This window comes from Galleria mellonella, unplaced genomic scaffold (assembly GCF_026898425.1).
Source record: "Galleria mellonella isolate WM207_F2 unplaced genomic scaffold, CSIRO_AGI_GalMel_v1 utg65, whole genome shotgun sequence".
NCBI classification, from domain to species: Eukaryota; Metazoa; Arthropoda; class Insecta; order Lepidoptera; family Pyralidae; genus Galleria; species Galleria mellonella.
The window spans coordinates 11,869,608-12,157,965 of record NW_026442138.1 but is presented as its reverse complement, the minus strand read 5'-3'; the positions used below and the strand labels follow the sequence as shown (position 1 = coordinate 12,157,965).

Below are 288,358 nucleotides of genomic sequence, written 5' to 3'. Positions count from 1 at the left end.
ATTTACTTATTTTAGGTCTCTTAATAAGAATCAATAGAGAATGAAATTTGGTACACCGGTAGACCAATCCTAATTGAGCACATAGGAGAATTTATTTATATCTAATATACGCAGGCAAAACTACGGTAAATAACTAGTACGTAAATATATCTATACCGATACGAAAAACCACATATTAATACTTTTTTTAAATTTCGAATTACTATGTTCTTATATAATTAAGTTCTTATTAACAGCACGTTGCTTAAATTGCTGATCACACGCCGGAATACAGCACGCAGCATCAGGTAATATAGTTCTGTTGTGATATACAAACAAGCGGAATATCCAACTTTTTAATTATATATTACTCCGAGCAGAAATATTTCCGAACAGATACGACATTGAAACTTTCAAGAAAAGAGCCTACTCCTTAAAAGTCCGGCAATACACCTGCAATTTCTCTGGGCTGGGCGGCGGTAACACTTATAACACGAGAGAAATTATTTATGCGTGGCCGGCTTTTTAAGAGTTGTAGATACAGTTTTTTAAAAGCCCTATATTATATCGTAAGGGAAAAAGTGAAGAAAGGAGCTCATTCCATGACCCAGATATATGAGGTAGGAATAAACGGGATGCCCGAACAGTGGCAATGTGCCATACATCCAAGAAATGCTCACCTACTTCAACTCTATGTCAATGGTATGGGATATTCGCATATAGGGTCAGCTAAGCCATTGCATGTCAACCCATCAGGATCTTTTGTGTTTTCCATGCCTTATACCATCATTTCATAGATCCTATGTGTTACCTTAACGATATCTCGCTGTTTAAGATATCTATAGTCCCCTGGCTTTGGATAAGCCGTTCCTAGTAGACTCATACGTATGCTTTCCAACGAATCGCAGTTGCACATCAAGTGTTCCATGGATTCCGATTTCTCGCCACTCAATCTGTACAGTATGTCCGGAGATAGACCCATCTTGTATAGTATATGCCTTACTGGCATATGTTCAATTAGGGCACCCATGAGGAGTCTTGCCTGTTAACTGCCACCGCTGTAGATGAGTTTATTCCATCCCTCAGCATTGTCGTTTAAGAACTACGACGAGTATGATAAGAAGAGGTATGATTGTAAAAGGATAATGAAGGCATATAATTCCTTCTGAAATTCCCCATTATACAGACAAAAAGTTAAAATCACATGTTCAAAAATGAACCATCAAAGAACAACTGACTTAGCGCACATCTTACGAAAGATATAATTAATATTTAATATTAATTGAATTATAAAACTACAAGCAAGTATGTCTTTTTTAAAAGCCGTGTGTCACGATACAAGAAGCTTGCGCATATTCCGAGCATGTGATCGTGCAGCGCTCGCTGGTTATTACATGGCTGCATTATTATACTGACAAATAAGCACTCTAGATAATTTTCAGAGTAGTTGATGATCGCGCCCGTGGAACATTATTACATATTCTGCACACGTAGCTTCTAGGCTTTATTACTAATAGCTGCCGGAGAACTAGCTGGTTTCATTACGGCGCGGATGTATTAGGTCATTAATTACTGTAAGTAGGCCGATATAATTAATATTTATTACAATCTTATAGTAATTTGAATTTAGAATAATTAGAAATCAGAATCTGTTATGATTTACGCTTGTTTATTGAATCCTTATTTATATTTTAAATTTGAAAGTGAATTTGTTTGATTGTTTTTTGTTATCTTTTCGTGTTTTGACGGTTTAACCACTAACAATGAAATTTGGTATACACTTATGTACGTACGTATGGGATAGAGGAGGATATGGGGTGCTTTTTATCACAGTCATGTTGTAAACATAATGTTTACGTAAACAGCTTTTAGTACTAAGAAATATCCACATTCTAACTCTTCTTTTCAATATCCCTTTTAATCCAACATATCCACATTACCTTCGGGAAAGGTTTAAATTTCGCGAGATTGATGTCCACCTGAGATGCAGTAATTACTTAATTATGGATTTGCCTTGTTTTAACACCCAAAGCTAGGCCAAGTCATTTATTGTACATGCTGCACGTCTCTGGAATTCACTTCCTAATAACCTGAAGATGTCACAATAATTAAAATCCTTTAAGGTATCATAAAATTTTATTCTGAAACTCATTTTTCATTGGCCAATTGTGAATATATGTATTTATTATTTATATATGTGTGTAGGTTTATTATTATTTATTTGTGTATTAATGTTATTTTATTATTTATCTATTATTATTATTTACATATGTAGGTGTATACAGTTATTTTTTATTGTATTACATGTTCAATTTTTACTGGGTATTATTTAGTTTATCTTTACCTGTACGGTTTTTACCCTTGTACATTCTATAGTTTTCTTTCCGCTTCACAAAGGTTGACGGTAAGAGATCCCTTTATGGGATAAGTCCGCCATTGTATAATAAATCTTTTAATGTGTCCCATATAAATTATGTACAATAAAGATTTAACAATACAATACATTACCCCTTTTCTAAAAAAAAAACTCCTATGTTTCGTTGCAAATTTATTAGTAAGATAAAATTAGCGAAGTCAATTAAAGAAGATTATATTTTTGAACAAAATTTAAGCTTTTGTGTTTTAAAATATAATTTTCATATTTTAACAATATTATTATTTTACTATTATTAATAATTGCATCATTCCTTTATCGCAAAGCTACAAGTTCAATGTGCACATATATTTCAGTACATTTAGACTTTAGAGAGAGCTTTGTCATATTTATATACTACCACTTCTTAGATTTACTACCCCTACATACGAGTATATGAATATATTGTACAAGTCGTAAGTTTAAATTCAGTTGACACCAAAAACGATGTAAAGTGCTAATAGGTAGCAAATTACATTAATCCCAAAGATAAACGTTCCCTTTTCAATTCTTTCTTTTGGCGAAAGTTGAGCATATTTCAGCTTCTACTTCTTTCACATTGGGTTGGAGATAGGGTTTGAAAGCTTTTTTCTTATCTTAAGATCCCAAACCCCACTGCAGGCATAATCGCATTTATCCAACGACGAGATATTAAAAAGAAGAAAGTTTTTATTTAAAACAAAATCTCCAAGGAGTCGAGTTGGAAAGACACTTCTCGAGTATTTTATTCAGGTATTTCGCTATTGAGGCGACAACTTCTAATTTAATAAGTGAACACAAATTAATGTCACAATAATTCTTTGAGGCACACTCGACTAGCTATTTTAGAGGAGCAAAAAGATTTCTCTAACATGTCACATTCCGAAACACTAAATTCAAATGAAACACATCCAAAGCTATGCCGACTCCTATTATCTGCATACCCTAAAGGCCTTCTTTTATTCACAAAGCCGTAACATCAGCGCTAAACATTTAAAATATCAAGCATAGGAATACAAAGATGTGAGTGGAGCCAAAGTTGCTCGCACCAAAGTCGTGGGTTTCGTGACAGCGCGTTCTGCCGCGAGCTACGTCGCCTATTTTATAAGCAACTTTGTATGACAACGGTGACAATTCGGGACGTTTTATATACAGGACGGTGTATTTATATGGAGCCTTATTTCTGTACGTATATTTGTACGAACTATATATACGAACGAATAAATATAGTGCGCAGAAATAGCAGTCACGTACTTTCCTATTTGAACGCATCAATGCCGCCACAATGTACCCTGTCTTCTCTTCAAACCCCATATAGATTGGAAGGGTTATCACAAATTTGTTCATATTTAACAAATAATTTTACTATCAGTTGCAACTCATGCGACGTACATGTGAATGAATGTGCTCTCATGATGTTGCATGCAAACCCTGATTTAGCTCTTAAAAAGAAAAGCATTTTTATAAACTCGTAACAAATATGAGAGACAATACAACAACAGACAATGGTTATAATAGTAGTAGTATAGTACAGTAGTAATTTTTGTAGAATAAGCAAAAGAATAGTACAGATTAGAAAAATATTTATTGTCACAAAAAATAAAAGCACTTACCTACGTTCCTTTCATTTCTTATACTAGGCAAAAAGAGTTTGACGTGCGACTGTTATATTACAATTTTTTTTTTATACAACTTAGAATAGCTAACAAGCTGATGGCCCACCTGATGGATAATGGTAACCGTCGCCTATAGACATGAGCAGTACCATGGACATAACAGTACACACACATACTGTTTCGCCCATGATACCCCCCATGCGTTGCCATTCCTGAGGACTCAAGTGTTATTCCTCTGTACCCTGTAAATTCACGCCATATCCCACCCTTCAAACCGAAACACAGCCATGCAAACAACTGCTTTACGGTAGAAACACGAATGGGACAGAGGTACCCAAGCAATCGACTTTTGTACAAAGTCTCCCTCTGGTGAAATACTACAAAACGAACTACTGGAGAAAGAAGGGATTGTTAGTAAAATTAACAACCCCATTTCTAGTAAAACACCCTGACGGATCGACTTTAACGCGGCTCCCACTGGAAAACATCATGACTGAGTTAATGTTGAATTCGTCACGATGGACCAACTGGCCTGGTTTATCCTCACCTATCATCACTCACTGTAGCCAACGTATACCAATAACGCAGGCGTGGCAATCACCACATCTTCACCCATTAAAAAAAATACTATGCAAGTAACTTTGTACAACTCCTATCCATCTATCCATATCAGCCATTACCTATCCATTATTGGGGGGAGGAAAATTGCCAATAACTGCCATGCTTGGCAGGCAGGTTGGCAACCGCAGTTAGGCTTTTTTGATATTTTTAAAGGGACTGTACTGCCAATCCCTTAACTATTAAGTTCCCTTAGTCGTCTCGCATAGGAGAGAAAGGGGTGGCCCAGTCTATGCCGATACCACACGGCAAAAATATCCTATAAATAAGCATAATTCATACACAACCTACACCGTTTAACGCAGTGGCAGAGCAAAATATCATTGGTATTAGACTTAGCATATCAATGCATAAGTTTCAACAATAGCAGTATTGGACAAACATAGTCTTGTTGTGGATAAACTTGGATACACAGCTGAACTAATAGTACAGCGCGATGCTTCACAGATTTATACACCGCCACCAGCAACTGAGGTGGTATTTAGGTGGAAAATCCTTACTAATGTTATAAATGTGAAAATTTGATTATTTTTACCTCTTAGCGTATTAACGGTTTAACCAATCGTTATGAAATGTGATTTACGCATATTATATGGTATAGAGAAAGACGTAAACTACTTTTTATTCCAGACAAAATTGCAAGAAAAAGGCAGATTATTTTAAACTATTACAAATTTTGAGTAAACTACAAACATACATGTGTATGTATTTAAATACCCTATCGGGACTTAGCACGACTAAGACACCGCTCACCTCTGTCCTATCGTGACCACGACATGATGCAATCCACGTCGAAACATCATCAATAAAGAAGCAGGTATGTAGATTTTTTTACACCACTGAGGTGGCAATCAAGCATACGGCCCACCTGATGGTAAGTGGTTACCGTAGCCTATGAACGCCTGCATTACCAGGGGTAAGACGCGCGCGTTGCCGACCTTGAAGAAATTTCTTTAACCTCCTTTTGAAAAACTCCATGCTGTAGTCTCTTGGGAAAACCTCGGCAGGGAGCTTATTCCATAACCTGAGTGTTCGTGGGAGAAAACATTTCTAAAAGATATTAATGGCAATAATCCCAATAGTGTATTTAAAATACGTGTAAACAACGCAAAAGTTTAAAGGTAATTATAGGTACGTACACCTAAATAAAGCATACATAAAAAGCTTTCGCGCATTACTTTCCCAGCAGTTTTGTGTCAGCAACAGTAGCAAACCAACGCAAAATAGAGAGCAATATTCTGAATCATATATTCAAAATACAAACTCTGAATATCGGAAATATTTCAATCCTAAGCAGATAGATCCTCGCTGCGAGCGGGGACTAGCACTCGAACGCTGAAATGTGTAAGGACGTATCGTAGTGTTACCTACTGGTGACATATTGTGGATAGTATTACTAAAAGTAGCTTTGCTACATCTATATTGTTGAAACTCTGTGGCATTCGTGTTTCAACCGTAAAGCAGTTGTGTTTGCATGGCTGTGTTTCAGTTTGAAAGGTGGGATATGGCGTGAATTTACAGGGTGCAGAGGAATAACATTTGAGCCCTCAGGAATGGTAACGCATGGGGGTATAATATATAAATATATTAAATACACCTGAGTCCTCAGGAATGAACGCATGGGCGTATCATGGACTAAACAGTATACTCTGTTATGTCCATGTTACTGCTCATGTCCATAGGCAATGGTTAGGTCATTCGTTCCATTCCATCAGGTAGGCCGTGAGCTTGCTTGCCATTCTAAGTTGTATGAAAAATCTAGATTTTTTGTACCACTTAGAACTTGCTGTGCTACATCTATATGGTTGAAGCTACATATTTTTATGCCACTTTGGTGTAGTTTTGCTATATCCATACTATAGAAGCTGGATTTTTTATACCACTTAGGTGTAGCTTTACTACATCTATATTGTAGGAGCTAGATTTTTTATATTCACTCAAGTGACAAGCCAGCATACGGTCCATCTGATGATAAGTGATTACCATAGCTTATGAACGCTTGTAATACCAGGAGCATTACGCGCTCGTTGTTAACCCTGAAGAAACTTGTTTACCCCCCCCCCCCTTTTGAAGAACCTCATGCTGTAGTCTATTGGAAAAACCTGGCCAGGGAGCTCATTCCATAACCTAAGCGTTCATGGGAGATTTCCTCCCTCTCTGAAATCACGCTATACGCGACATTGCTAAACGATTTCTTGTATAGCTATCTTGTGTATCTAACAAATAAATAAATATTTTATAAAACTACATAATAACTAATATTCATCAACATCATCATTTCAGCCATTAGCCGTCCACTGGTAGACCTAATTCTCCCCCATAGATTGCCATAAAGAACGATCTTGAGCCACCTGCATCCACTGACTCCCTGCAATGCATTTTAAATCGTCACTCCATCTAGTAGGGGGTCATCTTACACTGCGTTTGCCCATACAGGATCGCCTCTATAAAAACTAATATGATTAACTATTAATTGACCAAAGATTTAATTATTTCGATGGAACCATTCGATAATTACAACCTGTATTACTTAGTACTGTAGTAAGTTACAACCTCCAGACTTAAAAAAAGGCATTAAGCAATATAATCGGCTGATTTGTGATACTCATAGATTGGATGATAAGAGCTCGTCGGCGTCTATTCAATATATAATATTCAGATTGTTAAGGTTTGTTTGAATCGAAGCATTTGGCGTTCTATTGTTTCTGCCCACCCTAATGGAAGACAGGCGTGACAGATATGTATGTATGTATGTATTATTATATTAAATATATGTAATATATTAAATACATCACATTACCATCATCACATCAGCCGTTAACTGTCCACTGCTGAACATAGGCCTTTCCCATAAGGAAATGATTTGCCAATAGTTGACACGTTTGACAGGCGACTTCACAACTGCAGTTAGATTTTGGTGATATTTTAAGAGGAACGATTATTTTTTCAAATCTTTCAATTATAGCCTATGCTGTCCCACCACTGGAAAAAGACTTCATCCAGCTACTTCCTATACCTACAAAATTACACAGCATATAAATTAATAAATATCACTTTTAAAATGTACAAATGAATTTTTTTTAATATGCCGCCATACTTCGACTAGTAGATCCATTTTGAAATTTTGGGTATCAATTTTGGACGCCCGACGCAAAGAAAATAAACATATTTCTCAGTTATTTCCACTGCATTATGTGCGGGCTAATGATATGTAAAACTGTTCCAAATTGCAATTTGCATTAGTAGTTTCTGAGATATAACGCCGTGACAGACGGACGGACGGACGGACAAAGTTGCACCATAAGTGTCCCTTTGTACTTATTTGACACAAAACCCTAAAAAAACAAAACAAAAATTAATATTTTGCTAAAAAAAATGGTATACAAAAATTTAAGCATAACAAATTTGTTCCTTCGCCTAAGCTCCGATCCCTTGTCGAATATAAAAATATTAATAATCTATGGTTGGAGTCAGGTCGACACCGGCTTAACCGGAGCTTGCACAAATTGGACCGCACTCCAGTATCCAATTTGATGTTCAGCGATTTAGCGCTCTCAAGCTCTCAATATAACGAGCGGTGCGGCCGTGTGTTGGACCAACCAGCACTGAAGCGCTGCAGCGCCGGTTGCCAAACGAGGAGCTTAGGAATTTCAATGATCATTAGCGGCTATTCCGTTGCATCTCTCGGAGTGTTTGCATTTGAAATAAGTATATATCATTTTATTTTTATTTAATACTAGTTTTTACCTGCGACTCCGTCCACATGACTGAGATTAAAGTTCATCTAGTACAATAAAAATTTGTTATGTATTATATGTATATGATTGGTTAAGCCGTTAAGATCCTAAGAAATAACAAACAAACAAACCCACTTTTACAATTATAATATAAATAAGTATTTAGTTTGAAACTAAGATAAAGATATGTTTTGTGGGCAGTAAAAAATAGTTTTTTTTTTTTAATGGATGACAATGGAATGGTAAATCCGCCTGCGCTAACGGTATACGCTACTACACCAGTGAGAGATAATAAGTAAAAGTAAAGAGGAGAGGCTGATCAGTTAGCACATCGTGATGAATACACCTGGAATTCAACACGATGATTTTCCAGAGAGGATTACGTGGAGGTCAACCTGACCGGAATACTGCTAGGGGGTGGTAATCTGCATCACAACCCCCCCCCCCCCCTTCAGAGTAAAAATAGTTACTAATAGCTCAGATAGTATAATACTATACTAGTCTATAATAAATATAATAGTTTTTGATAGAATTATCAGGAGACATGCGCGTTGCACATATGTACTAACTCATACTCAAAAAATAGATTTTACAATTAATTTTAATTAAGTAAATATTTATATTTGATACAGAACCCTCGTGATATATATTCTACTCGTAACTGATCATTTTTATTTTTATTTTTTATAGTTTTATCGACGTGTTCTTAAAATTTTCTCGGCGGAATTGAAGCGGCAAAGAATAGAATAGAATAGAAAATCATTTATACAAATAAACTTACATTGAAGCACTTTTGAATAGTCATTACATTTTTTTTTAATCTACCGCTCGTTCGGAAAGCTGTCTCATCACAAGAAGAACGAGCAAGAAACTTGCGTGTTGCTCTTTTAAATAATTTTATTATTACTTTACTTTTTAATTTATTATACAAAATACTTTTCACAGTAACCAATCATAATAAAATATGAACTAATAAATAAATAAATAATAATTGAATAAATATTACAATAAAAACCAAATAAGCCACCTAACCACTTCTATCTGTTCTCCTTTAACCAAACGTTGTCTGTAAGAGATTGCCCTAGCGATAACACTGCCTTTTTTACTTTTATATATATATTTCAATCTATATTTATGTTACTGTATTTCACTTGAATTAATTTTTATTTATGGTGCAATAAAGAGTTAAATAAATAAATTAAAATAATGGGGGGCGAGCAAGATAGGAAAGGACATAAAAAACCTACCTATAGGGGCATATGTACCTTTTTTCCTATGAAATACAAGATGGGGTATATATTAAAGCCGACATAAGTCAAGAAGGTGAAAACCAAGTACTAAAATAAATAAGAAACTAAATTTAAAATAATTTTTATCTTCTACCCTTTTTAAGTTCGTATTGTTTCTGACGTACTGGCATCTTTTATAACCTTATATTTTTATATACATATTGTTTAAAATGTAAACATTTTATACTTTAGAAATAAATATCTCAGCGGAAACATTATTTTCTTTTTTTTATTATTTAATATTTAATAATAAAAATATTATTTATATTACAAAATTAACCATCGACAAACACGGACGAAAACTTATCGGCAAACTGAAACGGCACGCGAAACTTTCAATCCAAAGTTGGGAAACAAAGCAAACTAACCTCAAATAGCCCAGCCATTTTCCCAACATAAATCAGATGGGGACAAAAACGCGAACTATTGTCGGCTAAGTGTTCCAAGCATTAATATAATAATTTCTAACTCGAAAAGAGGAAAATTGTAGCATTAATTCTCTTAATTTCAGTAGAATGTTGCGGTCACAGGCTGACATATTGTACGCCGCCATTTTGTGGTCGAGACATTACTCCATAGGTAGCATACGCACGGCGACACACGGGCGACAATTAGTCGCCCATACATATCACAAACAAAAATATTTGATTCACCTGCAGATTAATATCATATAATAAATCTAACTCGAAAAAATTAAAACTCAATCGGTTATTGTAACATGCATACATACATATCTGTCATGCCTGTCTTCCATTAAGGTAAGCAGAGACAATGGTCTCTGCTTACCTTAATGCACGCCAAATGCTTCAATTCAAACAAGCCTCTTTCGCTTCCTCAGCCCTTCTTCAGCAGGTCGCTTATTTGCCATATATCGTTATGTTATTGTATCATACTATGTTAACTTATCAATATCTAATCTTCTAAACATCTCTACAAACTTCATTTCTTTATATATTATTACACCAGTTAAAGAACATTACAAAAATATATAATTAAATAATATTCTAAATATCAATTAATTAACTCTATAAAAAATATTGTACAAAACGCAATCTTGTCGCTCAAGCTATTTCTTCCAGACAACCTTTCGGAAAATAAAGAAAACGGTAGCTCGGTAACTCATAAAAGATAATAAAAAGGAATAAGGCATATTATATTAATAGTTTACTACTTTAACATTAACAACATTAATACTTTTTTTATGTAACTTAGAATGGCAAACAAACTGACGGCCCACCTGATAGAAAGTGGTAACCGTCGCCTATAAACATGAACAGTACCATGGACATAATAGAATATACTGTTTCGCCCATGATAACCCCCCTCCCTCAGTACCTTGTAAATTCCCTGCCATATCCCACCCTTCAAATCGAAACACAGCCATGTCAACACAACTGTTTCACGGTACAAACACGAATGGGACAGAAGTGCCCAAGCAAACGACTTTTGTACAAAATCTCCCTCTAGCAATTAATCGCTCGTCTAAAATGCTCTAATAGTTGACAAATTTTGGAAATATCAAAATTAGAGACAAGCTAACAACTACTTATAGAACACCGCAAGGATTTTGGGAGAGCGCACATAGAAAGTTACAGTACAGATAAGAAGCTAAATATATCTTAATATGTAGAAATAGCTAAATATAATTAAAGATTGTGTCTAACAAAAAAAACAATTTCAAATGTGGCAAAACCATTGTGGTCTAAATATTAAACTACTTGGCCGATTTTGATAAAATTTCTACAGAAGCAATTTATAAATATATCCTTTCAGGTAAAAAAAGAACTTTCCAAATCGGTTTGAAACTGATGCAGTTATGAAGTAACAAACATAAAAAAATATACTACCAAATTAAAAACCTTCTTTTTGCAATGGGTTGAAAGTAACTTTGCTTTGATATTCTCTGTTCATAGTAGTTCTTCAGCGCTACCAAATCCAAATTCTTACTGTCAATTTTCTCTCTCTTAAATGCCAGAAATTGCTGTTAGCTACAAAGAGAAAAGTACAATGTTGTAGTCCGTGAATGGACAAGGGAGTATGCCGTGTGGAGTCAGTTGTGATGTCAGCAAAACTTACGCTTCGCCACAGCTCGAACACTATCCCCTCTCCCCTTGTACCTGCTCACCCATCCTTTGATGTGATCTAAATTACTTAAATTTGTAAAAAAAGTTTCATTAGAACTTTTTTCTACGTAACTACACTACACAAAGAAACAAAGTGATGGACTATTCTGTACCTGGACTACACGCTATTTATTTCAATTATTCCAAATTAAATAAAACTCTGTATAGTTATGACGACATACGCAATATCTGCTTTAGAAACTTATTATTTCAGCTTTCTTCGAGTCGTAGACAACAAAATTATAACAAAGTAATTGAGACAGTTACACATTCACAACCACACCAAAGACAACAAAGTATAATTTTAAACAACTTGACAAATCAAAATGTCGTTCATTATACATATATCAGAATATACGGAACCATCCTGTGGGGTTCCTCAGTAAGTCGGCAAAACATTTCTCATCTGGCTGCCTGTCTCAAAGTATTCTCATTGCCCCTCTGACGACATAATATGTGCCTACATAACTAGGTTTATTTACATACCCGGAACAACATAGATAATTATTCTACAGAAAGGACTTTAAAGCGAAAGTGGTCCATTTGAATTGAAACATTTGGCTTTCCAATCTTTCTGCCTACCCTAATGAGAAACGGACGTGTATCTATATATAAACATAGATGTATATGTAGGAACTTTGTTAAAGAAAATGGGAAATGTGGAAGCCACTCACCGTCGATAGACGAAAGGCTTCTTGTGGGCACATAGCTTTCCCAGATGGTTGAGGGTGGTACAAAATGGTAGTCCTTGCTTTTTAATTCTATCAGCACCATTACTAGCAATATACCCTATCCGGTCGACCTCCACGTGGTCTCTGACAACTATCGTAGTTAATTTTTATGGAATTCGTCACAATGGGCCGACTGATCTGCTTTCACCCTCACCTATCATCTCTCACTGGTGCCCCGCCAGCATATACCGATAGCGCAGGCGGAGTTACTATTCCATTATCACCATTTAAAAAAATATATATAGATATCAAGATACATTATTTTTGCGTTAATTATTCTGTGCGTTAGTATATAGAACACTGATAAAAAAAAACGAGTTAGCCAATCTGACAATTAGCTGACCGAAAGTTGACCCGTTTTTATATATCTATACTTCAAATAATCACTTCCGTAACCACTCATTGGATCTCATTCCAGAAATCATATCCATCTAATTTATTTCTACAACAAAAGTTTTAACGAGCGAGGATGCCGTCTGATATTTCGGACTGAACACACGAAACGCGAAATTAGTTCTGCGACTCAATTTGTATGTCATACACACAAATTGAGCAGACCAAATTATATGCGCTACACTCATTATGAGAGCGCTCGTGCCCTATGCCTGGCGACGTTTGCTTTAACCGTCAATTCCAGGAAACAATTTTCAATGTTTCTGAATTATTTAGACGTCTATCTATCCTATTTAAGAGCTACTCTCTTGTCGGTGGAGCTCTTGCCACTCACTACGATTTTCAACGAGTCTCTTCACCCCTTGACACGACACGACACCAACTCCTTCCTTGATCTGCCTGATGGAACTGTCTCGGTCTCCCTCTTCCCCTCCTTCCTTCTATTATAATGTTCATAAGTTTGTCGTGTCATATCAAGTGTCTAAACATTTTTTTCCCTTCTGTACTCAATTTACTGTATTTAGACGTATCCAGAGAGAAATGTTTCAGTTTGCCTTTTTTTTTATACCACTGAGGTGGCAAACAAGCATACGGCCCACCTGATGGTAAGCGGTTACTGTAGCCTATGAACGCCTGCAATACCAGAGATATTACGCGCGCGTTGCCGACCTTGAAGAAACCTCTTTACCCCCCTTTTGAAGAACCTTAGCTGTAGTCTTTTGGGAGCCTTTATTGTTTTCAGTGTTTATATTAAGCAATTACATTACCAATCTTATTGGTATATAAAATTGTAAGTACACGACGTCTTTACATGGAAAATCATCATCATATCCGCCGTCATCTAACCACTTCTGAAGATAGGCCTCTCCCTTAGACTGTTATAAGGAACGGTCCCAAGCCACCTGCATCCATTGACTCCTTCTATGCATTGAAGGTCGTCACTCCATCTAGTGTGTGGTCGACCTACACTGCGTTTAGTCGTACGAGGCCGCGACTCAAAACATTTTCTTCCTCATCGGGTTCTCAAAGTTTGTGATAGTCATTTGATCTATTCATATCTTTTATTGTAAATTTAAATTTTATTAGGAAAAACAAGTTGTATTTCTTGTCCATTCTTCTCAGCTAAAATTGCATTCCGAACTGGACGGTGTATTTATAAAAAAAAAATTACTAATTATAAATATTTATTATTAAGTTTACTTGAATAAAAACTATTTATTATAAAATCAAGGCAAACATTGCCACAATTCAGTGAAGTCGACGTAACAAAAACATAAAGTTTTTGTAGTTTAGCTTATCAATATTGAGTTGATTGATTTATTAGATTGGTATGTGTATGTGTGTGTGTGTGTATGTGTATGTGTGTGCATAACACACATATATCCCTTTGAACTTTTACATCTGTGTTATTGTACGGTGACTTTCATTTGAACTCTACGCTATCGAGACGTGCAAATCGTTGATGTGTATAAATCGACGCACTGAATTAAGCAGTAACTAGGTGATTTATCAATTGTCTGAATCTATACTAATATTACAATGAAATAAGATTTGTTTTATTTATAATAGATAAACACAAAAACTACTTAATCAATTTTAAAAATTCTCTCACCTATAGGAAGCTACATTTTTAGCGAATAATATAGGCTATAATTCATTTCCGTAATTCTGTCTATCCGAGCGAAGCCGGGCTGAATCTCTAGTATTATTGTGTAATTATAGTATTTTATTATCTATAAAAAAAATTATCAATAATAAGCAAAATAAAATAATTAAAGATGATAACAAAACACGTCATTTAGATTTTAAAACTAAACTAATAAACCGTTTTTGATAAAATTTATATGGAACTTAATCCGTAAGAATATTCTTTCAGACAAAAAATTAATTTTTTAAAAAGGTTTACAATAATTTACTTGAATTTACTGGGTACAGAGGAATAACACCCGAGTCCTCAGGAATGGCAACGCATGGGGGGTATCATGGGCGAAACAGTATACTCTGTTATGTCCATGGTACTGCTCATGTATATAGGCGACGGTTACCACTTTCCATCAGGTGGGCCATCAGTTTGTTTGCCATTCTAAGTTGTTTAAAAAAAAAACAATAGACGGAATTATTATTGTTTATATTATTGTAGTATTAATTAGCTATTAAAAATAATACTATAATGATATTATTTTCGATTATAAATCCTAAAACTTATATTGACTAGAGTTTACAACATAGTAAGCTTTTGAAACTTAGCTAAAATGTGATATGATGAACACTTTTATAGCTCGGCCACGCTGGCCAGATTGTGGATTATGTACTTAATATAGATTTTGCCTAAGACTGTAAAACTTTATGAAGGGGGAAATAAAAGTGTCATATATAAAAGGGTTATTATATTGAGACAGGCTTTACTTAAATTTGACATCTGTGTCATATATGAATACATTTTTTTTAGAATGGCCAAGATAATGTTACTAATATATTAAATTGTAACTGAGGAATTATTTGCCATACCAGAAGGAGAGTACAAAAGTCGTTTGCTTGAGTTGTATTTGCATGGCTGTGTTTCGGATTTGAAGGGTGGGATATGGCAGTGAATTTACAGGGTACAAGAGGAATAACTGAGTCCTCAGGAATGGCAACGCAAAGGGAGTATCGTGAGCGAAACAGTATACTCTGTTATGTCCATGGTACTGCTCATGTCTATACTCAACGGTTACCACTTTCCATCGAATGGGCCTCAGATTGTTTGTCATGCTAAGTTGTTTAAAAAAAATAAGAAAAATAAAAATAAAGGATAATAAGAAAAACAAACGCCAAAAAAATAAAACATATAAATCTATCACGCCCGTCTCCAATCAGGGTAGGCAGAAACAATGGAACATTATATCAAAGGTTTATCACATATATATCAAGGTATATTATTGGCAATGGGACAATTCCTTCCCCCACTGTATATTTAGGGAGGGGAATTAATATGGCAATATACTAATATAGTAATATATAAAAGGTATAGTATGTATATATATATATATATATATATATATATATATATATATATATATATATATATATATTATATTCGTGTAAATTTTTTAAATAAATTATTCTACACAAAAATCATATCTTGGTCACACTTCGTCCGTGTCGTCGTGGATAAAAACTAATAAATATATAAATCTATAAAATAATCGTTAACAACCTTTTAAATAGAAATATTTCAAAATCTATGAAAAGGTCACATTATATATCTTTGCTGTACTATAATTGAGGAGCCACGCAATTTTAAACTTTACCCAATGACAGTAAGGAATTGCTTAGCTTCATTTCAATGAGATTCGACCTTTGAACATTTTCGGTCCAATACCTTTTTAATCGGATTTACGTGAAAGATGCTGTAGGTTTATATTTGAGCTGTTTTTTCTACTTCTACTATATTATCTGTGATAAGGCGTATCTATCATCAATCTTGAACTACCGGATGAAACAAAATCATTAGCCTTTAAAATAATTTCTCTATTTCATTTTAGTTAGTTTAATTTTTCTCTAAATGAAATAATTAAAAAAGTAGTAGTAAAGTCATCTTCATCATATGATGACTCTATATTTATAATATGAATAAGCACTAGATTCTTTATTTTTTGAAAAAAAATTCGTCAATTTTTTGTCGTTTGAATTGTTTCCTTATGAAAAATATAATTTAAGAAAAAAGTTTCATATGAAGAAATTTTCCTTATAAGGAAAATCAAATAATAAATAAAATAATCCTGTACGTAATAATTTTACTTTAATTAGCTTTGCAAAGAAAGTAAGTCCCTCATCGATGGCAAAAAGAATTCTAAAAATATAAGAGAAAATTGCGTAATATGTACACAAAAATACTTTTAAATTAAGAACTTCCTTCTTTTGAACACGCTAAAATAATAATGGCCGGCAACAAATAGTTTTTATTCCTAGAAAAAAAAAATACTAATGACTGATTATTTGAATTTGGAATAACAAAATAGATATCAAACTTAGCATGGATGGAGGATAATACGTCGTAAACTTGGGCACTATTAGGAAAAGTTACTTCAATAACTAATAAAAAAAATATTCCCAAACTTCAGTAGCGAACTGAAAGATAAAACGATTTATTTTTAGATAAGTTTATAACGTTGTTCTATGTTTATCACATTGACTTAGTATAACGTACCTAAGTTTCAATAGTGATATGTGTTCTTAGAATAATACAAGTATCCTTAATTGCCCCCAGACATTTCACATTACCTTTTTAGCTTTGTCATATTCCAAAAATCTGGCGAGCGTCTTAAATGAAAATTGCTTACATATTACAAAAATAAACTTTATTCTATTACACGAAAAGTCACCTTTTGTATGCATATACAAATTCATGGCATAAGTTTCTCGGTCACCTAAAGAAAAATCTACCAAAATATTTCACAAAAGCGACTTTGTTGTTACTCTAACAGGTTTCAGACATTTTTGCTTGGAACAAGGCGACTTTTATTCCGTTTGTCTTGGTAGGGAGCCGTGGGGAAATCTCATAGATAAATTATTCCAATTCTCGCGACTCAGATGCCGTGTCAAAAAGAATATAGAATGGCGTTGATAAAGAACTTGCAATGATATGACGTAATACACGACTAGACAGTTAATATTGCCCTTCATAATCTACGCTTTTTGAGTTGTTTGATAGTCTCTGTCATAGATTAAATATAGAATCCACATAAACTATATTTTTTTCTTTATCTATCCTTATATATTGCCACCAAATATAAGGCCAGTTAAGCTTATCTCCACCAACGTTTCTCCACTGTGGGGTAACAGTCCTACCAATCTCCACTGGTAGAGATGAATGAAAATTCACTTCCACTAATTAAAATAATAATTTTTATTATAAATGTAAAAGTAACTTTCCTTTATTACTACTTAGCGTCATAATTAGAAAAAAACTATAAAGTTATTAAAAATTTAAAAAAGTCCCGACACCGAGAAACCTATAAAGAGAGTTGCTATCTTTGAAACACCTAAACAATTCTTCATAAATTGTAGCTAAGAACCATGTCGATCACATCAGCTTTCAAACAAAAAAATCCGTCTGTCTGTTGCATAGTAAATCCTAAACGATCAGTGCATTCGTTTAGGATTTACTATGCAACAGACAAACACACGGACACGTCAAACTTGGAACACCCCTCTTTTGCGTGGGAGGTTAAAAACGAAAAGCCCGTAATATATATTACACAGTACTTGTATCAACAATGTCAAGTTGCCTACCCATCTAACTTCAGTACAGCAAAATATTGAAGGCATACAGGATAATTCAACCCCCTTCCAAGAAAGGGGCGGGAATATAAATGATATGATGTGACTGATAAATGACGTGATACCAACAGAAGTCTGCTTTATAAATATTTTAGTACTCCGCTTCATGTCCATATTATTTTTATACAAGTGGTCGCGTCTCTGTTATAAATGTAAACAATTGTAGTAAGGCATTTGTATTAGATCCTGTTGCGAACTTTTTTTACGCGACTGCGGATAAATAGAGGGTAATGCTTTTTAGTTGATGTGTTTTGTTTTTGATGGATGAAAATGGAATGGTAACCTCGCTTGTGCTAACGGGATACGCTGGCGGAGCACCAGTGAAGGGTGATCGATGAGAATGAAAACAGGTCAGTTAGCCTATTATGATGAATTCATCAGAAATTAACCATGATAGTTTCCAGAGGGAACCACGAGAAGATCGACCTAGTTGGGTATATTGCTAGCAATGGGATTCTCAGTCTCCATTACTAACAATCCCTTTCCCCCCGCTAGTGTAGTTTTAGGTGCATCTTAAATTGATACACCTAACACTACTAACACTGTTGATATGCCAATAAATAAATAAATAAAATAAAAACAAATTACAAATATTTTTTTATCAGTTGAGTTTTCGTGACTATTAAGTTTACTGAGTTTTCGTACATCTTTCTAATTATAAGTAGGCAATAAGGATGCATTAACTGGAATGATATATATCCAGTTACATTATTGGAAACGAATACCTAGTCCAGCCTGCGACAGCGTGACAGCGGCAAAGGAACTGACAACTGCCAAGAAAGCGTGCTCTGTATTGTGTCATAAAACGCCCGTTCTATACAAACCTTTTGTTTCGGTTTCTTTCACTCCAATATGGAATTGATTATCCACGCTCTAAGTACTCTCGAGTATCTTCTGTGCAAATACTTCCACAAAAACAATAACAAAACAAGCGCTGCCTCCGTCGTACGAGATTTCTGCCTCATGTATTAACTCTTCGACCTGGTTTCTTCTCTGACTTTTTCACCATCGCCTTAGTATAGTGCTTATGGCACTTAACCAATCACTATGAAATTTGGTATACACGTAATATCACGCGGATAAAGTCGCGGGTAAGAGCTAGTAAAGAATATATACCAATATACTTCTTACACTGCGGTATGTAGTTCAATATAAGCTGAATTTTTGTTTATATGCCATGTGGTCCCGGTAAAGAATAAGTCTTCCCTTCCTTTCCCCTAGATGTAGTGAAAGTCGACTAAAAAAATTTAATGTAATGGGCGAGGAATGTGTAGTAGCGTCCCTCTTGAAACATCACCAAAGCCTACTACGATTGCCAATCCGCCTGCCAAGCGTGACAACTACTGGCGAAACCCCCCAAAGGGGAGGCTTATGTTCAGCAGTGGACAGTTAGGGGCTAATATGATGATTATTATGCGGTAATCGAACCCATGACTGGTAAAAGAACGACAGTGCCTCACCACCCAAATCGTGAAATTTTAGATAGGTATAGCCTATCTAAAATCTATGAATATCATATTTGGGAACAATCTGTTCACTTTCGAAGAACGACATTTCATAATCGTCCCACAGTTCCTTCTAAAAGTCGGCGTATTGCTAAAGAACGAGCTCTTTTACCCTTACACGATCATCAGTACAAAAGAAAATCATCCAAGTATCAAAGGTAATAAATTTAGTCGGTTTACTTCCGTCCTATTGATCGAGAACGGCATTACTTACGGTCAACTGCGTCTTGGGACAAACGAGTGTAGACATAAATAGAATATTGTTTCTGCCCACAGACATAGTTAAAGATACATGACGCATATACCTCGAGTTATATCAACACTGAACGTGTCCCTTCATTTTTATGCAACACCTGATTTAGAATAGAATAGAATAGAATAGAAATCATTTATTCAAATAAACTTACATTGAAGCACTTTTGAAAAGTCATTACATTTTTTTTTAATTTACCGCTCGTTCGGAAAGCTGTCTCATCACAAGAAGAACGAGCAAGAAACTTGCGTGATGCTCTTTTAAATAATTTTATTATTATTTTACATTTTTAAGTTTAATTGTGTGAATACAAACCACCAATTAGCACTAATTCAATTAAATACTCAAAAAGAAAAAAAAAATTGAATACATAACCAACTGGTTAAACAATTAATAAGAGGAAATCAGTCATAGTGATTAGAGCAGACCAGTCCCTACAAGCAGCACCCGTTCACGAGTATGACGGATGAGCCAGCCATCACTGCGCTCGACCATATTTTAGGGAGCCCAATGACCCGGCCCACCACGCCGCCACAAGTCTGGACATTTTAGTGAGCATGACTACTCAAAACACTAGACCACGTCAAAGCTACTCACAATTGCCATCTGATAGTTATAGTATTCACATTTTACATAAGAATGCATGCGGCAATTAATACAAAAAACCGCTACGCTTTCATATTTCTAAAATTAATCAATTAAATCAAGAAAGCAATGAGAAAAAAAAATTATAACTTTGTATGCTAATAAACTAATTATTTACTTGATATGTTGTCATCTATGAATTCGTCTATCCTGTAATAGGCTTTCTTACATAAAAATTGTTTAATATAAGATTTGAATTGCCTCTCTGTCAGATTTAATGCAGATTCCGGCAGTTTATTATAAAATCTTATGCAATTACCATAGAATGAATTACTGATTTTGTGCAGACGGCATTTAGGTAAAATAAGCTTATTTATATTGCGTAAGTTTCTACTTGTACAGTCTTTGAGTTTTTTAAAACTCGCTAAGTTCTTCCGTGTATACATAATATTTTCATAAATGTATTGTGAAGTAACTGTGAGGATATTTGAGTCTTTAAAGCACTGACGTAATGACTCTCTTGAACCCATACCATAAATAGAACGTATGGCTCTCTTTTGTAAAACAAATATAGTATTTATATCGGCTGCTTTACCCCACAGCAGTATGCCATAAGACATTATGCTATGGAAATAACTAAAATATACAAGTTTAGCCGTCGCCACGTCTGTTAATTGCCTAATTCTTCTAATTGCATATGCAGCAGAACTGAGTCTACTGGCCAATTTTGAAATATGGGGCCCCCATTGTAATTTCGAGTCCACTGTTATACCTAAAAAAACTGTATCATTAACAAAATTTACTATTTCGTCATTAAGCAATAACTGTGTATTTATTAGTCTTACATTAGGAAGTGTAAATTTTATACACTTTGTTTTGCTGGAATTTAATAATAGGTTATTACATGTAAACCAATTTAATATTGCAGACATAGCACAATTTACATCGTCTAATTGATTACTTTGACGTCCAATTTTAAACACTAACGAAGTATCATCCGCAAACAGCACTATATCTGCAATTTTCTCTACCATAAAGGGAAGGTCATTTATGTAGATTAAAAAGAGAAAGGGGCCTAAGATTGACCCTTGTGGAACGCCCATCTTAATATTAGCTCCCTTAGATTTTACACCGTCAATATCTACAGTTTGAACCCTATCCTCTAAATAAGTTCTCATTAATTTTAGATCATTATCTCTTATACCATAATGTTCGAGCTTGTACAAAAGCGTTTTATGATCCACACAATCAAATGCCTTTGATAGGTCACAAAAAACTCCGAGTGCATCCTGTGACCTCTCCCAAGATTCGAAAATATGTGTCATTAGCGCAACACCTGCGTCAGTGGTAGACTTGCCGGCGGTGAAACCATATTGCTGACTGTGAAGCAGTCCGTTAACCCTGAAGTGATGTAACATTTGATTTAACATTATCTTTTCAAACACCTTACTTAGAACTGGCAAAATAGATATAGGTCTATAGTTCCCTGGCTCAAATTTATCTCCTGATTTAAATAGTGGGATTAATTTGCTAAATTTCATTAAATGTGGAAAAACGCCATTATCAATACATTTATTAAAAATAGTGGCTAGATATGGAGCAACAATATCTATGAAAGAACTAACTACTTTTACAGACATGCCCCAAAGGTCTTCCGTATTTTTTAAATTTAGCTGTTTGAATATTTTTATGATATGAAAGGGGCTAACATGTGAAAATTTAAATCTTAAAGAACAACAACCGATATTAGTCTCTAGTAATTTTTTTGCTCGAGATTGAGATGAGTCCAGAGAAGATGTAATATCAATCGGAATATTAGCAAAAAAATCTTCAAAAATATTAACTACATCTTTTGTTGTTGTTATTAATTTATTATCATAATTTAATGTAAATTGATTACAGGCTATTTTAGATCTTCCAGTTTCTTTATTTATAATGCTCCAGATGGTTTTAATTTTGTCAGAAGACTGCTTAATTTGTTTATTAAAATAATTAGACTTAGCCATAATACAAACTTTTTTAAAAATTTTAGAATAATTTTTTACATAAGTGGTGAATTTGTCATCAAATCGATATTTTTTTTGATCGTATAAATCAAACAAAATATTTCTACTTTTAAGTATTCCTACTGTTGCCCATTCCGTGAATTTAGATTTAACATGAACTTCTTTTTTCTTGAAAAATTGTTCATATTCTCCGGATAAAATATTAATTAGCTTGGTGTAAAGATAATCAGGATTATTACTAGATTGTAACAGCAAATCCAATTTATTTTTAATCGCGCTTTTGTATTTATTAATATTGTAAACGTTTATTTGTCTTTTTGATTTTTTATTATTGTTGACTTTATTGATTTGACTGCTAAACTTAACAACTTGACCACAGTGATCTGAAGGAAGTTTATTTATTATGAATTTTTCTGTATACTCGCAGTTACAAAAAACATTGTCAAGACAAGTAGCAGACGTGGCAGTTACACGAGTGGGTTCATGAAAGACATGACATAAATCAAATGACTGAAATAAACTAATAATTTTTGTACATGTGGGTGTGTTACAAAGAATATCAACGTTAAAATCTCCACATACAATAATTTTTTTAATACTATTAAATACTTTTTTTAAAATATCCTCCATCACCCCTTCAAAAACATTGTAATCACTATTAGGAGGCCTGTACACACATATAAGGATATAATTTTCTAGTTCTATACAAGATAATTCTATACAACACTCAATAGAAAGTCTAACAATGTCAGCACGTTCCTTTACTTTAATATTATTTCTTGCAATTATCATAGACCCGCCTCTGTTAACTGACTTTCTATTGAAGCAGCTGACAACGTTATAATTATTTAAATTGAACATCATATTGCTTTCTTTAAGCCAATGTTCTGTGAAACAGACAATATCAATATTATACTTTTCTAAAAATAATTGTATAATTAACTCGCTGCCGGGAAAACTTTGTATGTTCTGATGAACAATTATTAATTCTGATTGCTTTCCCTTTGTCTTTGTGAGCAGTTTAAATCTGCAGTCATAGTACTTATGTCACAAATATTAATAGAATTATCTGTTATGTCAGCATTTTTATGTTTAAGTTTACCATGTAAACTGTTCATGTAGTCAATATTATAAGCCACTAAAGTGGCTATTTTATTTTTAGATGATTTAGAAAGATACATAAAATCACTAATAAAACTATTAGTATCAAAAAATGTCAAAATGTCACTATGACGACATGTCAATGTATGTAATAAGTTATTCAGGTAATGTACCTTACTGTTAATTTTTTTATGAAGATGTCTATTTGTGTAAGGAAAAGCGCACAATACAATCTTATACACATTTAATTGTAATAAATATTCAATTCCTTTAATTACATCCTGTCTATTTAATTGAATACTATTACCAAAAAATAACACAATTGTGGTCATATTGTTCATTTTCGTAGACTTAATTTTATTTATTATTTGTGTAAATGATGCTTCTGGCATGCAGTAGTTTAATAAATCACCCTTAAGATGATACTTCAATATAGACCCAAAGTTACAGCCTATTCTATTTAAAATACCAAAGGGAGACTTTGTACAAATGTCGTTTGCTTAGGTACCTCTGTCGCATTCGTGTTTCTACCAAGAAGCAGTTGTGTTTGCATAGCTGTGTTTCAGTATGAAAGGTTGGATATGGCAGTGAATTTACAGGGTACAGAGGAATAACACCTGAGTTCTCAGGAATGGCAACGCATGGGGGGTATCATGGGCGAAACAGTGTACTCTGTTATGTCCTTGGTATTGCTCATGTCTATAGGCGACGGTTACCACTTTCAATCAAGTGGGCCGTCAGCTTGTTTGCCATTCTAAGTTGCATAAAAAAAGAATTAAGGTGGCAGCCCACCTGATGCAAAGTGATAACCATCCTATAGTATGAACAGCATTCATATTGATATAATAAAGTTGCATTAAAAGGGGTACGAAAAGGTCCTATCTTCTGATATACCCCTTAATATAACCCCTTTGAATGCAACCTTCCTGCGGGGTACAAAGGGGTTGCGGGTTGTATTAAGACGACGAAGTTGGTAAAAATGTATATTTCCAATAGCTTAGTTATAACTATATTAATAAATAAAAATGACCTTATATACTAAATACAAATACAGTAAATTAAGACAAAAATGGTCGAGCCACATATTAATCTAGTAAGTGCAGTGTTAAATTAACAATTACTAAATTTCTTTATAAACCAACAATTTCTTCATTACACTGCACGTATAAACATAGATATGACTCCATAGGGTACAATAAGGTTCCTTTCACAATAAGGGACCTTATTTAACCTGGTGAATTAAAATGTTACGCCTCCGTATCGATCAAATAATCATACAAATACAGGTAGTTCTTCTTTATTTTTACTTTCAGCATAAATAAGAACAAAGGAAGACAAGTAGACGACTTTTGTGCACCTGAACTAAACCCTTTCAAAAATAATGTAATGCTGTTTTTGACCTGTCTTCAATAGCAATTTCTTGTTTGAACTCAGAAACAAAATTTAACTGGAATCAGTTTTTTTTATGCAATAAAAAATAGCAAGCGAGCTGATTGGCCACTTTTCATCACCTATAGACATGAAGAGCACCACTCATTCATCACAGACTGTTGTTGTTGCTACCCCTATGGACTTATAGGGCCTCAGTATCCCGTAATTTTACTGTCTAATACCATCTATCATATCTTAATATTGTCATACAATTAATTATTGTATTATCTACACCTACAGCCGAACAAGCTTCCTGACCAGTTGACTGATCAACTTACTGACTGACTTACAACAGAGCGAGCTGGCAAACTAGTAATGCATTTAGGGCAACACAATATATACCTAATTGAGAGGCACAAATGAGATGCAAAGTGTATGAATATGCGACATCTATTTAATACATATCTGTGTTACTGTCCCTCCCTTTACAACAATTGGGTCGGAAATTTCGCCTTGTATTATATAATATAATATTTTTAACGTACCAAACTACAAGCAATAATCAATTTAGAATAAATAATTTATATTCTAAATGAATTATAACATCTAGAGTACTGCAGTTAAACGACCGAGATGTACCATTCATGTTTCTACCGTGAAGCAGTTGTGTTTGCATGGCTGTGTTTCGGTTTGAAGGGTGGGATATGGCGTGAATTTACAGGGTACAGAGGAATAACACGTGAGTCCTCAGGAATGGCAACGCATGGAGGGTATCATGGGAGAAACAGTATACTCTATTATGTCCATGGTACTGCTCATGTCTATAGGCGACGGTTACCACTTTCCATCAGGTGGGCCGTCATCTTGTTTATCATTCTAAGTTGTATAAAAAAAAATTTAATAATTATTATTCCACATAAAAAACGGACTTTAATTGTGGCTAAATCAGTTATTTTGATTTAAAAATTAAACTTCTAAATCGAGTTTGATAAATATTCTATGGGACCAATCTGTAAATGTATTCTTTCAAACAAAAAAAGAATCTTCGAAATTGGTTTGACAACTGACGGAGTTATGAGGTAAGAAACATAAAAAAAATACAACCGATACTTTAAATATTGAATAACAATACTGTGGGCGAAAGGACTGTATGCTGGTATGAAAACGCGGTGTTTTAGAAAGATAATATAATTATATAAAAAATATACAAAGCCAACCAACGGTGCAAAAAAGCGAACGTAACAAAACTAAACTGCAACAGACTTCGAATTATAAACAAAACATCTTTTTAATAAAATTAAAACAGAAACTAAAAAAGTGTGTCATGCATAAATACACTGATATTATTCTCAATAGTTCATTATAAGATGATTGATCACTAAACAAAATTGGACACGAAATACAAGATGGCGCTATCGAGACTTGTGGTTTTTATTGATTATATTGTAATTAAAAATAATGTGAGATTAAATTTCAATTTTTTTTTTATGCAACTTAGAATGGCCAACAAGCTGACGGTGCACCTGATGGGAAGTGATAACCATCGTTAACAGACATAAACAGTATCATAGACATCATCATATCAACCTTTAGCTGTCCACTGCTGAACATAAGCCTTGGGAGGTTTTACCAGTAGTTGCCACGCTTGGCTAGCGGATTGGCAACCGCAGTTAGGCTTTAGAATTGTTTTAAGAGGGACGCTACTGCCCACCTGCAAACTGTAAATTGGCGAGTAGAGGGAGTAGAGACTAATTTTATTTAATGATCGACTACCCTAATATCCAAGTTTTTTTTTATACAACTTAGAATACCAAACAAGCTGACGGCCAACCTTATGGAAAGTGGTAACCGTACCATGGACATAACAGTATACTGTTTCACCCATGATTCCCCCCATACGTTGCCATTCCTGAGGACTCAGGTGTTATTCCTCTGTACCCAGTAAATTCACGCCATATCCCACCCTTCAAATCGAAACACAGCCATGCAAACACAACTGCTTCACGGTTGAAACACGAATGAGACAGAGGTACCCAAGCAATCGACTTTTGTACAAAGTCTTCCTCTGGTAAAGTGTAAATGTTTTGCTAACCTCAGATTATAAAGTATACGCTATACTACATATATGTTACTGACCGTACCAGAAAGGATATCCCTACTAATTATTGTCAATTTCAGATGTCAGCAATTAGGTGGCGGTATTGTGTTGGACAAAGCGAACAAATTGGTGGCCGGGCACTTGAGTTATTGCTGTTTTTGCTGACCCTTCACGATTGATTTGAACTTGAGTGGAAGTAATTATCTAGAAATCTAGAAATTAGGTATTTTCTTTATACCACGAAGATCGCAAACAGACATACAGCCTATCAGATGATAAACTAACACTTTAGCTTGTGACCGTTAGCAAAATTAGAGGTATCGCGTGCGCATTCTCGACTTTGATGAAACCGGGTACTATTTTAGAAGGAGAGGAATTGTAAAGAGGATAAGCAGCTCCATTAATAACAGTACCCTATTAAGTTGACCTCCACGCTGACCAGCTGGAAACATTTTTCATTCGTGGTGAATTCGCCACGGTGGGCCAACTTCAATCGCACTTATCATCTCTCACTAATGACCACCACTTTCTTAAACCAACAGCGTAAATGGAGTGCTTTTTAGAGGAGATCGCGTGAAAGTGGACATGATAATAAAGAAAAATAAATAAATAATAACAGAGACGAATCGAAAACAAGATTCGAAGACCTTTTTATCTTATAATAAAACAAAATAAATATAAAATTTGTCTGTATTTTGTAAATACATATACAAATACCACTTTATAGTAGGTAAATAAATACTTATATTATTTTAACTGTATTTAACACAAAAACAACAAAGCATTCTGGCAATAATGTTAGGATAATTTTAATTATGAAAATGGCAACACCTTTTTTCGTGTGAAATGGCGAAAGGACACACTTCGAAGCTAAAATCCCAATATAATAAAAAATCCAACTAGTGTGTTCAAATGTAACGCACGTATCTTTTTGCTTTGTACTTTAAAATTAGTAAAATCTATATTTCACATAATTTAACTTTGTTTAATATTCAATATTTGCCATATAGTCCCAGTATATACAGTACAGAAAACCAGTTGTTGACAATCTATTATGCTTTGGTAGAATCGCGATTACGATATAGCATAAAATTTTGGGGAAATAGCTACAAATATAACACAAATAGAGCATTTATAGCACAAAAGAGAGCCATTAGAGCCATGGTTCATATTCCTCCCTGGGAATCGTGTGCAGGACATTTTAGAAGACTAAAAATACTAACTGTTCCAAGCCTATATATTCATGTTCTGCTAATAGATTTAATTAAAAATAGACATTTATATGAATCAGAGGATAGAATGAAACAACGATTAATTACAAGAAGGATGGATTTACAAAAGGTTATTATACCCACATTTAACATAGTACAACATTGTCCACGAAACCAAGCGGTGGTGTTATTTAATAAGCTGCCTAAAGAATTAAAGTCACTGAATGATTTAAATATCTTCAGGACAAAATTGAAGTCATTACTGCTAGAAAGGTGTCTGTACTCAATTGACGAATTCTAATTATAGTAAATTTGAATATATACCTATATTGTTTATGTTAAGAGATGACTAAGTGACTGTAATATTTGTTTTATGGTTAATTTAATTTATATTTTATATAGTGTATGAAATTATTGTATCTACTATAACATTCAAATACAAATTTTTGTTTATGAATAAATAAAATAAAAAAAATAAAAAATATACTCGTAATAGGCTAACCTTTTCTTTCCTGTGGATATCGCAAAAGGCAACTAAAGGTACATAATGGTCGAAGGCTAAGTAACAGTGCCTCTCTTAAAACACCAAAGTCTAACTGCGTGTGCCAATCCACCTGCCAAGCGTAGCAACTACTGGCAAAAGTCCCTTTATTGGAGTGTGAAAGGGATTGTTAGCAATGGAGTTTAACAGCCCCATTGTTAGCAATATGCCTTATTAGGTCGACTTCCACGTGGTTCCCTCTGGAAATTATCGAGAACAATTCTTGTTGAATTCGTCACGATGGGCTAACTGACCTACTTCATCCTCACCTATCATCCTTCACTGGTGCCCCGCCGGTGTATACCGATAGCGCGGCTGGGGTTACACCATTCCATTATCATCCATTAAAAAAACCTTTTATTTCCTGTTCAGCAGTGGACAGTTAGCGGCTGATATGACAAAAATTATGAATTTCCAACATTATTCGGACAATAAAGTAACAACAAAAAAAAAGAATTAAAATCAATTAAAACCGACTGCAGAGTTTAACTGCAACGACAGCATTTTCGCTGCCATTTCAAAATCAAGACTTTGAACTTTGGCCGAAGTTTAGTGAAATTGAAAAGCAGCGCACTAATTATATTGAGAGTTGGTCGAACGGCGTTTTCATTCAGCCGGCAAGCCGGCCGCTGCACCGGAATACTGAGCAGTTTTTGTGGATTTTTACAGCCTCATTTTGTATTTTATTGACTCTTTGGCCCTTACGTGGAAATACTTTGGTATTTACACTCATATAAAATATGCAATTTCAACTACTTAGCTAAAAAAAATAATAAATAAATTATTTAAAAGTACGAATAAAAAGAAAAGATAAAATAATAATTTAACTAAAATGGTTTTTCGAATTGTATTTAATCTAATATTTAAAAAATTTATTCTTCATTTAAGTTTATTTTAGTCTTTTAAACAAATTCAAAACAGATAAAAAATCAGCAGAGTGAAATGTCGTTGTTACTGGCTGATTTTTCTTACTGTGCACGAATTACTTTTAATACCATGGACTACAGGCTAAAGCATTTTCCTGTACCAGCATTTCCAGCTGTATATCACTGCGTTGGTTAACAATGGGCATGGACGATTTAATTCGACGAATGGACCTGCCTGAGCTTGCCCAGTTCAGATACATAACAGAATTATACGAGCAATAACACGCGATATAATAAAACTTAAATTGTTACACAATAAAACGTCATACTAAAATATTTTTTCCTCTTTCATGTATGTAATTATTGTATAGTAACTAACAGTTTCTTATTTAAACTCTTATACAAAAAAAATCCAGGGATTTTTTTGTAATTTTATTGCGTTATTTCATACATTAGCATCATATTTATTTCGTGTTTTCTTTATGCAATTTCTACTTCAGTTGTAAATGATATTGATACTTACTTAGTCTTACTTCCACATTTGACTCATAAATCAATAGTTTTTTTTTAATTAAAATAAAAATTTATACAATTTAAGTTTGATTTTATATTTTACTAAAACATCTAAAATACACTTAATTTATGGTCTTTACAATCAATATTGCATTTGTCATTGGAGAAATTTTGCCAACAGTTGCCACACTTGGCAGGCAGGTTGTCGAACGTGGTTAGTCTTTAATGGTTTTTTTAAGAGGAGCATTGCTGCCCATCTCTCGACTTTTAAATTGCCTTAGTTGCTTCAATCACAAGAAAGGAAGGATTGGCCCATTCTCTGCTGTAATCACACGACATAGCTACGAGAAAGAACCGACAATCGATAGGGAAGAAAGGTTCTTAGGTGGCGACCCAGTACTGGCAAACGCAGTGTAGGATGACCGCTCACTAGATAGAGTGACGACCACAAATGCACTGCAAGGAGTCAGTGGATGCAGGTGCCTCGGGACTATTCTCTGTAGTAGTAATTGGGGAAGTCTATATACAGCAGTGGATAGAAAACAGCAGATGGTATGAATGTATGCAAAATTAAATGTATGTTTCAATTTATTCATCATTAATTTCAAGAATTGAACTTCGGATAGGATCTACCAGAGGGAATCTTTATTCAAAAGTCATTTGCTTGGGTACCTCTCTCACATTCGTGTTTCAACCGTGAAGCAGTTGTGTTTGCATGGCTGTGTTTCGGTTTAAAGAGTGGGATACGGCACTGAATTTACAGGGTACAGAGAAATAACACCTGAGTCCTTAGGAATGGCAACGCATGGGGGGTATCATGGGCGAAACAGTATACCCTGTGTCAACGGTACTGCTCATGCATAAAGGCGACGGTTAACACTTTCCATCAGATGGGCCGTCAGGTTGTTTGCCATTCGCCAATGCCAAGTTGCATAAAAAATCTATAAAAACTGAATCATGATTAAGAAAATACAAACATCATATCTATTGTTAACAATTCATTGGCATTCTTCCCTGTGTATTTTTAACGTATTCATGGATGTTCCTAAAATTAAGTGTCACTGGTACAAATTCCAAATATTTATCATCTCGATTCATCGATGTAAAAAGCCTTACAAAGTGATTGTTAGAAGCGATTACAAAAAAAAATATATTTTTTACATTCCACGAATTATCGACCTTCTTCTGAGGCTTCTTATCCTCATTTCATGTCATCTTACATAAATTTACGAATACTTACTAATGCTAATCTGAAAATGAATTTGGTCGTTTGTTACCATGTGCCACCTATATAATATATATATATAGCAAGCAGAAACGCTGATTTTCAATTAGCACCTCATCACCTAGTCCATCAAGATCATAAATCATATTAACACAATACACAAACATGCGCAAAACAATACGTAAAAAACAAAAATATCAGTAATCAAAGAAAAACAAGAACAAAAAATAAGTATAATGAATATATGGTAGATATCTTATTGGTATAGGCGTTATCGTAATACGTAGTCACCAATATCCAGAAGATCTCAATATATAGATATTGAATATTACCGATCTCTAAGTAGAAGTTTTACAATCTTCTATATTATTCATCAATCTCCGACCGTTGTTCAGGAATAAGTTATTCAGTGTCGTAACACGTGTGAAATACTTTCCATATTAACGTGTTAACACGAGTGAATCGTAGTATATATATATATATATATATATATATATATATATATATATATATATATATATATATATATATATATATATATATATATATATATATATATATATATATATATGAAAACCATATCATAATCATTAAATTGTCGTAGTTACCGGTCGCTAAGAAGTGAACAAGAAACGAAACATATCACAGGAATTCACTTCCTTAGTCTCTCGGCGTGAAGTCATAAAAATATCATATTCCACGAGAGAGGGGTACTTCCTTTAATCCTCGGAGTGTACCGGCACTGGGTATTTTTACCACGTGGGGCATTATTGTGCGGAGACGTGGGGTGTCACGGTATAAGTTTTAGTGCCTACTCCTTGAAATATTGATCATACGATATTATATACGAGTACATATCGTCATGGTCGTAGAATACTGACGGATATATATATTTGTCAGATCCGTCAGTATACTACGACTATGACGATATGTATACTTAGCATAATTAAACAAAATTATCATATCTTTTATGAAATTTAATTATTTTCAACCGACTTCAAAAAGAAGGTGGTTCTCAATTCGGTTATATTTTTTTAATGTTACCTCATAACTCCATCAATTGTAAAATGATTTGGAAAATTCGCACAATAATTATAAAAAAAAATGTTTTTTTTTTATAATTTTGGAAAACAAACTGACGCCCACCTGATGGAAAGTGGTAACCGTCGCTTATAAACAAACACACAAACACAACCACACACACACACACACACACACACACACACACACACACACACACACACACACACACACACACACACACACACACACACACACACACACACACACACACACACACACACATTCACAAAATTTCATTAAATATATTATACACATAATTTGATATACTTATATATATTTATGTATGTATGTGTATATATATATATATATATATATATATATATATATATATATATATCTATATATATATTATATACGTATATTAAATGATTACCCTTTTGAATGATTTCATAATAAAATAAATCAAACAACATCCAGTAATTTGAGTTCCATCGCGCATTTAATTTCGGGTTTACTAATCTAAATTCATTTGCGGTAGCCGTGTTGTCTAAATATTTGAATAATTTGATTTCTCTTTGTGAAATAACTGTGAGTTGGGGTGGGCAAAAGGTCATAATTAGGGAGGGCACAACGACGACAAGGGTCTAGAGGCCTTTCAGCTGTGAAATAAACAATACAACTATTTTGAGTACGTTTTAATGTCTTTGCAAGTCGAAAACGCTTCACGTCGCAGACATAAAACGAACGTTTATTTTAATAGTAAAATTAACGTGTCATAACGGAAACTAGTTATATACTGCGAGTTAGTTGTGCTGTTTTTTTTAAGCAACTTAGAATGGCACAAAAACTAACAACCCACCTGATGGAAAGTGGTAACCGTCACCTATAGACATGAGCTACTGCTCATGTCTATAGGTGACGGACATAACAGAGTACACTGTTTCGCCCATGATACCCCCCATGCGTTGCCATTTCAGGTATTATTCCTCTATTTACAGGGTAAATTCACTGCCATATCCCATCCTTCAAATCGAAACACAGCTATGCAAACACAACTGCTTCACGGTAGAAACACGAATGGGACAGAGGTGCCCATGCAATTGACTTTTGTACAGTCTCCATCTAGTGTAGTTTAAATAATATATTAAAATATATAATTAAATTGTATTACACAAAAAAAACCGACTTCAATTATAATAAAACCAGTTATTATGATTTAAAAACTAAAATATTGGATCGAATTTGATAAAACTTCTATGAGACGAATCTGTGAGTATATCTTTTGAGGTAAAAAAAAATTTCCAAATCGTTTTACAACTAACGAAGTTATAAAGTAACGAATATAAAATAATACAACCGAATCGAGAACTTATTTATTTTTGAAGTTGGTTAAAAATATTTTTTAATACCGGGAAAATATACAATATATGTATTTTAAAACTGGACACTTTTAAAATATAATCTACATTTAAAAATATGGGATTAAAAAGGGTTGCACATAATTTCAAGGAATTCCAAACAGAGTTTTTATATCAATCCAACTTGTACCCTTCCGGAAGAGAAGGGATTATGGGTACCGTATCAGTTATCGATACCGAAATTTTCCGAAAGTCCTTTTTCCGTTTAAATATCCAGAAGTACCCAATATATAGATGTCGGAGTGGTACCGATATTACACATGCTTGTTTTTTTTTTAAGGATGACAATGGAGTGGTAACCTCGCATGCGCTAACGGTATACGCTGACGGGACACCAGTAAGGGATGATAGGTGAGATGAAAATTCAGGCCAGTTAGCCCATCATGATAAATATATCTGGAATTCAACACGATGGTTTCCAGGGGGAATCACGTGGAGGTCGTTTTGACAGGGTATATTGCTTGCAATGGAACTAGTGGTCCGCATTACTAACAATTCCTCCCTATTAACGTAGATATTTGACTAACGTCGGTGATACCGAAATAGGTAATGTTATTTTGCCGCTATAATATTCAGAACCCAATATATAGATATCGGGGGGAAAGGGATTGTTAGTGATGAGTATTAATGGCCCCATTGCTAGTGGAGGTCGACCTAACAGGGCTTGCCTGTCAGGTCGACCTCCACGCGGTTCCCCCTGGAAACCATTTTGACTAATACTTGATGTATTCGTCACGATGGGCTAACAGACCTGCTTTCATGCTCATCTATCATCCCTCATTGGTGCCCCGCCTTTGTACGAGTATACCGATAGCGCAGGCGGGGCATCATCCATTAAAAAAAATACATAAATATCGGGATGGTAATATTATATATATATATATATATATATATATATATATATATATATATATATATATATATATATATATATATATATATACCAATATACACAATACACTCCAATCACTTTTGTAGCTTCCAACATTCAATCAATTCGTTTGGGCATACACAAGTTTACTGTTGATTCATTCCAGACCCGGGTCAATGGCATTGCCCACTCTGCGGAATAGTTGATTTTGTTTATCCATAGTTTCTCTGTTAGATACGTAGGTAGCCTAAGTAAATACGAATTTAAATATTTGTATAAAACGTCAAGGACCGCAGCTCATTAGCCCCTCTCTGGACTTTTAAAAGGTGACTTTCAACCGACTGATAAATAGATGGGTAATGTTTGAGATTTACCACAATTTTTTATATAACAATACGGCTTGATTGTTATTGAAAAATGGATAATATCATTAGTAGGACATGTCACATAGCAACATCAAGTTTTTTTTATACTACCGAGGTGGCAAATCAGCATATGGCCCACCTGATGGTAAGCAGCTACCGTAGTCTATTGACGCCTGCAATACCAGGATTTTTTTTTTCAATGGATGATAATGGAATGGTAACCCCGTCTGCTAACGGTATATGCTCACGGGACATTAGTGAGGATGAAAGGGCAGGTCAGTTACCCCATCGTGATGAATACACTTGGAATTCAGCGCGATGGTTTCCAGGGCAGACCACGTGGAGGTCGATCTGATAACCCTATCAGGTTATAAATTACTAGCAATGGGATTGATAGTCCGCATTACTAACAATCCCTTCCCCTCCTACCAGGGGCATTACTAATACTACCAAACTAAGCGTGATTCATATTAATCGCGCAGTCTCAAAATCCATTTGACGTACAAATTGGTGAAGATAACTTTTTTATAATTTTCGACTTTTCTCACTTGAGAATTGAGACTTGAGAATTCTCAGTCCCATTCATCAAATTCAAAAAATAATATTGAACAACAGACGTTCACCGTACTCAAAAAAAAAAAAAATCCGATCAATTTGAACGATATCGAAATGGCTGATGACTGTTTTTCTTCCATTATTATCCAGAGAAACCCAATATATAGATATCGAACCAGTATCCATATTACCAATACCTAATATACATACAGTCTAGATAATATTAGGTAACAAAATAAACATCCTAAATATTCATTTACACGTTCAAGTACTTACTATTGAAACGAGTAGTAATATTCACACACTGCCCATTTCTATGCAAACTCCATTTTACTTAAAATTGTATATATTATGTGTGTATTAACCAAAATGGGTAGCTGTTTAAACGTCGCTCCCTAATATATAAATTTTAATGGGATATGAAACCTCGCTTTTGATATTATTAAAACATATGAATAATTCAATGTCGACGCGTTTTTTTTTTAACAAGCACATCTTGCTCTGTAATACTTCACTTATAACAGAATTAATGTGACATTAAAAATCAATTGTAAAAAGTATCATCAAAATGGGTTTAAAAATAGAGACAATATCGTATTTATGTATACTCTATTACTAACTATATAGCTACTGATAATTTATTATTTATTTATCGTATTATTTTTGCACCATATTTGTTTTGCTTTATATATAAACTCTATAGACACTTTCTCCTTTCGGATTTTATGGTTGACTGGAAGAAATCCCTTTAAGGGATAAGTCCAACGGCGTACATTTCTGCTATAACCTAATAACTATACTAGGGGGGAAAGGATTGTTAGTAATGGAGACTAAGAATCCCATTGCTAGCAATATATCCAACCAGGTCGACCTCCTCGCGGTTCCCCCTGGAAACTATCATGGTTAATTCCTGATGAATTCATCATGATGGGCTAACTGGCCAGTTTTCATTCTCATCTATCACCCTTCACTGGTGCTCCGCCAGCGTATCCCATTAGCGCAGGCGGGGTTACCATACCATTTTCATTTATAAAAAAAAATATCTATACTATAAGTGAATGTACAAAACATATAAATAAATAATAAACATATAAAAAAATAACCAAAGTGACTGGCATAGCCTTAAGGAAGGTGAAGTGACAACGGGCTGGTCACATATCTCGAAGAAGTGATAACCAATAGAGAAGAAAGATTCTTGAGGAAGCCTATGTTCAGCAGTGGACAAATAACAGCTAATATGATGATGATGATAAATTATGGGATACAAACAATATTTGTTTTTAATTATGTATCCTATAAGATTACTTATTAGAATAATTAAGCGTAGACACATTGATATAGTTTATCTCGCAGATATGTCACCGCTTCTTCTGTATTCTTACGCACTTTCGAGCTGCAAGCTGTAAGTTTTTCACAGGATTGTTCATTGTGACGACGTGCATTTGTCAAACTCAGATCCAGCTCGTAACCTAGGAAGACTGCTTCACGGGATAGTTTCCTCAAACTGGTATTAACTTCGTCTCTGAAATGGGAAATTTTATTTAGCTCGGGATGGCAAAGAATTTGGCCATACAATTCAGGGAAAGTAAAATTCACCTTCTGCAAATCTGACGCGCACCATACTTTTCACAAAATCTACTGTAATTGCCATGGGTCGTCATACTTGAGAACTAGTTGCTTTTTTAAAAGCAAAGGACCTTTTACATGAAGATCATATTGTTGTTATTATCTTGAGATATCTACCACCGTCAGACACTCACACTATTGGAACATGTACATACACATGTAAGCACAACTAAAATTCACAAGCAGTTCTCAACTGCTCTTCAAGAATAACTAAATAACTTACTTCTGCATCGCTCTGACTTGACTCTTCAGGAGTAATGACTTGCTTGTTTCATCCAAGATCAGTTGCATATGATTCCTAGTAATGCCTATCATCTCTTCTGCGTATTTGCCCATCTTGGCAATAGAGGCTCTTGCTTCTTCCGTGCACTTGTACATTTGAGCGACATGTTTACTAGCCAAATTTCGGACTAAACGACGTTCTTCTGCACACATTGCTGTTGAAATATTCATCTTTATTTGTTTGCTGTCCTTTTTTTTTAATTATCTGTTTGGTAACATATCTGTTAGCTAGTTTACCTATTAACTAGTTTATCTATGAGTTTGTTTATCCATTAGCTGGCTGAACAATTAGCTGACTCATCTATTAGCTAGCTTCATTATTGCCTAGCCTATTTATTCGTACACTTAACTACCAATTAACGTTCTACTGCTAGGAATGCGTAGAAATCGACACGAGAAGTATATAGAATATAGTTTTATTTCCAGTTTTCTTTCTCTTACTGGTATATTGTGCTTCGTTTCTTTAATCGCCTCTTGCGATCTCCTGATAAATTAATGAAAAGGAATAGTGACACATTATATTATTGCTCCATCACAACACGGTACAAACTTATTAAAGGTAGTTAATTCATAGTGAATTCGTTACAGTGGACCAACTGATCTGACTTCATGAGAATGATGAAATGAGAATCTCTTATACCTCTGCCAACGTAAAATAACCTAGATGGAATTATCATTTTCATCGATAAAGAAAATTATTAAAAAAACTATCTAAAACTGAATTGATTTAAAGATTAAGCAGAACAGGAACTTTTGGAAAGAATTGACGGTGATCATTTCCCAGCATTGGGATATTATGGATATAATCATGGATTTAAAATTGAATATGCACTAACTGACCTGGTACTTGTAATTTGTTGGCCAAATCCGTCAACTCCGAATATATCTTGGCCTTTTTCTGTACAGCCGCGTTTATTTCTTCCTTAATTCTCCTCAGGATCTTTGCTGTCATCTGTTGATAGGAGGTCTGGATGTTCTTGTGGTATGTATCTAAGAAGGGAGCCAGCACTGTGTCCGTGTAACGAGATAATTCGCTGCAAATAATATTTATTGTTGTGTGTTTTCAACATAGAATGGGACCCCTTTCCCATAGGTGTTGTAAGAGGCAACAAAAAAAATTTGACGGTCGGAGGATGGGTAGCAGCGTCCCTCTTAAAACGTCACCAAAGCCTAACTGCGATTGCCAACTCGCCTACCAAGCGTGGCAACTACTGGCGAAACTCCCCTTATGGGGGAGGTCTATGTTCGGTAGTGGACAGCTAATGTCTGATGCGAATGATGATGATGAAATACTCATTTATTACAATAACAATTGTTATTCTTCTAAAAGAATGTTATTTTGACAAAGATGACCACAATTTTGGTGTAATCGTCGCTCTATAATAGCGTGTCTACTTTAAGTTATAAGTGGCTTCATTTTTATTATGCGCACATATATGTATTCGTATATTATACTATAAAGATCTGTAAATTCCATGTCGCAATATTCGTTCACCCTAACCTCTAAAATCACTCAACCAATGTTGATGAAATCTTGTAAATGTGTATTGTTTGCCTATATTCAAAGCGCTGGTTAGAAGAAATCATATTCCAAATACAGAGAAATTACACAAAAGAAAACAGCTAAAATCAATGGCATATTTAAAATTAAGGTGTATTAATTATAATATATAAATTTTAGTATGTATGTATATCAATTATTTCTAACACTTCCCTAAGGTTGGCTAGGAGAGAATAGTTTCAGCATTAAGTCCGTCATGTGCACATACATGTACGAATCTAAAAATAAATAATTACTAAATGTAAAATGTCGATTATATTTGATACAAAGCATAAGTACGTATACGACATTTATTTGATGTTTCGTTAAGAAGAGCAAAGTTGGTCAAGCAAGCTCTCCTCTCTCTTGAATTAAAGCTACTCAATGATGTTTTGAGCAAATCTCCACAATTAGAGGTATTTGCCTACAACTTGCTGGAGATTCGTAGGATGACCACAGAGCTAAATGCTCTAGCTCTATTTAGATATTTAAATAATAAATATTACTTCTATTGTTGTTGTGTGATTGTATGGTATTTTAATCACATTAATATTATATCTTTTAATTATAATTGTAAATAATGTGTTATTGTACTGACGCTTTCCTGGGTAAGCGTATTGGGAGATTGTAAAGCTGTCACCCAGTTGATCAAATAAATAAATAAATTATTAACAAGAAAAAACTACCTATTGACAAGGGCCAATTGTAACCTCCTCATTGGCTGGTACAGAGTATTGTTTCCCCACCGCTCCTTCAGCGACAATAAGTGCTGTTCAAGCTCCACAGGTAGGTGCTGCCATGGCGGTATCTCGAAACAGAGACCGCCATCTTGTCGGAGGTGATTACTTCGCACCTGGATTATATTTGCCTGAATATGAGCATTGTTGAATGGTAGAAAGATTACAAGCCTTTGGCGTTCGCTTTGCATGGTTTATAGTACGTTTTATGAGAGAATAGAAAAAAAATACTTTTGCCTCAGGATTGGAGGCATGACATTACTATATTAGTTCTCGTAAGTTATCGTAACTATTGTTACACTGGCTGGTCGAAACGTCAAAACTGTTATAATTTACATAACAGTTTATGTAAATAGCTTTAATACCCATGTACGTCTCTTGTTATATATCATCATCATCTCGGCCAATATCTATCCACTGTTAAACATAAGCCTCACCCATAGACTACCATAAGAAACGGTCCTGAACCACCTGCGTCCACTGACTCCCCGCAATCACGGTTGGCCACACTATGGCAGCTCCCTAAGTGCTTTTTCATGCTACGTTTAAACGATTCGAGGTTATAGAAAAATTATAAATAATAAACATTATTAGGAATGACAACGCATGATTCAACAATACCATAGACAAAAGCATCACATCATATCTGCGATATCTATGGTACTGTACAAATCTGTAATCAGACATTACTTTCCATCAGGTAGATCATCAGCTTATTTGCCATTCCGATAAATAAATAATAACACCCAGTTTATATTATTCAAATAGTCGCTTCGTTTGCTTTAGTAATTGACTGAGAGTTCTAAGTAAACTCAATAATAGTACTAATCACTTGAAAGATATTGTTTACACGCTCCTAACATTTACACGTTCGCAGAATTTTAATATTCCAACATTTTAGTGAACAAAGTAAAATTGTATAAAAGATTTCTATCCTAATGAAAATGTTTTCTTAATTTCTCATGCTTTTTTTACATAATAGTGCATCGAACCCCATACCTTATCTACACAAAACAATATGTGTGCTACTTAGTCACATAAATATATAAACCAAAATATACAATAAATACCCTAGTTAATTAAATGTCACTTTTCGTATTGCCTTGGAGTACGTCTATTATATTTCATTAGACTCAAATTATAGTGTTAATAAAATATTAATCTGAATTTATAGTTAGTACTGGTAATAAAATATCACGAGCTTATAATAAAATAATATAAAAATTATTTATTGAAATGAAATATTATTGAAATAAAATTTCATTCATTGTAAATTTCGTCAAACCATCAAGTCACCATGTATCAAATAGTTGTATATTTCAACAATCTTTGCCTATATACAATAAAGTGTAAATAAAAAAAATATATATAAAGCGTGGCAAAAAAAAAAATAACTTAAAAAAGAAAACATTTACTCTACAGTGCACTGTGGGCTCTATGGCTTCAACGTAAAGGAGACAAAGACAAGAGATTAACACGTTACTCAACAACAGGCACATTTTGAAAACATAGCAATTAGAATTATCCTCTTAATACCTATTACTGTAAGGTATGGTCGACAAGTTAATTGTTTCAGCTCCCAATTACATACTTCAATGGGACGTGAAATGCGATTATTTTTATTTGTTTCTCTTTATGACAGTTTGTCTAAGTAAGTATGTATGTAAGTAGATATGTGTATTGTTCTTAAACAAAATTCATAGTACAAATAGCTAACTGAGGTTAAGGAATTTATTTTAATTTCAATAAATTAATATATGGTTACCCAGAAACTAAATAATACTTTTAATTAAAAAATAATCTAAAACATTAAAATGTATATGCCCAAGCCTCATATTGCTTCCTCTACACAGTAAAAAGTTGTAAGTTAATAACATAAAGACCAAGCCTGTGTCACTTCAATCAAAAAACATTTATATGGGATCTATGCGACCAGTTTATTAAATAAAAAAATTTTACGCTACAAAATATTTGGGTCTTTTATGATACTTATCGATATCACTATTTTAAACTAAGGCATATTATAGGTAATTGTACAACATGAATTGTTCGGATTGATACCTGCTGCAGATTTTCACCATCGTACAACCCGCCATAAACTAAAATTTCATCCCAACCATCTGGACGAGTGGCGGTCCTCCACCGTGCGTTTTTCAAGGCACTTTCTTCCACGCACAACCACTCTTTGGAATCAACTTCCAGCAGCAGTATTTCCGAACCGATACGACAACATAACCTTCAAGAAAAGAGCATATTCCTTTTTAAAAGGCCGGCAGCACACCTGCAATGCCGTAGGTGTTGTGGGTGACCATGGGCGGCGGTAGTCACTTACCATCAGGTGAGCCGCATGCTCGTTTGCCCCCTGTGTTGTAAAAAAAAAATGAATATTAATTTATTTCAAGTGTTATTTCTCCTAGATGGTTACATAAATTCGTTTTCCAGTTTCATCGATATAAAGACGGTGCCGACTCTTATATAGTAGTAATTATTTGTTTTATCGCATCAAGTTTGTAATATTCTAATAGAATATTTTTGTAATTAAATCTAAAATAGTTTATTTTATAGTTTTGCTGCAAATATACCCGTTTTTCGCAAAGAAGTGTATTTCTTAGAATAATATAGGAACATTTGCATACCAAAGAGCTTTAACCTATGTAATACATAATTTATACATATATTATTATAGCTATCTATAAGTCACAGCGATCATTCCCTTAGTCGAAACACGATGGCGCAAACGGCACTATTATAAATTGAAATTTATCTAACGAAAATATAAAACTGAAATGGATGTGTCCAATTAGGTATGTTATTATCTTTTTTTATTACGGGGCAAACGAACACACGGCTCACCTGAGTGACTATCGCCGCCCATGATCATCCGCAACACCAAAGGCATTGCAAGTGTACTGCCGGCCCTTTAAAAAGGAATATGCTCTTTTCTTGAAGGTTATGATATCGTATCGGTTCGGAAATACTGCTGCTGGAAGTTGATTCCAAAGAATAGTTGAAAGTTGCGTGGAAGAAAGTGCCTTGAAAAACGCATGGTGGAGGATCGCCACTCATTTTAAATCTATTTTTTTTAACCTATATGTTGTTTTCTACTGTAAATTATTGTTTTTATACCCTTACACTACAGTAAAAAACCTAAAAATTCAAATTTATCCTATATATTTTTATATCCTTTTATTGTTTAATTATTGATTGTAAGCTTTTTAATTAGTAATCCAATATATGGATTTATAAAATAAATTTATATATAATCAATATACTTTAAATTGTATCATAAAATGTATTTATTTATTTAAAATATTTAATTCTTTATTGTACACACCAGTTATTTATAAAATGTACTTATAATTGAAGAAAATTATTTGTCCTTACTAATAAATGTGATATCGGATTTGTTTATTACCCCTAATAACTAAACTAAGTGTTATAAAATTTGATATACACAAAGTACCTGAATCAAAGAAAGATATATATTTTCATCGCGGCCCATCAATATATCCGATCACGCGGACGATGCCATAGGTAAAATCTAGTAATGAATAAATAAAACAAATCAACTAACTATTCCAGCAATTTTATAAATGTATCTTACTATGAATTATTAACTGAAGGGACTGGGCTTAATCGCTCATACAGCTTCAAAACGGACGTGTCTGACAAGTCGACAATGGATCAAAGGATGTGTACGCTTTTGACATGCGTATCCACTGACCCCTAAATTGTATTTCGGGGTGGATTTACCTCAACAACCGTGCCCCGCCATTCTTAATTTGTCCGGAATGCACTATATCCCGATTTAAGATTTCTTAATTCCATAAATATATAAATAAATAATTACACAGCGCCATCTAATCACAATCTAAATTTTATTTAACATTAAAAAAAATATAGAAACACTTAGATACTTTTTTTCAATACGTACATATTTGATCGCCAAAATCCTCAAATGCTAATACCATACTATCCATACCATATTTAATTTATGAATAATGTGTTAAACTCTATTTTAAAATTTCATAAATTCCACTTAATAACTTCATCATATCAGCCTTTTACTCTCCACTGCTGAACATAAGCCTCTTCCTTGAGACGTTTTGCCAATAGTTGCAACGCTTGCTAGGCGTATTGGCAACCGCAGTTAGGTTTTGGAGATGTTTTAAGAGGTGCGCTGTTGCCCATCTCTCGCCTTCCCTTAGTCACCTCTTACGGCCCCCATGGAAAAAGAGGAGGTGTTCTGTTCTATGCCCGGACCACACGGCTATACTTAATAACTTATTTACTACAAAAATAACTAATGAAATAAATTGCAGTGGATCAGAATTTAATAATTTATAAACACTGTTTATGATACTTAGTCACTTAAACTAACCACACGCGTGATGTCTCTAGTTTGTGGTAACACAGTTAAATACTTAATAATTTAGTTATTAGTATTTTTTTAATTATTAAGTAATTTATAAGTTATTCATTATAATTAATAATAAGTACTTTATAAGTTTCTCATTGAATTTTGACCTACATCTTATCTATAATATGTTTCGCCCATGAAACCCCCCATGCGTTGCCATTCCTAAGGACTCAAGTGTAAATCTTTTGTACCCAGTAAATTCACTGTTATATCCCACGCTTCAAACCGAAACACAGCCATGCAAACACAACTGCTTCACGGTAGAAACACGAATGGGACAGAGATGCGCAAGTAAACGACTTTTGTACAAAATTTCCCTCTGGTATAATTTATTTACGTATTCTAATATTTAGTTTATGTTAACCATATTAGTAATACCACAGATAATATAATACTATACTAGTAGTAATACAAAGTATTACCAATATGCTTGGTAATACACTTGGTAATCCGAATGAAATCTTAAATTTTATATTGATATATATATATGACAAGATGGATTCAAGGTAATGAATAAAATTTAAATAATATAATGCGAACCCAGTGAGGATCTTAATGTTCCCAGAGTATAAAATGATAACTGACAGTGGGGTCGATTCTGAAGCGCCGTTTCTCTGAACGTATCTCCAAAATTAGAATTTCTATTTGATATCACAGTAATCTTTATTGTAAGGACCAATTTAAATAAATAAACTTCTAATAAATTTAATTAGGGAAGGAAAAGGATTGTTAGTAATGGAGACTAAGAATCCCATTGCTAGCAATATACCCAACTAGGTTGACCTCCACGCGGTCCCCTTTATAAACTATCATGATTAATTCCTAATGAATTCATCATGATGGGCCAACTGGCTTGTTTTCATTCTCATCTATCACCTTTCACTGGTGCCCCGCCGGCGTATACTGTTAGCGGGGGGTTGCCATTCAATTTTCACCATAAAAAAAAATTGTAATAATAATTAGATATATATTAGATTATGAAGGTTCATAATTAAAATATTAAATTAAGAAGAATATCTAGAAATAATGCCTCGAAATCGACTCCAATACCATAACTTTAATGTTATACCATATTTGAAAACTGTCAGTACTTCAGTACAGTTATTTTCGTGTTCAATCTGCTTTTATTTAAAAATACAAATATAGCTCTCGCCATATAGCTGGAGTCCACCCTCATTTCTTGGGCATAGTACTACTGTCCGTTAATTCCGTTCATTTCTACTTCGTACATCTAAGTTGTGGAATGAGCTCCCGTCTTCAGTTCACCCCTTACAATATGAGGCATTTAAAAAAGCTTGGCTACAAACATTTAAAAGGCCGGGAACGCATAAGCAACTCCCCTCATGTTGCAGATGTATATGGGCGACGGTAGCCGCTTTCCATCAGAGAGACCGTCTGCTCCTTTGCGTCCCTAACAATAAAAAAGAACTACCACTGTTAAAGAATTCAATCTCATTCATACTTTTTTTCCAAAAAATTATATTATTGGAACACAATATTGGTTTTGTTACAATGTACGTGTTAAAATAGCAGTATCTAATTCATTACTTGCACAACATAGTTTATTTTGTGTAATCTAATAATCTGAACATTTAAAATACTTGACACCAAATTAACAATGTCTATAATGGTAACGTCACATTAGAAGTATTACTATGCGGAATTTAACATCGACAAAACACACATACCACTCTGATTAACATAGCTAATTGTAAGATGGCATATTCATAGCAATCTCGAGGCGTAATCTACTACGTGTACGTACATATAAAGATGCCATAACGTATGAATAGGATACGAGGATCCACGCTTGACGTTCATAAACCGAGACGGAGAATTCTGAGTTAGTTCTGAATAAACGTAGAGATTTTAGGGGAATTAGGTTTGAATATATTCTGGTGACGAAACTGGGGTAATAGGTTATTTTATGCCGGCGATATATTTGGAAAAATTGTACTCGAATACATCTTCAAATATACATTTGAAGATGTATTTATGTGGATTGTATTTTTGACAGAGGGAGTATTTTCATTTAGATCTCAATTTGTTTTTTTTTTTGTTTAGTCTTTACCATAGTGTGGTCCCGGTATAGAATGGGCCACTCCTTCCTTTCTCGAGAGTATCGTAAGTAGTGACTAAGGGAACTTAATAATTCAGGATGTGTTATAAGCAACGGGCATCACGGAATCACGGAAAAACAAATATCATCATTATCATCATGATATCAGCCAATATCTTAACTGCTTAACATAGACCTCCCTCATAAAATGCCATAAAAGACGCCCTAAGCTACCTGTATCCACTAACTTCCTGCAATGCATTCTTCCACAACGGTTTTCGATTCTTCGAGCTATGTAACCAGCCCATTGCCAGACCAGCCATTCAGCTTGCTTATCCTTCGGGCTATATCGATTCCTTTAGTTCTTTTGCGGATATCCTCATTTCGGATTCTGTCACGCAAATAAATTCCGACCATAACCCTCTTCATAGCTCGCTGAGTAATTTGAAGCTTTTGCATAGGGGCAACCGTATAGAACTATGTTAAGTAAAGAATCTTGTGTTAAAAATAATTAAGGACTGCCTGTGCTAGCCAGAAGATGCATCCATAGACATTGATGAAATTCATACTAGAATCAAAATGTTTGGCGCGTACCTTTGTCGAACCATCAAATTATGGAATTCCCTTCCGGGATTTATGTTTCCTGCCAAATATAACTTAGATTCCTTTAAGAAAGGCAGGAAAAAGTATATATAAACCGGCATAGTGTGGGCCGCAGATTAGATGAGATCTTGCGTTGAGCTTTCAGCCCACACAGATAGGTTTCATAATCAATAATTTGATGGCTATAGAGTCAATGTATCTTCCCAGTAATAAATATAATAAAGAAGAAATTTACTTAAAATTATATTAATATTTATTTCAATCAATTTTATTAAAAATGTTTAATACAAAAATGTAACACGTGGTCTGCAAAACAGCCAAAGATGTTACGTCTCTAGACTGTTTTTGCTGGTTTCGATAAAAGCATAGATAGTTTGCGGAATCCACGACTTTCCCATCTTTGTATCAAAGTAAATACGTCGCATCTCAAAGGTACTGCTAAAGGGTTGCATATTATTTGAAGTCCTAACGAAGCTCTTTAAAATCTGCCAAGAATATTGCACAACTTCAGTTTACTAGGAGCGTGCTATCTTTACAGATATTTCAATGGAAAATCAGCTGATGTAGTGTCACAAAAATTTGACTTTAAAATAAGTTTTTGACAGTTTGTCGCTGTCATTTTTATTTCATATTGCTATCATTTTACCATACTATATTAACCGTTAACTGTAAAACATGGAATTATGCATTCTAGATCCAAATAATATTTTCTTTTGTGTGTACTAAATGTCTTGAGGTTCATAGATTTTTTTTATTTGGAACTTTCTTTTTTAAGGGAATACTTACAGATTGGTCTCATAGAAACTTTATCAAAATTGATACAGTACTCTTGTTTTTAGATCCAAATAACTAGATTTATCACAATTGAAGTCGGTTTTTTTTTTACAATTTTGGGCACAATTTTTGATTATTTATAAAGTCATTTGAAAGAGAACACTTGCCCGTACTGAACATAATTAAAACAAAACTATATAAAAGCCAAGACACGTAGTTACAGCACTGTGATGGTCTGAGACGGGAAAAAATTTAATTAAGCACATAATTAATTCAGGTAACGTCTCCGAGACTCTGATAGCGCAGCCACTTACAGCTTAAAAAATACATTATGGAACTTAAGTGTCACGGTTCCTGTTTGAAATTATTCACTTTGGTACCAACGACTGAATTATTCTTTTACGTTTATTTTAATTAGTACAAAAGTCTTTTATGATATCCTCACTCTAATATTATAAATGAGAAAGTGTGTTTGTTACCTATTGACGCTTGAATTAGTCATCATCATTAATATCGTGCGATGATGAAGATCATAGACTAAGACAAATTTAATTCAAAATATTCACGGTTGACTGGTACAGAATGCCGTCAAGGATTAACTATATATGTATTTTAACAAAAACAAATAAATAAATACTTATTCTATGATTGACAATCAGCATATGCCAGTCACACAGACAATGTTGCAGGTAAAAGCAATTTTTTTTATACAAACAAGCTATAGATAAATATTTTAGCATAAAACAGATTACTTCGGTTACGATCGTAAGTTGTCTCTAGTAGCTATATATACCGTTGGGGGGAGTGGATTGTTAGTAATAGGGAAGTTAGTTCCCATTGCTATTAATCATCAGGTCGACCTCTACGCGGTTCCCCCTGGAAACCGTCGTGACTAATTTATCGTTGACTTCCTCACGATGACTGACCTGCCCTTTTATCCTCACCATTCGGGGTTATTATTCTATTATTACTCATTAAAAAAAAATCCAAGTATAAAAAAAATCCATTTCTTGAATAAAATCGTAAAATATTAAATCAAAATAAATATATAGGTATACTCTTTTCCTAGAATATTATTAGGCTAATTTGATTTCTGTTCCAATCAAACATTTTCAATTCTTGTTATTCGACGAACAGAAAAGTAGAACGAGAAACGCGAAGTAGAAAACTTTTTCGCTTGGCTCGAATCGTTGCTCATAATCTAGAAAAGCCTATTTAGGGAAACTAGGCAATTAATGTAATTGTATTAGGTCTGCTGCTAACAAGGTAGAAATACTCGCTGTGCTTGTGTGTTTATCTAGACTACAAACCTAGTAAACTATCCACGGAAAAAACTTTAGAACTACTGACTCAGTTATACCCGCAATGATATCGATGTACTACTGTTTACTCGTGATTATTTATACTTGTCTACACTAGTTATATACCGTAGCTTTCCCTTTAATGAAAATAAAATGCATACTATATTTGTATATTATACTCATATTTCTACCCTGAAGCTGTTGTGTTTGCATGTCTGTGTTTCGGTTTGAAGGGTGGGATATAGCAGTGAATTTACAGGGTACGAGAGAATAACACCTAAGTCCTCAGGAATGACAACGCATGGGAGGTATCTTAAGTGAAACAGTATACTCTGTTATGTCCATGGTACTACACATGTCTATAGGCGACGGTTACCATTTTCCATCAGGTGGGCCGTCAGCTTGTTTGCCATTCTAGGTCGTAGGTAAAATAAAATGTTTTAATAAAATGAATAATCCAGAATAAAATGCATCTTAAAGCTTTTCTTTCAACTTCGTACAATTACATAAACATAATTGTATAACAAATATCCAAATATATTATACTAATAATATTATAAGTGTCATAATAAATACTTGGAAAACAGTCGACGCAAATGTTCAATATGCGCTTCGAAACTTTTTCAATCGCACAATATGATTTTCTCATTTCGGTAAAAAGTTTATACATACATTACATATATATGTAAAATGAGAATATACATAAAACTGCGCGCAAAGAACACTTATAGATAGATAGATAGATACTCTTTATTGTTTCCTCCAAAACACTAGAGTAGGAAACTTATAAAAACAAACAATTACAAGAAAGAAAACTATACCTAGTGAATTTCACACAAAAAAAAATAAATATTAAAACAACTAACAAGGGAAAATCATTTCTATAGCATCAATGAAACGCTTGGATCAGCAGCATACGTCAAGCAATCTCACATTTCCCTGGACGAGACCTTTTCAAACCGGTACCCATTGCCTCGTCAAGAAAACCGTGCCATTACAATGGTACAAAAAAAGAAATAGATGGTATTTTTGCAAAAATCCTTTGTTACATTACTTATTTCAAAGGAGTCCCCCACCAAAAGATTTCTAAGAGCAAACATATGAGACGTAGCACCAAACGCAATGAAAATATTTCTCTCTACCTTGAATTTGAAGTGAAATTTTCAACAAAGGTAACACGGCACTGGTGGATGTGAAATGAACCTTGTGATACTATCTCAAGGAGTATTTTGCCCTCTGTCCCATTCAACACTCGACATTGACTAAAGATAACGTTAAGGAGTGTAGCCACATAATATTTTAGTATGTAGTAATGATAATTAAGAGGAAATTTTAAATTTAATTTAATTAAATAGTAAAGTAAAGTAAAAACAAAATAAAAATTTTCATTTTAGACAGAAAAAATCACCTATAATAAGAAAAACATTAATAATAACTGTTTAAAAGTTAATATAAATGCAACTTATTTAATGTTTATGTATAAAATATGTTCATATTATTGTACTATTTTCCAATTCTATTAATATTATTAATATAACGCTTTATAAAAGTATCCAGTGTGAGTTCAACAGAGATTTACTATTGCTTGTGGTGAAAATTATCGAAGACAGCGCCCCTAGCGGATGATTTTGGAAACTCAGATTTCCATAAACACCTACTTCTGAATTCACTTTTTTTTACCATGTTTTTAAAAAATATTATAATAATTTTTGCATACTTTAATAATTGTAATGTTTTGCAACATAAACATTGAGTTTTTTGAGAAATAGTTTAAAATACCATACGCCTTCCAACGTCTACGCGTGAATTCTCGAGACACGCTACAATGCTATAGGAAATGATGCAAGAGACAGACCCGCCCGACGAAATGAGCCGACCGACGCACCTGCTGCACATACCTGCTATTTGGTGGAGCCATTATTATTCCGCTCGTTGGTGCTATGGATGAATAACAAGCCCTGATATGTTTTCATGCTATTTATTTATTTTTTTTTACATACATTTTTCTGACTTAGTGACTGGAACATATTTGTCTTTGATGGGCCACATTACCTACTTACCATCAATATACACCTTGATTAGCTTCTATTGGTAAGCAGGCATGACTGTGTGTACGTTAATCACCGATGCGCAATTTCCAATGGAATTGTACAGCGGTGATTATTTGTATATTATTTAATATATTGCGTGTATGCGTGCGTACGTGGTGCGAACGTGCGTGCGTGCGTGCGTGCGTGCATGCGTGCGTGCGTGCTTGCGTGCATGGGTGCGTGCGTGCGTGCGTGAGTGCGGGCATGCGTGCATGCGTGCGTGCGTGCGTGCGTGCGTGTATGTGTGTGTGTGTGTGTGTGTGTGTGTGTGTGTGTGTGTGTGTGCACGCGCGCGTGTGTGTGTGTATGTGTGTATATTAGTTTTAAGAATATTGTTACTAATAAACATTTATGGACCAAAAAAGTCCGAAATAAAAATTATTATTATTATAAAAACTACTATTACTACTACTAATAGGAGTCTATATTCTTCTGCATCCTACATAATATGTACATATACACCAAATTTTATAGTAACTGGTTCTGTCATTAAAATACCATACAAGAAACGTAACAAACAAATATTTTGGATCTGCCTTTTAACAAGTTTTAAAAGACTGTTATTAAAAATCACTTATTGAAAAAATCCTATTACATACTAAACGATTAATTGAATGACAAATGTGCATGGTGTTAGTCGATCATGCACGGGCTTTTAACGACTATGTAATTTTAAACATAATACATTTAAATAAATACACAAATGTTAACAGAGATTTAAAAGAGTAACTGTTTAGTTTCTTGTGGGCTCTTCTTAACAGATAACAATTTTCAGAACTCTGCAGTAGTTTAAAAACAATGACAATTTAAAAGTGCTTGTAAACCAATCTATTTGATTAAATCTTTATTTAAATTCAAATTCAAATCATCGGATTTGTATTTGAAATTTGAATTTATAATATTAATAAAAAAATAACTCTAAAATTACTACATGGTAAAATATATTCATTCTGACTTTAGTCAATAAATACACACGCATTATAGCAAAATATTTCATAGAAACATTAAATTAAAAATATTTTAATTTTGCAACGAACAGTTTTTGCTATAAAAATAATTAAAAATATTCTTTGCAATACCTCCTTTTTATAAGCATATTATAAAAAAAAGAACATAAATATTTTTTGAGATGTCCATGGTACTTTTTATGTCTATAGGCGACGGTTTCTAAAATTACATTCCATCAGGTGAGCCGTCAACTTTTCTTGCCATTCCAGATTACGTAAGTATAAAATACATAACTGTCAATGAGAGTCTATTTCTAATATTTTTTAAAGTAAACGTAATGAACATCTATCTTTATGAACATATATTGAACATATATTTATTGTAGGTATATATATGTGTGTGTGTGTATGTGTGTATATATACGATTTAATATGATATAATTAGTTATGTATCAACTTAAATTAGTCTAGTTGTTTTAGTTTGAAAATTGTCACATTATTGTACACCTCTCTACCCGCTAGCATTAATGCTTCTTTCCACTCCGGGTTTGCTGGAAGAGATCACTTTTGGTGTTAAGCTCGCCTTTGTACATTTGCTTACCTCTGTCATATTTTTTATGTATTACCTATCAGTGTACAATAAAGTATAAATAAATAATAAATAAACATAAAACTGTTTATAGCACTTTATTTTCAATCTGAGCTTGAATAAAATGAACGTCCAATATAATTTCAGTTCAGTTCATTCCAAAATCAAATGTCACGAAGAAGGCGAGATTACTCGTCATAAAGCGTCTCGTCGTAAAGGCATACTCGAGACAGATGCGTTCGGCGTGTTCCATTACTCACAGAATGTTGCACAACATAGCCTCGAGTGCATTCTACATTCGAATTGAACGCTTGAGCCGTGCTCCAAAATTTTATGATATATTTCTATATCTTAGACTAAGAAAAAGTATAGATATGACACTATCGATGTACAAAATTGTGTTTATGATGGTTATTGTTTTAAAATTCACCCAAATTGGACAGGCAAAGAGCATGGCCCATACAGCCTAGCCATATATTTCTATTTGTTCTTCACAAATGTTTATTTTTTTATTTGGCCAAATGCTCGTATACACAAGCTTTAGTAGCATTAGTTAGGAAGTTACATTTTTATTTTGATACACATACCAATAGAGTACTCAGTCGTAAGATGTAAATAAACGATTACAGAGTTATTTAATAATAGGTATTTAATTTTATATGAGTTAGAGTCAAATAACCACATTTACGTATATCATATTTTGTGCACAGTAACGGCAAATAATAAGTTTATTAAATTTACGTTTTCCAGTTATTACAAATATATGAAAAATTAGAATAAGATTTAAAAGTAAGAATTAATGTCGTTTAAGCAATTTTTTTATCTATGGTTTTTGCAACCTGACAATCGCAGCAGTGATTACTTGATCTGTGGCTCAGAGTATAATTTCAACTATCACGTAGACGGGGGGAAAGGGATTGTTAGTAATGGATTAACAGCCCTATTGCTAGAAATATACCCTATCAGATCGACCTCCACGTGGTTCTCCCTGGAAACCATCGTAGTTAATTCTTATTGAATTCCTCACAATGGGCCGGCTGACCTGCCTTCATCTTCAGCTGTCATATATCACTGGTGCCCCTGGTGATAACTGGTGGCTACCATTCCATTATCACCCATTAAAAAAAACTATCACGTGGTCAAATTTGCGGGCATAGCTAGATAGGTAGATATACAAATCAAATAAAGTCATACATATATCTAAAGACGGGAAAATAGTGTAATCTTATCTAGTCCTCGCGCAATCGCCCAAAAATCTAAAGAGACAGCCACCTTTCTGATTTTGATCGATCCCACAATATATTATAAGAGCTAACTTTAGTTGTGTAATAAATATTACTCAGTCTGAATCAGGCAATAAATTCAATAGAGGGAAGAAAGGCCAGAAAGCAATTTTCCCTGAACGTTATCACATAAATTGCTTTCTTCGTATGGAAAAATCTTGTTGAAGGAGTTTTCCAATAAAATAGGAATTATTATTATTTTTCCCTTGACGGTTTCTATTTTATAACTCGAATGCTTACAATATTTTCATGACGGATTTTTTGAGGCAGCAATAATGAAAATTTTGTTGGAATTTATTTCTATAATTATAACCTAACTCCTTATTGCGCAGTAAATAAGCATATAGAATATTTTTACAGAATATATAATTATATTTTACTACCTATCTACGAGTATCACTTACTTCAAATTAATTTTTATTTAATTTGGTACTTTCAAAGATACTTTTGAGATTTTATGTCATGAATTGTTCTATATATATATATATATATATATATATATATATATATATATATATATATATATATATATATATATATATATATATATTAAATGAATAAAGATGGATGCATGGACGGATTTTTTGATACCACAACATGGTGGTAAACAAGCATATAGTTAGGTTGATGGTAAACGGTCACTATAGTTTTTGAACGTTTGCAACAATAGGGATATCCATGCGCTTTGCCGAGTTTGTAAAAACCTTTTTTTTTATACAACTTAGAATGGCAAACGAGCTGACGGCCCACTTGATGGAAAGTGGTAACCGTCGCCTATAGACATGTGCAGTACCATCGACATAACAGAGTATACTGTTTCGCCCATGATACCCCCCAGGCGTTGCCATTCCTGAGGACTCAGGTGTTATTCCTTTTTTTTTTACAACACATTGGGCAAACGAGCATGCAGCTCACCTGATGGTAAGTCCTCTGTACCTTGTAAATTCACTGCCATATCCCACCGTTCAAACTAAAACACAACTGTGCAAACACAACTGCTGAAATTGAATTGAAATACGAATGGAACATAGGTACCCAAGCAAAAATCGTTTACTTTTGTACAAAGTCTCCTTCTGATACTCTTAATATACTCCTTTTGAAGGAGCCCATACTTTGGATTGATTAGACAAAATTACTTTTGTATGTATTGATTAAGTGGCATGTAAAATATAAAAGTAAATGAACCATTTATTTATTTATTTAATTCTTTATTGCACCATAAATAAAAATATACAATGACAAGTGAAATACAGTAACATAAATACAGATTGAAATATACACATAAAGGTACAAAAAGCGGTCTTATCGCTAGAGCAATCTCTTACAGACAACCTTTGGTTAAAGGAAAACAGATAGAAGTGGGTAGGTAGCGCAAGAGTGAATTAATAATTTTTCGTGTATATTTAATAAATAAATAAATAAATCTCAGTACTAGACCACTACAAACATAGTGATAAATAATTAACGTAAACCGATGGCGCGTAGCTTTCTATCACATATACAGTAAGTAACACTTAAAAAAGACTATTTCTATTTCACCCTGTATATACATTCGTTACAGGCATCCTTTGACGAAATGTAGACAGAAATAATATAAAGAAGGTAATTGAAGTGAAGCCAGCGTAATCTGAAAGCAATCTCGGTTGAACGAAGCCCGCTGAAGCCCCTCGGACACGTGTAATTATATTAGAAGCTTGCTGTTAAACTGGCTTGTTCGCTTTTCTGTCACTTGTATATTAGTGAACGTATTTTTAACCGGGGGGGAGGAGGGGAATGTTAGCAATGGAGTTTGACAGCCTCATTGCTAGCAATATTCCCTATTAGGCCAACCTCCACGTGGTTCCCCCTGGAAACCATTGTGAATAATTATTTTCTAGTTCGTCATGATGGGCTAACTGACCTGCTTCATCCTCACGTATCATCCTTCACTGTTGTCTCGCCGGCGTATACTGATAGCGCGGGTGGGGTTCCCATTCCGTTATCACCCATTAAAAAAAACACAAGTGCTTCACTGTTGAAACACAAATGGAACAGAGGTACCCAAGCAAATAACTTTTGTACAAAGCCTCCCTCTGATGAATTAAGCTATTATACAAATCAAGTCTCAAATGATATTCAAAAAGAACTGATAGAAAAGCGAGAAAATGTTAAGGGCTTCTCATACTAACTCGACAGATGGACGGCACGATTATGGGAGTCTCAAAATATTTGTCAATTTTAAACTAACGTTTCTTGTACACCCTGTATAAACCACATGTTACTCTAAAATAAATATGGCGGCTATAAACTGAAACTTTCAAAAAGTATTTGACTGTATAAAAACAGTCGGGTTGTTTGCGATTTTGTCCCGTTCACTTGTTTAGGAAATTGGATAACTTTTTACAGTGAAAAAATTTCAACTCCGATGCAGCTGTGAAAAATAATTTTTAAAAATTTCTCCACTCCTGTACACGTGATTTCTAAAACTGAGTAACATGTATGAAACTTTCTATTGAGAGGGAGACATTGTACAAAAGTCGATTGCTTGGGTACCTCTGTCCCATTCGTGTTTCTACCATGATGTAGTTATTTTTGCATGGCTGTGTTTCGGTTAGAAGGGTGGGATATGGCAGTGAAATTACAGAGTACAGAGGAGTACAATAACACCTGAGTCCACAGGAATAGCAACGCAACGCGAAACAGTATACTCTGTTATGTCCATGGTACTGCTCATGTCTATAGGAGACGGTTACCACTTTCCATCAGGTGAGCCGTCAGCTTTTTTGCCATTCTATGTCGTATAAAAGAAAGTTTAATTAGCCTCGAAAAAAATATAAATAAAACCAATTAAGACCCTTCTCCATTCAGAAGTCGCTCAAAAAGGTATTTAAAACTTGGAAAGCGACCTAAATTAGTGAAACTTCTTTATAACTTACTAGATATTGCCTCTGGTTTTGAATTCATATTATCGTTTACCCTATAAGTTGAAATTTTCAAAAATCATTTATTAACGAATGCTTACCTTATAACGTAAATTATGTCCAAATTTTAGCTTTTTAGACAATATTTTTGACTGTGCGTGATGTAATTAGTTATATCTATTTTATAACAATATAACATTGCAAATCACGAAATTAAATTAATCCTTATTGGAATATTTTATTCACATGTGTATTTCGGGATAACTAAAGTGGTACTCTTTTTTCTATGTTTTCGGTTAAAATAATGGGATGCGACAATAAAACAACAAACTACGAATGCAAAACATAGTCTTCAGGAAAGGCGAAGTATTGCCATGACCAATGATGATGCCTGTAGTATTATTTTTAGGTGACACTTACCAATTTCCATCAGGTGGGCCGTCAGCCTATTTGCCATTTCAAGTTTCATAAAAAAGGTTATTGTCCTCAATCAACGTAAACTCTCGTCAAAGTTCTCTCAAAATCTACTCAAACGAATGTCACTGTGCACATAAATCAATCCAGTATAGAGTGAGTGATGTGCTGAGTGGGCAATTATAAGATATTCGAGTTTTTACGTAATCATTAAAAAACTCGAATTATACTCCGTGTCGGATACTCGGATATGTACTCGAATATTAGTAGTAAGTAATCGAATCAGGTACTTGACTGAACTGGATTACTTTTTAAAGCATACTTTTGGCACCAAAACCTTAAAAAATGATTATTAAAATCCTTTAATAAAATTAAAGTAATAAACATTTCTTAGAATGTAACAGAAAAAATAACTTACGATTTAAGTACGTGTTACGTATACTGTAAATATTCGAATTGTGTATTCGAGTATTGTTTATCCGAATTCTGTATTTTGAATATTGCTTTCATGATTGCGTTTCGATTTGAAGGGTAAATTGTAAAGGAAATTACAAGGTATATAGGCATAACACTATGGTCCTCAGGGATGGCAATGCATGAAACATGTATATCTGTGATATCCCTAGTTGGTCTAATTGTTGGCAACCACAGTTAGGCTTTAATGATGTTTAAAGACGCTGATTCCCTTAGTCGCCTCTTATGACACCAACGGGTAAGTTAGGGATAACCTTTTCTATGCCGAAACCACGCAGCTATACATAAAAAAAACATATGAGTGTAAATTAGGTACTTATTCGAGTCAGTAATCGAGTCAACCTGACTTGGCACATCACTAGTTGAGTTGCTACTTCGTTAGCGTGACACTGCAATCGATCAACAACCGACAGCGTACATTCATGAACTGCCTCCAAAAAAAGTATCAATCAAAACAAAAAGTGTCAAACAAGCGCCTGGGCATGGCCTGTGAGTAGCAAAATATTGCTACCCAAAATTACGCCCTCAAATCTATCTTCATGGCAAGTCCCTTACAGCGTAATCAGATACAACTGTGTATTAAGCGGCTATTTCTACTCTTTATCTGTCACCATTACGTATATTACTAATTCTTATGTATAGGTAGTGATACCAAATATTAAAATGTTCGATTCCCTTTTTCATGCCTTAAAAAACCTTTCGATTCCAAAAAAAATAAAAGAATCGATTCAAATTATCACGTACCTTTTTGTAGTTTGTTTAATAAAAAAAAAGAATAAGTTATTCTTATTTCAAAACTAGATCAATCGCTTGGGAAATAGACAAAAAGAGGCACGATCTAGACTTTTAGCGTTGTTGCCTTTGAAAAAAGCAAGCGCCCGCGGCTGTCCCCAGCCATATTTCATCCGAGCTCAGCCACAGTAGGTACCCAGCCGCAAAACCGATAAATCCAGAGATTTCTATTACAGATAATGCCGCGATTCTTCCCGGATATTTAATTTTATGTCCACAGTAGTCGCCGGCTTACTTTCTGCATTTTTAAATTTCTCCGAATGTTATTGGCGAAGACAATCTCAAGCCAATAAATATAAGAACAAGAGGGTACGTACTTACGTTCTTTCGGTAAAATAATGCGTTGAATTTTATGCTACCTTTTACCGACTTTCAAATATTTGAGAAAATTAGATTTTTTTTTGTATATATATTACAATATAGACTTCGCCAAGTTATAAATTTATTTTAAACTAAATAGTTTACTCGTGTTGGTCAGATTATCAGATCAGAGCTCATCCAGCAATGTACTGCTGGATGAGCTCTGATCTGATTTGAGAGAGTTACAGATCTGAGAGAGCTACAGCTCTTGAATGACTTTATAAAGCTCTTCAAGCTCTAATGTCCAGGTCCAGTACAAGCCATTGAAACAATGGCTTGTGGATTCTTGTGCTGTGAGTAGTTCCCCAGTTAGGTCACTTGTATGATTTATAAGGTGCTGTTTAAATTTTTTGATGTTCATTCTTATCACTTCTTCAACATTAATGATTTGCAGATAGGTATGTATCTCTTCTCCTCATTGCATATCAGCCTTTAACTGTCCACTGCTAAATATAAGCCTCCCTTTGGGGAGTTTTGCCAGTAGTCGCCATGCTTGGCAGACGAATTGGCAACCGCAGTTAGGCTATTAGAGATGTTTTAAAAGGGACGCTGCTACCCATCCCTCGCCCTCTCTTAGTCGCCTCTTACGACACCTACTGGAAAGGAAGGGATGGCCTTTTCTATGCTAGAGAAAGCAGCGTAGAATAGGCTACTTTTATTCTTCTCCTCTCTTTATTACATAACGTACATAAAAATAAAATTAAGCACTCCTAGGTTTCATATGTAGGTATATGTATAACGTTATTCTAGTATTATTTCAAAATATTTTGATTAAAATTTTCACATCAACAATACATGTATTTTATACAAAATTTGATATATAAATGAGTTTATATAAAACGTTTCTCTCCATTATTTATAAGTTCATATTAATAACTCAGCTATTGTTCATTACTAGGAAAATGTTCTGGCAAAATGAAATTTCCAGGAAAATCGAAATTCCCGACTAAAATGCCGGTGCATTCCCCCGTGTTATACCTTGATACATTGTATCAATTTATTCTTGAAAAATGTCACCAAACCAACTTTCCGTGTTACCTTATAATCTCATACAATAGATATTGTTAAATAGAATGCTGGTACAATGAAAACGTAAACAAAATTATACTTTATATTGTCACTGAATACGACACATTGTTGTTTAAATATAGACTATACTAACATTTCACCATCAGGCGGGGCACATGCTTGTTTGTTACTTATTTTTGCAAACTCAGATATAGTAAACAGTAACACGACTATTGCGGTTATAGGGAAAATAACACTCGCACATACTATTTCGCAGACTTTAATCAACAGAGTACTGAAAAAAAAAAATAACTACCGGTTTAACTTAGTGTAATTTGGTCGAGAAAGCTTGACTAGTTCGAGACCATTCGGGACCCTTAATCGTCTGTGATACAAACACGAGCCTGACTACTCATCTCGGCAAACCGATTAAACCAAATCAAACTGGTAGTTAATTTAGTGAATTTACAGGGTACAGAGGAATAACATATGAGTCCTCAGGAATGGCAACGCATGGGGGTATCATGGGCGAAACAGTATACTCGTACTCTGTTATGTCCATGATATTGCTCATGTCTATAGGCGACGGTTACCACTTTCCATCAGGTGGACCGTCAGCTTGATTGCCATTCTAAGTTGTATAAAAAATAATTAGATAAAATATAATGTGTACTTACAAAACCTTTAACAATTAAATAAGTAATATGTTGTATTATCTAAAAATAAAATACTACATTAAGCAAGAAAAAAAGTCAATTTTTCGATCTTGCTCACGACTTCATATTTAGCTTATAATGGTATCTCGTTTACTTACATTGCATGTCATATCTATAAGAATCTTAGGAACTATTGTAAATCTATGTTTAAAATGCACCCATAGACAACGTGAGCACTTACGTTACGAATGGACGGAGATTTATTTTATGAGCACTAGGTTTAAAAAATAGTTCCAATGCATATTCGAATATTTACAATTAGATTCTATTCTGCAACAAGCAACAAGATGAAAGAACAGTAACCTCCGCCATGAGTAAATGAATATGGAACTATATTCATATGATGTTTACAGTGGTCAAATTCAGTTTAGAAGTGGCAAATATACAGATTTGTTTAAACAAAAGAATATTTAGTACACTAAAATTTCCATTTTTTAAAGTTTTATATGCATAAATGACTGAATAATTGAACGAATCTTTATAGATATAAACAATTGCTGTTAAATCGATCGATCACGTGACTACGGGCATATCATGAATCGTAGAGTCACTCGATTACCATAACAGGGTATACTCTGAGGAAATCTAACCTGAAATATAGCGAGCCTAACGTTAGATCAGCATAAATAAAGCCGCAAGCGATTGCTAGTTCTAGAATATTCCAAACAGTATACTGAAAATGGAATCAACTGCGATATATACGTAGAGGTATCTAGATACCTAACAATTTATATTCGTAATATATTTGATGTATTCAAGACGGCGTCTCTCCACAGAAACCCCTTGATGCAGGGGTCCTCAACCCGAATTCACCCATTTAGTAGTAGCGTTAGTGCCGCGACCGAGCGACCAAATGTTTACAGCACCTGCACCGAACCGCAGCTTGAGCGCACCTGAATATAATATTTTATAATGGCGGTAAAAGGTATTCAAAAGTTGCTCTATAAAATATTTTCACGTTTATATTTTGTACTTTAATTTAAAATCTTGGCAAGTCTAAGAATTTGCATATAAATATATAAGTTATATTGGAATTATATATCATATATAAGTATACAATTACATTTAACTCTGCCGAAAACAGCGGTCTCAATAGTACACAGAGAGGAAGAGAGCAAACAGAGAAAGTAAGAAAGAGAGAGATGAACGACAGAGATTCCTAGACACAATATATTTAAAATAAATAAATATATATTTCATCCTTAGATTATATAAATAAAGCGTCTCCATACAAATGCTTTGCAAAAAGTGGGTCAACATTTTCATAATCATGATAATTAGTTATGAGTGACTCCTTTATAACTTCCATATTTATTTTGTGTTATAATTTCTGCACCTTTTTAATGCGCAAAAAACACATTCTTTAATCATTTATTAAATTATTTAAATTAATTATTAAATATAGAAAAGTCAAGATACATTGTGTGTGTAATTATATATAACATTAATAAAAAAAAAACGAATCAGCTAATTTGACAATTGGCTGACAAAAACTTGACCCGTTTTTAAGGCTCGATGCTCTATCTATATAATTTAAGATTTCATCTGCTTTTTCATCTTATACGAAACAAAAAAGTAAACAAAACTATCTAGCAAATTCTATTATTATCATCCGAAGGATTGCTGCCATGTTATTGTTTCAAGTTAATTGTTAATTTTAAAAAATAATTCCATTTCGATAATGTATTATTTAAACGTACATGCCAGCCAATTATCACTAACAACGCTTTCATTACATTATCCAAACATTATTTCAATTAAAATGAATTTTTTATAAACGCTCATTTCATTTGATAAATTATAATTGAGATAAAATCTCATCAATGAAAGTTACATTGAAATCGGCTCAAAAAACCGTCTGAAACACAAAATGTTTTCATGCAATTAACCTCGGCAGAGCTTAAAACTAATAAAACGACCACCTGGACACCTGCACAATTTCTCTCACCAACAATTTTTAAAGAGATGCCGCGAAATTAATTGGGGACTGAATGACTCTTTAATAGGAGAGGTACGGAAATAATTAAAATGAGTAAATGTCGGCTTTCTCGGCGTGCCAATGTATGACCAAAGTTTAATACATAAATTAAATATAATAAGTTACTTAATTTAATATGTAATATTAAATATGTAAATGTAATTAATTATGAAAATCATCATCATATCAGCCCTGAACCGTCCACTGCTGATCATAAGCCTCCCCCTTGGTGGGTTTTACCAGTAGTTGCCACGCTTGGCAGGCAGATTGGCAATCGCAGTTAAGCTTTAGAGATGTTTTAAAAAGGAACACTGCTACCCATCCCTTGTCGTCCTTAGTCGTCTTTTACGACACCCACGGTAAAGGGCATAGAATGAACTTTTCCCATGGGTGCCGTAAGAGGGGACTAAGGTAATTTTATAGTCAAGAAATGAGTAACAGTGTCCCTCTTAAAACATCAAAGCCTAACTGCATTTGCCTACCCGCCTACCAGTGTGGCAACTACTTGCAACCCCCCCCCCCCTACTACGGGAAGGCCTATGTCCAATAGTAGACAGTTAAAAGCTGACATGATGAACGCAAATCTACGAAAATAATGTAAGGCTTGTGTTGCCACTGCAACCACAAGCCTAGTTACGATTGAAGGTCTATTTGGCATGAAGAAAATTGATTTCTTCTGTATAAGATTTGTTAAGAAATAAAGACAAAAATCTATTTCTATCTTTACGACAAGTCACTTGTGGAATAGAACTGACTGCTCACGACTTGTAACAAGCGTATGAGTATTTTTTTTATTTTAAGCTATCCTCGTAACGCGGAAATGATTTTTTCGTGACCGAGATTAAAAATAAATTATATCCTGATCCATTGATCCATATGCTGATGCTCAATCCATGATGGTAAATGCAATATCCGTTATAAATTTCATAAAACAAATAAAAACCACCAGACTTTGTACAAAAGTCGATTGCTTGGATACCTCTGTCCCATTCGTGTTTCAACCGTGAAACAGTTATATTTGCATGGCTGTGTTGCGCTTTGAAGGGTGCGATATGGCGTGAATTTACTGGGTACAGAGGAATAACACCTGAGTCCTCAGGTATGGCAACGCATGGGGGTATCATGGGCGAAACAGTATACTCTGTTGTGTCCATGGTACTGCTCATGTCTATAGGCGACGGTTATCACTTTCCATCAGGTTGGTCGTCAACTTGTTTGCCATTCTAAGTTGTATAAAAAAAAAATATTATCGTACTACTAAAATAAATGGGAAATTTTATGAGTATGGATGGATGTTTGTTACTCTTTCACGCAAAAACTACTGAAGAAATTTAAATGAAATTTTACACACATATATATTATTTTCTAAATTTGAAGATATTTTATATATTCAATTAAGCGGGCGAAGACGCGGAAATCAACTAACTTATAATTGAATAATAATAATATCTGTGGCACATTCATTAGTTGTACCATTAGGGGATATATATATATATATATATATATATATATATAGCCTAAAAATTCAAATTTTCCCCACACAACAAAAGATTCAGTCAACATAAGAAACTCTTTTTAAATATCGAAGAGAAAAAAGAAAAAGTCTAAAGGAAACGACGTAAACAGCTTTGTTGCCATACACGTATATTCTACCTGCGTTCTAATTCCTAAAAAGGCAGACCGAAAGCTTCATAGGGCAGACTAATAGCCAAAGGCGTCTCCGCGGCGGAATCCTTACATTTTGACGGCACAGTGTAACGAGTCATTAGCAGGCAACCTTTGCTTGATCGTGCCTAAACAAATATTGAGCCAATTACTATTCGGGCTCGTTAGAGTCGCTAGAAGACGGCTGCGTTGTTGTAAACCTCGTTTTAGCATTTATAATTGCAACCGGTTGACAGATGTAAATCGAGTTAAAATTTGGCAGCCGTAGTTTTTAATAAATAAATCTTATTAGTGATATTTTAAGCGTATATATTATAATAAAAGATTTTTGTTTATCTACTCACTAGATGTTTTCCGCGGCTCCGTCCGCTTGAATCTGTATATAAAACGTAAGAGAATACTATTTATGGGGAGGTTAGTCCCCATTACTGTGGGAGAAGGGATTGTTAGTAATGCGGATTATCAGTTCCATTGCTAATAATATACCCTAACAGGTTGACCTCCCCGTGGTCTTCCCTGGAAACTATCGTGCTGAATTCCAAATGTATTCATCACGACGGGCTAACTGACCTGCCTTTTCATCCTCACCTATCATCTATCACTGGTGCCCCGTCAGCGTATACCGTTAGCGCAGGCGGGGTTACCATTCCATTATCATCCATAAAAAAAAGTCCCCATTACTATCAATATACCCTATCAGGTCGATCTCCACGCGGTGACTAATTTATCGTTGAATTCGTCATGATGGGCCAACTGACCTACCTTTTCATCCTCACCATGCATCCTTGACTGGTGCCTCGCCAGTGTATACCGATAGCGCAGGCGGGGTTACCATTGCATTATCACCCGTTAAAAAAAAACACTACTGGTATATATCGGCAGGATACCAGTAACAGAATAGGCGAGAATAAAGTCAGATTAATTGGTCTATCGTAACAAATTCAACAAAAATTATGAACAACGGTTTTCTTGCGAGACTTCGTACAACTTCGTACGTTTCTTTTTACAATGTAAGTATATTGCAAACAATCGCAATGGCATTTGAGTATTCTGACACTTCCCTATGGTTGGCTGAGAGAGAATACTTTTAGCATTAAGTCCTCCATGTATTGTACAGATATATGTACTAATGAATAAATAAATACATATAACAAAATAGTAACTGGTCGCTGTCTATACATGGAAGATATATAAGAAAAACTATTATAGGAGGCGCATTATGAACGCAATTAAATCCAAAACAATGATTTTTAGAATTTTTGTCTGTTTCTCTGTACGTTTGTGCACGATAATCTCTGAAACGGATTAACCAATACGAATGCGGTTTCACTAATACGTTGCGATTTGCTTTCACTTAACAGTAACTTTAGTGTTTGTTTAATAGGTTCATAAACAAAAAAAATATATATTAATCTAAATAATCACATATAAAATGCAATAAAATAACCGATCAGTTGAATTGGCTGAAGCTTTTTTATTATTATATGTATATCATCGGCCTTTCACTGTCCACTGCTGAACATAAGCTTTCCTCTGGGAGGGTTTTGCCAGTAATTGCCACGCTTGGCAGGCGGATTGGCAACCGCAGTCAGGCTTTAGAGATGTTTAAGAGGGATACTGTTAGTCATCCATCGCCCTCCCTTAGTCGGCTTTTACTACACCCACGGGAAAAAAAGGAGTGGCCTTTTCTATGCCGGGACCACACGGACATAGTAAATAATTTATTTACTAAATAAATAAATTAAATAAATTGCCTGGCTACCCTCTATTACTAACACCCCTTAGAATCAGCTGGCATTAAGTAAGGATTTTCAAACAAATGAACATTTTATGTGCATTAATATAAGCATTCTATAATGTTAGCAGATAATGTATGAGCGTACCTCCTTTGTGCCTTCCTCGTTATTCACTTTGTATGGGAACGAACCGTCGTAAAACACGATTCTAAAGACAACGTGCTAATACAAATTTATATTCCATAGATAACTGACACGTGTACGCCTCGGTATACAAAAGACTGTAAGATTCAGAGGAAACAAAGACCCGTTAATTAAAATGTACATGAGATCGACCAGCGTCACAGCTATACAGCCGCTAGAAATGCTTTTTCACGACTTGGCGATGTATAAGTAGCTTTTATATATGTATATGTATATATATATATATATATATATATATATATATATATATATATATATATATATATACATATATATATATATATATATACATATACATATACATATATATATATATATATATATATATATATGCTTTAGCACACATCTCTACCAATTCTCTATCAATCAACTAGAACCAGTAGTTTCTGAGATTAGAATGTTCAATCCTACAAACAAACCCTTCAGCTTTATAACAGCAGAATAACAACGCTATGGCAGTAAATAAACTGCCATGGCATAATGCTGAATGCTGGCCACATTGACAACTATTTGTACCAAATTAATATTATTGTTTTTGTTTAATTTTGTTAAGGCAATTGGTTGTCAATAGAGCTTATTCTTTTTTTCTTCTCTTTCTTTATAATATTAGTTTTAAATGATGAATGAGCGTTTCATAATGATTTATATCCATTGACATGCAGCGGCAGCTAGCACGCAGACACGACTTTAAATTAACTGTCCCAAGACAATACAATTTATTTTCGGCGACATAAATGTAGATAGTATATTTTAGTGTTAGGTGATTCCAATCTGGCTGCATAATGTTTTTATACTTTCACGTTTATTGCATACCAGTAAATACCCGCGGCTTCGTCTGCGTGATCGAGTTTTTTTTTTTATACGACAAGAATGAAAGTAGCCTATTTTTCCTCCATCTCAGTGCATGAAGGATAGCATGGATATAAAGAAATTAAATGGTCTTTATTCAGATAGACTTTTATACAAGCACTTTTAAATTGTCATTTTTTTTTTTTTTAATTCAGGGTTCTGAACGTTGTTATCTGTTGAAAAGAATCTGCAAGAAATTACAGTTGCTCTTTTAAATCTCTGTTAACATTATGTGTATTTATTCAAATGTACTATGTCTAAAATTACATGCTTATTAAAAAGCCTATGTAAGATCGACTAACACCATACACATTTGTCATTCAAGTAACCGTTTTGTGTGTGTGGCTTTATACAATAAGTGTTTTAATAAATGTATTAATGTGTATTAATACAGAATGTGCATATGCATAAGACGGCCTTATCGCTAAAAGTAATCTCTTAAAATATAAAATATCTCTTTAATAGACGGAAATGACAAACACAAGATGCTCATAGAATTTCTATTATATACAGATATAGTCCGCCTGTGTACATTTTTGTTATCACCTAATATCTATACTAGATGTAAATGTACAAAAACATATATAAATAAATAGATATGGTTTGTTTCACTTAAAATATATACTTTATACAAGCATACAAAGTAGTTCTTTCATTAAATTATTCTTGGCGACTAAAAAACTTAAAAATTCTTACAAGTCTAGAATAGATATTAGCTTTTACACCAGTAGTGCCACGAGGACTTGTACAAAATGGAAATATACCATTTAATTAACGGTAGAGCAGAAATTATTCACCAGCGGTGCCATTCTTTGCCGGAGCGTACAACGAAACACAAATTAATTCCTGTAATGTATGTTTTCTCGAATCCCACTTATTTGTGAATCTTGTTCAGACTGCAATTTACTGAAATGTTGTTTTGTTTTTTTTTTTTTTAATTAAAGGCACGGTTGTCTCTAGTTTCGGTATTGTAACAAGCGGTAGGACAACGGTTCACTTTCATGCGGATCACCTGATGGTAAGTGTATTACAGGTGTGCTACGGGCCTTTTAAAAAGGAATATGTTTTTTTCTTGAAGGTTGCTTATTTTTTTTTTATGGGTGAAAATGGTATGGTATCCCCGTCTGCGCTAACGGGATACGCCGGCGGAGCACCAGTGAAGGGAGATAGATGAGTATGAAAACAGGCCAGTTAGCCCATCATGATGAATTCATCAGGAATTAACCATGATAGTTTCCAGGGAAAACCGCGAGGAGGTCGACCTGGTTGGATGTATTGCTAGCAATGGGATTCTAAGTCTCCATTACTAACAATCCCTTTCCCCCTTTTTTTTATTTATTGTCAAACACGTCATGCTGAGGGTACATAAATCATCGTCCAGTAAGCCATGTCGGAATCAACGAAGATGGTCTAGAAACTCTCGACAAAAGAAGAGGCTACTTTCATACAAATAGTAGTATGTACGAGTAATAATGCTAGATAAAGGTTTACCTGAGGGAGACTTTGTACAAAAGTCGATTGCTTGGGTACCTCTGTCCCATTCGTGTTTCTACCGTGAAGCGGTTGTGTTTGCATGTGTTTCGGTTTGAAGGGTGGGATATGGCCTGAATTTACAGTGTACAGAAGAATAACATCTGAGTCCTCAGGAATGGCAACGCATGGAGGGTATCATGGACGAAACAGTATGTGTGTGTACTGTTATGTCCATGGTACTGCTCATGCCTATAGGCGACGGTTACCGCTTTCCATCAGGTGGGCCGTCAGCTTGTTTGCCATTCTAAGTTGTATAAAAAAAAAACAGTATATATGATATTATTATCTACATGTCCGCTAAGCGGACGCGACACAGAAGCGCACAAAAAATGCGGATAAGTGTGCTTTTTTATCCTCTCAAACAGTTGAGAGGATAAAAAAGCGCACTAAAACCAATAAGAAATCCTGTCCGTGAAACAGACTCTTAAACCAAATCAAATCCTGCGATTAATAATAATAAAACCACATCGATATCACCGGCAGACACAGTTCAATTGGTGAGAACAAAATGGCGAACTCAGGAAGGGTGCCTATTTAACGGAAATGTCAAAGGAGCCCGCCATTATAAAAGTATCTGAGGCGTTGGTAATTCGAAATTTCTCACAAAAAGTAACACGGCTATTGTCCTCAGTATCACCTTTCCCTGTTCACAGTTCGGTGCGCCTTTTATCTGATGGTAATTTGCTTGTTAAAAATTTTCGTTATCAGTGCCATAATAAAACCTTTTTTTTATAGAATCACAGTGACAAGCATACGGTTCGCCCGAGGAAAGGTTGCGACGCTGAAGCTATGACTGTAATAATGGAATGTAGCTGTGAAGAGACAAAACAGTTCATTAGCTAAAATAGCTTTTTTGGTTTTTTTTGTTTAATGGGTGAAAATGGTATGGTAACCCCGCCTACGCTAACGGGATACGCTGGCGGAGCTGGTGCTCCGCCAGCGTATCCCGTTAGCGTAGGCGGGGTTACCATTCCATTGAAGGGTAATAGATGAGAATGAAAATAGGCCAGTTAGCCCATCACGATGAATTCATCAGGAATTAACCATGATAGTTTCCAGGGAGAACCGCGAAGAGGTCGACCTGGTTGGGTATATTGCTAGCAATGGGATTCTCAGTCTCCATTACTAACAATCCCTTTCCCCCCAGCTTTTTTGGTTGTTTTAATGGAAGATAATGGATTGGTAACATCGCCTACGCTATCGGTATACACCGACGAGGCACCAGTGAGAGATGATAGGTGAAAATGAATGCAGGTCAGTTGGCCCAACATAATGAATTCGACAAAATTAACCATGATGGTTTCCAGGGGGAACCGCGTGTACGTCGGCTTAAGAGAGTATATTGCTAGCAATTATACCTAATTACTAACAATCCCTTTCCCCCCGCACTAGTAGTATAAATATCAACTCAACTAACTTTACGTTTACCTCCTTATTTATAAAACATTAAACAAAATAAATCATGAAACAAGTTAAAATAGGTTTATGAGAGATAAACTTATTTTAGCTGTGGGGAAGGGATTCTTGGTAATGGGGAGGTTAGTCCCCGTTGCTTACAATATGCCCTATCAGATCGACCTCCACGCGGTTCCCCCTGGAAAACATTGCGACTAATTTATCATTGAATTCGTCATGATAGACTAATTGACCTACTTTTTATCCCCACCATTCATTCCTCACTGATGCCCTAGTGTACACCGATAGCGCAGGCGGGTTACCATTCCATTATCATAAATAAAAAAAAAAACTATTTTAGCAAATGAACTGTTTTGTGTCTTCACAACTACATATATATATGTATCAATTAAAATGGCCACCGTATAGTCCTGGAATAGAATATACCACTCCTTCCTTTCCCATGGATGTCGTAAGAGGCGAGGGATGGGTAGCAGCGTCCTTCTTAAAACATCTCTATAGCCTAACTGCAGTTGCCAATCCACCTGCAAATTGTGGCAACCACTGGCAAAATCCCCGAAGGTAGAGACTTATGTTCAGCAGTGGACAGTTAAAAGGTGATTTGATGATGATGATGAATTAAAATAGTGATCATTTTTAATGATTTAAAAACGACTGCGTATTTTAACACCCTTATTCATAAAAACGTCAAACGTCTCCAATCTATTTTAGCTATTGAACAGTTTTTTTTTTCTTTCTTTCATACTACATTCCCTTTAAAAGGAATTGAAAAACAGTTCAAGAGCTAAAATAGGTTTGTAGGTATTATAGTTTTTATGAATAAAATTATCGATTATATAAAAAAGTCTGTCTATACAAATGCTTCGCCGAAAACAACTATATTTTTTATCCATGTGTGCGTAAATCTTGTTACCAGTATATACAGTTAATACTAAATACGTGGGGGAAATTTATGTAATAAGCTTATATTGTATAGACAGAGTATATCAATTGGGAAAGGGATTGTTGTGTGTGATATTAGAATAATAAAGTCTCCATACATACATACATCATCATCATTTCAAGCACTATCCGTCCACTGCTGGACATAGGCCTCTCCCATAGACTGCCATAAGGAGTAGTCCTGAGCCACCTGCATCCACTGACTCCCCTCACTCCACACATACATATTCCTTTTAAAATACATTCAAAATTTTATCCTTATATCATAAACTGTAGAGCACTCTCATAAGGCACTTCCACACCGGGCTAACAATATCAGCACACATAAATCTTTTTTGGCGAGCGGGCAAAGGAATATAAAAGAATGATCATAAACTAGACTACACTGACAAAGTACGCCAAGTCTTGCTAGAGTAGAAAATTAATTCTACAGGTAAGTGTGGCTGGCTGGATGGAGTTTTAAAGAAATATCATATAACCCGTAGTGTATAAACTTCTTAAAAAAATAATATTTTTTTTTTATACAACTTAGAATGGCAAACAAGCTGACGGCCCACCTGATGGAAAGTGGTAACCGTCGCCTATAGACATGAGCAGTACCATGGACATAACAGAGTATACTGTTTCGCCCATGATACCCCCCATGCGTTGCCATTCCTGAGGACTCAGGTGTTATTCCTCTGTACCCAGTAAATTCACACCATATCCCACTCTTCAAACCGAAACACAGCCATGCAAACACAACTGATTCTGATGAAACACGAATGGGACAGAGGTACTCAAGCAATCGACTTTTGTACAAAGTCTCCCTCTGTAATAAAAAACAAATTATGCTCACAACTATAATATCTAATAGAAAAAAAAGTTATCAGACGATAACGGAATGATAACTCTGCCGGTATATGTTGACGGGGTACAAATGAGAGATGATAGGGAAAAAAGATGATGACGATCAAGACTATATTAACCACGATGGTTTCCAGGGAAAACCACAGGAAAGTCGAACTGAGTATATTGCGAACAATGGGGCTGATAGTTCCCATTAATAACAATTCCTCTTCTCCTCCTATTAAGTCGTAATAAAATACACTATTTTGTACAGAGCATACTCCAAAATTAAAAAAGTTCCATCCGTAAAACCTTAATACTCCTAGATTTACGCGGGAAATGTCTCTAGAAATTACTAATCTATATATAATTATTATATATATATATACGCAAATGTAACGCAAATAGAAGTCCATCGACCGCAATTAGGCCCTTATACTTACGAACTGCGTGCGAAAACTTTATTAACATACGTACAAGATTTCAAAATCTTTTAAACCTAATCGTAGTACGCCCAATGTTTGCTTGCAAACACGTACCTACTCTGTAGGAGTCAGTTAATGACTTGTAAATAAGGGAGAGTAGGCCCATCATTAATAACGGGGGGCGGCTTGTCTTTCCCAGGTCTTGGTACCATTACCTCCCCCCCCCCCCCGCTCCCTCCCCTGTACAACGTACGTTTAAGCTTATGCATACATTCCACGATCAGCTGGTGAGGGCTGTGTAAATTGTGACAGTGATATATCTTCATTTATTTGACTGCAATATATGTTTCTGAGATTATGTTCGTCAACAGTAAACAACCGCAACTTTGCTCGCTCAATACACAGTAATGGGCTTGAAAAATATTATATTATAAATGTAGCCAACAAGATATTTGTTTGTTTTATTTTTACTTTGAATAATTAGATATTTTATCATAGTAAAGCACTAGTTCATTTCACCGATGGGGAGGAAAGGTTCTTGAGTAGGGACCCCGTACGGGCAAACGCAGTGACGGACGACCCCCCCCCCCACTATATATAGCATTGCAGGGAGTCAGTGGATGCAAGTGTCTTAGGACCATTCCTTAGTAGATGAAATGATGGTGATGAAAGCACTAGTTCTTTCTAGAGTCTTTATCTAGACTCTTTTTTCTTAAAGTTTTTAAGAAATATATAACATATGTACAATGTAGTTCATATTTGTAATATATTTCTATCTTATTCTTTTAAGAAATCAGCTGAGCTCATAGGGAATGAGTAACCATTGCTTATATACAATATTATTATTTTAGCCAATCATATCCCACCACTGGATAGATTCCTAAAAGAAAAATTCTTACCTACTTACATACCAGGTCTACCATGTAATAAAATTCTGAATTTTATAACAAAATCCACCCAGGAAATGGAATCCAAAGAGACGATATTTTAACATTTTTAATATTTTTAAATAATAGTTATTATTATGTAATTTTAATATATTAAATTTTATATTAAAATTTTTGCTCTACCATGAAATGTTTTCTGAATTTTCCGAAATCATTTCATGGTAGAGTCTCTGAGTGGTAAACGAATCTATAACTACATTACTACGAGTACATTTTTCTTATCGAACGCATTTAAAAGAAAAATCACCGCCAGATGTCGATATCTGATTGTTTTAACCATAAGAGAACGAAAGATTCTATGGGTAGATTAATTGAATTGTAATCTTCTCTATGGAGTCAAAAATATCAGCCTTCATCAACTTTTGAATCAACTATGAATTGTATAGCAATATTCTTAAATTTTCCTTTTAATTCAAGAGAGGTTATCTAATTCAATTAATTCTAAACCGATTTTGATAATTCTTTTTCAATCAATACGGCTTACTTCCATGATTATCTCATAATTTAACTATCACGAAGTACCATTTTATTTACATCTATATCATTTTGGATAATTCTTTAACACTCTGTCTATTTGCAAAATATCAATCTTAAATGATATAAAGCAATCACGATTCCCAAACTAAAAGCGTTTCAGATATACCTACGGCTATTAAATTACATAAAATAAATCAATATTCAATTCAAGATACAGTCGATGGATAGATAGATTGCGTTCAATCTTATTTGAGGTGGGCCCAAATTAATCTTATAGCTAATTAATAGTAGAAATTAATTCGGACAAAGTTTGCGGACGCCGCAAATTTCTCGTGCCCACGAGCCGTTGAACTGGGCCGAGAACGATTTTGGAATTGTCTGTGTTTCAATTATTACTAAAATTGGATCTGTAAAATATTAAGCGATACAGACAAACAACAAATTTTGTACTATCAAGAAGTTTTTTAAGCATTTAAGTTTTTTAAGACTGGCGACTGAGGCGCCTCTCCACAAGTTTCAGATGTACAACGGTGATGTTTTTTTAATGGATGATAATGAAATGGTAACCCCGCCTGCGCTATCAATATATACTAGGGGGAACCAGTGAGGAATAATAGATGAGAATGAAGCAAGTCAATTAGCCCATCGTAACTAATTCAACAATAAATAAATCACAATGTTTTCCAGGGAAAACCGCGTGGAGGTCAACCTGATAGGGTATATTGCTAGCAAAAGGGTTGCTAATCCCCATTACTAGCAATCTCTTCTCTCTCCCAAGGGCGACGGTAGCTGCATCCCATTAAGAAGACTTTCAACTCTTGCTGCTCTCTAACTAAAACAACCTTTTTTTATAACACAGGCAACAAACGAGTATGCGGCTCACCTGATGGTATCTAAGTGACTATCGCCGCCCATGATCACAATACCAAAGACATTGCAGACGTGCTGCTGGTCTTTTAAAAAGGAATATATTCTTTTCTTGAAAATTGTATCGTCCCAAACGGCGCTTCAATCGATCGATTATTCGATTCCTAATCGATTGGAGGGCAGTTAGTAAACTCGCCCTTGCACTCTCGGCTTGAGATAACGTACCGTCCAGAATCAAGAGCATATAACCGAAAAGTGAACTAGGAGATCTTCTTCATATTAAAGATCAAATATTGTATATGTTTAAAGATATTTGTGTAGGCCTACCAATCAAGAATCTATAACAGCATCCAGTCAAAGGTAGAAAGCAGTGGGGCCATGAGATTCCTTCAAGTAAATGCACGTACCTTCTTAAATATTGTAATCGCTTCATCCTCATTATCAGAAGTAAGGACAAACGTATCTCCACCGCTTAACGGTGTCCGTACAAAGATTATGATGTCGTATCGGTTCGGAAATATCTATTTTCGAAAAAAGGAGGTTCTCTGTTCATTTGTATTTTTTGTTTCTTGTTTTGAATACATTTTAATTGAATTTATTATAACTCCATTTCCAATGAATAAAGTCGACTTTCTGTTGCCATATATTATATATTTCGTGGCAACTAAAAAGGCCAGTTCATTTTACAGGATAGAGTACTATTTGTTCCGCTTCTATTCGTTCATTAGTGTATTGTTTTTAATATGATAGACATTATGAGATATATTAACTATTGAGTAACCTGTAGAGCTGGTTTTGTATTGGTATTAGTTCCTCGCGTCAGTTGTATGGTCCCCTGTTAGAACCACTCTACTGTTGTAAATATAGATTTTTTTTCTAAATGACATAATACAAATAATTACTTATTCAATTTACCCTAACCGTTACAACGCCACAATCTTATCGGAAAAAATGAAATCAGAACATTAGTACTTGAGACGGCAACCCAAATAAAATCACTTTGCGTTCGCATTATTTATAGCGCAATCAGCGCTGCCGTCGCTGTAAGCAGCGACCGACAACTTTTAATTTTCGTGTTTACGCATAATTGCAGCGCATAATTTGCTTTAAAAGCTCGTAAATCTGTCCGATTTGTTATTTATTCGGTATCGTACGCGTAAAATGTGAGCGAGGATGAATGCGCGCGGATATTTAGTAAGCACGATAGTGTCTAGGTTAAATGACTTAGATTAAAAAATTACAAGAATTAAGAAAATTGAGCACCATTTTAACCGTATTTTTATAGCTATATCCCGTGGCTTTGCCCTTGTGAATCAGTTCATAAATTATTCTATATGCTAAGTTAGGATATAACCTGCCTGTGTACCAAATTTTATTAAAATCTATTTAGTTGTTTTATATGAAAGAGTAACAAACATTCATTCATCCATCCATACATCGTTAAAAATATTTATGGGATTAAAATTAAAAAATATTTTATTTCATTGTAGATGGCGCTATTATATTAATATTTTAAGTCACTTCTAATAAAACGAGGGAGACTTTGTACAAAAGTCGATTGCTTGGGTACCTCTGTCCCATTCGTGTTTCAACTGTGAAGCAGTTGTGTTTGCATGGCTGTGTTTCGGTTTAAAGGGTGGAATATGGCGTGAATTTACTGGGTACAGAGGAATAACACCTGACTCCTCAGGAATGGCAACGCATGGGGGGTATCATGGGCGAAACAGTATACTCTGTTTCCTCAGGAATGGCAACGCATGGGGGGTATCATGGGCGAAACAGTATACTCTGTTATGTCCATGGTACTGCTCATGTCTATAGGCGACGGTTACCACTTTTCATCAGGTGGGCCGTCAGCTTGTTTGCCATTATAAGTTGTATAAAAAAGTGTTATCTATTTTCTGTATTAATAGACCTTATTTATTTATTTATTTATATGCTTTTGTACATTCACTTATAGTATAGATATTTATATAACATTAATATAAGGTCATAACAAAAATGTACACAGGCGGACTCATCCCTTAAAGGAATTTCTTCGAGTCAACCTTGAAAACCCGAAAGGAGAAAGTGTCTATAAGGTTTGTATATAAAGCATAACATAACATGACAATATGGGGGGAAAGGATTGTTAGTAATGGAGTTTAAGAGTCCAATTGCTAGCAATATACCCTGTCAGGTCGACCTCCACGTTGTCCCTCTGGAAACCATCGTGTTGAATTCTAGGTATATTCATCATGATGGGCTAACTGACCTGTCTTTTTATCCTCACTTATCATCTCACACTGGTTGCCGCCGGTGTATATCGTTAGCACGGGCAAGGTCTACCATTTCATTGTCATCCATTAAAAAAAAAAACATGACAATGTAACCAAGTTTTGTTAAAATTATGACAGGAACTCTATCTAAATGAAATCAGTGCCTAACAAATTGAAACGTTCGATCAATTAAGCGTTTTTTTTACTAATATTCGACTGAATAAACTGCTTGATGGTCGAGCCAATTACTCATTTTTTTTTTATATGTTCATTATTTTCTATTGAAATAGACTATATTAGCCTTATCTCATAACCTAAGATTTCAAGAGAAATTTCCATTTTGGTTTTTTCCGAACAGAATAAAAAGAGAACAAAAACAGAAGCAAATTTTTTATTTCGTTTGTGAAACCTAAATCCATGTAAAATCTCTCAATGCAAAACATGAACTCTAGCGCTTGCAAAGCCTTAGGGCTCACTTACAATACTCAATAACTTCGCTGTCATGTTTCACCTTTATTAAGGGTCGAGTGATGGACAGCAAGGGCCCTCTTAAAACAGAACAAAAGCCTGCAGTTGCCAACCCGCCTGCCAAACGTGGCTACTACTGGCAAAACCCCTGGGGAAGACCTATATTCAACAGTGGACCGATAATGGCTGATATGATGATGACGCTCTCATCATTCAAACCAAAAGACAAAGGTACAAGCAAACTACTAGCACTACTACATGGAACAAAGAAATTTATGCACTCTTTCTCTGGTACAGGGTCGAATTTGCAATCACAACGGCGACGCCGGACCTAAGGTCGGATCGTACAATATAAACAATGTTTAACACGGCGTGAATAAATAGTAGTCGTTATGAAATTATTTCTGTTATACGTACGTGACGCATAATAATTATCGAGAGGTTCATATTTGGAAATCAACGTTAATGAACGGCCGACATTAATTTACTTCTGATAATAATCTGATTTTATAAAATTGCCACGAATATGTTGCTTTTATTCAGTGGTATCGTCCGCTAGACAGTTGATTATATAACTTGCGGTTTAAAAAAAGAAAAAAGTTTTTTTTTTAATAACATTTGGAAGAAAGGAAGTTGGTTAGTCTATGCGTATATTTTTTTTTTGCAGGAAAGAGAGAGAATTTAATGCAACACTGAAAATGTACCTACGCATACATTTTTGATACGCACCACATTTTCACAAATTAAATCAACGAATTTCCTTAAAACAAACAAGAGAGAAAGTATAATAATATATAATCCTAAAATTAATTGTTTAAATATTCACTATTACCACAGTAATTTTATAGCTGCCAATAAAGTTATTTAAAAAACTAAATTAAAGCAAACTGATTATGCGCATAAAATTTTTAATACGAACTCCGAATTAGTTTTCGATGATCCAATACGGAGAGGTTGTAAACGATTTTACAGGCGATCCAGCAAGAATACCACCGGTATATGATGGCCAGTGTCGGATTGCGCTTTAGGGCGCTTAAAAAATAAATCTTTTTTTTTTTATCTACGAGCATGGAGAATAAATACCATTGAGCTTATAATTTTTAATGAAATAATAATAAAATAAAATGTAATATTTTTTATACGAAAACTAGGTTTACAAAATATAGTATATTATGTTATTTATAATAACCTAAGATTCTAAACTAAGTTACTAATTTGTTCTTACAATATAATACAAATTTTCATCGTTTGTATAATGTTTTATTTCCTTTAACCAGGTGTAATGTGTTCCATTACACCTGGTTAAGTCATTATAATTTGTGTTTTGTATAAAAATCAATTTTAACGAAATTACTGCTAAAACATTTTATAAAAAAAAAAGTATTTTATAAGGGCCAAAAAAAAACTCCAAATTTTAACTATCACTCAAAAATAAAAAGGAAGAACAGTCTTGTTTCTCGAATATGATAAAAAATAGATTCCTTGATGCAATACATATTTGTACATTGATGGAATCATGTTTGATTTAATATTTAAAGTTAACTCGAAGATCCCCTGAGTAGTTTATTTGACTGCAGCCAATACAGCCCTGCATCGAGTTCAATCTGCCCGAATAGAGTGCAATCTAACTTTATTACCTGCTATATCAGTAGTTTAGTACTTCTCCATTGCATTATTACAATATTATTAACTTAACATAAAAAAAAAATATTTAAAAAGTTAAAGATTTGGCGCGTATTTTTAAAACGACAGCGACACTTAACAAAAAAGAGTTTGCATGTAATCTATGCATGGTTGCATAGAATAATTGAAATTATAAATTTAACACAGTTAAATACCTATCCCGTTTATAATACCTATCTATATTGATATTTTAAAGAAAGCATATTATAAATAGCCATACACTGCTATAAATATTCATTTATTTTACTGTATTAATACTCTTAGGTGTTGGCATAATTTCATTTTTTAGTTTTCGTTAATATAAAGGCAGTGTCGTCTCTCAAATAACGTAATAATATCTAAGCAAATTTTATACAAATTGTGATACATATACGAATATTTATGTATTCAAGTGAAATATTATTTTTACTTGTATAAATATTACGATAACAACTTACAAAATATATTTTTTGACAAGGCCAAATCAAAATACAAATACCTACACCCTTCGTAGACTTGAATCGTCGAGTCTTTATAATTTTGCTGCTGAAATTGAATATTGATATTCATATTATCTACCGAATCTTTAACGAAGTCGGCAATTTTTTTCTTTTCTAAATAAAACAAACAACTTCGTCCGCGTACCTAACATATGTTAACTGGTATAAAAAATAGCCTATATCTTTCTCCATCTCATATAGTACCTGTACAGCAAATATTATAATGATTTAATTAGCTGTAAAGGCGTTAAAAGAGGTAATAAACAAACTCCCTTTCATATTTTTTTTATTATTAATTAAGGTTATAATTAACATTATTCCAACTTGTTTAATGATAAAAACATGAACTCTTAAATAGTTAACTCGCAAAGATAATAAAATTCTCACTTATAAAGAGAATAATGCACCTTTTAATTTAAATCTATTAACTGAAAATATATTGCAGCGACATTTTCTTTAAGAAAGAACCTGTACAACGCTGGTGCAGTGTTTGTGAAACTAAATGAAACTTACGACTGTTGTTACAAAGTAAGTGGATGGAAATTGCTAAGGAAAAGGTATTTGGGCGTACGCGTAATTGGATTTCCAATTTGAACGGTACACTGTTCAACCTGCGACGGCCAATTCGCCAGAACCCAAAGTCTAAGAATAAAGGTCGATTGGATTTGGGTCGAAAAACATTCGAAACATGTTCTGGTATTAATCGGTTCTTTATCGAAACCAATTGTTGGCTATTATCCACTATTTTATGATAAAAAAAAATTAATTTCAAATTTGGATTTTTTTTTATCTAAATAAAATAAATAGGTCTTTAAACACTCTTCTGATATGTAATTTTTTTTTTTGTTTACTGTGCAATAAAATGTATAGGCATAACCATGTACTTTATTATTTAACACTTTTATCTCAGATGTTTTTCAGGTTCTCGGATTCTCAATGCGGTTGTATTTTTTACGTTTGTTACCTCATACCACCAGTATCTATAATCCGATTTGGATTTTTTTATCTGATTGGATTTTTATTTATTATTTTTATATTTTATTTGTTAACCTATTTTCGATTATTCATGAATGAAACAACTTTTTCAAAACAGTATTTTCACGTTTATATAAAAATATATAAAAATGTATAACTTTTATATAAATGTATTTGAATGTGTTATTCAATCATATCCAGTTTTTAATTAAATCCTTCACGTGACTACGTGATCTATGGTAATATTATAAATACACTGTCGATTTAAATTTAAACTACAATCAATTACTGATAAAGTTTTTTTATACCCTCAGATTGATACTTATGTATTATAACTTCAAACGAATATAAGCCGAATTATTAAACGACAAATCCACTGCGCACTCAATATATAAAAAAGTAAATTGTGACAAAAGAAAGAAACTTGATATCTTTGCTGTCCTCCGCTGACAAAATGGAAGTTAACAAAAAATGGCGGACACATTTCCCGCCAAAACTCAATAATGTATTAAGTGTTCTCAGTAGGTACCTACCCAAATATCGCTCGCAGATATCATTATGTATGACGAACGCTGTCAGTTGGAGGCTTTATGAAAAAATGTATTTGTATACAATATGTTGTTTTACGAAAATTTAACCGACATTTTTGTCCACACGTCGTACGGGGACGTACGCGCGTGACCAAAATACATCGGCTTTGTCCCTCTTCGCCCTCTCGAATATAATTTAACACGAATTCAAAACAAATTATGTTCAGGCTAATTTGCACAGAACGCTGCTATTTGCTTAATGTCGTTTGGATAACTGTGTTTTTAAACGTGGAACATTATAATGCTAAAATTAAATTCGATGGTTTTAAATGTTACATATTTGGGTAACACAGGTTACCAAATATAAGAGTTGTACAAAATATAAGTTAAGCTTATAAGTATATTTCTATGTCATATATTCTGGTGTCCCTATTCACTTACATATGAATAAAATGTTGGCCTGGTTTTTGCAAAGCAAATATATTGAGATATTCCATATAGTATTATAGCTTTTTCAGTCTAAAAAATATATATATTTAATACGTTATGTCCATGACACTGCTCATGTCTATAGGCGACGGTTACCACTTTCCATCAGATGGGCCGTCAGCTTGTTTGCCATTCTAAGTTGCATAAAAAAAAAATTATGTATGTAATCTGTGTGAGTCTTGAGTCTTTGAGTGAATAGTTTTCATTCATTTATCAAAGAGTTATATGTAATATTATCGAGTTAGTAATTATCGCTTGAGTGCTTTAAATTGATAGAAAATGACCTCTTGCTGCCGCTCTTCTAATGGTATTTATTATTTATTTATTAAGAATAAAATATTAAATAATAGTGAATGTAATGAAGACACACAATGTATTTTATCAAAATAACGAAATAAATAATTCGTGGCTGGCTTTTAGCCACAACAGAATATCAGTGTTTTGCTCTTTTTAGGACAAAGCAATAAACCGAGTTGTGATCATTTTGTGTTACTATGATACACGCATGAAGGGAAAAATTGTTACTTCTTTTATGCATTTTACTTTTTTTGTATATGTATTCTTTTATCTCTTTTTACTGTGCATGTCTATTTATATCTGTTGTTAATTGTGTGCTGTAAATAATGCAAATCAATTATCTATCTATTTATCTATATTTTTATTCATGTAAACTTAATTATAAGCATTAATGAATAGTCATTTTTAACACAGTAGAACTTAATGAAAAGGTACATCGAGTTTTATTCAAACTATTACAGAAACACTATCTTTAATTACTGCTTTATGGAAAGCATGTTTGTTTATATTTATTACTAACAAGAAATTAAGGTAGATAGATACTCTTTATTGCTTCCTGCAATAGATTACATTAGTAAACTTATTATAAATATAAACAATTATAAGAAATAGGCACAATGAGAAAACAATGGGCGACCTTATCGCTAAGAACGATTTCTTCCAGGCAACCTTTGGATGGAGAAGAGTAATTATAAACAGTTTGACTGGAGGCACGAAACTCGGTTCGTTTTTTAAATACATATAGAGATATGCATACGTACTATAATGTGAATATATAAATGTATATTTTAAATGACTATGACATTTATGTTTATTAAATCGACTGACAAAAAAAAAATCAATACTATCTTAGTAATTTAATATTTCATACATGAAAGATATTTAATAGAAATTAAAAAGAGGGATCGTAATAAGACCAATAAATGACAATATTTTTTAGATAATTTCTTCTGTCTGTCTGTTTGCTTGTTGGTCTATCTATCTATCTGTCCATCTGTCTATACATTTATTCCAGAATTACGCATAAACCGCTGCACCAAATTGAATACCGTTTTTACCTTTCCTGAAGGTCTAACTTAAAAACGGCTGTATGTTTCATTTTATCTTTTATTCGCGTATGGGGTCAGCTAAGCCATTGCACGTCGACCCATTGTGCTCTTTTGTGCTTCCCCCTGCCTTATACCATCACTTTATAGACCCTATGTTTCATCTTAATGCGCCATCTAGGAGTGAACCATTTTATTTTTTAAATTCCACGCGTATGAAACAGTGGGCAAAAACTAGTTGTACAATAAAAACAATAACATGTCATACTACAACGGAATACACATTTATTTTCAACCAATTGGTTCTCAAGATCTAATAAATATAATTCAAATATTTCCTCAACCTCAATTTCAAATCCAGATGAGGTAAAGTGACGTTCGTTCATGAAGTTCGCCAGGTTAGCTAGTAAGTAATAAAAGTAAATAAGTTACTATAGTATTAAGTAAGGCGTGACGACAAAGAGAACATAATGGTCGAGGGACGGATAACAGTCCTTCTTAAAACATCATTAAAGGCTAACTGCGATTGTCAACCCACCTACCAAGTATGGCAACTACTGACGAAACCCCCCAATAGAGGAGACCTATACTGTACAACGGACAATTAACCGGTGATAAGAAATTATAACAGAAAAATCCTAAGGGAAAATGAGATGGCGTATGCGTCTCGTTATTAATAAAGAATGAATACCTACTAATGTAATCCACTGCAGAATAAAATAAATAAATATGCTTACGACTGTAAATCCCAATAGGATAGTCAGAAGTATTTGTGGACTATACTGCTATGAACATAATACAATATTACGATTATCATTGCTAAAATTTGTAAAATAAAAGTGAGTTTTCTGTTATCTGCTCACGCCTTAACGGCTTTACTAATCATTATACCAGAGGGAGACTTTGTACAAAAGTCGATTGCTTGGGTGCCTCTGTCCCATTCGTGTTTCTAGCGTGAAGCAATTGTGTTTGCATGGCTGTGTTTCGGTTTGAAGGGTGGGATATGGCGTGAATTTACAGGGTACAGAGAAATAACATCTGAGTCCTCAGGAATGGCATCGCATGGGGGGTATCATGTGCGAAACAGTATACTCTGTTATGTCCATGGTATTGCTCATGTCTATAGGCGACAGTTACCACTTTTCCATCAGGTGAGCCGTCAGCTTGTTTTCCATTCTAAGTTGTATAAAAAAATAAAAAAAAAAATACGGAATTTGGTATCATCATCTTATAAGCCTTTAAATGCCTTGGTTTTACTAACGCGTTGCAATTTGTTCCACTTAACAATAACTTTAGTGTTTATTTCAATCGGTTTATAAATAAAAATGTTATATCAATCTAAATAATCACATACAAAATGCAATAATAATATAACAGATCAGTTGAATAAAATAACAGATCAGTTGAATTGGCTGAAACTTTTTTTATTATTATTTTTTATTTGTTTACTCTTTATTGCATAATAAAACTTTGCACAAGTGGCGAACTTAATGCCATATGACATTCTCTACCAGCTAACCATTAGGTAAAAACAGAGAACGTATATATATATATATATATATATATATATATATATATATATTATATGTATAGATTTTCAAAGATTCTGTCTACTCGTGTGAAGCCGGATTGGATCGCTAGTAAACAAATATCGTATCATCTGCCTTTAACTGTCCACTACTGAACATAAGCCTCCCCTTGGGGGGTTTTGCCAGTAGTTGCTACGCTTGGCAGGCGGATTGGCAACCACAATTAAGCTTTAGAGATGTTTTAATAGGGACGCTGTTTCCCATCCCTGGCCCTCCCTAAGTCGCCTCTTACGACACTAACGGGAAAGGAAGGAGTGGTCTATTCTATGTCGGGCCACATGGTGAACGACGGTGATGGGATTTGGTGTACATGTACTATATAGAATAGAGAAGGATATAGATCACTTTTTCCCCGACCAGTGAACATATTCTTCGCGTGGTAAAAGCTAGTACTATTATACGCGAAAATATATAAGAATCTGCGAATGGATGTTTGTTGCTCTTTCACACAAAAACTACTCAATGGATTTGAGTGAAATTTGTTACACGGATAGGCTATATCCTAACTTAATATACTGATTCACGCGGGCAAGTAGATTTGACTCTAATCTATCTATCTTAGCGATGCCTAAAGTGAGTTCCGCGGAACTTAAGGATTCCGTAAAGTTAAAAGTCACCAGGTTTCCGCGAAATTATTTATACAGTGAAATAATTTCATTCTTCACATTATAAATTAAAAGAAACTATATTTTTTTTTTAACATTTCTAATAAAATCTGTGTTTATTTGTAATCATTTGATATGGGGTACCATAAAATAAAAGGTATTTGGTGGGCGTTCCATTATCTTAAAAATTTGAGAACCCCAGGACTAGAATTCGATGGGAGAGGATGCGAAATCGTTAGGATTAGCTTGCTTTCTTGAAAAGTCAACTCCACTGGTTTACTCTAAAGATTACAAGATGGGATTCTTCAAAAAGGGTATATTAAGGTTTCTTCAGGGTCGGCAACGCGCACGTGACAACCCTAATATTGCAGGCGTACATAGGCTACAGTGATCTTTTACAATCGGACGGGCTATATGCTTATTTGCTAGCTTTGCGATTTAAAAAAATTCTTCTGAATTTCTACACGATGTACCGGGCAAAAAGCAAGTGAAAATAAAAACAAACATACCTATTGTTAGGTAAATGAAACCATCCGATACAGTACGTGCGCGACACGGCTGTGTCTCTCATATTACGGGCACGCTCTAATCAATCACGGCTCCCATCTGATTTATATTCACCCTGAAATCTACGGCGCGTGTTCTATATCACTCGATGTCGATTGTCGCATTGATTTTTTGCCAAGCTCACCCGTTCTGATTTATACGTTCACCATTTTTCCCGCCAATTCTGTACCGGGGACATATTTGCATGTTCTAATCCAGTAGCACTTATCAAACTCGATACACAAGGGAAAAGATTGTTGGTAATCGGGAGGTTAGTTCGCCCGGAAACTATCGTGACTAATTTATCGTTAAATTCGACATGATTGACTAACTAACCTGCTTTTTCATCCTCACCAATCACTGGTGCCCTGCCAGTGTATGCCAGTAGCATACACTGGCAGGGCACCAGTGCACCAGCGCAGGCAGGGTAACCATTCCATTGTCACCCATTAAAAAAAGAAAAATAAAACTTGATATATGTGACAGTGTACCAAATTTTTTTTACAATATAGGGGGCAAACGAGCATTCGGCTCACCTGATGGTAAGTGACTACCGCCGCTCATGATCACCCGCAACACCAAAGACATTGCAGGTGTGCTACCGGCATTTTAAAAAGGAATATGCTCTTTTCTTGAAGGTTATGATATCGTGTCCGTTCGGAAATACTGCTACTGGAAGTTGATTCCAAAGAGTGGTTGTGCGTGGAAGAAAGCGCCTTGAAAAATGCACGGTGGAAGACCGCACTCGTCAAATGGTTAGGGTGAAACTGGTGTACCTTATTAATAACTAGTTTTTCGTACTTCGTGCATGTATATTTCAAAAGATAAAAAATTATTGATCTAGACAACTTCTAGATATCGTATCCAAATAATACTATTTTACTTTTTTTTTTTTTTATTATTTTGTAACACCAATTTTTAAGTTAGACTTTCAAGAACATAGCAGCATTAGCTGAATCAGTTCCTTTTGCCTAATATGAGATACTTCTTATATATAACATTACTATACTTTTTTGATAATATAAATAACACTTGTTAAGTCCGAAATTTTTGTGCTCTTAATTTTTTAAATTTTTTAAATATATATACATATAAATTTCTTTATGTATTAGATTATATTTAATCTGCATTTGGTTGACTCCTGATAAACTCACTCACCAAGTTTTCATCACTTACTTTGCAATGGATACCACAGCTGAACAACTTAAAAAAAGCATGGATGAACTATCATCTGTGTTCAACAGCCGCATGGAAGAATTTGAGAAAGGCGTACAGCAGCAGGCCTCTACTTCGTCAGGTACCACAGTGAAGGGTCTATCTGCCGACTATGCTACATTTAAAACATTTATATGGAAGTGTCTTGGATTACTAAAATCACAGGTGGAGTTGCTTCAACTTGGGCAAGACCGTCTAGATACCCACTCCCGCAGAAAGACCTTGCTTTTTCATGGTGTAAAAGAGATTCCTGGTGAGGACATCTCTAAGAAGCTGTTGGAGGTGTTAACCGACAAAATGAAGTTGAAAGGTATGGGTCCTGATGTTATTGAATCTTGCCACAGACTCGGCTCTAAGAAGGATTCTGCCCGTCCTATTATTGTGCGGTTTGCATCACTGCGGTTTCGATCCATGGTATAGAGGGCTAAAACTATTTTAAAAGGCTCCAAAACATCTATTTCTGAGTTCCTTACAAAAGCACGGCAAGATGTATTTGTTGCGGCTCGTAATCACTTCGGCGTGAGGAAGTGCTGGTCTGCGGATGGCATTATAGTTATTCTTCTGCCTAATAAAGATCGCAAGAAGATAGTTTCAATGGCTGAATTGAAACTGCTAATCGCTGAGTACCCAATGAACGCGTTATAATTTAGACAGGTTGCAGTATTTTCTATTTTAATACTTTGCTATTTTGTCGGTTTATTACTGAGCACACTTAACTATTCTCTTATTATTCTTTTTTTTTTTTTTTTAGGGTACCTTAAAATATGTTGCTCAATTTCTAAAATTATATTAATTTACCTAACTTGATAGATAATTGTGATCAGTGTTTGATTGTCACTATAGTATTGATAAACAAATTAATCTGAACTCTCATGTCACTGTCAAAGTTACTTATAATAATTGTGGCTATGGTATATATTTAATATACTTTAACGTTTCGTTTCTGTATATCACTGATTTGTAATAGCTATTATTGTTTAAGTTTAGACTGGGTGCCCGCTATTCTTCAGCTATAGCTGTTTTATATTATATTGTTATAGCTGTTATTTTGTTCGTTATTGTTCATTGTAGAGTGGGTTTAGCCTATCAAGTCAACCTACGCAATTAAGGCAAAAGTAATTAATTTTTGTTATTTTTACAAATATTGTTTTTTTTTTATAATAAGTTTTTATTTATTTTTTATTTTTATTTAAATTTATTTTTATATATGTCCATAAATGATGATTATTTTTCTTGCTATTCCTCCGATGATTTTGATAGTGCTTCGAGTCATAATTCCTCTTTATCTGATTGCGATCCTATTGAAGATAAATTGCGGACTGTTTTCGACAATTATTCCAAACAACTTTCCCTTGTACATATAAATGCGCAAAGCATATTAGCTCATTATAATGAACTTCTTACCTCTTTCAGTGCTGGCTTAGTGGATTGTATCTTAGTTTCTGAGACCTGGCTTAAACCATCTCTTCCTTCCACTAGCTGCACAATACCTGGGTATAAACTCTTTCGAAACGATCGCATCACGTCTGGGGGTGGAGGTGTGGGGATTTATCTACGCAACCAAATCTCTGCCGAAGTAGTGTGTACATCGCAACCGCAGTTCTCTGGGTCTCTGGAATATTTGTTTCTCTCCCTATCTCTCCATCACAAAAGAATCCTACTTGGTGTCTTGTATAGCCCTAATGACAAGATTGATTACTTTAATATCTTGGAAAATACTCTAGATAACTTGGTTCCTCTTTTTGATCATGTTATACTTATGGGTGATCTAAATACATGTCTTTTGAAAAATGACCATAGGACTGGCAAACTTATTGCTTTAACATCAGCCCTTGATCTCCAGGTCTTGCCTATGCCTAAACCTACTCATTACTTCCACAACAGCAGACCTTCCCTTATTGACTTAATCATAGTTTCACAACCAAATTTAGTATTCTCCCATGGACTAATGTGTTCTCCTTTCTCACAGCATGATTTAATTTATCTGTCCTATAAAGTGCGTCCCCCTAAAAACAGGAATAGGACTCATTTACTTCGCGATTTTCAGCATATGGATGTTGAGCGTTTGAGGGAGGATATGGGGAGTATTGATTGGTCTCCCTTGTTGTTGGCTTCTTGTATCGACACCATGGTGGGGATACTGAACAGCGAGTTGCTTAAAATTTACAACATTCATGCACCAGTCCGACCGGTACGTATCAAGCATGCTCCTGCTCCTTGGCTTACCCCTATTATTAAGAGAAGTATGGCAAAGCGTGACAGGGCCAAAAGCAGATATAAACATGAGAGATCACAAGTAAACTTTGACACGTATAAAAAACTGCGGAACATCTGTAACAGAATGTGTAGGGATGCCAAACGCCGATACATTCATTCTACTATTCAAAACCTTTCTCAGACCCAAATCTGGAAATTTCTCCAATCACTGGGGGTGGGTAAGTCCTCAGAAAATTGTCAGAGCGGTTTAGATCTAAATGCTCTAAATAATCATTTTTCGTCCTCCTCTGTTACACTCAGTACTGTGACTAAGGCAAATACTATATCATATCTTTCTAATCTTGTCCCACCCGATTGTCCTCCATTCACTTTTAGCTTGGTGACTGTAGATGTTGTCAAGAGAACCATTCGTTCATTATCTACTAAAGCTATCGGTAGCGATAATGTGAGCCTTGATATGATCCTTCCCGTGTTGGATGTTATTTTGCCTGCGCTCACTCACATAATTAACTTTTCTCTCATGCATAATGTCTTCCCATCACAATGGAAAAAGGCTTACGTCATACCACTTCCTAAATCTACTAATCCGACTAGCTTTTCCCAGTACCGTCCCATATCTATTCTTCCCATTCTTTCAAAAGTTTTAGAATCTATAGTTCACAGCCAATTATTTAAATTTCTTTCCACCAACAACCTTTTATGCCCCTTTCAATCGGGCTTCCGACCCTCTCATAGCACTACTGGAGCGCTTCTTAATATTACAGAGGACATACGTCGGGCTATGGATAACACGAAATTGACTGCAATTGTTTTGTTGGATTTCAGTAATGCTTTCAATTCGGTTGATTTTGATGTTCTCCTTAGCACCCTTCGTGCAGTCAACGTTTCCACTCCAGTTATCGAATGGTTCTCTTCTTTTCTTTTCGGCCGCCAGCAGTGTGTTAGAACCAATGATGGTTTATCGAACTGGGCTTCATTAACTGCTGGCGTGCCTCAAGGCGGTGTACTTTCCCCTTTATTATTTTCTATCTTTATTAATAATATTTCTCGAGTCATTACTTCTCCCTTCCATCTGTATGCGGATGATCTGCAGTTGTATCGTCACTTTATGCTGTCTGAGGTTACACAGGCAACTTCAGCTCTAAACGATGATCTACTGGCTATTCACTCCTGGGCTAAATCATTTGGTCTTATTGTTAATCCAGCCAAATCTCAAGCTATGATTGTCGGTAGTGGCAGGCTGAGGTGTAAGTTGGAATGGTCTCAGATTCCTCCATTGGTATACGAGGGTACTAAGATATCTTATACTGATAAAGTGAAAAACTTAGGACTTATTATGGATAGTACATTGTCGTGGACCTCTCATATTAATGACATTAGTAGACGGATGTACTTTTCATATCACTCTCTCAAACGTCTCCAATACTTTCTCCCTTTCAATACCAAAATTATGCTTGCACAATCTATTCTTCTTCCCATTCTGGATTATGCCGATGTCTGTTTCTTAGATGTGACCGAGGAGCTGCTAAATAAGCTTGAGCGGTTGCAAAATTTAGCGATAAGGTTTATTTTCAGCTTACGAAAATATGATCATGTCTCGGAATACCGCACTCGTTTAAAGTGGCTCCCAATTAGACATCGTCATGAGACACATGTCCTAGCGGTCCTATATAATATCCTTAATGATCCCAATTCTCCTTCCTACCTTCGTTCCCGGTTCCAATTATTACCTCCTCCTTCCAGACCTAGACGTCTTTGTCTGAACCAGTCCAGGGTACTGAAGCTTCCCAACTGTAAAACCCATTTTATGGGTAACTCATTTGCATATCGTGCTGTACAGCTGTGGAATAAACTTCCCGTGAACATTCAGAATAGCCCATCTAGCAGTTCCTTCAAAAAAAGATTAAAATCATTTTATCTTTCCAATTTAATTTAAATATAAAAATGATTAGAAGACTGTCATCATTGTGTTCTCTTGTATCTGATATTTATATGTTGTATTTAGCGTGTGTATGTATGTGTGTATATGTATGTGTATATGTATATATATGTGTATGTGTATGTATGTATATATGTGAATGTATGTGTGTATATATATAATTATTTATAATTTATGTAAATATTTATTTAAATTTCTGTCTTGCACTACTACTGCCCACTCACTACTTCCTATGCCACTGCGTTAGGTTGACTGGAAGAAATCTCTTTTAGAGATAAGTTCGCCTTTGCTAACATTGTTATTAACTTATTGTTGTTACTGTATGTTTTTGTGCAATAAAGAATATATATATAATAAATATGTTCTAAAAATGTATGATTTTATTCTATTCTATTCTATTCCAATAGTGAAAACCGTATTGAATTCTTCTTATATCTTAGTTTCGGCATCACACAAAAACTACTACACCAATTTGGATGCAATTTCACAGTTTTATTCCTGAAGTAGGTCACAGTTATATATATTTCACAGTTATATTCCTTAACTATATACTGACCTAACAATTACCAGATTTAATTGTTTTGATTGAAACCAATTAATTCATTAAATCACACCATCTAAAAGTAGTTGATTAGCTTTCTTACTTTTAAAATTAGCTAGCAAAAAGTTAATGTTAATAAATAATAAATATAGAATATAAAATAGAGATATTTGATAATGTTACGTGTAGGATAAATAAATGCCGAGTGGTGAAGATAGAAGTACGTTTATTCACCAAGTACCAACAATTAGACACAGAGATTTCAAATTAATAGTCCGAATTACTATGAAGTCTTCACAGTCCTTATTAGCTCGCAGTAGTCGTAATTGATTCTTCTTCTTTACTTAAAAGGTATTTTGATCACTGTTGCTTGTAATATCCATCTTCGCATTGCTCGTCTTTTATACTCACCAGCCAATATCCAAAACATTCTTGACATTGCATCCATTTAAAAGAACTTTGGTACATGTTTATATTGCGTATTATAATTTCAGCTATACCGATGCATTCACTTCATAGAAATAAAATATGACCTTCTTCGGTAGATTTCCATGATCTTGTACTTTGTGAAGGACCATAAAGCTGTCCGTCCATGCCATATAAGACAGACTCATTCCACGCCCTTTGCTCCCAATTCGGGACAATCGGCTTAAACACACTTAGTCCAAATCCAGTTCACACGTGCGCGCGTCCGAAGGCATATAATCCAGAATCGATATCACTCGATACCTAACAAGATCGAGTTTGGAAGAAATCGAGAATCGAGACATTTAAGCCGGCGCGTGACACCATTAGAAGCGATACAAAGAATGCCAACATCAAAGGAAGTGCTTTCCGAGTTAGAGATTCTTTTTTCTTTGTTGTCAAGGGATGTTTTTGTGACGCGAGTTGTTAAATGTCCCGAATTGTTTGTCGGGTAACAGTTTCGCCGGGAATAGGATACGATTCTGAATTCGAGATTCTACGCCGGTTGTCAGTGTCGCCGATGATAGCCCGTATAGGACAGAAATAACAAATTGTGAAGCAAAACAGAATTTATCTAAGCTTTATCTACAAAGCAAATAGAATGCTAAAGGTAACTTTGTGTGTTAAAATTCATTAAGAGAATATACAAAGTGGAAAAAGTTGACGGGGAAAAAGTATTTAAAAAGATACTTTTCCTGCACCGAGTTTTCGCTTAATTTGATTTGCTTTTTCATTAATGCTCGTAAATTTTACTCGAAACATTTCTTAATGTTCAAAATAAGTAAATCAGTATACAAAGATTTCTATATAGTATAAGTATATATTAACATAAATTGTATTTAAATATATCTATGTTTAATTCAATACTATGTAAAAAAGACTAATTTAATACCCAAAATAGAAATTCTGTTAAATTTGCAACTAGATGGCGCTATTTGATGTGTCTACTTCCAGATATTATTATTTATTTAAACAAAAGGAAACATTATCTGACTAATTAAAATACATTAAAACAGCACTTCTTTTAGAAACATAAAGTTCTAAACAGGAATTCCTTAAATACCGTTCCGTACATACGTGACAATGAGCTAGCTGTAACTATAAACTAGGTAATAAGGTTAGAAAAACAAATGTTGCCAGTAATATAAAACATTAATTAGCAGAATCAAATTAAATGAAATACAAAACCACAAAATCATGTTCGCCAGTTACAACCAGTCTGTACATATATGCTCAAAGGGACCACTAATTCGTATCGATATTTTAATTAGTAATCGTATTTGTGTAAATTTTGTATCGGTATTCGAACACTTAATGACTTGTTTGTAGGATTAACGTAAATCTATAATCGAAAATTTAAATCTGGTTTTCAGACATGCCTATTTTTATTTTATTTATTTATTTTAAAAGGTACATCATAAATGTAAATACAGACAATAATTTTAATTCATATATCTATATATAGCCCTATGACTTGCATCTTGCATTTACACCAATTACAATACACACAACATTTTTAAGAAATTGATTTCGCATTAATAAATGTCCCACTAAAAAACAACAAAAAATAATTATGACAGTGATAACATAAGAGTACTTAAGCAAAATTTATATATTAATTGATCTGATATAAACATCAAAATCTACCATTTTGAACTAAATTTAAAAAGTTAGTTAAAATAGTTAACCCTTTTTTTTATAAATACATCAAATCAAATATCTATATACCTATTTTTTATGTATTCATAATAGGAGGGTAAATATTTGTAAAGAGAACGTTAAGGTTATCGGCCGTATATTTTAAACGGTATCTTGTATAATCGACTGATTTTAACCGACTTCGATAAACGGATATTTAATTCTAAATTAAGTGAATTACAACAGATCACATACTGTAGACTTACGCGATTCGTCACTGTATGTTTTAATATAATACTATTTTTATTACTAGCAACACTGAAAAATAGCGCGTTTTGTCTTATTAAAAAAAAAATTACGCATCAGCCAGCTAATGACTGACTGTTTTAGGTTATTTTTTTACAATATTCCACTGAGCATATACGTATATACTTTATCTTGAGATGTATATTATTTGAAAAAAAAATAGATTAATCAACAATGGAATTTTGTGTGCATAACCAATGCTTTTTTCTTTGGTGTTTATGGTATACGCGATAAAAAAAAAGTTATGCGCTATAGGTTCACGCTAACTCTTTATCAGCATGATGATTATGACGGTCTAATATTAAAATGAATTGAATATGGCTTATTGATTCACCTAGACAGATTGTTTATTATATATTATTAGTTATGTGTATGTAATGTATATGTATGTATATAGAATAAACTATGTGTGTAAAGATGTATTATATATATTTTTTATGCAACTTTGAATGGCAAACAAACCGACGGCCCACCTGATGGAAAATGGTAACCGTCGCCTATAAATATGAGCAGTACCATGGATAATAACATAGTATACTGTTTCCATGATACCCGCCATGCATTGCCATTCCTAAGGACTCAGGTGTCCTCCTTACCTCCATTCCTCTGTACCATGTAAATTCACTACCATATCCCACCCTTCAAACCGAAACACAGCCATGCAAACACAACTGCTTCACGGTAAAAACACGAATGGGACAGAGGTGTCCAAGCAAACGACTTTTGTACACAGTCTCCTTCTGGTAATATATAATATATGTCTGAATAGATTATATGGCTAAAATTTGTAAATTAGTTAATAAGATTTGTAAACCGAAGAAGGCCCATGACATCACAACACAGGACATCCTAGTGTGAAGTCTTGGGAACAAATGTATAATTGTTACATTTCTGTTATATATATATATATATATATATATATATATATATATATATATATATATATATATATATATATATATATATAAGTTTATATAATGTTGGATGAATTGCTTTGGGAACGCCAGTGCTTATTATTTTATTTCAGTAGTGAACACTTAAAAGACGAAGTAACACATCAAAAGCACCCTCACGAGGGGTGTAATGCTAGAAAGTGGTTTTTATTTTATCATCTCTCTTTCCTTTTATGATATATACAGAGCATTTGTCAAGAGACGCGTCGCATGTGCGTCGAGAGTCGCGATCCGAACATCAAAATGGTCGCTTTACGTTCACATTGTGATTTATTGTGTTAAACTTTCTGGAAACGAATTGCATCAATATACTGAAAAAAAAAGTAAAGTGAATATACTCATGGTTATAATCTTATATAGGGTAGTCAGAGATACTTATATCGCGACAAAAACATATTATCAATACATTAAAATTTGTGAAATTATTATTTTTATTCAGTGTGATATCATCAATGATAAATGATAATAGTGATTTTTGTTCGCAATAATTTATTGTCACAGTCGCTGCTAGTTGGTATTGAAAGTGAAATATTAATTGTGATTTTTATGATAAGAACGAGCGAATAGAGACTATAACGCAGTGTTATAAAGTCTCTATTCGCTCGCTCTGTACAGCTCAGTCGGCCGTCTGTTTTCCTAATTTTACGTAACTACTTACCGAACACAACCTGTGACTCGCGAATAAATCCAAACGCAGCGACAATCTGCGATTTCATTTAGAGTGATTTATAGCAGATAATTCGAGTAGCATATTATATTTCACTTGTATATCCCTAATCCATCGCATGGGGGGAGAAGGGAATGTTAGTAATGGGGATTAGTAGCCCCATTGCTAGCAATATACCCTGTCAGGTCGACCTCCTCGTGGTTCCCCCTGGAAACCATCAAGATTGATTTATTATTAGATTCATCACGGTGAGCTAATTGACCTGTTTCATTCTCACCTATCAACCCTCACTGGTGTCCCCCCATTGTATACCGATAGCGCAGGCGAAATTACCATTCCGTTATCATCCATTAAAAAAAAACCATCATACTAGTAATACAATGACAAAATTAACGTTTGCTCCTGACATTTATGATTATGGTACCATTCCACCTTATTTTTTTTTTATACAACTTAGAATGGCAAACAAGCTAACGGCCCACCTGATGGAAAGTGGTAACCGTCGCCTATAGACATGAGCAGTACCATGGACATAACAGAGTATACTGTTACGCCCATGATACCCCCCATGCGTTGCCATTCCTAAGAACTCAGGTGTTATTCCTCTGTACCCCGTAAATTCACGCCATATCCTAACCCTTCAAACCGAAATACAGCCATGTAAACACAACTGCTTCACGGTTGAAACACGAATGGGACAGAGGTACCCAAGCAATCGGCTTTTTTACAAAGTCTCCCTCTGGTAAAAATATGCTTTATATGGTTATTGCACCACCTTCTGGCAATAAATTTCAATCAATCATTCATTTCATCAACCATGCCAGCACCACGTGCTTTGATAATTTCGTTTGCCATCAGCGTAGTTAGTTGGAACTTTAATTGATACACAAAATGTGTTATGTCGCCCAGATTGGAACGCACGACCTTTGGGATCAATAAATTGGTATAATATACCGTGCCGCTAGGTTAGAATGCTTTTATATATAAATTTACAATGATCTGCGTAGATGAAGTATATTTTCTTCGTCATATCAGACATTATCCATCCACTGCTGAACATAGACCACCTCCATAGACTACTCGTACCATTACACCGACGTACCGACGTATCGTTACCATTTAAATGTTGACATAATTAACTAATTCAATGTAACAATTAATATGTATTTAGAATAATTATTTGGACATACGTAATTGATAAATTTTTTCTTAACATGTGCTAAGACAAAATTTGCATGCCTTTAGATAAGGCGAAATGTGTAGCTCAGTTACCATTTAAGACCTTTGTACCACATTTCGAGCAAATAAATTATTCTTTTTCTTATTCTTATTCATAAAAACGATCCTGAACCACCCACATCCACTGACTCCATGCAATGCATTTGAGGTCGTCACTCCATCTAATAGTTTGCTCGTACGGGGTCACCTCTAAAGAACCTTTCTTCCCCATCAATTGTCGGTTCTTCGAGCTATGTGACCAACCATTGCCACTTCAGCTTGCTTATCCTTCAGAGAATATACAGATATTAATAATAACAAATTCAATTGCCGTCAGTAACAGATAGATATTTATTGGAACAATCTGCCGAGCAATCAATTCAAGATAGTGATACAAATATTGGTAAATACTCCGCACCTTGCTACGATAACAAATATCACAATGTTAACCGAGACGACGTAGACTATCTACGACACTCTACGAGATATCGTAGACGCTCTACGAATGGTGCAGTAATAGTCACATAAGCGCTACGAACTACTAGATAAAACAATATATACATACTATATACATACAACTATTCTATTAAAGAGATATCAGTATGGAAGTTATTGAGTAAATTTAAGTCATTTTTCTCACGACTCATCATCATCATGATCATATCAGCCTTTAACTGTCCACTGCTGAACATAAGTCTTCCCCATGGGGAGTTTTTCCAGTAGTTGCCACGCTTGGCAGGCGGATTGGCAACCGCAGTTAAGCTTTAGAGATGTTTTAAGAGGGATGCTACTGTCCATCCCTCGCCCTCCCTTAGTCGCCTCTTACGACACCCACGGGAAAGGAAGGGGTGGCCTATTCTATGCCGGGACCACACGGTCTAAAGTAATGTGAAGGAATGATTTGATTTCTTGTTTGTTTGTTTTTTATACCACGATGGTGGCAAACAAGCATACAATCTATCTTATGGTAAACGGTTACTATAGTCTATGGACGCCTGCAAAACTAGGGATGTCACATGCACGTTGCCGACCGTGAAGAAACTTTAATACACCCTTTTTGAAGAACCTCATATTGTAGTCTTTAGGGTAAACCTCAGAAAGAAGTTCATTCCACAGCCTAAGCGTTAGTGGAAGGAAATTCCTTTGAAATTGCAATATTATTTAGGTTCTAGCATATAACGATGAAGTCCTTGTCGATGGCGAGCGCTGCAATCATTAAAAGATTTCTAAAGAAGTTTAAAGAATAATCTTGTACGTCTAAACGAGACATCTGCAGGCAATTTAAAAAATTCAAAGATTAAAGGTGAAACACATGTTGCAAAATGTGCGTGGACTGAATAACGGACTCGGAAGTTAAGGTCTAATATAGAATAATGTCTCATATATTGTAGAACTACTGGTAATAAAAATGGTAGTCAATCTTCGAGAGTTGGCAGTCGTACACATTTTTTTTGTTATTTATTTATCTTCTATATAAATATAAATGAATTGCTGTTCGTTAGTCTCGCTAAAACTCTAAAAACGGCTGGACCGATTTGGCTAATTTTAGTCTTGAATTATTTGTGAAAGTCCAGAGAAGGTTTAAAAGGTGAATAAATATAAAAGTTGTTAACTGTCTTTCAGATTATTTTTATGTATACTTTTTTATTAATGATGGATTCCTTTTGTTTAAGTTTTTTTTATACAAAAGTTTAGATTTTTTATTTATCGATTGAGGTAGTCTGCCGGGTCAGCTAGAAAACAATTATTTATATTTGAATTGTATATACAATAAATATACTAATGGTAGCGGAATTATACGAAATAATCAAATAACCTGTGATATGATATTCTGCAAAATAACACCCAGTTCAAATAGAATAAACTTCAACATTTAATCTAAGCTACAGTGTCGACAATTGTGTCAAAACGTCCAATGTCCTCGCTAACTTGGAGCGGGCGAAAGTCGAGCAATTAAAAGTACCGTCAGGCATTTGCAATTCAAGACCTCCAGTTGATTTATTGTTTGATCGGAGAATGATAATTTTGCCCTCCGTTTATATAATAACCCTTTTCGTGAAAGTACAAAAAAAAATAACTTTTGGTAACTTCGTTTAAAGGGTTTGCATTTAATATTTTCAAAGCATATTTTTATAGGTTTTCAAAAGACTTCAAGAAACTACAAAAAGAAAGAGATTTTAAGTTTAGTTGTATTTTTTATGTTTGTTACACTCCATGCTTTAACTATATATAGTGAGGGTAGGTGCATTAATATATATTTTTATAATTTTATTTTTTATATATTTATAAGCATTTTATATATTTATTTTAACCTAGTTGTATCACAAATATAACTACTATTTAGGTCTTATATGGTTATGATCTGATTTACGTGTCTAATAAATAAAGAATTTTTTATTATTTATTAGACTATATATATATATATATATATATATATATATATATATATATATATATATATATATATATATACTGGACAACTATACTCCGTAAGTTATAGCATGTTTTGGGTGACAGATGTCTAGAATGTTTACGAGGATATTCGTCAAAATAAATTGAAAATTATATTAGTTGTGATACCAGAGGGAGACTGTACAAAAGTCGATTGCTTGGGTACCTCTGTCCCATTCGTGTGTCAACCGTGAACCAACTGTGTTTGCATGGCTGTGTTTCAGTTTGAAGGGTGGGATATGGCGTGAATTTACTGGGTACAGAAGAATAACACCTGAGTCCTCAGGAATGGCAACGCATGGGGGATATCATGGGCGAATATACTCTGTTATGTCCATGGTACTGCTCATGTCCATAGACAACGGTTACCACTTTCCATCAGGTAGACCGTCAGCTTGTTTGTCATTCTAAGCAGTATAAAAAAAATTAAGATTCGCTTTGACCCTCTCTTTATTGCTTAACAACCAAAAGATGTCCGCAGTCCTTCACAGAGACGAATTTGGGACATCCTTTGGATTAAAGTTAAATGACACAATTTTAATTATTGCAATCTTAACTAATATTGGCAAAACTCCTTATGAGAGAGGCCTATGTTCGGCAATGGACAGTTAACGGCTGATATGATGAAATTAATATAACAGACATACATAATGTTAACAGAAATTTAAAAGAGTAACTGTTGAGATTCTTGCGCGCTCTTCTCGGCAAGTAACAAATTACCAAACCCTATATTCATAATCAACTTGTTTACAAGATTTAAAAAAGCTTGTAAACAAGTTGATTTGAATAAAGATGATTTGAATTTGAATTATGAAACGAAAATATTTTTTATTTGTAACAGATAAACTTAATAAATACTAAGCTGATTTTAAAAATTGTTCAAAATGAACCTTTTTTACATAAACTGACAATTATAGTTTTTTATAAAAAAGAAAGTTGATAAACAATTGAAATAGAACAAAATATATTCAATACAGCAAGTCAACAGACGGCAATTTTATTTACAATTAATATAATATAATCAAATAATAATATATAATAATAAGAACCAGCATATTTTACAAATAAAAATTATTACATCTATTGAAGCAGTATGAGCTATTGACATGAGCTGTATTTTAATTAAAAAAAAAGTGTGAGGCTGGGTCTGTTCACTAATTTGTAATAATTTGAAACGTCTGTAAATGACCACTATATTTTTTCACTACACTCTGGCCACATAGATTAAAAATAAAAAATACGGAGTATCTCATTCGAAACGCACAGAAAGATAAAACTGATAAAAATCTGAGCAATACAGTCGGCAGAATCGAGTCAATTACGCCCCACGATGGGCGCAATATACAACTCATTACACGGAATATATCCCCGGCGAAATTCAAGTGTTCCCATTTTGTGCCGTGCACACTTTTAAAGGGCGGTAGGTGCTTGACGTTTATTTCTTCTTTTTTTTTATTTTTTGTAATCTACGAATTTAATATAAACGATATAAAAACATAACACCTAAAAAAGATGGCGGGCTGTTTAATTTGTGCGCGGGGAACGGGAATGCTTATTTAAATTTCGAATGCCGACCGCTTCTACGGGTTGAGCGCGCCATTCTAAAATATTTTTAGGCTGCGGTGTTCCCAAACTCATAAATAAATGCGCTTTTTTTTTGTTCCCGTGCAAGTAGACTTAAAGATGGAGAATAATATCTATTTGGGATAGTAATATAATATCTTATCAGATTCGGTTTAGAAACAGATCACCTAAAGGAATAGTACCCACGGATTGTTTTTAGCCACATGTTTACCAGAGGGAGAATTTGTTCAAAAGTCGATTGCTTTTATTTTACGTAGGTACCCAACCTCTGTCCCATTCGTGTTTCTACCGTGAAGCAGTTGTATCTGCATGGCTGTGTTTCGGTTTGAAGGATGGGATATGGCGTGAATTTACAGGGTACAGAGGAATAACACCTGAGTCCTCAGGAATGGCAACGCATGGGGGGGTATCATGGGTGAAACAGTAAACTCTGTTATGTTCATGGTACTGCTCATGTCTATAAGGGACGGTTACCACTTTCCATCAGGTGGGCCGTCAGCTTGTTTGCCATTCTAAGTTGTATAAAAAAACATATATTAGTACATCATCATCATCATCATATCAACCGTTAACTGTTCACTGCTGTACATAAGCCTCCCCCTATTGGGGAGTGTTGCCAATAGTTGCCAAGCGAATTGGAAACCGCAGCCAGCCTTTTGTGATATTTTAAGAGTGACACTGCTGCCCGGCTCTCGACCAATAAATTCCCTTAGTCGCCTCCTAAGATATCAGATAAGAAATGGATATAAGTGTAAAAAGAGAAACTGTGGATATATATATATATAACTTGTGACGGATTTATAACTTTCAATAGAATATAAACTTTTTATTTATTTATAAAAGGCAACACCAACAATATGCTCACAACAATTAAGCAGACAATACACAATGTTATAAGTAAGTAAAAGTGAAAGACTACTATTCAAAAATGCTTAAATCTTAGTTTACTTGAACAAAAACATCTCACTCCTCACTACCAAGCTTAAGGTCATATCACACATCAATTAAATGTGTATACAGCTCTCAACTTCAGTAGGATAATTAAAAAATTAGGAGGACAATAAGTAGGATATAACCACATTTTTCATTTCGGACTAATCTCTTTCCATTACATTAATTTATCACGTTTATTAAATGTTTAATCATTATTAACACAGAGTACTCGTATATAAAACTTTAATAGGTATTTTAAAAGTAACGATGCCTCGCTGCAATCGACGGGGAAGTAAAAGCAACAAAGAAGTGCAAGACTCCAGTTTTTACACGTTGCACCGACTTCAATTTCCTTAAGTGCCTATTTTATAATGCGCTTAATAATATTAAGCTCCGAATAATAAATTAACATTTTAATTTTACTTGATAATATTAAATTTTGTAAATAGTTTAAAAACCCATAAAAGGTGACATCATTATCATCATTCTTCTTCTTCGAATTCAACTCTTATCGGAAGTTTTTTTTTTTATTAGATGAAAATTATATGATAACCCCGTCCACGCTATTGGTATACACCAGGGGTTCCCAACCTTTTTTTGGTTAGGAACTATTTTTATTTTATTCTTGTTATTAGGGACCACTATGTAGGTATAATAAAAATATAATAATCAAATTGAAACTGTAATTAAAAACTCAATAGGAAATTACATAAGAAGGAATAACTCATTGCACAGCGACCAACGGCTAACCGCCCGCTAAATTTAAAATAATTCACGAACCATATTTTAACTTCTCCGGACCACTAGTGGTCCATGGACCACTGATTGGGAACCACTGGTATACACCGACGAGGCGCCAGTGGAAGATGACGATGAATGCAGATCAGTTGGCCCACCATGATGACCTCGACAATAATTAACTATGATAGTTTCCAGGGAGAACCACGTAGAGGTCAACCTGAGAGGGCATATTGCTAGCAAGAGGACTGTTAGACCTCATTACTAACAATCCCTTTTCCCCTTTTATCGAAGGCTGAACAACATAAGGGCAACCCAATTTTTTTAAACTGCCGCTCTAAAGAGTGAGGTAGTGCTACAGCTAAACTATTCCCGCGGGGGAAGGGATTGTTAGCACTGGGGAGGTTAGTACCCATTGCTATCAATATAGTATCAGATATATAGGAGGTCGATCTCCACGCAGTTCCACCTGCAAACCATTGTAACTAAATTATCGTTGAATTCGTCACGATGGGCTAACTGACCTGCCCTTTCATCTTCACCAATCATCCCTCACTGGTGCCCCGCCAGTGTATACCGATAGCACAGGCAGGGTCATCATTCCATTATCATCCATTAAAAAAAAACTTTCCGCAAGTTCTTCAACCAGGAGTGACGCCTCCTTCCAGCACTTCATCATATCACCCATTAACTGTCCACTGCTGAACACAGCCTCTCCCCTTATGGAGTATGGGCCAGTAACGCGCGTGTAATGCTCCTGATATCGCAGGCGTTCATAGGTTACGGTAACCGCTTACCATCAGGTAGGCTGTATGCTTGTTTGCCACCTCAGTAGTACAAAAAAAGCACTGTCTAAATGTTATTAATAACAAATCGACACATTCAATCGATTTTTCATTTCTGTTACAATTGCTTACATTTTGGTACAACAAATTCATAGTACTATGTACATAGAAACAACGACTTGGACGCGATATCGACAAATTATATGTCGACAAAACATTGCAACAATTCCAATTGTGACAAAATTAATGTTAACGCTAGAGTACAGTCATTTACGTATTATTAATTTTAAAATTAATAAATTTCATCTATGTACATCTCGCTACCTATTAAACTTTTTCAAATGAATAAAGGAATAAAACGTACCAATGAATGACGAGATATTACTAGTACGTAACGATATTAAGTTTAAAATGATATTTAAATTTAAAACACGCAAGCGTTTGCGAATTTTACTCTGCTCAGAAAAGCAGCTTTGATTATCACAAAAATTTTAAACTACTCATAATATGAAAATAAATCCTATCGATTTCAAATGTCATTTAAAAAAAATATGAATAAATTGAGATAAAGAAGGAAGTCGCTTAAAAAGATTTAGCATCATCATTTCAGCCATTATCTGTCCACTGCTGACAATAAGCCTCCTCTATAGACTGTCATAAGGAGCGGTCCTAAGCCACCTCCATACATTGACTTCCTGCAATGCATTTGAGGTCGCCACTCCATCTAGTGAGGTTTTTTTTATGGGTGATAATGAAATAGTAACCCCACCCGCGCTATCGGTATACATCGGCGGAGCACCAGTAAAGGATGATAAGTGAGAATGAAGCAGGTCAGTTAGCCCATCGTGACGAATTCAACAAGAATTGTTCATGATGGTTTCCAGAGGGAGCCACGCGGAAGTCGACCTAATATATAATATATTGCTAGCAATGGGGCCAACTCCATTGCTAAGAATCCCTTCCCCCCCCCCCCCATCTAGTGAGATATCGCCCTACATTGCATTTGCCTGTACCGAGTCGCCCCTTAAGCACCTTTCTTCCTTATCTGTTGTTGGATTGCTGTTGTTAAAAATATTATAAATATAAAAAAAAACATTAGTTGACGAAGTGCTCTGTCGAGGAACAATAAAATTCATCTTTTTGTATGTTTTCTATTGTTTGTAGGTGAATCGTTTCGTTTCAAACTCACATTTTTTCCATGCACACACCTAAAAGCCTTTGCAAAAACACCACCCATCTGTATCGCATATATTCCTCATTCAAATTGTCTCCTTAACCAGTCATAATAAATTACATTTTGCAGTAACTGTATGTATTCAGTTTGCGTCGAGCATCAAGCTGTCATAACTGTCAGGGAACCACCTCTATTTGAACTTTGCAGTAACTATATATGTGTAGCAGTAAGGTTCACGTTATAATGGTGAAGCGGGATTATAATTTTTGATCCTACAAGTGCACTAAACCATATACGTGGCTCATTAGGTCTTGATCTGCGGGTTAACGAGCCGCACCTAATTGCGGGCGGCTGCGGCGAGCCCGCAAAAATGGAGGTGCCAAGAATACATTAGGGTAATTTAAAATTTATGTTTCACACTCGTTTAAACTTTTTTTTTTTCCTTAAATAGCGCCGTAATCAAAGCTACGGGCTTTCTTTATATAGATTAAATTATTTCACTGAATAAAAGCAAAAATTGTGTTAATAATGAATTATCAAAGAACCTACAACGAAGTTGAATTTATTATTTGTGATATGGTACGTTCCATGAAATATTAGAATTTATGGCATAGTAAATACCTTCGTTTATGTCTCATATTAGCACGTAACAGTTAATATAAAAAGACATCGTAACTGGTTAAAATCAGAGTGTTCGTCATGTAAATCTGAACTACTGTATAAACATAATGCAATGTTATTATTTATTTATTTATTTATTGCACAATAAAACTTTGTACAAATGGCGAGCTTATTGCCATATGGCATTCTCTACCAGCTACCTATTGGATAAAAACAGAAAGCGTATGAAGGGCAGATGTGGTGAAAAATATGTGACAATTATGGTAACACATTAAGGCAATACACAATATAAATATAATACACACATAAGAAATGCACATGTAATACGTAAACATTACTTTTAATATATATGGATAAACTAATACATATGAAATATATACATATACATATATATATATATACATATACATATATATATATATATATATATATATATATATATACATATATATAATATATAATATATTACAAGATGCTCTGCGTAGATCTGCAGGGATTCTATTTCAAAGGCTGATAGCGGTGACAGTAAGACAGTAAAAGAATTGGACATAAATCCGAAATTGTGTGACGGGGTGACGAGTAGGAGATTATGAGATGACCGAAGATTAAGGGTATGGGAGTCTTTGAGAAACTTTAATCTATCTTTCAAATAAGTAGGAGAGGAAGGATCATTGATGATAGAGAACAGTGTTCAAAGTGTACGTAAGTCTTTGCGATTACGAATGGTCAACCTATTATCTTGTTATTTCAAATAATTTGATATCGATGTTACTTTTCACTTTAATCGTAAACTATAAATGTTTTCCACATACTTAGTATTTACTGTACATACTGGTAACCCGATTTACGCAGGGAAGAAAGGGACTGTTAGTAATGCGGAGTACCAGTCCCATTGGTAGCAATACATCCTATCAGGTCGACATCCCCTTGATCCCCCCTGAAAACCATCGTGCTGAATTCCAGGTGTATTCATCACGATGCGCTCCCTGTCTTTCTCCCCTATCATCCCTCACTGGTACTCTGCAAACGTATACCGTTGGCGCGAGCAGGGTTACTAAACCAATATCATTCATTAAAAAAAAACCCCGACTTACGCACACATGGATAAAAAAGTTGACGTATTTTTGGCGAAGGATTTGTATGAAGACAAGACGACAACTATGAAAGTAGACATTGAAATTATAAATTCATATTTGAAATCTTTAATTATAACAACGTCGCCGACTCTAAACTAGTTATACCATTGTCATTAGAACGGTAAAAGATGATTGAAGTATTGTTAAAAGTAGTTGAAGTGAATTAATATAACTTTAAATTAAATGTAGGACTTCTCTTGAAAATGTTTTAAATTTGTCTTCACAAATTTACTATTTAAAAACTCCAGTTTTGTACTTGGCTTTTTGATAATCTTATATTTCGCTGTTACAATCGAATACCTAACGGTTAACATGATAAGAGACAAATGAAACTTGAAATACTGTTAACTTAATTTTAATTACCATAAATAATAGCTTTTTTATTACAACACAGGGGGCAAACATGCATGCGGCTCACCTGATGGTAAGTGATTACCGCCGCCCATGGCATTGCAGGTGTGCTGCCGGCCGGCTATAGTAAAAGTTAAGTGGAGGCAGAAGATCTTACGTCAAATTTCTATTTTCTTCATCATTTATTCATAAACTGTGGTATTCTACTGCTGAGCATAAGCGTCTCTCAACTGCTTCTACCTCCCACTGTCGTTGGCGAAAGAGCATTACAGTCCTTGTGGAAGTAGTCGAAATCATCTTACCAATAATACATACATACAAGTCTATTTTTCATCTATTTTTCATCTATTTTTCATCATTTCAAATCTTATTATTTCATTGCAATGAGTAAATGAAGCAAAATATTGCAATTATTTATGTCAGTTTTACTCGCGTTTTAAATTCAAAAACGCTCGACTAGTTTCAAACAGGAGCCCTAATTCATGAGCGCAGTTCACGGCTGTACCGCAAGCAGCACTGCGTAACCAGCGCGCTGTTGAGTTCTCAACTAGTTTGGCATCACTGAATTTAAAACATGAGTAAAAAATAAGAATATTTTTTATAAATTTTATTATAATTTTACCAATATAAATAATAAAAATGTAGATAAAGAAGTCAAATAAGTTTTATTATATAAAAAATCACATATAAATCTCTTGTATGAGAACACAACTCACCAAATCTCATGTACGAGTAGAAGGGAGAGACATCCAAATTAAAGAAAAAACCCTCAACTAATTAGTAATTATCCCTTTGCAGTGTAACAGACCAAAATCGGCCCATGAATAATTCAAAACTGTTTTAGCCAGTTTACCAGCTAACTCTTGACCGAGGGATAGAATATTCTAGACCTAATGAATGATGTAAGTGAAACCCCTACAGTTCGAGCATTTTGTGGTTGGCAGTAATTAAGTCCACTCCGATACGCCTCAAGATCAAGGAGTTTTACAGACATTGCTACATGTACATTAACACTTAAGATGTACTTTAAAATAGTGTACGTTAACTTGTATATTAAGTAACTGTTAACCGCAACTTTTCTTATACGAATTAATCATAAAAAATGAAAAAATATATAAGAAGTAGTTTACGTATTAAGTGACAATATAAGTTACTCGTGTATTAAATTTCATTTAAATTTGTGCTACCGTTTAAGCGTGATTGATTCAAATATTTCATTTCATTTATATATTTTGTGATACATAGGTAGATAACAATGGATGGTAAACCAAGATAAGCCTCTATGATCAACCTCATCTATCGAGGTATACAAATTTACAAACAAGAAAAAAAACAAGCTGACAGCCCACCTGATAAAAAGTGGTAACCGTCACCTATAGACATGAGCAGTACCATGGACATGCGTTGCCATTCCTGATTACTCAGGTGTTATTCCTCTGTACCCTGTAAATGCACACCATATCTCACCCTATACACTGAAACACAACCATGCAGACAACTGCTTTACGGTTGAAACACAAATGGGATAGAGGTACCCAAGCAATCGACTTTTGTACAAAGTCTCCCTCTGGTAAAATACATACTTTGTTAACATTGAGATCAAAATGACAATAACTATTGATTGTAAAACAACACTAATCAACAAATCAGTACAAAATGGGGGGAAAGGGGTTGTAAGTAATGGAGACTGAGAATCCCATTGCTAGCAATATACCCAACCAGATCGACCTCCTTGCGGTTCCCCCTGGAAACTATCATGGTTAATTCCTGATGAATTCATCATAATGGGCTAACTGACCTGTCTTCATCCTCATCGATCACCATTCACTGGTGCCCCGCCAGCGTATCCCGTTAGCGCAGGTAGGATTACCATTCCATTTTCATCCAATAAAAAAAAACAGTACAAAATTAACGAATATACCACGTACCATACAAAAAAATACCATCGAATGACAACCGCCATTGTAAAAGAAACTGTAATTTGTTACCAACAAATACGTCTCTTTATTCCTCCTCTCAGAAACCATCAATTCCGTTGTATAACATTAAATCTATTCGATATATTCGCTCGTAAATAAAAGGAACACAAATACACGATACCTAATCGGCTATTATGTATACACATTAGTATTCGACTCTGCTTTGTATTCGGCAAGTGGTGCCAGCAATTCGCGGATCTTGTAAGGGAATTTGATCACGATTCCTCGGATATTATGTTCGGAAAGGTTCTGTTTGCGTGTTGCACGCATGTGCCGCTTAATAGCCGCTTGTATCCGTAATTTTAGTCTATTGTACTAGGCATTAGGACGTGTATAAACTATGAGAACTATTACCTACCTATTGCCCTTAAAGACGTCCAGTATTTTCAGTTTCTTTCGTTCCCTAAAATAAAAACCTTAATCGGACTATTCGTTTTTATCATCATTGTTACAACCAGTTTCAATGGGGGAGAAGGGAATGTTAGTAATGGGGAATAGCAACTCCATTGCTAGCAATATACCTTGTCAGGTCGCCCTCAACGCGGTTCCCTCTAGAAACCATTGTGATTAATTTGTTATTGTATTTGTCACGATGGGCTAACTGACCTGCTTCATCCTCACCTATTATTTTTCACTGGTGCCCAGCCAGTGTATACCGATAGCACAGGCGGGATTACCATTCCATTTTTATTCAATTAATAAACCTGGCTGCACTGACGGTATATGTTAGCGGGGCGCCAATGAGTGATTAGAAATATCAATGAAAGCAGATCGGTTATTCCATCGTTAGGAATTTAACAATTAACTACAATGACTTCCAGGAAGAACCGCGTGGAGGTCGATCTGCTAGAGTATATAGTCTGGACGATAATGACAACAACTTGTTCATCGGTCAAAAAAACAGGGTTGCTATACTAGCAATGGGTTTGCTAGTGCCATCACTTACAATCCCTTCGTCCCAATATCAATCTTACAGCTACACACAGTATCTATCGACAGTAATCTCACCAACACGCCGACGTGTAATCCTCTTATATTTTTTCCTGTAACTGGGAACTAATTCCGTTCATCCCGAATTTAATCTAAATTGATTCTGTAGTTCTGTCGCAGCCCGTCGGGTTCTCGCTTCGTTAACGCGTGTGGGGCCTTAATAAAAGTTCACTGAGACACTGAGGCCGAATTAGATATGTCATTTCTCTAAATTTATCTTAAAATATATATATATTAAAATTGGCCGTATGATCCCGGCATAGAATAGGCCACCCATTCTTTTTCCGTGATAGTCGTAAGAGGCGACTAAAGAAAGGCGAGAGATGGGCAGCAGCTTCCTTCTTAAAACATCACCGAAAACCTAAATGCGGTTGCCAACCCACCTCTACAAAGCGTAACAAATACGGGCAAAACTTTAATGCTTATGTTTAATTCTACTACATGTAGTATGTGTACGATTGCCAACACTCGGAGATTGACTACTTTTATTGTTACCAGAAGTTCTATGACCTTCCATATCAGTCGTCTATCTCCGACTAATACTATAGAATATAGCCGTTAATTGTCCCCTGCTAAATATAAGCCTTCGCCATATACTGCCATAAGAAACTGTCTCGAACCACCTGTATACATTGACTCACTGTAATGCATTTAAGGTCTTAACTCCCCGTAGTGAGGGTTCATCCTACGCTGTCTGTGTGGGTTGTCACTCAAAAACTATTCTTCCCCATCGGTTGTTAATTCTTCGAGTTAAATTACAAGCTCATTGCCACTTCAAATTGCTTATCTTCCTTTTTTAAAAATGCTAAAATAACTTTTATTAATATGAACTGTAGGTATATAGTAAAAATATATCAAATACTTTCGTCCAAACTCGTTAACACTTTTACCCGTTAAGAAAAACATTCGTTCAAGAACAAAAAGAGAACCGGCTCGTTTAGGTGATTCTTATTAATTTGTACTTTTGTCACAAGCCCTTTAATTTCTCCGGGCAACACTGGATTAATGGCGACTTCTTTGAGACGGGTTTAATTAAAAAACCTAAACGGGAACCGCGGTTGTACGACAATACCCACTTTTTTTTTTACTTTTTTTAATGCGCGCCACACTGACACAAAGGAAACACGGTCAGTGCGTTCAAATTATGCAATTCTCATATAACATGGAATTTACAATTAAGTTTTATGATACGAGGTAGGCACGTGTTGGCACTATATATTTTATTTTATAATGTAAATGATATTTGTATGCATGCAATATATTATTGTGATTGGCCAAAAAATATCATACTGCAATAATAAAGACATAAATAAATGCTACTGGACATATTACACAGTGTCCTGTAGGTCGAAATCACAAATAAATACTAAGCTTGTACTATAGAACTTGACCGGCCTACAAAGTAACCTATATCCTTCTCCACCCCATATAGTGCATGTGTACCAAATTTTATAGATTGGTTTAGCCGGTAAGACGTTATACAATAACAAAAATATACAGAAACTCACTTTTACAATTATTAATTATTAAGGATTTTTTTTTGATGGGTGAAAATGGTATGGAAGCCCCGCCTGCGCTAACAGGATACGCTGGCGGAGCACCAGTGAAGGGTGATAGATGAGAATGAAAACAGGCCAATTAGCCCATCATGATGAATTCATCAGGAATTAACCATGATAGTTTCCAGGGGGAACCGCGAGGAGATTGACCTGGTTGGGTATAGCTGGTTGGCTAGCATTGGGATTCTCAGTCTCCATTACTAACAATCCCTTTCCCCCATTATTAAGGATTATAAAGCACTAGGATCAATAGAAACAGACATGCTCATTGTTAAGATCCAATATTATTTCCTAACATAAAATATTTTTTATTGTAAAACCATAAACTAACAATATACATTTTACATATGAAAACACTAATTAATGTAGCATTGCAATACGACGATCTGTTACCGCACTTCTTCCTCCATCAACTTTCATACTGTGTGACTGTTTCACACTGTGAATTTCTTATTTTTGTAGAATAAATTAATTAGTTAAAACAATTTCAGCGCATTTTAATCGCAGCACTCATGAATATAAATATTTGTATTGCGCTAAAATCGAACCTACGAATACGTGGTCGCTACTCAAGAGCCTTTTTTCCCCACCTGTTGTCGGTTCTTTGAGCTATGTGACCAGTTCATTGTCACTTCAGTTTGCTTATCCGTCGGGCTATGTCGGTTATTTTGGTTCTTTTGCGGATATCCTCGTCTCTGATTCTATCACGCAAACCACAATAAAATAAATAATGTTAATAAACGCAACTTTCCACAGTCAGGTAACACAGTCAAAATAAATCCAAACGAAAAAGTCAACGCGAAACATGAACTGCGATATAGAAGCGAAAGTCCAGCGAAAGTCCAGCCAACTCAAACGCCTTTTTTACAATCCTTCCACTCCCGTATTTACGTTTTAATTTGGCCCTAATTACTTTGACTATTAATCCAAACGCCTTAAATTACTGTTTTAATTAAGCAAACCTCTGTTCACATGAATTTGTTGCTACAATTTCTCATTTATATGACAGATGTGGCGGTATTTAGTCGCGAAAAAGATTTTTTTAATTGCAGCAGAATTTTATGGTAACCTTACTTACGCCGTTCTTAAACTGACGAAGTACTGATAAGAAATAATAGCTAAGAATGAAAGTAAGTCAGTTGACCCATCGTAACAAATTTTGTAGGATATGACAATGATAGTTTTTAGGAGAGACCACGTGGAGGTCGACCTGATATACCCATATTGCATGTCATTGAAGCCACTATACTTCATTAATAACAATTTCCTTCCCTCTATAAAAAAATGTACTTAAATTTTAATCATCATCATCATTACATCGACCGTTATCAAACCACTGATGAACATAGGCCTCCCCCATAAAATGGGAGGTTTTAGTTGCAACGCTTGGCAAGCAGGTTGGCAGTCACAGTTAGGCTTTAGTGATGTTTTGAGCGGGACGCTGATGCCCATCCCTTCGAACCTTAAGTTTTAATACCCACTGGAAAGGAAAGGGTAGCCCATTCGATGCCAAAACCATACGGCGGCATAAATTTTAATAAAGTTATTTAAAAGGAAAAGCTGTTAAATTATTTTTTTATTTTACGTTTATTGATAAAAAAAAAACCTAAATTAAATTACCTTTTAACGATTTCAATTTATAGTCATTGAAAATATACCTTAACATTTTTGCAATAGCCTCAACATAACATCGTTTTAGCGACTAACTTTCTGTATTATAATTAAACAATATCGAAGTGGAGTGAAATTCAAAAATTCAGAGACAGTATCTAGTTATGAAACTGAACAAATTTCCCCGAGGAACTCTAGTCAAAATATTAAATAAACTTTTTAATTTTTCTCACAAAATTTATTGCGTGACCGCGCGGTTTGAGATTTTTTTATAATTTGCTTCTATATGCCTTATTTTGCTAATATAAGATCATCATTTCAGGCGTTCACTGTCCACTGCTGGACATAAGCCTTCCCCATAAGGGGAGTTTAGCCGTTAGTTGCCACGCTTGGCAGGCAGGTTGTAAATCGCAGTTAGGCCTTTGGAGATGTTTTAAAACGCTGCTGCCCATCCCTCGACGTTAATAATAATAATATTGTTGCCAAATGCTATAACTACAAGATATAGCATTTGGTATTATTTATGCTGATATCTAGAAGATATATCCTGTTTCCAAAATCTACGTGTACGAAGTTGAGGGCAAAAACTAACATTAGAAAGAAGAAAGAAAGAAAGAAAACATTTATTGACAACAACAAAAAGTTACATAAATTATGAATTAAAAAATTAGCTAGTGTACCATTTGCTAAATCCATTACTTATTGCCATTGCCAGTAAAATAAATTCAATTCAAATTAATTCAGCGGCGTTTGTTAATTAAATAGTATAAAATTGTAATAAATTACACTGTATAATTTTAATTATTATATATTTTACTCGTATCTAATGACTTTGTACAGAAGTCGACTGCTTGGGTACCTCTGTCCTATTCGTGTTTCTACCGTGAAGCAGTTGTGTTTGCATGACTGTGTTTCGGTTTGAAGGGTGCAATATGGTAGTGAATTTACAGGGTACAAAGGAATAGCATTTAAGTCCTCAGGAATGGCTACGCATGGAAACGGGGTATCATGGACGAAACAGTATACTCTGTTATGTCGATGGTACTGCTCATGTCTATAAGCGACGGTTACCACTTTCCATCAAGTGGGCCGTCAGCTTGTTTGCCATACTAAGTTGTATAAAAAACATATTGGTCTAAAACCTAGAACTAATATTAGTCAACCTGAATATTATTAATAATCTAACGCCTTGAGCCAAAATGAACAAAATAAATAAAAGATGAGCGAAAATGTAATACAATGCACTAGGGGTGGGCAATATATATATATTTTATATATTATCTATATATAGTATATATTATCTATATATTTTAGTTACAATATCTATAAACTGGTCCAATAATAATAATAGGGCGGCGGTAGTCACTTACCATCAGGTGAGACGCATGCTCGTTTGCCCGCTGTGCTGAAAAAAAAAGAACTTATATGTTAAAAGTCTGTTTTCAAAAAAATTGTTGGGTAATTCTTTTTTTACTTAATTTCGAATATGTTAAATCATTATATAATATAATATCAACAGTTAACTGTCCACTGTCCTGTCCAATGCTGAATATAAAGGGTTTTCGCCAGTAGTTGCCACATTTAACAGGCGGGTTGGCGACCTCAGCTAGGCTTTGGTAATGTTTTAAGAGGGACGCTGCTGCCCGTCCCTCGGCCAGTAAGTTCCTTTAGTCGCCTCTTACGACACTTACGAAAAAAAGAAGGGGTGACCCACTCTACGCCGAGATCACACAGCAAAATTATTATAAATATTACATGTAAACCTTATGCATTTTTTATTATCCTTGCGTTCTACTTAAGTAACTATATACTGTTTAATTTGAAGTTTAACACTTTGCACCTTATCTCACTTAGCAACTGATTATTTATGTAAAGTTGCTTTTGCTAATTTAACTTCCAGAAAAGTTTTGTAACATCATAATAACTGCTAAATACTTTAAAACTTAGCAGTGCATTAACAAGACGCAACTAAACACGGTTAGCCGGCTCCCTGGGCGAGTAACTAAATACTTAACATGATTTACGTAGTATAGTTTACACTGTCTAATTTCGGTTATAGTAGTGCACAAAAGTTTTGACTTTAAAGTTATAAATGTGCTTGCTTTTATCCGCGACTTCTTCTGCGTGTCCTGGAATAAATAATAGTTTGTGTACCCATAAATTTTAGTTCATCTAAGTTCATCCACCAAAACCTTCTAAGACGGAGAATATTTTACAAGAAACACAGAAAACATCCTCATTCGGAATTTATTTCAAATACAATAAAAAATAGTTTATTTTAATATAACTTGATAACACACTAAAATAAAAACTACTTCTTTACGTAATATAGAAAAGGAGATACGTAAGTTAGAAAAAAAAATATAATTATTTCATAATGTCACTTGGTATATTGGCGGTAAAACATCGCTACCTCCTTCTTCATTCAACAACCAACAAAAACAACCAACAGTATATGTATAATAGATTAAGAAAAAAAATCTATACAATTTTTTATCTCATACAAGTACCTATAAAAAGCGAGCACAACATTCAGAATTTAACTAACGTACGTTAACTACTAACAATAATCAAGATAAAATATAGACATCCGATAACATATTTATTGCACATTATATAAGAAAAACAAAATTAAATCAAAAAAGACAAGGAGAAAAAAAAACATAATGTAGCAAGAATAATCAGTTTTTCGTTATTCCCGCCACATCACACGTACGACGTTATATTTTTACAAATATATGTACAAGATAGAGAGGTGTATCGTTTTAATGTTGAAAAATAGCATCGCATGAAAAGTATTACGGGCACCACACTGATGTTCACGATGTTATTTATGTCTATTGACGACGGTTACCGTTTTCCATCAGGTGGACCATCTGCTGGTTTCATAACAAAAAAATAAAATAAATCACATAACGATTGGTTAAGCCGATAAAGTGTCAAAAGTTAAAAAATATAGTCACTTTAACATTTACAACAGTAAAATACATGCATGGCTTTAATTAAAATACAAATTAAAAAATACTATCTCATGTGTATTTAAAATACGAATTTTTTTTAAGTCATATATTTTATTTATTTATAATACTTTTCACTTACAGTATATATATTAAATTATAATAAAAATGTTTTGTAAACATGTTGAGAAACTTCATGTACATATTTGAAATATAAAACCTATAATACAGTATTTTAACTATTTTTATTAAAAATACAAATTATAAAATACGGTCATGTATTAAGTAACGTAAATAAAATCTGTTATAAAAAAAAATCCTTTCATGAACAAGATTATTACGAAAGCTATCGAGCGCTATTTTCTACGGAACGCACCCAGTAATAAGATCGCTAAATGAAAGCTAAATGTATTAATGTAAAAATGTATTTTGAAGCCATAAGTATTTTAAATACTAACTAGAAAAAAATACCTGAGCGTATTATTAGATATTTGGAATACGAATTACTAATTTCAGTTTTAGAAAGTCTTTGAAAAAAATACCAAATTTTTAATTACCAGTAATTCAAATATTTTCCAGCCGTGATTTACAGTATTAGTAAAGATTCACATAAGGCTTTTTATAATTTTGTTTATCTTTAACTAGCTGACTAGACCGACATTGTTCAATCCAAATTCCATTTTTTTTTCTTTCTCTTAAAATGTCATTATTTTTAATGACAACTAAGAAAAGAGGAGCGTGGTAAGAATGGATTGTTAATAATGAAGACTACCAGCCCCATTTCCAGCAATATAGCCTGTCATATCGACCTCTTCGCGATTCGCTCTGGAAACAACTTGATTAAATCTAGATGAATTCATCTCGATGGGCTAACTGACCATCCCTCACTGGAGCTCTGCAAGTGGATACCGATAACGCAAACAAGGTTACCATTCCATTTTCACCCATTAAAAAAAGCACATTCCAATTGAATCTGGAAACATTGCAATTTAAAAAAAAAACATCATCCACACCTATTATTTAATGCAAATAAGTTCTGAAATTGGAATACTACGGCAATTGATAATCCCATCGCTCAGTCGCACTGCTCGAAACCCGAGTTAATTACTCATCACACTTGTCACAAAGTTACACCGGATTCATCAATCGTTCAGTTACGAAATACAAATTGATTAGTTGTGACGCCTGCGGAACGTTTACACTCGTCGAAGTTACGACGCGATTTCCTTCCTAAAGGTGTCTTTAACAGGACGAAAGTCGTATACTTTAATATATTATTAACATTTTAATAATATTAACATATTTCTGTATTTTATTACATTATAACAAAGTGTAATGTGTATTCTTGCATAATAATTATATTGTGATGCAATAGCATCACAAAATAATAATTACATACTAGCTTTTACCCGCGACTTCGTCCGCGTGATCGGGTTATGTTAATTTCCTGGAATAAAAGTCTATTAAATACGCACGCGCACGAACATGCACGCACACGCGGCACAACATGTTTGCCCTGTACTATACGATATTAGACGATAACTGAGGATGGAAGCAGATCAATTAGTCCTTCGTGGCGAATTCAACAAACCTCTCCGCTTAGAAAGCATAATGATTTCAAAGCGGAACGGTGTAACGGCAACTTAAAAGGGTACATAGCTAGCCGTGTGGCCCCAACATAGAATGGGTTACCCCTTCCTTTCCCGTTGGTATCGTAAGAAGTGACTAAAGGAACATAATGGTCGAGACATGGGCTGCAGTGTCCCTCTTAACACATTACAAAAGGCTTACCGCAGTTGCCAAACCCCCCCCCCCCCCTCCGTATGGGGTGGCCTATGTTCAACAGTGGACAGTTAACGGTTGAAATAATAAAAAAAAAAATATGATCATTCGACCCCGTCACTAACCATCCTATCATCTAAAAAAAAAAACAAGTCCTTACCTACCACTAGTAAAAATCCCACTTAATCACAAAATTTAACAATCATTAATTTACATGCAATGGTAACGACGGGAGGCACAAATAAGTTAACAAGTTAACGTTGGAAACGATCAATCTTACAACTGAACTCCAAAACAAAGGATTGAACTTGTGTCGAACCGTCAATAGATGACAAAACGCTTTTTGAACTTAACGACTGTAGCTCGAGCTCTCGAGCTAGTACCGCAACTGTCAGCCGCGACAAATGATATTATAAATAGATATACATTCTTATTCATAAAACCGTCAAATGTCTAATAAATCTTACCAATAAGAGGTGTAACCTAAGAACAAGGAATTACATAGAAAGAATGATAAAACTAAAAACTGAAAATCATATGGTTGCCTCCTTTCTTCTTATGCAAATATAATTAGTAAAAAGAGGACGAAAGATACATGCTATTTTTCTCAATTCATAGCAAACTAGTGTATAGAAAATGTTTGATATGTCAAATATTTAACAATAACAAATTTTACATTACTAGATTATATATTCGAGACAGTTTATGTAGAAAGTATACAAGGAGGTTGTATATGAATTTGGTAGGGTTATACGGCCAATAAAATCAAGTGACACATCTTGATGAATTTGACTTCTACGGACTAGTCAAAAGACAAATGCGTTTTTATATGTCTATCCCTCTCTAACGCATTGGCAATGTCATAAATACTACGTGCAACACACTATGTGAATTATGGATACCATCTATTCTATTCCGAAATCTTTGGGTGTAACCTATAAATAATAATCAAAAGAACACTATACATAATTAAAGATTGTGTCCCACAACAAAACTGATTGCAATTAACACTGACAAAAACCAGCTGTATTGATGTAAAAACTGAACTATTCTCCCGATCTTAATAAAATTTCTATGAGACCAATTAAAATTCGAATTCATTTATTTGCAAGAATAAGATACATTTTTATATGTGTTACATTAGATGAAAATTAGCCCAATCTTATTCTGTTACACTGTAGGCGCGCAAATATTAAAACTTATTATATAAAAAATAAAAATATTCTCATCATAATTACACATACATATAGCAATAATGAATGAATTTTTATTTACTAAATATTTGTGATTACCAGTAGAAGATCTTAAAATGAATTACAATTGTTCAGCAATATTTACCATTACATAGGTGTGTAGATTTTTTAATGCGTTAGTACATCCTTTTAGAGAAAAAAAAATCAAATTGGTTTAGAATTGACTGAGGTAACAAATATAAACAAACACTATTCTTTTACCAAGTATTTAAAAAAATAATAAACAGAAGGTATCTCTGCCCCATTCGTGTGTCTGCCGAGAAGCAGTTTTTTTTATGCAACTTATAATGGCCAACAAGCTGACGGCCCACTTGATGGAAAGTGTGCTGATATGACTACATTTCCGTTTGAAGGACATTGTTTGGAGAGAAATTACTAGTAGTATTTAGCTATGGCAATGAAATACACACGTATAGACTCATAACACCTTAGTCCTCATTAATAGCAACGCATGAAGGGACTTAACACTGATATCTATATTGCTTTTCAGGTCTTTAGGGAAAAGTTATCATTTATTATCAAATAGACTGTTAGCATATTGTTTGTTGCAAAAAGTAGAATAAATTTTCTCTTAAAATACTGGTAAAAGACAAAGAAATTCGAATAGTATTTTAATATAAATTAATCCAAATAAAAAGGCGTCTACACAATACAATCACAGAACAAAAAACCGAGCATAAAAAAAGGATATACACGAAAAACCAATAAAACATGAAAAATAGTTGCCCATTCACAACATTACCATGCGTGCAACGGAATACTTCACAATTGGAATACCGCGAAAATGTTTTCCAAGCATAAATCAACTTGTCAGTGTTGCCGTTATAAATTCGCGGGCTCCCGCCGCGGAACGCACCTGACGCTGGCAACATTACCTTGATTGCGAACGCGCTTGCTGCATTTGCCTTCGCTTCACGTTTCTGAACATAGTGCGCGACAACACGCCAGATAAAAATGATCCTCTTCCCTCCGCGCAATATCGTTATATTTTCATGGAAAGCAAGAAAATACGGACCGTTTAAGAGGTCTCATTTGAATGGCCGTGCGGCAGGACCATGCTTCACCGAACTTTCTTGGTCTAGGTTCTTTATGCATGGCTCTTTGTTTTACAGTTCATGCCATAATGAGTGGGGAAGTTTCTGAAATTAGAGTCATAAGGGATCCCCGCGTCTGACTCCCAGCCAGACTAGTTTTACTAATATGAAAGTTATGAACGCGTTGGAGTTCAAACCTCAGGCGAAACTGTTCAACTAATTTTGGCGGCATAATTAAAGTTATATTTTTCCTGATGGCGTTTCCGTGTAAAAAGTTTTTTTGTTTGTCTTCCATTTGGTATATTTGGAGCTGGCGAATGTAGAGATTTGAAAAATATAAAGCATTTTTCATGTAAAATACTGCTGTGATATAAAATAGTTGTATCGTATTGAATAATTGTAAAGTTCATTACACTCAATGGCTGTATTGTTATTTCCCAATGATGAGGTGCATATTTACAATTTATTTTATAGAATTTTAACTTACAAATCTACTACTGAAGTGAATTGTTTATTTTTTTTTTCTTTGGCACAGGTAAGAGTCATAGAATGCTATTTATATCTGTACCCTATTAATCCTAGTATTTAGTATATTTACTAGTATTATAATGGTAATATTATAAACTAGCTGCCCATCCAGGCTCCATCCGGATTTACTTTTTCCGTGCAATTTTTCAGTTTCTCTTATACAAACGTTCTTCTGACAATTACAAGAAAAAAAATAAACCAAATAGATGCAGGCGTACTGAAGTGATACGCTTGCATACATTCGGAAATTGATTTTTATTTATATATAAATGTGAAAGTGCGTTTGTTTATTACCTATATTTTGGCACCTTAACGGCAAAACTAATCATCATGTAATTTGGTATACACGTCACGTAGACGTACATTTGGGATGAAGAGGAACACAGGCTGCTTTTTTATCTCGGTCAATCGATATGAATCCCGGTCACTCGGGCGAGGTCGTGGGTTAAAACTAGTTTTACACGATGAAATCGAAATCATTAGCGTCATTTTAAGAAAGTAGTACATCAATGAAACTTGCATTTTTTTACAGAAAAAAATACAACGTGAAAAACAAAAAAGAACTTGAAACCTAAAAAGACAGATGGGCATGCCGTGTTATTATTGGACGAGAGGCTCAATATTTTTATATGAAAATATTTATTTACAATATTAAAAATATTATATTTTAACTATAAAATTAAATATATTGACTTACATGTATTTAAGTTTTGCAATTAAAATACATTGTGTGCTTTCGAAACTTTTAACAATATAAGCAAGATTGTGTTCCGCATAAAAAAAAAACCGACTTCAATTGTGGCAAACCCAGTTATTTTGATTTAAAAACTAAACTACTTTATCGTTTTTAATAAAATTTCTATGCGACCAATCTATAAGTACGCCCTTTCAGATAAAAAAAGGAATTTTCCATATCGATTTATAATTAATAGAGATAACTCCGTTAGTTATAAACCGATTTAAGAGAGAACCGTAAAAAATTAAAAAAAAAGCACATGCGAATTGAGAACCGCCTCCTTTTTGAAGTTTTTGAAAGTAGAACACTTATTTAAAAGGATGCTAATGATTACGGAATGACTGCATATAAATACCATAAACCGTAGGTACTAATCAACGTCAATAGATTTTGTATAAACTGTTTATTGCACTGATTATATGGACGGAAACATAGAAGCTACACTCGGCATTGTAGCTCGCTCGAGTTTTAGCTGAACTGTGAACTGTTTGAAACACGACATGGAGCTATGAATTTAAATTAGATATCGTCTATGCAATCCCTACTTTACATTATAAATGTGTGAATTTTGAATAAATATAGGACAAGACTGAATTTTCATATGCATATGGTGGTAGGTGATTATAACATACAATCTCTTTATGACGATTTCAACTGGAATTAACCACGATGATTTTTAGAATGACCACGTGAAGGCCAACCAGACAGAATATATATATTGCAAGCAATGAAACTGTTAGAAACCAATAATAACAATCTTTTAACAGTTTTATATATTATTTTATTACCAGTTTGTGCAAGTTTTGTACGCAAATACTACTAAACGGATTTAAATAAATTATAAAAATCATATTTATTTATTCAGACAACATAAGGCCCATTTTGTTAGTTATAAATTTACTTAACCTATGTTAGTAAATGAGCGGTCATGACGCTCTTGCATTGATAATCTGTCCTACCCAATATTTTAAGATGGGACAGTCCGTTTTACCAGCAATTGTCTTCAGAACACTGTTTGAGCTAATACGCACTCTGCCCAACAACGAAACAATTCGTTTGCGCTGTATTGCGTAAAAATTTTGGTACACGAATATATAGTAACTTAGCACATAGAGTGTATAGTACTAATTTACGCAGCTTTAGACCCTGGATACAGTTCATAGTAAATAAGCAAATAAATTAATACATCAATGTAATGTTGATATTCAAAGTGTTTCGTAGCTCTTCAAGGTATCGTTTGGGGCGTCTAGTTTCCAGACTGCGCTACGTCTTCAATATTGGTTAATTTGGCTCGTGGAATATGTGAAAGCTGTGAGCTTCCAAACTGAACGGGAGAGTTCAAGAGCCCACCTTGCACGATATATTGCTGACATATTATACTAACTACTACTAAAGGAGGTCAATTGATATAAAGCATTTTACCTGTTTATGCATCTTTATTGAAAAACGCATAGATTAAGAATAGTAGTTTTAGCCAAAGAGGATATTTTTTTATAACACAGGTGGCAAACGAATATGCGGCTCATCTGATGGTAAGTGACTACCGCCGCCCATGATTACCCGCAACACCAGAGGCATTGCAGGTGTGCTGCCGGCTTTTTATAAACGAATGTGCTGTTTTCTTCAAAGTATATATATTTATTTCCTTATATGTATTATGACTTAAACCTCGTACAAGTTACAGTTTCAAATGAAAAATAGCAGCTGGATGATACTCTTAATGGTAATATATTAAAGAATTATTATTAAAAACTTTATTTAAAATTTGAGAAAATTTTATTTATCTAAATAACTTTATTGACCAGAATAAAATAAGGTACAAAAGGCGAACATAATGCTAGTAACATTCTCTACCAGTCAACCTTTGGGATGAACAGTGAATCACGAAGGCGTTACTTCATTACCGGTATTTGGGCATGTGTGCGTTGGTTTGCCCTTGCCGATTGGATAGTTCCAATTTTTTTTTACTGGATTTGCAGTATAAACGAATTTGTTGTTGTTATGGATATGATTTTTAATATTGCTACTAAACTATATAAATTTACAATAATTTAAATACATATGAAACGAAGAGGTGACGGTATACAATGCAATTCAATTGTAACGAATGACGTGAATGTGGCTGCTGATTAGTGGGTCGTCGCAATTTGCTTCACACTTCACGTTCCTTTCAACAACCATAGATTATGCAGTAACAACCGGTATTCCGAGTGAAATTACTATATACCAGAGGTGGCCGACTTAACTAGAACCCAAGATCTACTGTTTACTGATAAAACCCTGTGCGATAGATCGCACTACCTCATTATAATTACATCTTAAAATCTGAAATGAAAATTTTTTATTTGATTAAGACCGAGAAAACATAAAACTGAAAATTACTCTTAGTAACTACTTATTTATATTACCGCGAGCATTGCGCCTGAGCATCTTCCGCTATGTATGCCTTGCCACGATAGACTGGACTAATAGTCGCAATCGACCGGTTGACCATCCCTGCTATATACCTTTTTTTTTTGTCGAGGGGAAATGCTTCATGCAGACCCACATAGCTCAGAGGAGATATATAAGTACTGCCGGACACTTACCGGCTAAAACCCCCCGGTGTTCCTCGTCCACCTATTGCCGGAGCCGCGGGGAACCCGCTTGAAGTCGTCCAAAACTCCGACGGCGACGGCCCACTCCTAAGCAGGCCTCCTCTCTTTACTAGGGCAGGAAGATTTCATCCCTGCTATATACCTACTGTATTAATATGAGTATGTAGTAAATTCATTGCTATATCCTACCTTTCAAAACGACACATACAATATTCAATGTTGTAACTCAAATTCATTATCACCATCATACAGCTTCAAGCAAGCTACTTGATTGCTACAAAATAGATGAAAGAAACTAGTGGTCTACCATGAAATGAATTTCCGAATTTTCGGGCTCAATTTCGTGTTTTTGTTCGTACCGAAATCGACCCAGTAAATGGAGCTTAACATTTTATTCATCATAAATCCTATCCTAATAGTCCAGAGGATCGTTATTTTAACATTTTTAATAATTTTAAACGTCATGTATTATGTAATTTTAAAATCAAATTTCTTTTTGTCCAAATTTCGTTTGTTCCCGAAATTTCGGAAATAATTTCATGGTAGGCCCTCTGGTCCACTATTGAACATAAGCTTCCTCTTTTAGGGGGTTTTGCCAGTAATTGCCACACTTTGCAGGTGGGTTAGCAACCGCAGTTAGGCTTTAGAGATGTTTTAATAGGGACGCTGTTGCCCACAGCTCGCCCTCCCTTAGTCGCCTCTTACGACACCCACAGGAAAGGAGGGGGTGGCCTATTATATGCCGGGACCGCACGGCCAATTTATACTACTACTTCTAATATACTATCTTAATGTTTCTATATATTTAAGTAAAACCTTTTTACAGTCTTTCTTGATAGCTATTTCCTTCTTGTGTTACTTCTTCATAATTGACATACACAATTTTGACATCACTAGTGGTTAGTTAATAAAGTAAAAAATATTACTGAAGTGTCATAGATAGATTATTGTTTCCTCCGAAAGATTACAATAGTAAACTTATTATAAATATAAACAATTACAATAAATAATCAGAATCAGAAAACAATGGGCGATCTTATCGCTAAAAGCGATCTCTTTCAGACAACCTTTGGATGGAGAGAAATAATTGTAAACAATCTATATATAATATATTTTCATATAAGAACATATAAAAAATGGTCTGTTAGTCTGTATATTGTATCAGGTAAAATTATGTTATTAGTTGTAACTAATCTACTGCTATACTATAAGGCAATTACTGGAGAGGGGGAGGGGGGAAGGATTTTTTTTATATGTTTACGGCTTTGGATATATCCTTTTAGAGGAAAGGATTGTTAGCAATAGGGTGTAACATCTCCATTGTTAGCAATGTACCCTTTCAAGTCGACGCTGTTCCCCCCGGAAACCATTATGGAAAAAGAATTAATCTTGTGTACTTCGTCGTAATGAGCTAACTGGTCTGTTTTCGTTCATTCGTTCGTTTTGTCGAAGAACGACAAAAATCTAGAACTTTACTAGTAGAACACACACTATATATACATTCATATATATATATATATATATATATATATATATATATATATATATATATATATATATATATATATATATATATATATATATATATAATTTACAATGTTATGTAATGGCCAGCTCTACTTCTCGGCAATATTTGCATGTTTATATATATTCTTTCTTTATATAGTAATCTGTAGTTAACACTGTTGGTAGTACTATTAATCATATTTAAATGTAAACTTATTATAATTATATTACTGATTGTTAACTTTAAAAAAAAAACAACAAATGCTATTCAGTTTTTTTTTTTAATTTCATAAAATTTTTAATTTAAATTTAATAAAGAAATATTCTTGTGTCGCATTTCATAAAAATAATACTCAATACGTTGCTGTTACCGCACGATAGTCGCATAATGTCTATCAAGTAACCCCTTTTATTAGACGTTCATTACAACGAATCTTTTCGAATGGCCATACTCGTATTTATTCTAGTTTACGACATTTATATACTTATTCTTTTACAAATTACCTTTTTCTTATTAAATTCACAATCATATTTCTATTTACAACATTATAATACACGTATACCAATTTGAAGTGTTTAAAAATGTTAATATAATAAATGTATTAATAATTTTTTTTTTATACAACTTAGAAAGGCAAACAAGCTGACGGCCCACCTGATGGAAAGTGGTAACCGTCGCCTATAGACATGAGCAGTACCATGGACATAACAGAGTATACTGTTTCGCCCATGATACCCCCCATGCGTTGCCATTCCTGAGGACTCTGGTGTTATTCCTCCGTACCTTATACCTTCCTTATAGTATGTCAATGAGTGAATAGGAATCCCAGATTAATAAATTAAAATACCAAAAATAAGCCTATATAATATGAGCCATGTATAATAAACTTCATTCAAATCCATTTAGCCGTTTGTACGTGATTAAATAACAAACATTTTTCATTTTTTTTAGGCTTCGTGGTAAAAAAGCTGACGTTTACCTGTGAATAGTGTTAACCACTGTCTATTAGTGAAAAATGGTATCATGGACATCACATAATTATAACTCCCATAATATCCCGCCATTTCTTAATCATATATGATTCATTTACAACAAACCAGAGGGAGACTTTGTACAAAAGTCGATTGCTTGGGTACCTCTGTCCCATTCGTGTTTCAACCGTGAAGCAGTTGTGTTTGCATGGCTGTGTTTCGGTTTGAAGGGTGGGATATGGCGTGAATTTACTGGGTACAGAGGAATAACATCTGAACCCTTAGGAATGGCTACGCATGGGGGGTATCATGGGCGAAACAGTATACTCATTTATGTCCATGGTACTGTTCATGTTTATAGGCGACAGTTACCACTTTCTATCAGGTGGGCCGTCAGCTTGTTTGCCATTCTAAGTCGTATAAAAAAAAATTCAATTAAATCCATGATTTACTCACATCCAAATATCTTTACAAACTTACACTAATCTAAACTAACTAAATATGTATAATAAAATATAATCTAAACTAATTTACACCTTACTAATGTAATAAAATTGTACCTGAACGGTGTCTGTAACATGGGAGCCATTTAACATAAATTAATCTAAAAAGACTTAATAAGACCAATAGAAACCAAAAAATATACATTTTTCAAACTTTATCTGCCTGTCTGTCTCTATGTTTGTTCCAACATTACACAAAATCCACCAAATCGGATGCCATTTACACAGTTGTACTCATGTATGTCTAGTCTAAAATCTGGTTAATATTTTAACTTGATAGGCCATCAATTTCATTGATTTCGCTAATTCTGAAATGTGGATTTCAGAAGTACAGAGCGCCGAACAAAAAGCAAGTTAACATTAGTACTATTCATATCTTTTTAACCCGTGCTCCCCTGTACTTAGCTATATGACCCTCAGAAGTTTATGTTATATAACATTAAATCTAATTACGGTACTAAATGGTGCCTCACAGGCCTGGAAACCGGAATGGTGGTTTTACGCGGTAATGGGCCTCTCATTGTTCATTGGATGCTTGCTGCTTAACTACATAGTGAACAGGATTAATGGTAAATATTTTCCTCATGGCATTCAATTTAGTCTTTTCATAGATGAAAATAGAATTGTAACCCGGCATGCGCTATTGTTTTACGCTGGTAGGGTTTTTTTTTATGGGTGAAAATGGTATGGTAACCCGGCCTGCGCTAACGGGATACGCTAGCAGAGCACCAGTGAAGGGTGATAGATGAGAATGAAAACAGGCCAGTTAGCCCATCATGATGAATTCATCAGAAATTAACCATGATAGTTTCCAAGGGGAACCGCGAGAAGGTCGACCTGGTTGGGTATATTGCTAGCAATGAGATTCTTAGTCTCCATTACTAACAATGCCCTTCCCCCCTCGCTGGCGGGGTACCAGTGAGGGTTGACAAAAGAGGATATCAAGTCAATTGATCCATCGTAACGGATTCACCGCAATGGTTTGACAATTCCACTGCCAACAACTTACTATGTCTAGTCAGTACCCAATCGGTCCATAGAAACTATATTGGTTTCTGGTAATTTCGTCACAATGGGTCAACTGACCTGCCTTCATCCTCACTTCGTTCCTGACTGATACCGCACGAGCATATGCGTGATAGCACAGACGGGATTATCATTCCATTTTATCTTATCAAAAATTACAACCACTACACTCTTCCCCTATCAAACTAATAGACACAGGAGTCGATTCTAAGATACCATTCTTTAAATTTATTTAGCACAGATTATCGTGAATTTAATGCAAAGCAGTTCCAACGCAATTCTTTTAAGAATTTATACTGGCCTTTAGAATAATTATTTCAAACATAATATTGTTAAAAATTTAAAAATAGAATTGAAATTTCAATGTGTTATTTTTTAATGGGTTATGATGGAATGATAATCCAACCTGCACTAACGGTATACACAGGCGGGACACCCGTGAGGGCTGACAGCTGAGAATGAAAAGGCAGTTCAGTTAGCCCATCGTGTTGGAATTCAGCACGATAACTATTAGGGACTACAGAGATCTGGAATACTGGATCTGGAATCGACCTGACTGAGAATATTGTTAGCAATGCGACTAGTGTTCTGCATTCCTATTAATCTCTTCCCCCTCCTCTGTTCATTTCATTGTATTAGGCCACATTTACGTAATCACATGAGTAGTAATGGGATCAACGAATCTAGTCACGAATACAAACGTGTTTTAGCGTACCAGCTAGCCGCCTCGTCACACAGACTTCATGAGATTTACCGTCAGTTGCCTGTCCGCTCGGACTTTTGTGTTCTCTTCACTACTCTGAACTAAATGTCCATATATTCTCACATAAGTTCCTAATAAAAATTTGGCAGAGCCGTAGCTAAACCCAAGTTTAAAGTAGGGCAAAAGAACTTTTTGGTAGTACAGAAGCCATAATGAAGTAACCTCGAAAAAGCGAATCTATCTAATTTTCTGGGAACCTTTCATTTTAAGATAGGGTATGGGGTCTTTTAGAAAGGGCATAGCTCCTCAATAACGCGCCCTCTCCCCCTTGCTACGACCATGAAATTTGGCAATAAACTTCTTGAAGATCCCTTATAAATCTAAATACTATCAATGTGTGTAAGGACAAATTTACACAATCGCACGAGTGGTAATGCGATTAACGGGTCTAGTCAGGAATACGAACGTGTATTAACGTACCGGCTAGCAGTCTCGTCACACACAGACCTCACGAGATTTATCGTCGTTCGCTTCGCAGCTTGCGCCCGTATTTCCTCTACTAGTCTGATCTTAATATTATTAGTTTATCAACAAAAACAAAAACTTGCATCAATAGTACCTAAGAAGTTGACAGCTATTTCAGTGTAACTATATCAGGGATTGGAGGAGTAGGATTGTTAGACATCATCAACAACATCACCATTATATCAGCCGTTTGTGTCCACTGTTGAACATAGGGAAGCCCCCATGGACGACTTTAAAAGATGGGATTTAAAAGATTCGGGGGATTTTGACAGTAGTTACGACCCTTGGTAGGAGGATCGGCAAGCGCAATTTGGTTTTTAATGATGTTTTAGTAGCCCTTAGTCGCCTCTTAAGACACCCACAGGAAAGGAAGAAATGGCCCGCTCTGTGCCGAGACCACATAGCTAGGATTATTAGTAATGGCCTCATTACTAGCTATGTCCTGTCAGATCGATGACCACGCAATTTCCCTAAAAATCATTGTGGTAACTCCTGATGAATTCGTCACGATGGACCAAATGTCTTTACATGATTCTCACATATCATCACTTAGTGGTACCCCACTTATGTATACCCATAGCGCAGGCGGAGTTACTATTCCATTTTCAGACCATAAAAAAATATAAGCGATTTATATGCACCTTGGTGCCTCAGGAGGGTAATATTTTCTAGTAACATTGCCACATTACGGTGATAGGCCTTATACTTTGCCACATTTTTGATTTAATAGTTTTGTTTATACCTGTCAAGGCACACATTCTTTTTTTAAATTATCTATTTTTAATTAGGATAAAAAAATTAAAAAATGTATGAGTACTTACTGTAGAAAAATTCTATTTTTAAGACTTGTATTAATTTCTTATATATTTCTGTATATTTAAAAACTCACATTTAAATAAATTATCTGGATTATTTAACAACCATTTCGAATTCACGCGGAAATTTTCAGGATGTTCTTATTTCGAAGAAGACATATGAATTTCATCAGAGTGAGACTATACAAAAGTCATCTGCTTGGATACCTCTGTCCCATTCGTGATTCTGCCTTAAAGCATGTGTTTGTATGGCCATGTTTCAATTTAAAGGATGGGATATGGCAATAAAATTAAAGAGTACAGAGGCATAACACTTTTGTCTTTAAGAATGGCAACGCATGAAGGATATCATGGGCGATACAATATACTCTGTTATATCCGTGCTACTGTTCATGTCTATAGGCGACGGTTACCACTTTCCATCGCGTAGCGACTCAGCTTGTTTGCCATTCTAAGTTGCATATAAAAAAAGAAACAAATATGACAACCATACTAATAGTAAGTTCGTTAAATTCTTATTTATCACTGATAGGTATAATGTTAGTAAACTACTATGATATATACACATACACTATGATATACATACCATATATATATACTACGCAAGAGTTAATTTTTTCGTATCCATTCACGTTGAATCATCTTCCCACCGTCCGTGCGTACATTCCAGAGGCACGGCTCGAAGAAAGATTGATTAGACTCCAACAAAAAGCCTCTACGAGTCAATCGACGCAAGTTCAAGGGCCTCTCATTGAAATGGAAACTAAGTTACCAGATATATTCCCGGCAAATACAGTTAATGTCGATCCAGTTGCTCGGGAGATCGGGGGAAACGACGGAATTGGAAATGAGATGAGTGACGCTTCGGGAACTAAAATTGACATAGGGCCTAAATTTTTAGGTGCCATTTATAATAGCCAATTCAGTGTGCTTGAAAACAGTTCCCATGAAATTAATAATGTATAGAATACAGAGAATACTATAGATGATGATAATAATGGGCGAAACAGTATACTCTGTTGTGTCCATAGTACTGCTCATGTCTGTAGGCGACGGTTACCACTTTCCATCAGGTGGACCGTCAGCTTGTTTGCCATTCTAAGTTGTATAAAAAAAAATTGTTTTACAGAAACAAGTGATGTGAATGAGCAGTAATGAGATTGTATGAGAATAAATTAATGTAAATTTTAATATCTAAAATTATGAATTATGTTATTTCTAATTAACATTATTATTTAAGTACTTATTTAATACAGAGATTATTATGAATTTAGATAAAAGCTTGGATACGTAATTTTACGTGTAAATAAATAAATTTGTAATTAGTATATTGCATTATTTGAATTTTATTACAGAGCGTTCGTCCCAAAGTTTATCGAAATGCGACGTCTCTGTTTTAACTAACAATTTTCAAAAATCATTTATTTCAACATTTCAAATTAATTTTATAACAAAAAAAAATTTTTGACAATAAAAACACTACATATTCCTTTTTAAAATCTGAAGTTTTCAAATAGGTAGTTTTTTAGCATCAAAAAAAAATTTCTTAGGACAATTATTTAAGTATCGAATCCAGATTCTATGCGACCAATATAATTCAATAAAATTAATATAATAATAAAAATTTATGACTGATAAATGATGATGCAAATAAACTGTATTCCATTTGAAAGTATTTTTAGCGTATTCTAACTCTTCTGTACTCCATTTTTCCATTTAATTACATTTCATTAAGAAAAAAGGAAATCGATTTTGTTTACACGCCTAATTGCAGATACAAGCGCATTAAAAATAAACCGTCACCGTCCTCTAATTTTGTTCAACAATTGTTCAAAACTTGAAAGTTAATCAAAGAAAATTTCCCAGAATTGCCCAACGTTAATAGATATTTAAAACAGGTACAATCTTTAATTTCAAACTTTTCAATATGGCTCCTGCCCCGGGGCGATATCGACCGGATGTAATTTGAGATTTTTTTAACATTTCAATTGCTACATTGTTTAATATGGATAAATTAAGCTATATTAACAACAGACAATTGCTACGTTCAATAATTCTTTTTTTAAATTGTTGAAATAGGTCACCTGCACACATACTAATACACGATAGAGGCGAAGGTTATTAGAAATGATAGTTTTTAAACGATCCCTCGATGAACAGAGAAAATTTCTAGCGATGTTAACTTGCAATGGGATTAATGACCTAACTATATCCCCACCTACTATCCCTCACTCTCCAGTCCAATTGCTAACAATATACCCTTTTGTCAGGTCGACCTCCACATGGTCACCTCCTAGAAACCACCGTACTAAATTTTAAGTTTATTTACCACAATGGGCTAACTGACATGCTTTTTCATTCTCGCGTATCATCCTTCATTGGTGCCCCGTCAGCGATACCATTCTGTTTATTTTATTTATTTATTTATTTAAGGACAACCAACAAAATATACATTTATATCTACTTAAAATACATGATAAAATTGTTACATAATAAAATGCTGCCTTAATTAAAGGTCTCCCCAACACGCGTATTCATTCTGTTATCATCCATTAAAAAAACCATACCGCACTAATCCACCAAACTTCTTCACCCAAGGAAATTAAATTAGCTAAAAAACCTGGAAATTAATATTCGGAAACAAGCTGTACTCCTACGGGAGGCTAAATAAAAAAAATAAAAAAAACTTTACCTTGGAGAATAACTAATCCCTTGGATACAGAAAATAAAAACATTGCTATATTTGTAACAATTAACAAAACGCGCAATATATACTTATCATACGATAAATAATAATAATCCCTTAGTAACACATGTATCAGATCTCTGTATTTTAGAAATAATAGAATTTCACCGTGCCTCCGATCAATCTGTTTATAATTACTCCTCTCCATCCAAAGGTTGGCTGCAAGAGATCGCTTTTAGCGATAAGGTCGCCCATTGTTTACTCATTGTGATTATTTCTTGTAATTATTTATATTTATAATAAGTTTACTATTGTAATCTTTTGGAGGAAACAATAAAGAGTATCTATCTACCTATCTATAATACCCGACCAGCATAAACTAATAACGCGGGCGGAGTTACTATCCAAATGTCATCCAATAAAAAGACACCGTAGGTAGTGAATAAATTCAGAGATATTGTGTTCAGGTAGGCGGGCAGGTAACAGAATATATCATCAATGTAATGCGTATATGTCACGCAATACCAGTGACGTACCGGTCCACTTACCGCTGGCGTGACATACGCGTTCCGCATTCTGGTACGTGAGCGGGTATCTACGTAGATACGCTTGGAGCGTGCATTACGGCCGTGACGGAGGTGCGTACCTAATTTGTTGATGGAAATCCTAGAGCACTACTGCCAGATTCTACATAGATATTTATAAGATTTAAAAGTATCAGTAAAGGATAAACGTTCTTATTGTGAATTAATGCAATATATACCTCTTCTGTTGTAATGTTCTTTTATTGTCTTCTAGGTTTTAAACTTGTACTATATATGTAATCGATAAATAAATAAAATAAGACACTTAAATTAAAATATATTAGCTGATATAGGTAATATTGTACTAATAGAAATGGGCTGGTCTTATAGGGAGGGAGACTTTGTACAAAAGTCGATTGCTTGAGTACCTCTGTCCCATTCGTGTTTCTACCGTGAAGCAGTTGTGTTTGCATGGCTGTGTTTCAGTTTGATGGGTGGAATGACATACAAGCTGACGGCTCACCTGATGGAAAGTGGTAACCGTCGCCTATACACATGAGTAGTACCATGGACATAACAGAGTATACTGTTTCGCCCATGATACCCCCATGCGTTGCCATTCCTGAGGACTCGGGTGTTATTCCTCTGTACCCAGTAAATTCACGCCATATCCCACCCTTCAAACCGAAACACAGCCATGCAAACACAACTGCTTCACGGTTGAAACACGAATGGGATAGAGGTACCCAAGCAATCGACTTTTGTACAAAGTCTCCCTCTGGTAGATGATGATGTTACTGTACTAGCATCTGTACGTATTGGGATCAACTCTGAGATTCAATTTCTATAAACCTATTTCCAAAATGAAAATTTCTACTTGATATCACAGTGAAATTGTTATGTTTGTAAGGAACAATATGAATTAAACAATAATAGTCAATCAGACTAGTGCTCGCGTCACATCTACTCACAACTAAGGATCACGAATTGATTCCGAAACTATCTAATTACACGTGAGGTAAACCGGTAGTTATTATATTAAAATATGAGTAATAATTATAAATTTAAAATTAAATACATTTATGTAAGTTAAAATTATTATAAATGTAGTTTGTGATGGTACATAAAACAGTAATTTTTGCAAAGCTATCAAATTAAAATATTAGATTAGCAGATAGCCTTCGTGGAAGGCTGTTCAACTTTTTTGACAGTCGAGCCGACAATTCAGACATTTTAGGCGGGCCACTGTCGGTTTCTATTTAAGTAATTACTGTTAGGACTTGTACAATAAAAAACAAAAAAACTAATATTATGAAATGTATTTAATAATTGTTTATTATGTAATACAATAAATTTTATTACCATGTATTTCGCTTTAAAGATATAGCAATAAAAGGCTTAAAGTAAAGGCTGGCGGGAGCAGAGGTTGTTAGTAATGGGGATTAGCAACCCTATTATTGGCCACAACAGAATATCAGTGATTTGCTCTTTTTAGGGCAAAGCAAAAAGCTAAGTTATGGCCATTTTGTATTACTGTGGCACAAGCATGAAGAAAAAAATTTTTACTAATTTTATGCATTCTGATTTTGTTTTTGATTTTTTTTTCAATCTTTTGTATATGTATCTTTCTTTTATCTTTTTTCACTTTGCTTTTGTATCTTTTGCTGTTTGTGTGCTGTAAGTGATGCAAATAAATTATCTATCTATCTATCTATCTATGTATTACTAGCAATATACCTTGATAGATCGACCTCCTCGCGGTTTCCCCTGGAAACCATCATGATTATTTCATTGTTAAAATCGTCACAATGCACTAATTGATTTGCTTGATTCTCACTTATCATCCCTATCTGGTGCCCCGCCAGTATATGCCAATAGTACAGACGGAGTTACCATTCCATTATCATTCGTTAAGAAACACCTTAGACTTTAAGAATGATAACGTATGAAAATTACTATGAACATTATAGCTGTGTTGTCCATGGTGTAAATAGTACCATGTCTGTAATCGACATTTACCATTTTTCATCATCAACTTCTGTGCTATTACATGCTGTATAAAAATATAAACAGATTATCTGCTTAATTACTTACTTTATTGACAAAGGCGATTTAAAAAAATTGTCATAATTTGGTCAGACAAATATCAAATTTAAATTGGCTGACTAAATTTTAATTGACCCATAGACTTAGTATACAATTTTGACCCATTTTTGACAATTAATACTCTATCTACTCGTATATGATTAAGACCACTGTTGATGTTTTATTTATGTTACTTTTAAAAATAGAATTTATTTTCTTTTTCTGTCAATTAATGTTTTGTTATTAGAGAACGTTATTTTTAAATATCGCTATTATTGTACTAGGAAAAAATATAATATATCATTATTCAGTATTTTCTATTTTATTGCTTCACACAACGAACCTTTCACAATCACTATACTATCCTTAATCTATGTGTGAAGGGTTCGTTGGATAAAACAATAAAAATATAAGATACTGAATAAAGATATATTATATTGTTCCCTAGTACAATAATAGATGTTTTAAAAAATAATGATGTTTCTCTAATAAACAAAATATTCATTGACATAAAAAAAATGAATAAGTTCTATTTTGAAAAGTAACATAAATAAAACCTCAACACTATGTCTATACTTATATTATAAAAGGAAAAGATAAGATTGTTAATTTGTTTGTTTCTAATGAATAAGCTCAAAAACTATTCAACCTATTTTAAAAGCTGCATTATTAGCGAGTAAAATAAACTTTTTTTTTTCATTTATTGTGACTTTGGCGAAAGCCATCAGCCAAAAAGTAACAGTAACATAAACTATATATTATTTTCAAAAACTCTATAAATATATATATACAAATCTGGACCAGGTCACTAGTCTATGATATAATCTAAGCGTTTAACGTACACATAAGAAAAAAATAACTCTAGACTAAAACCTCCTCAATTCAACAGTCGCTTAATTGAGAAAAAATATTACAGGCATAGACATCATACATTCTGCTTTCCATAATATTCTTATTATGAGATCTAATACAAGTACCTGTACCGACATTACAGAAGCACCTGCAATGTATAAAATCGAGATTTATCAAACCCATTTATCTGTAAATAGGCGTAAGTTATGACTGAAACGCTACCTTTGCAAATTTTGTTCAAATACGTTATCTACGGTTTCTAATATACTAGACCATTTTGAATATTTAGATGACAAAATTACTTGTTGTTATCATATCGTGTTATAAATTAAATTCTAATGTAAAAAAAATCTGCTTTTTAATTTTAAACTTAGGAAATTGACGCTGTGTTCATAGAAATAGATTCTTTTGGATATGATTCCGTACTATTTTTATTGCACTCGGCTTTTCCTTATTGCAACGAAGTAAGAATACAATATGTCACCCTCCTTGTCATCCTCGTGATGTCGTAAAAGGCGACTCATATTACTGCAGTGCAGGTGGATTTGTGAAAATTCAAACAAAAACCAAAACAAGACCATTTGGCATATGTGGTAAATAAATATTAAAAGTTTTGGAGACTTTCCGAGGTTTTCCCAAGGGTTCTTCAAAAGGGGGGTAATGAGGTTTCTTCAGGGTCGGCAACACACGCGTAATACCTCTGGTATTGCAGGTGTTCGTAGCCTATGAACACCTGATGGAAAATGGTAACCGTCGCCTATAGACATAAGCAGTACCATGGACATAACAGAGTGTACTGTTTCGCCCATGATACCCCTAATGCGTTGCCATTCCTGAGGACTCAGGTGTTATTCCTCTGTACCCTGTAAATTCACGCCATATCCCACCCTTCAAACCGAAACACAGCCATGCAAACACAACTGTTTTACGGTAGAAACACGAATTAGACAGAGGTACCCAAGCAATCGACTTTTATATAAGGTCTCCCTCTGGTTAAATTAACCCTTTCAGAACTGAATTATTTTTTTTCATCCGATGGATTTGGTAAATTCCATGTGTCTAAAGTATAATAAGGAGACTATAAAAAAAATAAATAAAAAAAAATTAGCTTTACATTTTTCGAAGAAATCTAGTTTTTCTTAATGTGCACAAATGTGGACTCCCGTCCTACATAGTAATAAGAATAAGGTATACGAAGTTGTTCTGAAATGAAATAATATTAATTTAAAAACATTTTTATTACAAAATTATAAATGAATTAACGTAGTTAAATTTTTTCTTTGAGATAAAATAAACATTTATTAGTTTTTTGGCATAATCAGTTATTGGTACAAATATAAAAACACAGTAAGAACAATAATTAGGAAAAAAAAAAATCTTTATCTATGTGTGGAAAGCCAAGAAGCAATTCTTGTCTTTGGTTAGGTATAAATGAACTTTGCATTTTACACGGGATTTTTCCTTGCATCTCACCATTTTACACCTAGTCCCAGTTCCATCGTCATGTTTAGGGAAATGCCCAACACCGTCACGAGTTATTTCAGCTGCAGGACGAATCTCTCCTGGCCTTCTTGGTATAATTTGCTACTACTGCTACTTGGTCGACCTCTTTTGGTGGTAGAACATTTATCTTGTAGCACCAAACTGTCAGCCAAGCGACGACGAAAGTAAAGTAAGTCCTTGCTTTTTAGGTGTGCCGTTACAAGTCGTTATCTATTTGGTATTCTTGATATGCCTGAAGAACTCCCACATCCGATGCATAAAATATCATACGCAGAATAATTTTTTTTGATTCTATAAATGTTCTGTAATAGCTCATAAGTTGATCTAATAAATTAACGCCACCCATTGCATGATTATAGCGCTTTAAGACCTCAGGTCGCGCAACCTCAATATATCGCTTCTTTTTTTACACCATCTCTTTACTAAGTCCTTGTCACCTATACCAACAAAATTGGAAGCCAAATGGGTAATCTTATTGTCCAACCACTTTACATCAGTTACATCTCCGTCTCTGCTACATACTTCTTGAAAAAAACCCCTAGGCTTCTTATTTGTTACCTTGTCACTTAAAAACGGTGGTTTAACAAATCTGTTAACACGAGCTGTGCATGCGGCCATAATATCTTTTTGTTTTAGGATTTGTAGTAAATGGTATGATGAAAAATTATTGTCAAAGTAAAGCAGGGACGCCGTCATAAAATTCGCTAGGTCCTTCATTGTCATCAAATTCAGGTGGAAAAAACTCCCTTTAGTTTTGGTAAATGACATCTGCGCTAATTCTAGCATTAGCTGCTAGATTCAATTTGCTCGACGAATTGAATCTCCATAATAATTATCTTCGTCATCAGATGATAATAATAAGTCAGAAAGATCTCCTTCATCTTATCATACTTGTAACGCCTCCAATGAGGACATATTGGTGTTTTTGCATCTGAAAATATAAGTAAACAATATCATAATTCATTTTATATATTTATCTTACAAAAATGATTAATAAAACGTTAAAAATATAAACAAAACATATTTTTTTAAAAAACCGTGAACAATGAGAAAAACTCAGTTAAATCCTGATGGGAACAATTGAGCACAAATATAAAAATCGAGATTACCAATATAAGGTAATAAAAAAATACACAAATATTACGTTACACATGACCCTAATAATATTAGATATTCGTTTATATTTTTTCCAGATGATTTCATGCACTAATTTAATTTTTTTTAAATAAAATATAAAGCTCACCTGTACAGTTCAAATCGCGCACGGACACTAGTCGCAAATTGTCGAAAAACGCTAGAATATCCTAAAAAATGGCGTAAGTAGTATTAAATTGAGTAGTTTATTAGTGAACAAACGAATACAACCCCTTTTCAATCGGAAAGCTTGAGAGTTTAATATTTATTTTTTAAATTATATCTTATGTCTACAATTGTGCACGCCAGTTCTGAAAGGGTTAAATCAACGACGGTCAACAAGCCAACACCCAATATTCAATTGCACATAGGTACCACAGAATAGAGAGATAAGTACTTAGACTGGAAAAATATTAGGTAGATACCTTTTTTTCTTCAGAAGTCGAGTAGAAATTTTTCGCATCAGATTTTTTTTGATGGGTGAAAATGGTATGGTAACCCCGCCTGCGCTAACGGGATACGCTGGCGGAGCACTAGTGAAGGATGAGATGAGAATGAAAACAGGCCAGTTAGCCCATCATGATGAATACATCAAGAATTAACCATGATAGTTTCCAGGGAGAACCGGGAGGAGGTCGACCTGGTTGGGTATATTGCTAGCAATGGGATTCTCAGTCTCTATTACTAACAATCCCTTTCTCCCCCGTTGACATCATGTTGATTGAAAATAAAAGATTATTACCAATCAACTTAAAAATAGGTGGAGGTTCTCGATTCGGTCGTGTTTTCTTTTTTTTTTGAGTTTGTTACTTCATAACTCTGACATTTATTAACCGATAAACGGTATATTTTTAAATTAGTCTATTAGATTTCAAATATCTATTTAAATCAATTCAATAATTTAGTTTTTAAATCAAAATAATTGTTTTCAAAATTACCTTGCCCGGCCTAAGTGTACCTGTATAGCTATATATATATATATATATATATATATATATATATATATATATATATATATATATATATATATATATATATATATAAAGTATTAAGCAAGATTCCAAAAACTAGAAATAGCTACTGGCATATTTATTTTATCATAGCAATTACTATATTAAGTAGATTGTAACATAGGAATTTTTTTAAATGGGTGAAAGTAAAATGGTAACTCTGCCGGCGTTAACGGTATAATCTGGCGGGGCACCATTGAGGGATGATAAGTAAGAATAAAAAAGCCAGTCAGTCAGCCCACCATAATGAATTCACTTGGAATGACCATAATGGTTTTCAGGGGTAACCGCGAGGGGTATCTATGGTACATTCCTACTATTCTAAATTCATAGCTAGCGGGGTCTTTTGTAAGACAACATTTCTCTGAACCCATCTCTGAAATTAAAATTTCAATTTAATAACACAGCAAAATCTTTATTCTAAGAACTAGAATTAAGTATTTTTCTAATATCCTGAATAACTAACCTGAAGAAAGAAGAATCCTGAAGAAATAACCTGAATCCAAGAGAAATATATTTATATATGGAACTCAGCAATGTACTGGATTAGCTTCTACTATCATACGTTCGAGAGAGACGACCACCTATGAAAAATATGAAGTTACCGCGGAAACGAAACCAAATGCACTGAGTCGGGAGGTAGTGAAGAACTGTAGAAATATGAAATTGAATAATAATGACAAACTTATACTATGTGTGGGCGAAAATGACTATAATATGCAGGCCGTTTTAATGCAATTACGTTTCTTATTGAATAAGTTTAATAATAATCAGGTTATTATATTAAGTGTGATAAATAATAATAAATTAGACTTAAAGAAAATTAATGATAATATCAGTATGTTATGTAATCAATACAAAAACTGCAATTTTGTAAACTGTAATTATTCTAAATTATCTAACATTTGTAAATCAATTAATTATATCATTGACTGTAGTGACTATGACAACAAATATTTAAATCTAACAAAACTTAAAAAAAATATTATGAGTAATAAATCAAATAATTTAAAGAAAACTGCTTACATTTGTCACAGACGGGGAACAATTCCATATTATTTTCAAAAGAAAAATGACATTGTAGAGGTAAACAGAGACAAAAGTTGTGAAAACTGTACTATAAAAACAGCAATTGCAAAAATAGGTACAATTCCGTATTATTTCCCCTTAATAAAAGAAAAATGTTTTCGTAAATAAAAATGTAAATGTAAAATTACCAAATAATAGTTTTCGAATTATACACCAAAATATTGCTAGTGCTCTATCAAAACAAGAGTTGTTGGAATTGACATTATTAGAGTTAAAAGAAATAAATAAAATTCCAGATGTAATATGTCTATCAGAAACGTTCTTAAAAAAAGGATATGAAAATTATTTAAAAATAAAAAATTATGAAATAGGAAGCAGTTTTTGTAGGGATAAACAAAGAGGTGGAACATGCATTTTGGTTAAAAAAGGATTAGTTTTTAAGGAATTAATAAACGTAAAAAACCATGCTGCAGAAAATATATTTGAAGTCTGTGGATTGGAACTTCCTTTACTCAAGTTAATAATAATTTGTGTATATAGAACACCTCAATCTGACCCAAGCCTCTTTATTGATAAATTAGATAATCTACTGCATGATTTGAATAAATTACATGACAACTCAAAACTTGTCGTAACAGGCGATTTTAACATAAATACTTTGAAAAAGGGAAAGCTTACAAATGACTTATATGATTTAACGTATAATTATAACCTAAAAATTCATATTGACATCCCGACACGTAAATCGTCTTGTATAGACCATATTCTGAGCAACGTACCAGATGCTACTGCTTCAGTATTGCCACTTTATCTCTCTGATCATGACACTGCACAATTGTTATGTTTTCCGGTAGACTGCAAACCGTTAAATAATGCAACATATTTTATCTACAAGAGAGATTATAACTCAGACAATATTAGAAAATTTAAAGAATGCTTACATAGTCTCTCCTGGTCAGATCTTTATGGTGAAACAGATCTTAATAAAGCATTCAGTATGTTTCATGATCTTTTTTGTTTGATATATTATCTCTGTTTTCCTAAAAATAAAATAAAGGTGAATAATGTTAATAAAAACAAACATAATTGGATAAGTCGAGGTTTAAAAAAAAGTTGCAAATATAAACGGACATTACGGTACAAATTCTATAGATGTAAAAACAATTATAATAAAAATAAGTATACTACATATGCTAATATTTTAAAAAAATGTATCTTTAGCTCAAAGAAAATTGCAAATATAAAATACATTAAGAAAAATGATAATAAATGCAAAGCGACATGGACTGTTATGAAAAATGAAATCACAAATACAAATATAAAAAAAGGTATAGAAACTATTAAAATTGGTGATACAGTAATAACAAATCCTATAAAAATAGCAACTGCATTTAATGACCAGTATATTGATCACATAAGCAGCACAAAAAGCAATAACATAAATAGTAGTTACCCTAAAAATTCAAGAAATAACTCTATGTTTCTTAAACCAATGACAGAAAATGAGGTTAGAGTGGAAATTCTGACATTAAAAAATACTAACTCCGAAGGTTATGATGAAATTAATACAAAAATAATAAAAGCATGCACAGATGAATTGGTTGGGATCTTAACACACCTAATTAACTTATCGTTTTCAAGTGGAACTTTTCCAGATTCTTTAAAATTTTCAATTGTAAAGCCAATATTTAAAAGCGGTAAAATGAATGATATTAACAATTATCGTCCGATTACGTTAATTCCGATTTTATCCAAAATATTTGAAAAATGTATGTATAAGAGGCTAATAGAGTTCAGTAATAAATATGATATTATTAGCAAAGACCAATATGGCTTCCAAAAACGGAAATCAACAACATTAGCCATTTATTCCCTTATAAAAATAATAATGACTAATGTCAATAATAACAATTGGACCACAGGATTATTTTTTGACGTATCAAAGGCATTTGATTCTGTTTCACATGACCTTTTATTAAAAAAATTAGAAAATAATGGAGTTAGGGGGCCAGCTCTTCAGTGGATAAAATCTTACTTATCGCACAGGCAACAACGTGTTGTATGTAATAAAATAGACAAAAATAATAATATGACATCGTACTCATCTGAATATAGATTTAATAAATATGGAGTATCGCAAGGAAGTGTGTGTTAGGCCCAATATTATTTTTATTTTATATAAATGACATTACAAATATATTTGACCATAAATGTATCTTATTTGCAGATGATATTTCTATCATTGTGATTACTGATAGGAAAAATAATACTATTATGAATCATGAGAATCAAATTAACAATACAATTGACAAAATAATAAAATGGACAAGTCTTAATAATTTACGAATTAATTTTAATAAATCTAAATATATGCAATTCAATAAATCTATTAATAATACGAGTTTGAAATTAAAAGTTGCGAACATCGAAGAAGTGCTGCAAACAAAATTTTTAGGAATCAACATAGACCAAAATTTAGATTGGAAGTCTCATATCGCATACATTTCTAAAAGGATTAATACTTTCGTATACGCTCTTAAACGACTTAAAAACGTAACAAATATTAAAACAGCAATCACAACGTATAATGCATATATACAATCAATACTACGATATGGACTCATAATGTGGGGCAATAGTACGGAAAAAGATAGAGCATTTCTTGCCCAAAAAAAAATGTATTAGAGCATTGTATGGTCTTTCACCTCGCGAATCGTGTAAGCCGGTATTTAGGAAGCTTGGTTTGTTACCACTACCGTCTCTATATATTTATGAAATTTGTATGTTTGTACACAGCAATAAATATTTGTTTAAAAAAGCTACTGATATATATCCACGGAATCGACGTAATCCAAATAGACTCGTGCTGGATGACATTCCTCGTCTAGCTAAATATGAAAAAAGTTGTTTAGCTATGTGTGTAAAAGTATATAATAAAATACCGACTGAATTAAAATTGTTAAATGTGAATTTATTTAAAGAGAGATTGTATACTTGGCTGAATATAAATAGTTTTTATGATGTAAAAGACTTTTTAAACAAAAAACAAAATGTTAATCGTTAACCTTAAATGTATTTTTGCATGCTATCACCTTGTTAGCTAAGCACGAATGTTCTTTGACAAATGTAACATCTTTAACTTTACCGTGTTTAAGCAAATAAAGATTATTATTATTATTATTATTATTATCTTTAAATCTGAGTTATTTTATTTTAATTTATGACGGTCTATAACAGTAATTTTAGAAAATTACCAAATAAAAATATCAGATTAAGAGGAAAGGCTCCTCAAAATCAGTTCCAGTATCCTTAGAACACGTAGCTCAAAAGCCTAGTTTCCAATAAAACACGAAAAAAATAAGCTGTCAATGTCATATGACAATTCCATGACAGGTTTTTTAAATTTTTTTTATTAATTTATTAAAACTATCTCTATCAATTCTTATTATTGAATAAAATATTATATTTTCACTAAATTCAGCGACAGTAATATAATTAGCATTCATGGGGAAGCGCAGTTGTAGAAAAAGGAAAAAAAAAGATGACGATTCAGGTGATGTAGACCATGAACCTTGTAATGACAAGGATATATATTCGGAAGATACTTCTACTGACTCAGAATCTGAAATTGATAAGGCCGATAAGTATAAACCTTACTACGTCACAGATTATATTAGAAGATATCCCGAGGAATCCCCTGGGACAGAATTTGTTGTCTTTGTAGAATCCTCAGATAGTCAGAAAACCATTGGATCCAGAGACTTGCTCTCACTCTCCTCCTGTTTAAAACGATTTAATAAAGGGGTAACTTATCTTAGATCTATAAATAAATTCAAAATCGGAGTATACTTTCAAAAGCCAGACTTAGCCAATGCTTTTTTAAATAATAAAACTTTTTTAAATGACTACCATTTTAAGGCCAGTATTCCTGCTTCTTCAACAGAAGTTACAGGCGTTATTAGAAATGTACCTACAAATATATCTAATAAAAAAATATATACTATGATATCGAGTTCTAAGAAAATTATTGCTATTAAAAGAATTTTAAGAAAAAATACCTTGACTCATGGATATGTGTTACAGCCAACTCTAACCGTGACAATTACTTTTGCTGCATCTGTATTACCTGAATATCTGGATATTGGAGGTTGGCGCCACAATGTCACTCCATATATACCACCAGTTAAACAATGCTACCGGTGCTTGAGGTATGGACATTTAGCTAAATTCTGTAAGAATTCTGAGCGTTGCAGCATCTGCAAAGGTGAGCATAATTATAAAACTTGTACAACTGGAATGGAAAACGCTATTTGTGTACACTGCAATGGAAATCACACAAGTGTATCACCGCAATGCCCTGTTAAACAAAAGAAAATTGCTGAAAATAGATCTAAATTCAGACCTGCTTCTTTTGGAGATATACTTAGCACTGAAATATTTCCTAAACTGGGTAACAAACCTAAAAAAAATGTAGACCTAATTTCAATTCTAAATTCTGATAACAAGAGTTTATCACTTTTAATAGAAAGCATAATCAAACTTATTTCACTACATAACACAAAGAACACATCTATTAACACTAAAAGTGTTTTGAATGTGTTATATGATACTTTTGGTAATAGACCTATTTCACAAAATTCAATCGAGACCAATTAACTATCATACAGTGGAACGCTCAGAGCCTACTGAGCAATCGACATATTTTTACACAATTTTTAAATGAACATCATATTCACATTGCTCTCATCTCAGAAACTTGGCTAAAACCACATTACAAATTAAAAATTAAAGATTATTGTATAGAACGAAATGATTGTGGTAATAACCACAATGGAGTAGCGATTATTATACATAATAGTATTAGATATAAAAAACTTCACTCTTTTTTCGACAATTCTTTGCAAACTATAGCTATTAGTATTGAAGTTAATAATTCTTGGTATTCAGTTGCCAGTATTTACTGTCCTACCAATAGTACACCTAGTTTTACTAAAGCCAAATTTAAGTTCTTTTTGGAGTCTCTTCCTAAACCCACTATCATATCTGGAGATTTAAATGCACATCATACTATGTGGGGTTGTACCTCCACTAATACAAGAGGTAAAGACATTCTTGATTGTTTAGATGAATGTAATTTGGTACTATTAAATGATAAGCAAGTTACTACTGTTGGCTCTCATATTTGGAGACCCAATGGCCTTGATTTAACTATGGTATCCCCATCCATATCATTAAAATGCGAGTGGTCGGTTCATGATGATCCGTTAGGAAGTTATCACCTGCCGACTTTTACTAAAATAAACACAAAGAACTCTTCATCAACTCCGTCAGGTGAACAACATGCTCCTATAGATGAAGTTAATAAACTTTTGTTAAATCGTATAAACCTACGTCTCGTTAATTGGGATCTTTATTCTGAAACTGTTAATCGATTACTTTTGGATTTCGAGTATGATGTCAATGAACCCTTAAACAATTACAATAGGTTCTGTAAAATTATTTTGACAGCTGTGGAACGTTCCGTTCCACGTAGGAACTTATCAAATAGCGGTGCAAATACTTCAAAGAGGCACAAACATATTGCAGTACCTTGGTGGAATAACAGGTGTGCGACAGCTGTCAATGATAGTAAAGCGGCTTACCTTAGGTTTAAACAAAATCCAACTCTCGATAATTACATAAATTTTAAAAGAGTTCAAGCTGTTAAAAAGTTAGTAATTAAGCAAGTAAGACAACAGGGGTGGCAGGAATTTTGTTCCAAATTTAATAGATTAACACCAATTTCCACTGTTTGGCAAAATATGAGAAAACTAAATTCAAAACATCGTCAAAATCATTTTAAAGATATATCATGGGTCAATGATTTTTTACGCAAATATACTCCTGATTTTGTACACTCACCTTTTGATGACAAACAGTTTAATTCTGTTAATTCATGCCCAAAATTTCTCACTGACCCATTCTCAATTGATGAAATATCCAGTGCAGTAAAATCTAGAAAAGATACAGCTAGTGGCCTTGATCGCTTAACATACAATATGTTTCGATTGCTGAATAAAATAAACCTTACTAAACTCTTACAAATTTTTAACGATTTATGGAAGGACTGTATTATCCCACCAGAATGGAAAATGGATTGTTTGATTCCAGTAATTAAACCCGGTAAAGATCCTACAAATTTCGACTCCTATAGACCTATAACATTGACGTCCTGTGCAGGCAAATTATTCGAACAATTAATTAAACAGCGTTTAGAGTTCTTTATTGAAAGTAATAGTATATTACCATCGAATCAATTTGGTTTTCGCCGTGGATATTCAGCGCGCGAAAGTTTAGCGAACTTCTATGTCGACCTTAGTACTGCTTTGAATAACGATGAATATGTTCTATCTGTTTTTTTAGATGTCGTAGGAGCTTTTAACAATGTAAATTTAACAGTTCTATCTTCGATTTTATCCTCATTTCTTCCAATGAAACTTATCGAATGGATTTATAATTTTCTTAGTAATAGAGAAGTGTATGTTAAAGTAAATAGTAAATTAATAGGACCTAGGTTAAGCTCTAAAGGAGTATGTCAAGGTGGTATTCTAAGCCCGCTACTATATATTTTATATATCTATAAACTTAATTCAATTTTAGGAAACAGTGTGAACAACTTGCAATTTGCCGATGATTTATTAATTTATATAAAAGGAAAGAATATTATTGATATGCAATTAGTGTTAAATGAGTCATTAAAAAGACTTGAGAAATATTTTTCTCTTCTTTCCCTCGATATTAGTTTAACCAAAAGTAAAGTAGTTGTTTTTCATCAAGTTCATAAATATGTTCCATTAATGAATATTATATATAATAACCAAACTCTTCCAACAGACTGTAGCGTTAAATTTCTGGGGGTAATTTTTCATCAAAATTTAAAATGGGATCTATACGTTGATTGCTTAGTAGATCGTGCTTTAAGAGCCACTAATATAATAAGATCTGTAATTGGTCGTAACTGGGGAGCTGATCCTAAAATTATTCTTTTACTTTACAAATCTCTTGTTAGAAGTAATTTTGATTACGCTTTCTTTTGTTATGCCTCAGAACATAAATTAGTAGAAAAACTCGAAAAAATTCAAAATATGAATTTAAGACTTATTTTAGGTGCTATGTATACTTCTCCAATTATCTCAATGCAAGTAGAATGTAATTTGCCTCCTATTCTTCTTCGTTTCGAATACCTAAAACTCAAATTTCTCTGCAAAGTTTTTTCAGTTTCCAATAACCCACTCATACTCAAATTATTAAATTGCCCCATTTCTATGTTTTTGAATAAAACTATTGTCAATGATTTGAATTTACGAGATGAATATAACATCTATAGTAGTAAGATACTTCCTTGTTATAATGGCCTTTATGAGAGTAAGTTCTGTAAGATCAAAATTGTTATACGTAAAGACATAAAAGAAAAGCACGATATGTATGAGACTTTATCAGAATTTATTGACTACAGGCAGATATATACAGATGGTTCCAAAAATGCACTTAGCACTTCAGTGGCTTTTTACGATTTGTCAAATAGATTTGGTCACGGTTATAAAATTTCAACTTTGGCTAGTATTTACACAGCAGAAGCAAAAGCTATATTTTTAGCATTAGAATACATAGAAAAACAGGTACTATATTCGAAATGGATTATAATTACAGATAGTATGAGTGTTCTTATGGCATTAAAAAATAACACATTCATTTCATCATCAAACTACTTAATTCAAGAAATTCGTAATAAATATTATCATCTCTGTACTATATATGGAAAAGATATTATCTTCATCTGGACCCCTTCACATATTGGAGTGTTTGGGAATGAACAAGTAGACACTTTGGCTAAAATTATTAATTCAAGTGCTGCTCGTGTTCAAGATTTACCCCTTTGTTACTCAGATTGTAGTATTGGAATACATAAAATCGTTACAACTAAATGGGAGGAGCATTGGACTCAAATATTACAGACTAAAGGCAAATGGTACCGCAAAATTAATTGGCGTATTGGAAAACCGTGGTTCTGCAAAGGAAAGGACACAAACAGAAAATTTTACTCCAATATTTGTAGATTACGAATCGGCCACGGACATTTCAACGAACACCTGCACCGAATGGGCATGATCGCTTCCCCATCATGCACATGGTGTAACTCAAATACAGCCCAATCTCTACATCACCTTTTTTTTGATTGCTCTGAATTTTCCATTCAAAGACACATTATGTTTGACGAACTTAGGATTATCTTCAAAAAACCCGAAAATATCCCGCACTCAATCCCGCTTCTCTTAAGATTTCCTTCTTGTTTCAAAGCTATTTTCACTTATATTACTACAACATTCAAGGAGCTATAAGAATACTTTTATTGAATTGCAAGACAATGATTTTTTATAATTATTTATTTTTAATTTGATAAATCCACTGGTTTAAGAAAACTCAAGAAAAGATATTTATGAAAATGTACTTACCGGATTTGACAAATGAAATATTGAAGATTATGACAATAATTGAAGCGACATTAGAAAAATAAAATTCCAGACAAATTATCTTTTTGAAGACTAGGCAGCATGGTCTCCGACCTTAGCCTGTTCCAAACGGAACAAACGTACTAAAAAAAAAAAAAAACTAAGAAGTTTTTGCCGCTCTTGGTATACTTATATTTCTCAATGAAACGTTTTTATTATTTCACCATCCTTTTTTAATTAGAAAATCAATAATTGCAAGTAATGTTTGACGCATTTTTATAATGATACTATAACCGCTACAATCCTTTCACCATCGAATCTCGAAACGGTCGTCTCGGCAAAATGACTTCGATCATCAAGTTACACTGTCTTTCCGGAGCTGGTGATGAGTCTCCACCATGTTACGTGCTGCAAATTGACGAATTCAAGTTCCTCCTCGATTGCGGTTGGGATGAAAAGTTTGATATGAACTTTATAGGAGAATTGAAAAGGTAAAACATAGGTTATGTTTTTATCAATAGTTTGCAAAGTTTTTATAAAGATATCTACGATTTTTTCCTAATCTATTTAGTCCTTTAAATTGTCCATATCACCCTTTAATTGTGGTGTTTTGCCAGCTTGACAGTCGAGTTGACAACTGCAGTTAGGCTCTGCTGATGTTTAAAGAGGGACACTGCTGCCCATCACTTGACTATTAAATTTTGTTAGTCTCTTATAACATCCAAGAGAAAAGAAGGTGTAGCCAATTCTTTGCTGGGACCACATAGCTAATTAATATACCAACTAATTAGTAATCAAATAAAATTATATTGATAAATGATTATTATTGATGCTTTTCCTTTGACAGAAAAAAAAACAATACACAATCATGGCACCATTAATATAATACCAATGTGAATTAGTAACCTCTTCTTTTATTAATTCTCTTTAAATAGCTTTCAATGAAACTTAAGTTTTTTTTTAATTCCAGGCATGTAAACTCTATTGATGCAGTATTACTATCTCACTCTGATCCTTTGCATCTTGGCGCCTTGCCATATGCTGTCGGTAAACTCGGACTAAACTGCCCAATATATGCCACATTGCCAATATACAAAATGGGCCAGATGTTCATGTATGACTTGTACCAGGCACATCGGAATGTGTCAGAGTTTGATTTGTTCACATTGGATGATGTTGACGCTGCTTTTGACAGAATTACACAGTTAAAGTATAATCAGAGTATAGATATGAAAGGTGAGTAATGGTTAATTATTTTACTACATATGATTATCCTGCCAATACCATTAATTCATTTATATGCTCTAGGGATCCATACTTATTGATTTACTATACTCCTACATTCAATCACTATATTTCTTCAACTTCTAAACAATATTTACATAATTAGGCTCTCAGTTAAACCTTCTACAAAAAATGATATTATTCCATATAAAGGCAAAGGTCTAGGGGTTCGCATCACACCGCTCCCTGCCGGCCACTCTCTCGGCGGTACAGTGTGGCGTATAGCAGCTCCAGGAGAAGAGGATATTGTTTACGCACCGGACTTCAATCACAAGAAGGAACGCCATCTGAATGGGTGTGAGATTGAAAAACTGATGAGACCATCACTCCTATTGTTGGGTGCAATGAATACTGATTATGTCCAACAAAGGAGGAGATTGAGAGATGAAAAGTTGATGAGTGAGTCATATATATCTATCTATTGCTATCAGTCTTCTTACAGGCTTTAAATAGATCTGATTGTAATATACTTGAGTTTAGGAAAGGAAAACCAATGCAAATATGAGTATTGAAAGGGTTTTTAAATGGGTGATAACAAAATATTATAGTAACTTGTGCGCTGGTGGGCTATTAGTGAGTGATGATAGGTGAAGATGAAAATACAGGTCTGTTAGCCCATCATGACAAATTCAAGAAGAATTTAATACAATAGTTTATAGGGAGGATCGCATGGAGGTAGACCTGATAGGGTATATTGCTAGCAATGGGGCAGTTAGATCCCCATTACTAACAATCCCTTTCCCCTCATTGAGAAGGTGATAGTGGGTTAAATATTCTTTGCTGTAAAAAATGTAATTTAAACAAAAATTGATGATTAAAAAGAGCTTGTAAACTATTTGAATGAAGATTATTTCTATTCTATGATACTATAAAAAGAAAAGATTTTATTTTTTGTTTGTATTATCAATGAGTAACATAGGCTATATTTTATTTTGAAGAAAACCATGTAAAATTGAGCTGGGCTATGGAACTAGTCAGATTTTATAAAATGATATTATTATTTAATTATCACTCTTATTACTAGTAACATATATATTATTCATGCAATATTTTTACTGATACCTTATGTATCACTAAAAATTAAAATTTTTGCAAGTAATAACTTTAGAAGCAAAATATGAGATAGGTACTAAATTTACTATAATAATATATTTTTGTGTAACTTGTATTTTTATCAATATTAAAATCGGAAAAATATAGATAAATTAAAATCTATCGGAGCAAATTTTAAATATTTAGAAGAATTGAAAATTGTTTATTTTGAAAAATTTATATCAAGTTTTGACAGAAATAAATCATGCTCTATCACAATTACAATTCAGCAACAATCCTCACAACACTCCGCGGAGGCGGCTGCGTGCTCGTGTGCACGGACACGGCGGGCCGTGTTCTAGAGTTGGCTCACATGCTGGACCAGCTGTGGAGGAACAAGGACTCGGGGCTGGTCGCCTACTCATTGCTACTGCTGTCCAACGTCAGCTACAATGTCGTTGAGTTCGCAAAGTCACAGGTAAGTTTATTGAATAATCATTTTTAAAACCAAAATCGGACTTTATATGAAATTGACTGATTAAGTCCATCTCTGCTGCCAATTACTGCCATGCAAGTGGCTTGCTGTGTTCTGCCAAATAATAATTATTTAATTTATACTAGCTGACCTGGCGAACCTCCTACCGCCTAACAGTCAATGAATGGGGGGAAAGGGATTGTTAGTAATGGAGACTGAGAATCCCATTGCTAGCAATATACCCAACCAGGTCGACCTCCTCGCGGTTCTCCCCAGAAACTATCATGGTTAATTCCTGATGAATTCATCATGATGTGCTAACTGGCCTGTTTTCATTCTCATCTATCACCACTGGTGCTCCGCCAGCGTATCCCGTTAGCGCAGGCGGGGTTACCATACCATTGTCCATTATGCTTGATTGTCATGCTCATTGTAAACTGAAAAAAAATATTACAGATAGAATGGATGAGTGACAAACTGACGCGTGCCTTCGAAGGTGCCCGCAGTAACCCATTCGCTCTCCGCCACCTGCAGTTATGTCACTCAGTGGCTGAAGTGGTCAGAACACCGGGCCCCAAGGTGGTACTGGCATCGTTCCCGGACTTGGAGGTTGGGTTCGCTAGAGATCTGTTCCTACAGTGGGCTCCGCATCCATCTAATTCTATCGTTTTAACAGCACGGTACGTGAAATTGCGGTCCATTTTTTTTTTATTCTAATTTTTATTGAGGCTTTAGAACACCTGAGCGACTATGCCAGTTAATAATAAGTAACAAACATCAATTATTTTTATGAATTTACAATAAATATTTAAAGTCAGTGAATACTGAACTTGAATATAAACATTTTATTTATAATATTATCATTCAATGTCAAGGATCTTATTAATATATGATACATTATTTTTTCTTAGACATCTCCCACGTATTATGTATATATATCTCCCACGTATGTCTATTTACAATTTTGATATATTTGAAAAATTATATATTCCACGGACAGGACTTCGCCCGGCACGCTAGCTCGGGACCTGATCGAGCATGGCGGGGACCGCGTCCTGGAGCTGTCCGTCAGGCGCCGCGTGCGGCTCGAGGGCGCCGAGCTCGAGGAATACCTGCACAACCAGAGGCTCAAAATCAACAATTCCATCAAGTAATGTTTTAGTTCACTTTGACATTTCAAGTCTTTGGATAGTATTTATTCAAATTGGAATTCTATCCTCTACCAAGTATGAATGAGCTATATAGGAGTTTTTTTTTTTTAATGAGTGATAATGGAATGGTTACCCCACCCCCGCTATCGGTATACATCGGCGGGGCATCAGTGAAAGATGATAGGTGAGGATGAAGCAGGTCAGTTAGCCTATCGTGACGAATTCAACAAGAATTGTTCACGATAGTTTCCAAGGGGAACCACGTGGAGGTCGACCTAATAGGGCATATTGCTAGCAATGGGGCTGTCAAACTCCATTGCTAACAATCCCTTTCCTCTCGCTATATAGGAGTTTGCCTGTGACAGGGAGGAGACGGCCGGCATCTCGTCGGACTCGGACTCGGAGGGCGAGCTAGAGATGTGGGTGGTGACGGGACGGCACGACATCCCCGTAGCAGGCCCGGCACGCGCCGCCGGCTGCTTCAAGGCCAACAAGCGCCACCACGCCATGTACCCGTGCCACGAGGAGCGTACCCGCGCCGACGACTACGGCGAGATCATCAAGGTAGGTACCTACTGCACTCACTACTGCTGCTTCACAGCAAACGACAACAACATAATTGCGCCCTGCTGCAGCAAATTTTGAAAGTGCTTGATTTACACTATTCCATTATAATATACTGCTAGGTTACAGTGACCGTTTACCATCAAATAGGCTGTATGCTTGTTTACCACCTTTGTGATGTAAAATATATATATATAAAAAAATAATTGTACAAATTTTATCACTTATCATTTCATATCTTTACTCATCTAAATCTATTACAGACGTATATGATACTATAGTCAGTTCAATTCTAATTGTTTTTACAGTAATCAATTTTTTTAATATATTTTTGATGACAACAATTAGTTTTTATATTAAACTCCATAGAAATCAAAATGCAGTTGTACACAGTCTTAGGAAAATTAATTTAAATAAATATTCCAATTCATATCATCTTTATCCAAAATATTATAAAAAGTTATTTACACTTTTAAATCGTTATATAATTTAATAATTAAATTTAATATAAAAGATAACTTATTATCTAAATTTATCTGAAATATAATAATACTTATTAAAATTTATTCTATTTGCAGCCCGAAGACTATAGACTTGCTGAAATAGTGGACGCCGAAGGAGAAATTCGAGACGTGCCCCCTGCGCCACCACCAAAACAAGAGCCAGACGGTAGGTGAAATTTATATCTACATTATACTTAACCTTAATAAAACTGGGTATATGTTAACTCACATTTCCATACATAAAATAATCTGTAAATAAGTTTTTCTTAATTTTAGATAAAAAGAAATTTCGTATACCTATATGAGATAGTGTTTATTGTGTTTCTTACACAAATTAGTTATGAAATTATTATTATAGTTGGAAATACTTTATTTTGGACTATGTTGTATCAATTATTATGCCTATCCCTTCAACATAAGCTCCCTTAGTCGCCTCTTATGACACAAAAAAGGTAGGAGTGGCCTGTTCTATGCTCGGACCATTATGGCTAATTTCGGACCATAAATGTGTTTATAAATGTTTAAAAGCCGGACAGCATAACTAAATTTGTTTTTGCTGTATTTTTTATTCTAATAACAACTAGTTGAGAAAATATTGTTTTGTTTTTTTTTTTATCGTCAGAGGTTTTTTCATATCAGAGGTTCTTTTTTAATGAGTGAAAATGGAATGATAACCCCGCCTGTACTATCGGTATACACCGACGAGGTACCAGTACAAGATAATAGGTGAAAACGAATGCAGGTCAATTGGTCCACATAATGAATTCGATAGGAAATATCCATGATGGTTTCAAGAAAAAGTAAGGTTCCCACTTTTTATTTATATTTTATTTTGGATTAGGTGAAGGTCGATAGGTGACAATGAAAGCTACACAGAATTAACCACGATGGTTTCCAGGCGGAGCCGAGTGGAGGTCGAGCTGATAGGGTGTATGTATGTACGTAGCGATGAGGCTGTTAAATGTCACGAGTAACAATCGCTTTCGCAGAGGAGATGATGGAGATCCCTAGCAAGTGCGTGACGACGGTGCGCGAGGTGGCGGTGCGCGCGCGCGTGCTGCACGTGGAGCTGGAGGGCCGCTGCGACGGCGAGTCGCTGCAGCGCGTGCTCGCGCACACCAAGCCGCGCCGCGTGCTCGGCCTGCGCGCCGCGCCGCGCGCCCAAGCCGCGCTGCGGTCCGTCACACAGACACTCATTTTTTTTTATTCACCTTAGGCCGCGCTGCGGTCCGTCACACAGACACTCTTTATTTTTTTTATTCACCTTAGAATGGCAAACAAGCCGACGGCCCACCTGATGGAAAGTGGTAACCGTCGCCTATAGACATGAGCGGTACCGCGTACAGCATGGCCATGTATCATTGCACATATGTATAGATTACAAGTGTACAAATCTTTCAAATCCAAAGTATTACTGTAGTCTAACTATTTATTGTATAACTAGTATTGTAGTTTTTATAAATTTTCATACTAATAATAATATATTATGAATACGCGTGTCGTGACGGCCTTTAATTGAGGCAGCATTTTATAATGTAACCTTATTATTTACCAGAGGGAGACTTTGTACAAAAGTCGATTGCTTGAGTACCTCTGTCCCATTCGTGTTTCAACCGTGAATCAGTTGTGTTTGCATAGATGTGTTTCGGTTTGAAGAGTGGGATACGGCGTGAATGTACTGGGTACAGAGGAATAACACCTGAGTCCTCAGGAATGGCAATGCACAGGGGGTATCATGGGCGAAACAGCATACTCTGTTATGTCCATAGTACTACTCATGTCTATAGGCGACGGTTACCACTTTCCATCAGGTGGTCCGTCAGCTTGTTTGCTATTCTAAGTTGTATAAAAAAAAAACGCATCCATTTGATGGATTGTTAAAACGAAATGCACCTAGTATATTATATAGTATTATTCCTTCCTAATGGGCCATGGTTGAAAAAAATAATGCCTGTTATTTAATAACAGAAATTAGTGTGTAATCATTATTGCACATGGTGGTACTGGATACACTGAGATGGATGCCCCAGATGATTCCTGCTGGAATTATTTAATATTAAATTTGTATCTATAATGAGTTTACTACTGTAGTCTTTTAGTGGAAACAATAAAAAGTATCTATATATCTTTATCCAAGTATGCATACATACACACACCACGTTTTTACACATATACTTTTTAATCGTTTCAGGAAACAATGTGAAGCTGAGGGCATAGATAAAGTTTATACCCCCAAATGCGGAGAAACCGTTGACGCGACCACGGAATCGCATATCTACCAGGTATGAACAATTTTACGTATAGAGAACATTGTTAAATTAGATCTCTAATGTTCTGTTAATGATACCATATCGGAGGCCTATACCCGTCACGTGGTATGCGATACAAATTCGAAATATATATATATATATATATATATATATATATATATATATATATATATATATATATATATATATATATATATATATATATATATTTGTAAGTGCCACACAATCACACCAATGGCCTGATCCTCAAGCTGAGAGCAGTGTTGTGAAGAACCAGGCAACTGACATTGGGGGTGCTCCCCAATTCAGAATGTTTTAACATATATAGGATGTGAAAGTGATAGGTAATGTTTGCCGAAATGGTTCCCGCTCAGCGTTATGCTGCAGTCGAGCGGCTACAGCGCTGATTTTCAATGGGACCCGTTCAGAAAGGACATAATTAACAATCCCTTTACACCAAACTAGGAATTACTTATTTGCAAGGTATGGAATCCTGTAATTTCACTGCTGTTTCCTTTCAAACCGAAACACAGCCGTGTAAGCACAGCTTCTCCACAGCAGAAACCAGAGTTTCTACCGTAAAGACATGCCCGATGTGAACATTTACGAATCGATCGAAAATTAATTAACCTATTTCAAAAAGTAGAAAGTTCTTTGTGATCTCAACTGTGCTTCTTAAAGGTTTCACAATTAATATATTACTGGGTTTTGGCTTGGTATACTCATAATGTCTAACCCTGTTGTTTGTTTGCAGGTTAAACTGACGGACGGTCTACTCTCCCAACTGTCGTGGCGGTCGGCCGGCGACACGGAACTGGCCTGGGTGGCGGCCACACTGGCTCCACGCGCTCGGTCCAGGGAAACGGCCCCGGGTGACGGTATTTATTTCATCATCAGATCAGCCGTTAACTGTCTACTGCTGCATGTAGATTTTGGGTTGTGCCAATTGTAGCAACCTACGAGGGAAAGAGATTGTTAGTAATAGAGACTGAAAATCCCATTGCTAGCAATATACCCAACCAGGTCGACCTCCTCGCGGTTCTCCCTGGAAACTATCATGGTTAATTCCTGATGAATTCATCATGATGGGCTAACTGGCCTGTTTTCATTCTCATCTATCACCCTTCACTGGTGCTCCGCCAGCGTATCCCGTTAGCGCAGGCGGGGTTACCATACCATTTTCACCCATCAAAAAAAAAATGCTATGCTCCAAATATAAGTTTTTATAAGGGTCGCTAATAAAGAGTATAATATAATGTTTGCGCGTACGCAGATGAGAATAGTATGGAGGTGTCGATGTCGCTGGAGGCGAGCAGCGCGGGCGCGCCGCACGCGGCGGCGTTCGTGAACTCGCTGCGGCTCTCGGAGCTGCGCGCCGCCGTCGCCCGCCTCGGGCTCACGGCCGAGTTCACGGCCGGCGCGCTCGAGTGCTGCAACGGCACCCTCGCCATACGCAGGGTATACTATACCGCACTCAATACTTCCTTCGCTTTATATTCTTTTTCTTTATAAGCGTGTTTGAGGATTGGTATTCGTGGGATAATAATGGTAACCCCGCCCGTGTTAACGGTATACGCTTGGGGGGAAAGGGAACAATCCCTTGTTAGTAATGGGGTCAAATAACCCCATTATTAGCAATATATCCTGTCAGGTCGATCTGCACGTGATTTCCCCTGGAAACCGTTGTGGTTAATTCTAGTTGAATTCGTCAGGATGGGCTAACTGACAAAAAAGTCTACGAGAGCATATGTCTATCTTTTAAGGTTAACTTACTATGTCCATTAAGGTATTTGCATAAGCTATTAATAGAAATTAAAATACATTAAAAATACTCGCAACTAGCGTGATAATAGGCTACATTTAAATCTAATACATACTCGACGCAAACTGATCCAAAAAATGCAAGAATGTATGCTCTACTCCCCGTGGGAAATCGGGGCGGGTCGCTAGTGACATAATTTGAGTGACTCTAACATACATATTAAAGTTAATGATTATTATTTATGATTTCTATTTTTTTTTTTTTTACAGTTGGATAACGGCCGCGTGGCACTAGAAGGCGTACTCTCGGAAGAGTATTATAAAGTCAGAGAGCTGCTGTACGACCAATTCGCTATAGTTTAACGTTGACTGATTGTAAAAATATTAAATATGTTTTCTAATAAAGTATTAAATTAAATGGTGTCTTATATTATTTTCTATTTTTATAACTATTTTTTTTTTTTCATTTATTTAAAATATCAATAGAAATACAGGCTACAAATATAAAACAGCGAAACAAAACCTCGTTTGCAGTTATTAGTATTGATAAAAAGTCCCGAAATATCTTTTCAATTAACTTCAAGAAATAGTAAATTTTTAGTTCGGTTATATTTTTCAACCGACTTGAAAAAGGTTCTGAATTAAATTGTATTATTTATTACTTGTTATATAGGGGAGAGTGGGGGAATTGAGAACGGCGGGTAATTGGGAACAGCTAGGTAAATAATACTTCCCCCCACATTACACCGTCCCGCACTTATTCAACGGACGCATCCAGTGCCCCTTAGTGTACACCAAATAGTAAGAGTGAAAGGCCACATGTACCCTGTCACGATAAGTCGAACAATGTTTTTTGCATTTCTTTTATAATTTTTGTCGTGTCTTATAATAGGTGTAACTATCATATTTTTGAATTCAAAGGCACCATATTTTGTTATTATCATGCATGTACTATCTGCTTCCAAACCCTACGTGATTGAAGGTTATCAAAAATACTATTGAGGATGGCGGCCATTTTGATATATATTGACTACTTTGGGCAATTGGGAATGGCATCAGGCGGGTAATTGGGAACGTTTTCAATGACCCCTCGCGTTTTTAGTTTACCCCTAGTGCTGCTAGTTAATTATGTAAAAATGTTTTAACTTTAAAAATTGTTTTAGATGCCTCGAAACTATATACGAAAGACTGAATCGAAATACAAAATTGAAGATCTTCGCCATGCAGTTGAAGATGTTAGAAGTAAGAAGCTCACATTAGGCCAAGCTGCTACCAAATATTCAATACCAAAATCAACATTATTCAAACAATTAAAAATAAAGTCAAGACACTAAAAAAATGTCGATCTGCTGTATTTAATAGAGAACAAGAAGACCAGCTAGAAAAATATATACTTGATTGCTGCAAGACTTTTTATGGAATAACACCAAGTTCATTACGTAAAATTGCTTTTCGATTTGCTGAAGCTAATAAGCTGAAACACAATTTTAACAAAGAAACCCAGCTAGCAGGCAAAGACTGGTACTATGGCTTCATGTCTCGACATCCTTCCATCAGTTTACGGATACCAGGAGCTACTTCACTTAATAGAATAACAGCTTTTAACGTCACCGAAGTGAATCTGTTTTTTGATCAACTAAAAATGATCCAAACAAAACACAATATACCTGGTCATCGTATTTTTAATATTGATGAAACTGGCATTAACACAGTTAAAAAAATTACACAATTTTAGCTCCAAAGGGTTTAAAACAGATAGCCAAAGCGACAAGTGGAGAACGTGGTGTCACAACAACAGTAGTTTGTGCTGTCAGTGCTAGTGGTGTATATGTACCTCCCATGCTTATCTTCAAAAGAAAAAGAATGAATGGACTGTTAATTTAAGGCTGTAATAGCGACATGATTGCCACGGTTTCTGATTCCGGTTGGATAAATGAGTCCATTTTTCTTGATTACTTGCGACACTTTATTTCTTTCGTAAAACCTACCAAAGAAGAACCAGTATTATTAATACTTGATAATCACGAAAGTCATATCAGCCTGGGAGCATACAAGCTTTTTCGAGAACATTACTTGCAAGTTCTTTCTTTGCCTCCCCATGTATCTCACAAAATGCAGCCACTAGATCTCACAATCTTTAGTTCACTGAAGATAGCATACAATAAGGAATGTGAGTTGTACATGGTTAACAATCCTGGGAAACGAATAACCCAATACGAGATTGGAGAACTTTTTACAAAGCCGTACAATAAAACAGCTAACATAAGCAAGGCTGTCAGTGGATTTAGAGCCGCTGGAATTTATCCTATTAATCCTGACAAATTTAAAGACATCTTTGAGAATATGACATCTAATCAATCCTACATCAGTCAGATTCAAGAATGCGATGCTCATAAAACTACAGCTGAGCAAAGTTTAAATTTATCCGATAACACTGTCAGCCAAAGTAAAATGTAAACTGTGCCTCTTGCCGAAATCATTAATGTGCCTATCATTCCTAAAACAAGAACCACTTCTGTGCGACAGAATAAGAGACATTCTCAAATTTTATCCAGCTCACCGATAAAAATTGAACTTGAGGGAAAGCAGAAAAAACAAAATGAGAGAAAAGCTAAAAAAGAAAAAGTTCCGAATAAAACACTAAAAAAGAACATTAAAACCATAAAAAAAAATCCATGGGTCAAGGGTAAAGGAGTGAAAAATTTAAAAAAGGAAAATAAGTTTGAAGAAGAGTTTTATTGTATAATGTGTAACGAAAAATATGAATCTCCGCCGACAGAGGATTGGATTATGTGCGTCATCTGTAAACTCTGGGCACATGAAAAATGTACTGCTGGTGAGACTAGTCTAGGGTACGTGTGTGATATGTGCCAACCAAAAAAACTATAGTTTATTATAAAGATTTAATTGTGTCGTTTCTAATTACCCCATACCGTTCCCATTTACCCCTCGGGATGATCTCAATTACCCCATAGGGTATCGGGTAAAAAGAAACGACAAACGAGTTTTTTGTTTTCGTTAAAATTTCTAATGAAAAGTTGATTCTTGAGAGTTTTTCTGTAACTGGATAAGTAGATAGATAAGTAAAGTTTATATTGTAATAAAAGTTGCTATATCTAAGACTTTTTTCTATTATTTTTGGACGTTGGAAGTTAAGTGTTCCCAATTCCCCCACTTTCCCCTATATATTTTTTTTTATTATATGTTTATTATTTTATAACTCCGTCAGTCATAAATCGATTTAGAAACTATTTTTTTTATCTGAATATTTTTTCTTATCAGTAAGTTATACTCACAGACTGCTCTCATAGCTTTTTATCAAAATCAGTTCGGTAGTTTTTAAAACTGGTTCTGTCACAATTGAAGTCTTTTTTTTTTTTTGTGGATTACAATCTTATTTCTTCCTTTATACTAATAGAAATTTATCAAAAAGCCAAACCCTTACGGTTAATAGTATTATAATGTAATTTAATATTCTATTCTATGTATATGTAAAATTTTGTATGTTTAATATTCAATCAAGCTTATATGTTTGAGACAGGGTTAGAATTAATTTTGTACACCGATAGACCATATTCTAGATTAACACATGCTACTTTATCCTCTACACAACAACTAAGTGGTTGTAAGATGTATATCTTGTAAAAAAAAATAAAGTATTTACTGTTTAATTTCTATATGTTATTATTTATCTTCAGTGACGCCCCTAGAGTTGCAGGTGTGTGTAGTCTACAGTAATCGTTTACCATCAGACAAATTGTATGCATGTTTGCCACTTTCGTAGTATAAAATAAAATACAATTATTTTCACCTACCATCCATCACTGGTATCCCGCCAGCGTATGCAGTTAGCGCGGGCGGGGTAACCATTCCATTATAATCAATAAAAAAAAAACTAATTCTCTCTGCCTACTCCGTATAGAACGAAGCGTGAAGAAATATAGAAAAATATGAAATAAAAATACACTTATCACCGCTTTATAATTTATTTCACATAGTACCAGGATCAGGTCACATTTAATAACAATATATAAAGAAAAAGGTACGACTTCGTTAAATACAAATAAGACACGGGCACGGTTAAGGGTTCGGACACCTACTCCTTGATCTGAGATTACGCTAATATAAAAACAATATTTACATGTTCCAGTCCATTTTTATACTTAACTAGTTTTCGGATATCAATTCGGACGGATCGTACGCGGTGTCGCACGCCGCTTCGGTTTGTTGTATGGTCCCATACATATTATATACAACGATTAAAATCCTGCGCAGATGATAGACATTTCTCCCGCGCAAGAAACAACATTGTAATATGCGATTTTTTTTTAATGTTGTTACAACTAACTTATATCTTACGCCGCCTTTTTTTGTAATCAAATATAAGCCGAAAATAAAATGGCCTTTGTGCACAGATTATAATCGAACGAATGTATCATCATAAGATACCGACAGAATGTACAAATTAGCCCCAGTGGTCTATGGATAGTAGTATCCGGAGCCTATAAACATCGCACTTCAACAAAGGTGAATACAGAACTGTTTAAAAAAAAAAGGAATTTTAAATTTCTAGATCTCTAATTACTGCATAAAAACTAATCGATAACGATATCTGAAAATGAGTTCGTTTCGTAAACAAATTATCATTATAATTAATATTAACTATAAATACCCAGCACAAAATGTTTTTTTTTTTTTTCAAATAGTTACATAAAATCATAATAAGTACAACTTTACTTGACACGTTTCGTTTAGACGTTGGTGCAAGCCACGTCGGCAATGAAGAAGCAGGTATGTACTATTTATCTGTAAAAGTTTTTACATTGCATTAAGTTCCGATTGTGTATTTAAAATATGTGTAAACAACGCGAAAATTTAAAATTAAGTTTACTTAATTATACAATTATATTTATACAATCTTAAAATTAGACTCAATTATAGTTTTCGCCGATAACAGGATCAAAATGCTTCCAGAAAAAAATTTTACAGAGTAAGAAATGGATGATGTATTATCTGTTATACTAATATCTAAATGTACTTTAACGGATACATTGGACTTTTTGTACATTTATTTTTTGTACATTTATTATTGCATACATTTATTTAACACCGGTATTATAAGTATTCATATTTATAGACAACGCGCGACGGTTACCACTTTTCAGATACCACTGGCCGAACGAGCCTATCTAGGTCAACCGTGTAGTCCCAGCATAAAATGAACCGTAGTGGAATGCGACTGCGTACAATCCGACTCGAGATTAAGCTGTGGCTTGAATAATATCGGAAACTGCATAGCTGCCACTCTCCTCAAGTAGATATATTAAGTGTCAATTTAACAAAAATAACACACGTAAATATACATATAAAAATAATTCTTTCGCTGATTCCAATTTTATGATATGAGTTAATCATAATTTTAACTTTTAGAATTTTGTCCTGTTTCTTTTAGTAAAGAAAGCTTAAAATAAAGCTAAAAATAATATCATCGCAGTGCTACCTGCAGTGCAAATTATATAGTAGATGCATCATATAATTATTGTTTATATCTGTATGCATAATAACCATAAACTATGGTTTTGTTTGCTCTACGGATGGATAATTAGCTAGCTTTTAGCGAATGGGTAATGTATGATTTACTAATTCTATGTAAAAAATTGTCATCCCAAATAAAACTAAATAAATAAATAGTAAATGGCAACGCATAGGGGGTATCATGGGCGAAATAGTATACTCTGTTATGTCCATGGTACTGCTCATGTCTATAGGCGACGGTTACCACTTTCCATCAGGTGGGCCGTTAGCTTGTTTGCCATTCTAAGTTGTATAAAAAAAAACCATATTTTTGCAATTTCTGTACTAATTTTGTTACGTAAAACCAATGATTTTTTCATGGAAACTTTTTTTATGACCCACTTGACGAAAAGTAACCGTCGCCTAGAGATGAGCAGTACCATGGACATAACAGAGTATACCGTTTCGCCCATGTTACCCCCCATGCGTTGCCATTCCTGAGGACTCGGGTGTTATTCATCTGTATGTTATTATTCAATATTATTATTCTCACTCCGTGGTCATTCAAGCCACAGCCACCTCGCCAATAACATAGTAATCGCAGATCAACAACGTCGAATAAACTTATCGGCTACATGTGGCACATGATACAGCGTTCATACCCTGAGAACACCACAGCATACGAGAAACTGTTAAAAGACTATAAATAACGTAAATATTCTTAACATAAGAATCGCTACAACAAAACTTTCAACTCACTGGAATAACTTTATTGGCTCTATTCGTCATTCATCATTTCCAATACTATACTATAGTAGACAAATCTTTTGTAAGCTCAACATTCACTTATATATATCACTGATGTGTAAATATATCATTTCATGATATTAATATATATATTGTTTCGCTATACAATGTTATACATTCTGATATATTGTGATTGGTAACAGGTATTGAGGTATTTTCACTGTTCCACTACACATATATATTATATTTTAAAACTTATATTCATTTTAATGTCTATTTTTATGCAAAACAAGAATTTTATAAACTTACTATGTTGTTATTCGAGTGCGAAACGAGACGCTGTGTCGTAAAGCATCGTACACCCCTTGAAGACTTCCAGATGAAGTCGAAACAATAGTTGGCAACGACAAACATAGTAAGTTTATAAAATCACCATTGTGCAATGTATATAGACATATATATATTATATATTCGATCTACATAACTTTTTTTTATATACAGAAAATATTCAAATGACCATATTAACAATATTGTACATCGGCATGGCAACACTCCAAAATATATTAAATTTGGTTGTAATATACTAATATGTATATAGTTACATTAGTGGAACAGCTCTAAAAATTATTTATATCCCATTATATATGACAATCTTTCAAATAAATCCACTTCTACTATTAACAAACTATTGTAATGTTCAAATTATAATAAGAATTTATAGGCACTGTTTATACTACATCCGAACAATAATGTATACCAAACAAATGTATTTCTAAATGTAAATTTTATAATTCAAATATACAGTAGCCATAATTTACAATCATATCACAGTTAAAAATTGACAAAATATAAAATTTTATTGGGTCGTCTTAAGTTTTTTTTTTTTTTTTTTAAATTACCAATTTATAAGAAAGTTGATAAATTCACCAAAGACATTATAAATAATCTTAAAAAAATTATCTATGAAATTACCTTTAATTAATTCAAAATTTGCTACATGATCATGTAACAAATACTCTTTTTTTTTTTTATTGGCCTTTAACATTCAAAAGCAGTTGATATTTGATATATCCATAATGTTAGTATTACTGCAATGGACTTTACATAAAACCCTATCACAGTATAAACAGTTCCTATTCTCGCTAATTAACGTTTTCAAAAAAATATTAAAAATAAAAACAACAGTTTAATGATAAATGCGCCGAATACGGCCCCCGCATTTACCGTATTTACATTATTGTACAGTCGGGGAAACTACCATTCACGACATGTGATCGAATTCATTGCTCAAAGCTACACTACACATGACTTTAGTACGCAAAAATAATAATAAATTAAACTATCACTAACAGGTATTGCCAGCGCAATAAAATATTTAACAATTAAAAAATATTACCGCAATCAAATTAATCCAAATATCACGAGGCATCATTTTGTAGGCCCAATTAGTAGTATTTTTTGTCAACGAAATTTTTATAAGAGTTCGATTCACAATAAATGGAAACGATTATTAATTAATTGTACATATATAAAACAGTATGTGCAGTCTAACTTCTAAGTGCGAAATAAACGGCACATAATTTCCTCGACCATAATAATCTCAAACCACACCCCGTACAGTAAAACTAGATATATTTTTTTTTTAATATTATACAAAAATAGTAACAAGTTTGTACTACGTCTGTCCATCGTTTTGTACATTAATGGCGCGGGGACGCGACAATGTCTATAGGAGAACATAATATGACAGTAGCCGCCGCACTGTTCTACCATTCACAGCCATAAAACACGGAGTCCGGACAACATTCACACATAACAATAACACGGGGTTAAATGCAGACCTAATATGGCAAATAGTACTCACTATTTAATGTGATATGTTGATTTTGTGATGATGATGATAAAAGTCGCGACCCGGCGCCCGGGTTGTATAGTCACTTGTATTCACGCTCACTCATTTTCGCCGTTATACGCTCAATCATTTTCGCCGTTATACGCTCAATCATTTTCGCCGTTATACGCTCACTCATTTTCGCCGTTATACGCTCACTCATTTCCAAGCGTTACGCTTGTATCGCTCACTCACAACCGCGTGTTACGCTCGTTTCGCTCACTCACTGCCGGTCTACACGGTCAGGCCTACCGTAGACTGGCCTCGAGCATCTCTACGAATAGTTTGTTCATGGGCGCGCGACGGTCGCGGTGCACGGCCGACCAGAAGCGGCGGACTGCGACGTCGGCGTGCCGTAACGCCGGCAACACTAGTAATAACTGTTGTAGCGCCGCGTTCGCGTTGTATGGCCTGTTGAGACATTATTTGTTTGTTATTTTATGTTACAATTACCATTTTTGATAACAGAACTTATAGATAGATAAAATCTATGCTAAGGTAAAATATGAAAATTTAATAACTTGGCAACAGCGTCGCATTTAAACATAAGGTATATAGGTTATTCACCACTAATGGACTCTTGTCACAAATGGACAGAATTGTTTAAGAGATTAGGTAAATGGAAAAATGAGCACCTAATCCCAATATTAAAATGGAAAATTAAAATTTCTACCAATGTGTGTCGAAATTTTATTACTAGCAACACCATCACCATGTCTGGGGATTCCCTTCAAATATTTTGCATATAATTTAAAAAATAATATTGAATATCTCAATAAATATTTTTATTTTCATCTCATCAATTCAAATGAATTTTAATCACTGTATAGCAGCCTTTCTCAAAGTGGGCGATAACGTCCCCTTGTGGGCGCTGCAGGCCTAAAGGGGGGCGGCCCAGAAAAAATTGATTAGTTTACTTAATTTACACAATAATTGATTAATTTAATTTGAAGTGATAGTGGTCTTTAAGTAGGTGAAAAAATGGGGACGCTAAAAATAATTCATTCTCAAAGTGGGTAATATAGTATAGGGTGCCTAGTAAAATAAATCAAAAATTAAGTTAAAATGTAAAGCTGTCTTGTGCATCTAACAAATAAATAGATAATAGAATATTAGTTTGTAATTTCACAGTAAAATTGGTCAACCACAAATATGGTCTAGGGTCCCACAGACCCTAAATGTGGCACAAGTACATAGAGGCCATCTATTCTACTCCTTATCATTCTCAGAATGTGGTTCTAACCTAGGAATAGAGGGGGGAAAGGGATTGTTAGTAATGGAGACTGAGAATCCCATTGCTAGCAATATACCCAACCAGATCGACCTCCTTGCGGTTCCCTCTGAAAACTATCATGGTTAATTCTTGATGAATTCATCATGATGGGCTAACTGACCTGTTTTCATTCTCATCTATCACTCTACACTGGTGTTCCGCCAGCGTATCCCATTAGCGCAGACGGGGTTACCATACCATTTTCAACCATAAAAAAAACCTAAGAATACATGATGACGACAGACGATGCAGTGTGGAGCTACGAGCTGATCACAATGGTGATAATGGTGGTAGTACCTGAGCACGGAGACGGCGTCGTTGAGGGCGGCGAGGATGTGGTCGCGGAAGCGGCGCAGCGCGGCGGTCTCGTCTATTCGCGCCTCCGAGTTGGCGAGCGCCAGCGCCTTCAGCAGGTAGCACTCCTCGCGCATGGCCGCCGCGCTCTCCAGCCGCTTCGTCACGCCCGCCACCTGCCGCGTGCCCACACACATCAGTCAGACAATAGTACTCACTCAAACGACAACTTATGGTCACATCATAATATGTATTTGGGACAATAGACAATTTTACAATTATTCTTAAATCATACAAAAAGTACATACAAACATCTGAATTGTTTTAAATTCTATTTAATTTACCGTTAACCACAAATTATTATACTATAACTATGTTACTGTTAATTTTTACAAAATTCTCTCTCCCTCTCTCTTTCTCATCCTCCTTAAGAGGAGCTTAAGGAGAGGAGATGGCAACTAACTCCCGGCAGAAGCACAGTCGGCCGGGGTTCAGAGCCCCAGGGAGAGAAACCGGCGTACAATGCGGGCAGAATCTAAGAGCACCGCTTTCTGCATCTTTTCCGGAAGTGAGCCGCCTCGGAATCTCAACCGTCTAAGATGTTGTTCTAGACTGGTTGGGATAAGACCGTTCACCGACAAAACGACTGGAATAATTTCAGTAGACGCCATCCCCCACATTTCGGTCACCTCTTGAGCCAGGTCGAGATATTTTCTTTATTACTGTAAATTTATTATTATTATTTCCGCCGTTAACTGTCCACTGCTGAACATGCTTTCCCCATAAGGGGAAATCTTGCCAGTAGTTGTCACGTTTGGCAGGCGAATTGGCAACCGTAGTTATGCTTTTACAGATGTTTTAAGAGAAACGCTGCTGCCCATCCCTGCACCATAAGCTCCCTTAGTCGCCTCTTACGACACCCACGAGAAAGGAAGGGGTAGCCCATTCTATGCCGGGACCTGAACGACGAATTTATGTTACTTTAATTATACAATTACTTGCAATAATAGAATATGGATGTAGATAAGGAAAATAGGGCCGTTTGGAGGTTCTCCAGGATCAAAGGCCCGGGACGGGACTGTTAGTTCGCCGTGTGGTCCCGGCATAGAACGGACCACCCCTTGCTTTCTCGTGGGTGTCGTAAAAGACTATTAAAAAAACTTAGTAGTCGTGTCCCTCTTTCAACATCACTAAAGCCTAAATGCGGTTTGCCAAATATTGCAACTACTGGTAAACCTCCCAATAGCGAGAGCTGACGGTTGGTGTTATGATGACGCGTCAGTATTACCTGCGCGAACAGGTTCTGTGCGCCAATATCGCGGGCCTGCTGCTCGTCGAGCGCCAGGTCGGACGCGAACCGCAGCCGCAGCGGCCCGCCGCCCGACATCGACCGGTACGCCAGCATCAGGCTCAGCATCTCCGCCCACGTGCTTTGTAGCAGCCGCATCTGCGCGCACACACACACACATATACATAGTTATTATTATAGTGCAACATATACTACTAATATGAAAAGAAAAAACATGACTGTGTTTGTTTGTTTGTTTGTAATGGATAAAATCAAAAACTACTCAATCAATTTTAAAAATCTTTTAACCTATAGAAAGCTACATTACCAGCGAACAACATGGGCTATATAACATTTACGAAAAATCTATCTACCAATACGTATTTATTAGTACCAGTATTTGGGGGGAAAGGGATTGTTAACACTGGAGTTTGACAGCCCCATTGCTAGCAATATGCCTTATTAGGTCTACCTCAACGTGGTTCCCCCTGGAAACCATCGTGAACAATTCTTGTTGAATTCGTCACGATGGGCTGACTGACCTACTTCATCTTCACCAATCATCCTCCACTGGTGCCCCGCCGGTGTATTCTATTTTATTGCCGGTGTATTTTGTTTTCGCCAACTTAAAAAAAAAGCAGTTTTGTCACGATAATTTTTTTTTATCTACTTTCCGTGTAAACATCGAAACAAAAATATACTCACTTGATCGTTGAGCTGCAGATCCGTAAAGCCCGGTATCTGCTTGGCCCAGCCTATGACACCGACCAGCTCGCGGTCGTACAGGTCAGCCAGCATGGCGAGGGTCCTGGCGTTAGCGTCGGTGACGCCCGCGGGCGGTGGCGAGCACGTCATCAGCTCCGGCTCGTACGATGTGAGCGCTTCTAATACCTAAAAAAACCGGGGGAAAAGGGATTGTTAGTAATGGGGTCAAATAGCCTAGCAATATACTAGCAATATACCCTGTCAGATGGACCTCCACGTTGTTCCCCCTGGAAACCATCGTGGCTAATTCTAGTTGAATTCGTCAGGATAGGCTAACTGACCTGCTTTCATCCTCATCAGTCATCTCTCACTGGTGTCCTGCCAGTGTATACCGATAGCGCAAACGGGGTTACCATACCATTATCACCCATTAAAAAAAAACCTGAAAACCATTCGTGTGAGTTTGATAAAGGATTACTAAAACAAACATTACTTTATGGATTTTAATGCAATTTGGCGTACGAATATGTCATATTATAACTAAATACATGGGATAGCTACAAGATTTATGTCTACATTTTTATCAATACTTTATATTACTATATTTCAATTGAATTTTCTAATCTGTCATTGTATATGTTTTATATTTTTGATGCAATAAAGAGTTATATAAATAAATAGCTATTTTGTTACATATTGATCCGCGGTAAGAAGGCTGTATGTTTTTTTTAACAGATGATAATCAAATGGCAACCCCGCTCACTTTAACGGTATACACTGGCAGGACACCAGTGAGGGAAGACAGTTGAGAATAAAAAGGCAAATCAGGCAGCCCATCGTGATGAATACATTTGGAATTCAGCGCGATGATTTCCAGGGGGAACCACGTGGAAGTCGATCTGACAGGATATATTGCTAGCAATGAAACTGGTAGTCCGTATTACTAACAATAAAAGCAAGCAGTACGTTAACAATAATGGTTTATTATATATAATTATACTTATATATCCATTCTGCTTAAATAAAAATAAATGAATAAATGTATATTCATTTACTATATTTATTTTCTCTTCCAACTCTCCTGATCCTGTAATCCTATCCCAAAATTTCTTGCCACTATATCTCTGCTTTGATCCGCGTTAATTTCCCTGCTTTTTAATTAAACTTGAAAACAGCTAATGGCTACCCTAAAAAGCCGGAGCCAAAAGAAGAAAAAGAAATTGGTAGCGAGCGATCGATCACCTTGATGTCGTCGAGGTGCGGGCGCGGCTGGTGCGGCTGCGCGGCGTCGGGCGGGCGGCGGTACTTCTGGCGGCCGCCGCGCACGCGGTCCAAACGCACGCCCTCGCGCAGCATGCCCATGCGCAGGCACTTGCGGAAGCGGCACGCCTGGCACGCCTTGCGCCGCCGCTTGTTGATCTCGCACTCGTTCGACGCCGGGCACGTGTACTCGATGTTGCCCTGCACCAATTACAACAACACTTGGCTTAATGTAAACAAATAATTTACTGTAGGTACACAATTACAGTTTACTTCAATAGAACTTAATGTAAATTCTACTGAAACAAACTGTACGTACGTTAGTATGGATTCAACAAAATAATCATCGTCTTCCTACCCTTATCCCAATTAATATTTGGGGTCGGCGTAATATAGTTTTATCCATATAACTAGAGGATTTGGCTTATAGTTTTACGACCGGCCGTCTGCCCGATGTCAACCCTCTTTGGGGATTCAACAAAACAATATTGTAATTAAAACATTGACATCGACTACAAAAATCTCATTCCATAAAGATTTTTTTTTATACCATGAAGATGGTAAAAACAAGAAAACAGTCCGTCGTGGTAAACGGTCACTGTAGCCTATGGACGCTTGCAACACTAGGGATGTCACATGCACGCTGCCGACCCTGAAGAAAACTTTATATATCCTTTTTGATAAATCTCATACTGTAGTCTCTGGGGAAATAACTAAATGTTTTCTTTTTTTTATAATAAAAACTGCCAAAATGTCAAATGTCACCCGCACAATACATCACTTAGAAGAAGGCTCTGCTGGTTTCCAAGCTTTACTCTTTCATTTGGTCCCAGTTTGGTCGTCTTGACTCCGTTCAAAGACGAGTTATGAAAATAGTCGATGATCCCATGCTCAATATTGAGCCCTAAGTCTAAGGCTAAGGCGAAATTTTGTCTCACTATGTGTGCTTGTATAATGAATTGTTCTGAGAAACCGATAGTGTTGCAGGCGTCAATAGGTTACAGTAATCGTTTACCATCAGATGGATCAGACTTAGGAGAGACTTTGCCTCACTCTGCGTGTTCTACCGCCTGTACAATGGATTGTGCTCAGAGGAATTGTTCAATATGATGCCCACAGCCATCGTACGGCTCGCCATCGACAGGGAGCTCATCCTCATGTCCTACAGCCTCAATGGTCGCGTACTGCGCGTGGTCCCAACATAGAATGGATCACCGCTTCCTTTCCCGTAAGTGTCTTAAGAGGCGACTAAGAAGATTTAATGGTCGAGAGATCGGCAAATAACGTCTCTTTTAAAACATCACCAAAAGCTAACTGCGGTGGGGCCAACCCGCCTGCCAAGCGCGGCAACTACTGGCAGAACTCTCCTTATGGGGAAGGTCGATGTTCAGCAGTGGACAGTTAATGACTTATATAATATATTAACAATATAAAATTGTATAAATATATACCTATATATATATATAAGATATGAGTAGCAAGAGATGAGTAGAAACAGAAGCTTTTGGCTCTCGGTTGTCTCCACCAACACATCGATATGGGTACAATAGTGGTAGATATGATATTCAAATTATATATATATATATATATATATATATATATATATATATATATATATATATATATATATAAATATTGAATAATCCTTCCCATGTAATGGACACAACATAAGCAACAATACGACAGTAATAGGCTCATAACAATACTATATACATATGAGCAATGTGACATTCCGCGATAATGGATACCCGAGTGTATTGTTCTCATTTTGGATTCTATTAAGTATTATCGAAAACCATTAGTTATTACATCTTTAGGATTCCGTATTCTCGTATTCGAACGGCACAATGGTACCTTAAACGTGGCCCTAAAGGCAGATCTCAGAATATTCCAAAACAACAAAAAAATTTAATTTCATCTGCAATATATGGGAACCAAGCATGTCAGAAAAGAGAGCATTTAGTAACGAGGATTAGTAATTAGACTAGCTATTGAGTACCGTTCTTAGTAATATATCCTATTGGGTCGACCTCCACGTAATCCCTCTTTGAAACCGTCGTGAATTGGTCATGATGGGTCAACTGTTTTGAATCCATCTATCAGAGGGAGACTTTGTACAAAAGTCGTTTGCTTGGGTGCCTCCGTACCATTAGTGTGTATCTACCGTGAAGCAGTTGTGTTTGCATGGCTGTGTTTTGGTTCGAAGATGCCTTTGTCCCATACTTATTTCTACCATGAAGCAATTGTTTGCATGGCTGTGTTTTGGTTCGAAGGGTGGACTTTTTTTTTTTATGAGTGAAAATGATATGGTAACCCCGCCTGCGCTAACGGGATACGCTGGCGGAGCACGAGTGAAGGGTGATAGGTGAGAATGAAAACAGACCAGTTAGCCCATCATGATGAATTCATCTGGAATTAACCATGATAGTTTCCAGGGGGAACCGCGAGGAGGTCGACCTGGTTGGGTATATTGTTAGCAATGGGATTCTTAGTCTCCGTTACTAACAATCTTTCCCCCCCCCCCCCCCCCCGAAGGGTGTACTATGGCTATGAAATTACAAGGCACACAGGTATAATACCTTAACCCTCGGGTAGGGTATCACTAAAGTGACTATAAATGAGTATGACACGTCTTTAGTGACAAACTTCTGACGCTACCGATGTTCGCCGGTTTCTGGTCCAAACTCTTACCTGTATTGTCCTTTTGAAGAACGCTTTACACGCCTCGCAACTAGCGACTCCGTAGTGGAAGCCCGACGCGACATCTCCGCATACTAAGCACACCCTTCTGTGTGTGTCGTCGTCCCTGGTGCCAGTGGCGGCCGCCGCTGTGGTCGACGAACAGTGCTGTTGCTCGGGGCTTGTGTTCCCCACCACCGCCCCCTCCCCGGGGGACACGCAGAATTTCACCTCCTCTTTTGGTTCGAGATCCAGCTGTGAATAAAATAATAATGTAACTTATTAAAACACGTTGGATCACGGGGAAGGGATTGTTAGTAATACGGACTACCAGTCCTATTGCTAGCAATATACCTTATCAGATCGACCTCCACATAGTCACCCCTGGCAACCAGTGTTGAATTTCAGGTGTATTCATCACGATAGGCTTACTGACCTGCTTTTTCATTCTCACCTATCATCCATCACTAGTGTCCCGCCAGCGTATACTGTTAGCGCAGGTGGGGTTACAATTCCATTATCATCCATTAAAAAAACACGGTGGATTCCAATACGCTCTACGCAATGTGGACATATCCAATGTCAGTTTCGCTAGAAAGGTAGGTCCAAAAATAGCCAACTACTCCATCTGTGATTGCAGTCGTGAACATATTATGTTTTTAAACATAATGAATGATAGATGATGCAGCAGGTTAAAAATGCAGAACGGCAAAAAATGAGCGATAAAAAATGATGAGCGGCAAAAATGGGATGCGGTGATCGCTTGCAATCAAGCGAATTGCACGGTATACTTCTAAGCCATTATTGTTGTATAAAAAAATATTAGAATACGTATATGTACAAATAACACTATTAAGTGATAATTCTAGACTCTTCTAGATCATTCTAAATCTTAATACTAGAAATGGATAAACTATTTCTATCATAACAACTTCATGACAAAAATAAAATTTTATATTTATATACTACATACTACAAAACGTCATTGTGTGTGTTTCGTACAGTATTTTCAGCTGTTGCCGTTCTTCAAGAAAAGAACGAGAAATACGGCAACGTTGCAACTAAAATTTTATGTTGAAAATATTTCTATTTCAAATATTTTGCCTATAGGTACGTCGTATTAGAATTTGTCATACCAAATTGAATATTAAGGGGCATTAAAATAAGATTTACTTTTACATTGAAATGACTGTGGAACATTCTTTAATAACAAATATAAAAAAAATATCAAACGAATCGCATAGTATACTCGTAAATTATTCTTGTTGTAAGAATGTTAAAAAAAATATTTAAAAAACAATTGTACAATTGCGGAAATAACTAATAAAAGATTCTTGAATGGCGCATAAAAAAAAATACCGAATTCTACAGATTAAAACAAGCGCGCAAAAATCATCCCAAAGATGAAGAAAACCGCAAAATCAATAGTTACATTAGGCATTTGTTATTTATGGACGGACGGTCACGTTGTTCGATATTGCTTAATACTTTTTTATACAATTTGAAGATCAAGTGTCAAGATACGCACTAAAAACAAAATATAAATAAAGAAAAAAAAACACAGGCGCGCGGTTCAATGTCAAAATGTGTTCCGCCCGATAAATATAGCGAGGTTTTATCAGAGAGAATATATGACAAATATTTTAATAATAAACTTATTTAACTGGACAGCTATGTGAAATCGAAATAATGAATTATGAAATTAGAAGGAAATCTTTTTATATGATACCAGCGTGGTAAATAGTAGACAAATCTCTACTCATAGACCCCGGGTCATATGCCCTGTGGTCACGACATAGCTAACCCATTCTTTCCCCAATATCAGAGAAATTGCAGGAGTGTTGCCGGCCTCTTATGAAATAAAAAGAACGAGTCTAAAGCAAGTGTCGCACTCACCTCAGACGGCTGCATGATCAGCGGCCTGTGCAGGGGCTGTGTGTGCGGGGGCTGAGGCTCCGGCGTGGGGTACTGTGGCGGAGGCTCCGCTTCCTGCTTCACACGTCGCAGCATTGGCTCTCCACTCACAGCCGACATCATTTGCACCTGGAACAACTGATGCCCATTAAGTTTTGCATGTAGACTTGTCCAGGACAACTAGTCCGACGTGTGCTGAACTTGCACGCTTAGGTTTGTGCATAAAGAAATCATATTTGTTCGTGACAGGCATAGATTCATGTAGAAAAAAGGGTCGTGCGAATAGAGCTCGTGTAATAAGGTTTCTACCTATAAATTATAGAAATGAAAGTCAAAAATATAAACAAGTAGTGGTTTTTCTGGAAAACCAATAGGCGTTATTAGTATTTACATTCGACTAATAAAGTTTCTCACTAATAATGAATAGACAAGTAGGCCTTATTCAATTTCCCTGTAATAGATAAACGAAGACGGACAAGTGCGTTTTGTAAGGGTGCTTTCTTTTTTTGGAATCACTTCAATGATTACTTTTCGAAGTTTATTATGACGGGAAAAAATATGGTGTGTTCATCTTCTTTTCTAGCACAATATACCACTGCAAGAGAAGGAAAACACGACATAAAACACTATACCAGGCCATTTGGCCAGCGTTAGTAATATCTGTATCTAGTAGTGGGATCTTATTTCCTTGCTATCATCTGCCAAAATAAAATGACTATCAGAATCGAGTTGCAGTCCTATTCACATTTTAACATGAATAAAGAGCCAACCATATTATAATAACACACGTGAACTTTCAACATGTTTTCAATTGCAAACACGAAAACAGCGCATCGAAATTCGTTGGAAAAAACAAAATAATCTATCTACGATATGTAAAAAGTTTCAAGGATACAGCTAGCGAGTTCATTCTCCTTTTGACATTGGCTGGCGTTGTTGATAATAAACGGGTGACGTAAGCAGGCATAAGTCTGCTGTGCACATTCTCATTATGCACCGTTTATTAATGTCCGTTTCATAACTCACAGTCGAACCAAATCAAAATTTAAAGTTAAGAAGTATGAGACCTACCGCAACGTGTGAGAAATATGAGACCTATCGCAACGTAGGAGAAATATTGGACCTACCGCAACGTGTGAGAAATATGGGACCTATCACAACGTAGGAGAAATACTGGACCTACCGCAACGTGTGAGAAATATGAGACCTATCACAACGTATGAGAAGTATAGAGTCCTACCGCAACGTATGAGAATTATGGGTCCTACCGTAACGTATGTAGGTCATCGTGTCATATATTATACTAGCGACCAGCCCCGGTTTGGCACAGACGCAATTGTTCTTATAATCTGTCTTAAATCTTAATTAAAATGTAAAGAAATTTACAATTGATCCGATCATAAGAAAGTCTGCTAACGTCTAATAATAGTACAAATTAAAAATCAATTAATTGATGTTACGTTCGGATTTGTTAATTATTTCAGTTAGAAAATATTTCTGTGATAAATTCAACAATACTAGATTACCTTTTAAATTCGAATCATCTTTATTCAAATAGACTTGTTTACAAGCACTTTTTAATCGTAATTTTTTTTAATCTAATGCAGGATTCGGAAAGTTGTTATCTATTGAGAAGAGCCAGCAAGAAACTCAACAGTTATTCTTTTAAATTTCTGTTAACATTATGTGTATTTATTTAAATGTACTATGTCTAAAATTTTATTTGAGTTCTATTAGAACAGACCATAAATACGTATAGAAAGTTATACCTAAATATGTAAATAAAAACAAAATATGCGAATGGATATAATGAATTGCATTCCACAAACAAAAGCCGACTTCTTTTAGAAAATTTCTTTGGGATTTTAATAAAATTTCTATGGAAGAAATCTGTATATACTTTTAAATAAAAAAAAATCAAATCGCTCTATAACTGATGAAGTTATAAGGTAACAAATATAATTAAAAAAAAAAAAAAATTGAATTGAGAACCAAGAACCCTTCTTCTAGAAGTCGGTTGAAAATTGGAGTTTCTTTAATACCAGATGATGCAACAGTTGCGTGTAAAATGGGTCAGCAGTGGACAAGGTCAGTAGACGAGTGTGAGCTCATATCGACACAGTTCAAAACTACCAACAACATAGAGAATACAATATAAAAAGTAATTTTAAAAACTTATTTTTTTTTTTCAACTATAATATATGATAATGGATGACGGAAATGTAATTATTTTACTGTGTTTGTAGTTTTTGACAATTATTCATTAAATTACCATATCATCATCATTATCACAACAGCTTTTAACTTTCTACTGCTGAACATACCCCCCCCCCCCCCACCTGGGTATTTGCCACGCTTAGCAGGCGGATTGGCAACCGCAGTTTTTGGAGATATTTTCAAAGGGGCGTAGTTATTCATACCTCGACCTGCCTTATCCGCCTCTCACGACACCCACGAGAAAGGAAGGGGTGGCTTATTCTATGCCGGAACCACACGGAACGGGAATAAAATATATATTCACGTCTAATGGTGTCAGAGGTGTTTGTCAATTATTTATGTTTTAAGAAGGTAACACTTCTAACGTGGCAGGGTTTATTTATTTTTTATTTTATTTATTTATTTATGGTATTTCAATCACAGATCAGTTACACGAGAATTTAAATTGAGAATGTTTTATTTTTTATTATTCTTGGAATGGCAAACACGAATATCATCATGAATATTTCCCGAATTTCGAGAAATTAGTATTTTTTTTTTAAATTAATCAAATTATTTAATTAGCTTAGGAAAGGTGTTCTTTATTTGCGTTTTTACACAAAAAGAAATGTCAGTTCTTCTCTAGCAATTACCAAATCCAACCTTGGTCAACTGACCGCTATAAACAATGAAAAAGTTATTATTTTTTTAATTTAATTTACCAGTTGTTTATGGACCACACCCAATTCTTAATGATAGCGATAATAGCGTAGTAAAAAGAGACATTTTGTAATAGATAATGAACCTGATTACTTACTTGCCTCGACAGTTTGATATCGAATAGGTACTGTTCATAATCGGGTCGGTGACCGCGCGTCCGAGGTCTCACCTTTGTAGATAAATGTAGGTACACGTCAATTTGACTAGCGAGCCGGTGCGCAACAGCGGCTGGATTGGGGCAGGCTCGAAAATTACCAATTTCGAATAGAATTTGAAATTTGAATATTCGTTCTCGAATTATATTTTAAATTTTGCGTTATGGCACACATTATTTTGTAATAGTCGTGCGTTTTTAATTTAGGATTACCAGGTGCAAAATTTAAAAATTGGAACAACTAATTTCATTTCTACTGAAGTGCCAAATAGGGATGCCCGCGTCAATTTTAAGTTACCTATATTAAATAGTATGAAATACTACACTTACTATGATGTATACAAATTAATATTATAAAAAAAAATAACTGTTGCAACATAAAACACTCTCAAGTGCCCAAAAATTCTGACAAAACAGGACAAATCCTGATGTCACTGGCTAAAATGACTTTTGTAGTGTAGTTTTAAAGTTCCCAGAGAAAAACGTTTATAATCGTTTGATACTTTTTAGCTTAATGGACAAAATTGAATGATATAGCTAGTTTAGTAAATAAGAGAAACACACTATTGCTCGTATATAGTGTTATTTATGATTTGATTTAAACTTATTTTACATAAATCAGACCTATTTATAACAGTAAAAGAATCCTCATATTACAATCATATTGCACCGAAGCCAAACTGTACAGGAAATAAGAAAAATACTTTAAGTATTTGAGTGCTTCTGTTTACAAATATTTATTAGCATAGGTAAGTGGAATAGGAACCATCTCTAAATAAGTTCGTCGAAAGATATCCAATTATAGTCTATATTTTATTTACTTTTTTTTTAACAAAGCCAATGTGTTTATAAATATAGATTTATATTTACAATATAGGTTAAAATTTCTTTACGGTAATTCTACATACATACATACATACATATCTGTCACGCCTGTCTCCCATTAGGGTAGGCAGAAACAATGGAACGCCAAATGCTTCGATTCAAACAAACCTCTTTCGCTAATTCTACATTATGGTAATAAAAAGAAAATACTAACAAACAATTGTATATTGTAACAATTATTTTGAAAATAGAACAACATTTATTTTTTATTATCAATATTCATTACGTTTTGTAAGAATGCTCATTACACAAGAGGATATTATTTTTTCATAATAAACAACTAGTTAGTTATCATTTAATGTCTACATTCAACTATTGTACTTTATTGTGTCACTATACTGACGATCCTTGGGCTAAAAATAGGTGACAATCATATTGTTTGCAATGCAAATTGGTACAAGTGTCACTTTGACTAAATTGAATATTTAATAAATAAAAAAAACCCTTACAGCAATATTATACATTGATATAATAAATACTTATAAAATAAATGTATTTAGTTTGTAAAACAAGTCAGTACAAAAGTACCTAAGAACACTAAATGTTTTCCTTCGAAATATATACAAAATTTTAGAGAAAAAAAAAAACATATTAGCATATACACTAAAATCTATGTGTTATTTGATAAATACTAAATTAAATAGGTATTGTTCGATGAATGCAAAACATTACACCAGACAGCCTTGACTAGCAGAATAACGCAATATAATGTATACATATATATAAATAAAGAAACTTGCCTCTAATGTCCAAATGAATTTTTCCGTTTAACTGGCTTATTTCCAAAATCCTGTTTTATTGAAAGCCTTAATTTATGAGGAGACTACGGTAACATACCCATTTAGAAAGGATACTTACCACAGATTCAAATAATAAAATCATTCTAGTACATACATTTATTTTAAGTATCGAAGGTAAGTATATATACTAGTTACTTAAATATTCGAAACTTGAATGTAAATTTGGAGTCAAATTAGTGTCTAATATTGAACAAAAAATATTAAAACTCAAAGCTAATGGCAGTCGCGACATCTATATTTAAATCTGTGAATCATTTCAGGATTGAATTACTCTACCATACAACGTTTCGTCTACATCATTTACGACAATAACTAGAAAATTTGTGCGGGTGACGTAACGCGAGCCTGCCAGATAAACCCGGACCTATCTCAACATTGGAACAATAGCGTCTCGCGCATAAACATAACGTAACATACCTAATAACATACCTAATGTATTTTTCCGTGCGTTATCTAGGTATCGCATGTCTCGCTTTGATAACACTTAGTTTTGGCTTATTAAAAATATAAATGCACTGCATGAATGCTCACACAGTTGACTGCAAATTTACACAGATGTAGACATGTCTCCGAAACTTATTATAATAATACTATGGGGTGCTGCATAACCTGCATAACCTTCATTTTAAATTTGAGATTGAATTGATATACAGTGGACCCCCGATAATCCGGCCCCTGTCTAATCCGGCGCCCCCTGTAATCCGACATGACAGAATTATGTTTGACAATCTTTGCTAATATAGATCACGCAAGTTTGAACAGGTCACAACTCGTACGCGCCACCGCTATTGTGCTCGACGCATATGCATTGTTTTACTTAGTTTGAATTTGACTACTAGTGATAGCGATACGGCCTAGCGTACGTTCATTGTTTACTATTTATTCATTGTGTATTAAGTATATGTAGTACCTAGTAATGTCGTCACAAACCCAGAAGCGAAAGCACAAAACGTTGACAATTAAAGAAAAATGTGATATTTTAGATCGCTTAAATCGCAATGAAACTTTCAGTAGTTTAGCAAGTGAATACGGCGTAGGCCGATCTACAATTTATGACATTAAAAAAAACCACGAGAAGATTAAGAAGTTCGTGTCAACTACTGACTGCGGGCCAGGCAAGAGACAGACACTCAAGAAAGCTGAACATCCAGAAGTGGAAGAAGCTTTGTACATGTGGTTTCTTCAGGAAAGAAACAGGCATGCACCAATTTCGGGACCCATGTTGGCGATGAAAGCTAAGTTTTTTTATAAGGAAATAACAAAAAAAGATGATTTTATGGCCAGCAAAGGATGGCTAGAACGTTTTAAAAGTCGTCATGGCATACGTTTAATGACTATTACAGGAGAGAAACTTTCTAACGATGCCACCTGCATAGAGCCCTTTAAATTAAGATTTTTGCAAAAGGTGAACGATTTTAATCTTGACCCGTCACAGGTGTATAATGCAGACGAATCAGGGCTTTTTTGGCGTGTGATGCCTAACAAAACTTTCGTTTCTTGTAACGAAAAAGACGTACCTGGACGAAAAGTGAGTAAAGAGCGTGTAACCATACTACCATGTGCTAATGCTGCAGGTACACACGCGCTTAAGATGGTGGTCATTGGGAAATCTAATAAACCAAGGGCATTCAAAAACATTGATTTACCTGTACACTATTACGGACAAAAAAGTGCATGGATGACAAAAGACCTTTTCAAAAAGTGGTTTGATGAATGCTTCGTACCTGAAGTTAGAAAATGGTTAAAAGATCATAATTTTCCTCAAAAAGCGTTGTTGCTTCTTGATAACGCTCCCGGTCATCCGTCTGAAGAAGAACTGACAACTGAGGATAAATGCATCACTGCGATGTTTCTTCCGCCAAATTGCACTGCACTGATTCAACCAATGGACCAGAACATCATTCAGTTTGTTAAGCAAGACTATAAAAAAACCTACTTTTGAGAGCCGTATCAAAAGACCAACCAATAGAAAAAACTTTAAAAGAATTTAATATGAAAGACTTGGTTTTTGCTCTTAGTCAGTCGTGGAGTGCGTTACCGTCATCAACTATTAAATCGTCTTGGAAAAAGTTATGGCCAGATATAATCACCACTCCTAGCAACGATCCACAAATCAGTGTAACTTCGGAAGTTATAGAACAAGTCTCTACTGAAACACAGATAAGTCCGGAAGATTTGGAAGTCTGGTACCGTGGAATGGATAAAGAAGAAAATGTTTTTCTTGAAATGTCTGACAAAGATATTATAAAAGAGGTTTCTAATAATACAACAAACGATCAGGAAGATAACGACGACGTGATTGCAACTGCTCCACAAGTCACAGATCAAGACGCAGTTAACGCTTTTGAGCTAGGTTTACAATGGGCTGAAGAGAATGGTACATCCTACAACGAACTTTTACTTTTGAGAAGACTGAGGGACAAAGCTCTGATCTCGCGTTATAACAACCTTAAACAAAAAAAAATTGATGAATATGTATTTCAAAGCTTCATAATTTGATATAGTATTCACTACATGATTTTGATTAATAATTCTTGATTATTTTGGTAGATATGTATGTGCATTTATGCTTAATTTTATAATAAAACGTAAGCTCTCAATTGTTATTTAATTTACTAAATTCGACTTACATAAATTAAGTCTGATTTGTACTTCAAAGTACATACATATGTACGTATAATATAGTATAGACTCTCGTCATTAGATATGTAATTTGTCGGATTACAAGGTACTCTTTCGTAAAAAAATCCGGACTATAGGGGTCTTAGGCAGTGGTCTATAATCCGACAAATTCGATAGTCCGACACTGCCCTGCATAATGTTTGCCGGATTACCGGGGGTCCACTGTAGTTATGTTTATATAATATCTACGCAATATTTAAAAATATACCGCCAACTCATTAAATACATATAAAATTATAAGGACAACGTCGGTGGTGTGGCATTTTAACACATTGTCTCACTTTCCAATTGGTGCAGATTCTTTTCCTCAAAATATCCAATACATATATAATAAAATCTTATGTTATACATATACATCGTACCCAATTCTATATTTTGTATTCTAAACAATAAATGCATGTTTTTTAGGTAAAATATCAATTTATGTATAAAAAAATAGGCTAATAAATAAACCGAACAAAGTCCGGACAGAAAGTCGAAAGTCCAAACAAATGCAAACAGGTGGTAACCCTATTTATAGACGATAGGCACGAATTAACGAATTATGTGTGCAATACATTATTAAATAGCATAATAATATAAAATTATTAACTGTTCTAGAAAGATCTTGTGTTGTAACCGTGCACTTAGATAAGCTAGATTTTTATACACGAGATAAAAAAGATAAATTAATTATGTAGGTGTAACAATTATAACAGATCTTAAACACAAACAAGGCTAGCTTGTTTAATGCTTTTATTTCCTTGTTACACTTTACAACATGCTGATAGACAACTAGGAAATTCTCCTAGAACGAATAGGAACGTAGTAGTCGAAACATGGTACGTATGTCGCATTTGTAAAGCATGATTTAGCACTTTGGCACTAAAATACCTAGTTAGTATTTAATATTTTAGCACTGATCGTAAATTTTTTTAGTACGCCGAATCCAGGATGCCAACATTAGATGCACAAGGTCGAGCTATTAGCTGCAATGATGACGTCACAGACATTTTTAGCCGGCAAAAACATACGCCGGCTTGTGGTAGGCCACGTATGATAATCTAATATATATCTATATATTAAAAACGTCCATCGTATAATAGAATACATAAACGATTAATTGTATTCATCCATTGTTTGGCGGACATCAAAAAAGGAACGATACACGATCCTTTATATTTAGTATTCATCCGTATTCAAGGCTCCGAATAGCAGACTGTTACATATTCAAAATGCTTAGAAGTAATCTGGTAGGTACGATTATATATAACTTAGATACCTAGACAGGTACGTTATGATGATGATGGAAATGATTTTCCTTATGTAAGTACTATGGGTAAATAGAAATACAACGTGTCATCGATGTGGATGCTTGTAAACATGTTTAGATGTTTATTTCTCAATTTTATTTTTCTCAATCCATGCTCAGATAAGTGTTGCTCAGATGGGGCGACACCCGCTAAGTTCTAATTTTAAATTGTAAATCAACTAAATACAACTAGTTAAGCTTTTCTTTTTCCCGGTGTTCATCAAAATAATTTTATCGACGTCAGTAGTGGGCCGAGTACGTGTGAGCATTTTATTATTAAAGAATTCTAAGAACTGTGTTGCTTACTAGGTATTAATGACACAACTTATAAATTTAAATGCCTATATATACTAGGTGGAGTAATGACCTCAAATGCGTTGTAGGGAGTCAGTGGATGCAGTTGACTCAGAACCGTTCTTTGCGGCAGTCTATGGGGGAGGGGGGGGGAGGTATGTTCAACAGTGGATAGATAACAGCTGATATGAGATACGTTAATATATTGGTATATTATTATCATTTATGAAACAACAGGGAGTTGCGTGGGTACTAGCGATGATAGAAAACTGATTTCGTTTCTATGAAAGCAATAGAAATCTCAAAATTTAGATACATCAAAAGTAGTGATTTACTACTAGAACTATATATTTCGAAAAATTTATTGAACCAGTTGACATATTTAATACAATGTTTTACCAACGACTTCGTCTGCATGACCGGAATATGTCTAGTGACCGGGCTAAAAAGTAACCTATATCTTTCTCCATCCTATATAGTGATTGGTGAAGCTGTTAAAGCGTTATAATGTAACAAACAAACTCACTTTCACCATTATAACATTAGTAATGATATTTCCACAAATCCTTCAGTAAGTAGATACCTACCTCTGTCAATTACAAATGAATCATCAAACAAATCCAATAGCCCGTGTTTATGTTTAAATACCAAAAACAAATGTTATTAATAACTCATGAATTAAGTAAAGCGAGAATATTTATTTATAGTTTATTAATAATACATAAAAAAATATGGCGCCAACAAGCAAGGAAATGTATAAAGGCGAACTTTAACTGTACAATAATTCTCTTTCAGCAAACATCAATGTCAACGGATACAGTGATACAATATTGTGACAATTTACAAACAAAAAGAACTAAAAAAAACTTTATACATAAGCAATTACATCATATATATATATATATATATATATATATATATATATATATATATATATATATATATATATATATATATATGGAGTTGCGTTGCAGGGTGTCAGTGGATGCAGGTAGCTCAGGACCGTTCTTTATGGCAGTCTATGGTTTATCTTTGAACGTGTAATTTCAACTTTTTATTTTGTATAACTGCCTACCCATAATGTGTGTACCACTATAACGTTGTTACTCTTAAGTTTTAGTTGATTTTAAGTATTAGCGATATCATGTGCATTACTTCAATATTGTTTTTATTTGTGAAAACTTGTGTGGCTTTTTGTCTTTAAAGTTTTTTTTTTATGAAATTTTTTAGCTGTTGATTTTTTTTTAATAAATAATAAATGTATATATACATGCAAACATATATATATATATTTTTTTTTTAATGGATGATAATGAAATGGTAACCCCACCCGCGCTATCGGTATACACCAGCGAAGGATGATAGGTGAGGATGAAGTAGGTCAGTTAGCCCATCGTGACGAATTCAACAAGAATTGTTCACGATAGTTTCCAGGGGGAACCACGTGGAGGTCGACCTAATAAGGAATATTGCTAGCAATGGGGTTGTCAAACTCCATTGCTAACAATCCCTTTCCCCCCCTGGTAAATATATACATAATTATATACTCACACATATATTACCTACACGTAGAAATAAATATTTTTACATTAGATTAGAACACAACACCACATATTAGCTAGGTCAGGACCAGGACTAGAGCTGCGCCTGTGTGTATCGGGTAGGTACCTTGTTTATGAAGGCTTTGCCCAGGCAAATTCGGCGGCTGTTGGACGAAAATAGGTAGCGGGGAGAGGCGTCGGCGCGTGATAAAGGGAAAGGGCCGCTGAGGGGGTTGTGTGGGGTGCGGTGGGCGGCGCGGGTGCGCGGCTCAAGGAGGGAGGGGGGGACGTCTAGACGTCGGCCTTGACCATCGCACGGTTTCCGCGCAACCGAGGTCGCGGCGACCCGCAAGCCCGCAAACCGAGTGCGACACCACGCCGCCGGTGTAGTACCGCTTCTGTGCCCTACGGCCCCTTAAGAACAAGGAATTACATAGAAGGAATGATTAAATTGTCAATTCATAGCAGGCCAATGTATAGAAAATGTTATACGGCCGTATAACCCTATCAAGTTCAGATACAACCTACTTGCATACTTTCTACATAAACTGTGTCAAATATATAATCTAGTAATGTAAAATTTGTTATTGTCAAATATTTGATATATCAAATTTTTTCTATACACTAGCCTGCTATAAACTGAGAAAAATAGCAACTGATGGTGTATCTGTAGTCTTCTTTTTACCAATTATATTTGCATAAGAAGAAAAGAGGCAATTATACAATTTACAGTTTTTATTTTATCATTTCTTCCATGTAATTCCTTGTTCTTAGTACGGTCCACAGAGTATAAAACCACGTGGCACGTAACTAAAGCAATTTGTTATTCCTAAGGTTACCTGCTAGAAGACTGTAACGCATTGTCCTCAATCTTGCTTCTGTGACCTAAAACTCTTAAAAATTAAAAGAAATCCGTAATAATATACGCAGTTCATAAAATCCATCAAGTGTCCGTGAGTTACGTATTTAGGGCCTACTGAAAATCAGTTTTGTAGCTTCAGATATAAAACTACGACATATGCCGAGACAGGTCCATTGCATAAACACTACTACATTCATTTGTTTTTTATTATTTTTTTATTGTAATTAAAAATAAAATAATGTTATTATACAATTGTATAGTCTTAATAAATATTATATGTTGTTTTGAGACTACTAATCTTGTTAGGTATATTATCATGTATAATTTAATTAAATAAATAAATAATTAAAGTAAAATCAATTTTTATTATATCAATTTAATAAAGAAACATACAGCACTAAAACTATCATATGTTAAGCACCTTTCCTGATGACTAGGGTCACCATCAGTCTCAGTTTAATTTGGATTTTTTTCGCCCAAGTTCGCCCGGACGACGTTTTATTTTTATTTTTAGGTTAGTAATTTATTATAACATAATTTAAAATTTCAGAATCAGTTCTTTTCTAGAAATTCATTTTAAGTAGCGGAAAGTAAAATAATAGGTATGAAATGTACGATTTTTAATTTAAAAAATATGTTTTTGAGTTTTAAAAACAATTTTTTTTGTTGACTAGACAACACTACTTTTTTTTAAATGCCATGATAACGTTAAAATGAACTATTTTACTATGGTGGCAGTTCATGGGGTATTGGGGTGACCTATATAATGTTTCAGCAGCGGAGAATGAATAGCAGAAATATAAGATAAATCTTATGATAAAATCACATAACCGATAACAATACTTATATTCTTTAATATTGAATACAGAGTTAGATAGTGTTGGGAAGAACATTAGGCATCTGGGAATTAGACAAGTTCCCAGCATTACTGTGTAGAAATGGATCACACTCAATCAATGTTTTCAATAAATGATCAATGGATTATAGATATATAAATAAATATTGTAAGTATACAAATACGTATACATATGTTATTCGAAGTCTTGATGCGAGCATACAATTTACCTAAACTATGGATAAAAGGCTCTCGTCTTATTTGGCAAAACTTAATCTTATCATCATAAATAGGTACCAAGTGTATTCGTTGTAATAAATCAAATGGGTCATGATTATAACAGGTACCTACTTATTAAAGTCTACCCACCTACTCAATTCCTAGACACTATAAAAAATTCGCATCTCTGCATAAAAATTTGGTGGAATAAAGACGGCTGTGTGAGGAACGCAACGTCGCGGCCCGGTCTGTGAACTCGAATGCGATTCGACATTGCGCCGACATTGAGCCGAGCGAAATAACGCAGATAGCGGAGGGGTCAACGACCGACAGCGCCCAATATCACGCGGGCGATCGCAAGATTCACAACACCACCTGCCAATGCCGCACAACACGACGCGTGACGTTATATAACCACGAGCGTTTGTAGTATAGGCCCGACCTACCTCAATCGGATATTACTTATCCGTCAATTATCATGTTTATGGATATCATGTATTAGATACGAATCCACGAGGTTAGTGTACCATATGTACAGGAATTCATAGGTGAAGAAACAAGAGACGCGATGTGATTCGCCAAAAACGACATACAAATTGCACGCCGCCGCGCCGAGCTGTGAAGACCAAAAAATCAAAGGCGCCGCTGAACCCACCATTCGGAAATGATCCGAGTCGGTAGAGTTGGAGGCAGGCAGACACGCCGGGCGGCCTGGGGAGTGAAGGAGGCCGAATATCTCGGCGCGGGGTGACATTGCGAGGCCATCGACATTATGCCCGACCTACGCTACAGCGCCGGGGCGCAGCCCGCGCTCGCGCCGCAGCCGCCGCCGCCGCCTCGTTCACTCACCGCCCCGCGGAACATCGTCTCATCCGCAAGTCCGCAACCGTCTCTATGTTAATATGTACGCCAAACACTTAAGATGCCAAAGCATGTATATATGACAAACCCTCCATATGATAATGTCCCTCGAAGAGGTCAAAGTTTTATAATTCAGAGCTCATCGCCCTGTTACATAATCATGTCACTGTTATGACGCAATGCGTGGCAGAGATGTTTTGTAACGAACATCGTCACCGCTAAACAATGCGACAAAGCGATGCATGCGATGCACTTGTTATATAATATATTAATTTAGTACATACTGAAATGCAAATCGAGATCGGTTCTTTTATATATTGAAAAAAAAAGCAAAACAACGGGAAACGTTCGACTGCCTACCTAATGCCTTAAAATAGTCTATTCTTTTTAATTAATTAAACGTAAAAAGAAGTATTTAAATACAAAAGTGAATATTGTAACAATATAGTATTGTTGATTTACTCGTATCTGAGAAAAGCCCAAATTAGAATTGAAAAATAAACACAGAAGCGATTCATATAGAGCACAATTAATTGAACAAAATTAGATTGCTTTATTCGTAGTACTTATTAAATGTATTATTATTATACTAGGTTTTATTTGTTACCGCCTAAAAATAACTATGTTATTATTTACGAATTATACAGTTCATAAGATACTTAGGTATACGTAGGAACTTTTTTATAATGGATGATTAATGGAATGGTAACCCCGCCTGCGCTATCGGTATACATTGTGCGGGGCACCAGTGAGGGGCAATAGATGACGATGAAAGCAAGTCACTTAGCCCATCGTGTCGAATTCCACTAGAATTAACCACGATGGTTTTGAGAGAAAACCGCGTGGAGGTCGACCTGACAGGGTGTATTGAGGATACTAACAAAGACTTCATCTGTCTATGGACGTAATCTGTATATTCCTTTACTACAGCTTAAAAAACTCATAGAATTTTGGTTATACAAGTTCGAGTAATCAAATTACGTTGCTCTGTCTGATCCGAGTGATCTAGTCTGTAACGGAAAATTACAGAATATTCAGACTTTAGTCATTAGCAATCTTTAGATTATTCATAAGAACTAAAACCTTCTACAAACCAACTTTTATTATTACACTGTTTTGTCACTTTCATTTCAACTGAGAACTTAACACAAAAATAAACAGTTCAATAATTAAAATAGTTTTATGCGAGGTTTAACGTTTTTATAAGGGAGTTCCTTCAATGGGTGATAATGAAATGGCAACCCTGCCAGCGCCATCAGCATACTCTGGCGGGGCACCTGTGAGGGGTGATAGGTGAGGATGAAATCAGGTCAGTTTGCACATCGTGACGAATTCCACTAGAATTACCCAGGATAGCTTCCAGGGAGAACCGCGTGGAGGTCGACCTAATAGGTTGTATTGCTAGTAATGGGAAAATTACATTTATGAGGGAGTTAGTACCTACCTTACCTATTTATTTAGCGGAAAGAACTTACAAAGTAAAAACAAAACAGTTAATTGCCCTCCAAAATGTATTCCTACAATACCTGATGTCATTAATAATTATAAAACACATTTTTCGTACTAAAATGCTCGACTAAAAATGATCATTCTTAATACACATACATTTTAACAGTGACTCTTTACAAATAAAAAAGTAAAAACAAATTATGTCCCACAGATTATCGCTTTAACATGTTAATATTAACATTATTGGTGGTGTAATCTTATATTTGCCATTTTCATTGGCAACCGTAACGTCTACCAATGGAAATTCTAAATAACATAGCCACAAATAAATATTCATGTAACTTGCGAATGATTTCAACTCATTTTGTACATTTGATAATCTTTTTAAGCGGGTCAGACATTATCAAGTGAAGTATTTATACAGATAATATTATAAATATGTGTATCAACAAGATAGCAAAGCCAGAAACCACTGGCTTATATACGATAACGTAAACGTATTCGTTTACGAAACATATTTTTTTAGGTTATATACCTCTATCAAGATACCTACTATATAACAAAAACAGTGTATTTTTTTTATTTATTTATACTTTGGACTACATATATCTAGAGTTATTATCTATAAAATCAAAATCTTACGACGAGAAGATGAAAATCCCCGGATTTTTTATTTTACGACTCCGGACATTTGACGTCTCAATTGTTTTAAGTTACCAATGCAGCGAGATAAATAAAGGGACTGATTTTGAAACAATATAATGCTGGACTTGACTAAAAAAATCTCCATCTGGACCAAACTTTCCGGAGGCCCCCAAAACAGGACAAATCCGGAAGAATCCAAACGGATGGCAACCCCATAACAGTTATGTATGTACTTGTAACTAATAAAATTTTATATTTTCTCCCAAAAAGAAAAGAATAAAGAAAGAAAGAAATAAACATTAATCAAATGAAGAAATACAAGTTAATAGGAAAATATTTCTAACATACCCCCCCCCCCCTTACGACCTACGTCAGAAATACTAACAAGTATCAAAAATCGTGTAGTTGAAGTTTCGAATCCCGACCAGTTTAATTTCGAAAATCTACTTTCTGAAATAGCTCTGGTCTGGTTGTTATAAAATATGCCTCCAGACGCCTGGTTCCTGATAACAAAAGGCGTTTTAATTTAAGAACAAAACAATTTGGGTGATTGTGTGCCATTTATTAAAAAAAAAAAAAAATGCGAAAGTATATTTGCTCCATTTTGACACTTCAACGATTCAAATGACTTTGAATATATATATATATATATATATATATATATATATATATATATATATATATATATATATATATATACATATATATACATATACATATATATATATACATATATATATACATATATATATATACATACATATATACATATATATATATATATATATAGAGAGAGAGAGAGAGAGAGATTTTAGATGGAGAAGGACATAGGCCATTTTTCCCCCTAGTCACGTGAGCGTGGGCAAAATCTTTATTGGATTTTACTCACAAAAAATATATATTCATTTTGCTTTTTTTATCTCAGTATACGAGTATGATGCACTTGCGGTTCGCCTAAAAACGACGCGTTACATCAAAAGCCCCCGTGCAGGTCATCGAACCTCGTTTAGTATAATAAATATTGCTTTACTGGTGCTGCGAGTACAAAAAGAATATTTTTATCACCAAGAATTTTGATTGCTTTTTTCTGCAAAATAAATTGCCTATATGAACAGGTTTCGCGTTGTAACCCTCAAACAAATAGGTAGATACCATCGAATTTTTAAAAGTTGCTTCATTAGTCATTTGCTTACTTGTTTTTAAGGATAAAAATAGGAATGATAACTCCGTCTATTTATTGGTTTTCTTTACTTTAACGGAAGAACGACGAGGAATGATAGGTGAATAAATCAAGTCAGTTGGCCCGTCGTGACGACTATACCAAGAATTCGGAAGGAAAAAGATTGTTAGTAATAAATACGGTCTCCATTGCTAGCAGTACACACTATTAGGTCGACTTCCACGCGGTTCCCCGTGGAAATTATCATGGTTAATTCTTACGGAATTCATCACAATAGATCAACTGACCTAGTATCATCCATCGGTCATCACTCACTGGTGCCCCGCCAGCGTACCATATACTGATAGCGCAGGTGGAGTTACAATTTCATTTGCAACCATTATACCAGGAATTCACCACGATTATTTCCAAGCGGGACCGTGTGAAATGAAATGAAAGGAAATGAGTTTATTTGCATTAAACAATCTTAAAATTATTAACAAAGGCTACGTAAGCACTACTATTTTGGCATCTGTATGCCAAAATAGTAGTGCTACATAAGCATACAAATATTTATTGTTTATAAAAAAAGCGAATAATAAAATTATTATACAATTTTATGTTATTTTAATTAATAGAGACCCTTTGCGTCTTATATTTTTTAGGAATATTATCTGTATGTCTATATGTTTGTTTCGGTATCACGCAAAAACTACTGGACCAAACTGAATGCGGTTTTCACTGTTGTTTCAGAAGATTTAACTTAACATCTGATGTATGTTTCATCTTAATACGTTGACTAAAATTAGTCTAATTAATTGGTTTTCCTTCTAAAATCCACGCATACGAAGTAGTGGGTAAAATAAATAAATAATCGGACTGAAAAAACTTACTTTTTTCAAATACCATCAGGTGGGCCATATGCTTGTTTGCTACCTCAATGGTATAAAAAAATATAGACCAATAAACATTCGTCTAACCATCTGTCATTTTGTTTGTATTTTTGTCTAATCGTCAGTTTTTAATACTTTTTATGAAAGAAAAAAAATAAATATTTTTATTCAAGTAAACTCAAATACTTAATTAATTACATTTAAGCATTTTTAAATAGTCATTTTATCATTACCGCCAATTCGGAACGCAATTTCAGGCCAAGAAGAACAGGCAAGAAACTCAGTTGTTACTCTTTTCAAGAAATTCAACTATATACATAATGAATTTGTGTGAATACAAAACCTTTACCAGACGGAAAGTGATAACGAGACCTAAAATGGAACGCATTTTAGTACTCAGAGGATAATTCACTATCGACTTGAAGAAACCAAAATGTATCGAAAAACACGGAACGGTAAACCAGTCGATGGTCTGGTGGAAAGCGATAAGCGTGCATTGCAATAAATGAAGATGAATGGTACACCCGCCTATGTCAACAGTATACGATAGCGAGGCACCAGTTTTAGAATAGTCCTATCAAAGCAAATTTACTAGAAATCGACCACGATGGTGTCCAGGGAGTTCTTATTCTTAATTCTTAATGGGTGATAATAGAATGGGTACCCAGCCTGCCCTATCGGTATACGCTGGCGGGACACCATTGAGTGGTGATAAATGAGGATGAAAGCAGGTCACTCAGTCTGTTTTGACTGATCCAACAAAAATTCATCACGATGTTTTCCAAGGAAAACCCTATCAGGTCGACCTGATAGGATGTATTACTAGCAATGGTTCAGTTAGATCCCATTAGTAACAATCCCTCCCTCCCCCCCCATATTCATATTAACATGTCATAATATACTGCCACCTGTTTAACCAAAAAACAGTAATCAATTACAGTAACACGAGTGAGACAAAATACCTAAATAGACAAACTTTGTAAAAATCTCCATCTATAAAGGTCTGTTGTTATACCCAACCAGGTCGACCTCCTCGCGGTTCTCCCTGGAAACTATCATGGTTAATTCCTGATGAATTCATCATGATGGGCTAACTGGCCTGTTTTCATTCTCATCTATCACCCTTCACTGGTGCTCCGCCAGCGTATTCCGTTAGCCCAGGCGGAGTTACCATACCATTTACACCCATCAAAAAAAAAGGTCTGTTGTTGCCTCACGATTCTCTTTATAATTGACATAAATTCATATTATGAAAAAACTTTAAATTTTATTTTATTTTAATACCTTAGTAGTTTCTTTGGGGTGGGTGGGTTATCTAAAATTAAAACATCTATTGCGTATTTCGTGGCCTTATATGTTTAGATACCGTCGACATTGGTATTGGGAACACGTGTTTACTGATAACAGCTATCATATTGCTGGGCAAATAGAATAGAATAGAATGTTAAAAATATTACATTGAAAGAATTTTATTTTCTATTTATTTTATATTACATAAATTTACTTAAAATTAGATACAGATATAGTTATTAAACTTAATATTACATTATTTTGTGTATCTCTGTCACTAAATTTATAATTTACATAAAATAAACTTGGCCATATGGTCCCGGCATAGAATAGGCCACCCCTTCCTTTCCCAAGGAAGTAATAATAAAATTATTTAAAAGAGCAACACGCAAGTTTCTTTCTCGTTCTTCTTGTGATGAGACAGCTTTCCGAACGAGCGGTAGATTAAAAAAAATGCAATGACTATTCAAAAGTGCTTCAATGTAAGTTTATTTGAATAAATGATTTTCTATTCTTATTCTATTCTGTCGTAAGAGGCGACTGAGGGACGGCGAGAAGCAGCAGTGCCCTTCTTAAAACAATTCTAAAACCTGACTGCGGTTGCCAATCGGCCTGCTAAACATGGCAACTACTGGCAAAACTCCCCAAGGAGAGACTTGTGTTCAGCAGTGGACAGTTAAGAGCTGATATGACGATGATGATAAACTTAAAAAATAAAGTTTATTTTTATACGCATTTATATTACTAAATTTTTTTAAGTCATTTGGCAATAGTTTATACAGCAGAATCCCTTCCAATAATATAGTCTTTTTTTCCATAATTAGTTCGTATTAAATATTTACATTCATATTCTCGTATTGACATCAGTACCTTACGATATCCCGTCACGTTAGGAGTACATTGATACAAATCTATAGATACTTATAATAAATCTGTAGAGAGATCAATTCTGTACATGAAATATATTTCCAAAATAACCATCAGGGGGTGATTAGTGATCGATACTGATGCCAGAAATGCAATCAGTAAAATTTTTGTCTGTCTGTCTGTATGTACGTTATAGAAAAAAAAAAAACTACTCGACGGATTTTAACGAAACTTGGTACAATTATTCTTCATACTCCTTTTCATCGCGCTACGATCAAAAGGAGCAGAGCAGTGAAGGGAAATGTTGGGAAAACGGGAGAAGTTACTCCATTTTTAAGCTTCCGTCGCGTGTGCCGCCTTAATGGCCACTTTTTAAAATGTAAAAATGTCCACCCGTGCAAAGCCGGGACGGGCCGCTAGTAGAAAATAAAATTTAAACCTTAGCTGTACCAACACTGAAAGCTGGAAGAGTAATCGTTAATAATAGAGAATAATTGCCACATTGCTAGCAATATACCCTAATAGGTCGACTCCCACGCGGTTCCGCCTGGAAACCTTTGCGATTAATTATTGTTTAATCATGACAGATCGACTGTCTGACTGTGAACATGGTACCCCAGGAGCGTATACTCAATACTCATAGATTAGGCGAGGTTACCATGGACACCACGGTAGTATTAATCGTGTTAGATTAAGAAAAAACAATAGATCTGACTTCATATATAATCACTCATTGGTACCCGGCCAGGCTAAGCCAACACCTCAGATGAAGGTCCTGTGCCGTTTATATACATTAAAAAAAAACAAATTGGCCTAGTCGAAGCTGTCACTACTACGAAGTTTATCAAGTACCACATAACAGAACACTGCTTAGTTTCATTAATACTATTATTAGATATCGATTTTCTATTACATTACATCCTATGGATAAATAACATATTCAGCACAGTGAAAACAACCCACGCCTACAATTAACTTACCTAACAAAATGTCCAATTATTTCACGTTCTGCTTGCAGTTTGTCTACGTTAATAATAATAAAACACAGTTCGCTACACATTTATATACCTGTGACGGCGACAAATACAACAATATGTTTACAACAGATGTTTCAGGCGTAAGAAACAATGCACTATTAATGATATATCTACCTATATGCAATTAAACAAATTCCTTAATAGAATTATCGATATAGAATATAGAATCTTTTAATTCTATCAATTAAGTAGATAAGTCAAATTGTTTACTTGTTACAAAACTACAAAAGACGTAGTATACACATACTATCAAACTTAACACGTAAATTAAAAAAAAACCACCAGAATTGAATCCTGACACCAAAGAAAATCAAGAGATTTTATATACGCAATAGATTAAAATATTTGAATTTAGAACGTGAATTCGTGCTTCTACGATTTTGCTTCTTTCCTTGTTCTACAAAAAAAAGTTCAATTGTAGCAAAACCAGTTATATTTGTTTAAAAATTAAACTACTGAATGCATTTTAATAAAATGTCTTGCGGGTGGACCCATAAGTGTAAATATAACATATTCTTCTAGATAAATAAAGAATTTTCCAAATCGTTTTATAACTGACGGGGCTCTGAGGTAACAAACATAAAAAATACGAATGAATTGAGAACTTTTTAACGTCGGTTTTACCAGAGGGAGACTTTGTACAAAAGTCGATTGCTTGGGTACCTCTGTCCCATTCATGTTTCTACCGTGAAGCAGTTGTGTTTGCATGGCTGTGTTTCGGTTTAAAGGGTGGGATATGGCGTGAATTTACTGGGTACAGAGGAATAACACCTGAGTCCTCAGGAATGGCAACGCATGGGGGGTATCATGGGCGAAACAGTATACTCTGTTATGTCCATGGTACTGCTCATGTCTATAGGCGACGGTTACCACTTTACATCAGGTGGGCTGTCAGATTGTTTGCCATTCTAAGTTGTATAAAAAAATATATATAACTTATACAAAAGTCTTAACACTCTTTACTCTACTCGCTGGCAATGATACTCCTTTCCACTTTGAGTTTACTAGAAGAGAACTCTTGTAAAGTTAAGCTCGCCTTTGTACAATTCTACAGAGATACCTCATCTCTGTCATTTTTTACGTATTATTAGTTTGTATAATAAAGTATAAATAGGAAACAGAAAAAAAGAATCTTATTTAATTCTGGGTAGGTTTCAATTTAGTATAGCCGATCCGTGTAGGATAGATCTTTTTTTTATAAATCTAACAGACCAACCTTGGATAAACCGACTGTAACATAATACTACCATGAATTTTCGAACCGAACGACTTGTAACATTTGGCAGCATTTCTTTCGTAATTTTAAAATCACGTTCGTGTTTTGTTTGGTTGGCAAATGTGATAGGTTTTAATGGTAGTAAGGATGATGGATATCTCATTTCATGAAAGCAACAGTTCAACCAAGGACTTTGCAGATCAGCTCTAAGTTTGTTTCAATAGCATTTAGGGATAAGATAACTCAAGTTTTGTTAAAATTTTCACAGAGACATTCTCCAAAATGATATAATTAACAAATTTAAACATTCAATCGAATAATCGACTTCTTATTTGTATTGGGCACTAAAGGATATCAGAAGACTGTAAGCAGAAGACAGATGGAGGACAGTTATTCATTTGTTAATCATTTCCATCAATTTCTATCAAAATAGTCCATACAAACTCTACTACCATACTCTGCTCTATTATCATTGGCATACTTTGCGAACGATTTGTACCATAATATATTTTTTTCTCGATTTTAACAACTTTGATTGGCTTCGAAATGAAATACATTTTACAGGTGCATACCACGATAACACATCTGAATGGTGTAAAACGGCCTCTTTACGAAATTCTCAGAGGCCTGCCAATTGACTTATTTATATAATGTTTTAAAAAATTGTCATATTCAAAGATTTTACTTTATACTTTTTACACAATAGGATATATGTATATAGACTGCTATTGGAAGTGGACAGAATCCGTACTAGGATACACTGTGTTAGGGTATTCTGGGTCCCACACTAGGCCTCTGACTATACAATTTTTATATAATTATATAAGATAATTTATAGATGCAAAATCTACAGTCTTATCCTTCATTTTAAATGAGAATTTTAAAGATTTTAAAGCCTTGAAGTTCATGTGACGCTAAATGATATTTTTAATGGATATTCATTTAAATTATCTTAAAAAATACAGGTTGGCAATAAACAATACTGTTGTGTGTTACGAAATTTTTATTTTCCAAAGCACACTTCTAGTAGACTCACCAAATGCCAAGATTCAAAAGAACATATCAGGACTATTAATTAAATTGTTTTACATTTAAATCAGAATATTTGAACATTATATATTTTTATAAATATTTAGTGGAACAACAAAAACCCATTGCTTTTATAAAAGTAACAGTTTTTATCAGTAATTTCATGTCTAACAAACCCTTAGAACTACTAATGTTCAAGTAAAATGGCTTTGAGATGTATTTGAATAGGTTTATCTAGGGAATAGATACAAACTTTGTTTCTAGGTAGTTTAGTCATCTTCTAGATTTAGCTTTAGATCCTTTGCAAATTTCCAATCATTTATAATTGAATCTATACCCTCTCCTTTAGGTATCGAACTTTCAGAACTTAAATTAACCGACTTCAGAAAAGCAACCTGTTTTCAGTTCAACTGAAATTTTACATCCAAAATTTTACATCATCGTTAATTACGAAGTGATTATTATTATTTTTAAGGGTTTACTCACGAAGAATATAATTCAATGTACATACAATTACATTAATATTGAACCTTATAACTCACATTCAGCACTTTCAGGCGTTTTACAATTAACATGGCTTGTTTAACAGCACACATTTTCACAACACATACGAAATCGTCACAAAAGGGCACAAAGGCATAACTACACACGGGCGACGAGCACGCACTGTCCGTACGCAATGCGTGCGCGCAAGCCACGCCTGGCTGCCCCACCAGCAAGCGTGACATACGCATGCGCCGCCCCGCGCGACGCCACATGCTCAGCGCCTTTCAGATTGGTCCCTTAACATACCTACTGCCGATCTCTCGAATCTGAGCCAACGACTGCCGCCGTTGGCGTACTCTAATACGGAAGGGGGGAAAGGGATTGTTAGTAATGGTGGTTGAACATCAAGTGGTGAGAAACTCTTGGAAAGTATAAAGATTAATTTCCAGTTAATTACGATAGCCTAACTGACTTCATCCTTACCTCTGTCATCCTATATTAGTATGTTAACGTATGCTGGTAGCGCGAGTTAGGTAGCCATTTTGTTTTCATTTAATAAAAAAATCTGATATCTAGATTTCAGAAGAATTTAGATATACCCAAGAAGTTATAATGTGAAAAAATAAAACAAGGATAACGTACAAAATTGTCGACGAAAGTGGTTGAGAAAAATTTTAACTAAAATAATATAGAAGTAGCAAAAATATAGAACCAAGAAGATACAGACTGGAAGAATATTTCTACAAAATCGTCCTCAAAAGCGGTTGAGCAATTAAAAAAATATCTCGGCCAATCAATTACTCGCAACTGCAATCGTGGCAAAATTAATTATAGACAGCACAGATCCGATCAATTGCAGAATGATGAACTGAGAATCCCATTATTTCTGAAACTTCTTGAAACAAGATAAAAAATAAGATTTTTCGCTGGATATAAATTCACCTTATATCGGTCTTTTATTGCAGCCAATTATATAGAAAAACCAAAATAAGAAATTTCAACTAAGCGGCTGTGTTTTCTGCTAAATCCAACTGTGAGAGGATTCACAAATATAAATTAAAAAGAAGCCAATACGTTTTATTAATTAAAACAAATACCTTATCTGAAAATAAATCAACAAATAGACGCCAAATAACAACTTAACAAAAACTTACGTGTAACGGTGACGTACAATGAAATACAATCAACGTAGACAATAAAATAATGATTTACCTAAAATATTGTTTTCAAAAATAGGCTTCATCAACGATTCAATGTCAATACAGTCTACTGCTGATAATGCTGCGCATCAGACCTTGAGACAGTGGACAAACAAATATAAAATGTGTGATCCCTGATATATTAGTTATAGATTGCACTAGCTATTAAAACAAAAACGCAGACAGAAAACTTAGATTAATGCCTATGCCTTTAAATTCTGCATGGCAACTAGTAAAATAAAATCACCTATATCCAGGTACAACCAGACAACAAAAGAAACAGACACAGTTCCATAGATCTGATGATGTCATATCCAACGGCAGCTAGACCGATAAAAACGAAATAGACCTGGAACAACAACATGCAATCAATTTAAAACCTAAACATAAATTCGCCAATGAACTTATTTTGGAAATAAAAAGCGACGTAAAACCTCTGCAACAAACAACGAAAGTTAAAATAATTTTAAACACCATAATATTGGTAGTCAAGGCTAATGTGATTGAGCCTACGTTAATATATATAATGGTTTAAGGTTATTAAAATAACTTTGGAGTGGAATTTGTAAACAAAATTAACAAATTTGTAATAGCTTCAAATCTAAAAGAAGGAAATTTAAAAATGCTAACAGCAATAAATACAAATTTAGGATTGTATGTATATTTACCACATAAATTTCAATTAGGATCAAAAAATATATACCTACAATATACAAATACATAGAAATTGAATGATACAAAAGGATCTGAAAAAGAGAAAAAAGGGAATGGTAAATGTTGCTGAAGAAAGCAAGTAGATATAATGAGCGATTTTCTGAAAAGAAATTCATACAATCACGTCATCAGCACGGATGAATCAAAATTGACTTTGCGCCAGATTTCAAAGTTGTCATGCAGAACGCACAAAATATATATATGTTATATTAAATGTTACGTGTTTAAAAAACCGAACGAAAATGACAGCTTCTGCCAATTACAAAATATATACACGTATTTGAAGACTTGAAGAAAATGTCTGGTAACAATGAAATAAATTGCGGCTGAACTTTTGACTAAGACTTTGTACTGAATGTATTTCTTTTATATATATATATATATATATATATATATATATATATATATATTACCATTTGCTTCCGTGTGTGATAATTCAATAGTGTTACAATGCCCAAATAAGAATGTGATAACAAAGTTCTAATACCTATGTGTTTTTTTATAATAATTATTAATTTCATTGCTATATTCCAATCATTCATTGAAAACTCGGTTACTATAACCACATGAAAAATAGTCTTAAAACGGACCGATTTCTCATTAAGAATTCAAGGCTTTAGGATTCAACTAATACCTAAATAATAATTAATTGTCTATAGAATTTTAAAAATAAATTTAATGTAGAATCAGGTAATGATTACTAATATACTTAAGTGCGTTTGACCATAATCAATGTACCCACCGTCTGCGGCGCTGCACGCAATTTTACATAATGCTAATTCATTGCTGCCTTGAAATACCGCTCTCCAATATGAAATTGTTATTATTATATATTGATGATAAAAAAAATATGTGTTATCAAATCACGCACTTTAAATATCAAAGTTCGAACTTGATTGAAATGAAGTAACAGTGATTGCGTGAGTTTGGAACAATATACCGTACTTTGAAAGTATCTTTTACTACATTACCAATCTTAAGCAGTATTTGTAGTTTTTTAAAATAAAATTTGAAAGCAACATGAACTTTAAGTAGATTAGATAGTTTATGTACCTATGTTATAATAGTTATTTTATATTTTTTTTGTTTGCTTTATATTTATTTCCAAGTATTTCTTTAAATTGTTAGGAAACTATATGTAGGAGTAATAATGGATACTGAATATTTTAAACACATAATATCAAGCAAGTTTTTAAAACAACCTTTATAATATCATGTTAGGAATGCAGATGAATTCTTTCACAATTACATAAAAATCGGTTTAACATATTGTTTAAAAAATACCACATAGATTATAATGACATCTTAATTCTATATTCTCAGAAAATATGGAAAATATCTGGTTAAAATTTCCTAAATGAAATTGGAACTTCTGGAAAATAACATTTTTACTTCATTAAATTCAACTTTTTCCACGTAAGGTCATCTGTAGCTTGTGCGAACAACCTTAGTGAGTCAGATTTGATTTCAATATCATCAATCTATTGATCTAATTGTCTCGTGTGCAGTCACTTCAATCAACACGTGTCGTTGATGAGACCGAGACATCTGCACTGATTGTCGTGAGAAATTCCAATTAAAATAAAGAAGACACCATATTCATTGCAGGTTGGTAAGATTTTACACCAATAAAATCTTAGCCAACAAGCAAAAATAATGTACAGGCAATGGATCTATGAGTGTTGTGTACCTGTGTGTGATGCAAAGGAAAGTTATTGAATGTAAAAATAGATGCAGAGATGACGTTATAAAGATTGTGAGATAAACGGATGCAGGTAAAGCTGATCGCTTTCGTTCTTTATTATATTACCGAAAATAAAAAAAAAACAAGTGTGATCAATTTGTTGAAAAATGATAATAGTGATCTTTAAACAAATCTCACGCGTGTTCATACGCTAATAAAAAATAAGTACTATGACAAATTTTATACCCGAATGACTACATTTTCTTTCTTACTAGAAGTCATGCGATCAACTCTAAACAAAAAGATTTATAGTTCTCTAAAAAACATAATTGTGCCTTTCTGAAGAGTTAGTTATCAATTTATAATTATTCAACATACCTAGTAGTATCTGTCTAGTCACCCTTTGAATATCAAATAGCCGCCCTTCTGTCTCACACCTCAGGACTTCGTGATGTAACTCAGTCATAAATAACATATATAATACCAGGTTAGTCTTATGTATCTCCAACTACAGATATGGCCTAGATAAATATGTTCCCATTTTATATCCTATCTAGATCTAGTAATATATCAAAGTCAAGGTCTAACATAACATACTTACAAAGTTACCTACCAACCACTAACAAATGTACAAATAAATAATATCAGAAATCATGGCAATTTACGTAGATGTACAAATTATGTCTGGAATACTAGAATCAAATCCAATTCAGCTGTACAATGCCAAATACTTATCCAATTTGGACATATTTTTAGAGATCATAACACAGACGCAGTAAACAACATAGGAACGTTTTGTACAATCCAGTACAGCGGCACCGAGAGAACAAATACAAGACAGTCCTGTGAGGTGCCGAATCTCCAGGCATTATCGATAAACATCCCGTCGGGCCCTAGGCTGTCTATGTATAGGTTGTCTTAGGGCAGGCACGCGGCGTCGGCGCGTCGCCCGCACCGCCGCCAGCCAGCCGTTTGTTAACTTTTTTGGCGGTAGGGTTGCTGCTTCCTTATGGCATCTAGTCAGTGTTTATGTCTTTAGAACCCTATATTTTATCTAGACATTTTCAATATTAACACTAACATGAAAATTAAAATAAAACTTTAGCTGCGTTCTTCAAATTTTGGAAAATTTCCCAATATTCTTATATTATCATAATATTTACAAATATTTATTAAACACAAGTTCTTATATACATCTATCTATACAATTTGCTTGACATTGCAATAAAACGCGATTTACTAGCAATTGTCTGTTTCTTCATCCTAACATATTTGCTCAGCTTATTTTATGAATTATTTCCATCTTCCTTAGACAGAATGAACTCTACTTGTATACGCAATATCTTAGCTAACACAACCCTAATGCTTAACTGTGTGGGAGGAGGCAATTCGAGGAATAACTCGCTATTTGTTTGTGCGAGTTCAGCCATACGAATAGATTCGCATTAGTGTGTGTGCCGCCGGTTCATTGTCAAGGCCAACTGCCGAATCTTTCGCTCGAGCCCCCTCACTCCCACCTCGCTCCAAGCGTAGACAATTATTATTCGAATTTGCTGAAAACATCGAGTTGATCCACGTACCTAAGTCGCTCTAACGCATCTACCTAACCTTGGACGCACTAAAGCACCGCAACGTGAACGATGCGCGCGATGTATACAAATGCAACCCAAGTCATTACTTCCAGACTCATGGTACCGGTTGTATCGTTGCCGACGCGATAATCGAGTATTTTTAACGTTGCATATCACATTCCGTTTGCTTTTTATCTACGATGTGGCAATGCGCTTGACAAAATCTTGATACAATAAAAACAATATGACCCTGAACCGAAGTCTTGACGTAGATAAAGATAGACAAATTCAATATCCAGACATCAAGGAAACAGTTATCGAGCAATGTTCCTAATTAGTTTATAACTAATAGAAAGTCTGGGCAAGGAAGAATATTTATTAGGTATGTTAAGTATATATATAGCAATGTAACAGAAAAGATGCGAGTTAGTGTAGTCGAGATGCATGGAAATTAACACTGCTTTTATTTACTTTGCATCTTTCCCCTAGAGGAACTTTAAGCAAACATTTCACAGGAATAGAAATTGTTATCGTAGCATTATTAAGCTATGATCTTTTGCATAAAGGCTCTTCTTTAGAAGCAACTACAATTTTCTCTGATTCTATTTAGATTACGAATGTTTCACTAAATGTCTATGGTACATTCAGTTTTTTTTTTTTAAATTGACATTTCTCTTTTTTAATAACGTTTGGTCTTCCTAATTATTACAAACTTGAATACCACATTTAGATTATAATGAGTCCGAGATTCTTAGATTCTAATTTTGACTTAAAAGGTGCTCAATCATTACAGAATATATCCACTTGGTCAGCTCTATCACTAATCGACTACACCTGACGTAATTCACTGATACGCCATAGGAACTTGTCTCACCGCATCTTATATAATTTTGAATATAATTAAGTTTTTAAAGTTTTATTCCACAAAAAGCTGTCGTCAATTATCATAAAATAAACATGGAAAAAATATTTTTTTATTGTAAATTTCAGTGATTAACTCTGATCTGCATTGAATAAGAAAAAAATACATTTTCAGAAATTATAGAATCTCTTTCTCCTAATTTAATTTCCTTAAAAAACCTTCGTACCTCATTCTTTCTAGGAATAATCAAAATAGTGACATAATTGTCAGAATTCAGATTAAAAGCTTCATAAGTGCAAAAATGAAAATAGGGAAATATAAATCTAACCTTATCAATTGAACTTGCTCCGTCCATGACCCGAGGTCTTAAATTGATTATAATATTATGTACGCAGCATGAGAACGTGAATAATTAATTATTATTAACATATGAGATAAGAGCAGAATAAAATGAACAAAATCAAAGCAAGACTCGTAAATAACAGCCTACTGTCCACTGCTTGATAGAACATTAATGAAATTATCGTTGGAGTAAAATCTACATATTTCGCTACTCTCTACAAATTAACGAAAACTGCACTGGTTAGAACATATTTTTTGTTTAGAAAATAATTGCGAGGGATGCTGTTTAAGATGATAACAACCATAAAAGAAAAAATATAAAAAGCAATGTCTGCAGTCATGGTAGAGAGAAAATAATTTAATTTGGGTAATCCAGTGCAGGAAATTAATGCACAAATAGAAAATTATGATAAAATAATGTAAAAATTTGGGTATTGATAACCTGCAACTTCGTAAGACCGGGATATATTTACTGACCAGGAAAACAAGTAACTTCTCCATTACGTTTATATCAAATTTCATGAGAAATTAATCCGTTAAGACAGTATACGGTATCAAACAAATAATACTACATATTTTTGTTTCAATATGCAGCAAACAAATACGAGTGTCGATAGAATGGTTCGACAAATTTACGAGTAATAATGTTACCATATTAAATGCATTAAAAATTTTTACAGCGATTTCAAGATAACATTCATCCTAAATTATTCCTGGAACTCCTTTTTTCCCCAAAACAATTTCATCTTTATAAGATCACTCATCAAGAGAATCTACAACATATGTTTGTTTAACGTCGAAAGATGGAAAATTGCAGATAAGCGTCAAGGTCGTGTCATATAATATCGTAATCATATGCACCATGCATCGCTGTATACAAGATTAGATATTAAAGTATCTAGGAAACCAGACTTGTAGGTACTGAATTAAGCGAACAGACAGGATAAGTAGCAGTCCCCTGGAAGGTAGCAATCTACATATTTGTGGGGAGAGTCGTCGAAAGTATGAATTGATGGTATGAAGATAATTGTTTAGAACAAAATATTATCACATCCTAAAATTTCAATCTCAGACACAACTCAGCATTATGAATGATCAACTGCTATAAATAATAAGTACCAAGTATATTAAGTATTTTAAACATTTAATTGGCTGTCAGTATCAACATTCATAACATTGTTCAATATCTGTTCAGGGCTAACATAATGTGTTTTCTCTTCCATACATTGAGTTATGTAAGAAGCATCACCTACTTCTATTTATTATTATTCTTGATGAAGATTGGTAATAGTTTCATTGATTGTTCTGATCTTCTTTATCAACTCTCTTTCTCTCTCTCTCTCTACGTGTCCCAACCAAAGCATTAAGATTAAATGCCACCTTATTTCTATCATTCGTTTCCACTAAATATAGAAAAAAAATCATATCTCTGGCGTGCAAACGATAATTTTAATATCTAGAAGTCTCAATTTAGATTTTTAATTCTAAGATAGAATCCACAAGACATAAACGAAAGCGAAAATTTTTAACTGTTGGATTTTCTTTAATTAAAAATAAAATTAAAATAAAATACATCTTTCTTTGCAGTCAACTCAGTAGACACTCTTTTTCTGGCTGTCAGCATCTTTCATTAACCATAGTTTTTTTTTTTCAGATCTGTAAACTAGTATGTTATTCTAAGTAGAACAAAAAAATTAATGTCGCAAAATAGTTTAGAACATAATACTTTACACGTGATTACGATCAGTATGCAACGATGAGTTTAGTGAAAAATAATAATTGTCCAATACATTTTGTATGTACTTGTCTGTGACGTTCAGTGACGTCAATATTGCGCCAACACTTTCCACGATACAACATGAATTTCTAGCCGAGAATATTTTCAATGATATTTCCAGATAGACGATTTTTTTCTTTGTTGCAAACACTTTGTGTCACGAGTCGCCGACCTTATTTAGAAATGGTTAGAATTAATCTAACTAGATAGGTTTGAGTCATCGTGAATCATTCATATAGTAAAAGGAAGTTCTCCCTCTTCAGCACTTTTTTTAATATATTAAAATTGCAGAGTGTATTGATACTAAAGTTAGATTACGGATAGCACGTTTTGATGCTTCAATATCCGGTCGTCATATTTTATCTACGATTACAGAAAACTAAATATGAATTTTGAAATTTCCAAGTTTAATATTAATAAATTTCTATGAACATTTTCAATTAAAACTGTAATAAGAATTGGATTCCAATGTAATGAAATTAAATGAAATATTTATTTGCTTTAAACAGACATTTAACATAATAAAGGCCGTGTAACAGAACTTTTTGGCATCTGTTTAATTGCCTTAAAACTATAGGCATGCAAATTAATTAAATAAGGATATGTTGGTGATTATTAAGATTATACAAAATTAATGTCAAAGAAAAATAGAAGTAATTTACTTCTATTTTTAACCAATAAATTTAAATAAATACATGTCAAATATAGTCAAATAAGATTAACAATTACATTTTCATAGCATACCAATAACAAATTACAAATCCATGTCAAGTTTCAAAATGTTACAGATTATTTATATTTTACATTAGAATAGACATTTTAAACGTAATATTGCTATTACAACCGAATAATTAAAATAGTTATGATAATAGCATAATTATGACAATGAATATTATAAAATATACAATTAATAATTATGTCAACTATTTTTTTAGAAGTAAAGGCATAATATTCTCCGTTACAGTAGAAGAGTCTATCTTCGAATTCAATACATAACTATTTTTTAAATATTTTTAAGGGAAGGTCTAAAAGATCTGAAGGAAGTTTATTATATATTTTTGGGCCATAAATGAAGCATTATATATATATATATATATATATATATATATATATATATATATATATATAAAAGGCAGGGGAAGAATACCTTAATTTTTTTTAAATAATAGCCTACAAGCCTACAAGATTCCTGGCTCTCCATATAGCTAATAACTCTTATACATTTTTTTTTTCGCCTTTATACCTCTTTCTACGTTAGGCGAATCAATAAAATAGCCTGTAAATTCCCAGACATAAATCGTAACTCTTACAGAAATGGCATCATATTACGAAAATTATAGCCATTTCTTGCAACAGTTACCACTTTCCATCATGTGGGTCGTCAATTTGTCCGTCTTTACGGCAGATCCCTTTTTTATATTAACTCGATCTCGATTGTTTTTAAACAGTTTTGCTCGGTTCATTAGGGACTACATAGAGATCGACATGTGGGCTTCGTTTTATTGGTGTAAAAAATTCTTGATTCTAATAAAGAAAAACCAAACTAAATAGGTTACTGCTTAAGATACTAAACAACATAAGCATTAGACTACTGGTCAGTGAACATATTTTTTTTTATACAACTTAGAATGGCAAACAAGCTGACGGCCCACCTGATGGAAAGTGGTAACCGTCGCCTATAGACATGAGCAGTACCATGGACATAACAGAGTATACTGTTTCGCTCATGATACCCTTCATGCGTTGCCATTCCTGAGGACGCAAGTGTTATTCCTCTGTACCCAGTAAATTCACGCCATATTCCACCCTTCAAACCGAAACACAGCTATGCAAACACAACTGCTTTACGATTGAAACACGAATAGGACAGAGGTACCCAAGCAATTGACTTTTGTACAAAGTCTCCCTCTGGTAATATTCTTTTAATATTCTCCAATTATTTCTCAAATGGCAACGAAAACATCTAAAATGCATAGAATAGCAATAAAACTTTTGGATAATTCAAAAGAATAAAAGAATAATGACGCTGTTTCGATTGATGATGATAATTTCAGCGATCGTACATAAGATGTTATTATTAGCCGCCGAGATAAAACGATTGCAACGCTATCTAACCCAGCTGGATAATATAAACATGCGATGATGCCGGGTCGTGTAGACAACATGCTCACATAGGCATACATTAAATATAAATATGGGTTCCAAACGTAACTGCCGATAATTTGATACTGTTCTTAGAACTGTTTAAAAACGCTTCCAATTTCAAACTGTCGATTAATTGCATTCGTGTGGAGCTAGTGAAAACTTTTCCCTGATACTTTTACTTCACAAAGCAGATCTGAGCAAATGTTCATAACGACAGTTCTGTAATCTGCAGTAAGATAGCCGGACTACACAATAGAGATGTTAAAAGAAAGAGTAGTTTAGCCATACCAGACAGTGTATAGAAGGGAACTATTTAACTATTTATGTAAAATGGTAAATAAATAGTCTTGTAAAAGCTATCTAATCTAATCTTAACAAATATAGGAAAAACATATAGTTTGTTATCTTTAATATCACAAAGATAGAACATCAAAACCGGGACTTCTATAAAAACTGCGCTGTTACGGACATTCTGAGGAATTGTTTTTTGTCTGCCAAACGCATAAAAACTGTAGTCGTCGATTTCTGCATAGATAGAGTGGGCATTAAGATAGCGTCCCTCAAGGCCCTGTACGATTGACTGTTTATGTTGCATAACAATGACATGTTGATCACCATGGACGACATTTATTGTTTAGCGAATGATAGTACTAGGAATCCTTACTACACGGATTAAAATAATTTCTCTCCTTGTTATACTTGTAGGAAATCAAGAGAATTCTAACCAGAATCCTATTGGAGCTGACAAAAACATGTTTGAAATCGACCCCGCTAAAAGATTATTTTATCACCTCTAAAAAAACATTTTCATTTGACACATTCCTCATCTTAAATATTATTAGAATCTCGGTGTTGAGAAGTTTACTGATAATTAGTCTGTACCTAGAAGTCAAGATCAAACTTACATCCGACATACCATATATGCTTTATAGGACAAAAAAAAAACTTCAAACTAAATCTTATGTTACTTAACAAGTCACATATTTAGTCTAATATAGAGTACTCAATTTGAATAATTTGTTTCGATTTTATGACTTACTCTGAAAGCCGGCAACTTCAATCTAATAGCGGTAGAGAGCTCTCAAGTCTGAGGAAAGGTTTTGCTGAAGTTCCTCAAATGACCACAAAATGGGATCCTTCAAAAACACCCATGAAAAGATTTTATCAATGTTGGCAACGAGCTTGTATTACTCCTGATATGGTAGGTGTCCATTGACTACCGCTTACATAACGTGAGCCGTATGCTCGTCAGCCGCTTTACTGATATAAAAAAAAAAAATCTATACTGCTTTGTTTAACACCAATACAATAAGTCCAGTACAAATAAAAATATTAAAAGGAGTCACTTAATCACACATGATAATGATAGTAAGAAAAACATCTGCATCCACACTGGTGAAATCAGAAGACAACATTATATTATTATTGTAAAGGAAACTAGGTATAGAAGAAACAAAATGTATATACGAAAAAATTCAAATCACTCATGTCACGTGAGATATGCGTAGTTAGGAATACCGCTAGGCGAGCGGTAGGCCTGCGCGATCGATCGTGTTGAGGTAGGTCAAGCTCGGCCGCGGTTTCCTACGAATGAATTTTCAATCTACCGCGCCGTATTTGTGTATTCAATTTTTTTTTATTGCTCGTTACCATGTCTGTATTTATGATTATTGTTTTTAATGTTTGAATTTAAATTAGTGCCATGTTGGATTCGAAATTAAAATTCTAATGGAATATTCAATGTGATACGTGAAATATTATTTTTGAGTCGAGTATTTTATGTGTCTAAAAATTAAGTCCCTAACTGTATAGGGTAATTTGGAAAATGTGTTATAAAATGTATATTACTTATTAAATGTTTCATCTGCAAATATATAGTAAATAGAAATAATTGCCCAAGTTATAAAGTTTAAAGTTCATGGAAATTATTTTTCTTTGTGTACCTGTCTTCCCTAATAAAATTTAAAGAAATAAAATTATTGATTCGTTAAACATCTTTTCTTGTAATTACAGCTGTTCGTGTTGCAGTATAAGATTGTTTACGCAGAATTTAATAACTGTGCAAAAGAAAAAAGAATATTGTTTGGAAGGAATACTATTTGGTAGTTTGTTTTAATGGTATGCAATTTTCAATATAACTATATTGACTTGTGGTTATTGGTTATTATAAATATATTTCTCACATATCTACAAGGAAATAATGGCGCTCTTGAAGTTTCGGCTGCCGAAATCGGTACACTTGATAAAATGTTAGGATAGGTCAAGGCGAAACCGATTCGCGAGTCTAAATTTTATTGGAAAATTACATAACGCCAATATGTTTAAAAAAAAATAGTAATAAAATTATAAAAAAAATGTACACACCACATCCTCCATCTCCATCCAGTCCATTTCGGCCAAGTTTGTTGTGGACCAGTTTGTGTTGGTTTCGTGGCGCGCCTAAAGTACTGCGCGTCGCGACGTTCGGTACACGAGTGCAGTGTCGTGTCGCGTGTGTTGCACCGAAATTTCGTTCCCACACGACGGTCCCGCGCCCCGCACCCACCCCTCGGCTCGCGAAATTTCAAACTTCGAATCGCACAACGCCATCTATGGGTGATTGGATGCCCCTCCCCCGCGTGTGTGGCCTTGAACTTGACTACACGCCGCCGCGAGCGACCCACTTTTGCGCCGCGCCCCACCTCCCCCTCCGTCTAGTCGCGTCGCGCGCCGGCATTGTCATGGCCGAGCTACCTGAATGGAAGTAACTGCTGCATAAAGCACGTTTTCGCGCTGCCGTAAGCAAACACTCTCGTTTTCATTGCGCTAGGTAAGTATTGCGCGAACACTAGATTAGAACATGATTAACGACGACGATTTAATCGCGAATCGCGACTAAAGGAATTATGTTACCACCTACTTTGGTATATCTATAGTTCACAGTTCAAATCGTGTAGGTATTGGCATTATTTTTTTCTTCTAACACTATGTATGTCCTTTCATTCATTAACTTGCCTTCATACCTTCCATTCTTCTGACACTCTTAGATCTGAAATATTACGAATCAAGAAGTACCTATAATAGATAATTTGATAGAGATTTTTTAAATTGGTTAAATATTTTTCAAGTTAGTGCATTACAAACAACAAACAAGTCTGTCCTCTTTATATTCTTAGTATAGATTTTTGTTATTATTTCAGCCGTTAACTGTCCACTGCTGGACATAAGCCTTCCCCGTAAGGGGAGTTTGTCAATAGTTGCCAAGCTTGGCAGGCGGGTTGGCAACCGCAGTTATGCTTTTAGAGATGTTTTAAGGGGGACGCTGCTGCCCATTCATCGCCTCCTTAGTCATCCCTTATAACACCCACGGGAAAAAAAGGGGTGGCCCATTCTATGCCGAGGCCATACACGGCGATTAGTATTGATTACACTATTTCTTTGAAACTATTCTATTACCTTTGAAAAAAAAATATTTTTATTATAATACCTATGATTTTATTTAATTATTTATTTAAACTTCGAAGCACAATAACAAAAAAGAGCAAACTTACAACAAGTATACATATGGCGGACTTAACACCTAAAGGCGTTCTCTACCAGTCAACTATTAGGCAAACAGAAAATTAAGTAGGCGGTGCATTTACTGCTTAAATAAATACAAAAAATGTTACTAATACATCCATAAATATACATATAAATATACTTACATAAATATATACATGTAATATACAACTATAATTCTAACTATATGTAATTGTTTATATTTATAATAAGTTTACTGTTGTAATCTTTTGGAGGAAACAATAAAGAGTATCTATTTATAATTCTTATTAAAATAAATCAGAACAGCACAGTTAAAAGAAAATAAGGTAGAAAATTTTGAATAATTATAAATCAGAACTTGTAATTGTTAATGCTACTCAGAACTTCACCAGAGGGAGACTTTGTACAAAAGTCGATTGCTTGAGTACCTCTGTCCCAGGGTGGGGATATGGCGTGAATTTACAGGGTACAGAGGAATAACATCTGAGTCCTCAGGAATGGCAACGCATGGGGGGTATCATGGGCGAAACAGTATGCTCTATTATGTCCATGGTACGGCTTACGTACTGTCCACTTTCCATCAGGTGGGCCGTCAGCTTGTTCGCCATTCTAAGTTGTATAAATAAAAAAAAAAAGAACTTAGAAAATATTATTATTCTCTTACTATCTAGATGTTATCACATTAATATTAATATTAACGATATGGTCAAGCAATCAGCTGCAGTAATGACCGTTCTGTATGCTATCAAAAGTCAAAACAGGAATACTCACACGTAATATCTAAGTAGGAGATACCGTCATAATTAAATCTGTTTTTTTCTTTTTAGCATGTTTAGTTCCTCTAATATTATTTCGATTTGTAAAATAAAAATAAAAATGGAGAGAATGAATTAAATCTTAGATATGCTTTAGATTCCATCAACTATATAAATAGGTACATAAAAAAAAAACTTATTTCGATTTGTAAAATAAAATAAAAATGGAGACAAAGAATTAAATCTTAGATATGTTTTAGATTCCATCAACTATATAAATAGGTACATAAAAACTTATTTCGATTTGTAAAATAAAAAAAAAATGGAGAGAATGAATTAAATCTTAGATATGCTTTAGATTCCATCAACTATATAAATAGGTACATAAAAAAAAAACTTATTTCGATTTATAAAATAAAATAAAAATGGAGACAAAGAATTAAATCTTAGATATGTTTTAGATTCCATCAACTATATAAATAGGTACATAAAAAACTTATTTCGATTTGTAAAATAAAAAAAAATGGAGAGAATGAATTAAATCTTAGATATGCTTTAGATTCCATCAACTATATAAATAGGTACATAAAAAAATCTTTTTTCGATTTGTAAAATAAAATAAAAATGGAGAGAATGAATTAAATCTTTGATATGCCTTAGATTCCAACTATATAAATACAGAAAAAACCAGTCAAATGCGAGTTGCCCATCCCAGAATTGACTAGTGCCCACTGCAGATTGTGAGTAAAGTTTCACAGAAATGTGTCTGAGAATACATATGCGCCTTTTTAAATTTCGAATTTTCCAAATTGGTTTATAAATGACAAAGTTATGAGGAAACAAAGGTAAAAAACCGAATTGAAATCTTCCTTCTTTTTTTAAGCCCGTTAAAATTAAAAAAAAAAACGGCAAAAGCCTTTGCCAAAAGACACAATACATTTACATAAGCGTATAGTAGAAATATTAGTATAAGAATAAAAGACTTATAAAAGTAATAATAATTAATAATATTATTCGAAGAAAATATAATCTGAATAATCGCACCGAAGACTGGAAGTCTGGACAAAACCACATGAATGGCAACCCTATATAGATGACGTATGACCGATTTTACCGTTAAAAAATAATTTACTATAGAAGGTACCAAAGTACCCAAGATTCATATACCTATGGTAGGGAAGAATAGGAACGCAAATTGCTTCTTCTTTTTCGATAGGAAAATTATTATTTCTGGTGTATTAACGAGTTCAAAAAGATAACAAAAACTAAAACTAGTAGGTATTAGGATGAAAGTAAAATAAGACCAGACCACCAGAGGGAGACTTTGTACAAAAGTCGTTTGCTTGGGTACCTCTGTCCCATTCGTGTTTCAACCGTGAAGCAGTTGTGGATATGGCGTGAATTTACTGGGTACAGAGGAATAACACCTGAGTCCTCAGGAATGGCAACGCATGGGTGGTATCATGGGTGAAACAGTATACTCTGTTATGTCTATGGTACTGCTCATGTCTATAGGCGACGGTTACCACTTTCCGTCAAGTGGGCCGTCAGCTTGTTTGCCATTCTAAGTTGTATAAAAAAAAATAAGATGAAATATAATTAAACACTCTACTGTCTTTCAAACAGACATTCTAATTGGTGTGCTCTAAAGAACTATACATATATTCCCTTATTCCATCCCTTTATCTTTCTGCTATCCCACTACGATAAACCAGCGACTGAATCTAAATAGATAGACAACTTTACAACAAATTTATTAATTGAACTTTAAAACATCTGCACAGTGTAAAAAGCGAAATTTACACTATATGGCATTATATACCAGTCAAATGAAAAATCAAACAAATAACTTTGCAAATTGGATAATGATTCTATAGATAGATTCATTTGCCTCTTGTCTAGAGAGGCTGAACAACCGGTCCAAAAACCGACACTAAAAAAATAATAACAAATAACGCATAATAATAATGAACTAATATTATAAACGGTATCTGGGAATTTGTAACGGCATCATTGAATTTAAACGCTGACCTTGATTATTAGTTGAAACATTATCACTCTACGGATGCAGTTTATTACCAGGAAATTTGAAATTAAGACTGTATAAATATGTGCTATCCATTAACACAAGCACTACCGTGTGGTCCTAGTATAAAATTTCCTTTCCATTCTGTCCCGTGAGTGTCGTAAGTGGTCACTAAGGGAATCTTATGGTCGAGAGATGAGCAAAAGCGTCCTGCTTAAAACACCACCAAAGCCTAACTGCGATTGCCAACCCGCCTGCCAAGCGTGGCAACAATTGGCAGAACTCCCCTTATGGGGAAAGCTTATGTCCAGCAGTGGACAGTTAACGGCTGATTTAGTAATAATAATAACAAGCAGCCGCTACATGGATACTTACAAAAGAGCATATGCACCAAATCAAAGTAACAATGGGCAATAGACCGTTCTCATGCTATTCATATGAGCTGGCTAACAACATACATAGTATTTTTTTTAATGGGTGAAAATGGAATAGTAACCCCACTCGCGCTATCGGTATACACCGACGAGGCACTAGTGGAAGATGATAGGTGAAAATGAATACAGATCAGTTGGCCCACCATGATATAGTTTCGTGGAGATCGACCTGAGCTTTGCTAGCAATAGAGATATTAAACCTCATTACTAACAATCCCTTTCGCCTCCACATACATTTCAAATTTAGAAATCAACCTAAAACTTGCAAGAAACATGAAGCACAAGAGTATGCTATAGCTAAAGGCCATAAATACCCCAGATTTTTCTGATGCCCATCCCAGGATCCAAGATGACCTCTCAGCTAAGCACTAAAAACATATATTTTTTTATTCTTACCAACAACAGTTAAAACAATAATTACAGTTAAATAATAATAAAATAAAAAAATAAAAACAGATTGTGCTGGTAATAGGAGCTACCTAAGCTGTTGCTATATATGCACATCTACAGCGAGATGCACATATACAGCGCTGCTTTACAGGCAGCCCCTTAACTCATTTAACTTTAGCATTCGTGCCGGTCGTCAATACCCACTTTTCGGATGCGAGACTTTATACATTATAAAAAAATTAAAATAAATAAATAAAACCAAAGATTAGGCTTTTTTTGTGGGGCCAGGCACCACTGAATCTTAAATACACCAATGCAAGAGACAGTATCAGAAATAATTACTAATAAATGACGATCAATCTTAGGAAAATGAAAAATGTTTGTTCCAATCATTTCACACGATACTATCTGTAAGTAACAATACCATAAAAGTAGTTCTGATATCCCTATAATTTACATAGGCGTATTTAAAGGAAAAAAGGTATAGTTTGTTGCCCACCCTAGGATGCGATTGGAGTTTTCAACTATGCGCAAAAACATGTCTAAAAGTAAAAACATGCCTGTTTTAAAGTGAACTGGGTGTTATCATGCGGAAGTCCATATCACTGGTTATTTGACTAGAATTATTTTGTTTAATTCTGCTACCATTTATTTTTAAGTTTCGGAGATTGATGGCTAATATGGAACATTGTGAAACTTCTGGTATTAATAGTGGTGATCAATCTTTGAGTCTTTGCAGTCGCACATATACTAATGGTAGCGGAATTAAAATAATTCTAATCAAATAACCTTTTTCAAAGGAGTCAGGCCCACTGGCCATAATAGTCTAAAATATTACAATCTTAATTATGCAAATTTGACAAGAATTTCTAGCTAGTAATCATCATTGGAACTGTGGTTATCCAAAATCAATAAAGACTTATAGATAATATCAGTTTAAATTGTTATAGATTCATCTAAATGTACTTCTTTTTTTTTTATTTATTCCGACATTACTGAGAATTGTGAACCTGTTTTAAATTATTTCCTATTTGTATAAAATTTTATTGTGAGAAATTCTCATACTTCACAGCTTTTTCTCTATGTATGCCATTGTTACCATCAATACAGTACCAATTAACACATGTTGGAACTTCAGTGTGGTTGGTCTTTAAGCATGACTAAATAAATATCTTTAGAGATTTTCATATTTAGAATGTTAGGAAGTTTCCTATTTAAAATCCTATGTTTGGCTAAGTCCGTATTATATAAGTGTTACATATTGGTTGATATACCATTCTATGATTGTTATTCGTGATGGTTATACCATTCATCATCACATATCTAAACTGAGCAATGTCAATAGGACTCAAGATTGATTCAACACTGCTATAAACTTTCATATTTATAATATCAGTATATTTATGATTCTAGGAAAAAAATATTTCTTTATTTATTATATTTATTTATATTTTTGTAACACAAAGTGTTTCAGATGGGATTACCATTTTATTTTCACCCTTTAAAAAAAACATTAAATTGACAAAATGTAATCAATCAATATGCGGCAGTAAACATAGGAAAGAAGTAAAAGATCATAGACTTACCTGAAATCAGTCAGATATGGTGATGACACACTATTTGTCTGGGCTGTCGTTCACATATTTGATGAGAATTTCTTGGGTCACATAGCAGATGATCATACTGGTACATAACTTGACAAGACCTGAAACATTGCAGATAGAGTTAGTTAGTAATGGAGTAATGGATATTTGATAATAAATCATTAATTTTAAATCATTAACATTATCAACGGAATGGAATGATTAAAAACCAAACATAATGATTGATCGATAGGTAGATTCTGAGATACTATTTCTCTAAATCTATCAGTCTTAACTTAATATTTCAATTTCTTTTTTAACTTGTTAATTTTACAAAAGTCCTATTTTACAGAACTTCATAAACTAAATTTATAATAATTTGAACTTAATGTTATTAGGAAATTAATTCATATATGTTCTCACAATAAAAATTTTGCTGTAATATTAAAATTAAATTTTAATTTTAGAGATAGGTTTTTGTAATTTGGTCAGCAAAGAATAATGTCTCAAAATCGACTCTAGTCAACAAACAAGCTTGAAACTTGATTGAAAGTGGAATTATCACATAGACATGAACAGTGCTATGAAATTACAAAGTATAATGCCAAGTCTATGATACTTCTAAGACAACTAAGACTTGCTTTTGTACATTAAAATTTCACTACCATGTTCCACACTTTAAACCGAAATACAACCATGCATACACAGCTAGTTCATAACAGAAAAATTTGTGATACAGTGGTACACATGCAGATAACTTTGTACTGTCTCCCTCTAATAAATAAGTATTCTATTTATTATTATTAGTATTTCCACAAAGAACATATTTAAATCATTAAAACTGATTATTAATATTTAGTTTAAATCATACAATTACATAGAAATAATGCAAGTCTTTATAGAATTAATGAAACTAAATAACAAAGAAAAATAAATGGCCCTAGTTAGATACAACTTTTAGATATTTAAATTAATTTCATTTCTATTTTAAACATATTTTTTTAATGAAAAAATAATCCCACTTGTACTATCAGTATATGGTATATGCTGACTGGTGCCCACCAGTGAGAGATGATAGGTAGAGATGAAAGCAGATCAAGATTAATCAAGGTGGTTTCCAGGGAAACTACATGGAGTATATATAGGTATAGTAAGATCCTCATTACTAACAATCTTTTCCCTTTAATACTATATATCAAATAACCAACATTTAATAAATTTGTGTGCCAATATTATGACAACAATATATATTATTATTATATATTATCTATCCCTACTTACTAATATCCTAAATTTAAAAATAAGTGGAGATGCACTGTATTGTTTCTCCATCACCATACAGACAGGAACAATTATGATACAAATCTTTATATTTTAGCTGTTCATTTTATAAACTTATTTCAACAAAAAGATATAATAAGATTGTTTGCTTAATACACTAAATATAACTAAGTATTTTAACTTCTATTACATAGTTAGAATTATTAAGTTATTGTTCTTCAATACAAGCATTTATTTAACAATTATAAGCGTTAATTATCCAAATATTTTACAGTATTATATCTAGAAGACACAAAAAACTTGAACACAGGAAAAAACTGACTTTAAAAGCACAGATATTATGTAAACACGCAAGATGCAGAATTGCATTAACTTACATGGGATACTTCAATGTGACACTACGATATTTAAAGTCAAGATCATCTAACACTAAACAATCCTTTAATTTTATTATTATATAGCTTTAAGAAAACTTATTTCACAAAAATTAGTACAAGTGACTGTCAAAAGCGAAGACGTTTTTACAATTTTCACCACCGTTATACCATATTACTTTTTCATTATAACAGCAACGAGAGATTTCTGTTTTCAACTAAACCTCTTGCAATTTACGCTGTTATATTAAAATAAATTTATAGTAAATAGAATTAGGTTAGAAAATTGTTATTTAAGAAATTTGCTTTGTAAAAAGCAATAGCATTTCCAATTTTTGTCATGTTGACATATAACACTTGTGACTTATGGCAGTGACAATAAAAAAGCAATTTGGCAATTCATCCCGGTAGAGGGCACACAGGGACTCGCTAAAAATTGCATTAACACTAATGTCCAATATCTCTGGTCAACAGTAGTACAAAACCCTTGCTAAAATAAAAAAAAGACCTCTTTTTTTATAATGTTATGTGACACAGCCTAAGAACAAGGGATACAGCATTCTGTCATTTGACCAACGGCAATATAGATTCGTATTTAATAAGAACAAGATTGGAGTAGTCAATGTCTATTTTGATGCACAAGCTAATTTCTTTCAAATGGTGCGTAAAAGAATACATACTATTCTTTATCTATGTAATAGTTTTCATCAAAGTTGCAAGGTTTAAAAGGATAACATCAAAAAATATCATTAGTTGTATTGCTTATAGTTGTATTAAATTATAAATTTTTAATTATATTTTTCTGTCTGTTTTATTAATTTGTTACAACTGAAACTAAAAACCAATTTGATATAAGTATATTTTAATCCTGAATGAAATAATAAATTTACATTTTTTTACAACGGCAAGTGGCAATGACTTGACGTGACGGCCGCGTCGCGACGTTTTTTCTTTTGGGCCAACTCATCGGTCTTTTGACATAGAATATGTTTGTTTTCCCCAATAAATGTTATGAATTCTAACTTATTTATTGCGAGATAACTGTTAGGATTAGCTGATAATATGGAAGTTTACTATCTTCTGTTCGTATTGAGTGTTTTTTGGCATGGCACTGAAGGTATAATGTGGAGTCTGGCTCCCAACACTCAGAAATGTTTGAAAGAAGAACTACATGCAAACGTGCTCGTGGCTGGCGAGTATGAAGTCACAGAAGCTACAGGGCAAAGAATTGACTACATAGTAAGTTGTGCAACTAGTATTTGTCGTATGATATCCACCCCCCTTATGATATAACCCTGAATCATACGATTTATTATAATCTTCATTTACCGGTAATAACAGGTGCAAGAGTGAGGGTTACAATATCAACACTATTTAATTTCAGATCGGATGTCTAATGTTATTAATGAAATATCTATCTATATTACTGAGATTATATCATAAAAACAATGATGCTAATAGTATCATCAGGCTCACAAACTTATTTACACATTTTTGTACCATTAAAAAAGTTACAAAATTGTACCAAGGAAAAGAGCTTTATAAACGACGACTGTAATCCTAAAACCTAAATGTGAAGTTGTAATTGGAATCTAGAAGTGATAAGTTTTTCATGTCGTTTATTTTTTAAATTAAATTAAAAATGATGTTTATTTAATTATGTGTGCATTAGAAATAATGGTCAATAATATAATGGTGATGTTCATGTCTACAAGCAAAAGTTATAATTTTCCATCAGGTAAACCACCTGATTGCCATTTTTAAATCGCAAAAAAATTTATGATTTGCATACATTTTTCCCCCTCATTATTTAAATTAATTTTATTTTATATTATAAAATTGCACTTATTGAATTTGTGTTCAACAGATTCGTGACTCAAAGGGCCACATTCTATCACAGAAGGATTCAATAAGCAAAGGAAAATTCACTTTTGTCACTGAGACATATGACACATTTGAAGTGTGCTTCATATCTAAAGTTCCACCAGGTAATTATACTTGTTTTAACATATAAATTTTATATTATGTCTTATAAAATGATTAAAAGGTTATTTATATATCTGTTACTAGAAATTCATACCTTAGGTACAAATCTGAATCATTAGTATCTGTTTAAAGAAGTGGTCTATTAAAAAACCCTAATATTTTCAACTGAGTTTAGAAAGGTTATAAAAAAAGTTCTTTTTTATTATGTTACCTCATAATTCTGTCAGTTAATAACCTGATTTGGGATTTCTTTTTAATTTCTGAATGGATATACTTACAGATTGGTCCCTTTAGATATTTTATTAAAATCAATTTAGTTTAGTTGTACTTGATATAGTTAAGTTTTTAAATAAAAATTTAAAAAAATTCTATTGTAGTTTTGCCATTTTTTTTTTTTACAACAATTTCTTGGTTCTATAAAAAAGAATGGCAAGCAAACTTGTAAAAGCACAATTTTATGTTCTAAATTCAAATATTTTATTCTATTGCATATATAAAATCTCTTAACATTCATTGGTGTCACAATTGATTAAATTTTTTTTTTTAAATGTATATGTTACATTTAATGATTTTTCCACACAGATTTTGTGTTTCACCTCTAAATGAGGCATCTTCAAGTAAATTAATAGATCAAATATGAGAAAGTATATATATATATTTTATCATTGTGTAATTTATTTCCTTTCAGAACGCCGTGGTATCAGCCAAGATGTAACATTAGACATTAAAGTTGGAATTGAAGCTAAAAACTATGAAGGAGTAAGTATTGGAAAACAATATGATTTACATATATTTATTTACCTAGTGTTATTCTATAGTAGTAAATATACTTCTATATCATACAAACAATATCCTCTTCCCCTCGGATCTCCGTAGTGTATGGACGTGTGTACAAATTCTGTTTCAATAGTTTATTTTAATAGTACTCTAAACAAATAGAAATACACTATAATAATTCTAGTAATACTAGGAGTGTATGAAGACAGCGCAAGTATATCACGAGCATCGAAATTAAGCACAACTTGCTGCGTGAGTTTGATATTGAACCCTTTTATAATTTTTATTACGATAATCCACGCAATTTTGTCAGCTAGAGCTAGAAGAAACGACAAATTGATGTAATTATATAGGGTAGAAGGAGATAGTGCGTTCTGTATTATCGGGGGTCAGCCGTAACTGGACGGAAAGCGATATTGTTCTATTTTGGCGATCGATGTCCATTTATCAAGACACCTGTGCATCACTAGATATTTTTTGTGAGTCACTTAAAGTTCTCATTAAAGTGGATATCTGTACATTCAACTGAGCACTGACCATTGTAGTCTGATCTTTGATTTCGTCGGTGGGCAATTGATATTTATATACAAAATAACAAAATTTTTTGTATCTATTATTTCTTCTGATTTTAATTGTATTGACTGATAATGCCCCTGAAACGAACTCCACCCAAAATATCAACATCCCAATCAGTAGTAACGGCGTCGACTGCTTCCCTGTCATCTAGGGAATCACTACTGCAGCATTATGATTCAGCGCCAGACTTGAATATTCCACAAGAACAAATAGATAAAAGTACTAAAATACTGCGTAGTAAAAGACGACGAAATGATTCTGGTGACATGAACCCTTATGTGGAAGAATTGAAGAGCATGTTTAATAAATTCTCGCTTGAACAGACTACTCGTTTCAATGAACTACAGCAGACGGTTGCTAATATTGAAAGGCAGAACACTGATATTTCAAAGTGCTTAGAATTCTTATCCGCAAAATATGAGGAGACACTGACCAAAATACAAACTCTTAAAGAGGAGAGAGCGGAGGATAAGAAACGTATTCACTCTCTAGAGGACAAAATAGAGCAAATGGAACGTAAAAATCGAGTCTCAGGACTTGAAATTAGAAATGTACCTTTGAGTGGTTCTGAAACCGGAAAATCAGAGTCGAAGGAAGACTTGAGTAACATAGTTAAATGTATGGGGAAGTCTCTAAATATTGAAGTTCATGATGCTGAAATAAAAGATGTATACAGAATTAATACAAATAAAGAATTCAACAAAACAATCATTACTGAATTCTCGTCAGTGATTAAAAGAGACAAAATATTAGAAGCGATTAAAAAGTTCAATAAGAATAAAGCTCCTAATGATAAGTTAAATACATCTCATTTAAATTTGAAAGTACCTAAAAAAACAATATTTGTATCTGAAACTCTGACCCAAAAAACTCGAAGACTTTTTTATCTCTCTCGAGAATATGCTCGAAATAATGGCTATGCTTTTTGCTGGACCTCCAGAGGAGTTATATATCTTCGTAAAGCTGAAAATATGCCTCTATACAGAATTAACGACGAGAGTGATCTTCCTAAGCCGAAACAGATAATTTGACTAGATTTCTTGTTGTTTGTCGCATTTAATTTTATTCTGGTTTACTTTGATCTTACTTATTTTATTATATGTAGTAATTATTATAGTATTAACATATTAAGCAAATCTGCTGTTAAATTATCCACATTTACTTCTAGAAAAGTACATGCATTTACACAACAACTTACATCACATATATCTCATCATATTACATCTGTCTGTTTTAAAATGGTCTTATATTTGTTTGCCTTTTTGTCTAAAAACTTAAAAATGGCTCAGATTTTGAAGTCGGTGATATCATTACTTATCATTAAGAAAAAAAATGGTTCATTTATTTTTATTTTTAAAATTCAATATATTAAATAATATTGCTGATGATTTGGATCAGATTGAGGTATCTAAATCTATGGTATGTGACACGGAAAAGTGTATTGACTTTGTTCCTAAAGAAAAATGTTTAAAAATTTTAACTCAAAATGTTCGCAGTATCGGTAAGAACTTTGATGGCCTTGTGGTGCTATTGGCGCAAATTAACGTAGATGTTGACATTTTGATTTTAACTGAATGTTGGTTATCATTCTCCCCTGTAATTCCAACTCTTAAAGGATATAATCACTGTGCAAACAAAATCTATCACAATCAGAATGAGGGTGTCATCATCTATTGGAAAAATACTCTCAATATTAATATAGAAGAACCGACTTTTAAACACGGTAATGCTCTTGTAATGGAGTTTGGATCTGAGTATGCCATAATAGCTATTTATCGATCGCCTTCTTACTGCAATATTGAACAATTCCTTGAATCACTTAATTTAATTTTGTCGAAACTAAAAACATTCAATAACATTGCGGTAATGGGAGATGTTAATATAAATATAACAAATGATTGTGAGGATCATAGATCAGTTCAGTATTTGACTCTTTTGGCAACACATGGTTTATTTCCAGCACACCTTTTCGTAACACGTGATAAAAGTAATTCATGTTTAGATCATGTGATGCTAAAATCTAAGAGTCGAGCCTTAACTATTGTACTTCAATCAACATTAACGGACCATAAAGCAGTGTTACTATGCTTATCATTTAATCAGATTGTAAATGTCTCCGATCCAATTCGTTCAAAATTAAATATGATAAGTTTTAGCAAAAATATAGAAAATCTTGACTTGGAGTCTATTTTTCAAATTACCGATCCAAATGATGCCATTAATTTTTTAATTTCTAATCTACAGTCATTGATTAATAAACACACGACTACGTATAAAGTTCCTAGGTCTAAACGAATCTTAAAACCTTGGATTACTCCTGGTTTACTAAAATGTATAAAGAATAAAGATCAACTACATAGAAAACATAAAAAGTTTCCAGATAATGAAACTATCCGTTTAACTTACCATCGATATCGTAATTTCTGTAATGATATTATAAAGAAGGTTAAAACTGAATATGAAAGACAAGAATTAAGTAAAGCTGGTAATGATAGTAAAAAATTATGGAAAACTTTAAAAAATATAACTCATAGTGCTAAAAATAAACAACCACCTCATGAGCTTATAAATTTAAATGATCCCCAGCTATCAGTTGATGAAATTAATGACTATTATGCAAATGTAGGCCAAAATCTTGCAGGAAAGATACCCCAGACTAGACAAAATTATCTTAATATTCCTTATGTTTCTTCCGGTAATAATTATTTTAATTCTTTTGTTATGCTCAGTACTGACGAAAATGAAATCTCACAATTAATAATGAACCTAAAAAATGATTGTTCAGTTGGATGGGATAACATATCTAATGTAATTCTTAAAAAATTTAAAAATAAATTAATTCCATATTTAACTTACATATTTAATTTATGTCTTAGCCAGGGTGTTTTTCCGGATGCACTAAAAATTTCCCTACTTTATCCAATTCACAAGAGTGGTGATAGAGACCGTGTAATAAATTATAGACCAATTTCAATTCTTCCGTCTCTATCTAAAATATTAGAACGTATTATTAATATTAGACTAATAAAATTTCTTGAGAAAAATAAAATTTTGTCAGATAATCAATTTGGATTTCGTTCAGGAAGGTCCACTGATGATGCAGTGGAAGAGATGTTAAATTTTATATCTAGTAGCCTAGATCAGTAAAAAATGCCTGGGGATCTTCTTGGACATTGCTAAGGCTTTTGACACGGTCTCTGTTACTACACTTTTACATAAACTGGAGAAAAGTGGAATAAGGGGTACTCAGCTTGCACTATTTGAGAGTTATCTTTCAAATAGAACACAAATGGTTGCAATAGGCAATTATAGGAGTAAACCTCTTCCCATAACCTATGGTGTCCCTCAGGGCAGTATTCTTGGCCCTACTTTATTTTTAATTTATATAAATAATCTATGTAAACTGAAACCCCTCCATGGTAATATCATATGTTATGCCGATGATACGGCTCTCCTTTTCACTGCAGATACTTGGGAGGAGGTATTTCGTGCTGCAAATGAGGGAATTAATGAAGTCACACAATGGCTTACTAATAATACTCTATCTCTAAATACAGAAAAAACTAAATATCTTGCATTTTCCATCCGGGAGTCTACTCAACCGTCTGTTAATTTATGTATTACTGCCCATACTTGTTTACCATTACATCTAAAAAACAATAGAACATGCTCATGTAAATTTTTGGAAAGAACACAGCTAATAAAATATTTAGGTGTATTTATTGATAATAATTTAACATTTAAACAGCATATAAATAAATTAACTTGTAGAATTAGGAAACTTATTTACATTTTCAAACGTCTGAGGCAAGTTGCAGATATGAAAATTCTAAAACTAACTTATACTACATTGTGTCAGTCCCTTTTGACCTACTGTATAGTTGCTTGGGGTGGTGCTCCTAAGACAGTTCTAATAAATCTTGAGATTGCACAGAGAGCTGTTTTAAAGGTTATTAATTTCTATGATTTTCAATATCCCACAAACTTGCTATACCAAAAATGTAATGTTCTTTCTGTCCGTAAATTATATATTCTTAATACTATAAGTAAACAACATTCTATATATCAGTTTGATGCAAATATTTCTGAGCATAAAAGAAGAGTTAATGATGTTCAAGCTTTAAAAAGTTATAATAAATTTCACACATCATTTATTCGGAAGTTTTTATTATTTTTGGGACCATATTTATTTATATAAAAAGGCAAATAAGGAATTATCTATATATTCAAAAACTAAACATATATGCAAAAGAATTGTTAGTAATTGGCTATTAAGTAAGACATATGATGAAACTGAGGATTTGTTATTAGTAGTATGTTAGGTTATGACTGCCATTTTAAAATAACTCATCCATTCCATACATTCACAAATTACACAGTCAAGATTTCATTTACAAAATATTATTTTGGGCAAATTAAATTATTACCGTATTAGTACCTTAACTTGTATTGTTTCTTTATTTGTATAATTTTGTGTCATTGTGCCATATAGGGAAGAGCACTGCTTATCCTAAAGTACAGGATTTACCTATTTAGGGAGCAGAGTTTTACCTATATTTAAAATGTAACATTTATTTTTGAAATAAATTATTATTATTATATTATTATTATTAACTTTAATTACTAATAACTATTATTAATATTATAACTAGCCAATAATAAATTATATTATCAGCAAATAAAATCTTCATTAGCAATAAATTTAAATTACTGTGATGCCATTATAAACATTTTAAGAAGATAAGTTATATTCTACTCATGAAGGTACAAAATAAAAAAAGTGATATATTTACATTAATATCAATTTTTATTTATAAAATTAAAATCTATTATTATAATTCTGTCATTATTTAATTTTTTTTTAATATAATGCCAATAAGAATTAATAAAATAGTGTTAGCACTACTTGATGTACAGGGAGAAAATTGTTCTTAGTACTACATTCTGCCAATTTTCTGTTTAGGTGCAGACATAGATAACATTACAACACTGCTGTGCTTATATGAAAACTGTGTTACTTTTAAACTATTTGCCTTGTTAAAATTATAATGAAGATGAACTCCTCCCACTATATCCTTCCAAAAATACCACAAGTTTTCATAAAATCTTTAAATTTTTATGTCTGTGTAGGAGCTTTAATTGCAGTAAATTTTTAATCAGGTACAATAGGCATTCTGTTTATTACTCCCAATTTATAGCCAAAAATGTTTTTATTTTTTTTTATTTTATACTTAATTTATTTATCCAAGTCTATGCACAAATTGCATTGCAACAGTTGCAATGTGGTTTTATTTGATAATTTTTTATGCTTGACACCATCTAATGGTAGCAAAAGTATTACAAATATATTTTATAAAACTCCCGCATCAAATGATTATAAGTCAAAGGGTAATTTAAATAAGAACAAACATTTATTAGAAATATTACCTACCTACCCACTAATAACCACTTACCTACATACATAGCAGTAACTTTTTTATCTTCAGTTACTCAGTTATATTTTTAATTTTTCTTATCACACATTTTGCGCTATTTCTAAATAATACTTATCCTTAACTATAATATTATTTGACAGCAAAACATAAATAATTTGGCGAAACCCTGTTGACTTTTCTGTGGAACCCACTTTAGAAATCGCTATACTAAAAAATAAATGGTCAAACTTCCAGTTTCAATAAAAAGTATTTAAAACACACTTCGAGATTGAATATGTACTTAATAAAATTCTATATGTGTATTATATGACATTAATTTGTATTCATTATTTGTCGGTGGGCCTTCTGTGACAATCTACAATCTACCAGAAATGGGTAATTAATAAGTTTACTTTCATATGAATAAACTAATTGAACTAACACAGATTTTCCCCAATTTGTGTGAGATTTTGTGATATTCTGGTGGTAATAGAAAATTTTAATGTTTGTATCTCCTTTATTAATGTGTAAATAACTAACTTTTTATCTCAGACTTTGTTCATCTATTTCACTCTTTTAGAAGTGGATTTTGAAAATTAGACTGCCCTTCCTTACGTTTCAAGAGATTTACACTCTGAGAAACATCTTGCCTTTCATTGAAATTTTAAATGGCCATTTGGCTTTGAAAAACAAATAGACAGACATTTGCTTCCACATTTACAATTAATAACTCAACTAGCCTACCTGTATGTGAAGTGTTATCGTAATTATACAAATTGTCCAAAGAGATTATTATCATAAGACACATGTAGTACTTACTGGGTTTAATTGGACAAAAATGAAGTGGTAATCCCGCCTATGCTGTTGGCATATACTGGTACGGTACCAGTGAGTGATAATAGGTGAGCAAGCAGTGAGGTCAGTTAGCTCATGGTGACGAATTACCTTGTGGTACACTACAGTAGCATACAGGGGGAATAATATTGTTAGCAATGGAGTCTCCATTGTTAACAATCCTTTCCCCCATACCATTGCTAGCCTTAAGTCGAATTCGCAGTCTCTACTGTATACTATCGTAGTGAGCCAACTAACCTGACATCATCCCCGCTTTTCAATCTCACTTGTACCTCGCCAGTATATACCGATAATGCAAGCGGGGTTCCCATTCCATCATTCAAAAAGAAGCCCTTGCTGATTGCATGTGCGCGAGTTACTGTTAGCATGTTCTGGAGTAATATTAAGCATTTCTTATAAGGAAGTAATTGGCATCTTGCCAAATTCACGCCCAGGGCTGCAATCGGCATCTTAAATCATAATGCTAATGTAACATAATTTCTGTAACTTGTATATTTATTGATAATAAAAAAAAACTGATAAATATATTATGGAGTATAGATTAATAGGCTTGTATAAAAGTGCAAGGTTGAAATTTTCCAGAGAAAGCACACTTGACGTTTCCAAATGACGATAAAGTTTGCACAAGTTTGATCCTCTGACGAGCCATATACTTGTTTTATTAATATAAAACTCTAAAAATTACAGATTTTTATTTAACTCTCGACAAACATGTATAATCGATAAAAAAAAATCTGACGATAGAAAAAATAAAAATTATGTAATTTTGATTTTTAACAGATTGGCGAAGCAGCCAAATTGAAACCAATGGAGTTGGAACTAAAGAGACTAGAAGATCTGTCAGAGGCCATCGTCCAAGACTTCACGTTGATGAGAAAGCGGGAGGAAGAGATGCGGGACACTAATGGTAAGAAATCAATTACCACATAGATTGTATATTGTCTGAGAGTCCCCGTAACCGGCGTGTGCTCATGAGATGAATTATTAAAGTGAATAAAGCAAGAGATGAGTAGAAACAGAAGCTTTTGGCTCTCGGTTGTCTCCACCAACACATCGATATGGGTACAATAGTGGTAGATATGATATTCAAATTATATATATATATATATATATATATATATATATATATATATATATATATAATGATTTATATTTATTCCACATTGGGTCTCGAAAAACTATGAATACTAGTTTGAGAGGCAAGATCTTAATTAAACTGTAAAATGGTTTCGGAAATTAAGGAATACATCTTTATAAATATATCTTGGTAAACTAACAGTCATAATTCATCACAGGCTCTGTCATCATTTTATTCCAGAGTCGACCAACAACCGGGTCCTATTCTTCAGCATATTCTCAATGGTCTGCCTCCTGGGACTCGCCACGTGGCAGGTCCTCTACCTCCGCCGGTACTTCAAGGCGAAGAAGCTTATCGAATAACACTTTAAATTATACCAGTCGCGGATAAAGTTCCATGCAAACTTAGGAGTTTGGTACCGAGGTTTGAGGGCTCGTAGAATGATCTCTATTGTTGGTCTATGAATTTGTTTTTTGTACAGATAAGGCGAAGGAGTTGTTTATATACAACTATATTTATGTATTAGTTTTTCTAAGGTGTGCCTGTCTTTTTCATTAATTTACATTTTCATCCCAGTTTAGTTTTTTATCAATGCGAGCGAGTCTCGCTTATTGTAATAAATTATATACATGTTGATTAGTATATGATTTACCTTTTTGTGTAATAGGTAATATATATTGTATTGAAATCTTTACAAGTTTCTGTCAACAAGGATAGTATCTAGGAGTTCCAAGATAGAACAAATCACATTCATCACAAGCATGCTACTCTATCCGCGTCAATAGATCTTGTGTTATATATTTTAATATAATAAATTTTTTCAATACTTAAATGAATTCTTATTTAATAATTTTGTTGTAAATTACTCAGTTCATAAATGTTTATGTAAAAAATTACTTTGAATATTTTATTTGTTTTATTATACAATAAATCACAACGTTTCTTCCAACAATTTTATTTGATTGACCGATTTCGATGGCTTCGCATGGATTTGGGATAGGTGCGGTGATAAATAAAATTTTATATTTTGGCAACTTAGTTTTAATCTTTCAATTCGTACAAATTAATGTTCTGTAGTGCCACAATTTGTGTTGTGGTCATAAATAAAAATATAATAGTGATCTAAGTCAATTCATAAGTGGGTATCACATTTTAGAGCTTAGAAATTTAATTTTGAATAGTTTACATAATATGTAAACTATATATTATATCCAATTTTAACGACTATGCCATAAAACAAATTGGTAACAATTAAAAATGTTTTTACTTGTTGACTTAACTAAGTACGTCCACGCTTTGCGTCGTCACCCGCGATGCATCTATTAGTGCAGATAACATATCCATAAGTGTAGCTTGAGGGCTTACCATGAAACTTTTCTCGAAATTTCGGGACCGAACGAAACAAATTTAACGTTAAAGTTACTTAATACGTACCGTTTAAAGATATTAAAAATGTTTAAAATATCGTTCCTTTGAACTTTTATGGTAGAATTTATGACAAACTAAATATGAAGCTCCATTTGCTAGGTTGATATGAATGAAAACACCGTCAAGTTCGAACATTCGGATTTCCATTTCATGGTAGATTCCCCGTTCACTTGTACATAGGGTTACTTAATATTACACCATCAACGCGAGCTTTCTACCAAGTGGACTGGGAAGTATTAGAATCGAGATTAACTGACAGAAATCGATGTAGAGGACACCAGCCAGGCAAACCGCAAATAATAATTTGCCTGGAAAATAACTGGATGGGGCCCTTAAAAACGATCATTTGAGATAATAATGTACAATAACATAAATGCTTTAAGCTTTAACATATAGATACATCATTGACAAACTATATGCATATGTTTACATAGCTATGCTTTATCGTGAAAACAAAATAATTTTTCAACCAGCTCGATTCAAATTGTACAATATTTATTTCTGGCACTAATTCCGGACTTAATCCCACAATTTATACACAAAAGTATATCTTTAAATTATGACTAATCCTGCCTAAACTATGTGTGACCTAATTTTCGTATATCTCATACAAATTGCACCAATTCTCTTTTTATTACACAATGAATATTTAAGACTACGCATGTAATTTTTTTTAATATATTAAAATTAAATTTAAATATTTTGGCTAATAAAACCTATTTGCCAGTGAGAGTCGCCCTAAAAATCCGTTACTAAAATGTATTATTATGTAATTATTTATCATTGAAAATAATTCATAAATCTCTAAAACAATGTTTTGTATAGAAGGGCGAGTATAGTAAAATATTATATTCAGTATTTTACTTTTTATAATACTTATTGGGAGATAATAAATATATTGATATATAACCTATATAATTAAACATGATACTGAATATTTTTGTTATTAATTTGCAATAAAATCTAATAATTAATATAGAGTAATAAACAGAAAAATATAGCAGATATCAAACTTTTATTTAGATTTAAAATAAAAATCCTAGTCAATGTTGGTGTATTTGCAAATTGTTTTATTATTGAAACTGATGTTTCCATAAAAATCAAATTCACATAATGTTACCAATTTATTGACTTCACAAGGCTGAATTTATTACCATTATTATATAGAATGGGCCACCCCCTTCCTTTCCTGTGTATGACATAAGAGATGACTAATGGTCGAAGGATGGGCATCAGCAACTCTCTTAAAACATCACCAAAGCGTAACTGCAATTGCCAAACCGCCAGCCAAGCGTGGCAACTACAGGCAAAACCCTTTTTTCAATGGAGTAGGCCTATGTTCAGCTGTGAACGGCTGATGTGATGATAGGACCAACTTGGGTGTGAACCGTTTTTGTAAATCGTTTCAATTAAAAAAACAATTATCAAAATCGGCTCTGAACTACTAAAATATCGGGTAACATATTATCTATGAAAGAAAAACAATTTTAGTAAATTTGGTATATCCAAATAAAATTTAAGTATATTAAATAGAAAAAATCAACCTCGTTCTCAATTAAAAATGGCGTAAGTCCCTATTCGGCTCACATATAAGTGTTTTATGTATATCACTTTATTATATATGATAACGTACAAAATACAAGAGTCTATACACAATTTTGAAGTAGTATTAGCTAAGTATTTCTAAACAAGTTTAAGTAAAAGAATCTTGTGAGTTTCTGGCTACATATTCATAAAAATTATAAATAATCAGTGTTGTGGCCTCAGGGTTTCCATGAGTATCTTCTGTATACAAACATCTCCATGATGTTCTTTTTATAATAGTCCATAGTAATGTTCATACTTTTCCAATACAAAAAAAAAAAAAAAGTTTTTGGAATATGGTAAATAATGTTTGTTCTATGAGATGTATGAGTGGATTTGAATTAATTTCTATGTTAATTTAATCTCTAAAATGCTACGAATATAGATTGTATATAACGTAATCTCTTGTAATTGTTACTTTGACAGATTTGTAAATGCTCGCTATAAAATGCTATAGAACTATAGTCTTTAAATCGACCTAGCTAGATACTCAGGTGAATGCTTCCCTTTTTTTTTCGTGTTTGATACCCATTACTGTAAACTTGCTATTGCCCTATTCACAATTTTAATTTAAACATGAATTCCCCTTGAGTTATGTTGTTTTTTCTTCCATTATAAAAAGTATAATTTTTGCTTAACAATAATGTGGAATGTAATATTATAAATTTATAATAAAAGGTAGAGAAATGCAATAGTTTGTTATAGTTTTAAATTACACATTACATATAAGAATTTTAAATTGCCTTATGTACAATATATTGAGGATGTAAGTAAAATATTTATAAAATAAAAAATAATCTTTACATAAATTCATAACAAAATATTATAAATAATAAAAATATGACAATATAATAATAATAATTTGCTATACTATATTATTTTTCCTTATTTTAACACGGTTACTTTGTAACAGTAACAACCAACAAACTGGCTATGAGTCATATAACATTTGCTTCAATAGACATTTTTGTAGCTATATCAGTTTGATAAATACACGATGAAAATTAATGGGACCTTTTGCCAGTGGGTGACCTGAAAAATTTTCTATCTCACATATTTCTACTACCACCAAATATCTTGCTTGTATTGTTGAGAAATAACTATTGTAAGTCGTACTGTATTGTTATGTTGGCTATACTCGCGTTTTAAAGGGGATTCTCAGTCGGGCACGAAAATAGTCAATTATGAGCTCAACAGAAGCCCTTATTCGTGAGTTTATTAATTGCCAATGAAATTACTAGGTATTGTGACTCAAGATCTCTGTCACAAACACGAGCGATGTCTCTGTTATACCACACATTCTTTATTACCATCCTAACTGCATTATCGTTGAAAATAAAAATGAATGGTTAAAATAAATACCTGCATCACATTTAAAAAAAAAAAAAAACATTGTGGAGAATAAAATTACATTATATACATTAATTTCCACGTCATGGAAAACTGTACATTCACTATTTATTATTAAGCTCAAGATCAGAGCGGGAAATAATCTAGTTGGACGGTCAAATACTTCACGCCCGCCTCACGGAAAATCCTTGTGGCTTGTTCCGTCACATATCTAGGGTCCACTTCTCTCGCCACTTCCAATTTGATGGCCCCTACGTGAACATCACTGCACAAAGTCCAGAAGTGGGGTTCTTGGACCGCGTGAACACCTGCCAAGCCTACTACACGCGTAAATAGGTTGGGTAGTGCACGCTCAATTGTTATTGGAGTCCGTTGCATGAGCACACCTGCTGAATCACGAACTAAAGGTATTACACTTGCAGCTATGAGGAGTGCGATCGCCATGGAGCATATAGGGTCTGCCCGCATCCATCCGAACATACGCATGAGTATAGCGGACACGATGACCCCGACCGAGCCCAGGGTGTCTGCTAGCACGTGGAGGAACACCCCACGCATAATGGCGGAGCCAGATCCCGTTGGGGCCTCAGGCTCGTCGTGAGAGTGCCCGTGATTATGATTATGAGAGTGGCCATGTCCGCCGTGGGAGTGTCCGTGACCGCCGTGGCCGTGCCCATGCCCGTGGTGGAAGGCGTATATGCCAACCATGTTGACAAGGAACCCTAATATCGATACGACGAGTAGACGCTCGTGCTTTACCTGAAAATTACACATATTTTTTTTTAAATACAGTTACTATTTCAGAAACATTTTCGACATATTAAAAAAATATTTTTTGAATATTTGTAAAAACTGTGAAGTCACGTAAAAGACTATACAAGAAAGAAACAAATCGTTTTCATATTTTTCGTGTTTGTTGAGGAAATTGTTCAATGTTATAACACTAATGCCAAATTTTGGATCGTTAATAAATATTTTGCAACTAAATTTGTCAAAATTCTAAGGAGCGATGGTCATCTTTGTAATAGTTTCTGATTACTTTTTCAAGACGATCTACTGAATCCTTTTTGATGAAATTAAACAAATACCACAGATCAAATACAGTACGTAAGGTCATTAAAAAGTTACATTTATCCTACCTACAGCCTTTTAACTATTAACAAAGTTATTCATAAAATGTCAAACCTCTCATGAACCTATTTTGGCTATATTTTTAACGGTATTTGAACCGTTTTGTCTTTTTATATGTTTGCCAAATTCTGAGTTTGAATAAAAGTTAAAAAAAAAAAAACAGTGTAATAGTTAAAATAGATTTGTAGATTGTAGTTTTTATAAATAAAGGGCTAAATGTGCCCATAAAGTAATCGAAAATGGAACAGAGCTTTCTATTTTGCACGTTTATATTGAATATACAATAACAACGAACAGTACAATGGCATCAGGTAAACGAGTTGAGAAAAATATAATACGTAACCGATTGGCGAGAACTGACATTTCAACAGCGGTGTTGAAACTTATTTGTAACTTACTGCAACTACGTGTACTTTAGGTTTTTTTTTTATTCTTATTAATATTTTCGTTTCTAATAATAAAAATAAATTGTTCATTCCGCTTGAGCTATTGGTTTACACTGGTGAGGTATCAGTGGGAGACGATAAATGAAATCATCTGTGGAAGAGTTCTTCCTATACCACCACATCAACCATCAACTGTTCATTGTTGAACTTAAACCTCCCCCTATTGGAGGGTTTTGCTAGTAGTTGCCACGTTTGCAGGCAGATTGGCAATCGCAGTTACGTTTTGATGTTTTAAGAGGGACGCTGCTGTTCATTCCTCGACTATTGAGTTCCTTTACGATACCCACGAAAAAAGAGTGGCCTATTTAATGTCGAAGCCACATGGCGAAGAATAGAAAGGGAGAAATATGATTTGAAATAATTAAGGATTATTGTTGTTGTAAGTTGCTGTTGAAATAGAAATCTTTAGCAACCTTCAACGTTGATGTGTTCTACGTATTGCCGTAAATAAAATTAATTTATATTCTTGCCTTTATAAAAAAAATTACATAATGTACTTTTTTTAATAGGTGAGAATGGAATGGTACCCCGTCTGGACTATCGGTATATGCTGACTGGACACCAAAGAGAAGTGATAGATGAGGATGAAGGCATGTCAGTTACCCCATCGCGACGAATTTCGCAATAATTAAGCACGTTAGTTTCCAGGAGGAACTGCGTGAAAGTAGACTAAATTAAAGGGTATCAATCCCTTACACTCAAATCCTAAGGTGGGTGTCCAATCACTCGAACGACGACAACTCGACGACATAGGTCGAAAAACAACAAAAAAAATGATGAGCCACACAATAGCTGAACACGCCGTCAATATGGAAGGCTAAAGCTTTTTAACTCAATAGCCAGCAAGGAAATGTCAAAATTAGTTATAGTGTTTAAATCTTTAAATCACAAAATGTTTGTCCTAATATGTTCTATAAGCATAAGTAGATCCTTAGTTTTATATAAAAAAATTTAAGTACTCCTATACTACATGTAGGTAACTTGTAATTAATGGGGCATCCTCTTGATTTATTACAATATACGTTCAAGCCATGAACAAGTTGGCTTATCATTTTATTGCATATGGGTAAATCGCCCAGCTATCAATTTTCAACTATTACATATAGCTTATAAGATTGGTTTTTCTTTGAAAATCAATTGCAGTGGAGTCAATTTAATCATTAACCATTACAATTAAATGTGTCTAATTAAGCCACATGATTATATGCGAAAAATTCAGTAAGCAACAAAATTTCCATAAATTAAAGATACTTCAACCGACTTTTAAACGGAGGTTGTCGATCGATTCTTTTCTTGTTTATTACCTAATTAACTCCGTCAATAATAAATCGATGTAGAAAATCCGTTTTTTTTTATCTGAAAGGATATACGTACTATTGTATTTGTGTAACGTACTACTGTAGATTGATTCCAGAGAAATTTTATTAAAATCGGTTAAGTTGTTAAGTTTTTAAATCAAAAGAATTGAAAGGTCGATAGACCGTTTGTAAAGTCGAAAGGTCCGAATTTGTCGTCAAATGTATTAAAAATTAAAAGGAAAATTTGTGTCTCAAAATTATGTCCGTCTACCTTTCGGTCTTTGTCTAAGTCCTTTTGTTTTGTCCCAAGCTGTCAGTTTTAATTGTAGAATGTCTTAGCGGCTAGCGAGAAAACCGATCAAAGAAGCCGCAACAACTGTTTTAGCCAGAATTGAAATCGTTTTTTTTTTGTAGTACCCATTTTAATACAATTTAAAATGCAAAACGAACTAATGGTCCTCTTGATGGAATACCTCAAAATGGGGGAAAGGGATTGTTAGTAATGGTGTCTAACTGGCCCATTGCCAGCAATACACCCATATCAGGTCAACCTCCACACAATTCCCCCTAGAAACCATCGTGGTTAATTCTAGCAGAATTGCTTACGAGGGGCTAAAAGACCTGCTTTCCTCATCACCTATCATCCCTCACTGGTGCTCCGCCAGCGTATACCGATAGCGCAGGTGGGTAACCATTCCATTATCACTCATTAAAAAAAAAAAAACACCTCAAAATAAAACCCTACACCGAGCTTACTGGCAACGATAATAGTACGCTAATAACATTCCCTGGTCATGGTGTTTAGCGGCCCCATAACTAAAAAGCCGGTCAAATGCGAGTCGGACTCGCGCAACGAGTGTTCCGTACAGAATTATGAAGTTTAATTTTTTTTTGTGTGAAATAACTACAAATTTACAGTTTTCGGATTTTTTTCCTTCATTTATGCTACATGACATTGCTTCTTGCCAAATTTCATAATTCTAAATTTTGATTCCCTTTGCGAATGTCAAAATATGCGATATAAATTGAATGAACGGCCGTATCTTTTGATTGCGTCGATTTAGAAACTTCATTTTTACTGCTTTGAGAGATTGCAAACATGAGTACGTGACATTAATTTCAACTTGATACTTTCACACAATCTTAAGGAAAAAGGTCTTAACAGACAGACGAACCAACGGACGGACGACGAAGTGATCCTATAAGGGTTTCGTTTTTCCTTTAGAGGTACGGAAGCCTAAAAATCAAAATATATCAAATGGATCTCTACTTAGGCACACCTGGGAGGTTACAAAGTGTCTACCTTACATGATTTACAATAGGATTGTATTTGGATAACCCACTGAGTTTAATTGACCTCCCACGTAAAGGAGGGATTATTAACGGTGTAGTATATTTATATTAAAAAGTTAATAATAATAAGTTTATTTCCTTCTAAATTTTATAATTACTCCAGCCACGACAAATTTATATCGCTAAGTCAGTGAAAACCTGTTATTGGCTTTTTATATGGATAAGTTGTTATTGTTTTAAGCTATAAATTGTAAGCTGTTGGTTTTCCAATAAATAAATAAATAAGTTAAACAAATTAAATTCTGATTGTTTTAACCCATCAGAAACTACAGTGATAAACTAATAATGAAAAATCTGTAAGGATGGACTGTTTGATCTGTCTTAATACCTTACTGGTATCCTGTCAACATATACAAATAACGCAAGCATGGGTTAGTATTTCATATTTTAAAATAATCCATGAAATATATTTATAAATTATAAATTTTCATGCATCTAAGCTAGACGCATAAAAATGTAAAATTGATATAAAACCGCTGAGTGCTGGCTAGCTTATCTAAGTTAGAGATAAGTTAAGATTAGTGCTGGAAATGAAATACATAATAATGTAATAAGTAATACATGTTTTTGATAAGAGCCAGATAAATATACCTAATATAATTTTTATTTATGTCTATTTGTTTGCATGGATTGAATTTATTTATTAAACACAAGGAAGGAACGTGGCTACATTGAACCCTGCACTAGACGAAACTGTATCATGAGAGTCTATAAAGGGATAACCAAGATGGAATGTTTTGCATATATAGATAAGTGAGTGAGTGAGAAAGTATTTTAATTTTGTAATAGATATAACATTTATACAAATCATAGTATGATCAACTAGCTAGTATAATGGGTATATATAGAACACCCTTGATAGTGTTCAGGATGCAATCTGGTCATCTTCCACTCAACAAATTTTATCATCTTATAAGAATGAAACAATCACCAAATTGTATGTATTGTGACAAAGTGGAAGACCTTCTACATTTGCTGGTGGAATGCGGCCAGAATTGTAACCTGAAACCGCGGATTCTGGGTGATATGCCATTATATAAAGGTAATGTCAATTTTATACTGGGTCAACCTGGCAGTCACAATGCAAGACGGCAATATCTGCGGGTAAAGGTGTCCTTGATGGACTGACAGACTGACTTTCAGACAATCCCTATGAGGCTCGCATAGTCACTCCGAAGTACTAATGCCTCAACAAAAATTTGATTAAAGAAAACACCCTTAAGAGAAAAATAAGTTTGTAAATTTTTATAAATAATAATACAGTTTCCGCATAATGCAATAAAAAGATAACTGTGAATTACTGTTTGTATTTTATATTAGTTAAAACTTTTACTAGCTGCATTCTGTGGCTTCACCTGAATAAATCTGCTCATAAAGATAGGATAAATGTGTACTAAGTTAGGATATAGCACTAAGTCTGTCTTTCCTATCATATTTTCTTTTGGTCAATAAAGTTATTTAAATAAATAATAAACCTGATTATCAAACTTTATTTTCAAATCCATTTAGTAGTTTTTGCGAGTTAGAGTAATCCATCCACAGTGACAAACTTTCACATATCTTTTATTAGCAGAATTGAACAATGTTAAAAAAAATATCATAAGTTTTAGCTGATATAAGAATAATTCAGATTTGTATCATTATAGTACACAGACAAATTCTTACAAGTTAATTTTTCCTTTTGTAATACAGATCATTTTCATTAAAAGCATCTTTAATTGATAGATTACTAAAATAGATATTCTTTTAAATATTTTACTTAATAATAATAATAATTGAATAAATAGAATAATGATTTACCTCTGGTGGCTCAATAGCTCGTTCCACCGCTTCACTCATAATGAAAAATGCAATAAATAACAGAAACAATCCATTTACAAAGCCTGCCAACACTTCAGCCCTGGCATAACCATATGAGTAGCGACTGTTGGCTCTCCACTTCGATATCAAGGAGGCAGCCAGACCAGCCACCAGTCCCGTGCAATCGAAGAACATATGGAATGAATCTGAGATGAGACCTGCAAAATATAATATCAGTTAATTTACTGTTCTGATTTTTATTATACCTAGAATTATTTAGGTAATATTTAAAAAGATAAAATTTGATGTGAGTTCTATAAAAAGAATAATAAGAATCTAGAATAAATAAACAACTACTGAATTTATATGGTAGACTTATAGATTCATTTTATTTTGTGGTTTATCATTAAAATATATGAACATTAAATATTTATTATTAAATTATACACCAAAAATCAAACATTATAAGACATGTTATATATTTAATACCATACTTTTCCAACACAAACTGGAAATGGTAGTGAATAAAGTTTGCTAAAAATAGGCGATTTAAATTTTAAAACAAATATATTTTACTTACCCAAACTGTTTGTCCATATGCCATAGAAAAGTTCAACAAAAGCAAATGATAAATTAAGTAATAAAAATAGAAACAAGTTTCTTGAATTCTTATCAGAGTAAATTAGTCTGAGCCAACTGGGAAATTTTTCTCTGTAACCACCCAAAGTACCGCGCGGGACCCGGGTATCTTTTTCAATGAGGGGCAGCATTGTATGATTTTTAACTACAGACGGTCTATATCACGTCATTTCAAAAATAATTCAATCAGAAACCATAAAACTAAACACAAGAATCACTGCATACGTGTACGAAGTGAACAAGCGGTCTATAACCTCATGAATAAAATCTATTACAAAAATGTACTGAAAGAACTTAAATAAATAAGCCTTTTAATTTAGTAGTTGCTTAATATATTTAAGTCATGCATAATCATTATTTTACTAATAAAGTTTTAACGTTGTACAAGTAAAATAAAAGTCTCGCTAGTTGACAACATTTTGCAATTTCAGTATCACTAGGTTGTCATTTTTCTGTCAAATTCAAAAACTAAGATGCATTAATGGACCCCATACATAATTAATTGATTTAATTATATGACTTATTGACATATAATTAATTTCAATTATATGACAAAAATGTACATAAAATATAAAAAAAAATGTAAAAAAATATAGTACATGTCGTCGCCCATAGCTTTGTAGTATAACACAAAATAGTTTCATTTTTTATTAAGCAGTTTACAGTATTTTAAGGAAAACAATATTACAATAATATAAATAAATGTTATCAATACAATTTTTTAATGATGAAATAAATTAATTTCTCTCTTTTACGTATATTAAAATATTTGTAATAACATCTGAATTAAATTCATTAATTTCAAAAGTATGTACTACATTTTGCTACTGGTAATCTTGCAATTTAATTTCATATATTTGATCTGTGGTAACAACGAAACTTCACAGGATTGGTTTGTTTTATAGATGTCTCAATATCAGCCAATCAGTGTAAAAATTTAATGTGTAATCGGATAAGTGAAACAGCACTTTCGTGGTGAGTCATAGACTGCTAAATGACACTCATTTCCGGAAAAGTTTATCTTTACGCTTCAAGTCTATGAATATTTGGTTTATATTGTTTCTGTGGTCGTACTCAATAAATTAAAATTTCCATTTTCTTAGTGATATAATATTTATATTTCGTTATATGTATGAATAATTAATATATTTTATATTTGTAAAAAATTTATAACGTGAAAACTACATTCTTTTCGTAAATTATGTTTTTCCCGCCACCTTTTCAAACTGATTCCACCGGAAACTTGTCTATAGATGCGTTTGTTTCCGAAAAGTGAACGTTTCACGAGTCAACAGCAACGTCTTTCGAGAATTTCTAACGCTGTTTGATACATTTTCCTTCTTTTTATCCGTCATCCAATGTTTTAAGTGATGAAATAACGTCGGTTAGCGTTTATTTTCGATATTAGTGTTCATAGTCGTAATTAAGTAATCGCTAGATTACGATATAAGCTAATATGGGCGACGAAAGCCATCCGAAAACTCTCTACGTCGGTAATTTAGACGCGAGTGTGACAGAAGAATTTCTATGCGCGTTGTTCGGACAAATAGGCGAGGTAAAAGGTTGTAAGATAATTCGTGAACCGGGCAACGATCCATATGCATTTCTTGAATTTACAAGTCACTCGGCGGCTGCTACGGCCCTGGCCGCCATGAATAAACGAGTGTTTCTTGAGAAAGAAATGAAGGTTAACTGGGCTACGAGTCCCGGTAATCAACCCAAGACGGATACTAGCAATCATCATCATATATTTGTTGGTGATCTATCACCAGAAATCGAAACGCACATATTACGAGAGGCATTTGCGCCTTTCGGCGAGATATCAAACTGCCGGATAGTCCGTGACCCACAAACGCTGAAATCCAAAGGATACGCTTTTGTATCGTTCGTGAAGAAGGCAGATGCTGAAGCGGCGATCCAAGCAATGAACGGTCAGTGGCTGGGTTCGCGCTCCATACGCACGAACTGGTCGACTCGTAAGCCCCCACCAAATAGGCCAAACGAGGGTGCACCGAGTAGCAAGAGAGCCAAACAACCTACATTTGATGAGGTTTATAACCAGAGTTCACCGACCAACACAACTGTATACTGTGGAGGTTTCACAAGCAATGTTATTACTGAGGAACTAATGCAAACCACTTTCTCACAGTTTGGCCAGATACAGGATATAAGAGTATTCAGGGACAAAGGCTATGCTTTCATTAGGTTCACAACAAAAGAAGCGGCAGCACATGCCATTGAAGCAACACATAATACAGAAATTAGTGGACATACAGTTAAATGTTTCTGGGGGAAAGAGAATGGAGGTGGTGATAATCAGGTTTGTATATTTATAGTCATAAAATGAGGTTATATTATATAGAATAAATTATTTATTCAAATAATATAGAATACTACAAATTATGGTACATGATGTATTGGTGCTCTTTTAGAGCAACCTCATTAATAAAACAGAAAATGAAGGCATATTTGTCCATATGATAAAAATATTTAAGTTCTCTTTATTATTATAAACATTGTTTATAGGTTTTGAGGTAACATCAAATTAATTCTATGCTAATATTGTAGTAACAACTTTCACATTTATAACATTAGAAGGATTTTTTAATGCATGATATCAAATAGTATAACCCCGCCTATGCTATGGATCAAAAGCAGGTCAGTTGGCCCATTGTGATGAATACATATTGAACCACAATAGTTTCCAGGGGGCACCATATGGAGGTCGACCTGACAAGCTATAATGCTAATATTAAGATCACTAGTCTCCATTACTAATAATCCCTTTCCCCCTCTATTGAAAGGATCAACAAAATTGCTCTTCTCGCAATGTCTCAATGATAAGAAATGAATTTAATGTAATTTAGATTCTGAAACTATTTTAAATGATGCCTTTCATCATCATCAACATCAGTGGTAAGATACTTAAGGGATTACGATATAGACATTCCTCCTGTTCAGCTATACATAATAGTTGTTTGTGTAATTTGGCCTCTGTTAAATGCATAAAAAGTAGCCAGTGTCTTTCTCTATACTACATAAATGCCAAATTCCATGATGACTGTATGAGCTTTAAGGCACCGTGCAGTAACAACAATCTTGCTTTATAATCTATAATAATTGTAGAGATTTTTAATGGAACTTAATAATAATAGTTTATTAACAAATATTGTTGAACTTAAGGTAGGTACGTAAAGATATTGTTTGCTAAAATGATCCCTGCACACCATTATCCTACAGCCGAGAAGCTACAGTATTGACTTTCAGCGACAGCACTTTGGATAGGCTTTAATGTTATTTAAATTAATATGGGAATATAGAATGATTATCACACATAATATTGAATATAGAATGATTATCTTGACAGTATTATGTGAAATTTTCTAGTGTGGAGGGACTTGTATCCAGTTATGATATATTAATTTGAATTGAGTAAGTTTTTATTAATAAATCAATCACAAATTTATACATTGTTTCAGTAGACAATAAAGTGTTATACTATTTTTTATTGTCAAACTCTTGTTTTCTGTAATATAAATTATAGAAAACATACACAGTCCTTTTTTATGCTTTACTATTGTATATTTACAAATTTTATTTCATTATATTTAAAAAAATATATAGTTGTTTAATATTGAAATTATATTTTATGATTAATTTAAAATATTATTCACAAATATTATAATTATAAAATTAATCTGTGTTTTACATAAGAAAACCAATTTTGAATTTCTCTAATAGATGCAAGGTCGATTTAAGCATGCTGAACTACAGTTTGGAAAAGACTTAATTCATTTGGCATTGCGAATTTTTAGGTTAATACTTTCACAAATATCACACAAAACTATTTGCATATTTTTTTTATTTTTGTCATATTTTTAATACACAATCATGATAGGTACATTTGCTGGTATACACTTTTGTATAAAATCAACATATAGACAAAAGAAAAAGGTTTTTGATTTAATTAATTATCTAAGATTTTTCTATTTGATTTTTAAATGTTATGCTTAAAACAGAAATGCCCAAATTATTTGATTATTATTATAATATTTAATGTGCATGACTGTCATATTCTGTCAGTAACAGAAATTGACAAGTATTTTATTATGTTTATTCTGTAATATGCAACTGAAATAAACTGTGGGCGAAAGACAATTGTTCTATATTCTGCATCTGAAAAGTAAAAAATAAATCTATTATATTAATGATAATAATTATTGATAAATTAAAAAAATATACCTAACATTATCTGTATCTAAGTGGTTTTAAAGATGCAATTTATTGATAACAAAAGAATAATTACTTTTTTTTTTATAAAGATGTAGAACACTACAAATTACTTTTACACATAACAATCGCCTATATTGAGTTGAAAATAGAGTACATATTTGGAAAACAGCCAAAATACAATTTAGAAATAATTATAGAGCATTTTTTCTTCTATACAGTACATGTTACAGATACGTATAATGTGTGTTTGTATTGAATTACAGAGTACGAATAATGCGCCAGCGGCGCCAGCGACGATGGGTGCACAAACGCAGTACCCCTATCCATATCAACAAGGAATGGGATATTGGTATGCTCAGGTAAATAATTATATTTATATTTATAGATCTTACCACTACTTATATATACAGGCTATAAGGGACAGGTTGGCAAAAACTGAAACGGTGAATTTAGACCAATATTCTGTACTGAAAACCAGTGGAAATTCTTTTCGGAAAATTACAAATTATTTTCCTCTTTTTTATTTAAAATCATGATCTTACAACATGTTATAATGTAAGGATATAATAATATTTTATAGTGAAGTACTATGAAATACCAATGTAATATACGCACTAAAATTCTACGACGACTGGTGGAATCAGCTGTATAAAGCCAACGCCACAAGCGTACGAAAACTACCTACGAAGTAGCACTATTGACCGCGCAATACCTGTAACGCGTCGTGTGAATCGCAAAATTTTAAATACATTGCGCAGCGTCAAAACTAAAACTCGTTAATTATATCCTGTGGTATATCGGTTGTTTTCATTTTGGCCAACCTGTCCCTTCAATCCTGGTACATATTAGACAGCATCACCCAATTTAGTAAATGTATGCAACAACTGACAAAAATACTTATTTACTTTTTCAATATACATATTACAGTACTACCGTTAAAATTTTGAAATTTCAATTGGATATATTTTTTTTGTTACATTTCTATGCGTCTTCTTCCGTGAATAGCATCCTAGGGCAATTAAAAGATACTTTTCAACCGACTTAAAAAAGAAGAAGGTACCTCATAACTCTTCAAATGTAATGTAAGTCCGACGGTTTTTTTTTTATTCTAACAGGAACAGGACAACGAGTTTTCCTTATAAATGTATGATGAAATAAAGAAAAAATTAAAAATCTACAATATCTGGACGTAACTAAATTAAAACATTGCAATTATACAATTTTGTACGGCAATAACGTCTTATCAATACTGTTATGACAAATTGTTTCGCTTTTTTTTACCCATATTTGACTATAAACGGCTGACAAATAAATCTTTGCATATAAAAAATCTAAATTGATAAACAATTTGAAATCAATATGAAATGGTATTAAAATGATTGTATTCATAAAATGGCAGACTGTCGAATAATGGTAAATCGAAAATTGCATTGACGGCTCACCTGATGGAAAGTGGTAACCGTCGCCTATAGACATGAGCAGTACCATGGACATAACAGAGTATACTGTTTCGCCCATGATAGCCTCCATGCGTTGCCATTCCTGAGGACTCAGGTGTTATTCCTCTGTACCCAGTAAATTCACGCCTTATCCCACCCTTCAAACCGAAACACAGCCATGCAAACACAACTGCTTCACGGTTAAAACACGAATGAGACAGAGGTACCCAAGCAATGGACTTTTGTACAAAGTCTCCGTTGGGCAAAACTTTGCGATGTTATTTCGATTTGATTTTAATTCGATTGCATCAAAATTTGTAATTTAATAGTATGTTACACAAAATGAAAACAGCGACATAATTTTATGTTTGCATTGAATTAACATGCGAGTAATCTTTATCGTATCGTAGAATACCGATCAAAACTGTGTCCCATAAAAAAAACCGACATCAATTGTGCCAAAACCAGTTATTTTCATCTAGAAACTAATTTACTGAACACATTTAAAAAAAAAAAATCTATGAGACGAGTTTGTAAGTATCCATAATTCTTTCAGATAAAAAAAAATATCAATTTTGTTTAGAACAGACAGAGTTATGAGGTAACAAATATAAAAAAAATTCAACCGAATTGAGAATCACGATTTTGAAACCGATTAAAAAACATAACAAGATTGGTGATTTTACTTTTTTTTTAGGTAAAGGTCTAACTTAAATAGTTCTTCTAGACGTTTTATCTGATGCTCCATCGAGAAAAGGTCAAAATTATTGATTTTCCTATTACGCTTACTATGTAGCAGGTAAAAAGCTGATCATCAGCTATTAACTGTCCGCTGCTGAACATAGGTCTCCATTAGGGATATGTTACCAGTAATTCCCGCGCTTGGCAGGCGGATCGACAAACGCAGTTAGGCTTGTGGTGTTTTAAAAGAGACGCTGCTAGCCGTCCCTCTACCATTACGTCCACTTAGTTGCCTCTTACGTACGATACCCACGGAAAAGAAACGGATGGCCCATTCTATGTTGCATATTTAATATAAGCACACGGTTTGTATTTAATATGAAGTAATTTTAATATTGTGAATTATTATGATTGTGTATTATTCTAAGCACGTACACGAAGGAAAAAAATATTTTCATTATACAGTGTTTTACTCATAAACAGTCATGCGGTTTGCTTAAAAATATTGCTTATAAAAGGCCCCGTGTAGGTCATTGACCCTCGTTTATTTATATTTTTTTTATAGTTTATGAATTGTTCACTGGTAGGTACTGACTGAAAATAAAAAAAAAGTTGTAATAATAAAGAGTTTGAATAACCAAAAATCTTTATTTTTGGATTCCAAAACGTTTCTGACCTATAAGTTGATATTCTAAATTTTGCAATTCTAATGTCATGTTAGCTTAATCCCTATATAAGTATAATATCAATCTTCAATAATTTAATTTAACAACCAGATGTGCGACCATTCTGTTATCTCTTCGCATTCGCAGCATAGTTATATAAACATTTTACACATGCAATCATGGGCTTTGTTTTAAATTACACAAGCCTTATATTGGGGTCTTCATATGAAGCATTATAATGTCTATATTCTGTCTCTAGATTCAATAGATAAATACTTATACACTGCAGATGTTGCTAATGGTATTAAAAGATTTATTCCTTTCGAATGTATTAAAAAAAAATACGTAATAAAGTTTATATTAACATGAAAGCGGCGATTATAGGTATGCGGCTTTCTCTACTTACTTGAGAAGAAGTTAGACCTGAATATTATATTCAGATAGCTTTGTTAATTCTAATGCAAGATTTTTTTTTTTTATTTAAAAACCAAAATCACAATATTACGAACATTTGAAAAAGTCAAATCATCGAGACATTTATAATTGCATGCGGTTACCAACAAAAAAACATTAACTTTTATTTGTACAGCCAAATCTAAGGAACATAAAAACAATATTTGATCAAATATAGTCGCGTGATAAACTTAGCTTCGAATACTTTAGCCGATAACGTGTTGTAGAAGTGTACTTTTAATGTTATGTAAACGAATGCTACTTGAAAAGAAATCGGCGTCCGCGTACACATTGGTGACATTTTTGTATAGTTTTTATTCGATTTAATTATTCTTGCTATCTCTGATAGTTTGTATGTATGCGTCTAGTATATGGATTTAAAAATATAAGACTGGAAGAAGTTTTTAATTATAATATGTTTTTTTTTTTTTTATAACAACTATAGGATTCTACTATAATATAGAAACTATAGGAGGATATAGAAGTTATAGGACGTAAGCAATCTCTATGCAGAATTTTAAGGCATTTTTTTTTCTATTCTTATCGGTCGTAAAATTTTTTTTTAATTCAAAATGAAGGCGGTTCTTAGTTCGATTGTATTTTTTTTATGTTTTTTTTTTATGGGTTTAAATGGAATGGTAACCCCGCCTACGCTAACGGAACACGCTGGCGGAGCACCAGTGAAGGGTGATAGATGAGAATGAAAACAGGCCAGTTAGCCCATCATGATGAATTCATCAGGAATTAACCATGATAGTTTCCAGGGGGAACCGCGTGGAGGTCGACCTGGTTGGGTGTATTGCTAGCAATGGGATTATCAGTCTCCATTACTCACAGTCCCTTTTCCCCCATTTTTTTTTATGTTTGTAACCTCATAACTCCGTCAGGTATAAACCTATTTAGTATTATTCGTTTGTATCTAAAAGGCTATACTTACAAACTCGACGCATAGAAATTTTATTACAATTGGTTTAATAGTTTAGTTTTTAAATCAAAATAAATGGTTTTGCCACAATTGAAGTTTTTTTTTACGGATATAATAGTTGATAAAATTGTATTTTCGACATCATACCTAGATTTCACTAAACTGCAATACGTGTACACCCATTCGATTGTTGCGGTACATCAAATTATTTCTAAAAATAACTAGTGCTCATCCGAATTTCCTGTTTTGTACTCGTTTTAAATTATCTTTTATATTGATACACGTCGATTATAATTGTGCATATTTTATATTTGGTTAACTATTTGGTGATCTGGCAATATGTTAAAAAAAAAAAGAAAGTAATCTTGTAAAATGCTTTCTAAAAATTAATGTGGAATCTATAAAGTAGTAAACCTAATCTGTGGTAATCATATTTATCAAATTTGGTTCTAGCCTTCTAAACAAGTGATGAACGAATCTATCTATGGAATCACTATTAACTCTATGAGATGGAATTAGATAGCTACATGCGCTGTCCCATTCCAAAGTTTGTCATTTGACTAGAGGGCCAGAATTGGTCAGAATTCTTAACATAGTAACAAAAAAAAAATATTCGAAATAAGAATTTTCTCCGTTTAGAATTCGCTTCTAAAAACAAAAACGGGTGTAAGATATATTTCTATCGGCCAATCACCCGCATTATTTACGTGTTGAGATTTTATGCTAATAAGAACGTTGTGGTTATAAATTTAAATAACAATGGTACGTCGTCATTATTTCATCTAGCCATATCTGTTCTGTACGTATAGGTAGTAAGAATTTGTACACGAGTATTTATATGTTACGATATATATATATATATATATATATATATATATATATATATATATATATATATATATATATATATATATATCCTTTATACTTCATATATACCAATGTATGTTCATTGTTGTTGAAATAGAAACCAGTAATATGTATTTATTTACATATAAATTCGTCTATATTGTAAACCATTAAGTGTAATAAGTTATAATAAATAATGAATATAATTAAATATACTACACATGCGATGGAAGGGCGGCAATGACCCTCTTGTAACGAGCCCCTTTGATGGTCAAAGCGTAGGAGTAGACCTATGTTTAACAGTGGATAGTTAACAGCTGTCCCCAGCTAAGCAAAGCCAGTACCATGGATATCAAACATATTATTTATAAATATACTTAAATATAGTACAGAGAATTAATAGCTGGTATGATCATGATGTTAAAATACGTTCCTTTTGTAAATATACATTATACAGAAAACACTCAGACCAACAAAGAGACTTATTCATAAATGTAAATGTCCGTATTGTGCTGGGATCTATCCCGTGGCCACTTAAAGGTGAGGCATCGTGTTAACCCGCAAATCATCAGTTGTTATACATAATATTAATATATTTATGAGAATATTTACATATTTGCTTTTTTTTTTTTACCTTTTTCTCCCGAGCTATATTACCAAAGATAATCATAATATATTTGTGTCGAAACATGATGACTGTTTGTTGAAAAGTGTCCTTATTAATTACAGGGTTATCCTGCGTTACAAGGATATATGGCGCCCGGTTACTACCAGCAATACACCGCAGCCTACAGCAACCCGCAAGCTGCCGCCGCTGGTAAGAATCTTAATCCTTTTTCTGCTTTATTCTTGTCGATTTCCTCATGGTGGATCAACTGACCTACGCTTATAGTGCAGGCGGGGGTCACCATTCCATTTTTACCCATAAAACCCCTAACTTTGTTTTTAAAAGGTATCCGTAGATGGTCAACTATGTATAAACTTTATCGTTTGTAAGACAGAGATGGAAGTCCTTGGCTTACTAATGACAGAAGATATTTTGACGAATAAATCATTTGATTGTCTATGGAGCCCTAAAGTGGAGTCAATCCATATAGACGAATGCTTGTTCTTTGCTTATTCAAATTTTACTCAGTCCAAATATATTTTTACTGCTCGTATAGATTAGCGAACAATTCTATGATATAATTCTTGTATGTATTTTTCGTTCTTTTAAATCTACATTCTTTTAAATCACTACTTTCTCCTCGTAAATAACAATTATTCTCAAATTCTCATATCGACATAATTCGATAAGCTTTTAATGAACAAATTGTGTAAATGAAACTGCTCATACATCTTTAACACGACACAATTTGTAAGACGTTTCTATAACTGTTCCCACGCCTTCACCTACATGGATATAAAGTATCCTATCTACTAAATTAGGATATAACCTACTCGTGTACCGAATTTCATTCAAATCCATTTAATGGAGGACAAATGATGACAGAGAAACATCCACCCATCCTTTGGCATTGTAACAAACTATCGCATTTATATTTATTTATTTATTATTCACTTAAAACATGAGATACAAAGTACATGTTTCGCCATACGTAAGGCATGTAATTGTTGAATCCATAATACTAATTTTATTTGCATTATTTTATTATGTTATGTCAGTATGTCAGTGTTAATTTAATTATTTATTCACTTGCATTATGTTCATTAACATTTTAACAATAGCAATACATATAATATTCAATATGTCAGTCAATCGATTACATTATGTTTACCATTTTATTTCATTATACATATATTACCTTAGATTGGTTACATTTTATTGAGTATTGCTAATAAACATGAAATAAAAATGAAAGAAAGAAAACATTTATTGACAACAACAAAAACTTACATAAATTATGAATTTAAAAAAAAAAACTTTACATCATTAAGAAGTTTATCATCATTACATAGTATAAAACAAAGTCACTTCCCGCTGTCTCTCCCTATGTATTCTTATATCTTTAAAACTGCGCAACGGATTTTGGTGCTGTTTTTTTAATAGATAGAGTGATTCAGGAGAAAGGTTTATATCTATAATACATGCATAATGTAGTAGAGAAACAATAATAATTTTTAGAGGTTTCTAATGTGATGTCTTAATCTTAAATTATATATATATATATATATATATATATATATATATATATATATATATATATATATATATATAATATTAATAGGTGTAAAGATATGTACCAAGATTTTATGGTATGTTTGTAAATATAAATAATTGAAATAATCAATTATTCCGTTTTGTGAGACTTCTTACTTACTACTCATTAGGAAATGCCTTCGTTATCTCTTAACATCTGTCGCAGTATACGTTAGTTAGTAGGTCAAGAAGGTATATTCGTGTACAAGAGATAAGGTCGTTATCTGAAACTCTCAGCTACTTTCACATTATATTTAATTAGTAGTCTTTACCCGCGACTTTGTTCGCAATAATCTTTTTCTCCATACCAATTAATATCTCCAAAGTATATGCCAAATTTCAAGAAAATTGGGCTAACGGTTAAGACACCAAGCGTAACAAATAATGAAAGAAACAAACTCATTTTTACGAGTACATTTATAACATTTATATGGATTTGTATGTGTGACATATTGAATTTGTAATGATGTCATCCAAGTTTATTTACAGGACTCGGATTATTATGTGCGTGAGTCATCACACGCTTGACTATTTGCTGTTTCTTTTTTTTAACATTAGTAGTAAAGATAAAAAGTTTGCTCACTTTTGTTATCAGTAGCCTTATAGTAACTATATTTTTCCTTATCCCTTTCAGACCTGAACGATACGGGCGTGAGTTGTAACTTTAAAAAATACTAAAACCGCGCGCAATTCATTTTTACGCACGAAACTGAAATAACATGATAGTGAGATTCTAAACCAGCCAATAAGAAATCATTTTAATGGTTAGGTGGTGCAGTAGTCTCGTACGTGCCGGCAAGATGGCTTGGCTCCAAAACACGAAAATATATTTAATCTGAAAGAAAAAAAATCTTAGGTCTGAAAGGGTTACTACAATTAGATTATTATTGCCCTACTAATTTTAATATGAAAGTTTGTCCCAAAACCACTGAATGGGTTTGAATATATAGCTAGTGTTTTTTTTTATTATGCACTGAAGATATCACACAATTTCTGTTATCAACTGATTTAAAAAAAGAGGGGGGGGGGGTTCTCAATTTGGTTGTATTATTTTATTTTTGTTACCTCAATTTTAGACCGATTTGGAAAATTGTTTTTTATCTGAAAGAATGTGCTTACAAATTGGTTCCATTGAAATTTTATCAAAATCGATTCAGTGGTTTAGTTTTTAAATCAAAATAATTGGTTTTGCCATAATTTAAGTAATATTTGTTTTTTTTTTTTTTTCAATCTTATAAATCTAAATCACATTATTAACTTCCTAAAAAATTTGTAACAATTATTGTCTTATAATTATTATATTTCTTGATGTATTCAGTTTTAGGAACTAAGTTGGTTATCATTACTGGGTTGGGGTTCATTTCACTTGCCGAGTTTCATCCTCATATCATTACATCTAATGCTATATGTAAAAAAAATTCAAATATGTTCCGCGAGGTGTTAAGATAGGTGTATTTGTTTTGCAGCCGGCTACCGCATGAGCATGCCCGGCGGCGCGGGCGGCGCGAGCGGCGCGGGCGGCGCGGGCGCGGCGTGGGGTGCCGCGCCGCCCGTCATGTACTCGGCCGCGCTGCCCTCCGCGCAGTACCCCTCGCAGTAGCGCTGCCACGCCATGAGCTCGCTAGCCGCGCCCGCACCGAACGATGTACACTGATCGCACCCTCCACCGGCGTAAACTCACATTTACACATCCCACTAGCGCGCCCAGCGCTTATTTCCTAATGTTTGTACATTTTGAAGTCAGTGCTGCCTTTAAATATTGAGGTCAACGCTGACTTCAGAATATTTATACATTTTAAAGTCAGCGCCTAAATATTTATATCGGCACTGAAGCATTGTACTGACTTAAAACTCGAGATGAGCCCCTATCGCCAGTTAGTACCATATTTATTTACATTTACCATCTAGAGTTTGAGGTCGGTACCTGTCCTGATGTAAATCTGCCTTTAAAATAATTTTACACTGTGACAGTATCGGATCAGTACTAGCTCGTCTCGAGTTAGTAACTGACTCAATGTAAATTTGCCTTAGTCAAACGAACTTTACTATTTCTTCGCCTCTTTCTCACTGGAGTGCAAGAGCGCAATGAAGCGACGGGACGATTCCATATCCATTTAGCATGTTTTTTTTTTGTAAAGAGTCGGCTGGATAGCCTAATTAATTTTGGAAGCAGTGATACTTACGTATTCCTTATTTGCTGTAAGGGGATTTACGGCCGGATCCCCCGTAATTACAGCAACTAAGTGTTTTTAACTTGCTTGTACTGGAGATCTATGAATCTGTGTTTTTCCACACTGTTACCTTTTTTAAACGGCGATGGAACAACTACCTCAATAGCGATTCATTTAACACTCACCTTTAACACTTGATCATTGTACATCGTCGTACTGCGTGAAAATATGTCCATTTAGACTAGCGAATCGTCATCTATCTGCAATATTGTCACACGTCTCCAAGAGAAACAACCCGAAGTTGGCAATATTGTATATAAATCCATCGAAGCTCATGTCGGGGCAGACAACGGTGACAGTCGGTGACATGAAACTGTATGTGCCAAGCGACGGACTATGTGAACGCCATAGGTGGCATACGGCATATATAAGTGGTCTCAGTAGTAACCGTGTGACAAGTGTTTTCGTCGCCGGCCGTCGCCTGTCGCCCGTCGTTGCTCGCCGTCGCCAGCCGTCGCCGGTCGCCGCCCGCCGTCGCCAGCCGTTGCCGCCCGTCGCCGCTTCGCCCGCTACGGCCAGCGCTCGGACGGGTAAACGGCTCCCGAAGTTAGTCGACCTACATAGATAGGACATAACAAATAAATTATAAATTTAAAAAAGTTATAAATATATAGGGGGGGTAGTGTCGCGAGTGGCCTCGTGTACATACGTTGATATTTATTGGCGCCCTGCGCTGGCAGACTGAGTATATACCCCAGAACTCCTCACAAGACGCGCCAGACAGTTTGACCTATTTATAATTATTAAGTTCGGCACATGTTGTTTTGTTTGACCTTGTTATGATTTATTGTATGGAAACACTGGTAAGTCAATAAAGCAGTGGGTCTGGGACAACGGGTGTTTGATTTACCATTATAACTAACTGTATTATGTTTATTTCTGGGTCCAAAATTTTATATGAAACGAACGTTCGATTCGACTCTGTGATTCAAGTCTGCACAATATATTATTCGGACTACGAGAAATTTATTGTAAATTCTTAAAGGTCATTTTGTAAAAGAAGAAATAAATAGTTTAAGTTTACAATTACTTTTGATTATTGTTGTATTATTAACATTCGCTATTGTGACCACCCTTCGCCATGGTATGATCGGCATATACGAGTATGTACTAGAACTAAGGCACGGTTTGTCCTAACATCACTCTTGGACTCTGGCTGTCTTCGTTATATTCCATCAAAATCGATGCTAGTAAATCGTGAAAGCCTTACATTCACCTTTTCATATATACTAGCTTATGTATCGCATGTAAATTTTGTTAGAGTCCTTTCTTCCTTCCGTGATTCCATAAACCTTTATAGCACTGATAAGAAAAAGCTCACTTAATAAGACCCGTTCTAACTGAACATATCTGACGATGGAGTCCATTTTGAGATACCATTCTATAAATTTACCTCTAACGTTGCCAATTTCATTTGATAGTTTAAATAAACTTACCATCAGGCATTATGCCTGTTTACCGTCTCAGTGGTATTAAAAAAATATCGTAATTCTATTAAAATTCAATGTACACTGGTTCTTAAAATAATAATTTAACTGTAATATAAATTTTAATTTTCAACCGACTTCAGGAAAGGAATTTCTCAATGCGATTTTTTTTTTTAATTTTTGTTACCTCGTAACTCTGTTAGTTGTAAACCGATTTGGATTTTTTTTATCTGAAAGGATATACTTACAGATTAGTCACATATAAATTTTATTAAAATTGTTTAGTAGTTTAGTTTTTAAATTAAAAAGACTGGTCACAATTGTTGTCGGTTTATTTGTGGAACAAAATCTTTTAGATTCCAATGAATTCTTAATTCTAGAAGTACTTACATAGGACAACATTACAGAGAAATGAGACTGAAGCGTTATTATTAGTTTTTTATTCTTCTGTTTTCTTATGAATTGAGTGGCACTGAAATTATTGTAGCTGTTTCCATCTTTATCAAAGACTATAATTAAAACTAAAAGGGTCTAGATTTTAGAGATGCACAAGCACAATTTGTTATTGGTATTTTTTTTTTTCAATGGATGAAAATGGTATGGTAACCCCGCCTGCGCTGACGGGATACGCTGGCGGAGCACCAGTGAAGGGTGATAGATGAGAATGAAAACCGGCCAATTAGCCCATCATGATGAATTCATCAGGAATTAACCATGATAGTTTCCAGGGAGAACCGCAAGGAAGTCGACCTGGTTGGGTATATTGCTAGCAATAGGATTCTCAGTCTCTATTACTAACAATCCCTTTCCCCCTTGTCATTGTTATTACCAAATTACAACTATATCTATAGGTATACATAATACCTATTTATACTACTGAAAAAACGCTTTGACTTTTTTTTTTAATGAATGAAGATGGAATTTGCTTACTCCTATTTTTTTTATACAACTTAAAATGGCAAATAAGCTGACGGCCGACCTGATGGAAAGTGGTAACCGTCGCCTATAGACATGAGCAGTACCATGGACATAACAGAGATGTTATGTTAACATGTTTCGCCCATGATAATCCCCATGCGTTGCCATTCCTGAGGACTCAGGTGTTATTCCACTGTACCCAGTAAATTCACACCATATCCCATCCTTCAAACCGAAACACAGCCATGCAAACACAACTGCTTCACGGTAGAAACACGAATGGAACAGAGGTACCCAAGCAATCGACTTTTGTACAACGTCTCCCTATGGTAACGGATAGTTTTCTGGTAGGACCACGAGAAGGTTGGTCCAACAGAGTATATTGCTAGCAATGGGGACTAATATACCCATTGCTAACAATTCCTTTCCACCATGAATGCTTTGGTTAATGAAGTGTGTAGAGCTTTTAAGTATCAGAACCATATTGCAGATATATAATGACACCAGCAGCGGCCTTAAGAGGTATGTTTAAACGACGTTTGGTTTAGGATTTTTTTCCTAGATTTTTTACTCTCGGATCGGATTTAAGATTAAGCACAACCAGATAGATACGTTGTGCCTCTTATTCATTTCAAAAATATATAAATGCCTATTTTTAATGTAGTCCCTTATACTGTCGATATTTTAATGGAGTATTGCGTAAGCGCCTACTTACAACTTCAGAGCAAATAATAAATTTACATCTGTTGCTAAACCGCTTTTAAATTAATTTCGTTTTCTTTATATTATGGAAGAAAAAAATTTATTAATTAGGTAACACAATAGCATAAACGAAAAAATTATAACAATATTAATTATAAACCAAAACAAAACAAGCAATACAATACAATTTATAAAGCATCGACTGTGACTAGCTTCAATGAAACTAAAATTTAAAATTATAAGGTAAGTGTACGTATATGCAGTGTCGCAATGTTCTGTGAAATTCGAGGTCCGTACTAAGCATAGCATTTGAGGCACTACAGCGCTGAATCGAAAAACAATACTAGATTGAAGCGTTCAATTAACAAGATTTTAAAACATAAGTCGTGTTCAAAATCACAACAAACTGGGATAGAATTTAATGACATTGGACTGGAGGGGACCTAATGAAAGTTTTTTTTAATGGATGATAATGGAATGGTAACCTTGCCTACGCTAACAGTATACGCTGGTGGGGCACCTGTGTAGAATGATAGGCGAGAGTAAAAATGCAGGTCAGTTAGCCCATCGTGACGAATACACCTGGAATTCAGCACGATGGTTTTTAGAGGGAACCATCAGGAGGAATATTGCTAGCAATGGGGTTGGTAGTATAAACCCCGTTCCACGAATAGCGTGGGTGTCAACCTGTTGGCGTTAATTGCTAGTTGCTAGTAATAAGATGGCTAGACATTATTACTAACAATCCTCTCCCCCCGAAGATTTAGATGAAGTCCATAAAAACCCTAGGTATTAATTATGACGGTTTTTGGAAGAGAGAAGCCGCGTAAAGTTCTATCTGACAAGGTATATTACTGTTTTTAAATACACAATCGGGATTTAACGCGATGAAAGATCTTTAAAGAAAAAAGGTAATTATGAATTTAATTTTTGAACAATATAGAAGCAGGTATGTTGGTATGTACAATTTGCCTTGTAAAAGCTTTTTCATCGCGTGTATTTAAAAATATGTGTAAACAACGCGAAAGTTTAAAATTATTTATTTATTATTATAATGCATTCAGTGTTTTGCTCTTTTGAGGGCGAAGCAATAAACTGAGTTGTGACCATTTTGTATTGTTATGGCACACGCACAAATAAAAAATTGTATTTAGCTTTATGTATTTTTTTTTTAATAAATTATGTTGTTATGTGATCTCCGTTGAAGCCCCGCTTGGATCGTCGGATCGCTGTTTGGTGCGGAGCGAAGTGCCTCTTACGAGTCCGACTCCACCTCGTTCTACGGGTAGACGTCGCATTTGGCACTACAGGTCGGCAGATTGGGATGAGATGCGGATTTTTTTCGCATCTTACCCATGGAGGCAGGTTTGCTTTACACTGGATGATCCCGACGCCATTGCCGATTCCATTGCTGATGTGGTGCTTCAGAGAATGGAATTATTTATTCCTAACTCTGTGGTGCCCGTCGGCGGGAAATCCCAGCCCTGGTATGGAGCCTCCTGTAGAACAGCATCTCGTCTAAAACAGGAGTGCTTCCTAACTTGGGCTAAAGGTGTGGCGTCGCGAGATCCTAACACCAATGCTCTTAAAAAGAAGTATAACTCTGCCTCTAGGTCTTTCAAAAGAGTTATAGCCACAGCGTAGTCAGAGCATATTAGTAGAATTGGCAAGAGATTGGCTAGTTTGCCCTCTGGGACTCGAGCTTTCTGGTCTCTTGCCAAAGCTGCACAAGGGAATTTCTGTAAGTCATCTTTTCCACCTTTGCGCAGGGAGGATGACTCGTTGGCCCAGAACGCTAAAGAAAAGGCCGATCTTCTTGGATCCATCTTTGCGTCAAACTCGACATTGGATGACGGGGAGAAACCACCACCGACCATCACGTGTTGTAGGAGCTCTATGCCTGACATTAAATTCACGCATAGCTCAGTGCGTAGAGCACTTTTCTCCCTCGAAATCCATAAGTCGAGTGGGCCTGATGGTATTCCTCCAATTGTGCTTAGGACGTGCGCACCAGAGTTGGCTCCGGTTCTTACGCGTCTTTTTCGGCTTAGCTACTCATCGGGCATAGTCCCAAAGTTTTGGAAGACTGCTCTGGTGCATCCGATCCCTAAAAAGGGAGATCGCTCAGATCCAGCTAACTATAGGCCCATAGCTATCACTTCCTTATTCTCGAAGGTTATGGAATCCATCATTAACCGTCAACTGCTCCGGTACCTAGAAGAGCACCGGCTGATCTGTGATCGCCAGTACGGCTTTCAACAGGGACGTTCGGCCGGTGATCTTTTAGCTTACTTAACACACCGATGGGCAGTGGCAATCGAGAGTAAGGGAGAGGCCTTAGCAGTTAGTCTGGATATTGCGAAGGCCTTTGATCGGGTGTGGCATAGAGCGCTGCTTTCAAAGCTACCTTCATTTGGGTTGCCTGCGAGACTGTGCATTTGGGTCGCCAGTTTTCTCAAGGAACGTAGCATTAAGGTCGTAGTCGACGGAGCATGCTCTGATTTAAAACCTTTGAATGCTGGTGTCCCGCAAGGCTGTGTACTATCTCCGACTCTGTTTCTTCTGCATATCAATGATATGTTACAGATAAGTAATATTCATTGCTATGCAGACGACAGTACAGGAGATACATTATATACCGGTCATGCAAAGATCTCGCGGGCACATACCGATGAGTACCGGAATAGACTTGTGTCTGAAATCGAAACTTCACTCCATCAAGTTTCGATCTGGGGTGAACAAAATCTTGTCCAATTTAACCCCAAAAAGACACAAGTCTGCGCGTTTACCGCAAAAAAGACGCCGTTTGTCGTATCTCCTCACTTTCAGGGCACTTCCCTTGATAAAAAGTCGAGTCTAGGAATTCTGGGCGTTGATATATCTTGCGACGTCCAGTTTTGCGGTCATCTGGAGGAGAAGGCTAAGATAGCTTCCAAAAAGTTAGGAGTGCTCAATAGGGTGAGACGATATTTCATGCCAAAACACCGCCTGAAATTATATAAAGCCCAAGTCAGGCCGCATATGGAATACTGTTCTCACCTGTGGGCAGGAGCGCCACAGTACCAACTCCTTCCGTTAGACCGCATTCAAAGTCGGGCGGCTCGAATTATCGATAGTCAACGCCTTACTGTCCGACTTGACCCACTGAAACTGTGCAGAGATGTTGCATCTCTGTGCATCTTCTACCGAATTTATCATGGGGAGTGTTCTGAGGAATTGTTCGGATTGATACCTGCTGCTGATTTTCACCACCGTACAACCCGCCACAAACTAAAGTTTCATCCCAATCATCTGGACGAGTGGCGGTCTTCCACCGTGCGTTTTTCAAGGCACTTTCTTCCACGCACAACCATTCTTTGGAATCAACTTCCAGCAGCAGTATTTCCGAACCGATACGACAACATAACCTTCAAGAAAAGAGTATATTCCTTTTTAAAAGGCCGGCAGCACACCTGCAATGCCGCTGGTGTTGTGGGTGATCATGGGCGGCGGTAGTCACTTACCATCAGGTGAGCCGCATGCTCGTTTGCCCCCTGTGTTGTAAAAAAAAAAAAAAAATATCTCGCTTTTTATCTATATCAATATATGTTGTAATTTGTGTGCTGTAAGTAATGCAAATAAATTATCTATCTATCTACATAATATAGAGTTGTTACAATGTTAAATTAACTATATTTTTGTTAGCGAGTAGGTACTAGTTCCCGTTATAGATAATTATTTTTTAATTTTCCCTCGGCAAATTACTGTTAAAACAAACGCCCATATGTTTAGATGTCACAACAGCGCTTTTTAGAAATTGTGCCGAGTCATTAAGGTTCCACAAAAATTAAACTACTTCAATTGTGGTAAAATCACAATTATTTTGATTTAAAAACTAAATTATTGAATAAATTTTCTGAGATATTGATCTTCAAAAAGAAGGAGATTCTCAATTCGGTTTGATTTTTTTTTCGTATTTACTATCCTCATAACTCTGTCGGTTCTAAACCGATTTCATTTTTTTTGGTCTGAATGAATATACTTTTTTTTTATACAACTTAGAATGGCAAACAAGCTGACGGCCCACCTGATGGAAAGTGGTAATCGTCGCCTATAGACATAAGCAGTACCATGGACATAACAGAGTATACTGTTTCGCCCATGATACCCCCATGCGTTGCCATTCCTGAGGACTCAGGTGTTATTCCTCTGTACCCTGTAAATTTACGCTATATCCCACCCTTCAAACCGAAACACAGCCATACAAACACAACTGCTTTACGGTTGAAACACGAATGGGACAGAGGTACCCAAGCAAACATTATGTGCGTATGTATATGGAACACTGATAAAAAATCGAATCAGCTTATTTGACAATTGCCTGACAAAAAGTTAACCCATTTTTGAGACTCGATGCTATAATCTATATAATCTAAGTATGTACCCTATACAGTTATAAACAATATTAAAAATGTATGATAAACACTACGGAATATATTATTGAATAAGTATAAAATATTAAATGAAGATGTTTCTAGAAGAGACGTCACCTACGAAAACATTACACAAGTTGTTTGAAATAGGTAACTACGTAATGTAAACAAAACATAATATACCCTTTTTTAACTTTTACGCATTATTTCCATCCTACGCGAATCGCAACGGACGTTTGAGGGTTGTTGGTGCTGAGTCAGAATAACCACCCACACGTTGCATTTTGTGGCGTTTATTTTAATCAGACCCTTGTAATTTCCTTGCATTCCTCAGTTATGATTATCCTTCACCCACTTGTGACATCACGAAACTGTTATATTTTATAGGTAAATCCAGAGTAAAACTCGTGCGAGATTCGGGAGTGACGTGGAAATTGCAATGACAGTGATCTAAAAATAAGGTCGACGGCGTCGCGCCAATGCGCGCTCCCTCAGTCGAGGAACAACCGTCGCGAGTTACAGTCGAACGAGAAAAGTCGCAGCCATGGTGTACGAGAGTGACTTCTATACTACCCGCCGCCCTTACCGGCCCACATCCAGCTACAGTGTGACGGTGAGTGTCGCCACCGCCCTTCTAACACCTTCTACTGAGAGTGCACCGCACCTCGCTCCACTCTCTCCCGGGAGCCGGACGCCCCTCGCACCATCTCGACCCTCGCTCGTGTCCTTTGATATCTATTGTTTTAAATTTCCAACGTAACACCTCAGTGTAAGCAGCTTGTCCAGCAATCGAAGAAGTAGGCAGGCGGTTGTTTATTAGCTGTGAGTGAGTTAGCTGTGACAACAGGATCTCGTTAGAACCCGCTTGTAAACATTATTGCTATCATTAAGTACGATCCTCCTAGAACTAGGTTACTTCGGTATAATCGATCTGCATAGACATTGTCGTGGTAGTATTCCGCAAGTGGGTCATGTTGTATCGAGAATCTAAGTCGGAAAGCGGAGCTACCGAGCGCGCCAAATATAGCCGCGGCTGGAGAGACGCTCGCCCGACTAACGGCGACTTCTACGCTTGCAGCGGCCGACGATCGGGGACTGGGAGAAGGTGCCGTTTGTGCCGCGGCCGAGCCTCGTGCCGGATCCGATCACGGCGTTCGGGCGCCGCACCAGGCCCGGCACGCGCGCCTCTGTGCTCGACCCGGTGATCAAGCAGAACATCCCGCCGAAGCCGCAAGCGAAGCTGGCGCCGCTAGCGCCGTACGTATCGCCACGCGAGCAGACGCGGGCGCGCGTCCTGTCCGCCGTCGAGCACCGTGAACGGTCGTACGCGGCCGACCCGCTGGGCACGCCGCGCGACCACATGGACGTCCTGCTCGCGCAAGCGCACGGCCGCCCGCAACATCCGGCGCACCGGCATGTGTATTACAGCAACTACGCCACGTATTGATCGATGGGATCGTTTGTCGTGTGTCGCTTTCGCTAGATAGCTAGTCGTCGGTCGAGTTGGTGCGAGGGTGGGCGGTGGGGGAGGTCGGCGGTGGTGTCAATGGGGCGCGGTTGTTGCAGACGCCGCGCCACTACGTGGTGGTGGACCGCGACCCGCTGCCGCGCCGTGCCGAGGAGCAGTACTCTTACTCGTATTCGAGCACGACGGAGCGCTCGACGGGCAGCGGGCTGCCGCAGCGCAGCAGCTACAGCAACACGGTGGAGCGGCGCTCCGGCAGCGGCCCCGGCGGTTACTCGTACACCAGCGAGCGGTCGAGCAGTCTCGGCGGGCCCGGCGGGTACTCCTACACGTCGACCGCGAGCGGCCGCCTGCCCTACGGCACCAACTACCGCCACTACCACTACCGCGTGTAGCGCCCCGGCTCCCTACCCCGACCCCGACCCGCCACACTCCTAACCTCCCGTGGCCTCTCCCGCGCCCCCTACCTACTCGTATATGTAACCTAATCAGTATTCGCTATAACGCAATGTGATCGCTCTACTTTCAATTGTCAAGAAGTGGACGCGAATCTTAATAGAGCTTTTAGATGTTATTTTTAATTTATTTCAATGTGATCCAGACTGAAATTTTTAATAAAGCTTGCGTTTTCTAATATTTCCTGTGTACTTTATGTTCCTCACACGAAACACCTGTGGATAGGTACAAAGATCGGATGAACTAGATCTTTCTTTACCTACTAACACAATCTTTTTTGTTGTCTTGTTCTCTTTTACCTTTGGTCTGTGTTCTCCTACTTATAACCGAGTACTTATTATATTTAAAGATAAATTGTTCACATAAATCTTTTACGTAAATCATAAGATTTGTTACGCGAATTCGTTTCAATAACAAACAACTCCAGAAATAGTTCGTAGACGTTCCACGAACCGTGACTACGTTGATTTTATGATAATATTTACAATTTGTTTACGAATTTTTAGATAGAAGTACTCAAATTTTAATACACAGACAGAATATGCAGTATGTCATATATATTTACATTACATTAACTACCAGTGATTAAGAAGTCAAATTTTATTACAATACTTTAAATTTCTTAGTTATTTATTCACAGTATTGAAGTTATAATTACCTAATAGACATTTAAAATTTAGAATATTCATTTTCTTAAACTAGAATCAATTAGGGAATTAAAAAGACATATATTTATATGTACACTATAGTATTAAATATGAGAACTAAACTTCTGCAGTAGATTTCAGGTGTAGGTATTTTCTTAATACTTTATATAATAATTAAATATATTTTATAACTAAATATATACAAAAAAACACTGTGTTGTTGTTGGTTAATAGTTGGTTAATTTTATATATATATATATATATATATATATATATATATATATATATATATATATATATATATATATATATAATAAGTTAGTTATTTCAAATTTATACACACAACATTAATGTATCCAGATATTTATAATTATAGGGTGGTGAAGATATAGCCTTACTTATCATAAATATACCTTCATTTTGTATTCCTATTTATAAATAAAGGACAGATGAATTTACTATTACTATTTATAATGGCCTGCGCAGAAATAGGACAATCTGTTCGCGTGCCGAACATGTCCGTCGTGCGCTCGGGCCTTAACGTTACCTACTAGTACTTGTTCGTTTTAACACTACGATTATTTCCATTTGCACCGGCCCCGGCAGCCGCTGACGTCGCTCTACTACCTATCCTCATTACTACCGTACTATCACGTCCCGTACATCACATATATACCCAAGCTCTCGCAGGTGAGTCGATATCATCATCGTGTATATAGAAGAGCACTGTATATATAGACATTTGTTCAGCAAATGCTTCAAGTGCACCGTATTGGCCACTCATGCACAGCCGCCTCCGATTTGCACTCCACCTCATCAGAATTTGCCAGGTTATGGGCCCAGATTATTATTTCGATGTTAAATACATCGATTATGAATATTGTAATTAAACTGCCTTCATTAATATCTAATTACAGTAATTACTTACATTATTATTGTTTAAATCTACACACCGCCATTTAATCTCTCTGTTTAACGTAACTGTTGACTAGTAGAGATTGCCATCAGGCATTAAGCTCGCCCTGTAGACATGTTCTAATGTGTGCAAATGTATAAATGAATAAATTATTTAATATAAGCTTATCTCATTATATTTTACTCTAATGAATTGTGAAGAAAAAATAAATCGATTATTATTAATATTTATTATTCCAATCGTGGTCTGGAAGAGAACTGTTCCAGAGATAAACCCTTATTCAAAATGCAGGTATCTATAAACAATTTTTTTTTCTTTTATTTCATATAATTTATAAGTAGAATAAAGAACTAAAATTGGTATGATCAATTATTGGGTGGTAGATTCTTAAAAAAATGACCAATCAAAAATGCTTATTTTATGTATATATTAAGTTTACATAAACCATCAGACTTTAACTGTCCACTGCTGAACATAAGCCAGCCTCTTAGGGGTTTTGCCAGTAGTTGCTACGCTTGGCAATCGCGTTGGCAATCACAGTTAGGTTTTAGAGATGTTTTAAGAGGGACGCTTCTGCCCATCCCTCATGTTTCATGAATAAACATTAGTTATTAATATTTATTACTAAACAACTTTAATAAACAAGATCTTATTACGATTCTAGACCTTTATAATACATTGGTCTCATACAAATTTTTGTCAAAATTTAACATCATCATTTATTAAAAGGTGTCGTAAGAGGCGACTTAGAGAACTTAATGGTTGAGTGATAGGTAGCAACGACCCTCTTAAAACATCTTGTAAAGATAAACTGTGGTTGCAAACCGCCTGCCAAGCGTAGCAACTACTGACAAAACCCTTATGGGAGAAGCCTATCTTCAGCATTTGTTTTTTTTTTTTGGTCCGTAAATGGCATTTCGATACTGTACGACATCAACGTCAGAACGATCATGCATGTGTTGCCATACCAAGAAACTTCAATACGCCCTTTTTGAAGGGCAATCTAATTAAATAACAATAAATCTAATACTGATAAGTCAAATGTCTTGTTAGACGAGATTGCCGTCCAATAGCTAAATTAAACGCGACCCAATTCAAGCATTCACACGTTTTGTTATTCATTTTAATCATATTATGTTGCCAAGTTGCTGTACAGTATATTCCTCGCGGACTATGAAAGACAGTTATAAGTGGGTAAATAAATATTTCGTGTTTTTGTTCATACCGAAATCGGTCCAGTGAATGGATCTTGACATTTTGTTCGTTATAAATTCTAAAATAAAAGTTTAAAGCAACGATATTTTGACATTTTTAATATTTTTAAACGGTATTTATTATGTAATTTTATCATCAAATTTATATTTGGTTCGGCCCCGAAATTTCGGAAAATATTTCGTGGTAGGCCCTCATCTTTATCAAATGAAAGTACTAACTATTCAGAAGCAATAATCTAGCTCCCTAATTTATGTATGTATATAATATAGTTTTTTGTTTCACAAAAAACCCGACTTTAAACGAGGTAATACCAATTATTTTAACTTATAAACCAAACTACAAAAAAAATTTTGATGAAATTTCTATGGGACCAATCTCCAAATTCCTTTCAGATAAAAATATAAATAATTTTCCAAATCGATATATAAGTATAAATGAAGGAGTTCTCAGATGACACATAAAAATATACAATCGAATTGCTAAACCTTTTTCTTTTTTAAATTCCTTTATAATTATAGGATAAAGTACTTTTACCCTTTACTTATAGGATAACGGCTTGATCAAATTTCCGTAGCCATTGCTGAACCAGAGATATGGCTCCTTAACTTTGAACAAATAAATGTAAAGTGACAAAGTTTTCAAAATACTATTATTTCATAGGATTTTTATTAAAAACTGTAGACTTTACATTGTACAAACGATAAACATCGAAAACAATAATGTTTACCGACAAAATAAACGCGCGCTGATGAAAATAGCTGCGCGCCAATTGCATATGAAACGGCGCATGCGCATAATATCCGCCAGGCGCGAACACATAATCATGTATATTTTTGCATACAGTCAAAAATAATATATTATTAGATCGTGTAATTGGCGTTGCCTTTGGTTAGAGCTATTAAATACATACTTTTGACTTCAAACTATATTTTTGTTTATTCAATAAATATACTTACCTATATAAAAAAAAAATCTATGTAAATAAAAAATAAGTAAAAAAGCTTTTTATTTTGATCTTATTTTATTATTTTATTTATTTATTAATGTTATCCATTCTTAACTAACTTTCTGTCCATTACTGCGTATTCTAAATGGTGTATCAAAGTAAACTTTAAAAGAGTAGAACCGTAGTAAAAACTGCATCTAATTTGGTGCAGTGGGTTTTGTGTACTGCAGGAACAAACGTACAGACAGACAAAATTACTAAAAATTATTGCTTCGGCTTTCCTTGCTTTTATTGAGACTCTTTTTACCAATTTTTCTTATATATCTTCTATGTACAAACATTGTTTGGTTACAATTTTATTATAATAATATAGGATATACCTGAAGAAGGTATAAATAATATATATATATAAAAAAAAAGATAAATATCTATGACTTGATATTCCGTATACTATATTTATATATAACTATGTAATATTTTTTTTTTCTAAAAACATCACTGCGTCAAAAGGAATCAAATATCCCGCGCACTATCCGTTACATTCTTCAATAAAATTCTTAAAAAAGATTTTTTTTTTACTGAAGTACATATAAGGCGTCGAGGTAAAGACACTATTTGTGCCAGTTCCTTGATTATCATGTTATAACTAAATTTTATTTTATCGTCATCTTTCAGACCAAACACTTGAGCTTACGTACGGATTGTTTTGCTTTGTTTTCACATATCTAATAAATTTGCATATACCCACACGTGACATATTACCTACTATAAATGAAAATAAATAAAAACTTGCATAAATTTCCGATGAAATACCTAAACGTGAAGCATCAGTAAACCTTCAGCATCACTTGAAGTGGCAGTAAGCCAAAGGAAACACAATGAAATGGGTCGTTATCTAAAAAAAATTCTTGTGCGTAATAGACGCTGTAACCAGACTTCCTTTATTTAAATGTGCCAGTAACGGCTTTAGCAATTAGGTACTAAAGATTACGTTCGCAAGAAACTTATTTATTGCAATTAGTATGCCAAATATTTCAATTGAAATGTAAACGATTGAAATATATTATGCACCGAAAATATGCACTGTATATGTCTTCTCAGTTTTTTACACTAACGACAGACGTAGGTGTGTACGTCAAAACTTTCTCGTTTTTTTTTAATGGATGGTAATAGAATGGTATACGTTTGCGGAGCACCAGTGTGGGATGATAGATGAGAATAAAAGGGCAGGTCAGTTAGCTCATCGTGATGAATTCACTTGGAATTAGAACACGATGGTTCCCAGGGGAACCGCCAGGAGGTCGACCTGATAGGGTGTATTGCTAGCATTAGGGCTACTAATCCCCATTATTAACTATGCCTTTTCTTCCTCTTATATGTTATTTGTATCCTAGGTAATGTATTACCATCCAAATTTGAGCATGTATTACCATCCACATCTGAGCTTCGATATCTTTAAATAACAGGTAGATATTATCAATAGACATGGGTGATGTAGATACCGATCCAATATCTATATATTGGATTCCTCTGGGATGGATGGCGGGAAAAAAGTTTCGATATGCCCATATCAGTAAGATATCTATTTTCAAATATGTTAAGAAATCTGTTATCCTTTTTGGATAACAAACTTAACATTTTTTTTTTTATACAACTTAGAATGGCAATCAAGCTGACGGTCTACCTGATGAAAAGTGGTAACCGTCGCCTATAGACATGAGCAGTATCATGGACATAACAGAGTATACTGTTTCGCCCATGATACCCCCCATGCGTTGCCATTCCTGATGAAATTATTGACCTACTTATTTAACTATTTTTCGTCAGTGTTAACTAGTTGTTTACGTAAACAAATATTCAAGTCCACTGTAGAATCCATTGAGTTGACTCAGTTATGTATCTATATTTAGTTGCCTTTTCAAAAGATACTTACTCAATGACCAGAACTCTCTTGAAACGTATAAGTCACTGAACACTTGTGTTAACGAGCAAAACCTTGACTTAAGAACCCAGACAAATCAACTAGAAATGTACTAATAATTGGAAACAAAGGGCTTATTTCGAAAAGCTTTGTGGTTATATATCAAATTCTAAGTACCAATAATCAAAGTGGTGGCACATCTATATAAATAAAAACATTTGTCGAATGCATGTAAGCTCATTACTTCGGAATGGCTGCACATACCATATTTGGCAATTTTTTTTTTGCTATCTTTGTAATTGTCAGGACAAGATTCGGATAAAAAGAAATGTATGAAAAATCGTACGGAATAGTACACCCATGACAAGCCGGGGCATGCAGCTAGCTGACTTTAGTAGTTTTATTATGACACTAGTGTCTCACTAAACAGCGTCTCACGATTTTTCATAAAAAGCTCGTTAACGATGGGTATCATCGTTCAACTAGGTCTAGCTATAGTTTAAAAAATAACCGTAAAAAAGTTTAAGTGCATTCGGGCATCCCGTCCTCGCTATTTGATACGGGCGGCGTAAAAAGTAATGTCTTGCAAGACTATGTTCGAATTAAAACTGCAATGTTCTTTGATGAATTGGGTTAAGGCTAGCCAGAAATAATGTCTTGAAGTTAGATGAATAATCTACCTATCCGCTTATAATACAACTGCATAGATTTACAGTCCTGTCAGAGAAAATAATTATGAATAAACTGAGCCAAATATTTACAGCAACAGAAAAAGAACAAATCCGTATGTAGATCAATATTAAAACTATAGACGTAGTCCGACGTTATAGTAATATTAAAATCAACATTCACCTTGAAAACTGTCTTTCCAGTCTCCAAACACCGGATGAGGAGATTCCTTTAAAAAAACAAAGACTGGAAGCGGATCAAGGGATTTAGAATTTGGCACCGATGCCAAGGCCGGGTGGCCACTACACCCATCCCATACTATTAGAAACGGAACAGCGGTATTTATTTCCACACGCGATTCGAAAACTTTGAACAATGAAAACATATGCCAGATGCTTATGATCTTAACCTAATATAGTCCACGAACTATCATATACATGTGTCTGTAATAAAGAAAAACCATAAAAAAAAATATTTTTAAAATAACACAATCTACATGAAAAGGTTTTGCTGGAAGAAATCTCTTATTAGAGACAACCTCGCCTTTGTACATTATGTTTATAATTAATTGTGATTAACAGTATGTTTTGTGTACAATAAAGAATCGAGTCCTAACTAGTGTCTGTACACAAACTTCGTACACTAAGGAACATTGTAAAACGAAATATATTTGTGAGAAGATAGAAGTACCTAACCTTAAAACATTGGAATTTGTATTAATACATCTTTGCAAACGTTTTACAAGCGATAGATCTTAGAAAAAAGAGAATAACCGAATAGGTATCTCGCTTGATTTTAAGAAGGTGATATAGTGGATCACTTACATAGAATCACTACTAAATACAGAAATATGTCGCCGGTCAGCTCTGTTTCAATGTTTTTTTATAATGAGGAATATTAATAGATCTCATTTTTCATAATGGGATGAAAATGGAATTATAACTCCGCCAGCGCTATCAGTATACGCTGGCTTGGGACCAGTAATTATAATATATAAGGATGAAGTCACGTCCGTTAGTCCATCATAATGAATTCACTGTGTTTGCAGAGAGGACCACAAAGAGGTTGACCTGATAGGTTTGCTAGCAATGAGGCTATTTATTTCTATTATTAGCAATCCCTTTACCCCGATAGATTATATTAGAGAGTGGAGGGGGTTAACGTCCACCTCGCACACCTCTTGTAATATTATCCTAGGCTCCTAGTAACCATCAGTAGTAGCGCATACCAAGGGCGTGATACAAGGGTTTAACATCAAGTATATTTGTTAGTGATGTAAAAAATCTCTCTTGGCAATTACACCTACCAACATTGTTTTTTGTGAATGTCATCACTTTTTATACGACTGGCCAAAACACTTTATATGTTTGTAGTCAAATTTAAATGTAGAGGTGCCTGTGGCTATGTAGATACCTAGTTGTTGGAAACTGCATTTCTTTTGATCTTTGTGATGTAATACAGCAGTTCAATTTATACGAACGACGAGATAAAAATGTTCTCTATTTTTGACGTGTAGGTACATTTTTTGTCAAATCCCAATATTTTTACTTTAAAAATGTAAGCTGCCAATAAATACGACGAAATAAAAAAGAAAGGAGATTCACATTGATAATTTCAATTATAACGTAGTAAAACAATGAAGAGATCAAGCAAAACATCCAAATGCCTCTGCTCTGAGAAATCTTGACATACGATATATTATACACCTGTTAGGCAATAACAACGCCTGCCAAGAAATAGGTACTTGTATATTATAAAGATCGTAGTTTCTTGTTTTTACCAATTTCTGTATTATTTAGATTATATATTTATATAAATTCAGTCAAACTATGAGAGTGAGCAGAAGTACCATCTTTAATCCTTTCTATTTATGTGTGTCTATGCTAGATTAAAAACCATAGATTTGTACAGTTGTCTAAAGGGTATCATACACTATTATTTTTAATCTGTTACTATTTCTAAAAAGAGAAATGTTCCTTTGTTATTAGTTGTATCACACTACAGCTCTTTGAACGTGTCTTTTTGGCATAATGATATAACCTAGGACTTGGAAGTGAGCATTAGTAGGCATCTATTTACTTATCAAAATCACAACCACAGTGTAAAAACAATAACCAATGGTCCATAACCAACCTTTAGCATCTCCCGAACGATAAAATTATAATTCGGGACGCATTGCTCTGTCTAGACGTGTGTCTGTTATACAATTCGGCTACATTACTTTAGTCTACATTGAAGAATTCATTGATATCAAGTGCAGTAGCTAAGTCTGTTTTATATCACTTTCTTATCAATATTTATAGACATAAATTTTATACGAAAGCAGTTTGGCTGTCTGAATAGATTTGAATGAAATTCGATATACATGCATTAACATACAACTTTGTCTGCTAGAATTCAGGGTATTTAGCCCCTAATTGTAAGTTCTTTTTTATGAATAGTACGCGCCACTTGCACTAACTCTATATGCTGGCCAGTAAAAGATGGTAGGTGAGGATAAAAAAATATAAGTTGGTCCCTCGTGACAAATTTATCAAGATTAACCTCGTGGTTGAAGGAGGAACTGCGTGGCTTTTAAGTTTGCACAGTGTATTGCTAGTAATGGGCTTCTTAATACCATTTAGGTTTCGTAGCCCTTCTTCGAACGAGCAGCCAGATAACGTAGAGGCTACCCGCTCGGCGGCTAAATTAACTTACTCAAACCAGTCTCCTTCTTTCTATAGTATTATCCTAATATTCAGTATTTGCCTCCAGGAGAATACCAGTAACGAACAGACGCCATATCCCCTGTATCAAATCGTAAAGACATAATGCCTCTTTGTTGGAACCTTGATTTAAAAAAAAAAAAAACAATCAATTGCCCTCTAATTGTAGTTTTTTTTAATGAATGCTATTGGAATAGTTACCCCGCCTTCACTATCAGTATAGACTGACGAAGAACCAGTGAGGGACGATAGGTGAGGATGAAGCAGGTCAGTTGGCACATCCTGACGAATTCATCAATAAATCAATCATTATGGTTTCCAGGGGGAACTGCTTGGTCGACCTGATAGGGTATATTGCTAGCAATGGGATTGCTATCTCCGTTACTAACAATCCCTTCTCCCCTCTTAAATCGAAGGTCACAGCCAGTCTTAAAAACAATAAACCGCTGTTTTATCCGCGCACATATTTTGTGTGTAATTGTTACAATATTACAAGTGGGGCGGGTCGGTTGTGGCGCTCGTATGCATCTAATTTTATACCACGCTTCAGATGAACGCAAATGAGTCATCGCGCCATTAATAACAGCAATATGGTCCGTCTTGAAAACAGATATAAAATTTATTTAATAATAAACAGATAGTATCAACTACATCTTTTTGTATGATATTGAAATAAATGTATTACGCAACTAACTATTGAAAAGACCGTAATATTTAGCGCGTAGTTTGGTGAGCAGTCCGGTTCGAAGGACCATAAAGTAAGTGAGAGTGTGTGGGCGGCGGAAAATTCCTACATCTTTATGGTAAAGCTAATAATGTATAATTACTATCGTCTTAATTTCTAAATCGATTTAAGAAATGGTTATATTTTTAATCGACTTCTATACTGACAATAGACCGATGCCAAAAGTTTGCCTGAAACGTTATCTATCTTTGATCTTGAATACTCGCGTACTTAAGTAATGTATTCTCTTCACTTACTATCTTCTGTAATATCCTATCACAATGCTTAGAATTGCATTCAAAATCATTCTTGATGAATATTTCTAGAAGTATCCGCGATAAAAGTTTTTTTATTTTCTTAGTCCTGTTGAAATTTGTCATTTCATAAATTTTACACGAAAATTATTTTTGTGGAGAACGTTCGAATATTAATTTAAGGACAATCCGGGTCGCTTATTCATTCACCTTCATCATTTTAAACAAAAATACACAAAATTAATGTAGTCATAACTGTAGTCATAAAATTTAACAATAAAAATTTATATAGCTTTAAACATTATTTATTTTCACTTTTCTGCACCGTTTGTGTTGTTTTTGAGTTTTGCATTTTAGATTTACAGTAGTTACGCTTTGATACGACTTCATTATAGCTATACATACATATCTAACGCTCCGCTTTTATGAGTTTTCTTTCTTTTTTTTTTAATTTTTATAATTTCTATCTAAATTCAACATTTTTACTGGCTTTGGTTTTGAAGTTTTTTCCTCTAACATTGATTTTTTTAGAATATACTTTGATTTTACTACTTTACAGTAAACTTATATAATGTTATATAACAATTTGAAATCCAGTTATTTTATATATCTAATATAATTTTACTTATTTATTTTATTTCTTTATTATAGGATATATACAATACCAATTTAACATAATCAAATTGTACTGATATACCTGAAGAAGGTAAAAGCACTTAAAATAATATAAAAAAAACTGACCTTTTTTTGTAGATAGGAAATAAAAAAAAAATCAAGTAGGTTTTAAGAGCAATAGAACCCAAAACAATAATTTTTGTCTGTCTGTATGTTTGTTCCGGTATCACGCAAAAATAACTATACCAAATTGGATGTAGTTATTACAGTTATATTTCTTAAAGTGTAACTTATAATCTGGTGTATATTATATTATTTTGATTCATCATCCAGTAGTGGTTTACCTTATTACCTTTACCCTACTTAGGGAATTCACGCATACGAAGTAACGGGTAAAAAGCTATTTAATTATAAAACTAAATTATTTTCTCCAAGGGTAAAAGGTTGGATACAAAATAATGATCCTTCTTAATAAAATAAACTGTACGGTCGTAGCAGTAGATTGTGAATGAAAGGTCCAAAAAATTAATCGTCTTTAAAGACAGTTGTAGGCATGAATAATATGCATACCTACTAATCCGATATCTATATATTGGGTTTTACTAGACACTGATAACGGAAAAAAGGTAATCATCCATTTTGACATCACCCATAACGGTCGGAAGTTTCAATTTATATTGAATAACAGACTTTTAACGTATTCCTTATTTGACGAGTATATAGATATTGTAACTAAAATATATTAGGTAGATATTGCTATAAATTGCCCACCCTTGGAAAGTTGTAAATTTATTACTCGCATATGCTGTCCAGGATTTCTTATTGTTATATAATTAACTTTACACTCTGTACAGTAATGTAATAAATTGTAGTTTTTATTTATCAGTATTTATTAGGCTTGTTTTTAAATAGATGTCTAATGCTTTTGTTTATAGAATATTTAGAAATATTACATATTAATGAATAAAATACAATCAGTATTTTATTCATTAATATAGAAAAAGTATAATTGCAATGTAAATAGCTTATAAGCAATTTAGTAATCCATTTTATGTTTACAGGGTTGCCATTTGTCCCTGTTTGACTTCCTTTGATGGTTCTTCATGGTGTAACATAGTGTTAGGGTTTTATAGTTTCAAAATTCAGTTGAATTTAATTTAAGTATAATTATAAAAGAATTTCAAATCAAATATTTAGTACATTAGTTTTAAAAATCAGTGTATTTGATTTCCGTGTCCTGCAACAATAAAGGAGACAAATATATCCACTGTAAAAGTAAAATAATGCTAAATATGTAAAAAAAAAATATTGTTACCGCGCGCATGAATAAGAACAAAACGCCTCACGTTCTCACGTGTTTGCGTCCTTCTATCTTATATATACAATAGCGATAACGTATCTATCGATAAATTTAACAATACAGACGGCACTGTTATTGTATGCTGATTGTACAGATGGCAACCCTTAAAAAGTATGAACATTAACAAAACAAAAATGTATAAATGCTAATGGTGTACAGGCCGAGTTGATATACCGGCCGACGACTCGCAGCGTGACTCGACTCGTCACATACCCGGAGCCGCCGCACCACGTGGTCCGCGTGCGCGTGCGCCCGTCGGTCGTGCTGCGTGAGCTGGACCGCATCACGCATCGCACGCGACCCACCCTCGCCGTGTCGGCCGTTGAGGAATTCTTCAGATCAGAGAGTACTAAGGTAATGTTTCAGATTTTAATTTGATGCTATCATCTTTTTTTATACAATAGAATGGCAAACAAACTGACGGCCAACTTGATGGAAAGTGCTAACCGTCGCTAACATGAGCAGAACCATGGACATAACAGAGTATACTGTTTCGCCCATGATACCCCCCATGCGTGGCCATTCCTGAGAACTCAGGTGTTATTCCTCTGTACCCTGTAAATTCACTGCCATATCCCACCCTTCAAACCGAAACAGCTATGCAATCACAACTGCTTCACGGTAGAAATACGAATGGGACAGAGGTGCCTAAGCAAACGACTTTTGTACAAAGTCTCCTCATTTGATAACTTCTTTTAGATCTCTTTTTAGTAATTGTCTGGGTAATACGCTGAATGGTATCTGAATCTTAGTATTCTGAAAATTAAAAGTTTCCCAAATCTTTCTCAAAGAAACGAATTGTATAATATAAAAATTTTGAGTTCCCAAAATAACATCATTCAATATGAGGAAAGTTTTAATTTTTTTTGCATTTTCAATTCTTTATTTATGCTTCTTTGAGTATAATGTTCAGCTTCATTGATAAAAAAACGATGTTAATGATTCGAAATTTTTTATATATTGATCTTTTTCATTTTTCAATCAATTTCATTGGCGTAATGAAAATGAAAAATAACTTTTAGCGCGTTTACGCGAAATTTCTTATCACAAGTTATTCAATAACTACCCTATACCCAAGGAATAAATATTAAAATTCCTTATTATTATATATTACTAACATAATGAAGCAATATAAGGAAGCTGAAGTGGCAATGAGCTGGTCATATAGCTCGAAGAACCGATGACCGATGGGGAAAAAAGGTTATTAAGTAGTGACCTCGTACGGGCAAACCCAGTGTAGGACGACCACCCACTAGATGGAGTGACGACCTGAAATGCATTATAGGTAGTCAGTGGATGTAGGTGGCTTAGGACCGTTCTTTATGGCAGTCTATGGGGGAAACTTATGTCCAGCAGTGAATAATGACTGACAAATAATAGTTGAAATGATGACTAACATAATTAACATCACCACTATGTACATGATTCCAGGCGTTTGAAGACGAAAGCCGCCGTATTCGCGCCGACACTGCCGCTTTACTGCAGCGCGCCCGCTCCGTGGTGCCTCGTGCTGCGTCTGTCCTACCATTAGACACTATTTACTCGTAAGAAATTAACGCATATTAAAGGTCGAGGGATGAGCAGTAGCGTCCCTCTTAAAACGTTATCAAAGCCTAACTGCAAATGCCAACCCATGTGTCAAGCGTGACAACCACTAGCAAAACCTCCCAATGCGGAGGTCTACGTTCAACAATGGACAATTAACGGCTGAAATGATGATATGATGAACAAATTAAATCCAACAACAAGAAACTGAACAATTTTCTTCAAGAAAGTTTAAAATACAAAAACATACTCTAAAAACAAACTCCGCGGTCATGAGAACAATTCAAAACACTATATACTCATAAGAAACCCCAAAGAAACATACATCTTGGCTTCGACTCTACCTACTGTGTTAAACATTGGAATGCTAACGAACCATATAGAAACTGAACAGAATGTATACCAATTCAAAATTCAGGAAATTTAACATTTTTCTTCAAGAAAGATTGATAAAAGTGGTAGGTGAGAATAAAAAAAATTATGTACACACCCAAAAGAAAAATTCAAAAATTTTTGTCAAGTTTTGGCTTGGCAAGGCCTCTGACTACACCACTCAGTTGCTGTACGGATGATAGCACGATTAGCACGTGTTATGCAAATCCCGACCTTGCCTACCTGCTGTACCCTCGTAATTGTTCTAACGCTGGGTCAAGTTTTTCTTGGCTTGATGTAACTATACAAAAATAGACCATTGATACGTGTATCAACCGACCGCCCTGGCACTGACATTGGAGACTAATCATTCACACATCATTTGGCAGTGCCCTCACCTGTCCTCGCACTTCTACAAAGTATGACATATTGTATCCAATCACCGGCAGCTTGTCAATAGCCAATGTTATGAAATGTCAGGATCTTGAAATATTTCCGAGGATATTTTCTGCGTCGGCGTCGATCACACAGCCAAATTTTGTACTTGCGTGGTTAGCGTGTGACGTACCATCCGAGCGGTGTGGATCACACATTTAATTATAGACTGGTTAAATGCCAGCTAATGTTTGCTGTCTTGAATAGTAATAAAATGTTTTACGATATATTCACATTCGATGTCTTGGTGGGCATTTTTTTACGATTAAAAATACATACATCGGATGTAAGCAGCAAAACATTAGTTGAAATCACTGTACTATCTACTTATTATTATAGAAATTTGTTTCATCAAATTATTTTTGACAGGTATTCATATGGCGAGCCAGTGCCATACAGGTTCAGCAACGACGCGTACGTAGCAAAACTGATTGTGCCACTCCGCAACGTCGCTAATAACATCCACAATATCTCTTTCTACAAGGAACCTGCCAAAAGGTTCACTGGTTAGTATTAGAGATCATAGATGCAAACATACTGTACACAAAAAATATATACACGAATACTCATATTACAAAGGACACGAGATGGGAGGTACCCTTATTGATAAGTGTGGCCCCACCTTCTTAGCGAGATCCACTTTCGTTTTACCTATCACCCAGTAGTCTAACAGTTCCAGTGTGACCCCGTGTAACCGTGAGGTGTTCTCGCCAGGACGCGGTAACCTCGCGTGCGTGCACTACTCCGGTTCAAAGGCCTTCTCCAATCGCAGGCCACTCTACAAGGAACTTAGCATCAGGGACGACGTGAATCTCCTCTCTTTCTATGCCAAGAATAGACTCGCGGCTGCCGGTTTGGCCGTAGAGAAGGCCACAGGTACCTTGCAACAATAGCATCACTAACGCTCGCTTCTACCCTTCGCTTAATTTATAAAAGGAGATGTTAAACAAATCTAAAAGTCAATTTCGCGCTCCGACGGCGTCGGAGTGATAAAACAGTTTTAAAATGGACTATAAAATCCGTGTCCTAACAATGTGTGTGGTGTCTCTTGCAGCGGGCAGCGCGCCGGAACAGCCGACGGCGGCGCAGTGCGCGTAGCTCGGCCCTCGCTGGCCGCGGCGCGGCGCGGGCGCCGGTGCCGATCGCGGCTGGCCACGGTCGGCTGCGGTCCGCCGCGGTCGGCCATGGTCGTCCGTGGTCGGTGCTGGCACCCGCGCCACGTCCGCTCTTCGCGCTCTCTGATCTCGGTATAACTCTCCAACTAACCCAGATCATCTATTTTTTATATTAATTTTTTTAAATTATTTTTACGACGAATTCAACGAACGACATTATTTTTCTATTACTTTTATTTCTAGTCATCGTTGTGATAGCGCGGGGTACTGCGCCGTTTTTTATATCGGTGACCGAGACGTCTCGTTTTCACTTAACAGAACTGATTTTATTTAACATTAAAAGATTATTGAAAAATTTAGTTGTTTTTATTTGCATGCCAGTTGCCTCCGAAACATGCTTCTATCCATGGGCTTTTAATAATGCTAAGCTTCTGACTAAAATGAACCAAGCGAACAACATGCTTTGATTCCGGATACCTACCTACACAACAAGTAAGTTTTATAATAATGACAATGTCTACAACACTTCAAACTATACATTAATAAAAATCAAAAACACTTGTCCTCCGGCTAAATAAGTCGGCAACACCTTCATAAATATTCACCATGATCGTATATAGACTTTATACGATGCAAATTAGCTGAGCTTGTAATTTCACAAACGAAAAAATTGGGGAGGAACAGTAGCATTCATAAGCATCACAGCATGAAGCAAGCACCACAGAACGCATCCATAGCGATGTACCTACTCATACGATTCAAGCTTTGCCGGCGAGCTTCAGTGCTGGGGTCTCTAACAGCTTAATGACAGAGCGTATTTTGCAGCGATGCTTGATCTTCTCTATTTTTGAGCATCATGATCATTGCTCTCTGCTCAGAAATGCTGGGCTGTTTCTAGAAATTATATGTAGACTAGTCCAACATTTCTTAGCAGTCATAGTTGCGACTGGACCTCTATAACGTTGGCTTTGGTGCAGTGAAACTGCTACCATGGAGGCCGAGCCGTAAATTCCAGGCGCCTCAGTTGATGGAAGACCCAGCTTTAGAATTAAAGGCTGCTAAAGCAGAACGAGAAGCAAGATTCCGCACGACAAACGCTGAACCTGTTCTGACATCAACAGTCGACTTGGCCGAGGTTAAGAGGAAGAGGCAAGAAGAAGCTCGCGCTGCAGAGGAGAAGTGAGCAACTAAGTAGTTAAAACTGTCTTTGCAAAGAAACAAGTAGAAAAATCGACTCAATCATAATAAACCCATTTAAATTTAAACCTATTTTCAAAACTATTAAAGATTTGAACTCATCTAAAAATATATTCTTTTAGATAAAAAAAAAAAAAAAAACGGAAACCTGGATTTTGAGGAAACAAACATAAAAGAAATACCAGAATTGGGATCTCTTTTTTTGAGTCGGTTGGAAAACGGACACTTAATAAATGTATCGTTAGAACTTAGATTATATAGATAAAGCAATGAATGCTAAAAACGGGTCAACTTTTGTTAGCTTAGCTGACTCGTTTTTTATTAGTGTTCTATATATTTAAGTACATAATGTAACGTCTATCTATATTTAATAATTGAATAAATAAAATAAGTTTTATGCATTGAAAAGATGCAAAAAATATAAAACATAATAGATATAGACGCTATAAAGGAGTCACTCATGACTATTTATCACGTAAAATTGTATGAAAAAGTTGACCCGCTTTTCTCGAAGCATTTGTATGGAGACACTCTATCTATACAATCTAAGCGTAAGTAGGATACCTACTAAAAGATACGTTAGCATTGGTATATATAACTTCATTTAGGCGTCGTATTGCAAAGTTGAGATTTTCTTAAAACATATGTACATACATATTAAAATATTCCTAATATATATCTCTGCTAAATTATAGTAAAAACTGTGCAATATGGACCATTATAGACCATATTAAATTGAAAGCATTTAATGTTTAATTTAAATATTTTCAAGAAACAATATTTACTTCAAATTTTTAAGTGTCCGGTTTTGTTTTGCAATAGACCTTGTTTTTAGTAAAAAGAAAATAGGTATTTAAAATCTGACGCTTGTTTCAGAGCTTTGAAGGAGGAAGCAAAACGTGAAGCTGAACGCAAAGCTCAGGTAAATAACATAGTTTATATTTGAAAAAATGCAAATTCCTTTAGATTATTCAATGACTATTGTCATACAAAGAAGTGCGATATCTAATCATACGTTTTCTATTTGTACATTATGGCAAGTATGGTAATGCCATATGATATAAGGTACCCCGTTTATTCAAATTTTATTGTTCAATAAAGAATAAATAAATAAACAGTGATACTAATCAATAAAATATCTGAATTGCTTTGTAATGTGTATTATATCAAAAGAGTAACTGTAGTTTTTTGGGGATGTTAACAGATTAAAACAACCCAAACTTAAATAATACTACTACAGCATTAAATTAACAATCTAAAAATATTTGTGATCTAAATATAAGCATTATTTAAATAAACATTTCTATAAATAAAATTCAAAATGACTTTGGTATTGTTGCCTTACGATTTTAGAAATAATTTATGGGATAATAATTAGAATATATTTTCTCAGGCCGAGCGCGAAGCTGCTGAAAGAAAGAAGGCCGAAGAAGAAGCCCGAAAGGCCGAAGAAGCAAAACGTAAAGCAGAAGAAGATGCCAGAAAAGCTGAAGAAGAAGCCCGTAAGGCTGAAGAGGCTCGTCTGGCAGAGGAAGCTCGCTTAGCTGAGCAAGCTAAAAAGGCGGAGGAAGAACGACTCGCTGAAGAAGCGAGACTTGCAGAGGAAGCACGTAAGGCCGAAGAAGCAAGATTAGCTGAGGAAGCGAAATTAGCAGAAGAAGCGAGATTAGCTGAAGAAGCGAGATTGGCAGAAGAAGCGAGATTAGCAGAAGAAGCGAAATTAGCAGAAGAAGCGAAATTAGCAGAAGAAGCCAGATTAGCAGAAGAAGCCAGGTTGGAAGAAGAAAGGCAAGCAGAACAAAGGAGACAAGAAGAACTTGCCAGATTAGAAGAATTAGAGAAGCAAGCACAGGAAGAGCGAGAAGATGAACTAGCTCGACAGGTAAATACTAATATATATAAAAATAAATTATTGCTGGGCTCGCTATAACTCGAAAACAGCTTGACCGATTTGATTTTTTTTTTTATCATTATTATACAAAGGTGGTTTAAAAAGAGTTCGAAAACCGTGAAGTAAAATAGAAAAGTCGAAAATTAAAAATAGATAATTTTATATGCTTATATTATCTTTATTATAATTTACTTGTATCAATAGGAATAATTCCTTAAAATTAATTTTGATCTACAGGCTGCGGAATTAGCAGAAATTGCAAGACAAGAATCTGAACTGGCGGCTGCACGTCTCGAGGAGCTTTCAAAAACCGATGCCACGGGAGATGAATTTGTGGATGCAGAATCCAGGTAATATAAATTATTATATCATTATAAAAGTGAACAGAAAAACAACACAAATGATGTCTAGAATTGCGTGTGCAATTCTAAAACATATTTTAGAATATGTATGGGGACTCAAATAAGAAGTCTAATCTGCAAGAGCTACAATTATAATTATTTATGTCGACTTCAAATGAAATCAAGAGGAGCCCTTACTTATGAATGCAAATCACGACTGTGTCGCGAGCTCTCACTGGGTGATCAGCGGGCTGTTTGTCGCTGTACGCGTGCAGTAGGCGGCGATGGTAGTAATAGTTATTATTTAGCTAGAATGAAAGTATTTTAGGACTTTTGCGACTTCCAATTCCGACAAAAAAAACTTATTAACAATCCAAGTTTCCCATCAACTGGTAATGGCTGCTAACAAATAATAATAGGTTTACCATTTTGTTAAAATGTAACCAAATCTCTGTACCTTAGGGGGTAGACAGAGATAACCGAGTGCTACAAGCATCCTCCCTTACGTACATCCTATACTTCATGTACACTCATAATATAATTCAGATATACTAACCAGTTTTTAAAATCAGAGGCCAATACGAGTATTAATTAGAAGGGCAACAGTTAACAATATTCTCATTTACAAATATAATCGCAAGCATAAATGTTTATTACATTTTAGTGAAACCCCTGCGGAGGAAGCTCAGCCTATCGTAGAGGAACCCGAGACTCCTGAGGCAGCTCCAACAGAGACAGCAGAAACAGAAGCGCCCGCAGCAGCGCCCGCAACGGAAGTAAGCGAAGATGAACAAGCGGAGCCAGACGTTACTGATGAAGAATAAACTCGAGACAGTGATACTCTAGTTCTATGCATTTCTAATATTTATCGGGTACTTACAAGCTAGGCATCGTTCATGTAAATTAGTATAGTTCATAAATGATGCAGTAGCTTTTATATTTGTCTTCTATTTCGTACGATCGCTTTCTTTTGCGTAATAAAATTACGCGACAACGAAAGATACATATTCCTATCCTACTGAGACGAAATGTACTACCACCACCGTTAACAAATAAATTATAATGTAAACTAAAAATCTAAATATGTTAGTCTAAGTGTTTAATAATGTTATATTTTGTTAAAGTTTAACAATAAAAGACATAATTAACATTTTTTTTATTTCAATGCTCTTCCCCTCCTAATTTAGTTCTTCAAAAAAGGAGTAAAGGGGTTTCTTCAGTGTTAGTATCACGAGCCCCTGATATTGCAGGCGTTTACAGGCTATGGTAACCACTTACCATCAGATGGACCATATCTGGCAAACAAGGCCACCTCAGTAGTATAAAAGGAAAAAGGCAGCCAACATGAAGTTCTTATATTAATTCACTCTATTTAATTTTTTTTAATGTGGATTTTATTTCCCATTGGCCCTCTGTTGCACTATAAAATTGCCTTTTATATAAAAAGAGTGGTGGTTAGGTCTTTACATATATCTATTCATTAAATTGTTGTTTATAGTGTATTTAATATTAGGCAACTAGTTGATACAGAAGCAGTAGTACAATAGGAAATGCCTTACCATTTCAATGGCCGCCAACCACGTAAATAAAATTATAAACTCAAGATTGACACTTTGGTATAGACAATTTGATATAGTGCTAAAGTCATAGATGTTACCATACCATACCTACCTACTACCATAAAAATCAATCCAATTACCACTTGAGGAATAACCAGCTGTATATTATCTAGATTAGTGAAATTTCTAGATCTAGGCCCACTTTAGTAAAGTCAATACAACCTGGCAACGCAGTAGCCAGGTTATAATGTATTTTATATATATACGAGGTTTGTCCGGAAAGTACGTATAAAAGTTTTTTAAAAATTTTATTTTACAATTATTCAGGTAAATCAATTTTATCCCCTTCAAAGTACTCCCCCTGTGACATAATGCACTTGTGCCAACGCCGTTTCCACTGTGAGAAGGCTCCTTGAAAGTCCTCTGGTTGTAGGTTTCTCAGCTGCCCCGTCGTAGCTTTTTTTATCTCATTTATGTCCCCCAAATGCCGCCCCCGAAGTACCAATTTGGTTTTTGGGAACAAGAAGAAGTCACACGGGGCCAAATCCGGCGAATAGGGGGGTGTTCGGTCACCGTAATGGAATTTTTACTCAAAAACTCACGGACAACAAGAGAGGTGTGGGCAGGGGCATTGTCGTGGTGAAGAATCCAACGCCCCTCTCGCGCCAATTCTGGACGAACTCGTGCCACACGGGCTTTGAGGCGTCTGAGCACATCGACGTAGAATTTTCCATCAACTGTCTGGCCTGGAGGGACGAATTCTTGATGGACAATCCCCCGAACATCGAACTCTTTCTCGGCCCTCTCTGAATCTTTTTAGCCACTTGTGGACGGTTGGTTCCTTCACAGCATCATCCCCATAAACTGTTCTGAGATCGGCAAAAATTTCACGGCCATTCTTGCCGAGTTTCGAGAGAAACTTGATTACGACGCGCTGCTCTTCAACGGAAGCGGGCTCCATGCCGACGGGGTTTCGTTAAGAGGTAACTTCACAGATGGCGTGACAAGCCAGTTCGCACCGCACGGCGGTCAGACCAGAACTGAAGCATTGTTAGGGACATAAGGAAGGGGTCCTGCGCTTACCTGGCCTCCCCACTCCTCTTTCTCGCATTCCAGAACACTTTTATACGAACTTTCCGGACAGACCTCGTATATTGACAACTAATTCATGCATTCTTTTCCAGCCAGCTCTATTCCAGGCCATACCTTGACTTTCCTATCAGACATGACACCTAGTTTCTCCTCTATCTGTCCCATGTGTGACATACAAAATAATTATAATTTATGAAACAAGTAAATAAATAAATTGTAGTTAAATAAAAAGACAGTTTTAACTTACAATAAATATATTACAGAGTAAATATAACAATATCTCATAAATCCATTTTCACTATTTGTTCAGCAGTATTTGCTACCTCTTCTTTTGTTATATTTTTTTCAGGCTTTTTCTGCACTGGCTTTACTTCGGGCTTAGCTTTTTCTTTCGATTTGGGATTCTTGTTTATTTCTAAGAATTGTTTATCAATATCCAAAATCTTCTGTTTGATCTGAAAAAAAAAATTAACATATTTCAGTTTACTAACTGGCCTGTAGTCAGTGAATCCAGCTTTGCTGAGCTGATAATTTTATTTCAGAATACCATACAAGTCCTTACTAGTGTGTGATGTTAGCGAAGATCTATGGAATTGAAACATGATCTAACACTGATAACCATATGAGAATGCCACAAAATTGCTCAACAAGTTATAAAAATGCTTGGAAATTATACTGTATGATAGAATTTGAAATTATTCAAAATTCTATATTTGATAATAAGCTATTTGTGGAACAAATTACACTTACATCATTTCAACTGTTTGACAAAATAATAAATTTTAATATAATAAAATTAAAGATTTTTCATATCCTAAGAATTTAGAACTGCAAACTTAGCTGTGTCTAAACAGTTAACTGTGTCTGGTTATTAAAGGATATACAAACGGATGGCAATTACATACCATTCTTTATAAATAATTTTTTCCCCCTGCAAACCAACATATTGAATTCCAAGTGTATTCATCATGATGGGCTAACTCTCACCTATCATCCCCTACTAGTGACTTGCCAGCATATACCATTCCATTATTATCTATTAAAAAAGAAGACTATTTTGAGGTTAGTTTAAACAAACTACATACTAGGCAAAGGAATTTAAGGTAGACTTTTTAAAACTTCTTTCATAAGTCTGAGGAACCCTCAATGGAATATTGTGAATAGACAATGCATCGTCTATATATTTAAAATAATAAAGTTCTTGGAAATAGTACAAACACTTTTATTAAATACACATATAGCTATCTGCAGTAATTTTATTTGACATCGTATTTAATCACATACATCCCTATGTACAATACATATGAAATAGAAACGTATGTTACGAAAAAAAATAAAGAAAAACAAACTTACATTTTTTAATCCCAAATTAACTGCTTTGGCCTTTGTTTTTTTCAAACTTTTAGCTCCTGCTACTTTAAATACATTGGCTTTTGAACCAGACTTATTCTTCTTACCCATTATTGAAGCAAAAACAAATAATTGTCCATGTATCAATAACTATAATAATTTTTTAAACAATTTCATTTGTAACATGCCATGCATGAAGAAGAAGCAAAATTAAGTGACAGTAGTGATGTAGTGACACTTACTCTGGCTAGATTGAGTACTAACTTGAATACTTAATAGATATTAAGGCACTGAAGTACTCAATACATAGAACTTGATTACAACGCATTCATACATAGGTTTCGAATACTTGTCATACTTAAATACTAACCATACTATTTGAATATTTTCTATTACTTTTAAATGTTTATGATAAGTTTTTCTGTTTCAAGATTGTAGTGATCTTTTTCTTAGTTATCAAACTAATAAATTATTCACGAAATTTTATGAGTTCCTGGCTATGCATAGATTAAGAGCAATTAGACAGTCCGAAATCCGAATACGTACATTAGCCAAATAATAATATGTGCGTTTGAATTGATTAGACTTAAAAATAGCAAAACTCTACGTTTGTGTAAATTGATTTATTCGGTTAATTATCGATTTTTAAAACACCTACCGACCGAGACTGACTAAATTTTGTTCTCTTTGATCTCTAATAATTGTTCATTTACTTGTGCAATTAAATTTTTTTAGTCATTAGGCACTTGAAAAAGTCGAGATTGTTTTTCTTGGTATTGTATTTGATTTTGTAAGTTGATTTTTGTCTCGATCGGAAACTATAAACAAAATTCGAAGAAATTTAAGTTTCCAATACTGTTAATATTTCCCAGTGTCAATTAATAATCATTAGTGAGAATCAATTAGTAAATACTAGTTGTTTCTCGTCGCTTCTTGCCTTTCTTCCTTACGAACCTTTGTTAAGAAATAGTCCACCAAATGTATAAAGAATTTTCAAATCGCAGTATTAATCACAGAGAATTGCGTGTTCTAATAAACAAATTCGTCCGATTTACAATACACATATATAGATAAAAATAAACAATTCAAACAGGACATTAATCAAATGAAGTGATTTTGAGATATATAATCGATTCTCAATGATTATCTATTACACCACTACAGTTGTCGCAGCCTGCATCAGTGTTATCAACTTAGTTATTTGGTGCTTAGTTGGTAATATAAACAACATTACTATAACTGATAGGGAAAAGTTTCTTGAGTGGCGATCCT

At 34.3% G+C, this 288,358-nt stretch overlaps 8 protein-coding genes across 15 annotated transcripts; 4 read left to right on the top strand and 4 right to left on the bottom strand.

Annotated features, from left to right (window-relative positions):
• Positions 1–36,554: 36,554 nt before the first annotated feature.
• LOC113513923 (uncharacterized) lies at positions 36,555–41,515 on the bottom strand. The gene is made up of 5 exons (XM_026897904.3): positions 41,308–41,515; positions 39,842–40,008; positions 38,456–38,649; positions 37,557–37,770; positions 36,555–37,229 (listed from the first exon to the last, which is right to left on the bottom strand). Exons 1-5 carry the CDS (start codon positions 41,389–41,391, stop codon positions 37,025–37,027), a joined length of 864 nt encoding a protein of 287 aa, XP_026753705.3. The 5' UTR covers positions 41,392–41,515; the 3' UTR covers positions 36,555–37,024.
• Positions 41,516–148,913: 107,398 nt separating this feature from the next.
• Positions 148,914–158,249, top strand: LOC113519650 (probable cleavage and polyadenylation specificity factor subunit 2). The gene is made up of 13 exons (XM_052900468.1): positions 148,914–149,265; positions 149,745–150,010; positions 150,212–150,457; positions 151,381–151,568; positions 152,022–152,245; positions 152,566–152,715; positions 153,082–153,280; positions 153,859–153,949; positions 154,773–154,959; positions 155,975–156,065; positions 156,808–156,931; positions 157,327–157,511; positions 158,085–158,249. Exons 1-13 carry the CDS (start codon positions 149,117–149,119, stop codon positions 158,175–158,177), a joined length of 2,193 nt encoding a protein of 730 aa, XP_052756428.1. The 5' UTR covers positions 148,914–149,116; the 3' UTR covers positions 158,178–158,249.
• A 3,532-nt stretch (positions 158,250–161,781) lies between these two features.
• On the bottom strand, positions 161,782–219,787 carry LOC113519881 (steroid hormone receptor ERR1). 6 transcript variants are annotated; one of them, XM_052900474.1, is made up of 9 exons: positions 219,453–219,787; positions 217,798–217,916; positions 175,362–175,517; positions 173,478–173,720; positions 170,769–170,987; positions 169,527–169,712; positions 168,822–168,980; positions 167,537–167,709; positions 161,782–166,377 (listed from the first exon to the last, which is right to left on the bottom strand). In XM_052900474.1, the coding sequence occupies exons 3-9, from the start codon at positions 175,500–175,502 to the stop codon at positions 166,215–166,217; spliced, it is 1,284 nt and encodes a 427-aa protein (XP_052756434.1). In that variant the 5' UTR covers positions 175,503–175,517; positions 217,798–217,916; positions 219,453–219,787; the 3' UTR covers positions 161,782–166,214. The 6 variants fall into 6 exon arrangements, with proteins under 6 accessions (XP_052756434.1, XP_052756433.1, XP_052756432.1 ...); XM_052900473.1 differs by having other exon boundaries at positions 175,362–175,508; positions 219,453–219,786; XM_052900472.1 differs by lacking the exons at positions 217,798–217,916; positions 219,453–219,787 and adding an exon at positions 211,449–211,602 and having other exon boundaries at positions 175,362–175,508.
• A 582-nt stretch (positions 219,788–220,369) lies between these two features.
• Positions 220,370–230,967, top strand: LOC113519686 (transmembrane emp24 domain-containing protein bai). Of its 2 annotated transcripts, none has more exons than XM_026904850.3 (5): positions 220,370–220,688; positions 221,317–221,437; positions 222,124–222,194; positions 229,838–229,964; positions 230,353–230,967. In XM_026904850.3, the coding sequence occupies exons 1-5, from the start codon at positions 220,512–220,514 to the stop codon at positions 230,523–230,525; spliced, it is 669 nt and encodes a 222-aa protein (XP_026760651.1). In that variant the 5' UTR covers positions 220,370–220,511; the 3' UTR covers positions 230,526–230,967. The 2 variants fall into 2 exon arrangements, with proteins under 2 accessions (XP_026760651.1, XP_026760652.1); XM_026904851.3 differs by having other exon boundaries at positions 220,374–220,688; positions 230,376–230,967.
• A 203-nt stretch (positions 230,968–231,170) lies between these two features.
• On the bottom strand, positions 231,171–241,611 carry LOC113519670 (zinc transporter 7). Its single transcript, XM_026904827.3, has 3 exons — positions 241,106–241,611; positions 240,526–240,743; positions 231,171–235,256 (listed from the first exon to the last, which is right to left on the bottom strand). The coding sequence occupies exons 1-3, from the start codon at positions 241,293–241,295 to the stop codon at positions 234,624–234,626; spliced, it is 1,041 nt and encodes a 346-aa protein (XP_026760628.1). The 5' UTR covers positions 241,296–241,611; the 3' UTR covers positions 231,171–234,623.
• An 805-nt stretch (positions 241,612–242,416) lies between these two features.
• On the top strand, positions 242,417–255,873 carry LOC113519882 (nucleolysin TIAR). Its single transcript, XM_052900373.1, has 4 exons — positions 242,417–243,484; positions 245,661–245,756; positions 251,136–251,223; positions 254,073–255,873. The coding sequence occupies exons 1-4, from the start codon at positions 242,621–242,623 to the stop codon at positions 254,204–254,206; spliced, it is 1,182 nt and encodes a 393-aa protein (XP_052756333.1). The 5' UTR covers positions 242,417–242,620; the 3' UTR covers positions 254,207–255,873.
• Positions 255,874–262,557: 6,684 nt separating this feature from the next.
• LOC113519791 (uncharacterized protein CG45076-like) lies at positions 262,558–284,235 on the top strand. 2 transcript variants are annotated; one of them, XM_026904998.3, is made up of 11 exons: positions 262,558–262,909; positions 265,471–265,554; positions 276,349–276,543; positions 277,621–277,733; positions 278,911–279,047; positions 279,256–279,417; positions 280,634–280,835; positions 281,730–281,775; positions 282,247–282,735; positions 282,982–283,094; positions 283,750–284,235. In XM_026904998.3, the coding sequence occupies exons 1-11, from the start codon at positions 262,841–262,843 to the stop codon at positions 283,907–283,909; spliced, it is 1,770 nt and encodes a 589-aa protein (XP_026760799.2). In that variant the 5' UTR covers positions 262,558–262,840; the 3' UTR covers positions 283,910–284,235. The 2 variants fall into 2 exon arrangements, with proteins under 2 accessions (XP_026760799.2, XP_026760800.2); XM_026904999.3 differs by lacking the exon at positions 265,471–265,554 and having other exon boundaries at positions 262,564–262,909.
• A 1,737-nt stretch (positions 284,236–285,972) lies between these two features.
• Positions 285,973–287,314, bottom strand: LOC128201988 (uncharacterized). The gene is made up of 2 exons (XM_052900703.1): positions 287,090–287,314; positions 285,973–286,191 (listed from the first exon to the last, which is right to left on the bottom strand). The coding sequence occupies exons 1-2, from the start codon at positions 287,195–287,197 to the stop codon at positions 286,018–286,020; spliced, it is 282 nt and encodes a 93-aa protein (XP_052756663.1). The 5' UTR covers positions 287,198–287,314; the 3' UTR covers positions 285,973–286,017.
• Between the last annotated feature and the right edge of the window lie 1,044 nt (positions 287,315–288,358).

Excerpts from the sequence above, each read along its gene's own strand:
- LOC113513923 (XM_026897904.3), bottom strand. The coding sequence starts at position 41,391 with ATGTGCCTGTTGTTGAGTAACGTGTTAATCTCTTGTCTTTGTCTCCTT. Across the intron at positions 38,650-39,841 it reads CAATTGGCCCTTGTCAATAG|CGAATTATCTCGTTACACGG; the intron begins GTAGTTTTTTCT and ends TATTATTTGCAG. Across the intron at positions 37,230-37,556 it reads CAAGTCAGAGCGATGCAGAA|AGACGAAGTTAATACCAGTT; the intron begins GTAAGTTATTTA and ends TTCCCATTTCAG.
- LOC113519650 (XM_052900468.1), top strand. The coding sequence starts at position 149,117 with ATGACTTCGATCATCAAGTTACACTGTCTTTCCGGAGCTGGTGATGAG. Across the intron at positions 151,569-152,021 it reads TTGAGTTCGCAAAGTCACAG|ATAGAATGGATGAGTGACAA; the intron begins GTAAGTTTATTG and ends AAAATATTACAG. Across the intron at positions 152,246-152,565 it reads TCTATCGTTTTAACAGCACG|GACTTCGCCCGGCACGCTAG; the intron begins GTACGTGAAATT and ends TTCCACGGACAG.
- LOC113519881 (XM_052900469.1), bottom strand. The coding sequence starts at position 199,062 with ATGTGGCGTCGCGCGGGGCGGCGCATGCGTATGTCACGCTTGCTGGTG. Across the intron at positions 170,988-173,477 it reads TCTTCAAAAGGACAATACAG|GGCAACATCGAGTACACGTG; the intron begins GTAAGAGTTTGG and ends TAATTGGTGCAG. Across the intron at positions 169,713-170,768 it reads CGCACCTCGACGACATCAAG|GTATTAGAAGCGCTCACATC; the intron begins GTGATCGATCGC and ends CGGTTTTTTTAG.
- LOC113519686 (XM_026904850.3), top strand. The coding sequence starts at position 220,512 with ATGGAAGTTTACTATCTTCTGTTCGTATTGAGTGTTTTTTGGCATGGC. Across the intron at positions 220,689-221,316 it reads GGCAAAGAATTGACTACATA|ATTCGTGACTCAAAGGGCCA; the intron begins GTAAGTTGTGCA and ends TGTGTTCAACAG. Across the intron at positions 222,195-229,837 it reads AAGCTAAAAACTATGAAGGA|ATTGGCGAAGCAGCCAAATT; the intron begins GTAAGTATTGGA and ends GATTTTTAACAG.
- LOC113519670 (XM_026904827.3), bottom strand. The coding sequence starts at position 241,295 with ATGCTGCCCCTCATTGAAAAAGATACCCGGGTCCCGCGCGGTACTTTG. Across the intron at positions 240,744-241,105 it reads CATATGGACAAACAGTTTGG|GTCTCATCTCAGATTCATTC; the intron begins GTAAGTAAAATA and ends TATATTTTGCAG. Across the intron at positions 235,257-240,525 it reads GAGCTATTGAGCCACCAGAG|GTAAAGCACGAGCGTCTACT; the intron begins GTAAATCATTAT and ends TGTAATTTTCAG.
- LOC113519882 (XM_052900373.1), top strand. The coding sequence starts at position 242,621 with ATGGGCGACGAAAGCCATCCGAAAACTCTCTACGTCGGTAATTTAGAC. Across the intron at positions 243,485-245,660 it reads ATGGAGGTGGTGATAATCAG|AGTACGAATAATGCGCCAGC; the intron begins GTTTGTATATTT and ends ATTGAATTACAG. Across the intron at positions 245,757-251,135 it reads TGGGATATTGGTATGCTCAG|GGTTATCCTGCGTTACAAGG; the intron begins GTAAATAATTAT and ends TATTAATTACAG.
- LOC113519791 (XM_026904998.3), top strand. The coding sequence starts at position 262,841 with ATGGTGTACGAGAGTGACTTCTATACTACCCGCCGCCCTTACCGGCCC. Across the intron at positions 262,910-265,470 it reads CATCCAGCTACAGTGTGACG|CCGCTGACGTCGCTCTACTA; the intron begins GTGAGTGTCGCC and ends CGGCCCCGGCAG. Across the intron at positions 283,095-283,749 it reads TTTGTGGATGCAGAATCCAG|TGAAACCCCTGCGGAGGAAG; the intron begins GTAATATAAATT and ends ATTACATTTTAG.
- LOC128201988 (XM_052900703.1), bottom strand. The coding sequence starts at position 287,197 with ATGGGTAAGAAGAATAAGTCTGGTTCAAAAGCCAATGTATTTAAAGTA. Across the intron at positions 286,192-287,089 it reads TTAATTTGGGATTAAAAAAT|ATCAAACAGAAGATTTTGGA; the intron begins GTAAGTTTGTTT and ends TTTTTTTTTCAG.